The sequence below is a fragment of the Anser cygnoides genome, chromosome 1, assembly GCF_040182565.1.
Source record: "Anser cygnoides isolate HZ-2024a breed goose chromosome 1, Taihu_goose_T2T_genome, whole genome shotgun sequence".
Classification (NCBI taxonomy): domain Eukaryota; kingdom Metazoa; phylum Chordata; class Aves; order Anseriformes; family Anatidae; genus Anser; species Anser cygnoides.
In genome coordinates, this window is record NC_089873.1 from 168,979,434 (window position 1) to 169,267,791 (window position 288,358).

Here is a 288,358-nt window from a genome sequence, read left to right on the forward strand (position 1 = left end):
CCGTGTGCTGAGAAAAGTGCTGTGATAAAAGTGGCTGGAAGAAGGGGAGAGGAAAAAAGTGGAAGGAAGCAAAAAGGGGAGAGGAAAACATTGAGGCATGGTGTTGCTGTCTCACCCCTTCTTACTCTTTTTATGATTATTTTTTCCCCTCTCGGACAAGGCGAGTTTCTGTCAGCGCACTGGTTTTGAGGTGTGGTTTCGGCACAGAGCGATTCTGCTGCAGGGGCAGGCCAGCGAGCTGGGTTCCCTCAGGTTTCACCACAGGAGGAGGAGAAGGAAGGAGGGACGCCGTCCTTCTGCACAGCCACAGAGGTTTCACACCGTGTGGGAAAAGTACAGCCTACCAAAAAAAAAAAAAAAAAATGGAAAAAAACACCACCAAAACCTTTCCACCCTTCTGCTGCCCTGTGGTCCCGGTTTGCACGGAGAGGATCTCCGGGTCTGGAGAAATGTTGCCCTCCCCACGTCCACCCCCTGTCATTTACAGACATGGCTCTTTTTCCAGGGCAAAAAAACATAAATAGCATTTCTCTGGGCAGCCTCGCACGCCTCCCAGCCCGTGCAAGGAGGCTGTTGCAGGGTCTGGGTGCAGAAGGCCAGTCACGGAGCCCGGAGGAGCGCAGCGCAGCATTTCCCTGCACGAATCGGCTGGTTAGCAGCCTGTAGCCGCCTGGTGCCCCTTATTCCTAATGTGGGTCCGCCTGCTCCGTCAGTGCAGCCCTTAAAGTAGTGCAGACTGATTTCCATCCACCACTAGTATGTATTCAGTTCATACAGTGTGTTAACTTCAGCGTCCTTTCCCCAGGACTCATCGCCAGCATTTCTTTTTTCCATTCCAGCCTGGAAACAGGTGTTTTAGCAAACAGGTCTCATTTGGGGTTTGTGCGATGCCCCTCACATAACCCTGTTTTATCTCAGCAAGGCTTCAGACTGCGGTTGTGACCCTCGGAAACGACGAGTTTGGTGCAGACTGCTCTGTAACAGCTTTAGAAATGTGCTGTCCGCACCTTATTTCAGCTGTAATTCTCCTAGAAGACCAGCGGGAACGCGGGGCTAGGCAGCATCTGGCGGAGCACATACGCCCGTAACTTTCAGACATTTATGTAAATTGCATGGCTGTAGTAACTGAAATGTTTCTGAGACTTGCATACTTTAATTACACGCTTTACCTCCATCTGATTAAATTAATGATAAACAGATAATTTCAAAATTGTTTTTTTTGTTTTGCTTTGTTTTATATATGTACATTTATAAAGGGCCTGCTCTGGCAGACGCTTTGGCAGCTTAATTAGGGCGGTATCACCGAGTAAGGCTCTGTGTATACTTACACATTTTCAGAAGCAGCTCTGAATGTCTTTAATTTTTTTATTTTTCTTTTTAAAGGATGCAGTTAGGTCTGAACTGCAGGTAAACAAATCCAATCCCATCTCCATGTTTTTGTGCTAATGACGGGCCCAGTCCTACAGTCTTCTGTCAAGCAGCAGTTGATGGAAGATTACTAAAGAGTAGGCAGTTTTGAAAGGGTCAATCTTTATTTTAGCATTCCTACTGTCACTAACGATTAAACAGGCAAGTCGGATCGACTCTTGTTCCTACTCAGGTTTGCTGCTTATCTGACCTACACAATGCTGTGCTATTTAGCTTAGAGATAGTCTAAATGAATGTTTATGTCCAGGCAAAAATTATTTGATAGCCTGTTTTAAGAATTTCCTCTATTAGTAGATTTTGTACCTCTTTCAGTGAATAAATTTTGTTTACAAATTGAAGGCCAGTGATGAGCTGCCAACTAACATCGTCTAAATAAAATTAAACAGTTTGCTCAGAATTAATCATCAGAAAAAAAATACAAGTTTGTTGTTATAATCATTTCTGAACGTGTTTCTTCTCTGATTCTGCAGAGTCAGAAGTGAGTTTACACTTGAGCAGACAAATTTGCAGCAGAAAAAAAAAAAAAAAAGAGTAAGCTCTTTTAAACCCAGCTCAGCTCCGTCGTGTAAGCGAGAACTTTGGCCGAAGCATTTGGGAATTACTGTAAGCGATCCCTCATTCCCCTGCAACACAGTTCTCCGAGCATCTTACAACAGAGAACTCGAGGTCTTAGGTTCCTGTCCCACAGAGAGAAACTGGGAAATAAAACGCGGAACGGTGAGAGCCTGGAGATGGATTTGTGCAGGACGCCTTCCGATGTGTTTAGTCACTGATAAGAGAAGCACGGCGCTCCGCGCTGGGAAGAACATTGCTGGGTTTAATGAAAAAGGGTTAAACTTTCTGAAACTATGTAAATGCTCCAGGTTCTGGGCGGGCAAGGATCCAGACATTCTCAATGAATGTAGACTCGATTGCTTTGAACTCCCTTGTTCTTTGCATTCCTCTTTGCTTAGTAGTGCTGTACCCATTAGGGAAGACAGGAGAAAACAAGAACAAACGTCAGGTCCCGGGCAGTCGGAGCTTGGCGGCGGTGGAGCCCAGAACTGCCTTGTGGGAGAGCGGTTGGGGCAAAGGAGTTCAGGACCGGTGGAAGGGATGGAGACTAAAAAAGGTTTACCTTTTTAACCAGTTTGTCGGCTGCATGAGGTGCACCTTTAGGCAAGGAACCTGTGCCCTCTGTGCTGGCGAGAAGGAAGGGGGCCAGAACTTAAGTGGAGTGGAGGGGAGGGGTGGAAAGATGTGGATGGGGTGTTTTGTAACGATGAGGTGAGGGAAACCTGAGGACATCAACTGATCTGAGCTAGCCTTTAGGCCACACGAAGATGTCTGATAATAATTTCAGGTGCTGTTAGTGCATTCAGAGGCCTATCCTGAATCAGAAAATACCCACTTCATTTTTTCGTGTAAACTTACTAGAGAAGTGGAAGTAAATTTTCTTCCTGACAAGTCGGTAGCCACCTGCTTTTGGCCTCCCATTAGAATCCATCTCCCTGTGGGAAAAAATGTCTTCTCACTTTCCTTTTGATTGTCAAAAGGGAGCGAGCACGATCCTTTTACCTCGAGAAAGCCATTTGTCTCATTCTAGCTTTCCAGTGAACACGAGATCGCTGGAGCCAGAAGGTACCATCTTAAGTCATGACAGGCTTTGCAAATGCCACTCATGCGCTATGTAATACAGCACCACCACAATGAGGAATGTAGCAGGGTGACTTTCTGTTAAAGTGAACGTGGAAAATCATGAAATGATAGTTTGCTGCTGTGTACCTTTATCTGTTGCCATTTCGGGATTAGCTTGCAGAGGTGTTCCCTTCGCCTCCTCAAAGGCAAGACAGGTCGCCATTTTTCATTTCACTTTACACAAAATACTGTGAAAAAAAGGATATTCTTCCTAAAGTAGAAAATGACACTTCCTAATTAATTCAGGCAGGTATTTTAAACAACAACAACAACAACAACAAAAAACCACTTCATCTTGACTTCTTTCTCCTCCTTACATTTCAATAGTCATCCACTTCCAGCTTTCTGCCCAGATGTGCAAAGCCTTACCATCAGGAAAATACCTCTGGTTTCCCTTTGACAAGGCTTTAGTGTGAAGCATGTACAGAAAGTAATTTTCATGTTCCCAATCCCCCTGTACGCCCCAGGACAGTTGTGTAAAACCTTCCTGTTCCCAGCTAAGTCCTTAGGAGCTCTGCCATACTGCCCGGAGTGGAGAGAGCACCTTCTCCAAACCAGCTTTGATTTTTTTGTCACCGGAATTGAACTGGCACATCTTGTCAGGTGGAAACCTCCTGAACTGAGTGACTCCAGCGCCAGAGAGCTGGATTTGACAGCTTTTTAGAACAAAAAGATACAAACATTGCAAAACAACCAAGTCTACATGCCAAGGGGGGATCACCATCGCAAAGCTCGGTAAAGACAAATATAAAACAAGTGGTGTATGCAAGATTCTCTTTTGCACAGTTTAAAAACGAGGCAAAACTTAATGTTTGAAGTTGACTAAGATTACTAAAAGCACCCAGATGCAGTTGTACTTGTGGTTTGTTTTTATCCTTTAGCTAAACATATTTTTCTTTGAATGTAAAATGAGTAAGTTAGAATAGCAGTGAAGGTTTGTGACAACTAAATGAAGGTATGTACGCTTACCCACAAATAACCTTTGATTTTTATTTTTTATTTTTGCAGCAACAGGTATAGATCCTACCATGTCTGCATTTTCTGTGTTTTGACCTGAGTCAGTAAGCACTGTATAAAGCCTAATTACAGATTAATTATATAAATCTGTCTATGCAAAGATCTGTTCAAGTATTTTCCCTCAAGTTTAACTTGAGCATGTGTGTATACACTTGCATGCATCAGTCTGATTTGCTATTTATCAAGGCCAGTGCTGACTTGGCGGAACAGATGCTTCAGGATGGAAACTTCAACTGCTCATTACTTGAATTCTTGGATTAAGAATCATCAACCTGTCTGGAGGAAACAAGACATCTTACTCGGTAGCTGAACTCAATCTTTAGTCAGATTTTAAAGAGTCTTAATAACTTTAGGTAACAGCCTCAGATTTCTTGGTTTCAGGTACATTTCAAGTATTTTCAGCCCATCTGAGAAGAGGAAGTGCAGCAAAATATTTTATTTTTTCCAGTCCCATTTGTGACCTTTATAGGCTCAATGTACTTCAGAACTGAAGACTGTTTATTACAACAGGCTTTTTTGAGAACAACAGGTCACTGACTCAGCTGTAAGACATGAGTGTTTCCTGTATTTTCATCAGTTGTCATACAGCTTCTCAGCTCTGACTTGTTGCATAGCAGGGCCAGAAACTACAACAGCATGCTCCTTAAGCATGTCATTTAATTATTTATGTACTATTAGCCAGATGGAAATCTGTACGAAGTATAATTACACAAGATTAATTAAAGTACATACTTAGAGAATAACATTTACGATTTTTGGAAAGGTGGTTTGTCCGTCACTTCAAATTTTGTTAGAAACTACCACCACCCTTTTCTTCTGCCTCACCTAAGGCATACTGAGGCTACCTGCTTTGTAAAAGCAAGTGCTGTTGGCAACATTTGTTAGCAATGGGTGGTCCTATACTGCTGCTTAACTGCTTGAATATGAGACAAAACCACATTCTTTACTACTAAAGAAGCATTTCTGGCTCCAGAGTGTTTATGCTGAAAATTTGTTAGCAAACACTAACACTGTAAAATTGGCATGCTTGCATGTTTTGGCTGAAGTCTCCCGATTAGAGAAATAATGTAGAATGGTTTGGGTTTTGTGAAGTACTGCTCCACCAGCTGGGAGATGGAGCCTTTACAGACTCGGACATGGCAGAGGGGATGGTCTGGCTAGACAGGCTAGGAGGGCATTAAAGCAATGACATAATACTTGTTTAAGAACCTCTTAGCATAATAAGGTAGGGCAGTGAACACTCATTTGGAACTAAATCCTGATGTTGAGAACACAAATAATTACGGGATGTGGTCAGAAAAAATTCCTTCACCTCTTATGCTGCATTCTTTCAAGTAGGGGAAGAAAGGATAAGCTCCTTAATCAACTGTCTATAATGTGCAGAAAGAAGATCCTGGGGACTTGTGAGCATAATATCTGCACAACACAGTGTGCTCCTTACTGCAGTGCTAGGGGCCTTAAAGTGACCACTTTGGCTACCCACACAAGCTGATGATCCTGTGTGGCTATGTTCCCTGTGATAGCTGAACTGCCATATTCAGACCAACCTGAATTTCAGTGTGTCATGTACCTGTTCCCTTAGTGGTGAAGCAGGGGAGCTCATGCTATTCGTGTCAATGTCTTCACAATTTCTAAAATTAAGTAGTCTGTGTACTCAAAACAATCTTGAATCCAGCATAGGAATCGTGCACTAGACAAGTTTATAATCCTCAGATCTGATAACCAATCCAAAACCCAGAAATTTTTGGTGAACATTACAAAATTTTTTAATTATTTAATCATACTGGTTGTAATCAGCAGAGAAGACTGAAACAAAAAAGCTTTTGACATCGTGATTTAAAAGGGCTAATTCTACACACTGAAAGAAAGAGTAGGCTAGATTAGTAAATACTGAATAATTAGGCAGAATCTGAACGAGGTGAATACAAGCCTTAAAGTCTATAGTCCCAGAGAAGCTAATTAAAAAACAAACAAACAACAACAAACAAACAAAAAAATCCCTTCCTCAAAAGAACAGCCTCTTCTGCCTCTTTAGAGGGGATTTTGGAAAGCAGTTGTAAATAAAGATACCCAACAGCTGGGGAAACAAACAAACAAACAAATACATAAATAAATAAAACTAGTAACAGTGAATATAAATCTGACAGTAGCGATTATGGGAAAATAATACGGAAGAAAAGATACCTAAGAAGTCAATGACCTGTGTTGAAAAGAAGATCTAAAAAAAAGTCCGGGAAATGTACTAAAAATTCTACTGTGTCTGTTTTTAGACAAAGAAATGTAGAATGTTGATAAGCAAGCAGAAAAAACACGCTAAATATTCCTGTGCCGTGTTTGGGAAAAGAGTAGGTAATATATTTGTATCATATGATAATGACAAAATATTTTCCATTTCAACAGTAATTCAAGAACACATTAAAACAGCTACTATTAATGTTCTTAGATCAGTATGTCTGGATAACTTCACACCAAGAACTTTAAAAGAGCTGGTCAGTGAGCTTTCAGGATTAATATTCAGTAATTGTTAGAACACTAGACATATTCCAGAAGACTGTTAAGAAAGCTAGAGTTAGAACCAATACTTAAAAGAAAATGTAAATGGAATGATGCAGGTAATTATAAGTTTGCATTGTGACATTGATTTCGAGCAGCTTAATGTTAATAATCAATGCAGGGATTTATTAATGTAGAAAGATAATACAATTTAGGCCAGTCAGTATGTGCTTATGAAAAACAAGACCTTGTCAAACTAGCTTGAATAAAGTTGCAAAAGATAACAGAGTTTATGCAAAACATTTCTGTAAAGCATATTGCTTGATTTAGCTCAACATTTTTGGCTACAATTACTAAACAGCAAGTCTCTTTTTTTTTTTTTGATAGAATATTGCTAGGTGGGTTTATTTCCAATTACAGGGATTGGTTTTTAAGAACAAATTATTTCCGTTCTTTTAAAGGCTTAAAAGAAAACATACTGATTGATCAACTTTGTTAAGGAGATTAAAAGTGGGGGAGAAATAAATAATGAAGGTGGGAAACCTGCTTACTGAAACAACAAACCATTCATTGGTATGCTGGATCCTGCTAAACAATTCATCTTCCAATATAGATGTATATGAAGACATAGAAAGGACCTGGGCTTAATAATGACTAGTTAGCTCAAGGTGATTCCTCAGGTGGACAGTGAGGATGTAAAACTTAGATGCCTAAACAGATGAAACTCATGTAATTGTACAGAGTTTATACTGTAAGAGGCACTAGTGAGGGTGTTTTACCGGAACACTTAATTTTTTTCACATCCATAGCTCAAGAGGGGCTGAAATCCATTCTTCACACTTGGCTGTTGAGCTTGCACCCAGTTGTTCAGTGAAATTGTCCATGCATAGCCAATGGAGAGGGGTAGGCCTCCAGATGCAGGCAAACTCTACTTCCCTCTGAAGGTATTGACCATGCAGTAAATTTAGGTGCTCATTTTAGGAATGCAGTTTTCCATCTTTCTTATTTACAGCCCCATTTAAAAAAAAAAAAATCATTAAAGATTAAAAAAAATATAAATATCTTGTATAATGGATTTAAACGTATTGCCAGTAGGCTTGCTTTCCTTCTTTGTTACTCCTCAAGGAGCACAAGCTCACAGACAGATAGGTGCTCCTTTAGAATGAACTTTTCTGTAAACACTTAAAAATTATGTGCACTATAGATGCCTAAGCAGAGGAAAATCAGTGAGAATGAAGTCTTTGGGTTATCAGATGAAGATCTAGCAGGGTTGGAAGTTGAATGGCTGGAGTTAAACCTAGACAATTTTAATCATGATCATGTCTTTCAAAGTGAGTTTGCTTGAGTATCACTATTTATGTTGTGACGGAATTAATCTTTTTTGTTAGTATTTGAGAACCACTCTAAAGCAGCTTATAGATCACTAACACGTGCAGAACAGCTCATGAATTCCTGATTTAGAAGTAAACCTATAATGTGGTTTTGCTGCTTCATTTTTGCTGTTGTGCACCCCAATTCCATCATCTATTCAGAGGAGCCAGCCCAACTCAAAAGAGCACAAAGAGTTAGGCAGTGTCTCGTATCTACTTAACAGTATGTCACTGGTGGGAAGGAAAAAAAATGAAAGAACTAGCTCGTTTGCTATGCGGAGCAGCTGCAAAAGACGGATTTTTCATTCAGTCAGAGGATATTAAAATTACGACAGGGCTCTCTCTCTTGCTTAATGATAAGGGTAGTAACTCAGATGACCATTACACTTTTCAACATATCCTGGTAGCTTGATTGACATTTCTTGAAAAAAGAGGAAGTTTAAGAACAGCAAATAGTTTCCAAAAATGTCGATACCATGTACTGATTTTCCATGCATCTGCCTAAAGACTGTGAGCTTTGACCTCCGCTGAAGGCACTTGAAACATCTTTCAATAGTGAGCAGAATAACTGGATGTCACTTGTCAGGAAGGATAAGAGCAAAGTAGACACTGCAAAAGCCTACCTCGGACTGGAGTAGAAGGATGCATCAGGTGTTTCCTTTGAAAACTTTTTGAAGGTGTACCCAATTTTTCACCCCAAATCACACCATAGAAGAGGAATGTCACTGTGTGATCCGACTGTTTAAAATGCTGATCTTAGCCAAAACTCCAGAAGTCAGAGAATGTGTTTGGATTTGCCAGTGAAGCTAAAAACTCACTGTAATTGCTACTGTGTATAGTGGCCATCACAAGGACTTAGTTTACCAATAACAAAGATGAATGAATCAAACACTACTGATCCCAGAGACTCTAATCCTCCACTCTGAAGAAGCTGATCAGGCTTGATAAAACATGGCTGCACACCATTACAAGTCCTACCTCCTGTTCACTTGAGGGCTTACAGAGATGATGACTATGTTCAGCTTGCTGGATGGGGGAATTTCTGTATTTCTAGTCATGTAATGTGAAGAAGAGGCACAGCTGCATCCTCCTTCATGGTTTCTATTTGCCTCGTGATGAACTCCTCCCATGAAGGAAGCAATGCCTCCTCACAGTTTGTCTAGTTTCATTTAATTAGGTAAGGCACGGTCAGAAAACAACCAATTTGGCAGCACTGGAACAATCTGGAAATAAGATGATAGGGGAAAAATGACAGTGATTATCAGTGATTGAAAAGCCTATTCACAACAGGGCTTTAGAACCGACATACATCTATCCAAATGCATATACACAGAAACAGCCCCCTTCACAAATAAGGAACATAAGTTAATATGTCCATTAAAAAAAAAAAAGTAAATAATATGTTATAGAAAGTGAAATGTCTAATTACATAGAACAGTATTACAGATATTACCTTAGTTTATCTAACTACATTATTCCAATGAGCTCCAGGTGCATTCAGTTTCAAAGTTCTTTAGGATGTTTTTAATTTTAGTTCTCAGGCGTATTAAATAGTATATTGAGTTAAATAATACACAGCATATCTAAACAGTTACTTAGCACAATGTTGCTTTTTTCTCCATGATTTTCAGCCTTTCTCAAAATATTTCAAGCCTGATGAACAGAAGTAAATAATTTTTCAGTGAGAAAAACATCAAACACTTTGTTAATATATTGGCACTTGGAGTTTCAAGTGTTATTCAGTTTGTTTTCTATAAATCACGTTGGAAAACACATAGCAACACAGTATTCATTAAATTATTTAATCCAGTTTATTCTAGACTTATTTTATGGGTGTTTATTTCATAGGTTCATAGAATACCCTGAGGGACCCACAAGGATCATCGAGTCCAACTCCTGGGATTCAATATTTATTTAATTATGTTTAAGAATATCATTTTCCAAAAAGAGAGATTTAAATTGCATTCATCTTCTACAACCACCTTAGCTAGAGTATCCACATGTAATACACTAATAGTTTAACAGTTGATTTTTTTGTCATTTCTTTTTGAAAATGATATACGAAATATTAAAAAAGACAATAAAAAGAAATGTGAAAAAAAAATTCTCCATTTTAATGATACTTTAGTTTTGTTGTTGTTATTATTATTTTTGACTAGAGCAGCTCTAGAGCAAAATATTTATGTTAGAACGTTCACGTTTGGCCCGTAAGTATTCTTGTTGGATGACTTAATGAAAGCTTGGTCTATGTCTATTGTGTTATGGTATGGAAAACTGCACTCCATGAACGTATAGCCCATTTTGGATGTGTTTATCTGACCAGCTCATAGCGTGCTTAGTTAAGCTATGGATGCAGTGTATGCATGAACTCATAACTAATGTGGCCAGGTGGATGAGGCAAGACTTTAACAATACATCTTAATCCCTCTGCTGCTTCGAAGATATAAATAAGATAAAGGAGAGAAGTTGATTCACTCTTTTAACAAAACAAGGCTTCTTTCTCTCTAGATTGCATACTGATAACTTTGTAGATTAACAAAATGCAAAGCTTCTTTTCAGTGATTAGAAAAGCTTGCTTCTGTGCAATTCAAGAGCAAGGCCTAATAATTCATAAAGCTGGCACACAGAATGGGCAAGGAAGTGTCATAAGATACTACGACATAAACACATGCAACCTCTGAAAAAAAAATCTGTATTTTACACAAATTTTATGCACAGGAGAAACAAACTAATATTAAAACATACATTTGGTTGGAATAGGATAAAAATCATGTCGTGTTCTACATGTTTTAAAGCATTTCACCATGCAGCACTACATTTTTTGAAATTCTATGTTTTGAATTCAGATATGGCTCCACTGAAACGGGAAAGAAGTACAAGTGGAAGGGACAAAGGGGATGTTAACTCTTCTGCTTCACGTTAGCATTCAGATCATGTGAATAGAGCAGGTTGCAATTGCACAAACTGGCTTTCATCAATACCACATCTGTATCCATCCCTGTTACTAGAAATCTTACATTAAAACAATTACATGAACATAGTGAAATTCACCTATGAGATAATTATTAATCACAGTAGGGTTAGACCAGCTTGGTCCCCTGTGTTCTATCAGCAGGAGCATTTTGCAACGATCCAGGTGAGGTTATTTCTCGTACGAAACAGTGACAATAAGTTTTCCTGGTGTCTAATTTAAGAAGCTCTATGTTCTTTATCCCAACATTGTGGTATCATTAAACTTGTCTCCTGTCAGTTTTTCTTTCAGAAATGTTGCACCGACAGACAGTATGATGCAATGCCTGCTTGCCTCTGCTCTGAATGCAAGAGTGAAAACACTGCTCATGGGAAGCTAAGTAATCATCGCCATGGCTGAACAAGTTGCCTATTCACACTGAGTTATGCAACTTAAGGAATTCCCCTCTACAAAGACGTTGTTAAACATTAAAGCTTTTTGTTTTAGAATATCCACTCTCCAGCAAATGCTATGGCTACAAAATTTGCTGTATTGGATTACATGTACTTTTACTGGCAACCTAAAACTGAAAAGTAAGTGCTAAGCTTTGCAAAGTGAAGTGTTGAAGTAGTCATGCTGTCCATACTCACTCTCTAAAATTTGTCCAAGGTTCTTTGTTATTTCACAAAGTTAGGTGCCTAAGAATGAGGTAAATAAAAACTGGCAAAATGGAACCTTTGAAGTAGACAACAGAAAATGAACAAGGAAGAGGCATCTATTAACCTCAGTACCCCGCCAGTGCTACACAGTCTGTAGGAGGTGCTTCAAACCAGTAGACTGGAAGCTCTGAATTTTGTCTTGTCTCTTTTCAAAGCTGAAGGACAGAAACGTTCCTGTCATTATCTTGTCCAGAAGTTAACTTCTGTGAACACTCAAGGGGACGGATCAAATTCAATCCCGTCTGAGGAAAACGGGAACATACTTGGTTTCCTGTGAAGCAGTATTGCTGCTACAGAGTGCTGTGAAGCCAACAGCTTTGCCAGGTCTGTTTACTCTTCCATTGTGTATTCAGTCGGTGAATATCCCATGTAGAGGGGGAACATAAGCATCAGCTACAGCTTAGTGCTTAGAATAATGATCAGAAGGAGAAATGGGTTCTGGTTTCTGGTTCAATAGATGTTCAGACTCACACTTGTTCTTATTGCCAAACCCCACAGTTAGCATTTCATGCAGAATGAAGCACTGTGAGTATGGTCATCTCCCTTTGTACAGCCTTACTGTAAGACTTGGCATCGTCCTAGGACAATTCTAGGTGGTCACTGAGACCTGTACTTCTGGCACCTCCATGGCTGAGGGGCACTGAAGCAGAGCTTTAAGCACTTTGCAGTTACATTTTATGTTTTCATAAATTAAATAGGAGCGATAAGAATAAAAACCACAGAAAATCTCTTAAACAAAAGAATAACTGAAAACACAATAATAAACATAAGTGAGAAAGTGGATCAGGTATTCCTGTCTCCAGTGACATCCAATGAATCTGAAAGCTTGCAAATTAAAGAAACTGTACATTTTTATGAATACTAGGACTATCACTCAAATTGGTAAATACGCTGTGGTCTACCGTTGGCCCACGGCGACTTTGCAGCTTTCCATCATGAACCTGACAGTTCTTGGAGACAGGATAGTAGATCAGACAAGCCCATGAAGATGATGCAGTACAGCAGCCTTTACATTTTTAAATGAAATTAATTTCAAGAGACTTTATTTGCATTTCATTCATAACCAACTTAAACATGTCTGTTCACAGGAAAAATATTTTGCTTTGCATTAAAAATAAATGTGATCAGAAGTAATAATCTCATTTGTATACTTCTATTTCACTTTAAAAAATAATAGAGAATTATCAAAGATTCCTGATGTTACTACAATTAGGAACACAAGAATTTTACATCATTTGTTTCTCTGTACTTTCACAGAGTTTAATAGACTGAAAATGCTCTGTCCTTGTTTTTAAGTCATTCAGCAACCTCAGAATTGTTATCATGGTGTAAAACTATGACAAAGGTTTCAGCTTGGACAGATTTGAAATGGCACGTCAGAATGCAAAACCGCTATATTTCATAGGATCGGGTATTTTGTTTTCATTGACAACAGATCTAATCAGCTCACTTAGGTTTCCCTAAGGGAGGTTTCAGACAGGCTCCATTGTGTAGGAGGGCACCCTAGCTGTGCCTTAAGATTAGCCTGCAGAGATTTTGCGGAGTTGAGAAAGACAGGTAAGCTCCCTCCTGCTGCTGATAAACACTGTTATTGTTCTCCGTTCCCTGCTGAATGGAACAAATGCAATTCTGCAAAGTTAATTACTGCAATAATGAAAGAAATGACACAAAATGACAGGGAATGCGCTAATTCAGTAGGACTCGAGTCATTGACATATTATTCCCTTTACTGCTCATTGTTACTTTCAGGCACGTACCCCTTTACTCATAAATACTAAGTGGATTTTTTTTGACTTAGTATTTAAGTAGTAAGTTAATAAAATAAAGATTAATGTGTAAACAGTGGTGCCTGATGGTCTCTTAGGAGTTGTGTGATCAGTACCTGAGATCTGAACACAGAAATCTCTGATGAAGTGTCTGAAAGAAAGGACTTAGCCGTCCTCACAGGAGTTGCTGCATGTTTTCCTTTTGAATGTCGAGGAACGAAGACTCTCTTAGATTTTATTTATACACTAAAATAATTTAACTCCCAAGAAGGAAAAGGTGGCCAATGAATAGACTGCACCAAAATACTGTATTTTTCCCTTGCTTACACTTCTCACAGCATCATGGAAGAGATGAGTGCTATTAATGTTTGTGTGAACATCTTACACACAGCTCCGGGTGACAACTTGTGAATCTCTGCTTACGTGGCTTCACTCCACAGCACTGGGAGCTGTCTGGGCTTGGAAATCACAGGCCTGAGAAGCGCAGAGTGACAAGCCTCATGTACGTGTGGCTCTTTTTCAGTGATGGGGAGCATAAGAAATTTGGGCATAGAAAAGACCCTCTCTCAAGGTCTCAGAAGACTCAGTGAGAGTATTTCCAGCTCTTTTGTTTACAAAGGGCCACTGCACTTAAGTAACAATCCTGTTTAAAAACCACATATAAATTCTAGCTGACAACTTCCTTATAAAAGTCAAGCACTACATTGCCAGGCTTTACCTAATAATAATACACAAAGAAGCAAGTTCTTCTAAAGAACTGAGTAAGAAAGCAAAAGAGAAAGTCTTGCATGCCACAATATGTATCTCTAAAATCACGATAAAAAGGAGCATTGGGAATTGCTAACCATTTCAGCTGCAAGACTGAATAATCTATGTAATCCTTCTTCTATTTAACCAAGAAGGAAAAATGAAAAGACTTTCATTGAAATGCAGTCATAAATTCCATCCATAAGACTTTTCCTGCAATTAAGTTACATTTACTGATCCACTACTCCTTAAAAGAAGCATTAACACAAAGACTTCAATTATTCATGGTCAAACAAAGTTGATTCTATTGCTTCAATCAAAGCAGCATTCTCTTCTACAGTGGTTATTTCTGTAGTATCTTCAAAAAGGGCACAGTCTATGAAAACATGTAAGCTTCTGAGTAAAAGCTATTTCCATGATCAATCCTAACTTTTTGCATTTAATACTTCTGCCATTTCTTGCTTTCATGGGGATGATTTTTTTGTCCTCTTTATCCTTTAAAGGATAAGCTGACTAAAATTCACCCTTTATTTGAACCCAGTTCCAATGTCCTGAGAAAAAGGAGACTCTCAAAATAGAAAAAGGGAAAAAAAAAGGGAGGGGGGGGTGGTATTTCCAGTTAATTGAGAGGCATCTAGTATTATGCAAAACTTATTAGTGAGGGAAGAAAACCAGGGAACTCTGCAAAATTAACTGTGGAACAGAGTTGGTGCTTCTAGTGCTGTCAGCAGAGGGCTTAAAGAGCTGCCGAGGGTCTAACATCTGCAAAGAGCCACCCATGCCTGCTTCTCCTCATTGCTATCACCTTCTGCAACACCATCACTCTTCCATAATTTTCAACCCCTGTCCCTTTGCACTAGCAATGCCGTCTCCCAAGAGTTAGCATCATGTATTGTTGCTGATTGCTGCCAGGCTTAAGTGTGAAATACCCTGAGTGTAACTACCTTATTAAGCTATGGAAGCTTGCACTTTAAAGGTCAAGAGTTCCCAACCAATCCTGGGAATTTAAGAATGGGATAATATTGCCCAAAGACACTAAGCAAAACTTAATCTTCTAGAGATACTCATTTCATTTTCAGAGGTCAAGAATGAATACAGATTGTCTATATGTTTCAGTGTATGAAAATTCCTGGGATACACAGATTGTGTTTGGTATACAAAGATTGCTTGCTTTGGTATACAAAAATTCCAGGGATATACTTCTTTGACTCAGAAAATTCTGGCATGCGTTCTATTAAATGCAATGTTAACATGGAGATAAATCTTTTCCGTAGTAGACCTCCGTAATGAGTGGCCTGGAAGATGACAGGATGTTGCAGACTCAAGCTGTTGTATATAAATCCGTTTTCAAGCAGAATGACAATTGAGGTATTTACGCAACATCATAAATACTTCTTCCAAAAGTACTACACTATTTCTAGGAAGCCAGCTCTCTGCCTTGTGCCTGCCGAAGGCATGGAAGTTGATGAACACATACCAGGAGCAAAAAAAGTCTACGTGGCCATCTGGAAATGTCAGAGGTTTGGTAGAGTTAGTGTTCCTTTCTGCTGGAACTAGATATCACATAAAATGATAACTGAAATCGAAAATAGGTTAAAGTCTAAGGGGTAGCAAATCTTATCCCAGAGATACTGACAAATATTAAATTTGCAGTTGTTCCTCTTTTCCAAGGTTTCATCACTGTTTTGCACAGAAAGTCTTGGAGGGGAGGAAGACTACAAATCCCAATGATATATAATTTTTTTGCAGAGAAAATATTTAGAAAGTACAATGCCAGCGAGGTATGACCACTGGATTCAGCAGCATGCTTTACAAGTTTAGGTCCTTATTAAAAAAAAGCAATTTCTTGTTTTCAACTTATTTTCCCTGAACAAGAGATTTCCTTGATTCTTTAGAAGTTTCTTTGCTTCTAACAAAGTGAGAAAGCAGTTATACTGTTAAAAAAAATAAAAAATAAAAAATCCTAACCTGCTCTAAACCAACCGTCTTTCCTTCTTTCCTGTTTAACCCATATACTTACGAAACTTCACACTTAAGTAACAGCAACATATTGTACTAAAAAATGTCATAGCGGATAGAACTTTTTCTTTCTTTTCTCTCTTTGGTTTGTAAAAGAGGAACTGGGGGTGATTACGTGGGTTGGGCACTTCAGTCACAAGTTGCTTACATGCATGACTACCCTTAAACATTTATCTTTACTTCATTACTTTGACTCACACTTCATTGACACAAGACCTACTACAATGGGAAACTGAAAAGACCATTTCATGAAGAATAATTTTGGAGTAATTTATTTTGCAAATATGCTTGTGGGAAATAACATCAATAAAAATGCTGTACAGGTAATGCAACTGAACATTTTCATTATTTAAGGAGCAAAAAGATTTATTAATTTTTTGCTGCAGGGCATTTCATGTTTGAATAGTTATATTTAAGTGACATTCTAGCTTTCACAAGCAAAGCTTAGAAGGTCTCCTCCTAGATAATTAACTATAGCCTTAGAATCTAATGGTGAGACACAGGAAAAATACAGACTCTTCAATAGGAAAAAAAATGTAAACGTTGATCAGGGATTACAAGAACCTACCAAGAGCATTATGAACTATCAATATATGCTAACAGATTACTTTTATTTTTGCAAATTTCAAGGAATTTATTACTTTTTTAAAAAAAGTCACTGTCATCTGAAGAACTGTTTAAATGTCAATATAATTTCACCATAAATCAGTACAATATTTTGTCAGCCTTCCTAGAAATCAGGCTGCTGCAGAATGCAGAAATTTACAAAGCATATTTCATTTTGGAAGCATCACAACATTTTTGCATATTTTATTTCCACGGAAAGATTAAACACTGATAAGAAGTAATGTCGCTGTCTTGTATTAGTATATTTAGAAATGTTACCACTGAGTAATTTAAGTTGGAAAGGAATTCTGAAAACCAGTCATCTGGTCCAACCCAAAGGCAGGTCCGTTATATCAGGTTGCTCGGGGCTTTGCCCAGTTGAGTTCTGAGTATCTCCAGGGTAGATTCCACCACCTCTCCGAGGAATCTGCTTCAGTGTTTGACTACCCTCATGGTAAAAACATTTTTCATGATAGCCAATTGAAATTTGTAGTGTTATATCGTGTCAATTGCCTTAGTCCATCATTTTGCACCTATGAAAGAAGTCTGGCTTTGCTGTCTCTGTACCATGCCATTAGGTACTTGGAGACTGCAACAAGTTCCAACCCCCCAAACCCTCCAAGCCCTCTAAGGCTCAGCAGGTCTAATTCTTTCACCCTCCCTTCCTCTATCAATGTACTCCAAATCATCTTGCTGAATCACCATCGATGTCTTCCATATGTCCATATGTTTCCATATGTCAGTGTCATGAACGAGCCCAAGACTGGACCTAATACTCCAGATGTGGTCTCCCATACACCAAACAGAAGGGAAAAACCACTTCCCTTGATCTGCTGGCTATACTGTTATATACAGACCAGGATCCAGCTGGCCCTCTTTGCTGCTAGGGCATATTACTGACTCATGTTCAGTTTGTTGTCCACTAGGATATTGAGGTTTGTTTCTGCCAAGATGCCTTCCAGTCAGTCAGGCTGGGGTTGTTCCGATATGGGGTTATTCCATCCCAGAGATGGGGCTCTATATTTGCCTTTGTTGAACTTCATAAGGTTCTTGTTGACCCGTATTTCCAGCCTGCTGATGCCCCTCCAAGATCCTGCCCTGTATATGCTACTCCCCAAAATTTGGCATTGTCTGTGACCTTGCTGAGGGATGCTATTATTTGCCAGCTGGACTTTGCATTGCTGATCACATTTCCTTGAGCTTGGTGTGTCAGCCAAATTTCCATCCACTTTATAGTCCACATCTCACCAATTTGTCTATAAGGATACTATAGGAGAACAGATTACTTAGGATTCCTACTAGTATCTTGCCTAGAATAGTTTACAGTCCTTCTAGATTTATTGATTATTGGGTGATAACAGACAAGCAGGATAGTCTGGGAAGTTAAACTATGGGATGTCTGTGAACCATATGAAATATCAATTACAAAATTAATATCTGCATATGGGAGCGGTTTCACATGAAAGGCAAAAATGTTAATGATTCTGTTCACAAAAAAAAAAAAAAAAAGAGAAAGCCCTACACTTCAAGAAACCAGAATTTATCCAATAATGTCTGTACAGACAGGTGTGTGAGCCCAAACATTGTTATATATATATATTTTTTTTCAGTGAACAAGTTAGTCTTTTAAGATATTACCTCTGTCTACACACTTTGCCTCCTGAATCAAAAGAATCAAAATTTTAAAATCACAGAAACAAAATTTTAATCCTGTGATGTGCGATTGCTAGTGTTTTTATCTTACTCTCTCAAAATTAGCATAAAATAATAATAATAATAATAGAGGAATTGAAGCTTACCTGCAGTAGAGAAAGTATTGCTTTGCTTCAGACTGATGTTTGGAAAATGAAGAATAAAAGTATATGTAGCAATCATAACCTCAATATTTATATATATTAATACATATAGATTATAGTATAATATAGTATATAATATAGTGTATATATATTGTTCATGCCCAGCTAGGAACAATGAATCAGTTGAAGACATACTATCAAGGAAACAGGAAGTAAGAAAAGGAATATTCCTCTTAAATGAAATCTGATGTATACTGAATATTTTCAGTACGCAGTCACTTAAACAATGCCATCAATATTTATGTGATATATATATAAATGTACCATATGCAGTCAGAAGTGCTTTCAAATATTGGAGACATTCTCTGCAGTCTAAATGGACAGTGCAGTGGAAGAGGTGAGTAGACAGTATTCTTGGAAGATGGGGTTTATTTTGATACAATTAAAAATGTCAAGTTGTCCATTTCATCGTTACATGCTACAGCACTCACACATCATGGTTCCATTTTTATTTTTATAGTGACAAAATTTCACTAGAGCAAGCGTATCTAGCCCAGAGAGTATCAGAGCTGATAATTAAGATGTATTTCATTCCTTCATCTGAAGATTTTTAATGACAGTTTGGTAAAACAAATGACATTAATTGACAAACTAAACCAATCAAGGCTGATAAGATTTTTTTTTTTCATTTGACATGGTGTATTTCCTTGAGAGAAAGTAGGATATAGTCTGATGCTAATTTGTATATATTTCTTCAATTTCTATGTGCCAGAATAGTTGCAAGGAATGTGGCATGAAACAAGGGGTCCAAGAAAAACAATATAAAAACCTGAAGCATGCATTAATTTGAACATTCCGAATAAGATGTCATTTAACAAACCAGATTATATGTGTACAATATGCTAGTGTTTATTTATTTTTTAAAATTCAAATATATATTAGTAAAATCACTGCATGCATTATTTCCACACATTTTGTTCACGTGACAGATCTAAAAATTATTTTATGAAGCATAAGAGCATTTTACAGGTATAAAAGAACAGTTGAAAACAAAACAGCTGTTTGCCTTTATGGTAAAAAGAGCATAATTACGGTGAAAATATCTTTCTTCAAAGAAAAGCTCCCCAAAGGATTTTCTTGAATATTTTTTGAAAAATGTTATGGTGATGTTTTCTTCTGCAGTTTCTTGTACCATACAGGTGCCTCTGTATTTGTCTGTAAAAAATAAAAGATGTCTTAATTGTGAGACAAAGTGAAAGTCTGGACAAAAACATGCAATCTACACTAAAGTCTCTTTTCTTCCTCTGCAGCTCATAGCATTAATTTATTTTTTTGCTCAAATTCAAATAAATTAAAAATAAGACCATGTACTCTAGGTTATTATTACTATATATGTTTATTAAAACCTCCCTATTTCTAGGTGACAAAAAGCGGATAAGATAAAGGATTTGTTTTAAAATAGAGATCACAATGAAAACATGAGCTGAGTGTACCATAAATAGATTTCATTCTAAATATCATCATCTGACTTTCTTAGCTGAGAATGGATGGAACTCAGAAAAGACATCTTACATGTGCCATAACTGACCAACACTTTGTGCAGAAATAGAGTTCTTAAAAGGTTATAATCCAAAATAAAAGAACTCAGCAGTTTTCTGACAGTGTGGAAAGTATTTTAATTGTAGAGAATTATCTGTGACCAACTTCTCTCCTTGCCTTCATAATCCTATGGGCTACTACTACACAGTCAGGATAGCATAACATTCTTGTGGCAAATTCAATGATTATATATATAGAGAAAAAAAATATAAAAAGTGGAGGTGCAACAAGGTAAGGACTATTCTGTATTCAGGGTTAGCTACAAACTCACACTTTACTGAGGACTGTCTCTTCCGTCTGTTGTCTCTAAGCTTGTTCTAGTTCAGTTTTCTGTCTGCTATTTCTTTTCTTCCAAGACTTAGTAACTAGTCAATCTTGAAATTCATCTGGCTTTGGATCCTCATCACATTTAAATCCCCATCTTTCTCTCTTTTTTAAGTTCTCAGTTAGAAAAATAAATCTGCTTATTTGTACAAACTTTTAAAATTCTAGAAATTGGATTAAATCGCCAGGGTTTTCACAGGACTATAAAATTCTTTCCCCATCTAGTCAGAAATTCTGCCATTGGCCCATTTCCAGTTCCCTATTCCAAAGTCTGAAAAGGCTGGAGTTTTTCAAAGAGAAACAATTACAACATGCCAAAGCACTTTTTCTAGATTTCCACATTATTTCTGTACCCCCCAAGTAAGACAAGACAGATTAAACACTTAGATCCTGGATCGTCTACACAAAAAACATATATAGATACATATTTGGACAAAAATAGCAAAAAAAAAAAAAAAAGGTAAAAAAAGAGGGTGGGTGGTAGAATTCTACACCGTGTGGATTCAACCAGTCCGCCCTAAAGGTAGCCTCAAGCAGTGTAAATATGAGTCATGATTTGTTTTGTGACTCAACATTGTAACTTTCTTAAATTTATCAGTTGAGACACACTCATAGTAAGAAACTTCTAAATTATTTTTCTGAAGCTTTCAAATACTAGAAGTGCTAAATCTGAAGCAGGCAACCTGAAGTATTTAAATCCAAGCATTTAGTTTCTAAAGGAATAAAACAGGGTTTGTAATACCTGGCATCCTTAGTAAAAGAACTTATATAATCTCTGGCCATATATTTATAAGTATACATGAATATAATATATGCAGGAATATAAATATACATAAATACTTTTATTTCCTTACTGATGCTCTTTGCTATATATGTCCACATCCAACTCGTGCTCAGGGTAGATTTAAAATTATATACTTATTCTGTAGCTATTAAAATTTGCTAAATGATTCTAATATTACAATCACATTTTTTTAAAAAAATCTTGTTTAATTTGAACTTAAGATGCAGAAACTACCAAACGGCTAAATAACATCATAAACTGCAATTTATCTCTTCAAAATTAAACATTACCATAAAGAGCTGCAAATATTAAGCTGAATTAATTACATATCTCCTTGAAGTATGAACCTATTTTTTTCTAAAATGTGAGGAAAATTATCAAAAAAGCTTATGGCACTTACTCTTAGTATAGTACTTACAAATAACGTTGGCTTAGGTGTAAATATATTTTCTTCTTCATGTTCTGGTGGAAGTTTTACTAAAGGGTTTAATATGTGTTTTGCCGTTGTAGTTTTTACATCAATATTAGACTGAGGCAAATTTTGTTCCTCGTGTTTACCACGTAGATTAATTAGAATCTGTTTCATTACGGCTAGTTCCTATAAACCACAAAAGGACAACATTAAGTTATTCAGTAAAATTATATTTGAACCTATTTTGTTAATGATAATGAATTTATATTCACCAAAATAAACATTAGTGGATCAGTAAATACAACAAGCATGACCATATCATACATGCCATCATTAACAAGATTACTAATTGGATACTAGTAAAAGTAAGAAAGTAAAAAAGTCACATAGGATTTATACATCTCAAATTTTGTATTGCTTACATGCTGTAAAGGAGAACATTAATTGTGTTTCCACCATCTCTTTTAACTTAAGCTGTCATTTAATTTAAAATAATTATTTTGAGTTTGTTTTGTCAGGCAGAGGGAGTTTACAAATCTAATTTGAATGACTGTGACAAATAGTGCTTTCAAGCATTGGGTCTTGCACAGAAGCCTTATAAATACATTACTAGAAATATATACGTCTTTATATCTGGATGAGAAAAGTCGGAGAAAAACCTTAAGAGGACCTACAACAAAAGTGGGATCAGGTAGAAAAGAAATTTCATGAAACATTAAAAGTTCCAACATGGGAGGAGAAAAACAAAAGTATAAGGAAATGTTTAGTTTTCGGATGTTCTAATAATTTGCTTTATAAACAATTTGAATTAATTTTAAAAGCAGCCTTTTCATACTACTTAGCTGAAAGAAATCCATTATTCAAAAGGTATAGTAAAGGGGGAAAGGAAAACTCATAATACTTTGTGACTTTAATTGGCTGTCTTCTTTTGTTGTCTTGCATCTTCTAGTGCCTAATGTTCTCTCCCCCAGCATGTAATGGGTATAATTACTGTAAGTTACAGAATTTAGAGTGTTTTATCTGTTGTTTTACCTCCAGATTGTAATTCACAATTCATTATTGCAGAACTAGAACAGCAAAGTCAGTAGAAAAACTAAAAGATTAGCATTACAGTAATTAACATTGTATCTTATCTCTCAACTAGAACAGGGTAACTCATTTAAAAAAAAGGAGTTTTACAAATTTATAGCTGAATGACAAATGTTTGCTTTTACCTATTTCTTAGTACTTGCCAGAAAATTATATTGATGCACATCCTATTTTCATTGCATTATTAATAAACACTTAAAAGAAAAGCCTTTTAAAACATTCCTGACATATAGCTTCTCTCTGTCCATTATTGCCTTTAATACAAGATACAAATATTTTTACCTAAAGTCAAAAGAATCACGTTGTTCTCTTTAAACTGCCCCACACTAATTCAGTTCTATGAATGGATGTTAAACTCCACGGATGAGCTTTATCGAGTGTACAAATTGTTCTTGCATCTCAGTCATTTAATATTAACTATTTGCATAATTCAGCCATGTGTGGTGGCATGTTAAAACAGCATGACTGCAGAGCAGCTGTTTAAAAGGACTGCATAGCTGATGCCAACATGTTTTTCAAAGTTGTAAACTCTGCAAAGATGTTGCCAAAGCGACACATAGACGGAATTTCTTGATGAAAATAACTCAAGCAAGTATATAGCAAATAAGTACACTATCAGAGGAGATTAAATTGTACATAAACAATGTTTTGACATTAACAAGTGCTGTTCCTATAGTTAAACTTGGTTATTCTGTAAACCAAATAGCTGCACGTTTGAACAAGGCAAAACCTCAAAACTGTCATGCAGATTTATTTCAGAAACAGAGTTGAAACCTGTATGCAGAGGGTCAAATTCTCTCATATCAAAATCCTCTCAGCACTCTAAGGTCTTCTCTCCTCCCAGTGTCTGTCTTGTACTTGACAGCCCTGCCTTTTTTCAGACTTGGAACAGGCTCTGGAGAGTCAGCTCTAGTATGAACTTCCACTCTAACAGTGGAATTCCCAAATAAGAAACTATGGGAGGGAATGACAGGGAGTGGGGATGACAAATTAGCCCACAATGAATAAATTCATTTGGCATCACAGCCAAATTTATTATGAGAATTTAGCTCAAGTTGCCTTCATATTTGTTCTAAAATCACATTCAGTAAGAAAAACCTTAACAAACTTGGCAAAATACCACAGGAAACACTGAATCCAATAGAATCACTACTATGTATACTGCTAAACATGAAAAGAAATTTGGAACAGCACTTGCAAGAGATCTGTAGTTCTCTACTCATGAAACATTGACGAAAAAGTTCTGTCCTGAACTGCAGTAGTTTTACTCATATCTCTAAAGATTTCTCTGCTCCTTAACACAATCTTATTTCTTAGCTTCACTTTTAAATTCTAAACAAAGATGCAGTAGCAATACCTGGCACTGTTAGCACGTTACCATGATTCAATACTAATTTCTAATCCTAAAAGCTGACAATTTGGTCTAGAAAAGTAGCAGTGCAAAAGGTCTGAAGATTGTGCATAGGAGAAGTATGTGAATTCGTTCCATTTTGAACAGAAATAAAAAGGGGAAAAGTAGGTATAGGGTTCAAAATGGACAGGAAGAATCTTTAGTGTAGGATGTATTAGTTTCGGGATAAGCTAAGTAAGGGAAGATGTGAAGAGAAATGGATGGTTGAGATTTTTGGACAATTTTACCATGTCAAGTCCATAGTTCTATGTCAATGCAGTCCCGTGCAAATTGTTCACTTACATTATTCACTGTGGTTCCTCAGTGTGCTGAAAAAACAGTGTTGCTAAGGCTCTGTATGTCCCAAGTCCTCTGTGGACGTCACAGAATCATAAAACAGCTTGGGTTGGAAGGAACCTTAAAGACCATCTAATTGCAACCCCCCTGCCATGGGCAGGGACACCACCCACCAGATCAGGTTGCCCAGGGCCTCGCCCAACCTGGCCTTGAACACTTCCAGGAATGGGGCATCTACGGCTTCTCTGGGCAGCCTGTGCCAGTGCCTCACCAAAGGCAACTCACATTCTCAGCAAAGAATTTCTTCCTAACATCTAATCTAACTTTCCCCTCTTTTAGTTTAAAACCATTTCCCCTTGTCCTAGCATTATCTGCCCCAGTAAAAAGTCGCACTCCATTTATTTAGCCCTTGCTGTGCTGGCTCCTGGATTAGGAAAGCCATGCTATGTAAGCCATGGAGTGTCACGGTGTTGAGGCTTCCAAGTCCGTGGACTTCTGCTTTGGAGGGCCAGACAGCAATTCTTCTTGGGAGGACTATGAGTACTGACACCTGTGAGTGGATTCACCTAGCTCCTCGCTGTGCTGGCTGTACAGCTTTGGTCTCACTTGCCCCTAACTTTGGGAACACCAGCACCCAATCCCCACCTAAGGAATATTCTGAGGGAATGTGGCAGTGCAGATAATGGGAAACAATGCAGTTAGCATGAAAGGGTGGGTTCAGATGAAACAAGGAAAAAATTAAAGTATGCAACTGGGACAAAAACACTGCTTATATACAGCGACTGTCACACGTACATATAAATATCAGTGACATACTCCATCATTAAATATTTTGAAAGTCTGTCCACAGAAACCCGACGAATTTTTGTTTAAGCATGCTAACCTGCTCTGGCTACCAGCATAAGTACAAAAAAAAACCAAACAACAAACAAAGTAATGACCTGTGTGACACATGGGATTTAGCTCAAGCTTTTAACACCTTCATTTACATGTCTAAACTTAAGTATCTACACACGAGGTAGGAATTTAATTTTCCATTACACCTAAGTGGACACCTATTGGCAGGTCAGCTGAATTGTGTTGTAATAACACTAACATATTGACTAGGTTGCTAGTGACTAAGCTGCTGTAAACCAAAGGAACGAATGCTTACTTCCATTTAGATAAGCAAAGTTAGGTGTCATAAACTGAATCCATTTCTCACCTCACTCTCCTTATCATTTACTTTTCTCAGCCTTCTACTTCACCTAAAACATCCTTCATCCTGAATAGCCAATGTGCAATTGTAATTCACCTTGCACACATATTTGAAATATTGAATTGCTGTGTTGAAAGGAACTGCATTTTTAGAACAGGCACTCACACCATTGATCATGTAAGCTTTCCTAAACATACACAAGTTCATACTAGAACAATCTAACATCCTGCGTTCCACTTAGTTACCCACATTAATACACATTTAATGAAGCTTACTAAAACTATAAAAGAATCACGGAGACCTCTGCATATATAATTAGTAAGTAGCTGGAATTCAAAATAAGTGATTAGAATGAACAGACTGAGAACAATGGGAGTGACAAAGTGGGAGCTGAGGAAGGGTAACAGTATTCACAATGCAGTATATATCAGAAGAACAGATTTGTCCATTTTCCATTTCCATTTATTTATTTATTTTTGTACTGTGAGTTCCAATATCCTTAATTAAAACTAGCAAAAGGCATTTTGTATGCCAGTCTTTTTTGTTTGTTTGTTTGTTTAATTGATAAATGACGTCTTTATGTGTAGACAAAGGATAGGCACAAATATTTTCCATGTTGCTCTTTGATTAAAATGTTCTCTGTTTTGGGATTTTTTCCCAATTCTACCTTGTCAATTTATTAGGCTGAATGCTGTCAGTGCTGTTGTGGTGAAACACTTAACAGTCTGTAAAAACTTTATACAGTATCAAAAACAGCAAGCTTTTAAACCGTGTTAAAGGAAATAAACCAAAGAAGTGCCAATTCTTTTTAAAACGTAAAGTAAAAAAGGCAAAATAGTTAGATGCTGTCTGCATATTCGTATTTCAGTAGAATTTGAGATTCCCATGATGATGTTTGATCTTAAAGCAAGTAAAAGTTATATTTTATTTAAACTTGTTTTTACCTGTTTATAAGGATAATTGAAATATAAATTACATGAACAGAGATGGGAGATCAGTTTGAGATTAGGAAGGATAAAATTTGATTCTTTCAACTAAATCAACTAGCAATGTAATTAGAAGACAGGGATGACCAAACACAAGAATTAAACAGGCAGCAGTATAAAGCAGAAATGTATTTGGAGTTACGGATTCTATAAACAGAGCTCTGTTAACAGTGTTTTTGTTGTCCTTGATACATGCTCAAACATGCATGTACCAGAAAAGCCAATTACATTTCCCAAATGAATTCTAAGAAATTCAAAATAACTATAGTATTAAATATAACTAAATCTTATTTTATGTAATCATAATAAAAACAAAAGGAATCGCCTGATGTTGAATATGACTGAGACAAAATAGAATGCTGTTTTATCAAGTAAATAACTGATAAAGTATATGAAAAAAAAATGCCTACATTAAGCTCAATGGCTATTTACCAAAACAGTAATTTCATTTTTTTTTCAGTGGATCATCAAGAAGCCTGAGGATTTTTCTTCTTACTCTGTCATGTAACTATAATCAAAGCAAGAAAGAATCCCCTCTGTGCACTCAACAGCTTGTAAAGGCCCTTAACATTATATGTGTGGATAATTATAATAAATAAAACTTGTAAAATCAATTTATATAAGCAAATAAAATGAAATATATATCATGCTCTGGAAGCAGATGCAAAATTACAGTGTTAAGAAAATGCAACTGACTTACAGGAATCAATTACATAAACATTAGTTCTAATGTTATGCAGGGATGTCTTGCACCTTCAAATACTCTCCATACAATAATCTTGAAAAGAAAATTTACATAGACCAAACTGAAAGGTCAAAGATGCTCAGTAGGGAGAGACACCTGTATTTCTGGACTGAAGACAGATTTATTCTGATAGTAAAATTAATGTTTGTTCATAGCATTAAAATCATCACAGAAGCAGCCAGTGGGTCCATCTGCCTCCCTCCTCATACAATAAAGCCCACGATTACTGCACTCAGGTAAATATCTTCTAAAGTAAAAGTGACCCTAACAACAGCACAGTTATCTGAACCTTTATGATGACAAATAGTATTCTACTTTTAGTTTTACAAATAGAATTTATGACTACAAACTTTGCCTTGGATTAGAACTCCATTTTGAAGCAGAGCGTGTCTATTGTGGAAGCTGAACATGAAATTACTGTGCTAGAAAATGCATCAGATTCTGGCAGAACCACTGAATTTTGATGACTGACAAGTGTTCCCAGAGAAGAAAGCAGCATAAATTCCCAGTAAAAGAATGGAAACACAGAAGAGGCACTAAATACTATGAACCTTAAACAAGAAAGCCAATTTCACTGACAAAAAAGGAAAATCAGCTGAAAGAGGGATAAAACCAGAGGGGTTCATCTCTCAGAAACGCTAATCAAAACTTAAAATCTCAGAATTTGTGAGTCAAGCACTGAGATGATGGTTGTAGATGTGTCACCTCCCCCCCCCTGATCTGTAAGTCTCACATATTGTTAGAGTAACGCATGTATGTTCAGGAGCATCTTTGGAAAGCTTGTATTCCTCACTTTAACTACCATATGGTCCCCATGTGGCTAAATTATAACGCAAAATAAAAATATGTATCCAGTCTGGAGAAACTTGATAGATTACAGCATTGTCTTTAGGTCCAAGAACAGTTGACTGTGCTGCAGTCTAGTGACTACTCTGGCTATACTTTAATCTTTAAAATAACAACAACAACAACAGCTATAACAGAACATGCAAGTGAGGGAAGACAGCTGTACTGGGATGAAAAACATGTTTGTGCTAGGTCAATGAAATCTTTCTTCACATGCACGTACTCTCCAGCTTAGGCAGCTATTGTAGTCTTCAAATAAGTCACAGGAAAAAGCAGAACTCAGCAATTGAGGTTACGGGTATGTTAAAGAATACTTACTTGAGAAAACTAAAATGACACTTAACAATGCTATATCCATTTGGTAGTGTTTTGTAAATCAATTCATTTCTGAATTGATTTCTCAGTCTTCCAAGAATTAAAAGCTCATGTTCAGTATCCAAATGTTTTTGGGAGGCCTCAGAGAAAAAGAAGTTTTATACTTCCTGTAACTCCTTCTCAAGTGAAAGTGATCTAAACCTGGAAATGGGTAGGGCACGGTGGTTCAGAAGGAACTGGATTCACAGTTGTCTGTCTCGGAGTGCTCAGTAAGGTCGAGCTTAATGGGCATATAAGGTGATGGTAGAGGAAACACTAAGAATGTTGTCCCCCATGAAGTCTGTGAATTTTCTTACTTGGATCCCTTGTAGATTCCTACTGTGATTTCCTGTGGAAGTTAAGAGTGTACTAAAAGTAAAGTTGTATTGTTTAACAGCTGATCTTAAGATGGAGAGGGATCTTTCTGAGACCTCTGGTTGTAATTTGGCTTTGGAACATGTGACCAAATACGTGGGTGGACTTCCTCACATTGAACTTCAGACAACTTCAGAAATAACATTTTAAACATAGGCAAACCAACTTGTCTGACTCCTCTCTAAAGCTGTTGGTAAGATTCATAATTAACAACTCATTTTGATGATTTTAGATGAGGATACGGTGAATCACACCTTAATAGTGCCTGTTATTCTTTTCTGACTACAAATCCCTAGATGACTTTCAGATGTAGACATCTACGTTTTTAAAGTTGGGCAAGATCCATCTCTTCTGCTTTGTTACTTGACTTAACAAGAACATCTCAAATCATCTTTGCACTGGTAATACTCTTTAGTATCATCAGAGATCACCAGTTAAAAGGGAGGTGAACAAACAGAGTCTTCTATTACAGGCTGTTGGCATAGACCATCAAGTCAATGACATATTTCTGAAGAACAACAGACCACAGAACTGAAATATAACCTGATTCCACCTACCAATCTATGCTGTGACTTGCACAGAGCACTTTGTGAAGACAAAGTTTCAGTATGGTACTCTTAACTCTGGAGTGCACTCAGAAAAAGGAGACGTGTATGTATCATTATCCAGGAATGAGACTCTCAAGCAGAAGTAGTACCTAGAATATTTCCTCTTTAGAAATACTGACAATTCCCATAAAGAACTGCTTTAGAACTGTTCCTCACGGGTTTTATTTTTTGCCAAACAGCTAGAGAAACACTGCAAAAGGGCCCTCACCCTGGAAAGAACTGTCTTCCGTTTTTGGCAGAGTGGAAAAGCCACCAACTCTATTAGCACAGAATTAAATATGCTAACCTTATTAATGATGAAAAGTGTGAAAGTTGAGAAATACACTACAGAAGATCCATTTTGATGTAGTAGATAGTAAAATGAAGCAAATGGTAAGTCCATTCCACTGCTTAGGATTGCAGATGGGAAGGATGCAGTGGCATGAATGGTGCAAATTCAGCATCGACAGTGGAATGTTCTGGTTGTGTGCCCATCAGGAGTAAAACCCACATGCATACCGGATCTCCAAGAAGATTTTAACAACCATCTATGCAATTAAGAAAGCTCCATACATCATGGTTTAAACCCTCATGTAAGGCAGAGCGTATTTGACATAGCTGCATCCTCTGCTGCAGCTGTACTGGAAATATCAGAAGTCAGCAAGAATTCTCGTGTGAGATTGGAACATATGGTCATGTTAGGCACATGGATACACATTGTAAAGCTGGAAGCTGGAAGACAGTATGAAATGTTCTGATCAAACAAATGAACCTGATAACTGGGTGATGGAAAGATGCCAGACCATATGCAGGATGTTGATAGCTTCTCTGCACTACACTTAATTCAGGAGTTCTCTACATCCATGTGCATATAAAATCTTAAAGTGAACGGATAGATCTGTGACTAAATGGATCTACGAACTACTTCTAGTTTTATAAGGTGAACACACATTAGAACTGTAGCAACAAGAAAATGGCACAGTCATTACAGAAAACAGCTTCCATCTTTCAGATACTTCTATTTCAGCTGCATGTTTCAGTTTTTTCTTAACAGTTAAACCTTTCTAAAGAAAAACAGGAAATAATTTGTCTCATAATTCAGAATTTGCATGTTAAATTTTGGAAGTTTTTTTTCACTGTGTATTAAAGATAAAAAATACATTTATAATTATAATGAAGACTAAACTCCCAAGTATTTTTTAATCTGAGTTACTGTGACATTTAGTCAAATACAAATTTAATAAAAACTATCATTTCTAGAGTAAGTTCTTCTTAAATGAAACATGCTAAAAATGCTAGTATGTCAAAACAGACGTATTAGCATAAATTATTATGAAGAATTTCCTGGATTTCCCAAGAGGGTAACATATTACTATAGTTTGATTCTCCCCATCTTTGGTATTTCTTACGAAGTATTTAAATTGAATTTCCATTTAGTAGTATTCAAATGATACCATAAAGTGATCAAAAATCAAATTTTACACAGCTGGATAACCAGCAGAATGTGGCTGAAATATCCATAGCCAACGCTATAAAACTGAATATAACAAAATATTAGTTAAGCGTTCAGAAAACCCTAGTGCCAATGATTTCTTGTTTAAATGTCTATCACTAAGTAATACTGGCTCTTTCAAAAATATATCATTTAAAACGCACATGCCAGTTCCACCTCATAATCCATGAACTGCATTTTGCCTATGAAACTTTCTATTATTGAGAGCAAAAGCGTATTTATATTGGATTTACTTAATCGACATTAATAAATCCTGTGTTACTATCATTTTCTCAGATTCTAAGAAAAAAAAAAAAAAGAATTGCTGACTAGAAATTACTATTTAATACACAAATGTTTACTGTATACCACTGCAAACTTAAAGATAATTCTTTAAAGGATATCTATAAAAGTTAGTAAGATATTCTGAATAATACAGCTCCAAGAACAGAATGAACGTACCCAAATGATAAATCCTTCCTCTCCCTAAATTCAGTACTGTTTGGAATTCAAACTTTATTAAAGCTTGACAACAACAAAATAGATAACAAAAATGAGGAATACTGCTTAAGAGCATATTTTTCCTTGTAAAATATGAGCTAGAAACTTCTCTACACTCGTTTAGCAATGTAAATGTCACTTTGTTTCTCCAAGCTTTAAGCTGAGAATAGCTCCAGGGCTTACTTGTGATGCAGAAATGTCCCTGTAATCTACTTAGAAAACATGCAGAACATTAATAGAAACTAGAATCTTGGAACATAAACGTAGCATAAGAAAAATGATAATTACTTTGTGGCTTAACATTTAAAAAGAGAGCTAAGCATTGTACATCAGCATTTTTTATATATAAAACAAGTTTCAGCACATAGATGAGCAGGAAGTCATTCACTTTGGAAACACATATAATTTTGACATTATCATGTACAATCTTTTAAACAGAAAAGAGGGTAAAGAAGCAGAGCTAGAGACTGTTTGAAGGCACCTGTTACCAATCACTTCTTTTCAATGCTATCTTTCCAACCCCTGCAGATACCCCTTCCTTCCCCTCTCCCCCAACAAAGCAGTTTTCTCCTTTCATCCAGTAAGCTTCCATCCCTGATTAAACACGTACTGCCCTCCCCCTTATGACTCCAAAGACTTTTATGAGCCTCTGAACTTCTCTCTACCTCTGTTTTTGCAGATGGCAGCTGTTGCTACTCTCCAGGTTCCTAAAACCAATACACTGGCCTTCTGTCCTAAGTTGCTTCTAGTCAATCTTCTTCAGCATAACTTAATTACAGCTAAGGATAGACTTAGCCATACTTTAAAGTACGACTAATAATGAAATGATGAAAACTCATCTGGAATCCTCAAGGTCATTGCTGAGATGGAACGAAATGGTGGGAGTAGCAAATTTGGAAGGGAGGGACATTCCCCCACTGTGAGGGAATACGAAAGTAAGAAAGATAAATGTGAGAATATAACAGTAACTGATCAAAGTAAGGTAAAGCACAGACACTTCACAAGATTTTGCTTCTCCTCAAAAGATGAAAAGAATAAAAGCACCCATCCTTTCTTTCACTTTTGCAGGCCAGATAATGGGGTAACTGTTGAGAAGTAATAGGGTTTTGTGCAGGATACTGGCGTAAGATAGATGTGTAGGTGCTAGCACAGAGACTACTGGGTTCTCAGACTCTAGAAACATTATAATTTCAGAACAATGTCACAGAATTGCAAATGCTGCTGATAATCCACGTTTAATCCATGTTTAATGTCTAATATTCATCAAGACTTACATAAATCATTGGGAACCTTAGCCTGCTTATTTATAGAAGTTCTCTAAAAAAAAACTCTTAGAGCCATTAACAAACTAATCCTAATAGGACTAATTAGTAGCTGTTTCTCCTGCCCGATCACATGGACTCTCTCCAGTCTTATACACAGATTGGAAAATGCATTTGGCAACCATCTATTAAAAAAGCAAAAATAAGATACTGTTTTCAACGCTTTGAGGATAAGAAAATAACTATTTTCTGTTCTTAACTTCATCTAACTCTCTCATTTGTTTTACCTTTTTCTCTGTTCTTACCCATTATCTGTGCAATGCTGCCTTATGTTTCTTTCTTGCATCCCATCAGATCCTGTTTGCTTGGACAAAACACACTACACTTTTAATCTCATTCACGTAAGAGCTCTAGCTAGTAATGATTTTCTTCTCTTTCATTTATTTTTTCAGCTAGTGAAGAAATTTCATTTTAAAGAAGCTGTACTTTTAAGAACTAGCTGAAAATAAAGACAACTAGAATTCTGTAAAAATGGCTAAGGACAGTATGAGCCAATCTCTCTGGATATATGAGGACTGCGAAACACAACAGCACCAGGACGGAGCTGGAGCACTGAACCCTAACAAGCTATAGTGCACAAACATTACCTTGCTCCCTGGTTGTTTTGGATGATTTCATCTAGGTCTCACTAACTATGGTCAGGAACAGTTCATTCCTGTTCAACAGTTCATCACTCTCGAAAGGAAGGATAGGTGAAACTGTACCAGAGTTGTCTCCTTCAGTTCTGCGAAGTCTCCCAACACTATCCCAGCAGGCTTTTCATCCTCAAACACATTGTGTGCCTTCAAGCTATTTTTAAACTTTACATTATTTTGGATACTTTCAATTAAAACAAAAAATCCCAAAGAAAGAACGTCTTTGTTAGGGTAACATAACCATCACATGGGCATAGAAAAGACTGCTGTGGACACAGCTAGTCTGGTCTAGAGGACAACAGTCACGAGCAGTATGGAGCTGATCTGGCTGTGCTACTTAAGTCCAGCAATACGGATAAGCCCCTGGCCTTTCAAAGTACAGATGTGACTTCTGGAATAAAGACCCAAACTAAGAACTGAAGTCCTGAAGTGATCCATATTGACTAGGAAAACTAAATATATCTACTCTACAGTTCAATTAATAATAAAACACTGTTAATTTTTTTTTTTTTAAGAAACTCACAGGATTTTGGAAAGTGGACTTTTTCAGGAGACATGGATTAAAAAATTAATGTCAATGTAAATTCTCAGAACAATACAAAGTAAAAATGCAATTAGTTTGTGAAATTACTTCCAAATGACAATGAAATCACATAAAAAATATAACTTAGAAAAAAAAGAGGTAATTTGCATCTAGTAAGGAAAAATAAACACCGAGGAGATTTTCTTTCCAGGCCTTTCATCTGAAAAACATAAGGAAAGAAGAATGACTGTGATTAAGATACTGTGTTAGCACACGTGAGCTCTTGGCTTAAGCTCTACCACAAGCTCTGTGGAGTTTTGGGCAAACCACTATTTCTTTTATTGTGTTTGCTGCTTCTGCAAAACAAGGTTAATAATACTTTTATGCTTTACGTTGCAAGGTATTTGTGAGGACTTCAGTTACTGTGATGAAGGACAGAGAAATACTCAGTTACAAAACAGCATTATTTTCACATAGTGTTAAGAAACAGTGAAAACCTGGAAAAGGTTTCAGGGAAGTAGAGAAAAGCATTATGTTTATTCATAAATGATTATGTGTACTTCTGATTTGAAAAGCTTTTGACCTGCCAATCGGTATACAAGTTCAACATAATAGTCACTTGGGCAATTAGCATTTTAACATTAACCTGAGTAGACTATTCTCAGAAAGAACAGCTAAATAGGAGTTTTTTATACTTACGTTTTAGAAAATATGGGATCTTGCAATAGCTAAGCTAAATAACTTTTAATTTGGTCTGGTTTAAGATTCATACTAATTCAGACACATGTATTTAGGTAGATTTAGTCCTCAATTCAAGTGACACAACAATTTACTGACATAAGCTAAACTGATTTAAGTAAACAAACAGCAATCAAGCCGCATGTGTTTTTATCCATTTAACTGATTGATATCAAATAGGTTTATTTAAACTACTACTACACTTTTTCTACTTTGTCCCGTTGCAGACAGCCAGAACCTGTTTTCTGGTTGCTAACTTAACTTGAAGAGCTTTGGCACAGTAACACATGAATGTGTCAATAAGGCAGGTGACTAGTTCAGCAAGTTTACATTCTGTCACTTGTATGCACAGCTGCTTATGTACTACAAGTGCACAGATGTGTAAAGGAGATAAAATCTCAGCAGGTTTTCATATCTTTTCAGCCCGTGTATAATATTCATGTCCTGAAAACTAAGTGTGTTGGCATAAAGAATTGTGTTATAAGAAATAAATGAATATTATAGACAAGCTTCATTTGCACTATTAATTTTATAAATGTTACCCTTTTGTTTCTTAGTATAATAGATTCACAGTATTAGTTATATTTTTATAGATTAAAATTCACTGTATTGGCAGAGTGCACTGCACACAGGTGAATTCAAGCAGTTAAAAAAGAAGTAGTGTAACTTATCTCCCCTATATTCATACAAACTGAAAATCCTTCTTCACACTCAGAGGAATACCTATTTAAAAGCTTTCTATTGCTGTCTCTTACGTCACTGTCTCACTTTTGTTTCTTTTCATGCCTCCTAGAATATTTCTATAAAACATCAAAATAACCATTCATTATAGTTGTTCTATTTAAAACAAAACAAAACACAATGGATTATGAATCCCACATGAAAAATATAAATAACACTTTGTTCATTTTCAAGATTTTAGAAATCAATTTCTATACATTTGCAATGTTGCATTACTTTACAATAAGCTTGCATTGCAAATATCTGAAGAAATAGTACAATGCCATACATCAAAGCATAGTGAATTTATAACCTCTTAAATGTAACCTCAGAAAATGATTACTAAAGCTTCTTGCCAAGCATCTGAGCGCTGACAGACTGCCCTTCCAAGTTTTTATCTGAGGTTTATAAGCCAATGGATAAAGTCTAAAATTGCACTTCTGATGTTCCAAAATACTAACAACTGCATCAACCATGAAAGGCAATGGAAGAGCCAAGATCACAGAGCTCATGGTAAATATTTTTTTAGTCAAAGGCTGACTGTTGGAATTGAAGGAAAAGAAAAACAGATAAAAGGGAATCATGGATCAAGAGCTTCAGCTGAACAGAGTTAGTGGATTCATCCCACTTAACTTTAGCACTACAGAGAACTGCACTTTAGCGCCTGTAAGTTATAGATTACTGTTACATGCAGGAAAGGATGCAGATGAAGGATAGCACAGAAGCTTGGTGTGCTCTGCAGTTCTGGACACAAAATGCCTACTCCCTCTCTTCCCCAGGTAAGTGATATTGACATATCAGCCTTTTTATTTGCTTTTTTCCTTGCTGGACCCTTTTCAAAGGTGATTCAAACAGCTAAACTAACAGATAGCAATTCACTTTTGGTTTTGGGGTCACGTTAGGTTTCTGTTTAGTGATCTGAGAGGTCCGAGTGCAGTATTAGAGAAGTGCCAGAGCTGGTGCAAGTTGAGGATCGAGAAGCTAGGAGCAAAGAGGCACGGCAGCGTTATAGCCATTGGGTCAACTCAGGCATAAGGAGTAATTTCATCCTGATTTATTCTCTGAAGGAACATATTTCCTTCTCGTGCCCCTCCGACTATACAAAGATAATGAGGGGCTGCATTTGGGGGTATAAGACTAACGGTAGAGTGGGATGAATCAAGAGCACAAGGTTCTTATGTGTGTGGTTTGGTTAGCACAGATAAAGATAGAGGGTTGAAAGTTCAGCTGATTAAAAAGATAGCACAGACTACAAATAATAATACAAAAAAAGTCTGGATATGAAATATCCTTTAAAAAAAAAGCTCTGTTTAATAGGAGGTTATTAATGGGATACTCCATTGTTCTTTCAAACAATGTTTTATGCTCTTCTGTTGGATCTGGAAAAACAATTACAAACCCTATTGGTTATCTTGACAAAACATAAAACTTCTTAGTCAGAAATCAGCTGAAAAATTTGGCTGTACTAACTGTACCCAATATCATGCACTGAGGGACTTACAAATGGCATCGCAGTACCACATACCCCAATTCCTTCAGCTCAGAGAGGACAACAGCACTGTGAAGGCCATAGTTGTGAACCTCTAAGAACATAATCTCAGCATGATTCTGGATACAGATTGCTCTCAGTGATGCCACTGAACCCGTTCCCAAGTACTAGTTTGCATTTATCCATACATAGAAGAAATCCATGGAAATGTTTACTGTACCAGCAGATTCTCAATGATTTACATGAGAAACTATATTAAAATGTCTTCCCCATTCATTTATGAAATTAATCAACAACAAAAAAAAAGGAAATAGAAGGCCAAGAAATAATTAAAAATTAATGAAATAAAAAATCTTGTTTTTCTCCCACATGGGTGACCTAACTTTTTAAGAATGCACATAGTCAAATGTTCACTTCTCATTTTAATTTCCACAGCAAAATATAGTAATAATCATCAAATTAGCTTAGTCTACATAATTTGAAATAATGAACTATTTTATTACATGAAATAATATGTAGTGTCATTTTTTTCCTGTAATAAAAAAGCTCACATAAGAGCCCTGTAGGGATTCTGCCAAGATTCAGAGTTTAATATTAAACTTTTTTTCTTCCAAAATTAAATGAAAAGTGAAGTAAGATTAAGCATAAATGTAAATTCGTTATCCAAAAAGCTTACAAAATGCTAGCAGTATCTTCAAATCAAGGGTTATGAATCCAGCTGATATCACAAGGAGATGAAAATGAAAAACAAAACCAACTAACCAGCACCACCAAAAAACCCCCAACAAAACCAGCCACCCACCTTCTAACATTTCATTAAAAAGTTACTACAATATGAGACCACACAGGCTGGAATACCTTAAATCAAAACTGTCTGCTTATTGAAACATGTCACTGTAAGACAGCATTAACATTATTTTGTTGTTTTGCTGGTACTTTTAACTCACTTAAAACCTTAGTTTCTATTAAGTGTGAATATCTTGGGTTTATCTATTCAAGAATTCTACTGTCCCTACTTGCAAACATGGGCAATAAGATAATTCTTAGCAAGAAATGATACTTTAGTATGCACAGTGATTAAACAAGACTGATAATGATATTACATGACAGCACGTAGCACTTAAAACCGTAATCCATATTTCTGCAAATAATTTATGTAATCTGAAGAATGCATATTACTTATATTTAAAAACACCCTGTCTAAATGAAGTTAGTCTTTATTAGTCCAAGAATAGCCTTTTGTTTTTCTATTAACAGGGATATTTACTGTGAAACTGCGATGTTGCTGCATATCTTATATAACTTTTTATTAAAATGGCAAAGACAATTATTTGAAGACTAACTCATTGTAAACTAAGTTATCCCATCCTTTATGAAGATTTCAATGCATGAGTTATTTGCCTTTTAGATAAATCAAGAAAAAGTAAGCTTACTGGAAGAGGCCTGCATTAAAAGTGAAAAATAAAAGGCTGCATTAGAAATAAACAGAAATGACATAAGGTAAACATAATCACCCCCTCACCTCCTGCAAAAAAAGTTACTTCTCCAAACATTTTCTTAAAACAATTTTAGCTTATTTTTATTGTTTTTCTTCTCCCCTCCTCCCCCCCGTACTAGTATTTCTTAGTTTTCTTTCCCCAAACATGCAACTTCTAATGTTTCTTTTTCAGTACTTATATTCTTTTTTTGCATAGGTAACTTGAATAAATATTGTTGCTGTTAGGTAAAATAATATGACTAATACAGACTATTTTTTAGCAGAAATTAAAAGAAATTTGGCAAAAATGGACTAACTTTGGAAATACTTGCTCAAGTTCTTAACGTCCAGGGTACAAGGAACATTCATGATGAAGTCTGTTTCAAACTTAAGTATTTGCTTTCTTATTTTGTATAAAGCCTGTCTCACTCAGCCTTGCTTGCATTGTTGGCCATAGCTAGAAAAATTTTAAGTAGTGAAATGGCACAAAGAATCAAACTGCTGCACATCAGGAACAGCTTAAGTGGGTAGTCATAGGAGCTATTACTTAGATGTAAATAACGTTCCATAGCTTTGAGACAGAAATTCTATAAATTTTGTTTTATTTATCACATTCTAGTCACTTTAATCAGCTGCAATGTGTGTTTGTTGATACGAGACCACTATATATATAATACAATACCTAGAGTAACAAGGTGCATGTTCCTAGGAAGTACCCTTTCTGCAGCACTCTTGATCATCTTCATCAAGTAAATACTTGGCACCTGATTCAGGACTCAAGTGTTTGATGGTCCTAACAAGTAGTAAGGGATTTTGAAGAAAGTGAAATACAGTACAGTAACTGTTCTGGAGAACAAGGCACCAAAGGCATGAATATTTGAGAGCAGGACTACTTGGGAGCAGCACTACTTAGGAGAGCAGTGGTAGGAACAGGAAGTTTTGAAAGAAGTAAATTTGAAATTAGTCTGCCAAGGGCCTATCATTGCAAATTCAGAAAGTTCACTACATCTTTATGCAATTAATTCACTAGTTTCTTCAGAGTATTTTTCATATAATAAACATAATTGCAGGCTTGCAAATTATCTAAAAATGCTTAAAATATTTTCTATTATATTAATAGATAGCAGTGTGTTTCATAGAAAAAAAAAAAGCAAACCCAAACAAAATCCAAACTGCATGCGTGTAACAGACTCGGTCTTAAATTTGAAATTTAAATGTACAATGTAGATAAAGACATCAGAAATAAGAGCTATCAAATGATCACTCCTGATACACCTACTGATGATCCCACTGGGTTAACGACACCCACCTGCAAATTACTCTGGGGAAGCACGTTCAATTACTCTCTTCTGTAACTAGACTATTATAATCACCATTCATGGAACTTCACAAGCACTACAATCAGTTCAGAGGGTTAAATGTAAAAATTGTTCTGGGAAGATATTGCATCAGATGACCACCCAGTGTGATTTAGCATAGAAAGTAAACAAGTTAAGAACTTGTGTTCTTTCTGTTTTAATTTAAGGTGATTGTTTCACATCTGAGATCTGCACTCAGGAGAAAGACTTAGTACACTTTTCACTTAAGTTGAGGTTCACTTAAACTCAGCTGTCAATGAAATTGTTTTGATTTCATTCCATCAGAAAAGTTTTTTTTTTTTGTTTTTTTTTTGAGTGGTCAGCACAGACAAAATGTTTTGGACCAATTCATGAGATGAGTTTTGGTGTACTGATCTAAGAAGGGAATTTTGAGCAATTGCAAGGAAAGGAGATGGAGGAGAAGAGTTTTGGAGGTGTAGTGGGAGAACTTCAGGATGTGTGAATAGTCAGGTTTCTGTGGAAATAATGGTATTAGAATAAGTGATAAGGTATCTTTTCTAAGATTGCATTAGGAGAGTTGCAAATTCTTCGAAACGCATCTTCCCGTCTTTTCTCTTCTCTGAGAATTGAAAGGGTGTTTTTAGAGAAATATGATACAATGACTTCAAGATGATCATTCTGAACATGTAACATGTTATTTACATGCCATCACCTTGTGTATATAGCTTGTGTTGCTCTTCCTCACATTCATAATTTTGATTCATTAATCTTGTATTTTCTTTGCAGATCTTTGCCAAAACATTCAGCAACTCTGGAAGGTCATTTAACAACTCCTCTCAGCTGATTTTTGATATTATATCTTCAGTATTCTGTAGCTTTAGCAAACTTTTCATATTACTGTGGAAATAGTTAACTAGCCTGTCATGGAGTATGGGAGAAAATCCATATTTACATAACATATAGGTAAACATCATTCATTTCTATCCTTTGTTTCAGACATTTAACCTGCAGAAAGATCTCTCATAGTTCTTGACAGGTTAGTCTCTTAAGATTGTTTAGGGCAAGATCTCTACAAAAACCTTTTGGGAATCCCCATATAATGCATTTATGTCTGAACTGGGAGACTTTGTATACTTCTAGACATGAGAGTATATTCCAGAAGCACCCTGACTCCTTGCTGGGATGAAACTCAGGTGAGTACATACAGAAGTACCTCGACTCTGGATGAAACCTAGGTGACTACCATCCTGTTTCCTCTCCCTGAATTGTATTTTAGAGTTGAAGAGAAACTCGGATGTGTGTACTGGAAATGAACTGTGCCATGCTTTGCCCAGGTTTTTGGTCTTGATGTCTGGGGAGCAGAGAGACATCCTGGGCATACTGTGGCACACGCAGGTATTGCAGATTGCATGTGTATTGACTACATCACCTTTATCTAAATATTTGTTAAATGACTGCAAATTCTAAACGCTTTGTAACACATACGTTTTACTCATAAGAAAAGACAGGGGGACTAAGTCAACAGACAGAATTTAGCAACTGAGACTACAACTCAGAATCTCCACAGTGCTTGACAGATACCATCACCTATGTTTCTCAAGATTACACACACCAAAAAACGAACAAACAAACAAAAAAAAACAACACTCAAAATCAAACTAAACTCAACCATTTTTCCCATGGTTTAAAGCTCAGGAAAGAGAAAATGTAGTTTATGGTAGTAACACTAAAACAGAAAGATTACCTCACGATGAGTTAGAAGTCTCTCCAAATCTGCTGCCATTTGATTCTTGACACGCAGCAAAGCTGCCTTTTCTTTATTTAAGAGACTGGTAAAAGAGGATAGGAAATTCAGTAATAGCAACAGATAATCTCTTTTAATCTTGTATTCTGGTTGAAACATGCATTTTCTAAAGCTAAATACTGTCAACAATGAAAATCTGCTCGAGTAATTGTATCAGATGATCCTTTTGTATGTTTAAGCACTGGAATTTTTATAAATCGGCCTGAATGCATTGATGTATACAAAATCTTATTTAGTCAAAGTGTAATTCTATTCAGAATCTTATTTATTTATTTATTTAATTCTCTGAAGGGTAATTTAAAAACATTATCAGAACCTTCTATTATTAACTATTGGTTTCTTCTTTGCAAAATGAGCTCATTTTAGAAGTAGAGTAAGGTTTGCTATATCTGCACTTAGGTATTAAAAAGTGAATTCCTCTTGTTTGCATCACTACAAACAGCACACGCTGTACTCTCAATGTGACCTCTTTTGATACTACTATATTTAGAATTTTGAAAATAAATTTTGAAAAAAAACAAGAAAGCATAATGTGCAGCTCTCCCTTTCAGCTCTGTAGTTTCTGCAGAACTTGTAAATGTATTTTTGCTATTTTTTATTTTGTATTACAAGAGAATCAAAGGAATCAAGTTTGCCTTGTGAACAGCATGACAACTATTTCAACATACAGGCACGTCTTTATAGTGCAACATCAGGTTTAACTTTGTCCTTTGTTTTCATAATTATAGAATATGAACATTGTTCTGCATACACATTCCGGTTCTACACAGCAATTCATCTAATACAATTAAATGTATTTTCACAGCCCAAACAACAGATTTCAACAATAAATCTCACACTAATGCATACCTAATGCCAGCACATAATTTTGTTTTGTTAAAAGACATAATTTTTCTTATTAGAACCAATGTTATATACACCATTATCGTGACTTAACTAAATAGATTTTGCAATATAAACTGTAATATAAATCAACAACTATGCAAAATGCAACTCTGCATATGGAATGCAAATATGGAGGACTGAATCAGGTCATGAGTTCAAAAGCAAATGTATTAAAATCTTATAAATTGAACTGAGCAATTACATATATTGCAGACACAAATTATTCAGTATTCCCAATATTTAAACAAGAAATAATCAACAGAATAAATCAACATTTTCTTTAATTGTCTGTGTATCATTTGTTAGTTTTAAATGAGCAACATCATCATCCTTTGTCCCAGAGATTTTCTGGCAGTTCCTTACCAGCTCTGTACTGTAAATTATGACTGTCAATTACTTCTAGGCATCCACTAGAATTCAGAAAAATTGTATACTTTGGCCATTTTTTTTTTTTTTGCTTTACTGAGTTATTTAAAAGGAAAGTATTAACATTTATGAAAAACTACAAAGATATTACAGTATTTTCAAGAATGTTATTTTCTGTGATGTTTTTAATCATGATGAAATTGCTGTACTATGATTTTCCTGGGTTCATTTGTTATAACTTACTGATATGAAAGTTTTTCTTGGACTTCTGTACTTCCTAAGAGCAGAAACCAATCCATGTAGAGAATGACTCACAAATGTATTAGAAAAGCAACAATAAAAAAATCCCGTATGTCTTAAATAGCGTACTGAATAGGCATGTACGTCAGTATTCATGACTAACCAGAAATTCACGTTCAAGGTTTAATTTCATCCACAGACTAGAACCCATTCTAGTTATACTAGTTGCACATTCTGAAAGAACATGACACAACTGATCCATGTGGAGCAGCCTCAGCATTGTTCTAATTTTCTTTGTTTATGGTCAAATATAGGAATTAGACTGCTATTGTAAATCAGTAGCACTTAATGTGTTTTCTGTCATGTATAAAACCCCTATGAATATAGAATTACCAAATCAACTGCAGACTTCAGATTTAGTAATTTTGCAATACTTATGCTTTTTCATCATTGCAGACAGAAGAAAATAATTCATACGCTTCTGAAAGAATACTGCAAAAGAGGCATATATACACTTAACAGAGTGAGAAAGCAGAGTTATCAGAAATAACGTTAATAAATTCACACCTGTAATGACTAAGTAAAACTTCCTGAAAGTTCAGTTTGGGGAAGAAGAATGAACATTTCCCCGTTAAGAAAATGTTCTGAACAGGCATCTTGAATGTAAATGGTCAACGTGGTTCTAACTTTAAGCCATCTCACACTTCCATCAGCAAGCAGTTTAAACTAATCCAGTTCTAATTTGCAGTGCAACAAATCTGAGAGCAGTTCATTTACAGTTCATTTCAGCTGACCTAAATGGCAACTGCTGCTGAAAGATCATCCCTCCCTATCCCTAACCACAAAATGGTACTCCCTCTCTTTGTGTTGGTACTAGAAAAATTGTGACCTCACGAGTAGGTCACTTTACTGACCTGGATGAACACTGGAGTTTTTTTTAAAGTCATTTTTCATGTGGATCACCAACTTGATTCACCAAACACAGTGGAAACCTAAGGCTGAGCATAAGACTGCCCCATTTGGTGACAGCGTGTCTTTACTGTCTCACTATGATCTTGAAACCGTAACCTGTGAGTCTAGACAAACCAGCTTCTTGTAGCTGAGCTCAAGGGTTTTGACTTCCACCTGAAGACACAGGATCTTAACCTTTTTTAACTCACCATATTTTCAAGTTTTCATGGTGCGGAGATGTGTTTAAGCATTAAACAGCACTGTATCAAAAAAAAATATCTTCCAATGACTTGAACAGTAAGTCTTGGGTGAAAAAACATGTGAATGCTTGGGAGAAATGGACTGTGTTGGGATGATCTAATATCCTTTGAGGAATTTAACAGCACAAACAGCTGTTCTGAAACTGAAGGGCAAGTGTAGACCTTGCTGTGCTCAACAGTCCCAGCCACTGGCTGTTCGTTCCATTCTGAGTGTGGGGAAGGTGCCCTTTGTGATATATCATGTAAGTCCAAATATCCCCCCAAAAGTCCGGCTGGAGAATTAACAAATAAACAGCTCATGCTTCTCCTGTGTACTCAGGTTTCCAGAGGGGGGAAAAAAAATGCCTAGGAGGACATGTAATTTCGTTCCACCATGCCTTCAAGACCTGCTCAGGCATGAATCCAAGGACCATGAGCACAGGACTTACCAGGGAATACACTTGTCTCATACACACCCATTGCTCATAGCAACCACTGGCTTGTTTTGTTTTGCTTTCCTCAGGATCTACAGGCAATGTAGCTTGGATATCATAAGAAAGACATTTTTAGGTGATGTGTTGTTTTTTTCTGGAGAATGAATACTAGCATTTCCCAGTCTCAGACTTTTAAAACCCTTCTGAATTTGGGCAACTGAGGCATCTTTTAAATTTTTGATCCAAGTATACCAGCTACTGGCCTCTACAGAAGCTTCTACTATTAGATATTCAGGATAATAAGTTTATGTTGGACACATTAAATAAACATGGTTTTATGTATTACTGGATTTTATTATTGCTTCTATTCAGTTTGACGAAAGGTAGGTTTCTTTTTCAGAGAATCGTGCATTCCAAATGCTTTATGAAATAAGGATTGTCTCTTTCTGTTACTTTTAAGTTAGAGCAAGATAAAGTTGAAAATCGAAGTTCAATCTTGGTGTTTTTTTTCACATTTTATGTTCATATCCAAATATTACTGTCAAAACGATCAAATCTAAAAATAGTATATGAGAAGGCTTTGTACATAAAATTGAACCTACAACGTGGGTATATCCCATCTCTGCAAATTACTGGTGATTAGCTCAGAGAAGGCAGCTAGTTTTGAAAGTTTGAGTTTTCTTTGTTAACTCATGTAGTTAAAAAGGGAGGTATAAAAATTCTTCAAATATAAGTTCTTCAGAAGAGATCTCTCACTGTGCAGCTAAATAATGACAGATCAAATTTTTAAAGACATTTAGGAGACTGCTGTTTAATGATTTCAATTGGAGTGCTTCAGGTGGTGTAAGAACTCCTGTCTGAACAGTGTCCAAACTGAAAATGAATTACTTTTTTAAATTGTAAAAGACAAATCTAAAAAAACAACCACAACCTTTTTTTAAGTTGTACTTTTTAAAGTTGTAATACAGGTCAGAAAACATATATTTGTAGAAAAAATATATAGTTGTACAAACGTTGTTTAAAAGGCCAATTGCAGTAGTGTTTGGATAGATGATGCATGTTACACAGAATGGTACTATTCTCATAAAAAGCTCATTGCTCATTCTGTGATGGGAAAAACTCAACTAACACTGTATGCTGAGCTTTATAATATTTGAATGGCAATTAGAAAACCCCAAATGTTTGGGTAAGAAACATTTCAGTATATAGCTTCTTAGTTAGCAAAATCCTTGTACTGCTTCTAGGTTTGCCACACAGTTAGGCTTTTGAGGAGTGCTTTCGGATAAGTGAGCTACTTTTAAAACTAGCAATTGGTATTGAGAAATATGAGTACATTTAAAATAAATACCTTCTCTTTATGAATGAAGTCCTGTTTAATGTCGCCAGTTATTTATATACCTAGATGTTTTAGCAGAAAACTATGTACCAAAACTACAATTACTTCACTACACACCTAAGAATGAAATCCATAGTCTTATTTTCCCACAGCATGACATCGTTACAAGGCATTTCTTTTCAAAAGGAGTGCTAAATGTGGTGTTTTCATTTCTGGTTAAAGAACTGCATACTCAAGAGCTTTCTTTATAATACAAAGCAGTCATCCACATACATACAACTGCTCTTATTAACCATCACTATTTAATTTTGTTAATGAAAGCGCTATTTGAACTAACATAAATGAGAGGTTACTTAATAGAATATCTTGATATATGTGGACCATCTAAAAATTCATCCTGTAGATGCCTTGTTATTCAAGAGCAGAGATTTTGTTACTGAAGTATATCTGCAGATACATGGCTGAGTACACAAGCATACAAGGTAGCTCCCAATTGTACCTCAGTTCTCTCCACTGCAGAATGCCAGCACAGTGGACGACCTGTCCAGGAAAATTCTATGGTGGATGGGGAGAACAGCAGTAGTGATCATAGGCAATATTTGAAAGAGCTTTGATTACCCCTAAGTAACCTTTTCTCTCATCTTTGAGTGGCAGCAAACATGCCCCTTCACGCATGAAGTTAAACAGTAGCACCACACAACCATGAAACCTGGAGATGGGTCCCTAAGTCGTTCATGGAAATAACTAACAACATTGACAGCTGCTCATCTAAGCATTTACCCCAACCAGAATAGCTCTTACAGTTCATGGTAAAGGTATGGCTAAAGATCCACAGAACTGTGTGGAAGGTATTCCGAACAGAAACATTTCTCAACAAGCCACCAAAGTAGCTCCAGATCTGATGGAATAGATTACTTTCAAGCCTTGATTCACTCTGGTACATATTTTGACCATTCCTTTTCTTTCAACTTGCCAACTATTAACACGAGCAACCTTGAATACTATTTGAACAATACTGAAATAGTTTCTTCTGTCTAAGGAAGACATTTAGCCTTAGCTCTAGAGGTATGAAGCTTATACATAAGGACACATAAGCATCTCTGGGTAAAGTGGACCTTGAAGACCATGCTGGAAGTAAACTTGGATGGATCTTGGATGGACTTCTCAAGAGTCATATTAAAAGGATCTGTCTGAGTCTATTCCACTCTTCTTCTACTCTCAAAAATATTCCACTTACAAACCAACAAAAAGTTGTTTGATAAACTAAGAAAGACTGTTAGGAATATAGTGGTCTAAATCTTTTTATATAGCAGAGCTTTACTTGGAATACATTTGGTAGGGATTATCATTAATTTATCTAAATCATATTCTGATTCAGTTCTGCAATAGCTGGGAGCCAAAATGTTCCACAAAATATCCACTGAAATTACCTGCAGGATATTTTAATTTTAATATAATTTTAATTCCATTTTAATTTTAATTTAATCTAAATCAGTAGATATACTGAATCATTAGTAGATACAAAAGGTTATCCTGACAGAAGATTGCTGGAATATAATGGTTCTCTGGTTAGAGATCCCTTCCTCTACATTTGATGCCAGTTACAGATATAGAAAAGCAAATGACCAACATTATATGGAAAAGCAAACAACCAACATTATCAAGTTTATACATGATTACGATTTCTCCAGTGCTTGAGGAACTCTCAGCTAACGATTTAGGAAATTTGTTTTAAACATGTAGTTATCAACAACTATTTAAGGACTACTAACATGTACAAAAAGGCATAGAGATTAGGCTGTTTCCAATAATTTCATTGGGCTATGAAACTGGCAAAACTGAGGTAAAACTGTGATAAGGGAATATTAGACATTTCAGTTTAAAAGGAATATTGAAAACTACAGGAAAAAGCTTCTTACTAAAACATCTGATGTGTAAAGTGTTATCTTCTTGCTACAAAACCATTAAGGATAAAAATAGTTTCTTGTCAGGCCACAATTTCGTTTACAGAAAGACTGACCGATGGTGAGCACACCCCCGCTTGCCACAGTTGGGTATTGCTAGTATATGTTTACCATGGATGCTCACTGTGTGGTGCAGATACATTTTCCTCCCTAACCTTAAGGAACTTTAAGAGGCCAAAAATCAGTGGAGACTAACAGGCATCTCTGACAAATAATTCACTCCATTACAAATCTGAATTATTTTTTGGAGATGCTACTTCCTCCATGGGCTACTAAGGAAAGCTAACATGACCAGGTTCCCAATTTAAGTGCCTTAACTTGTAGGCTAAATTTAGGAAGAATATCTGGGCATACAGATTATTTGTGATGAGCTACAAAAATTCAAGAGAATAAATGCTAATAAGGCATTTAAGTTCTTATATATTTTAATGGCATGAAACATATATTTTTCAGAAATGAACTGACCAATCTACTGTTAAACACCTATAATGACTTCATCTGAAGAAATGTAGGACTGAAAATGTTCCAATGTTTATTTTTTCCTAGCTTTTGAGAGACTTTTGGAGTACACAAATAGTAAACTACTGCTACATGAATAGTAAAAAGAAAAAAAAAGTTTTCAAGTCACCTATACCTGAAAACTTAATTTGCTACTGACCAATTCTTTGATTATTTTATTCACAATTAGAAGGTAAGACCTTGCATATGGAGATATTATTGTGATTTCTCATCTTCTGGAAAAATATAATTTATCTTTGAGGTTTTTGTTGTAATATATCAAGTCTAGGAACATAATAAAACACTTGTTTCTGGAATAAAATCAAATAATCTATTCTTACTGAATTAAAAATAAGCCCAGTGAAACATACCCTGTCAGGGACTATGAGTGAAGATTTCAGATATTTCTAAATGTATTATTTTTAGTATAGTTTTATTTGTATAATAAGCCTTTTTAGGTATTCATCCTTAAGGTTTAGCAAACACTGTCCCAAACCATCCAAACACTCTGAATGAATGCGTAAGGAAATGGCCTCAAGTTGCACCAGTGGAAGTTCAGATTGGATATTAGGAAGAATTTCTTCACGGAAACGGGGGTTAGGCATTGGAACAGGATGACACAGGAAGTGGAGATTTTGCCATCCCTGGAGGTATTTAAGAGGCATGTGGCTGTGGTACTTAGGAACACAGTTTAATGGTAGACTTGGGTCCACCACCTAGTAGTGTTAGGTTGATGGTGGGGCTTGATTTTAAGGGTCTTTTCCAACCTAACTGATTCTATGACTCTATATGTAAGACACTATGTAGGATTAAGTATTTAGCTATGGTAAGACTTACTTTTTCTATTCTCATTGCTTTAACAGATTTATTGGAAAAACTGTGTTTTTATTTGCATTAATGTTTCATAATTATTACCATGTGCATTTCCTAAACTAAGACACCGCAAAAATGCCTAACAGATAAAACACTTATTCTTCTGTAGTGCAGTGGGACACAGCTATCCACTTCCTTGAAAATCAGGTGGCAAATTATTTTACAACAGTTTAGCTGGGAACCAAATGGTAAACACAGTTTATAAAGGTATTTGATGGTGGGAAATTGTGCAGTGATCTGAGAGTTCTGACAGCTGGACAGAACAGCAAATCAGAGTCTACACTACATGAAGCCTGCTCATGTCACACCTGAGTTACTTTTTGCTGGTAGGCTAATCTTATGTTTCTGTGACTTTATTTCTTTACTTTTACTTTTGTACATCTAGTATGTCATTCTTTCCTTCTACTCTTCTGAATTTTCCTGTACTTCCTGAGAACTCTTCTCAACTCCAGATTCATTTTAAACCTGACTCCCTCATTCCTTCTTTTCCAAACCTAAAGCCTATTTTTATGACTGTATAAGAGAATTCACAGATGCTAGAGTTCCAGCATAAAAACTGGACTTAGTCAACGATGGAGTGTCTACATCTGCTACTTTATGGACAATAACATATTTTTTTCTAATGATAAATACATAAATTATTTTAATTTCAATTTAAAATAAAGAAACAGCAATTTTTATTACCTGACATCTTTTTCAAGTTGTGCAATACGTTCCTTCTGTAGACTTATTTGAGAATCTCTCTGTTGCACAGTTTCAATGAGGTATTTATATGGCTGTTGAACTTGACTCAACAAAGAATTTGCTCTGTCAAGCTAACAAAAAAAAAGCATTACTAATTTTAAAATTTATAAGGCACAATGATGTCTTTATTACTGAATCATAATCAATTGTTACCAATTGCATAGTCATATAAAAACCAAACCTGTTAACTCACAAAATTGCAACAAACTATATAATTTCACTACAATCATGCTACCAGCGTCTATATTCCCCTAGTTTGCATATTTCAGTGTTTTAATGTAACAGCTTCCATTTATGAAAAAAAGGAGTATACAGAAGGCCTCTGTTTGTTCGCTGTATTGACCACAAGTGACATATTTTTAAAATAATATACTCTCACAACGGAATTTTCATGTTGGAAATTGAATCTAAATACAGACACAATAATAATGGAAAAAAGTCCCTTCTTCTTTAATCAATTGCTGTATATGAACTGTAAAATCCAACAGGATGTTTAACAGAGTAGTATAAAAGACCTATCATACCTACGCATAGGAAATGAACCTTTCTAGCCTTATTCCCTGCACAAATTAGGATCACTAGGAATAAAACAATAAAATGCAATGCTAAATATTAATTGATATGGTTTGTGTCCTGAGCAGTGTAACAATAGCATTCACTATACAGAATTAAGATCAAACATCCAGATTTTAGCAGTTTCAGCTGCTGGAGTACATACAAGTCAAGAACACTAACCAGATTTGAAAGAAAATAAATAAAAATATTTTAGATATAAACAGGTCTAATGGAATGAATTTAATCATTAAGCTTTCCAATTAGTTTATAAAATTTCTGAATAGATTACACAATCTGCATTTGCCAAATCAGACTCAGGAGCAAGTTGTGCTATACACTGTTGTTCCAAAAAAGAAGAAAAACAAAAAAAACAAAATGAAACGAAATACCCACCTTCCTACAGAACTAGCCTAAGTAACATTTCAGGACTTTCCTAAGGTCAGATTTTTCTCTCATTCCCAATTTTCAAAACATGAGGCTATGTTGCCTAAGTTCTTTTCCTTCCTTCTCTGATTCCATTACATTTTATTGCAGTTTTACTATAATACTCTCTAGTCTGTCAAATGTGCAAAGAACTTGCAATGTAATGGTTCACATTTATTAAAAAACAGAATTTGGACAAAACTTTGCTTGTTCAATATACTGACCTTTTTAAAAGGAGAGTTATCTTCACCTCATGTTTTAAAAAGTGTAATGAAAGAAAATAACATTGCACATCTTAAAATTCATATGAATCTTTAAGTATTTAAATAAATTAGTTAAAGAAGTTACTCTAGTCCACAGTGAAATTCCAATTTCATTGTAAAGAAGTAAAAATAAGAGGCAACAATCTTTTTGAAGAAACAAATCTTCAATAAATTGATAAGCAATAAAAAATAAGCTATTAGTTTTCTGACAGCAGAAGCTATCAAAGAGATCCATTTCAGGAAGACAACTAAAGGAGTCTTTACATGACATAGAGATAATTTCAAGACATGGAGCATTAATGTCTAGGATGATCTAAAAATATCAGCATAAAACCTTGAGGCTGCCATTAAAGGAGAAACAAAATTAATGCAACTCGTGTTTGGAAGAACCTGTTCCTGATAGCCTAAGAAATTTCAAAGGATTCTGTCATCACAGTGTGAAGTTCCTCGCTGTTCTCCTTGATAAGACTTGAAATACTTCAGTAGGAAAGAACAAGTGAGGTGTTGTAAGCTTGTTTCAATGCTGCTAACTCATCTATTCGCTTGTTAATTTTACTAGCTAGAACAGATCACATTTACTAAAAACAGCTATCCCTTCCCCCTCCATAGTGGTGCTTTTCTGCCTAATTTGATTCTATAGACCTAAAAGAGATTGTTGTTAAACCATAATAAATTAAGCGCTAAATGCATTTCTTAAATCAGTTTTACTCATATACACATATACAAATGAATTAAGCATTATTATTGAGCAAAAGTATTATTTTTTGTTAGCAACTTGAACTTCCTTCTGCCTAAATGTAGAAAATTCTTATGTGTTCCTGCGTCATTCTTTTAAGACCTGAGAACAGATAAGATTCTGCACACTTAAATAAAGCCTGAAAAACTATAATGGGACTGACTGAAGACTGGTAAGTTTTCTTCAGCAGCTGAGCTTTTCCACTGGGTTCCAACATTCAAGCGGGTACCATAGTTCCATCAAATGAATTAAAGAATGGAGAAGTGGGTATTTTCTTCTTGGTAAGGCTAAACTTTACAAGAAGATCAATATGATTCCTTTTCTATAAAGCTCTCCTTTCTGTAAACCTCAGCAGCAATTGGCTGAGAATACTCCATAAAAAGAATCTTAAAAAGAGTACCCATTGTAGTTATTGTAATCTTTTTTACCCCCTTTATAAAGTTTTTAAAAGGTTGTATCATAAATACTGCAGCAGAATCCAAGTATGGATTCCAATATGTAATCCAAGTTCAAAACAAAAGTTGGTGCAATCACTTTGTCATCAACTTTCACCTAGATGTCTGAACCAACTGTCAATTGAAGGAATAGTAATGGGCTACCTGAGCATGATGTAGGCTACAGGATCTGTTTTGCTTCTTAAAAATTTTCAAGAAACAAGAAACAAGACACCTTGGTGTAAAAATCCATCCTAGCTCAAGGCAAAACTAGCAAACAGAAATTAATTTAACTTTATACATGCTTAATAGGCTTAGTAGCTATGCATTAGCTATCTGCAAGATATTTAACTTACTATTGAATCACATTCTGATTTAAAATATACAATTATATGACAAAAGATCAAGAAAAGGCTATATGACATCTCATGGAAATTCTTCCAAAAATGAGGTGAAGATATTCTAGTGGAATTTAGCAGGAATTTGAATTAAGGTCAGTGATTCTAAATCTCTCATGAGTGATCTAGAAGCAAATGTAAATAAAACCAGTGGTAAAGAGAAATCTATGAAAGTGGAAACCAGACAGTTTTGGGAAATAAAGCACATATTTTATTAATGATAGTGTAAGGCTAACGATAGAAGAAACTACCAAGGATACGACTGGATTTAATCACTTCATGTCTTCAAGTCAAGGACATTTGAAAGGTATGTTTTAACCAAATACAAATTACTAACATATAACTGGAAGAATCCGTAATAAGTTGTAGTATTAGTCAAAAAAAATAAACACAAAAACATACACTGTTTGTATATATATTTCTCTGAAATTATATATATAGTTACATATATAAATATAAATACATATAAAATACATAAAATCCAAGTTTTTAAATATGCAGAAAATTCAAGTATTTGCACTGTAAATAGAAAGATACCCTTCATATAGTTATCTTAATTTATAATTACTATGGCTTTAAAAATTCAACTGTTAACTGTATTCCCAAAGCAGTTAGCCTGGAAATTTCATATGGTGGCAATATCTAACAGCAAATCTAGCAGTTCTTTGGTTCCTATGAGAAACTTGGAAGACAATCTTAAAAATAATTTAAAAAAATAGTTCTACTTCCAGGAGATTGCAAACTGATTTTTGTTTAGTGTTTATTCTCTGTGTCAGCGTAATATGCGATTTCAGCTATTACATACAGACGTTAAAAAGATCATGAAATTTAACCCATTGTAACATTGTCAAAAAGATTAATTTTAGCTGCTTTTTTTTAAATGGCTAATGTCAAACATTCCCTAGATTTGTATATTCAAATGACTCAAGAGCTGAACAAAGTACGAAAGGATTTACAGAAATATCTTCAAAAGTGATTTAAGGGCAGAGCTGTGTAAAAAGTAATGAGGTATTCATTGAACAATTAACTATCAAACAGAACAAACTAGTTTGGCTAGCTGGTTTTCTGTTCAGAAATCAGAACGTTGTCTGTCTGGCCTACATTCTTGTGTAGCCTATAAAGTAATCCCTCTTTTGATCTTCATTTCAAAACACAATATAAACTTCTTTGAGAACGTTTAACATAGAGTTTTGGTTAATTATGAGGCCATTTTTTTGACATCAAATAGATAATAAACACTGTTTAGAAAATATTACATTTTATGAACAGCTGTTCTGCAATGTTTATAGTTTCTACAGATTTGATTTTTTTTGTAGCAGTAATTTACCTCTTGTGAAATCTGTGTTACTTGTTCCTTCTGATGTTCCAGATCTTTTACAAGCAACGAGTTTTGCTTTTCTAGCTGCAGTAACCTCCTTGCCAAGTGAACACTGTGCCAACAAAAAGCAAGCTCAAGTTGATTTTTTTCCCAAACATGCAAAAGAAATTCTCACAATTATACTTAAGAACTTGATTGCCTTAATTTTTCATCAATATTTAAATATTAATACATAAACTACACAGTGAAACCAAGCAGAATGGTCAAATCTTAAAGAACAATGAAAATGTTATAGAATTTAACAGCACTGAAATAACATTCACATAGTTATGCCATTGTAGTATTTCTTACAAAGCAATTACCTGTATCATTTGTACAATCTATGCAATTGCAATAATCATGTCAGGATGTTTCAATTAATTATGAGCATTTACTTTTTTAGCACTTTAATTAATCACTTTAAGTGGCTTCTCCTTAAATCAGTTTTAAAAAATACTCACCAATATACATTTTGTAGGGGTACAGCAAAAAATGTAATACTTGATCATTTTCTAAACAGAGGCAAATCGTTTTGTCTGACATTTAATATGGTAATTACATGGTATCACCATTTTCTTCTTATTATTATTTTTTAATAAACTATTTAACAGACCCACAAATTATTCAGCTACTTGAACACCTCATCTTGTTGCATGTTTCGTGTCCAAAATTAGAGAAGTTCATCATCAATTCAAGAGCACTGTTCTATAGACAGCAATGGGAAGATTCAATGGGCAATTGCAGGGCCTATTTCCAGATCTCTAACCTAGCCTTTCAAGTTGTTATTACAGTCATTTAGTCCTATTCAATAGAGTCAGTAGAGCCTGAACATATTCCACTAAAGTGGACTCTTGGACAATGAGATGAAATGTACTCCAAACTCCATTGACTGTATTGCTTAGAACTCGATTGACTATAATGGGAGGTTAGATGCCAAATCCCTACACTAAACCTATGAAGAGATGTCTAAATTTATGTATCCTGGAATGATGGGATTGTAGGATTCAGTAGTTTGGCTACTTATTGTGAAAAATATATCTAGATAAGCTATCGCTGTACCCCTCCATATTTAGGTATTCCAGCAACCAATCTATTATACAACTATGACACGAGATAATTCAGAGTTCTAAAAATGAGAAAGATACATGGGGCTAATACTCATCCCTTTTTAATGTGCTTTGACCACTCATCTGATGGCTCTACACAACAATCTATCCTTCCAGTCAAATGCGTACCATTTTTCAAAAACTTCTACATCAAAGAAAGGGAGGAGTTACTCCAGATCATAGAATCTGAATGCATACTGTCCATAAATTGAAAATCTAAGACTTTGAGTCTCCAAATAAAGTACAGCAGTGTTATCTAGTTCTTGATCACAATACTGAACCTATATGAGCCTAAGTGGCCTACAGCTAACCAATAGGAAAATTTTATTTACCCTTAAGCTGAGGTTTAGACTATGTATAGCTAGATGAGTATATATACTTTCTCTGAAAATTTGACCACTCATAACCACCACCTTTTCCTCAGTAAAAAGGAATACACTTTTAGATTTGGCAAAAGTCTTAATATTCTTCACTTGTGTTATAAACCTACCCTTTCATACAGACAATCTTACTTTCACCTTGTATGTGAGGAATGACCTGAAATTGGCAACAGCATTCACTAAGAGGTTGGTTCTTTCTCAGTTACTCCTACAAGGAGCATCAGGCTGTGTAAATGTTAACTGAGGGAAAGAGACATCCTCCAAACTAGTTATTCAGAGTTTTGTTTAAGAGATATGAGATGTGCGTTAGGATCCCATCTAGTACAAAACAGAAAACAACCCCTTCTCTAATATCTCTAGTTAGGGACCTCATGCGTTAGTCTTTTTTATGCATTAGTTTTCATATTTTTTCCAGCTACAACTATTCAGTGAACTTAACCTGAATTCTGAGTATTTAAAGATAAGCACAAGTATGTATTTCAAGTATGCTTTTCAATATGTTTTCTGACTACCTTAAATTTAAAGCAAAAGGGACAAAGGTACTGCATCTCCAAAGACTGGAAAACTTTGATTCCGACTACAACAGAAAATTATGCAGTGCTCAAGGATGTGATAACTGTTAGCAAACCACTAGAGTATCCCCGCTAGCATTCTGGCACTTGCTAATTTACACTCTCCCAAACAGTTTCTATGCACGGTGGAGGGGTTAGTGTAGGCCAGCAAGCATTACTGTTAAGTAGTTCTCATGCAGTTAACTTACGCTGAGAGTTCAGTTTGAGAGTAAGTGGGCTACTACATGCCATTTTGACTCAATGCTTGAGAATGTTCCCAGAGGTGTTTAATATACTAGTATGGGTTTACAGTGCCTATGCCCAAAGACATGAAATAGCACAGAAAAAGTAGAAGAAAAGAGGTATAGACTCCATGATACACTATGCTTGAATAGATAGGTTTTGTATAAAGTTTTAATCTGACACTGAAGTGTGTGTTGTGAACTTAGAAGAGCTCTTCATTTAGGATTCCAAAGGTCTGGAATTAAAAAACAGATTATTATTCACATTTGTAATAGATACTCTTTCCAGAGAGTAGAAAATGTACCTGTACTTATTTAATTGCTCTGAACATAAAAGTTGGTGTCAGAGAGACTTTGCTTTCAAGCTTTGGAGCCAAAGGCATCACACGCTTTTTCTACATGTCAGCTATCCTTGAGTCAGAACAGCAGCAAGTAGACCATACAGACACGTTTATGGCTTTTTTAAGGTTCTTAATTATAGAAGATAAAGAAAATCTATGAAGTCTCCAACATCATTATGAAGAATTGAAATTAGCTTTATCTGTCAATGTCTTTTGGAAAAAAAAAAAAGGAGTTACGATGCATACATTCTGACAGAGCCACTTCTAAGCTCAGGAACTTATCTTCTAAACATTTCTGAAATCCCAGTTTACTGATCATCGGATTCATCATTCAAAAGTGATTTAGAAGAATCCTTGAACGTGTACATAATCTGCATCTAATAAATCCGAACCTAACATGATAGGAAAAAAGAAGGAAACTCAGAAGACTGCTGAAACTCAGAAAAGTTCCCAAACTATTGACAGAGGAGGAAGGAACTGAAATTTTAGGCAAAGATGCTCCCACTAGTCTCCTAAAACAGACATACAACAAGTTTATGGATTTTTTTTTCCTTTTTTGCTTGAATTTTATGCAGTATAAAAAGAAATCTTACTAGGAAACAATCTGATGAGGCATAAAAATGCAAAAGAGTAAACTAAGCTATGCCAAACTTAAGTACTACATAAAAACTTTATGATTTCTGACAGCAATATGCAACTCAGTGCATGACAGGTCTAATATGACTGACAGTATTAACAACACTTACTTGAAAAACAAGTATAAACTATGGAAGAGACAGTATGCAGCCCATAAATCTTTGCTGCAAAAATAAACGGGCCATCATTTGTCCTTACTTCTCATCAGTAACTATCATAGTGTATTACTGTCCTAAAGGACATTAAATCTTCTTTTTATTGGAGAAGGTGGGGGGGCAGGAGGTTAAGAGGGCAAAACCAACTAAACACACATTTGTAGCAAAACCAAACAAACAGCTGTACATGACAAAAGCTGCACTTCCAGCTCCTGAAACACAGATAGCTTAATGCTAGATATATATCCTGTGGAGTTGTGCGACATGTTTATCTTGCCTCTATTCCAAAGTGTCCACCAATAATGGTGGGGTTTCTCATTTTGATGGAAGAAAGTGTGGTTGAAGTCTAACACTAACATAAATTACAGTGTACTTTCCTGCATTCAAGCAAATTGTAGGCACACTCGAAATGCAAAGAATGAGTCTAATACTGAGAGAACAACTTTCTTAATTGTTGTGTCTTCTCTGTCAGGCTGGAGACAAAAAAAAACATGTTACTCTGACCTGATATTGTAGAGGATGTGGAATCTTCATCTGTAATCAGAACTTAACTGTAAAAGGTCTTGAGCAATTGGATTTGCTCTGAGCAGGGTGTTGGACCCCACTGACCTTTACATGCTTCTTCCAACCTAAATCACCCCACTACTCCATGACTTTAATCTTAGGTTATGTTTTCTTTTTATACTATATGGATATATTTTGAACAACCAAGTACTTTTTTTGCTTAAGAATAAGTTTAAGAATATTATAAATTATATAAAATATTGTAAATAAAACTACATTCCCTATCTTTCACAGTGAGATGTACACATCTGTGTACAAATTATGCACACAATGAACTATTCAAATGTCACCATTATTTCTTAAAGATAATGCATACTGTAAATTTATTATTTTAAAATTACTATGATCAAGAGCTATGCTATTTAGCCTACATGTCATTTTTATTTATTGGTCTAATAGGATCAGAGCAAACTTAAACATGTAATCAGAATCAAACACTGTGGGTGTTAAGATGAAACAAGATGCTCTAAAACTCTGGCCTTCTTAATTTCCTGACAGATATGTTTTTGTTGCAAATAAACAAAATAATTTTAAAGGCATTAAAGAACTTATTTCCTTATATATATATATGAAGAATGTAACTAGTATGCTTTTATAGCTGCTTAGTTTTTATACAATTAAAATTAATCTTTCTGAAAAATAAGAAAAAAATCTTAATCTAGAAAAATATCTCTATGCTCATTAATATATATAAACCACATTAACAGGTCCTACTCTTCACTTTATTTCTGCATTTTTAAGTCATTAAAACGACTGTTTATGTTAACCAAACTGGCTAGTTTCTAAGATAGAACATACTACACACATCTTCATTTACTTTATCTTGAACAAGTAAATTCAGGAGCCACCTATTTACCTTTGCTTTAGTCGTCTTTTGGCTGTTGTAGGAACATTAGCACCATAACCATATGAGAAGAGAACCCTTTCAGCTTCAACTTCATCTTCCACTGCAAAAAAATCCAGAAAGGTACTATTATTAAGGTGTCCTTTGAAGAATACAATTACAGTGTAAGAACTTACAAACTTCTAAGTGATTCTATTTATAATTATATACGTGCACTTTTTTTTTTCTAGAAGATAGATTTTCAGTTGTTGTAAAATGACACAACCTTTTGGGCTTTAGTTGAACAGTTTTGTTGACAATTAGCATTAATACAGTGCCATACATTCACTTTATGAGACTGGCAGGCTTTTCACTTTTTATTTCTTAATTAACATAGGACTTAATAAAAAAGTAATAAATAATATAAAAGTAGGAAAAATAAAAAATAAAAAAAGAGGTCAGTGCCCTGGAATATTCACTACCGGTATGGTCACAAAATAGAAAGTAATATTACAAGCTTAATTCAGCAGAACAAAGATATGTTGCTGTTTGTTTTTTCTAAATAATGCATTTTCTGTGCATACATGACAAAGTAGATGAAGATAAAATTAGGGAGTGCTGGACATAAACAAGTCCATGGGATCAGAAGAGACAAATCCAAGGTTGCTAAGAGAGCTGATGTCACTGCAAGGCTGCTCACCATCACTGAAAGACTGTGATGATCAGAAATTTCTGATAACCTGAGGAAAACAAATACCATACCCATCTTCAAAGAGGGCAAGAAAGAGATTCTGTGAAATGATAAACCAGTCAGTCTCTCGTCAGTCTCTGTTAAAGTTATGAAGCTAATTTCCCTACTTCCAAGTATGGACAAGAACACGGTTGGGAACAGGTTGCAAAAACAAATCATGTCTGACTAACCTGATAAACTTCTGTGATGAAATGAGTGGTAGTAAGAGGGAGAAGCAGAAGTTGTTCACCTTGACAAGTGTAAAGACAAAACTTTTGATACAGTCTCTCATAATATCCTTAAAGCCAAACCAGCATCCATTGGGTGGGTAGAAAATTGGATGGACCTTTGGTCTCAAATTAGTCATACAAAGTCCAACTTTGAGTCAGTCATTCAATACTGGCATCTCTCAGGTGTTAATACTGCTCAAAATCTTTACCAACAATGCAGACGATGGGATACTGTGCACCTTCAGCAAGTTTCAGAAAGATACCAGACTGGGGAGGTGGTATCATGGACTGTGGAACAGGGCTGCTATTCACAGGGACCTCTACAGGCTGGAAAAATTGACTGACAATAACCTTAAAGTTAAGCAGAGGCAAATACAGAGTCCCAAATCTGGGATGGAGTAAGTCCAGACACTAGCACAGGCTGTGGGCTGACTGAATAAAAAGCAGCTTTGCAGGAAAAGATTTAAGGTTTCGGGTGGACAAGCTGACCATGAATCAACTTGTAGGAAACAAGGCCAACTGCATTAGCAAGAGTGCACACTGCTAGTCAAAGGATATGATCCTTCTATTCAGTACTTGTGAGACTACATGCAGAATGCTATGTTCAGTTTTGGGCTCCCCCATGCTTGGAGACATTGCTGTATTGAGTCCAGCAAAGGGTCACCAAGACCATAAAGGACCCACAGTACATGATTTACAAAGACAGGCTGAGAAAGATCTTCTTGCTGTTTCACACTGCCAAACAGGAAGCTACAGTGAAAAGACAGACTTTTCTCAGAAGTGTGCAGTTATTAGGACAAGAGGCAATGACCTTAAGTAGGAACACATAAATTTCTGACTAGATAAAAGGAGAGAGGTTTCTATTATGAGGGCGGTCAGATATTGCAACAGGTTGCTAGGAAAGGTAGTTGAATCCCCATCTCTGGAGACATTTACAACTTGACTAGATAAGCTTCTTAAGCAACCTGATGGACCTGCTTTGAGCAGAGGTTGGACTAGATGACCTCTAGGGGCCACTTGCAACATCCACTATTCTATAATTTGCAGGCTGTCTTCTGAATTTGCCACATAAACCAATTATGATATTTTGCAAATATCAATACTTTGCGATAACAATTATTTTAGCTAAATACTTACTTTGAACTTCAAAAATGAAAGTTTGAAATTCTAATTATAAAAGCAACAAAATAAATGCAACAGTTTGAACATTAAGTTCATTTTAGTAGTGCACAAGATGACTAAGAAATTCAATTTTACTGATAAGCTGTTCAGCCTAGATCAACAGTTTTCTAAGTATTTTCACTTTTAATATTCATGATATAGTCCAGGGCTTAGACTTAGCTAGCTTTGTAATGCATCTGGAAATGGCTGTGCATATTGTCGTTAGTGGTAGTAACAGTAAGTTGCAAACTGTAACAGTGACCCATTAATCTCCAAATATTCCCCTATCACCAGACATAAAACTTGCCTTCTACTGCAACACCAATCTGTCTCCTACAATGAGACTCCAAACGTTTTGCCACCTCATCAGTCCCATGCTCCTTACACGTCCTGCTCCCACATGCTGAACTTGACTTGTAGTCTCGAAGCAGCAAACTACTGCTGAGCATAGCTTCCAGTAACACCTGATCAATTAGCAACTGTCTGTGCCAACGTGCTTCTTTCATGGCTTCAACAAGTACCTCCACAGAAGCAGAATTAGGGGATGCTTCCTCTTTTGCCACCATTTGACAAAGCTCACAGACTTTATGCCATTTGCATACCCCCGACACGACATTTACTACAATTTGGAAACCTTTAATATTAACTGAAACCCTTCATGAAAATACAAAGAAAAGTTGACAACTTAAATAGTATTACCCATTGGCCTTTTTCTTATCATTATTGACAACAACATTAACTGTAGTGCGCCTCTAAAATAGAATTATGAGACAACATAGAATCACAGAATATCCTGAGTTGGAAGGGACCCACAAGGACCACTGGGTCCAACTCCTGGTTCCACACAGGACCACCCAAAAATCAGACCGTATGTCTGAGAGTGTTGTCCAAACACTTCTTGACCTCCAGCAGGCTCAGTGCTGTGACCACTGCCCTGAGGAGCCTGACCCAGTGCCTGACCACCCTCTGGGTGCAGAACCTTTCCCTAACCCCCAGCCTGACCCTCCCCGTCCCAGCTCCATGCCGTCCCCTCGGGTCCTGTCGCTGTCCCCAGAGAGCAGAGCTCAGCGCCTGCCCCTCCGCTCCCCTCGTGAGGGAGCTGCAGGCCGCCATGAGGCCTCCCCTCAGCCTGCTCTGCTCTGGGCTGGACAAACCGAGGGACCTCAGCCGCTCCTCACGTCTTGCCCTCCAGACCCTTCACCATCTTTGTTGCATGCTGTAGTATAATTGAATATTGTAAATTTAACAACTGTATACTATTCTAAATATTTATTGACAGATGAACTCATCCAAACAAAGCAGATCTAACCTAACATCTGAATTTTAAGCAAATTGAGATTATATGATGTGTAAAAATAGAAGATAAACTAAATCTCAAGAAGTTCTACAAGGCCAAGTGCAAGGTCCTACACCTGGGCCAGGGCAATCCCAAGCACAAATACAGGCTGGTCAGAGCATGGATTGAGAGCAGCGCTTAGGAGAAGGACCTGGGGTGCTGGTTTACGAGAAGCTAAACATGAACTGGCAATGTGCACTTGCAGCCCAGAAAGCCAACCATATCCTGGGCTGCATCAAAAGAAGCGTGTCCAGCAGGTCAAGGGACGTGATTCTCCCCTTCTGCTCTGCTCTTTTGAGACCCCACCTGGAGTGCTGTGTTCAGCTCTGGGGTCCCCAGCACAAGAGGGACATGGCCCTATTAGAATGAGTCCAGAGGAGGGCCACAAGGATGATCAGAGGGAGGGCTGGAGCACCTCTCCTATGAAGAGAGTCTAAGGGAGTTGGGGTTGTTCAGCCTGGAGAAGAGAAGGCTTCAGGGAGACCTTACTGCAGCCTCCCAATACCTAAAGGGGGCCTACAAGAAAGCCGGAGGGGAGTGATAGGACAAGGGGAAATGGTATTAAACTAAAAAAGGGTAGATTTAGATATTAGGAAGCAAATCTTTATTCAGAGAGTGGTGAGGCACTGGAACAGGTTGCCCAGAGAAGCTGTGGATGCCCCATCCCTGGAGGTGTTTAAGGCCAGGTTGGATGGGGCTTTGGGCAACCTGGTCTAGTGGGAGGTGTTCCTTCCCATGGCAGGGGGTGAACTAGGTGATCTATATGGTCCCTTCCAACCCAAACCATTCTATGATTCTATGAAAAACAATACAGAAATTCCAGTAAGTAGGACAGAAAAACTTGACTGTTGTGGCATTAAGAAGGCACCAGAACTTCAGATTTTTAAGGCTTAGTTATGATAGGTAATTTCTCATGGGCTGAAATACCTCAGGTGGTGAAAAACATAAAAATAACTTAATCCGCCTTTCTCACAAACCACCTTTTTGGTTACAAGTTCAGGGCTGTATTTCTTAGAAAAGTGTCAATGAGATTCTACTCAATAAATCCATAACTGTCAGTACTGCCCACATAAATGTCAGATCAGGAAGACACACACCAAAAAATTCGGAAATATAGTAGATATCAAGCCAAAGAAACATTCTGTATTGGTATGTGGCTGTGTCATCTTGTTTTTTGTCCTTCCAGGCTGTTCACCTGACACTGTGATATAAAATGTACATTTTTGCTAGCGAGGGGAAACTCTTATTACTGTCATTTTTCACACTACTTAGCAAAAAAGTATGATTGTGAGGATACTGATAGTCTCAATCTTTTTCTTAAAAAGCTCCAAGCACTAGGAAGCAAGACAATCAAATGACTAGTCTACAACAAAAATCCTTCAACATGAAGATTTTACCCTGAAAAGGAAGAAGAGAGAGATGCCAAGAAAGTTTACCGTTGATATTCATGTGGAAACCACTCAAATGCTTTAAGGAGTGGCTATACAAATTCTTGATAGTTTCCTGAAGAGGCTGTTTCATGTTATTTCAATATTAATAAAGTGAGGCATGATGAGGGAATAAAAGTCAAAATTCAGTGATCTTTTCCACATGCACATTCTCCAAAGTAAAAAAATTATATGACTATATGACAAAATATACCTTGAACATGAAAATGCACAGCTTACTAAAAAGTCCAGAGAATCCAATGCTCACCCCTAACCGCTCAGCACCCCCAAATAGTGTAAAACAGCAGAAGCTTCATAACTCAAGTAGAGGAAAAAAAAATCACATAGTATTGAAATGTAAAGAAGTGTTTAGTTTATCTTCTCTGAAATACTGATTGGAATATTTCTAAAACACATTAAATTTGAAAATAATGGTATTTCCTTTCGTTCAAATATTTTTGACCTTTAGTTTTGACACGTAAATGCTAGGACTTAATTTGAGACACACGGGAAAGTATGTCCGTATTCTCTAAGTATTTTTTAAAAAGAAATGTCTTTTTTTTTTTTTTCCGATTTGCCTCAGAAGTTCACCTTGGTGCTGGAATTCAGTGTTAACTAGTATTACCCTTAAGTTTCAGTGTCAAAGATACAACAACAATAGTAAGAAAAAACAAAGTTATTGAAACATATTAAAATAATATTGCACTATAACTCCCCTTTTTCCTCCAACAGAATCAGAAAATAAACAGTGGTTATATATAAATGAACCAGTGCATTTGTAAACTTTAATTTCTTTAAATCATATTCTGTATCTTATAATGTAAATTATATTTAAAACATATTAGACTATTTAGCAAGAAGTTAACAATTATTTAGTTCTGTAAAAATCTTTACTGCCATCATAAGATCAGTAAGAAAATGTAAATCCATGTAAAAACAAACAAACAAACAATAGTATTCTGAACCTAATTTTCTTCTTGGGGAAAAAATAGTTAAGGCCAAAAAAATCTACATTAATACATAAATACTCCTTAGGCAAGTTCATACATACTTTAAAAACAAAAACATGTTACTTACTAAAACATAAGCATGTATATAGCAAACATACTTATGGTCAGACTGGAAACTTTGGGTTGTCATGCCATTCTAACAAGTACAAACTGCAGTGTATAAAATGAATAAAAGTATGCACACCGTAGCTACTGAAAGACTGCCAGGTGTCACTACACCCCAGTAATATATGCATAGCTATATACACTACTGTTTGCATATAAAACATATACAACTATCTTCCACCTGGAAAACGTTATTTAAAAATTGTAATTATTTTTTTGAGAAGGAAAGGAAGACAGAAGGACAAGGAAATATATAGATTAGTTTGAAATCTTAAAAATAGTCTACTCTGTTCACACACTAGCTAAAAGACCTCAAGATGAGAGTCTTAGTTTTGAGTTAGAAAGCACTTGCTTTGTGGATTCACTTAGGCTAAGAATCATATCAATAGGGATTCCACAGAAATTCTGCTGTACTTGAGAATAGATATTGGCCAACCAGAAATAAAATTGTTCCAAAATAATCAGACTTGAGTTTAATCCATGGTTTTGTACTTGGAACAGACTGATTTGCCACTAGCAAATACTTCACGTCTGATTATTATTAATTCAACAGAAGAAAAAGCTTTTTGGTTTTTGTTTTGTTTTGCAATTCATTCAAATATTCACATTTATTACTCTATTGTATTATTAAACCTGTAATCATTTGTCAACAAAGACAGTTTCCTGGTATTCAAAATATATGATAGGAGAATCTTAAAAAAAAAGTCATAATTATAATGGATAATTAGAATAAGCAAAAGAGAAACGAGGGGGGAAAAAGTGAGATGATCATTAATATCCATACATCTAAATTCATGTTTATTTGATCAATATTTAAAAATACATTTAGAAGCCTGTGTAATGGGTTTCCGTGGCAAGGGTTTGGTAGCAGGTGGGCTGCAGGGGTGGACTCTGTGAGCAGAGCCCAGCAGCTGCCCCATGTCAGATCAGAGCCAGCTCCGGCCGGCTCCAGAAGGGACCCGCTGCTGGCCAGAGCTGAGCCAGGGAGCAATGCTGGTTGGGCCTCTGGGAGAGCAGATTGAAGAAAAAAATTCAACAACAACAAAAAACCTGCTGTGCAACAGCAGCTGGGAAAGCAAGGAGTGAGAACCAGCCCTGCAGCCCCCAAGGTCAGTGCAGCAGGAGGGCAGGAGGTGCTCCAGGCAGGCAGCAGCAGTTCCCCTGCGGCCTGTGGAGAGGCCCCTGGTGGAGCAGGCTGTCCCCCTGCAGCCCATGGGTCCCACACGGAGCAGATCTCCACGCTGCAGCCCGTGGAGGAGCCCCCGGTGGAGCAGGTGGATGTGGCCTGGAGGAGGCTGCGGCCCATGGAGAGCCCCCGCAGGAGCAGGCCCCGGGCCGGAGCTGCAGCCCGTGGAGAGGAGCCCACGCAGGAGCAGGGGGCCTGGGGGGAGCTGCTGCCTGGGGGGACCCGTGCTGGAGCAGTTTGCTCCTGAATGATGGACCCCGTGGTACAGACCCATGTTGGAGCAGTTGTTGAAGAGCTGTAGCCTGTGGGCAGCCCCTGCAGCATCAGTTCGGGAAGGTCGGCATCCCGTGGGAGGGACCCCACGTGGAGCAGGGGCAGAGAGTGACCGTGAAGGAGCGGCAGAGACAAAGCGTTAGGGACTGACCGCAGCCCCCATTCCCCATTCCCCTGCACCGCTTGGGGGGAGGACATAGGAGAGGGTGGCTGGGGAGGGGGTTTTTCATAGAATCGTGGAATCATTTAGGTTGGAAAAGACCTCTAAGATCATCCAGTCCAACCTTTAACCTAGCACTGCCAAGCCCACCAATAAACCATGTCACTAAGCACCACATCTACACGTTTTTTGAAAATTTCCAGGGATTGTGTCTCAACTGCTTCTCTGGGCAGCCAGTTCCAATACTTTACAACTCTTTCAGTGAAGAATTTTTTCATAATATCCAACCTAAACTTCCCTGGTGCAACTTGAGGCCATTTCCTCTCGTCTTATTATTTAGTAGCGCTTGGAAGATAAAACCAATGTCCACCTTGCTACAGCCTCCTTTAAGGTAACTGTAGAGAGAGTTTTTAGTTTGCTTTTAGTTTCTCACTGTTCTAGTCTGCTAGGGAAGACAATAAATTACATTAATCTCTCTTATTCTGAGTCTGTTTTTACCCCGTGACAATAATTGTTGAGTGATCTCCCTGTCCTTATCTCAACCCTTGAGCCCTTTCCATCGTATTTTCTCTCCCTTTTTCTTTGAGGAGGGGGAATGAGAGAACAGCTGCAGTGGAGTTCAGCTGCCCAGCTGCATAAAACCACCACAACTTGTCATTAATATATTCTGTCAAAGTAATTACTGCATCTTAATCGTCAGGCATGAGGAGGCAGGGAGAATGGCAGACACTCTAAGACTTTCCAAGTGCCATGAGAAATAAGATGTCTTGTCAGAACACAGAAACATCTACAGATACAATATGATTTGTGTCAGAACTTACTTTCTGCTGTTTGCATTATTATTTCATCAAGTTCTTTTTCAAGTTTTTCGTAAGTATCTAGTCTTGCCTGAAACTCAGAATTCTGTGTTTGGAGTTCAATAATGCGTGTTTCACTAGAAGACTGAAGACTATAAAATTCCTTTGTAAGCACCTGTGACAATGAATAATGAAAAAATCAGGGATTCAGCATCACAGCTGTGAAAAAGGCAAAAAAAATAAAAAACACATGTAAAACGTTCAGCAAGATGATATCAAATAACAATAATGCATCAATATAACTTTTCCATAGGAGAAATTAAAATACTTTAAAAATTAGTTATTTTTTCATCTATATGATCTTGTACCAGATTACACTCAGGTATCCATTATGACACTCTCCTAAGGCCTTAGTAATTCTGTGAATCCCTCTCTGAAAGAGCTACAATAATTTTAAATTACAAAAGTTACAAAAAATAATGTAACAGCTACAAAAATTAATACACAGCAGTCAACAAAGCATGAATGCATTTCTTTTTGTTGCTTTAACTGGATTCAGATTTTAGTAATCAATCTGAAATAAGAACGTTCCTTTATAGAATGGTAAAAGGCACAAATTCCAAAATTTGTTATTTAAGATATAGCAGATTCTTATTATTTACTTATTACTGAAAGGTAATATACCATTAGCATTTGGGATTTAACCCACCGAGATTAAACAAAAAGGCATATACTCAAAAGTAAAAGTTACGAAGGTCTGTATATGAACTAAAGCTTAACAAGAAAGCTAAGTGATATGGTACTTGAAAATCGAAAACAACATTGAAAATATAAAACTGACTGGAAGGAAAACACGTTTGGTTAGTGAAGTAGTAATCGATATGCTGCACAGAAAAAATAATAATAAAAAAACCCACCAAAACCAAGTTAAAGTAATAATTAAGTAGTACTGTAGCTACCTTTAGTACTGACTTCACAAATGTGTACATTGAAGATGATCACTAAATATAGGTCTCGAGATATAGAAACATATGCATACTGTATACAGCAGTAATACCAGATACACTGTCAAAAACACTAAAGTATGCACAATGCTCAGAGAAACAAACAACTGAAAGAATAAATAAATAAATAAAAACTTAAAAAGAAAAAAAAACTATTGCCATAGAAGAATAAATGTATAAGTCAAAACTTGGCAACATATAAAACAGCTGTTTCCTAGTTTTAGCATGCATAAGAAGAGAAACTATGCTGAAACCCAAATAAAAACAAGTTTTTTCATGAAGCACCTAAGGTGCTAGTGACTATACCATTAGTTAAGATCAATACTCTCTAAGAAGGTAGGATATGAAAAAAATATTAATACATTCAAACTGCAAATTAGAAATGAAATTAAAAAAAAATCAGTCAAAAGGAATGAATGAAAAAACTACGGACAACAAATGTTTAACTTCTGCAATAACATTTCGTAATGAAAGAGCATTGGTTTCAAGGCATATCTCTAGAGAGGAAAGTGCCAAAAGAGTTAGTACAGTTGAATGCCAAATATTCAAGATGTTATTCAAATAAAATAAATATCCACAAAGAAAATGGAAACACAGCTCGAATTTAACTATCTTCCTCAAAGTTTAGACATGTCTGTACAATTAAAATATATTTAGCAACCTCAAAGTCTAGCACAACTGGCACTCCCAGTGCTCATGACCACAACTAACCTCAACAGCTAAGATCTGAATGTTCCAATACAGACAGAACAACATGAAATTACATTTTATCTAAAGCCTTGTTTCCACTCTGTAATTCTGTTTCCACTATGCAGCTCCTCTTCATAAACAGCCTATGCAGGTTCATAGAAATGCAGAACCTCCAATGACAGCATCCTTCCCCCCAAAATTAAGAATACTATAGCTGGCACTTGGAAAAAAAGCTCTTGTTTTGTCCTGCCCAGTTTGTATCCTGCTGTCTTAGATAATATACTATCAATCTCATTTAAATCTCACAAATTGGACTTGGTGATGTTTTCAGCCCTAACTTTGCACAGGTGAAGAAATTTTGTTTTCAAGTTTGTTCTGTTGCAGTCTTGACACCTTTCCAATAGTAAAATAAGCAAGCAGTATATGATACGTTTTTGAAGATACGCGTTTGAAAAAGAATAAATCCTAAGTTTGTAGAGTTGAAAGGGTCCACAACATTCAACTTTTTACATAATGTAAAAAAAATATATTGTGTGTAGGTGTCAAGGTGTTGGCAGCAGTCTCTAGATAGTGGAAAGTTTACCTGTAGTGGCAAACATTTGCAGAGGGATGACATTTTATATACGTTACAGAGATTAGTCAGGATCTTGGATGAGAATTAGTGATGTACTTTCATATACTGATATGATACCTTGGTGTTTTTGAGGTATAAATACTTTTCTTAGTATATTGCTGAATATAATTTCTATTTTTTTTGTTTGTTCTGCATTGATACTTAAAAATATCTCACAGAGTGACAATAAGGTGTTAAATAGCTTCAAATCATCAACCTTGTTATAGAACCACAGAATGGTTTGGGTGGGAAGGGACCTTAAAGATCATCTAGCTCCAAACCCCCTGCCATGGGCAGGGACACCTCCCACCAGACCAGGTTGCTTAAAGCCCCATCCAGCCTGGCCTTGAACACTTCCAGGGATGGGGCATCCACAGCTTCTCTGGGCAACCTGGTCCAGTGCCTCACCTCCCTCAGAGCAAAGAATTTCTTAATATCTAATCTAAATCTACCTTTTTTACCCTAAAACCATTCCCCTTGTCCTATCACTCCACTCCCTGACAAAGAGTCCCTCCCCAGCTTTCCTGAAGGCCCTCTTTAGGTACTGGACGGCTGCTATAAGGTCTTCCGGAAGCCTTCTCTTCTCCGGGCTGAACAACCCCAACTCTCTCATCTTGTTTTCATAGGAGAGGTGTTCCAGCCCTCTGACCATCCCTGAGAGTTGTATTTTAAAGCAGACTGTTTTAGAAAGACTGCCAATGCAAATCTGGAATACACTGGTACTATTTTCCAAATTGTTTTACAAAACTTAGTTTTTTTATCAGCACTACTGTTAAGGTGGCAGACTTTACACAGACGTGTAAACATACACTCTCGTTCTTCCAACTCTGTTGTGGACAGTAAAGGGGAAGAGATAATGCAGAAACAGTAATTTCTTAAATAGGATCATAGAATAACCTGAGTTGGAAGGTCCCCATGAGGATGGAATCCAACTCCGCGCTCTGTACAGGCCAACCTAAACCATGTATCTAAGAGCATCATCTAAACGCTTCTTGAACATTGACATTGACAGGCTTTGGGGCATGACCCCTTCCCTGGGGAGCCTGTTCCAGTGCTTGACCACCCTTTTGGAGAAGACCTTTTTGCTAATATCCAATGTGAACTTCACCTGACATAGCTTTAACTTTGCCTGATGCCGCATTCCTTCTGGTCCTATCACTAGGCATCAGAGAGAAGAGATCAGCACCTCCCTCTTCGCTTCCAGTCATGAGGAAATTGTAGACAGCTATGAGGTCACCTCTCTGTCTCTTCTCTAAGCTGAACAAACCACGTGACCTCAGCTGCTTCTCCTAAGTCATGCCCTCTACCTTTCACCATCTTTGTTGCTTTCCTTTGGACACATTCTGATATTTTAATATCCTTACTTTGTGGAGCCCCAAACTGCACACAGTAATTGAGGTGAGGATGCACCGTGGCTGACTATAGGAAGACAGTCACTTCTTTTCACTGGTTAGCTTTCTACCCCAGGATACAGGTAGCCCTTTTGGCCACCAGGGCACACCCTTGACTCATACTGAGCTTACCATCAACTAAAACCCCCAGACCCCTTTCCACTGGGCTGCTCTCCATCCACTTATGTATCTAGAATTACACCATCCCAGGCGCTGAATCCAGCATTTGCTCTTGTTAATTTTCATATGGTTGGTGATTGCCCAGCCCTCTAATCTATCAAAATCATAGAATCATAGAAAGGTTTGGGTTAAAGCTCATCTAATTCTACCCCCCCTGCCATAGGCAGGGATGCCAGCCACTAGACCAGGACACCTTCCATTAGACCAGGATCCACAAGATCTCTCTGTAAGGCCGCTCTACCCTTAAGGGAATCAACAATGACTCCTAATTTAGTAGCATCTGCAAACTTACTTATTGTGAACTCAATTCCTGTGTCCAGGTCATTGATAAAAGCTTTGAAGAGAACTGGCCCTAAAACTGAGCTCTGGAGAACCCCACTAGTGACTGGCCACCAGCCTGATGTTACCCCATTTACTGTAACCCTTTGAGCCCAACTCTTCAGCCAATTGTTCACCCACTGTGTTGTGTGCATGTCTAGCTATATGCTGAACATTTCCTCTAGAAGGATATTGTGAGAAAATCAAAAAGCTTTTAGAAGGGGAAAAAATATATAAAATCTTATATACATTTAAATATATATACACCTAAGTAGTATGGACCCCTGCAGCTGCTGGCACATGGACAGAGAAGACCCTAAGGCCACAGTCTCATGCCAATAGCTGGTACAGAGTCCCATGCACACATCAAGACACACACAGTTATGCAGTAACACAGACATGGCTTTTAATCCCCTTACCCTTCTATTTTCCTATGCTTGCTCCTCTTTGTATCACCTACATCCAGTCTTTTCCTTGTCACTGGTAACATGTCCCTTAACATAAGCCTGGTGAAAACGCCATATGCTCTTTTTCTGCATCACATCATGTATCCCATACCCCAAGGCAGTGACACCTCAGTCTGAGGTGACCCTCTCCCATTGACTCTGACCCACTGGTGGGTGCCTCCTGGCCCATGGGGCTGAGGCTCTCCTGGACAGCCCTGGGATGGTCCATGGGCAGAAGCTTGCGTCTCTGACTGTGTCACTGGGGTCCCCCACTGCCCTTGATCTGGGATCTTCTTTGTGGGGGGACTTGGTCCTTTGATGAGCTGATGGCTCCTGTGGAGAGCTAGGAACAGCAAGGGCAGAGAATTGCTTGGGGTTGTCTACTTCCAATTGCTCTTCTATGGTCCTTTGTGGGTGTGAAGATAAACTCATAAAGCAGTATTGACTAAATGTACAATTGCACTTATTTTGGAAACACTGGGTTAAAAAAGGGGGTTTTAATTGCCAGCTGTCAATGAACGTGCAGCTGTTGGAAACAGCTAGCAAGCTACTACCCTTGCGTGTATAGGAAAATAAAACCAACTTATTTTTCATCTTGCACAAATAGATTCTGAAGGATGTCAGAGATCAAATTTCAACATCTAACTATGATAAGCTGGATTCTACTAGATGCTGTGTCCTATAAAAGGGTCTGAACTAATTTTTTTCTAGTAATAAGCCTATAAAACAAGTACAGATACGCAAAATTCTACTAAAAATTTTTGACATATTTTAGTGTAATTAAATGATGTAAGAGAACTTTACAAAGTCTGTATACTTCTACCAGTACACTTTTAAGAGAATTTCACCCAATTTTTATTTTGATTATTGCTAGTTTTGAAACTGTAGTATACAATTTTAAGGACTATATATATATATATATATAAGAATTTCATATAAATTCTCTGTTTTGTTTCCTGACGTGAAATTCCCCTAGAACTAGTATGCAGTCTTAGAAGAACTAGATTAGAGGACAGAAAGGCTTTATTTGTAAGGGTACATAATAAGGACCTATCCTTTACAAAGAAGGTATCTAAATGCTGACATTTGACACAAAGAGAGAATTTCTGTGATGGACACTGGTACTCTAAAGCACAAGTCTTCAACATCTCTCCATGAGATAGGTTTGCCTCTCCCATTTCCTTTTATTTGCCACTGAAATGTTCAGGCATAGTAAACCTGTCATTAGGTTCTGCTTCAGCCAAATTTGGTGGAAATACTAATACAACCATGTATATATTCTTCGGTGCTTTTTCCCTAAGCTTTTTCATTTTAAATTCTAATTGAAAATGACTATGTAATGCTCTGTAAAGTGTCTTTTGATAACATACCTCCAGCTTTCTCTGATATTTTTCACATTCTATTTGGCACTGTGAAAGATTCTTAGCTGTTTCTTGTTGCATGAGTTGAACATGTTCACTTTCAAAGGACTTTAACTTACTTTGGTGAAGAAGTTCAGCTACTTTGCTTTCTGTGCCAAGCTGCATTTGTCTATACCTAAAAGCAGGAAAAAAAAAAAAAAGTTTTGGCAATTCAAAAATTATTCAAAACAAACTTAAAATGCATGCTGGTTCTGTTCTGAAATTTATAACTGATATGAAATTAAGAGTATTTTTAAAATTTAGTAAGTATTAGTACAGTTACCTATGTAACTACTGTTGCCTATATTTGAAATATCATTAGGGAAATTCAATATTATAATGACTACAAAACTCAGTAAGTAGAAAACTCAGTCCATGTCTTTGCTGAATATATGGATAACATAAAATCAAATGACAATGACCTTACAGTATACCTTAATTTTTAAAAATGTTACATCAATATCAATTTTGTTCTTGGTAAACAAGTGTACATATTCCATACTTCTAACACAGAAATCTTTTAGAGGACACGAGAGAGATACCAAGGAGGCTGTTGTATCCTATGTTCACCACTAAGTGTTATACATAATAGGGAGAAGTGGTATTAGACCTCAATGATACCAAGGCTGAATCCCTTTTAGGGTATGATGGGTATCTGCTACACTGCTTTTCCCCGTATCCAAAGATATGAAAAAACATCAGACCACAGCAGTTTATTAAATTCCACAGTCATTCAGAACCACAGGTATGAAGACTCTCAAAAAACAGGAATGAAATGTGTTTTTGTTAATATATATGTAAGATAGTAGGTGACAGATAAGTAATATTCCACTTAGAAGTGGAATTCAGTTTATCTACTCATTATACTTAACAGGCAATCTCCAAGAGGGGTAAAAGTTTGCTGATGGAATACTAATTTACTGGACTGTAAAAAAAGAGGCTGATGTGAATAACAGTAGAAAACATTACAAAGCTGAGCATTAAATGCCCTATGAAATTTAAAGGAGACATATGCAAAGTAATACACCACCATTGGAAAAAATGATTCTAACCACATACATAAAATAATGAACTCCTAGCTGACTTTTCATTTAGGAATGAGATTTTGGGATTATACTAGATAATCCATGAAAACTTCAGCTGAGTTTTAAATAAGGGTTAAAACCAACGTTTGGTGAATTACTATGAAAGGAGCAGAGAAAATACAGAAATCAGCGCGTCACTTTACAATTCCACGCTGCTGCCTGCATAATGAATGCTGAATACATTTCTCATAACTCATCCCACAAAAAATAGAACAGGTAGGGGCAGAGAAGGGTAATAAGGATTACCTTTGACAACTGGCAGTGGCAGCGTGATGAAGAAATTAATTAAGGAAGTTTCCTTAAGTGTAAGGAAAAGGAAGAAATAGAGGCCTGTAACATTATGGAGAATGAGAGTAGGAAACCATTATTCACTGTATTTTCTAATAGATGAATGAGGAGGCATCTAATAAAGCTAGTGGATGTAGAGTGAAAACAAAAGTCATTCTTCACACAGAATATCATGTGATCTGTGATGTTCCTTATCACAAGATGTTGTGGATGATAGAAGGTAACTCTTACTCAGACCAAACAAACTCTCAGAAAATAAATCATTTGACAACTTTTAAATGCAAGATGGTACTTCTCACACAGAAGCCACTTGACAAACTGTCCAAATGCCAGATAAACCTTTACTTTAACCCAGTATTGCTGTTAACTGTCATTTGTCAAATAGCATTGCAACACAACTCTACCCTATTTAGTACCTAATCTTCAGGTAGGATTGAGAGTGTTTAACAAAAACAAGGAGATTAGTCAAATATTTTCCCTGAGGATTTCAGATGTGGGAATGTTTCTAAGGCACAAAGAGGAAGCAATTTTCACTGGAATTAACTTGAACAGAACAAACAGGTGTCATTATGATGCCCTTTATAGTCACTCTGCAGACATCTGTGTATGAATAAACAGTCCAATGCATGAATGAGATTGTTCCCACACAGGCTGCGTGAGCAGAGACTGGAAGTTCTGCCCACTGAGCTCATGAAAACCGCTCTTTTTAAAACAATTTTCTTCTTCAATAGTAGCATGACATTTGTGCTCGGACAGAACTGCTAAATGCCCATTATCTATGTGATATCGACTGCTGTCAATTTTGCTTGAGGCTGGTACTTTAAGCATTTCATCATTGTTCCCCCATTGTATGTTCTTATTTTCATTTTACCACACAAAAATAGTTCCAGCATGCTTATGTTCTCCATACTTTGTACATGATTGGCTGCAGGCATGACAGTGAATCTGTTCTGCTAAGGACATTGTTTACAATCCTGGGAAGACAATTTTGTTCCAAAACGAGCATGTCTTCACAAAGACACACGTCATCCAGCCATCTGATGTGCAATGTAGTGCACAAATGCAATTTATCTACAAGTCACATTTATTGACTTTAAACAACGAATCTGTGTCTTGTGCCCTTGCAAAAAATAAATGGCCATGCTTTCCTGTAGACTGCTTCAGACCTTAAATTAGACTAAGGTTTAATGATCTGTTCTGTATAGAGCTTACACACTGGAAACATGCATTAACAGAAGTTACAGATATTTCTTTGTACTTCCCAAACTTTCCAAAAAAGTGTATAGCTCTCTGATAATTTTTTTAAGTCTAGTCAATCATCTGGGTGCTTCCAGAGCATGCTTATTAACACTACCATGAACAGTAATTTCTGGGAAAAAAATAATTGTACATCACAGAAATTTTAAGTAGCTTATATGGGCATGATCTGGTTTTACTGGTACAGTTATGAAGAACATAATATTCATTCCACTGGCAATGATTTTTGAGATACATACAATTAGGGTACAGTCTATGAGTACCAATATATAACAATTTTGTATTTTTTTTTTTGTCAACATCACAGTATCACAGTATCACAGATTTCTAGGTTGGAAGAGACCTCAAGATCATCGAGTCCAACCTCCGACCTAACACTAAGTACTCCACTAAACCATATCGCTAAGCTCTACATCTAAACGTCTTTTAAAGACCTCCAGGGATGGTGACTCCACCACCTCCCTGGGCAGCCCGTTCCAATGCTTAATAACCCTTTCGGTAAAGAAGTACTTCCTAACATCCAAACTAAAACTCCCCTGTCGCAACTTTCGCCCATTCCCCCTCGTCCTGTCACCAGGCACGTAGGAGAACAGACCAACCCCCACCTCTCTACAGCCTCCTTTAAGGTAACTGTAGAGAGCGATAAGGTCGCCCCTGAGCCTCCTCTTCTCCAGGCTGAACAAGCCCAGCTCCCTCAGCCGCTCCTCGTAAGACTTGTTCTCCAGACCCCTCACCAGCCTCGTCGCCCTTCTCTGGACTCTCTCGAGCACCTCCATGTCCTTCCTGTAGCGAGGGGCCCAAAACTGAACACAGTACTCGAGGTGCGGCCTCACCAGAGCAGAGTACAGGGGCACAATCACTTCCCTCGACCTGCTGGCCACACTGCTTCTTATGCAAGCTGTAGGCCTTCTTGGCCACCTGAGCACACTGCTGGCTCATATTCAGCCGACTATCAACCAGTACTCCCAGGTCCTTCTCTACCAGGCAGCTTTCCAACCACTCATCTCCCAGCCTGGAGCGCTGCTTGGGGTTGTTGTGCCCCAGATGCAGGACCCGGCACTTGGCCTTGTTGAACTTCATACAGTTGACCTCAGCCCATCGCTCCAGCCTATCCAGATCCTCCTGCAGAGCCTAATAAACATAATTGCATCCATTTTCCCTTGTGGTATGAAAAGCAATACTTCCATTAGTGACAGAAAACATCTAACACTTTTCCAGAGCTGGTAAAGGAGAAACTGTTGTTAACCAAGTAGGTTTTCTTTTGACCTTACTACAATGTTGAGCTCACTAGCAACTCCTCCACTGTAGCACAGCATTCAGAGTTTCCTTGTCATATTTGCTTTTACTTGGTATCTCTGACTTCTTGGCTAATATTGCAGCGCAAGTGTGGGTGCATGTGTATATACATATACTCATGAAATACAATGTCAAAATGCATTCCTTATTCTACCTAGATGGTCTCTACGAAAAACAGAAGAAAACAAAACCACCCATGCTTTAATACTACTCTAACGGAGAAAAAAAAAAAAGAAAAAAAAAGAAAAATAGAGGCATGTGGGTGTACAGGATTTTTCCCAATCAAGAAATTTTAATAAAACTCTACTCTTTCACTTTATCAATTTTGTCTCATAAAAGAGTAGGTTGGGAATGAAAGGGTAGCTATGGATTAAGCTAATGAAAAAAAAGAAAAGAAAACAAACGACAAAAACAACAACATAAACAAGCATGTAAGAATCATGTGAAACGAGGTTTCAACTTCATTATGTCTCTTTGCCATTAGGATGACCAGTCAGTAATACCTGAAGTTTGCTAATGCAGAATGACACTATGGTTATCAAAAAGGTTATTTTTAGAGTAAAGCAGAATAGAGAATATTCAGCAAGGGACTTAAACTCTGGTTTCTAAGAATGGTTTTAAGATTCTTCTATTGGAGAAGATTGCTTTTGCAAATAGTGGGTAATGATATATTTAGAAACCTTTATACACTGAGAGTAAACTGAAAGATTTCACGGTAAACTCATCACAAAATGGACCTCGATGTAAGTGATATGATCTAAGAAAAGTACACTTCTCCAAATAGTCTCTGTACCAGAAGGAAGAGTGATGACCAACTGTTTTTTGAATGGGGAGAACTACAAGACACATCCAGTACAGCCCAATCTAACAGTTATATTTGGAAGGTTTTTTGTTTTGTTTTCTTTTATCAGATACACATGTACAGTGAGATTCACTTAATAATAGTACCAACTTTTTATAAGCATCCCATATGTACTGGGATAGCAACTCTAATCTGCCTTTACCTAACAGAAATATACTGCTAACTTCTACTGTCAGCTATCCTGTAGACAAAACTTGAGGTGTACAGCAGTACTCTTCACAAGCAGATACAGTTGAATAATGAAGTACATGAGAAGACAACTAGATTTGTAAAATTATGCAATTTCTACTGTTAAGCTTGTTAATAGGAAAGAATGACAACCAAGTAAATTCTATAATATACATCTTCCAAAGGAAGTCCTACTAAGATTATACAAAGCTCAGCACCAACCCTTTCTAATTTTGCAAACTTGATTATACCAACCCAAGTCTCTTTAGGATATATTTGAGACATTACTTTCAAGCTTAAAGATGAAAAAACAAAACAAAACAGCAACAACAACAATAAAAAAATACAAATTGTGAAATCATCCTGACTCCCCAGATGGGTCAGTTCCAGGTCTAAGATCTTTAAAGTAATTACAGTATACTCTCCTATTTTCAGAAACATCTGTACTTTGGTTCAGTGCCAAATCTGTAAAGAAACCTAAATGCTACAGATGTTTCCTCCCTAACCTCTCCTATTGCAAGCCTCCCCCTTCCAGCCCCAACATGTCCTCTAATGTTCCTGCCCTTCTCCCTCTCTGTCCCAGCTCCAAGCCCGATTTCTCCTGCTTTCCAATTCTATTTTCATTCTTTCTACTTTGGGTATCTGGTTTTATTCTCACCTTTATTCTAGCCTACTCAGTTTCCATTCCTATCATCAGTCTCCATCTGTATCAGTCTTCATCTGTATCTTCACATCTCCATTCCTGTATCACTCCCAGAGTTTATACAATCATGGAAACACAGACTGGTTTGGCTTGGAAGAGACCTTTAAAGACCATCTAGTACAACCCCCCAGCCAAAAGCAGTGACCTCTTTCTCCATATCAGGTTGCCCAAAGTCCCCTCCAATCTGACAAACGCTTCCAGGGATGGGGCATCCACAACATCCCTGGGCAACCTGTTCCAGTGCCTCGCCACCTTATTGTGAAGAACTTCTTCCTTATATCTAATCTAAATCTATGCTCCTTTAGTTTAAAATCATTACCCCATGTCCTATCAGTACATACATTTATAAAAATTCTCCCTCCATCTTTCTTATTGAAAAGAGGGAGGCCCTTTACAAGCCCCTCTTAAGTACTCAAAGATTGCAACAAGGTCTTCCCAGAGTCTTCTCTTCTCTAGTCTAAACAACTCCAGGTCCCTCAGCCTTTCTTTGTGGGAGGTACTCCATCCCAGTGATCATTTTTGTGGCCCTCCTCTGAATGTAGTCTAACATGTCCATATCACTCCTATACTGGGGGTCCCAGAGGTGGATGCAGTACTCCAGGTGGGAAATCACAAGGGCAGAGCAGAGGGGGAGAATGAACTCCCTCAGCCTGCTGGCCATGCTTCTTTTGATGCAGCCCAGGATACAGTTGGTTTTCTGGGCTACAAGCACACATTGCCGGCTCACGTCCAATTTGTCATGCACCAGTACCTCCAAATCCTTCTCTGCAGGGCTGCTCTCAATCTGTTGATCTACATCTCCCAGTTTGTACTGATGTCTGGGATTGTCCCAACCCAAGGTGCAGGACTTTGCACTTGGCCAAGTGGAAGGCATACCTTCCTTGTATTGTATCAAATGCACCACTCAGCTTCATGTCGTCCACAAACTTGCTGGGGTGCACTCAGTCCTGCTATGTCATTAATATTTAACAAGTACCAGTTCCAGTACGGACCCCTAAGGGACACAACTCGTCACTGATCTCTCCAATTTCGAGACAATCCTTCCGCACCCTTCAACATCTTTCATCAAATTCTGTCCTTACTTCTTTCATGATGAGGCTCAAATCACAGTTTAACTTCCTCACTTTTTGCAACTGAGTGGCTGTTATGGCTTCCTCACTTCCAAAGAAAACACAACTAAGTATAAAAGCACAGAAAAATTATCTTTGCTCTTCATTCTGCTACTTGGAGTCACAGAAGGAGGAATAGCAGTTTAGATTGGTCTAAATTAAATTCAGGCATGTTAAATGCAGCACATACGCTGTCCATACATGTGGCAAACTGAGACTCCATTTCAAACATGGGTGCTCAAAGGATCTTGTTGTCACTGTTTCTCTTTTTGATCCTCAGTACTAAAAAGTGGTTGGCTTGTTTCTGAGCAATCAGAAATTTCCCATGAAATGAGTTCACACGCTACCCACTAAGCAACTGAAAATGCAGGAACTCTGATCTTTAGCTTTAAATGCTTTGATTGCACAGTTTCTGAAGCACTGAACATCAATCTGATGCATTACATATATGGCTGGTTTCATAAACTGAAATGTCTACTGTAATAATTACTACAAAACGGCAAAGAAAACTGTCATTCTTAATTTAAATACAAGTATGCTGTGGAGATTCTTACACCAGCTTTGCAGGCATTTTCAGTCTCTTGTACCATTTATTAAATGCTTCATTAATGTCTGTCAATTATATTATTTGTAATGTGGACTATAATTCTATAATAACAATGTACTTAATACCAACAAATTTATTTTTAAATACTTCCAACAAAAGAAAGGAAAAGTTCAGAATACAATGATTAAACAGAAGATGAAGCACACCATCTACAAATGGTTAAACAACGTAAAATGTTTGCAGGAATACTTTTTACATAAAATTTGTTTTCCCCAAATAACATGCTTAGAGTTTTATCCAGCACTGTATTCTTGTTTTAGATTGTTATTCAAAAAAATAAATAAATAAATCCAGAAGCATACAGCTTAAATGTTAAAGGGTAAGCATGATTTAACATGCAAGTTCTTGCCAGATGTTACATTTGCTTCATATCAAGTAATTAAACATACAGTACTTTTGCATGTGGTTTAGTAAAATGTGTTTGAGAGAGAAAGCTTAGAAGCTTTGTTTAAAGCTGCTTGCTTCAAAGCAGATTTTTCTGTTTTGCAGCATTCTAAGCATTTGTTGTATCTTGGTCTCTGATCCTCATTCTCTTGAAACAACTTCCTTGGAGGCAACAGTTCCAAACATGGAGATCTAGCAAGATAAACAACTTTTACATTACCTGTAGTCCCAGGACACCTAAAACCGAAATTACTTACCTATGCAGTAAGTGGATTAATAGCATCTATAGTATAGTATGTAGATCTATACAGTATAGACCCTACATATACTATAGGATCCTATATACTATAGGAGCTACTATGCTATAGTATAGTATAGATAGTATGTAGGATCTATATGTGTTCTACCCTAAACAGACTAATGCCCAGTATACTCTACATTGGACACTTCCCTGCAGCGTCCGATGTGAACATGCATATTTTCCATGTATTCTTGTGCCTTATGCCAGAGAAAGAAACTGGTTAGATGTGGCACAGACCTTCTCACTAACCACTCACTAACACGACTGGTAAATACAACCTTAAAGGGAGGGGGTTATGGAATACACATATAAAAGGCACATCTTGATGAATTACTATAAAGGTAAATAGCTTTTTTAGCTGCTTAACTTTGTGTGTATTCCACTTGGTAAGTCAGCTTGAGTGAACTAATTACTGTGCTCCAACTCTTTAAAAATTAGAAGAATGAACTTTAAGGATGAATCTGCTCGAGATATATCTGCTAAACCATTCCAACTGGCAGGGACTGAAATCCACCTTTGTTTCCTTGTCCCAGGGCCATGCTACTGTACTCCCTTTCATTTGACTTTGACCCTGTCAAATTTAAGAGTTGCCTCTGCATCATGACACAGCTTCAACAGTGTTGGTGGAGAGTGCTTCAGCCTACCCTAGCCTACCCTGCTGTACTCGGGAGCTATAATTCAGTCATAAGTATTGTATAATAAACCCTCACTGGGGAGTTCTCTCTCAGTTCTGGAGTCCTGATGGATGATGAATCCAGTCTTCCACCTCCTGAAAGTGTGGGGTTACTTCCAGGCTACTATATACAACACGAGCAACTCCTGTCATGCTCTTTTTTTTTTAATGAAATGAGATGTGTTTGCTGTTCTGTGTTAATTTAATACTGCTGATGCGTACACTTAGTTGCTCAGAGTCACTTACCTGGTTATTAGCCTGTTATTACTTGGTTTAACTAATTAGTATCTTGATAGAGTTTACTCTTTTGTTATTTGATTCAATGAAAAGAACCCGTGACATTTATTCAAATAATTTAATTGAACTTCATCAATACAGAGGCATTAGTACAACCTTAACAAAAAGAAAGTATCTGAAGAAACTAATAAGCCAGTAATATGACTATGAAGCAGTGTACAAACTAAAAACATATAAAACCTCAGTATATATGGTTGGTCAGAGAATATCTACCCGATCAGGTATTTCAGGATATGTAGGAACAAAGGTATTTAGCTTGTGAATCCAAAATGGAAATCATCACCTCACAGAATCCCTTGAATAAAACCTTAAAGTAACCCCAAATAAAGGTAGAAGATTCCTTTTTCAAAGAGGAATGTTATTAAATGCATTCTCTGAAACACAGTGAAGAAATACCAAAGGAAACAACTTCACTGACTTCACAGACAACAGAACAATCTAAAACGAAACATAGCCACGCTAAAGGATGCCGACACCAGCAGCTCTACCTCAAGCCAAAAGCAGTCAGAAGAAACTGAATGGTTCTATTGTTTCTGGCACAGCCTTGATGCACTGCACAAAGCTATCTTTTGCACATGTGCGTTAGCACATAAAATGGCAAAAGTCTCAATTTTGAAAGCATGAGAAATATTTTAAACTTAAGTGGAACATGCAATCACCAGAATAAACACGAGTAAATTTCTCATTACCTACACAACATCAATGTTCAAACAGATATTTTATTTTTTTTAAATTCACTTTGAAATGAAATTTCAAATGTTCTGTATTCTGGAATACAGCTGCAATAAATAGCTTTTGTAGTGGATTATGCATACCTGAACAGATCTGGGGGAGATCGGAAGCTACAAAAGTTGCTGATTACACTTTTTTTTTTAGATGTAGTACACACATTGTTCTTCAATGCCCAAACAAATTAATAAATTGGAGTCAACAATTACAAAAAGACTCTGAAACTGCTGGTTGAATTAGATTTTCCTACGTATATGTATCCTTTGCAACTGTTGTCTCCTGCTAGTCACAGATACTATTTCATTAAATATTCAGCTAAGGCAATATAAATATTTTCAGAATCTTGAGATTCCAGGTGGAGTGATTGTTATTTGCTAGGCTAATTTAGTATTCAAGGAATTCTCAGAGTGCCAATATGTGCATGTAGTTGTACTCTACGCGGCTCAAATATATTTTGATGCAGCATCACTGACCCTCTCAGCTCACAACTGGCCCATAGCATATTTGCATACATTCCTTTCATTGAATGTTCTGGTGCAGTAATTGTTCAAGATAGTAGCTGAAACATGTAAGACTGATGAAGAAGAAAAATTGACATAACTATCACTAAACTACCAAGTTTATGTGGAATTACTGATGTAAACAATCAGTTAATATTTCCAATATACTGCAGAACATGTCCAGGAAATAGTCTTTGTTCTTTTTCTTTAATTAATCAATTCACACCATTGATGTTACTGTTAAAAAAGAATATTGCATCCAGATAAGTACAGGCATGCAGCAGTACATACACACACACAAACACAAAAGCCAAACTCATTTAAGAAATTGTAAAACAACTGTTGCCAATTCTAGTACATGTTTTGTCTGATATTAAAAAAAAAATCAAAACTTACAAACTTCAAACCCCTGCAGACACTGAAAAAGAAGGTACTGAAAGCTTCTGGTATATACATATTGGTCAAATCTAAACCATAAATAGATAAAGGGGAAGGAGATTCAAGGAAACAAACTCTGGATGTTCATGCTGACAAAACTTGTTACATTTTCTATTCATTTACATGATGCATATCGTGAACACATCCAATCTATAAATTGTATATACTTTTTTATCTTTTTTTCTTTTTTTAAATCTACAATCCTCTCCCCCTTGCTATTCTTTCTACAAGCTAGATTGTATAAGCAGTTGACATCAGAAAATTAAAAACGGATTGCAAAGATACTTTGGAAAGAATATTAGGGGCCATGCAATGGCTATGTGGATATGCTGTCCTGCAGAACAGAATGCAATAGTTCAATTGGAAGGGACCTACAAAGATCATCAAGTCCAACTGTCTAGCCACTTCAGGAACAAGCAAAAGTTAAAGCATATTATTGAGGGTGTTATCCAAATGCCTCCTGAACACTGACAGGCCTGGGGCATCAACCACTTCTCTAGGAAGCCTCTTGCAGTGTTTGACCACCCTCACGGTAAAGAAACTTTTCCTAATGCCCAGTCTGAACCTCCACTGGTGCTGCTTTGTGCTGTTCCCATGCATCCTATTGGCATCAGCACCTCCTTCTTCATTTAGTAGTACACAAACTACTAGTAAGAAAGAGGTGATTAACCGTCTCGCCCAAATTTAATAGAACTTTTATAGTATACACAGACTGAAATATTAACATACAATGGGCTGAATCATGAAATTCAAGTCACGTTTTGCAACCTACAAACATCAACAATTCCAGAGTTTAAGAAAAGAAACTTAAATATACATCAGTGATCCTATTCTCTGCCTTCCATGACAGCATTTATTGTCTGTTGTTGTACATGCTGCTATTACACTATTTAATAGAAAATTCATAATTTTATATGTAAATATATACTTAAAATATAATTAGTGCATGATTTTTAAATTTATCAACGAAAAAAAGAGAAAAACCCTATGTTAAATGATTGACAGAGCAGCATATACATAAGTGACAACAGCAATAATGAAACATCTCTTTTCACTGAAAATACAGCCAGCTACAAACATAAGAAAAATGTTTGGAATGCCATATAACTCCTTAAACAGTCAGAAATGAACGTGCAGATTTTTAAGCTCTGAATTCTACAAATCTGATTACTGTATGCAATTAACAATATCAAAATGAAACTTCTATTCTATGCAGTGATGAAAAAAAGAACTTTTCTGATCATCAGTAAGGAAAAAAAAAAAAAAAATCATCACTGAAAATTCCCAGAGAAGGATGGGGAGAAAAATGAGAAAGTATGAACAATTGTTCTGAGATATGGGCTAACTGGAAGGCTATCTGATAAAGCTCCTTCGACATCTGGAAAAGAAAAGATGCAGGTAATTACTGTACCAGCAGAGAAACTGCTCTCCCCTACCCCCATTTTCCCCACTGAAAGTCTGGCAGAGTAGGTCAGAAGATTAGGGTTCAAACTGCCAGAACTTAGCAAGTGATTGGTATGTCCCTTAATATCACACGTAACAGGTTTGATTCCCTGATAAGCAAGGTTCAAAGTACAGGCATACCTTGTTATCTGTCAAGGATGTGCTCCTAAAAGTGTTATGGTTAGCAATCATGGGGAGGAAAGCAACTTTTCCCATAAAAATTAATATACAGGGTGCAGGGAAGGGGGTGTCTTGGCAGTGACTTAAAAAATATGCAAAAAATAAATATGAGGCCAGCATATTGCTGTATAATTTTCAATTTATTCCCCAGTAAAATTATCAATAAAAACAAGATCTCAACAATGCAAATACAAAACAGGTATAACTCAGGTTGGAAGGGATTTCAGGAGGTATCTAGTCCAACATCCTGCTGGATGGCAAGTACTCTAGCCCTAACCGTTCTCATAGCCCTTCACTAGATTTGCTCCAGATTATCACAATGCTATTTGTATTGAATGTCCCAAAACTGGATATCCCTTGATGTCATGTTTATACTCCTGCCAAGACAGCCCACGATGCTGCTGGCCTTCGCTGCCAGAGTATGCTGCTGGCTGATACTGAGCTTGCTGCTTACGAAATTCCACTTATTGCTTTCAAAGACACAGATGATGATGTGTAGTCACACGCACAAGATGCATTTTCTTACTTGTTTACTAGCATTTGGATGCTACGTAAAAGGTACCAGAATATTAAAAACCACGTACCAAAGGCTACCATAACTGCACTGCCAGCAGCTGTTTTAAACTATTGTACTGGAAAAATAAATGGATTTACAACTGTCTTTCAGAACTTAAAAGAACTTCCATTAATCCAACTGCAGGTCATCAGGCATACTTCAATATAACAGGGCAACTCAGGGAGTTCTTATTAGAAGAGCAAAAGATGGAAAGGCATGATAATGTCAACAGTTAGCAGAGAGGGGTATTACCTAATGCAAGGATACTGAAAGGACTGACAAACAAGCAATAGATAGTGAAGCATTATTGTATCTTTCTTCTTTCAGCTCTAAGATATGTGAAATATTCTTTCCTATGTAGTGGTAGCAACTGGAACTATATTAACATTACTATTAACTGGAAAACAAAGGAGTCAGGGTTAAGATCTTTCTTCATTCATATGACCTAAAAAAGGTAGTGCTTGCCAAGTACATTTCAGCTTTACAGACAACTATTAAATACTAAAATATTATTTACTAACCAGTTTATTACAAGTCTTCAGACATAGATATCTTTGTGTATCATTACCCAGATAGGAAAAATATTATTGCTTTTTAAAATATACTGTATAACTCCTTCAAACCAATCAGAAAATCTTCTGAAGATATAAAATTAAACACACTTGGACAATAGCATCAATAGCATAAGAGAATATGGAACAAACTCTTACAGCCCAGAATAACATGAAGCAGGTACAGTCATAAAAGGTACATTCTACACAGAATGTACCTTTCTGATATTCAGCACATTTTTAAAAGCTTCAAGACGAGCAATAAATGAACCCCAAATAGATAAATCACCAAGCCATTTATGCCACTAATAAAACAATCTCATTTCGTTTCATTTCTAGGCAGAAAAAGTCAAATGAATCTATGTTTTCAATTCAGCAGCCTATCCCAATAAAGAAATTCTTGTTATCAAATTATCCTATATTGCCTGCTGAGGCATATAAAAATGAAAACATTTTCAAAATGCAATCACTTACTAAAAAAAAAAAGTTAGTTTTAAAGATGAACTCCAACCTATCTCCACTCTCGGGAAGATTTGCTTTCACAACATACTTTTCCATATTTCATAAGTTATATGATAAGTTTAACAAAAATTTTACAGAGAGACACAACTTTGCCTTTATACAGCTTTTCTACATAGTCATTCTTTAAGAACAGTAGGATTGTGGGAAGCAGTTGAAATATAAAAGACAAAATCAAGGTCTGAAAAGAAGAAAAGGAAGTCAGAATTCATGGATTATGGGGACACTAACAGGCTTTGCAATAAAAGTTTCATGGGTATCTGCTAAGAGTCTTAGATGTAATATAACCGTTACCTGCCTTCTGAAAAGCCAACAGCAAAAAGCACTGAATTTTATTTATTTTAGAGCATATAGAATTACAGAATCATTTAGGTTGGAAAAGACTTCTAAGATCATCTAGTCCAACCTTTAACCTAGCACTGCCAAGCTACCACTAAACCTTGTCCCTAGGCACCACATCTACCCATCTTTTGAAGACCTCCAGGGATAGTGACTCAACTACTTCCCTGGGCAGTCTGTTCCAATGCCGCACAACCCTCTCAGTGAAGAAGTGTTTCCTAATATCCAACCAAAACCTCCCCTGGCGCAACTTGAGGCCATTTCCTCTTGTCCTATCACTTGTTGCTTGGGCGAAGAGACTGACCCCCTTCCTGCTACCACCTCCTTTGAGGTAGTTGTAGAACATGGTAAGGTCTGCCCTAAGCCTCCTCTTCTCCAGCCTCAACAACCCCAGTTCCCTCAGCCACTTCTCATAAGACTTGTTCTCTAGACCCTTCACCAGCTCATTGGCTTTCTTTGGACATGCTTTAGGGCCTTGATGTCTTTCTTGTAGGGAGAGGCCCAAGACTGAACACAGTACTCAAGGTGTGGCCTAACCAGAGCTGAGTATATAGGGGGACGATCACCTCCCTAGTCCAGCCAGCCACACTATTTCTGATACAAGCCAGGATGCTGTTGGCCTTCTTGGCCAGCTGAACAGACTCATATTCAGCCAATTATCAACCAATACCTCCATACCCCCTTCCACTGGGCAGCTTTGCAGGCACTCTTACAATTTACTCATATAGTTCTTAGACTTGCCGAGTTTTCTGTTTCTCTGCTTCCTCTAATTATGTCCAGCTCTCTTCTCCATTCCTACATCTTTGTCTTCATTTTTGTATTCATCCTCCTCCTCCCCTTGTTTTCTCCATTCTCTCTCAAAAGTTAATTCTTTCTTCATCTGAATTATCACAATCCCTGCACTAATCACACCTGAGAAATATCATTTTCCTTTTCATTCTTGTAGTGAACCTGAAAACAACTGTCTGTTCTTTTAGGTCTTTTCCCCTGATGTGACTGGTAGACAAGACACTCCTGATCTCCAAATGTTCCCTTTCCCAGCTGAGTACGTGGAATCTAAAACATTTTCTTTTTAACTTCTAGATTGTGGCATATCAGACCAGATACCTTTTCAGTGTGGGGCAGAAAATGAAAGCTCCTACTCCTCTGTGCGTTCAGTGCTTCTATCATTTCATTCCCGACATCATCCCTTCTTTCTGCCAGGAGCCCCAGAATTCTGTTGTGCAACCAACGAACAAACTGAAGATGTGATTCTTGTACTCATCAAACAGCTGCCAGAAAGTTCTCTTAACACAGCCATATTGTTAACATTAACACCTTAGATCAAGGTAGAGTAACCCATTCACTGAATAATATGTTAAAACAAGGCTTTAACCCTTCATATTCTTTCAGTTTACATGAAAGACTTCCATTCACCGGAGACTTCGATATAGATATGAAAAGTTCATTTTCCTTTGAAATGTGAATAAACTGTTGACCATGACAGTCACCAGTTTTGTGTGGATGCTTAGGTCACGACTGAAAAACAATCTAGTTACTACTGTACTTTAGTTAACCTCATTTTGTGTGATGTGTAAGTCTTTTCCCTTCTTTATTACAAGAAGGTTTAAGTAGATGGAGGTGTTTAATATTTTTCCATACTATTTTTAACTTTATTCCACTCTCAACTCCATTCTCAGCATTCCATTCTTCTATTGTTAAAGCCTGAACCAGGTTGGAACCAGACTCTAAGCTTCATCTAAAACCACTTACTAGGCTAATAGCTCAACTTGCCTTAATTCAAAATGGAGCCAGTCTTTCAGAAAACACTTATTTTGGGGGTGAGCGGGGGAGGATGAAACATTTATAGGTACATGACACCACAGCACACTTGTCTTAGCAATACTAACAGGCAACACAGCCAGATACATTGACTGCTATTATATGAATGGGATGGAGTTTAGCCTGTGTTTTCAGTTCTTCCCAATTTCAGAATTCCTCTTAACCATAAAAGGACATTCAAAGGCAAGTAATAAATAGAGTGGTCTGTGACTGTTTATATAGAAAACACACCTTGGAGAACTGTCACAGGTAAATTTGATTTCTGCTTCAGAACATCCACTCCGCAAGTGACTTCGAGCTGTACACCCTACAAAAAAACCATGAGTCTGGGTAGGGAATCTACTGAGTAGGGAATCTCATCAGAATTGCCGAATTCTCATCCTGAAAGCAACATGAAGCCTATGAGTTTCAGGAGTTAAAAGGCAGCAGTGTAAATCTTATGGGTGAACTTGTTTTGCTGGAACCATCATTGTGACACAGGCTCTGCTAGATCTTCATGACAAAGATCAGAACTTTTCTATCCAGCAAGAAAACTCTGAGACATCAAGGTGCCCTAGGATCGCTCTGTCCCACACATCTAAGTATTTTAAAGTTTTTAGTCTATTAACATAAAATGAAAGTATGTCAGCTATACCAGCTGTGTAGAACTTCACCGCAGAAGAACAAAAAAGAAATTCTTCTTGTCGCCTGACAGAGTTAAAGGGCCAAACATTTCAAACTGCTGAACATAATGAAGTACTTGTCACATTAGCTCAAAAGAGGTCAGCAGCCTAGCCATAAAATAAGTCAAGAATCTAACTGACTTGGCTACACACACATTAATGAATGCTTCCTCATATCAGGCTACCCTATACCTGTGATAAGTAGGGAAACTAGTTCTGACAACCTAGCAGTCCTCCTGCTAGGGGAGGGATCTAAGGCTTATATGAAAAAAATATGACCCAATTTCAAAGCAGAACCATCAAGAATGCCATCAGTCTCCTGATTATTTTTTTTTATAGAAAGTCTTATTATGAGAACTTTATCAGTTATATTGCCATTTGCAGAGTCCCTCTGTTATATGGTGTTTGGGATTTACTGGTCACGAAAAGCAACACAGGAAAAACTCAGTTTTCCCACCAAGGAAATTGAAAAACCTTCTCAGATTTATTCCTGATTTGTCCAAATTTGAAGAGAAAGATTTATGCTTCCTCTTGGTGTCTAATGTAAGATGATTAACCTTGCATTATCTCCAAGTTTGCTTTCTTTTTTTTTTTTTTTTTAAATAGCTTTAAATCATCACCGCTCACTTTCTTTCAGTTGGGAACAAGTAATCCTATTTACTAACATGTTCAACAATAATTTGATGAAACAATTCCATTAGATCAGTGAGGAGATCTCATTTTGACTTCTGTTAAAAAGTGGTATGAAAGTGGTGTTAACCCATTATTATCCATATAGTGGTACTGAACTTACAGGTAGAGCACTTAGTGAAAATATTTTCCTGTTCTTAAATTTCAGGGATATGGAAGTGTAAACTGTCCACCAGAGCAGAGCCTTATGTGAGCAGATTACTGGAATAAAATCCTTAGATGAGGTACATGTAGTCTTAAGTACAGCAAAAAGTAACACAGAGATTAGCTTGCCTGACCCACATAAAACACAGGACTTTCCTGAATTAATTCTTGTTTGAATTAAAATATGTAGGTAAGAGTAACAAATACCTGGTCTAGGAGATACAGCTATTTTATATACATGTCAAATTCTAAACAAGGATTATTTTGAAGTGTCCTGTGGCCTAACCTGTTTCAACCTTTTTTTTTTTTTTTTTGAACTTTCAACATAAATTTACCCCTTCAAAGTAACAGAAGAATATTAAGCTAATTCAACTTTGCCTGAGACACCAACACTGGAAGACAGAATATTTAGCATTTTATCCCATCTTAAAATTGTGTCCTTAAAATAGAAGAAAGTGTTCTTTATGAATCTGTATCCTAGCCACAGAATGTAACACAATTCAACAGAACTTTCTTGTTTACATACAAATATAATGTATTTTTAAATCCAAATTAATTATTGGTTATTTGCCATTACCACCCCACACAACCTTACATATTAACCAAAGGATAAATTTTGTTACAACTGCAGGATCATATTTTTGAGCTATTACAGCTGTTTTGATATATTGTCAATAACAAGAAGTATCTTTCCCAAATTTTCTTGCAGGACTCCAAAGAATTTCTTGTAGGTTTGTAAAGTTACTGACTCGGACAGATTTGAGAAATTATTTTTTCTGCGCCATCTTTAAAGGTCTTTCTTTTTAAAAAAAATCAGAACAATTTTTATGTAGGTAAAACAATACAAAGTATTTTTAGTATAAAAAAACAAACAAAACTATCATCACTGAAGTGCAATAGTGTGTGCAGGACTTCTGGTACATTAACTGCTACACTGTTAAGTCTGTGCTACTGCATCTTTCGTGTTTCCATAATACTGGGCATTAAAAATGTTACATATAGCATTGTATACTGCATTGGTGTAATTCAGTACTTCAGACTTATCTGTATTTTTTCTCATTTTCAAAATATTCAGTGTTTTTCCTTTACTTTTCAAATTTCCATTTACTCTATTATCTTATATTCTTCCCCAAAATTAAGTCAATCCCTCATGTAAATTATTCTGTATAGCAGATGGAATGAATTTAAGGACTAGCTAACCATGTCAACATTAAAATAGGACAAATATGCTGTTTTGGCACAGCACAGTCAAATCCAGGCCACAAAAGTTTGGATTATGTGCAGACAACTCTCTCTCCACCATTCCTTGGTATACTATCATTTACACACACTCTACGATATCAAAATACAAACAATAAAATGTTCTTGCAAATGCATTTGCTTATAATGAGGAAATCAAGAAACTAGGCTGATTCTAAATTGGAAAATGCAGAGACCAGGACAACCGCATTCATTCAGATATTGATGATTTACTGAATTAGAACTTTGACAGTCTGTACAACCGATACCCACATCTCAAGTACTTTTATCTCCACTCTAGAAAGAGGCTTTTTTTTTTTTTTTTTTTTTTTTTTTACTTTGACCTGAGTTAACTACTGTTAGAGTGTTTTCCTAAAACACTTCATTTCTCAGCTGTAACAGCATCTGTCATTCTTGGCTTGAAAGCAAGCTCTTGTATGAATGTGAGCAATCTTTTTTTGCTTCTTTAAAAATGCAGGGTATGTTCAACAACTGTACTATGGATCTATAGGAATCTAAAGCATGTGTTTAAAGCAATTCAATGCATCTCTCAGATCATGATCAAAAAAGGCAAGCAATATGATTAGTCAAGTAAACAGTATATTGCAGTATTTGGTGCTCTTATTTAGACAAAAATAGGTCCATTTAGACAAAAATAAGTCTCACTTTGTGGAGAGAAAAGTAAGTAAAATATAAATTAGAAGGAGAATTTAACATATATATTTCTTTTTATGGAATTAATAAACAATTGCTATTGCAAATATTTTTGTCAGATTTTATACTTTAAATTACAACTAGAACACTTGGGGCTCTGCTCTACCATTCTTCTTAGGAACTCAAGTTTCCACAGCTCTAACGGCATGTACAGTTCCCATTCTATATTTCTCACTGACTTAAAACTAGTTTCTGCATCTCTAAAAATAATTAAAAAAATAAAAAGAAATATGGAGATTGAGACTAAATTTCTAAAGAATATGAAAGAGCAACATGGATCTCAGAGGGAAAGAAGGGACCATTTGACATCAAAGTGCCTCAAGGAAGGTAAAGAATCCTTCCCACAGTACTCCCCAATATTTAGAACATTTTTTTTTTCATTCTGATTGAGGAAACTGCCATTTTTGTGACCCATTTTCAATAGTAAAATTGTCTTTCTGGGGGATTCTATTAAAAATATATTTTTCCTCAAAGCCTATTCAAAGCTTTATTATACAATTTTTGTGATTATATTATTATTAAACACGCAATAAAGATGAAATTACAACATGAAAAAAGTGACAAAAAAAGCAAAAGGAAAAGGTTTTGAGGACAATTCAGTTGGCAGGGCTAGAATTCAGATTTTTCACAAAGCTCTAGAAAAACATTTACATGGAACAATGTTACACTAGCAGAACCATTCTTCTTTTATTTGACAAATTCACATTTCAGTTACCCTTTATAATATATACTTTCTCTGATTTTAGGAGATCCTAATTCATTACATTCCCTCTGTCAATACACAAATCTAGTTTATAAACAAATTCAGTTTAGTATTTCCGAAGATTGTTTTCAAAAGGATTATTAACTATTTTAGAATTAATGTGGCAGTAAAGAAAATGACTGCACTAAACTTATTTATAATCATTGAATAGATATCAAATGTGCACACATTCAAGATCAACAAATATCTTTTTTGATGATCAACATTTGCATATAAAAATTTATCTGACTTTGTCATTCCCTAGGAATGTACTAGTACACCAATAAATGCTCTAGGAGTTTGTAATATGAATCATCCATTATAATTTGTACTGCTGGCATCTTGGCATCAATTTGAACATATAAAGATTTGTTTTGTAGGGTGGTTAGGGGAGTAGGAAAGCAAGGCGACTTAGTACAAAACTGCTGAAATTGCATGTATTATGGAAAAAAACAAGTACTAATATCATAAGAGAGAATTTAAGAATTTAAGAAGTGATGCTTAAACATGTCTAATCACTTCATAGATGATGCAAGGGTAAAATAATAATTGGTAGCAGGCAAGTGAAAGTATAATGGTGTTTTTGAACTGCTAACAATTTATACTACTGTAGTCTTAAAATCAGGAGTGTATTAAAAAGGCACTCTTACAGATCAAACGTTTTCTGTTTAATAGGATACAGAAGGGTAGCCCATATGGATAATAGTTAGCAAAACAAATGTGATTACAGCCTACATGTTTTTAAAAGGCAAAAAAGTAACATCAGTCAATATTTTCACTATGATTACAATTGGTAGCTGCTAAATAAGAAGTACAGAAGAGTTATAACTTACACAAGTACAAAAATTACAATCAGAGAAAGAATAATCTGTTTTATGCTTTTTCATAACTAGCTAATACAGCAAAGAATACTTTGACAGGTTTGTATGAACAGTTAAATGACAAAAACAAGGAATCAACTTATAAGTATTTTTCACTTTTTAAGTTACTGTTTTCCAAATTCAATAATGCAAGTTCATATCAATTAATATCATATACCATAGCCAAAATTATAAGTTTTGAAACCTAATTCATTTTTTTTCAAGCAATTCAGTTTTTGTATGCTATTGAGACATTACTGAATAGCTAAAGATTTGAAAAAAATATTTAAAATATAGATAAAAAACGTTTCAATAATTCTTGCTGAGGCAATCGTATCGCATACCAGTCTAGAGAATGTTGCAGGAAAAAGGATAGGGAAATAGAAACAAAACCTACTTACTGCTAGTATGCTCTTACTTTGGTAAGGCAAGGCTGTTTTCTATTTCACATCACCTGAATTTTGCTAAAGGCAATTTTATAAAGCTTCAAATGCTTTCTTTATGAAACTGCTGTAAGGGTTACATTAATATAGATTCCTTGACATTCATGTGACATTGTCTTTTATTGTATTATCATACTACATCATCTAATAAGAAATTATTGACTCCAACAACGAAGCATTTCTGCACCTGACTGCTTTTCTGTTCCTTCTCCGATGCCTTAGAATTCAAGTACGGAAAGTCTACATTCAACAATAACAATTTTTGGTGACACACACTCTATTGCTGTTTATCTTCCTGGCTACTACAATACAATGGCTGCAATCCCAGAGAAAATGACAAAAAAAAAAGTGATTTAATAAGAAAATTAGACAGTTTTTATTGCTTTTTGAATATGTGGCCTCTTCCTGTACTTCCACACATCTACAAGTCTGTTACCACAATTATTGTGAGAAATCTTGCTGCGGTTCTTTTTCTCCTTCCTTGACTACGAAATTTTTAAGTAAATATGTAAAGAATACTTTTATTCTCTATATAAGCAATGGTAAGGTGACTATATGGATAATTCTCCCTCTTCATTATGTGCTTAGAGTTGTGATTCAGCCTGACAAAATTCAGAGGTTTGACTCAATTACTCACCCACAAGCATCCATATGACTTTGGGATCCCACCTTGCCTGTAACTGTTGCTCCAGAAGTGTAGATGCATCCTGTATGTCTTCTTGTCATATATGCCATCTTTGTGAATGTCTGAATATCTTATATGGCATTGGATGCTTATGTTTAGGTAACTAAAAGCTTTTTACACTGTCTCCCATAAAACCCTCACAGAGAAGCTCATGGAAGAGGCCACGTAAACAGAGGGAGGTGAACTGAAAACTGAATGGCCAGGTGCAGGGGGTGGCAATCAATCAGTGGCACAGTCTAGTTGGATTAGGAGGGGAATATCTGTTATACCAAAGGGTTGTGCTGCCATCCAGAGGGACCTGGGCAAGCTGGAGATATTGTTCTGACAGGAACCTGCTGCAGTTCAACAAGGAGAAGTGCAGAGTCCTGCACCTGAGGAGGAACAGCCCCAGGCACCAGTACATGCTGGGAATAGGCCAACTGGAAAGCAGACCTGCAGAGAGGGACCTGGGGGTCCTGGTGGACACCAAGTTTGCTGTGAGTCAGCGGTGTGCCCTTGTTTCTAAGAAGGCTTATGGTTTCATGGACTGCATTAGGCAAAGTCTTACAAGCAGGTGGAAGGAACTGATCCTTCTCCTCTACTCAGCACTGGTGAGACCACACCTGGAGTACTGGGTCCAGTTCTGGGCCCACCAGTACAAGAGAGACTTGGACATAATGGAGATAGTCCAAGAAAAATCTGCATAAACAAAGGGACTGGAGCCTCTCTGAAAGCCTGAAAGAGGCTCGGAAGACTGCAACCAGATGATCTTCCAACGTCCCTTCCAACACGGGCTGTTCTGTGATCCTATGAACTTCACCCATTCTGTGATTTTGTAAATCTAAGTTTAGAAAGGCTTAGGCCATCCACATGTAAGGCAGGTCCAGTATAATTGGTGAAAATTAGTTACTGCAGTCAAAGGTTCCTAAAGAGAGCCCTGCAGCAGCAATTTTCATTTGGTCAGCTGAATAGTTCTCCAAACCTCACTGATTGTGTTTACTGAGGTTCCACTGCCTACTATCTCACATTTGCAACTCCTCTGCAGTACCCATGCTCCGTATACCTACATTTAGGTGAGTCGTATCTCATGTTGAGTACATGAAGCAGAAACATTGCACATCTTCCAGAATATGCCTAATATGTCAGTGTGTGATTCTTCATTTAGCAGCATAACCATAAAAACAAGTAAGAATGCATATATAAATGCAGGACTTAGAGCAGGGCTAGAAAATGTAAGATACTGTCTCTTTTCATCCAGAATCCATATGCCTAGAAGACAGAAAAGACTGACCAAAAAGATACTTTACATGATCTCAGGTTAACTAAACTATTAACATGATCCAGCTATGCAAGAGACATGCAATTCCAGGAACTACTAAGGTACATCCAGGGGAAAGTATGTTATTGTGCAAGATACAGTATGAAATTAGGTGGAACATTTCAGATTTCCAGTTATCTGTGTTGAAGGAAGGTCAACATTAAACAAAAATGCTACTCAGATGTTCAAGACAACAAGAAACCTATCCCATGAGACAAGCTACAGTTTAGGAAAATCAAATCTGACAAAGACTTTAATGGGCAGTGAGAAGGAAAGATGCCAGAACAACAGAAATTTAAGGACTGATGCTGGCACTAGAAACTACTTATTATAGTCCAGAGGAAAAAAAAAAAAAAAACAACACATTAGAACAGGAATTAAAACTCCATCTAACCACTTACAATTAAAGTACCTTCCATCAGGAATACTGGAGATTAGTTTAATTTATAAGAAAGTTACACGCAATGACAAAAGAATGACCTTGAAGGGTCACTCTTAAGTTACGTATATAAACCTTACAAGTAACTTCTCTATTACCGATATCCACTTTTATTTTTAACAATGGGAAAAGAAATGCAAAGAGGCAATTAACACATCTAAAACATGCTAATATAACTTTTCTAAAACTTGTATTTTAATTGTATTTTTATGATTTTTTTATGATTATGATTTTTATGATTGTGCAGATTTGTCTGATTGGCTTTCACAACAGATAAAACAACAACAAAAAGCAACCAAACACAAAACCCAAAAGCTGTTCTTTTGTGATATTTTGCTTAACTCATGCACAGGTCAACTCATAGCAGCACTTGCTGCCAATAAGTCTAGGCAAATTGGCCTAACATCCAGGTAACACCAACAGCAGGGAGACAAAGGAAAAGGACCCAGGTCTTAAAGTTCCTAGGTGAGTGCTCACAGCGCATTAAAGAAGAGACAAGAGTAGTACTTATCTCCACTTCTAACAGCATTCGGGAGTGAACTCAATGCTTTTGCATGAGTTAGCTACAATCTAATAAAAAACACCCTTCAGGGACTTGAACAGAGTTCAAGCACCTCCCTACTCATATCAAAATAAGTACTTAGCTTTCCAAACCAGGAGACTTCCGAGCATGCACACGGACCTCGATCTAGATGTGCTCCAATTTGGAATGCAGGCTGATTTTAAGTGCCTCTGAGGTTAGGTGGTGCTTGAGAACAGGAGGTATTGGTAAGACTTCCACGGAATCTAGTCACGGAAAATCTGCTCCCAGATATCACTATGACAACCTGCTGGAAAACCACTAGTACGTGCAAACCCTGTACTCATCAGTGATGTACCAAATTTCAAGTACAGTTATGGCATACTTTGTTTAATGGTGCTGTCACACATTTAGACCTAAAGAGACCTCCATGTATTTTATAATACAGAAGCACTGGTGCTCATAAAATGGTGTATTGTCCATTTGTTTTCTGTCCTTTCTCCCCTTTTCTCTAAAAGGGGAAACGCAAGCTTCCTCTTCACTTGGGTGTGGACTTTCTAATAGTTACTGCAAAATATCCAAGACTGAAAATTTTGAAGGAACATGTTGTCGTCCTGCCTTCTGTAGTTTTATTAACCAGATCTAATCCTCTGTATAATCACAACCACAGACCTTCATAATGCCAATGAACTTCTGTCACTCTATCTTTCCTAATCGTGGAATACAGCAGAGTTCATTAAAAAAGCTATCATACTTCACAGTGAAAATATTTAATTTTATGACCAATAGCTGATACATGCTTAAAGGTTCTGTTTTAACATTCTTCTTCCCAAGCAACGTTGAACAGTAAAACCTCTAAAAAACATGAATTTGAGAAAAAGGATTGTATGTAACTCATTTCACTCGGAAAAGACAAGTGGGACGGACTCACTTCACGTAGCTTCAGATGTTTACAACATAGGTATCTACATCCAAGCTAGTCATGTAGATGTTTACAACATAGGTATCTACATCCAAGCTAGTCACGTAGACTTCCTTTATATTTTTAAGTCAATGCAGAGAAACAACTTCATCCCAGGGCAGGCATGTGAAGTTAGACAACAGTCTAACCACTGCCAGCCACAGTAAAAACTGTACACAAATCCATGCTACACTTACCTTTCTCAAAAAAAAATATGTTCAAATTCATCCAAAGTCTAACAGTATTACATTAAAACAAAACAAATAAAAAATGTAACAGAATTATGAACCAGTGGTATGAACCAAAATGACATCTCATATATATATATATTTTTTTTTTCAAGGGTTCTGGTAAAGTATCAGCCAATTATCCGGAAAAAAAACGTTAGAACTGGAAGGAGATATTCAGCTTATACTGAACAAAATGCATACAACTTTACATCAATAAGATTTACAATTTCCACCTCTGGAATTAGCCACACAGAAGTAACCACATGGGCAGAACAGAGAAATGGACTCTACCACCACCACCAACACACTGCCTTCAACTCACCTAATCCGTTCATGCTACCATTGTCTCTTTGCCTGGCTTAGTCCAGTCCGCCAAGAGAAAGACTGGCAAAATGCACTGCATATTCTACATTCAGGTGAATCCCGCTCAGTGAAGTTTTCATGACTGCTCTTCTGTCTCATCTCTTTTTCATTCATGTTATGGCTTTCCCCACCCCTCATATTTATTACCTTTCCTCTTCTTTTGCCTATCTTAAATCTTCTGCAAGTTTCATAACAACTTTATAATGGAAGGAGAAGAATGTCTCATGTTTTGTCTGACAAAATAATAGACTTTTGATCCCCTAAATTAACTCCTCCCCCCCCCTTTTTGATGTTCTCCTTGATGAAAAGTTAAGTATATTTAAGACCAATTGGGGGTGGGGGTAAGGAGGGTTTTGAAATAGGTTTCCTTTGTTACACCACACAACCAAGGGAAAAAGGACTCCAGGAAATCTATACCATGAAAGCCTTAGTAATCCAACTTTTAAATGTTTTAAATGTTTCCTCCATCTTCTAAATCTAATAAAAAGCCAAAGAGATTTTTAAGGGTAGCAATTACAGTAAGAACAACTTACTGATAACATCGTGTTGCATCGTGGACAACAAGCAGATGGTTATTTGGAACAGAGAATCACAGACTTGCAAAGTTATCCTTACTGTGAATATTATACTAACAAAAATGCCGCCAACAACTGGAGAAAATTTAGGGTGGTATTCACATCCAGATTGCAGAAACGTAACTGTGTCTAAACACAGGGCATCAACATCTGAGCAAAGTAGCCAAGCTCCCATTACAATAAATTTTCCAGATACCAGGAAGCCAGGAAAGAAAAGTTAAAATAAAAATTATTATTTAAGTAACAGATAAACGGAAAGAAACTCTCTCAAAAATGGAACAATGGTAATTTGGAAGTGTGTTGTGTGCTTTTTTTTTTAATCTAAATATGCTTGTTCTGCCTCCCCCATTTTCCTCTCATTCCACCCCCATTACTCATAACTCCCTTTTAATCATATGAACTATTTAATCTTGAGTTCTTTTCTATTATTTGAATTGTCAAGGTTACACATCAGGGAACAGATTAAAGTGTGGAATGACATATGACAAAACAATGTCATTAAAACAGAGATGGCACTATATTTGTTTTGAAACAAAACTGTAAAATTGAAAAATAAATCAGCATGAAACTGCAAAGTTCAGTTTGCAAAGAAATCTATCATTTGTCTGGTTAAAATACTCCATTTACAATGCTCTGCCTGTAAAACTCAAGGATCTTTCACCAAAGTATTCTCCCTGTTTTACGGAATGGTTAAACTGAAACGTGCTAAAGGTGAAAAAATGAAAATAAGACCTTGCCAAATGCTTTTAGGCTTATCACAAAGGACACTTCTGCATTCTAAAAGGTCTATTCACAGTCATCACGTTAGTAAAATATTATTTGGAAGCAGTTTCTAAAACTGGATGCAACATTCATTTACATGTATCTGCCAAGTTTTAAAATGTTTTAGAAGCTAAACTAAAACATGTTGAAAATGACTCATTGTGGTACCAGATTATGTACTGTAGGAAATAAGAACTCATTTACAAGTGGGAGAAATGCACTCACACTTCATCTGTGGGAATTCACTAGACTTCCCTTCCAGTAAACATTATATTTTAAAATAATGACGGAAAATATGCTTCTTTTAACTGAAGTTTATGAAAAGATTTATACATCTGGCATTACAAAAGAGACTTGCAAAGATAAATGTAAAAACTGTCTTTAAAAATAATTCACAAATAATCTTGCCAAAAGATATCAATTTTACAATAGAGGAGGTTGCAATATTTTTACTTATTTTGATGGCTAAATTAAAACTGTTTAATAGTTTTGTATAAACAGATAACCATTTGAGACAAAGGACAAAAAGTTTGATTATTTTACTAAGTTAAATAAAAAATACAGGAGGAGGATCGGCAGGCAAACAAACAACCACAAGGTAGCTCTTTCCTAACTTATAACGTCAACTACCTTCTGTTTGTCTGCATGTTTTAATAATGCGAGTACCTTGCAGCAAATTCACTCCTTTAAAAAGTGTTTTCTTCCTTTGAATAGAGACTGTCATCCAGCTCCAAGAAAACAAACTTGACAAATTTACCCCATTCATCAATGTGTATATAATACTTTTAAAAATGCCCAGAACTGACATAACACAGAAATCAAACCCAGAATTCACAACCTGTGAATGGGAACAGTGTGTCATAAGGGAAAGAACTAAAACCTGAAAACCCAGTCCCACTAGCTTATAAAGCACACCACATGTAAGAACAAAAAAATGTCCTCAATGAACATATAACAGAAGCAAGACAATATTCCATCACACAGTTTTAGATGTAAAAATCTTAAAATTAATGTATCAATCTGTGCTTCACCTCAAAGAGACAAGATTTAGATTGGTCACACCCCATTTATCCTCTTATGTGAAGAGAAACAGTCTCAATTGAGTATAGTTGGGGATCTGAGAGTCAGTTAAATGCCTGAAGTTAGTGAGCATGAAGAGAAGAGAACTACCACTTTTAACTCACCTACTTACAGCACCATTTTGCACACACACACACAAAAACTTTCTCCCTTTCCCACATGGATTTGAATGGGAAAAATTCTTCCTCTCTCTACAACCCACAAAGAGTTCTGATGTCCCCGGTATAATACATCCAAGGTGAAATGGAAAGATGAAACTTTCTGAACCATCTTGAAGCTTATGATCTAGATTATATTCCTGGGAAGGAAAAGGTTAATATCTCAAAGAAAAGACAACAAACATTAAGCAAAATTTCAGAAGGAATGAATCAGATGAATCACTGCACTTTTGTATCTGTTTATCCGTGGCAATGGACACCTTCCACGAAACAATCAGAACATCCATGAAAACAATTCCAGATGACAAAGTTTCACATCAAAGCTTAAACTACATTATGTACGTATACATGCAGTAGTTATTTGTTACAATACCAGCTATAAGTTGCATCATTTTGACCATATAATTTAAATATTAGAAAAGATATGCAAATAGACTTATCTACTTTCCTTTTTTTTTTTTTAAACCTATCCACTTTTATGTAATGCTGCTCTCAGAGGCCCACTCAGAATAAATATTCCCATCCCAATAAGGTCTTGCAAAAGTAATGTTTTTTTTTTTTTTTTTTTTACTATAAAAAACACTTAACACTTGTACACTCGCTGATATCATAAATACCTCAAAGTAGTACTACCCTTTTGGTTTCCCCAGGATTCAAGCATCATGTCACATCTAAGTGCCACTATAGCTGCATAATTTTTGCTAAAAATGCTGCTAATGTGTCACATAAGGACCCTGCAGCTATCCAGGATCAAGGTATTTTTTAGCAAGCTCTTGAACTCTGGTTAACTATGCATATTAAGCATTAAGTGCACACTCAGTTCTGTGGTTTCATAGAATATTCTTACAGAATTACCCAGAGTCACATAAGCAAACAATATTATGCCTTTAGATCATTTAGCTAGAAACACAAACAGCTCTAGAAACTATCTAAATAGCTTTCCACTGAGGAAATGGAGCATGGCCTAAAGGACATGGCCTTCCCAATACCCAAAATGTGATGGCATATAGCTTCAAAACAATTTACCGGTGTCCCTGAATGTAAACAACTCTGCGCCAAACCTGACAAAAATGGATACATTCTTGAGGAAACACCTAGATACAAGATCATACAAAAGGGAAGTCAGTCCTTCAGCCCTGGTTTTCCTGTTCTCTCCTGTTGAGGCACTGGACAAGTCAATCTCATGAAGAGAGGAAGCAGCAAACAGGATGCCAAGAACTCAAACAGTGGTTTCATCAGTTGTGAGCACTATGTGTAAATACCTTACTGCCTCTCTCATTTGGGAAGACCTCAGTATGATTAAGGTCAATTAGGCATATTCAGTACTGGAAGAATTAATGTCAAAGGCAAACAGCTCCCTGCAGCGTATGGTCTGAAAGTACCTTGGCTCACTGATACGCACTGTTTTGGTAGTCTTCATGAACACAGCATGATGGTTCTTCATTTACAGAATATCTGTCAAACAGACTAGCTACCCTCAATTACAGAACAACATGCTGTTGTTTTCCTATTTCATGAGAGCTACTTAGAGGTAACGGGTATCACCACCATGCAAGTAAGGAACCAGCTGAGAGCAGACGACTTCAGCTTCCTATTTATACCTGACATTTTATCAATGGTTTTAATTTGATTCTGCACAGACAAGCTCCACCCAAAATTCAGCCCAAAGCTCTAATAAATGCTAGTCTCCATGTCCAACACTTCAGGGAGTCTCCCGTAAGTTTACTATGTCACCCGTAAAATTGCAAAGCTTCCCTTCTCAGACCACGTAAGCACCTCTTTAGGCAAACTGCACTTGAACAATTAGTTGTCCAGACAAGAGCACAGCATCATATCTTTTTCCAGATGATATCCTGTGTGCTGCCAGGAGTTGGACTTGATGATCCTTATCGGGATACTCTATGATTCTATGATAATTCTAGAAGGTAATGACCTACTGATGCTAGAACCTTTATGGTTACTGAGACACCAGGACTGAAGAAGTCTATAGCGTTAACCACCTAGTTCACCCTGAACTTTACTTAGGGTTTTGTCAAAAAGCTTTGGATGTTATATGGAAATACACATACAGAAAAAAAAACACAGAGAACCTTATGTTCATAACTTAGGTTTCAAAGTTTATGCCTTTTTGCTTTATAGCTTCTAGATCTGCAGATCTGTTTGAAGTTTCCTTATCCCGTAATACTTGCATTTAATATATAACATGACACCCAGCAAAGGAACACTAGAAGACAGGATGGCCACAATATCAGATTTTACAAACAGATTGTCAAAATTTTGAGTAACAGTGAAGACAAATACTTAAAAAAAAAAAAAAGCTGTAGAATATCTAAGGCAATGAAAAAAAAGACAGATTATACAACAAAATCTTTATATTCCCAGTCATTTGCTCAAATATTAGAAAACTGTAATAGTTAAACGAGTGTCTGAAAAATCATAGTAATTGAGACAACTAATCTTATGGTACATATTCAAGTACAGGTACATATTTTTGTGCTTATCTGTGTTAGCTACATATCAAGCTACACAAAATCATCCCCCACACTATTGTACAGTGGTTAGAATTTTCAGATGTGCTATTTTCTGTTATTTTATTTACAGTATACTATTAAAAGAAAACTTCTATAGTTTTAGTAGGCTGAAATATAATATCTAAATAACCATCATTTGAATATCAAAATATTCATAGCCATACAGAAAATACAATATCCCTGCTTTAAAGAATTTAGCTTTTGAACAGGAATTATAATACACAGCTTTAGTAGACATATGCAACTAATAATCACTGCAGGTATATGGTCATGTTATTTGTGAGTTGCTTTTCTCCCACATTCTAAAAAATGTGGAGTTTCCTTATAAACAGTTTATATTCTCATCTGCCATTGAAGTGTTAATCTTTTGGGCTGCCTAATGCTGCTAGAGGCTTCACAATGAACTGTCTTCAAGCTCAGACGGTTAGAAACACTCCAGGAAAAAAAAAAAATATTTGCATATATAACCTGATATATGTATCAATCAAAAAAATAACCCAACACATTAAAATCATCGTCAGAAAAATGCTTTCATTTATATCTTGTCATTACATCCAGTCTAGACTTTTCAAAGGGACACAAAGCACATAAAGCAAGCAGTTAAGAAAGCAGTATTTTACAACTTCTGTTCAACATCACATAGCTGTAGCATATCAGAAGAAAGGTCATGGAGCCTGGTAATCCTGTCTCCAACCAGAGCTAGAAGTGTGTATTTTGAGAAGACCAAGAAAGATGTTTGTGTACTTTGCATCTCTCCCTAAGTTCTCCCACTAGCGTCCAACTATTTCTAGCTCAAGAACTAGCTAGAAATTAGCTGAGCTGGATGTGGTTTCTACTTAAGTAGCTTTTTCAGTCTTCCTTTGAGCCCATGTAAACTTTTAGCACCTGAAACATCATTTGGTGAAGTTGTGAAGAGACACTATTTGCTGATTGCCAGTGCTCGTCATTAACAAGCTGTACACTGTGAATCGCAAAAATGTGTGTGTAAATGAGGGATACTAACAATCATATGAAAATCATGGCTTGCAGTGGAATTTTCATCCCTATCATTCAAGACGTATAAGATGACTAAGCAGCAGCACCCTCATATAGAATGCCTCTTGAGGGATCTTACAACCGCTTTTGAAGTTGTTCTAAAAGGACATTGATACACCTTCAGTCTTCCCAGGCTACCAAAAAACGTAAACACCTGAAAGAGTAAATAGTTTCTTAGGTACTCAGCATAATAGCCATCACAGAATTTTAACATTTTGCTTTTATTAATCTTAATGTTTTAAGATTAGGTCTAGCAAGAAATGAATAGGTAAAACAAGAATGCATACTTGAAGGAAAACCTTTATACAATTGTAGTCTTAGTCTGGGGAAACAATATGAGGATACGTTGGTATTATAACCTTCCCAAGCCATCCTTAATATCTTGTGAGAATTATTTCTTAAGAGCTGTGTCAAATGGAACTTCAGTTGAAAGATTTCTAGAGCTATAAATATAGTCATTGAACATTTCATGCAGAGTAAGAGAACAAACATAGAAGACTGTTCCAGATGTAACAAAGCTCACAAATGCCAGCTATCAGCCCAATTTGTAGTTCCTGTGAGTCTTAACCTGGCAATTCTCTACCTAGTGCTTATCATTCAAGACAGCTACAGTGACTGCTTATGGGCTTAAACCATTGATCCTGGAAGGATGCTATCTTAGCTAAGAATGCAAAATGTTGAGATGCCTATTAGTGAACAAGCAAAGATTGCTAGGCATGCCCTAGCAAGTGTGCAGTCTTCCCAATGCTACAACTTGTGTATTTGATCAAATCAGCTAATTAAATTTTCTCCTTTTGTTTATTAAAATGCTTTCCACTTACAGTGGAATCTGAAGTAAGCTTTGAGGTATGTCAGATTTATTTATTTATTTATTTTTACACAGAAACATTATAGAAAGAGAGTCACTTTACTTAGAGAGCAGCTTAAAATCATCCATTACGACGTAAAGCCTACTGAAACGTATCCTCAGAAAGGAAAAAAAAATAGTAGCCATTTCAGCATAAATCACGGATGCACAGAATTCCTTTTATTACAGATTTCAGTGCTACTTCTACAGTCTGAAAACAAACCAGACCTAGTCTCCCAGGAAACTGACTTTTTCTTTGCTTCTTTATCATGCTACCGCTCCTTCTTTCACTGCTTTCTTTGCATTGATTCTGAGCTTCCAAGAAGGTGTATTTCAGCAATTTCCATGACATCTCCATCTTACCCTTTAGCTGCACCCTGTAATTATCTTTCTCATCAGGAGAATAAGATGAAGGCAGTTTTTAATGGGAAGTGCGTAGTAGTTACATTGACTATGGTTGAAATCTAGACTAGGTCTAACAATGACAGGAAATGGCTCAGCTTTATTCTGATACAAATCTTTGATGTTATTAAGATATACACATCATGCTATAGAAGTCACAGATTATCAGAGCAACAACAAATGGTTATTAAACACAAAAGTATTTTAGAAAATACTGATGTTAATTGAAACTGAAAATTTTAAGCAGTAGTAATTTTCGAGATCTACATGGCACTTCAATGCACAGGATTATAAAATACTTCATATATATAAGTAGCGGTTATGTCTAGGGAGTAAGAGGTTATGGCAGTAGTTTTTATATTGGGTTATGGCAGTTTTGACAAAGAAATATTTAGGCCTGAAGGTTGTTATTTTTAATTAATTGTTTAAAATATTTTATACAAATATTTTTGAAGAGATAATAGGTTCTTATTTAAACATGAGCAGTAAAATACATTGATTAATCATTTTAAGATTAGACTCCTGTGATTGCAGTCATCAACATCCAGATTATTAAAACATGTTAGTAAAAGGGGTAAATAATTACTTTTCATGTTTCTATTAAAAATGAATGTATAATATAACAAATGCTAATTTAATCACAACATTCCTGCATACTCAGAGACACTAAATGAAAAGAAACATTTATTTACGCAGTAAATTTATCCAATGATTTTATCATCTAAAATAGTCGTCTCCAGGCTTGTTTAAAATTAATACAAAACGTATAGGGATCTTCATTTCACTTAAATACCCATTTTATAAACAGGATTGATTACCTCTCCTGATCACCTACAAAGTTTAAGACAGATGACTAAAGCCAGATAGCATTAATCTCACCTCCGAATGAATTCTAGAAGAACTATCTTTACAAAGAACAAAGACAAAAGGGGGAAAAAGATTCAAATATTGAAGATTCAAGGTCAGACTAAGCCTTCAAAGCGTATACATGCCCTGCACCTGACTGAAGAGCATTATGTAGGTAAACACCACCATAGAGAACTCTTTACTTTTTTTTTCTTTTCTACTTACAACTACCTAATTTTTTATTCTATTGCACTCTTTATTTGATTAAGGCATTTCTAAATAGAAACACTAAAGATACTCCTAGAGGTGTTTTCTTCTCTTAACAGATTATTCATTACTTAACTAATAGTTTTAATGGATGAGCTATATAAATAAATCCAGAAATGTTTACATAATAAGCCAAAATCTTTCAAAGTCTTTATACAACAAACCTAAGACTAAACTATTTTTTGTAGTCATCATCCTGACTTTGCTCAACCCAACTGTAAAAACATCATAGTAAAATGCCCTTTCAACATCTTTGCATATTTAAATACACTAAAAAAATAAGCCACACATACATACTTAAAAATATCTTACTTCCTCATAGACAGAGGCAGCAATTTAAGCCCTCCATTAGCTTTCGTAAGATTTTTTTTTTTTTTTAAATAGTGCCTACTGCAAGGTTGAAGGAACGCTATTGCCATTACAAAGTTTTCTTAGTGTTCTTTTTACTGCATATTTATTAATTTCTCCATTTTTCTACACATCTCATTTTATCATTCCAAAAACAGAAAATCACCTTGAGTAGTACATCACATTAGCAGCAATGAACTTCCCATAGCAGAATACAAATTTTCTTGTTTGGTCACTAAGAAAAATAAGATCTTCTAAAAAATAAAAATTAAAAAAAAAAAAATCACACCATCTAGGGATTTCCCTTGTATTCCCAGTAATTCTGATTTTTTTTTTGTTTGTTTTGGAGAGTTTCCACAGATAAAGCTAAGCTGTACAGTTCTGGAAAAAAAATTACACTCCTTAAGTTTTAAAGGAAGGGAATAAACAAAAGGCAAGAGGTAGCTGTTGTAATATACCCTGAGGTGAAGTGCTCTTGCATGAGTTTACCCCATATTAGGCTTTGGATTCCACTTTGAACACCCTGCCATGGGAGCCATTTTATTTTGACCTCTAATCTTATATGTAACTAGAAAATTTAACTCGTAGGAAAAAGCAATAGGAAGCAAGGCTGTTCTTGTTCTGTTTTTCAGTTATGTTCCTGCCCTCTCTCTGGCAAGGACTACTAAGAGGATAACAGTATTTTCAAATAACACTTGAGAAATATTCAAAAGAATGAAGAGTTAGAACATATTTAGCATCTACACTTAGCTGTGTAGTAGAAGACGGAACTATTAGAGTTGCTCTCCTCATTCAACCCTGAGACTTTCAATTGAGTTAACATAGCTTTAAAATTTGAAAATTTCTCAGTCACACTATGAGCAGTTTGAGGCAAGTGAAAATGTCTCCATTTGGTCAATTTTCTAGAACATGTAACATTGGCCACAGTTTAAGCCAAAATATCAAACCTGTTCTTTCATTGTCACATGTAAATGAAACATTCTCACACAGAATTCACATCTGTATATTAGCAAGGAGAGCAACAAAAATTACATCCTGACATCACAGTGATCTACTTTGAGGTCAAAACAACTGATTGTTTATCAATGTAACACTTCCACAAATACTATCACTTCAGCATTTTATTGGCATTCATAACTGGCTATTTACAAAAAGGTATCACAGACATCAGTAAGCAGAATGAAAATAACTGCACTTGACTAGAAAATTGGCTATTAGTTACACTTCTGATCACAAGATTTGCCAGGGGCTTTATTTAACCAGAATTCAGGCCAGTCAACATTCCACATACTTCTGAAGCTTTCAAACATGTTTGTTTATACAGATTATGATACCAGTGGTAACTACGATGAGTCACCTTGTTTTCAATAAAGCAGAACTAGCTGTTATAATCACTTAAATATAGAATTGGACAACATAAGTGCCCTTTTTTTATTGTTGGGGATTCTGGTTATATTAGATTTTTTTTGACCCACAAAACCATCATATTTCAGTCCACAGTAACCTCAGACTTTGGGGTCTTAAGTTATTTATTCCATCTCATCATGCCAATTTGCTACTTTGCAATTCATTAGGGCAGATAATTTGGAATATGTAAAAAGCCACAGTCTTGACACCTGTACTGTAGTTAGCAGGGATGCAGTTTTAAAGGGAGACCTACTTTTTAAAGAAGTAGGTCTTTTTCACTGTCTCAAATAGAATTTTCTTCTTTAAAAAGCATAGTCATCTGAGGAATAACCTACTTCCTTGAGCTCCAACACCAGTACTCATCAACTTATTTAAAGGGAAGAAAGAAGAGTTTTACTTAATTGGAGAACTTATGAATAAAAAAAAAAGTTACAGTAGGATGGAGGCATGAGTATTTATGAAGATGATGGTAAATAGCATATTACTAGTTTTCTTATTTTTCCTCTTATTTCTAAAAAAACTTCAAAATTGTTTCTTATGTTTCTGATTACAGGGTATCTTCTCAAAAAAGCAAGAGTAGGAAAAAGGTGACATCATATAAATGGGAGTACAGCAGAATAGAAAAATATTTTCTACATGGCTTTTAAATTTGAAAATATACTAAGAATTATAAAGTTGGTACTTCCATTAAAAACAAGAAAGCGTACATATTCAAATTATCATAAGCTAGACCTATTTTTCAGAAGAGCTTCTAGTTAGATATGAGTTCCTCAAGTCATGGCGAGTTATAACTCAGTGAAAGCTGCGAGTCTCATCAGAAACACACGGTTGACTTGTATTAGCATTTTAGTTTGGTTCAGGAGATAAGTTTTGAGCCAAGTTTCCTGGTTGTGCCCAGTCAACCAGCTTTGATTTCTATACTTTGATTTTTCTGCTGGAGCTGTCATCTCAAAGTTTGCTAACTGAATTCCTTTTTTAGAATCTAAGAACACCTATAATGCTTTCAGCCCAAACTAGAATCAACCTGAAGTCAAACCCCTGAAGATGAGCATGAATGTCATGTCCCCTAATCCACCCTGTTTACTCTAGAACTATACCTCATGTTTCACACCATTAGATAGTGCTGACATTTTTTCAGTCCTTTGTGGTTAATGTTGGGGCAGTGCTATTTCTTCACTAGTACTGCCACTGCAATGCAGGAGTTTTTTATGCAAAACATAAAGGCTTTAAATAATTTGTGTTTGTGCTTAAATTAACACTTCATGTGATTACTATGTGCAATTAAAAACAACTCCAAGCAAAAAAAAAAGTTCACATAAGTACTTCCTTTGAGTAGATGACAGGGTGGTACACTTGGTTAGTGCACTGACCTTTTTGTTTTGGAAAAAAGAGATGTACTAAACAATTAAACAAGCCCCAAAATTAAGGCCATATGACAAACATACCCTGAACAATTTTGATTATGGTCAATAGTTCTTAAATATGCCATAATTTACTAATACTAATAATAGCTGATATTCTAAATTTACAAAAAGCGAATACAAGGTGCTGCAGAGCAAGAAGGTAGACAGCAAACCAGCAGAGAATCAGCTATAGTTCCCCTATACCAATGTGAACTGCACTGTGAGTTTGTATAGACCCTGTATTTTATATGCTGACTAGGAAAGAGGGAGGAAAGGAAACAGTAAGAAAAGAAGCATGTAGCAAGCATAACAGTTTATGACTACTGCTCTCTATCCACATTTTTAGAGAAATTATTAAAGTCATGTAAAAGATGTTTTCTACTTTCAACTAAAGAAAAAGAAGAGGTTCAGAGTTTAAGCACTGCTACAACACAGTATGAAATATACCTTTTCTTTCTGCAAGAGGCCTAATTAAGGTTGCATGTCTTTACAGGATTGTAGGAGGTGAATCAAGCATTCACATTGTTACTGCACTGGTAATGGAAAAAAAGTTACTACTAAAATTAAATCTGTAACTTCATTTTAACAAAATTTTTGTGATTGAAATTATTCTCCATAAGCAGAAAGACAAACCAGTCATTCCTCCTCCCTAATAGTTACACCTTTAGATTTATTTATATGCATTTTTAAAAGATACTTACTGGTCTAAGAGTTGGTCATATTTTCTTAAAGCATCCTTTTCAGCAATAACTGCTCTTTCTTTTTCAGCAACAGCATTATCTCTTGCTTCTCTCAAATTTCTGAAGGAAACAGAAGTATTCTGTCAATATTCTGTTAGGAAAAAGACTTTTGTTTCATGGATTACTACTGACTGATCTCAACTCTAATACTACCTACTTCAATTCTGATAGAGCAATAGAGGGCTGTCTGTCTATATGCTTATCCAGTACACTTCACATTACACTCATACATAGCAACAAAAATAAAAATTTCCAGTTTTGAAATTCTAAAAACAATGATCAAACAACCTAGTTATACATAGAAATCCATAAACAATTTGGAATACGAGAACTATAAATTTCTTCTTTTTTTTTTTTTGTAGGAATTCAATACATTCCAATAATTTTACTGGGTACTTCACTAAAAACTACGGGAATGGTGTCTTTCTAGCTGAGGTAACTTACAACTTTTATGATAAAGAACGAAAAGATTAGCCAGGCACAGAAATCCTACTTCCACATGCAACTAATTGCATAGTTAGTCATGTAGGTTTTGCATATTGTTGGTGTTTCCTTCTGGTTTCTATCACACTTTTATTGGATCCCACCCCACCCCTTATTTTAGCTTCTTTGACTGACTCATCCAAGGGTAAAACAACCATCGATAAATTCAAGGAAAACATCAGTCTCGTCAGACTTCGCAAAGTGAGAAGGAAAAGAGTTAAATATTAGATTAGCTTAGTTTTAATACCTTTCTGTGCTTTGAGCTTTAAGATAAAACCATCACCTTAGTTTTATTTTCAGTCATAGTCAATCAGCATCTTATCACATCACATTACTTCACTTCAAACTGTTTTGCTCCTAATTTGGGCTTCCACACTGAGGGGAAAGCACCATCTTTTGGTGAAATTCTTTTTAAAGATTATTTTATAAAAAGAGCATGCACTAGAAATCCTTTTCCTTGTAAAATATGAAGTCAAATATAAGCGATTTACACTTCAAAAGTAATTATTTCAAAGTGAGGAAAAAAGTTGCGTAGATTGGTTCCAGACGCAAACAAGATTTCCTTCAATGTTTTTTTTTTTTTCACTGATACACAGACCAATGTCAAAGCTCAACCGACAGTCTAATAATTCTTTGCAACTCAATATAGATTTGAATAGAGGAAGTGGTGTGTATGTATGTGCGCGTATATATACACATTTTACTCATGCTTGCAAAACTACAGAGTGATGCAATATATTTAATTAGAAACTTTCAGTTGCCTGGAAGACAGGCAGCAGGAGTCATGTTCTTTTTTCACTCTTCAGAGCAATAACAAAGCTACCTATTAGAAGAACAGATGCTAATGCCACAAATATCTTTTTATTATAGTTATTTTCTTGTCCACACAAGACACAATGAGTTTATAGTGAATTGTTAAGTGTTCCTCCTGTTTTAAAGGGTACAAGTGGCGAAAAAACAGGCTCAAAAATAAATATAGCACCAGAAGTACAAGACCCTAAAGGGATCCCTAACGACTTACATATATGCCTAACACCACACATAATTCCATGGAATTTAACAAGACATCACAAAATACAGAATTCAGTCCACAGGTCTTTGCAGGACTAGTATCTCCTTCAAAAGAGGATTTTATAATTTACAAGAAATGAATGCTTTTGTGAATGATAATGCTCTAAGTCTCAAACAGATTGATTTTAGAAGCGTATCAAAGTCTTACTGGTTTCTCTCATTTTTTTTTCTGCTTTGCTTTCTGCATCAGTACCTTCCTTTCTAGTTTCCTGGCAGTTTCAAGACTGTCCATACAGCATGACAGGTAAATCAACACATTTTGTATGAATTAACTAACTCTGTACATCTGAACAAACTTCAAACCACTAATGTTTATCTACAAGATGAGTTTTAATATTTCTTTTCATTAACATTGTTAATGTCACTCATTTCATAATAAATTTAACATGGTTATCTCTACTGAACAAAATTGTTTCTTGTTAGCTTTTATAAGATTTTCATTAATTTTACAATTGAACTTAATTTCTCTCATTTTGTTCATCTCTCATAAAGCCAGTCAACTAATATTGTACCTCAACACAAAATAGTACTTGCAAGTTTCTGTTTTAATTAGCTTATCGCCACATCTTATCTACCTGTTTTCACGTTCATACATCTCTTTTGAAGTGCTTCGAAGTTGTTCTATTTCTTGATTTGTTTTCAGTCTTAATTGTTCCAACTCCTCATGAAGTCTCTTTTCATATTCTGTTTTATAGTGGTCCCTATAAACAAACACACAAATGACACAGGAATTTAAAATGAATTGCATGGCCAAAATATCAAAGCTTCAGGTGCAGCAGTACAAGTACATTTTACAGTTTATTTCGATTCTTACTCATTTTCCTGCCACTTAGGCTAGCATGTCTTCTAAGCAATGTTGCTTTGCAAATTTACTGAAAATTTTACCAGGAACAAGAGCTTTCTACAAACTTTAAAATATGTAACGTTTGATTCATTTGGCATTGATTCGTCATGCAACATTATGTTTAACATTCATGCAGAAATCCTTTGTCACCCTCTACATGAGTGTTTATATTAATTAACCACTTAAAAGGATTTTTAGTTACTTACTTCCCAACATTTTATAGCTTCTTCATACGGGTAAGGGTCAGTAAACTTAATAACTACAATACTGCCATACTGCAAGATTTTGTTGTGTGTTATTTACAACTCATCCTGGGGGTAAAACATTGTAAGAAACACTGAAGATTACATGCTGTTGAAATTTGTGAAATGAAAAGATTTACTTATTTATCCTGTCAATGTTACAAATAAATTAACTAAAATAAATATATATTTTTAAGTAGCAGGTATCAGAAGATTCCAGGATAAATCATCTCATTTCAGAGTAATACTGACACTTAGCTACTGTTCAAGAATAATCAATCCACAACGAAGCCACTGGTGGCCATTACAGGTCTGGAAATAAAAGCACATATATGAAGAAATATGCATTTACTGCCATAAAAGGTTTTAGATCCTTTGGATTTCCAGTTGTGGAATAGCTTGTACGTTTTAGAACTCAGTACCTGAACTGGCCAAAAACTTCCTCTGATTTAAACAAAAGCATTACGTTATTTACATATTACAGAATGTATGCTGTTCAGGTTTTCATGCTTGTTTTTTTATTAAGACACTGAATTTGAGGTGGCTCTTCAAAGTAAATATTTCTCCCTTCCTTACTCAAGTGCACCACTCTATAGCAAGGTATTTTGTGAAGATCTTTGATACAATACAGAAGTTAATGACCCCAAAAGCACACTGTACTGTACATTAGAATTTTTTTTCCCTGTTCTGTATATGTTACATTGTTACATAGCTCAATACATAGAAAGGAAACAAATGCTGAAGATCAGGACACAATTCTTACACAATCAACTAGCATTATCATTTTCTTTGTACTCAGATGGCAACAATTTGCTATTATCATTACTACTTGCTATTACCATAACTACTTATCATTTCTACAGTTGCAGAAATTATACTTCCTCTCCAGTAGCAAGACTGTTAAAAGTCAGGAAGGTTCACTGAAAATTTTAGAAGAATCTGGAAGAGCCCTGAACACCCCCAGTGATGTCACCAGAAGACAGTTAAAAGTGACACTTATTTTTATGCTAACTAAAATAAACAAGTGATACCACTTGTTTAAAGGAAATAGTCTAAGTAAATAGCTTGACAGATTTGCCAAGCACCTTTTAATGAACACTGAGTTGCTGCTGAAGCAACTGTAGCGAAAGAAGTAATACTTAATATTAGACAGACTTCTGATAAGCAATACGGACTGGAACCCCATAGCTGGTAATTTCAGTAGAGTGCTCTTATATTTCCATTTAGATAACAATTTGTCTTTTAGTTGTATTATAGGAGAGTCATATTTAGGACACTTCATCTTAGTTATGAAAGGACACAAGATTTATAGATGCTGCTTGCATCTTGCTGATTCAAATAAAAGGAAGGAAAACTGAATTGGCTTCGTACTCGAAGCTCAAGAGGAGATTCATCCAACCCACAGCTGTTTTGCTAAGGACCCTGCTAACCAAAAAAAAGCTGTATGTTCATTAATGAATTACATATAGGCAAATACATGATATCATTTTGGGGTAAATTTTGAAATAGTATTTTTGTCATCTAGATGTAGGGAAATGTAGATGATCCATGAACTGGATAACCTTGAAATTTGAATAAGAAAAATCTAAATGTGGTCTGAAGTTTTATAGTATAGTACTATATATGTAGCAAGACATACTGGTAAATAATGTACTATTTCCTATTTGACATCCTGTACATATGCCAATATCAATACAAATAGCATAAAAATTTGACACTATTTACCACATTGACTAGCATACAATGGTCAATTTGTTCCTCAAGGCTAATGTTAGAATATCTGTATTCAGACCTGAGATATGAAAGACTGAGAGCTGATATGAAACAAACTATGTCCTATTTTAAACATTTGTGAAAATTAAATATATTTTATTCTATAAAAATGGTTTAGATTATCCTTTCAAATATTCCTGTTTTTAATAAAGGTCATTTGGCAATGAAAGAGGTGAAACACGCACTTAGAATAATTTTTCTTTTTTTGCAATTAATTACACTTACCTTACTAAATCTCTATATACAGAAGAGAGCATTGTTGCCGTAAGCTTTCAATACTGAAACCTTTACTGCTGTAGTCTTATATAAAAGTTTAAAGAAACTTTTCCTCATGTATAAATACACATTAAAAGCACAAGTAGCATTCTATTTCTAGTTACACAAATATAGGCTAGTTTTCTGGAAGCTATGATTTTTTATTTTTAAACAGGATTTGTCCAAGAAACAAGGTAAAAGTTCAACAATGACTACTTGACAGAAGTGAAGACACACTAACTTACCTGGATGCAACGTATTTTTCATACATTTCTTCTCTAGCTTTTTTGGCATCCTCTAACTGAACCTGAAGTCTTTCAAGACGATCTTCTTCATGTGCACAGCGAACACTAAGCTCCATGTTCTGGCGATTAAGATAATCTTTATCTTTTTGCAACAGGTTTAGGGATTGTTGTATGGTTGTCAGCTATAAAAGGCATTAAAAAGAACACTAACGTGAACTTCTAGATAAATATTTAACCAACATACACATACGGATTTTTTCCTTTTGACTCTATTCTATGAAACACTCAAACTGAAAAAAAAATATAGTCACGTTTAAGTTGGTGAAGCTCTACACTCAAAAAAGACTTTAATAAAATTTCAATTTTATGAAATTTTCATTATTTATTTTTGGTAGTTGGCACCTGAAAAGGTGTAAAGTGCCCCTTAATATTCCTGTGTATCTATATAACAGTTAGCTATTGAATAGTAATTGCACTGAATAATACTGATAGTACTAAATCAGAAATAATACATACTAAATATGATTGTTGGTACAAACCCATCATCATGCTGGCTACAATACTCTAAGACATAGAAGTGAAGGGTTTAAAGGCAACAGAGTGATTACTGCTCAATAAAGAAAAGGCAAAACTGATAGTTCTGGGGCTGAACTATGATTGTCACAGACAAAGTAACGTTCCAGGCCAGGACCAAGAGCAAGGAAGACTATGCATCCTTTTTTTTCACCTTTGTTTAGAACAGCATTGCTACAGATAGCTGTAACTGGTCCCCACATCTATTTGATATTAATGTCATCAGAGAACAACCACAGAGCATAATGTCACTGGTGCTGAGTGGTCCAATTCCATATACAGTAGCAAAAGGCACTTTTATCAACTTCAATAATTTTGCAGTTTAAGCTCCCAAGGATGTCACATGCCAAGTTAAAAGAATAAGAAATTAGTAACTTATGAGAAACGTGTCCCCAAAGACATAAAAACATCCTGTACACATTTTAAACAGAATTCATGCCTCCTGAGTCATAAAAGCACAAAAAGGTTACTTAAGGGAGATATTTGGGTCACCCACAGGAAGCAAGTAGTTTAGCAGCTGAAAACTCGTAGGGAAAAAGGCTCTTCAGGCACAGTTCCCTCTATTTGACCACTTGCTGAACATGAACACCATTGAGGATAAGGTGTAAATGCCTGTCCTATACTTTGTTTTAAGGGAAAAAAAAAAACACAAAACTATCCTCTCTCTCAAAGTAACAGGTTATATGTACCATCTACAGTGATGACAGACTTTATGGATTACTACTTTAAGAAAAATCTAGACGTTCCTACCCCTCCAACTCCTCCCTCCCCTGGAATATATACTGTGTAAACACACCTGAAGTGGTATTTTAGTCTAAAGTGGTACTATTTTTATTCCTTTTAAGATTTACTTAGTATAAAATTAATGAAAAAACACTATTGCTGCTACACTTCAGCCCTTGATGCCTTCATACATCTCCATGTACATGACAATACTTTCTTGGCCATTGTTGCATGATGAGAACAAACCTGCATTTTGATATCCCCTTACAATGGTAAAACATCGATGAAGAAACAGCTTAACAAAACCTTCAGATTGCTATAAAAGAGAAAATAAAAGAATTTCTAGCAAAACATCAATTTGTTCCTCGTTTTTTTCAGAAGATCTCTATGGCTACCTGCAAAATTAGGCAGAAGAGAGAAGGCACTCTCTTAAGTGGTAGGTATAGTCACCATTTAATCTGTAACACTGTTCAGAGACTCTTAGGAACACAACCTCCCTTGAATTCTCTAGGAAGTAATTGGTCTCACTAGGCTGCTACTGTCAGTCAGCAGACAGAGATCCTCCACTTGATTCTTGCCCAGACAAGTACAGAACTCAAGAGTAACCTTCTCATGCAGTGTCTCTTACATATCACATTAAAAGAAATTAATAAAATTCACAAAATTTATTCAGAACAGCTAATCAATTGTTTCCCTATTCCTTTTGGTGTTTCCTGGTAAGATTTCTATACATAAACCCAGCTTAAAAAGTAGCCTTAGTTGTGCACTGAAGTTGCATTGAGCTACAAATCACCTGAAAATTAGACAATGGTAATAGAAACTGATGAAGTTTCTTTCTTGAGATTCAGTAAAGCAAAAACAAAAACACCACCTTTTTCCCTCCTGAAAAGCTGTTGCAAAGTTACACCTACCTCAGACGAAAGACTGAGAAAAAGAGAAAAACCCTCTAGTGATTTTTAAAGTACTGGATGATTCACTCCTAACTAGCTAACTTATTGTGAAAAACTAATCCTGGAGGTTCAGCGAACAAATCCTCCCTATAAACAATCTAGATGCAGAAATAGTGATAATGGATACTAAACAATGAAAGCTTGTACTGGTATAAGCAACCAAATCCTATAAACCAGTGGATTTGGAAACACCCTCCATATGTGTTTCTGAGTTCCTTGACCCAAAAGTTATCATACGTGCTCAATAGGGTGCCATCACTGAACAACTGTGACTCTTGGATGAATAAATTAATGAACTGAGAAGCAACAAAGAAATGTTTCTCTTGACCTAGCAGGCTTCTGGCTCTTGGAAGGTCTTCAGAGCAGAATTTCCTTGTGAAATACTAGTGCTACCAGATGGCAATGTTTGAGACCTGCATGAAGTGACTGACCTAACGGGAATCAGAACTCACTAGAACCCTAAGAAAGTTGAGAATCCCTCTGTATCTGAGAAGGCATTTATACATCTTCCCAACAGAAACACTTTCAAAGACTAATGGAGACAATTCAAAAAAAAGAAGTCTACCAGCCTAGTAGACAGTCCTGCCCAAAAGGCAAGCAGCACTGGAATTCTTCTCATCAGTAGAAAGTATCATAGAAAGAGGAGGTCCAGAACACCAGTGTTTTTATTCCTGACACAGTCCTAACTTCTGCAAAGTGAAGGAAAAGTCATACCTAAGAGTCACAAAGAAGAGAAAACTATGTATTCCACATACACAACAGAACAAGCCATACGGTAGCTCTGCCCTATCGTCACTACTGGTCAGAAAGATTTAAAGTAAATTATAACTGGTTCTGCACCTGTTGATAGAGAGGGCATACTCGCAGCATTCAGCCTTTGGAAGACTGAAACAAAGGAAGACTGACCTAGAGAGCTAGGAACGTGGCATGTGCACACACCTAGGGAAGAACGCAAAGCGTATGAGCAATGTTGAAGGAGCTGGCCAATATCACTAGTGAGGGTGCTCTCCTGCTTGGAAGACCATAGCACGTAAAAAAGCCTTCTGACAACTGGAATACATCTTCAAGATAAGGACCGAGGGGTTGGACTATATAAGGACATGAGGACTATAAGTTGGTCAAGTCTGATCTCAGTCTCTTCAAAGATTACAAAGCAAATCATCCTGGAAGCCATGTCCATGAATAAGGAAGAACAGGTGACTAGAAACAACTAGCATGGATTTACCAAAGTCAAACTGTGCCTGTGTCTGGCAAACCTGACAAGGCTGGCTCCCTGGATGGGCGAACAGCTGTCAATGTCATTTACTTGGACTTCTGCATAGCTTTCAGATGCCTCCCATAATAAACATTTTGCCCCTTTATGGTAAATTCAACAAGATATGGCTTGCATAGGTAAGTAAAAGGTTGAACAAATTGTGCATAAGCCAGAATTGCATCCTGGCAGCAAAGAAAGCCATGTAGCTACTAGGTTTTGTCCCATTTTGGGCTCCCCATAAAGATAGACATTAACATACTGGACCAAGGCCAGAACTCTACCAAGATGGTCATAGGCTACAACACATGAAGGGGCTCAGAGAACAATTTTTTTTCGTTTGTTTTCCCCTTCCTCCTTCCCTAGCTGCCAGAAGACAAATCTGGACAGGGAAAATCTTATTGTTATCTTCACCTATATAATTGGAACACAGAAACAGGGCCAGACTCTCAGAAGTAAATAGTGACAGGACAATAGGCAACAAGCCGCAACACCTCTGACTAGGTTTTACAAAGACTTTTTCATGAAGAGGACAGACAGACAATGGAATGGGTTGTCCTGAAAGGCCACGGAATCCCCACCCTTAGAGACATTAAAAACTTGACAAAGCTGTAAACAACCTGACCTAAAGTGGCTCTACTCTGCATGGAGGGATTGGACCAGCTGGCGTCCTAAGGGCCATCTTAATATAAATTATTCCATGGTCCTACAGGTGCTTACATAACAAAGAATCAAACTCCTGAGTTGAAGAGAATTACTGAAATACGAAATTTAAAGTTTACCTCTTTTGATAAATCATTTCTTTCTTTAGCTTGTGCTTTATGTGACACCTCTAATACTTCATATTTTCTTCTGAGTTCTGACAATTCATGTTCAAATGCATCCCGTTCACTGTTAAAATAAAGTGAAATTATTAGACTTGTAAAATGTAATGAATAAGAGTCCTATGCTTTTGTAATTTCTTAGCCTTCTTTCAGTTCATGACACCGAATTCTACTATCAAGTCACTCACAGAGCAGCTAGTGATAATCTAACCATTTTTAGTTATTAGCACTTGCAACGGAGTCTTATTATAGGAAAGAGTTTTCTTCATTTAAATATTTAAACAATGATTCTAAATTACAGTATACTAATTTTGAATCCCTATCCTAAATTATTTCATCCTCTTCTGATTATTCTTCTTTAGTGTAACTTTGGGCTGTACGTTCCATTGCTAAGAGGAGAAATGTAGGTACCCTCGTCTAGCCTTCTAGTTTTGTCAAGATTTTGATGCTATTTCCCATGACATTCTCCTGAATCTTTTGCAGATATTGAAGTTGGATAAAAAATGACTTCATTCCCATCTTCCTAATCACACAGAAAGCGAAGTACAGTTGTTCTCAATTGCTGCTCTCCCTTGTATACAGTCCCTTGATGCCAGAGGGAGTAATACTACTCTTCTCATGTTTAAAATATACATCACACATCTGCAAAAATTACATTGGTGCCCTAAATAACAGTGCTTCCCATATGCACAAAGAAGCAGCTCTATGTCACCACTGTAGCTGACCCTGTCAGAGCAGTGGAATGAATGAGCCAGTATGAGCTTGCAGTTTGGAAAAAAGCTAACCAGTTTTACGTTAAGCATAGCATAGCTTTAGAACTGAGATAACTTGCATTACACCAGAACCAGAAGATTTAACAAAACATTTTTAAAGGCAGAAATGAGCCTGGAAGTGATTAACCCGCAATGCTCCCAAATATCCTGATGCAGGCATGCCAGTAGTGCTCCTTCCCCTCCCCTTCATCTGTGCCTACCTAGATGAATACGACCTACTCTCTCAAATATAGCTTTGGCACGTTCATTCATGCCTTTTTCAACTCAAGACTATTTTAAATGTACACTGTTAAACACAGGGGCCATTCACAAGAAAGTTATTACAATCCACTTAATAAGATGCAGTTGCACATGGGAAGCAAACCATAGCATCAATCCATCCTATTTGCAACAAGCTCCCAGGTAGATTCCAAGGTTGTTTTAGTATATATGGCTGTGAACAGTTATCCAGAAGACAGACCCTCTTTCAAATGAGTTAGTGGCACAGTCATTTGTGTCAATAACTGTACCTGAGCTTATGCAGTATGAACAACAAGGAACTGACAGGGTGTTTTCTATTCATAAACCTCATTTTTGAATCAATTTCCCAAAAAATCTGCCAAAGGCCTGTTTTCACGTACTCGGAAGCACACTGAAAAAGCTGTTGGGGAGCCAGACTGTGAAGTATGTGTCTGAGCGTATTTATAAAAAAATCCATTTTCACTATTTTGCTTATGAGATGGGCACTCAAAGCATAGGCAAGAACTCTAAAATTTGTATTTTAAAAATGGAAAGAGACACTTGAACTTTCTATAGTTCCACAAAGGTTTTCTTACGATTCTCTGACGAAGAGAATCTTCAAATCTCAGTTCTCATAACAGCCCTTTCAGATTTATGGTTGTTAAACATGTTAATGTTTAAATTGTTAAACATTAATTCCCAAGTTCCTACTCTCTTAATTCACTGTGCGGGCACCCCGCAGTAGAGCCCTAGCCATTTTGTTAGATCACAGCTTTTAAACCCTGAAAAAATAGTATTTTTTCCTAAGGTGTTTGACATCGACAGCTCCCATTTCTACAGTTGCAATGTAACAGGTAGGTTCTTCTGAAAACACAGGAAATTGTTGAATAAACTTTTAGGAAGATAATTTGATGCATCAGATTTTAACCTGTTTCTCATTTTATGACTTCAATATTCTATGCGACATAGCTGAGTTATCAGTGGACAGGTAAGGTAAAATAAGTGGCACATATGAACCAAAAATCATAAAATGAAACTTCAACCTTGATTGAGTAAAATAAAAAGCTTTTAATCTATTTGTATTTGTATATTAGTAGAACATGAAGTTTAGAGATACCTACCATTTTACTTTATCATAATTCTCTTGTCTGTAATCACCTTGTTGAATCATCTGCTTGGTATCAGCCAGTTCCAGAGTTAAACGTTGGCATCTAACCTCAAGTTCTGACCGACTCCTCCTCTCATCTTCATAGCTCTAGAATGCAAGACATTTTAAAGTGACCACAGCTATACTTATATTTACTTAAAACAATCACAGTCCAAGCGTTGTGAAGTCCACTCACATATATTCAAGCGGTAGTATTTGCCAAATACTGAGACTCGTATGAAATGAAATCTCGTACACACCACAAAGTAACCAGCTATATGGATAGTCAAACTTATCTTATTTTAACTGTTGATTAATATACCTATTTTTTTCCTAATGCTCTTGTCCATTAGCCCAACTTCTTAGACCAGTAGCCCTCATATATACACATTTGTAGAACACTGACTGTAACAGGACAAGTCATACCACCTATACAACATTTTCAAAACCAGTCTGCTTATGAAGATACTTGTTGGTCCATTTGGAAAAAAAAAAAAAGAAAGAAAGATAGTTGGTCATTCAGAAACTTTGGGAAGTTCTGTGAAAGTTTCAGCTAGTTATTCCCAAATTTCATCTGGTAGCTTATTCTTGCTGAAACATGTCTTTCAAAGCTTTGGTGAAGGAACAAGCAGGGGAAGAGAAAAAAATAAGGGGAAAAAACGGAACTTACTTACTGATATATCCACATTAATTTCTGTTTTCCTCTTTTTCCTCTCCAGATACCTTAAAAGACTATTATGAACTACTATAAAAGGCTATTATAACTAGAAAACAGGACCCAAGCAAGAGAACACACAGAAAGCACCTGTCTTTTTAAAACACTGGTTATTCCTTATGAAGATAAAGAGAATCCTTAATCATTGTATTATTCCCTTCACCCCCTACAGGAACGGCAGACTTCTATACCTCAATCCACAATCTTCACTCCCTTTCTCAGATTTTTCTACAAAGTAGAATTTAATAGTATTTGTTTTCAGAAAGCTTACTTGTTTGCCCTAAATGCCATACTACCTCATTTCCTAAAACAAAAAAACAAACAAACAAAAAAAAATAACATTATTCCACCCACGGTAGAGAAAAACTGATGGACAACAAGAATTGCTTATTAAAACTTTGATAGTACCCCTCAGGCATGTAAACGTTTTCCCTAGTAACCTAATTCTATCATTCTTCCAAATTGACACCTTCTATTACTGTTTCCTAAGCCAGTTGACAGCATCCTGAACACTCTCATATTCTGATACATACACCAGTCGTGTGTTTTGCTGCAGGTATTGTTCACTCTTGCAGTGTGAAAAAATCATGTACATTACTACTAAAATCATTTATGAGAGAAAAAACAGGTAATGGCCTGTCAAGTACTCTTATACTGCTCACAATATGAGACAAGACTAAGTTAAAAGCAAGAGGAATATTATCCCACTATTTGCAAAGTTTAAGAAATTCATGAGTTCTGTTTTAATAATATCCGATTACTACATGAGATTAAACTAAAATGGACTTGCTTTCACGGTAATTGAAGAGTTCTCAACTGCATTTCCATCCTGTGGGGGAAATGCTCTTTTGCAGTGGTAATTCTGCACAGGAACTCCAGTTTTCTTATCTGGGGACAAATTTGTTCTGAATCTCCATTTTCTCCCTGTAAACTCCACTCCGAGCTAACCCATCCCCCATCTGTAATTCATAACTTCTAATACTCAAATCAGCACATTGGTTTTCAAATGCTTTTCTTAGAACATTGCTGAGCTCTGTTTTCTTTTTTTTTTTTTTCAGCATGGTTTATATGTGACAGGCTTGATAATCAATAACAGATGCTTTAGTTATAGTATAACTATCTGGTTATATCCAATGGACATCACAGAATTGTTCTCTACAAGGCCAAATGACTGCCTTAAGATGTGACTATAGAATCAATCATTACTCCCCTGTAGATTAATTTTGTAGTCAGTAACTTGAATAAGTGTTTACTTTTGAAAAAGTAAACTACAAGCTATGCTTTAGACAGGCATATAAAAGAACAGTAATTGTCTTTAGCTAGCTTTTAATAGACAAGAAAAGTTCACAACAACAGGATATATAGAGCGGGTGACTCCTTGTATTTGCTCCTCCTAGACTTGCCGAGAGGAGCAAATACAAGGATAATACTACTCGAGGATAGGGATAGAAACGTACAAAGAACGCTCTTTACCAAACTCAGAGGCACCATAAAGAAAACCTAACAGAATGTCTTTTGGAAAAAACACCTAAATGCTTGTTAGACATTACAGAAATGCACAACTGACCTACTAATCTTACTTACTTACTTACAGATATGCTGTTGACAAATATATTTCACAAATTAACAACTTTTACTTGCCCTAAAATCACACGGATCACGATTTTACACAAAATCATAGCTTTACAAAGTTTTCCTGAAAATTTTGACAAATCAGTAAGAATGTGTAATTTATAGACACAATTGTTATTCATCCTAATGCTTATTTTTAGGTTTATAGTAATTAATGACATACATTAAGCAAGGCAGGACTATACGAGCACAAACATGACTCATCTTGCAATAGGATAGGGTGGTAAGGGCACTTGAAAGTTACGTGCAAACTGAAAGGTTAAGTTTTGATGTAATTCCTTTGTAGATATCATCCTGTGCCATTCTGATGCTAATATCATGCTGAAATTTATACACCACTCACAGAGTGGGCTATTAAAACTCCTACAGTCTTACAGATTTAGCACCTAGAAGACAATTACCAGAAGTATAAAATTAAAATTGGTGAACTACAGATGTATTTCCAAGCACATCTCCAGACAAATCTGTCATGAACATCTCTAAAGCATCGATTAAAAGTTAAATATCTACAAAATTTGTACCTTCTAACACCTGAGACTTAAAACACGATTTGAATTTTACTCAACAAATCAGTTGTTAATGCCACGATAATGTCAAGCAACAACAAGATATCTCAGGTGATGTGGGAAAGTTAAAGTCTACTTTTGAAAAGTGATACCAAGACATATTTCAACTATCAAACACTTAAACAGATTATTAAACATAGATGGGGCTTTTTTTTGGTCTTTTTGTTTTTAAGGATTTACGGTAATTCTTGAAGAAATACTAATTCTACTGCATAAGCCTCTGTTTTCCAATTACCTGATCTTTCAAGTGTCAAAGGTGCGTTTTAACCACAGGAAAAAGAAGCAACGAGGCAAGTCAAACATTCAGGCTATACACTAACACAGAGAAAAGTCTACAGTATGCATAACTCCAGGTAGCAGATAAACAGACTTCTGGTCTTCTATAGCAATACATCTTAAATACAAGCAATCAAGCTGCCTGCGCTTAGGAAGAATAAGCTCTGCTTTGAATGCGATGAAGTTAACTTGGTTTATAACAACATTCATACCCTGAACTGATTTTAAGATCTCTGCACTGGAACATCTTTATCTTTCAATTTATCTCCAAGAGATAGCTTGGATGTCCTGATGAATAGCTTTGTCCTGCTGAAGCAGAAAGTGGGCTTTAAAATGGATCAAGATACACTTTTGAGGACTTGAACTGGAAATAACACCAATAAATAAAAATAACTTGTTTAAATAAGCCGACAAACCTTAACAAAATTTAAAGGATAAACATTACTTACTTGCAATGGAACGTGATTATGGTGATCTTACCAACAACGCATGGCTTTTCTTCAGCTTCTTACTAACTTTTACTACTGCACAGAGTAGCAACTCAGACAAATGAGGTGGTTAAAACAAATGAACTTGTGCTATATGAGATGGGCAGACATACATTGCCTAAAAAATTAATAGAAATGTCCAACAGACCCAGTGTTTAACCAGAACAGAGGGTTTCTAGAGAGCACGAGAAGTAGTCCCTACCAAAAAGTGTTTCCATTTTCTTTACAAATACTGTTGATAGGAGGCTGTTTCAAGGAAGCGATTCTAATCTTACATAATCTGCACCATTTTAAACCCAAAGCAGATACAGAAACTAAAGATATAATGACAGACCTCAGTTTTATGACATTAAGCTTCGCTTTTATCCTCCATCTGGAATGAAGAGCAACTTAGGGTAGTCACTGAAGCAAACGCCTACCTAAATTCCAAGTACAAAACGTGGATGACATACTTTTTGAACAAATTCAGTGAGACATAATACATGCTAGGGATTTGCTGATCTTTTGAAAGGCCTGTGGGGATGAGAAGATAAACAACAAAAACGCAGGGAAAAGATTCATCAGCCAATCAAGTAAAGGTAGTATGACTTCACACTATCGACAGATAAGCCTGTGAAAGAAAGTGATCCTGCTTTTAAAAAGCTTATTTCAAAGAACTTCATCTTTGAAGGATCACTCACACGAGCCAGCACTTTCTATTCATATTCTAAAGTACCTAAAAACCTCTGCAAATGTAAAGCTACTATATCATTGTGATGTGTAAACTCCTTCATTATCTGGATGAGCTGCTGCTACTTAGTAAAAATGGCATTTTGTTTCAATTTGTTTATTGGTCAATACAGTATTTATCTGAATACAACTGCCCAAATGACAGGAAAACGTTACACATAATTGGATGAATAAAACATCTGTTCTAGTATGTTGGTATGAAATTGGTAATCTGCCAAGGATTGTAGATAGGACATTACCTGCCATTAAAAATGATAAATGAAAACGTTGATCTACTTTCAAAACAGTGGAGTTCTGCAAGAAAGGTAAGGATGAAGAGATTTAGCATAAATGCCTTTCCTGCAAAAGAAATTGGGGGGAAATAATGAGCTCTTTTTCTCTGGATCTGAGTTGATGAGAATCTACTCTTCACTTAAATGTTCTCAGGTGAAAAAATCCTTGTGATCATTGCATTAGATACCAGAATTAAGCCATTTGCTCCTTCTGAACAATAACTAGCAATCTATACAAGTCACAGTTTTATATCAAGAGGTAGAAGAACATTAGATATGAAAGAATTTCAGTAGATATATGAGTTTTCCTGAGGCTTGAAAGTGTGAAATTGCTGCCCTGAGCTAACAGTTATTGGTAGAAAAATTTTCTTTGCAGCTTTCTTCCTGTACGAGATAAACATTAACAATAATGAAGGAAAGGAGACACACAGTTAACCTAGAACTGAAGCTTTATTTGGCCTCCGCATTGTTCTCTGGAAGGGACAAGTAATCAAAGCACCACTTGAAAGAACTGGTGTCTGGGGAAGGCTTCTAGCGTGCAGTCTCTAGCTACAGATGTGAAACCTTCAGCAGAAATCTTAGTGAACATGGTGTTTCTGGAGTGGCAATAGCAGCCTCGATTTTACAACACAGCCAGACACATCTAGTGCCAACTGACCCTTTGGATGCAATAGCTTAGTTCGTTCTTTGAAGGCTATAGAAATGTTTTTCCTCCAGCTGGGAAACATTATCACACAGAAAATTATAAGATCTGTCTAGCAAAACCTGACAGCTACTAATCCCAATTCAGAGACAAGGTCTTAGAAAAGACCTTTGGCCTACATACACCCAACTTTGTCTTTCAGCTACCCAAAGCTTTTAGATAACCGTCAAACTATAAATTTGATTACAAGTCCAGAAGGCAACTTTACAGAAAAAGGGTTATAGCTACAGAAAGGAAGACCTGATAAAATTGTATCAGGACTGAATTCCTGGAAAACATTGCCAAGAAACTTGCAGCCAAAATGAAGAAAGCAATACTTCATCTTCTAGAGCTACAAAGAAAAGTAGAATTTCCTTCTTGGACTCTCAGTCTTGAGAGAGAGGGAGAAAGAGAGAAGTAAATTACACCAGTTTGAGTAAAGGCTCTAACCACTCTGGAATCAAATGACTCTGAAAATAGTAGGCTGCTGTTCAGCATGGCAACACCCACATCAGAAGTTGGTTTCATTTCTGGCAAGCTCCTGGTAATCTAGCTCTATACCTGGACTTTCTTTTTCTACCCGTACCTCCAAAGGTGGCAATGCCAACGTCATTCATACTTGAAGTACTGAGCACTGTAAAAGGAGAACTGAAAGAAGGCTGTCCTATACATCTGATAAGAGATCCACCAGCACTTAAATACAAGAACAGCACTTTTACAAGTTCCACCGCCTCCCGCCAGGACTGTTGCTGCTGAACCTGGAACCAAGGGAATTGTACCAATCTAAATCACAAGATGCAATGATTATATAAAGACAGCCATCAACAAAGTGGTCGTACTGCTGAACTACTTCAATCACTTTAAATATCAATCACTTTAAAAACAGAAAATAGAGGCAAAGATCTTTTGACACCAGATGTGTTTATCAGATTATGTTGCAGTGCTAGAAAACAGTCTTCAAACTCCTTTCTTTCGCTACCAGTCCTCAGAAGCAGCTCGCCACCCTACTGGGTCTGTGCTACAGATTGAGCAGGCTTTGATTAAGTGCTAACTGAGAGCAGCGACAGACAATCAACAAGAAAACTCTGTAGCAAAGTTGTAAGTTTCTTGCTCTTACTGCTCTGCATACGGGGAATTAAATGAGTGTTAACAGAGGCTGATAAACACTTAAGACCTCCAGCCCCTTCTGAGCAAGGAGAGTATGTTTTCATATACCTAAGGGCACAAACACAGGTGATAAATACTTAAAAGATGCCTTTTGTAGCCTGAAATCAGAAATAATTTTTTTTCTCGTACACATTATTTTATGAAATTGCCTATAGAGAAAGAAGATGCAGATTTGTCAATTAGTTCTTTTACAAGGCTACAATGACAATTTAGTTTTTACAGAAGCAAGGTTCCTAGCTAGTGCAGCTGGAGATTTAAAAGCTCAGTTGGCTGCGTGGCTATAACACCAGGTAACTGTACTGAGTTTCCCAGTACTCATTTTTGTGTAAGGCTACATCTGTTGTGCCGAATGAGCTCCTTCCTAAGCAACTCATCTAGCTCCAACCCCCCTGCCGTGGGCAGGGACACCTCCCACCAGACCAGGTTGCTCAAAGCCTCATCCAGCCTGGCCTTGAACACTTCCAGGGATGGGGCATCCACAGCTTCTCTGGGCAACCTGGTCCAGTGCCTTGCCACCCTTTTAGAGTAGATATGAGAGATATTTTTTACTTAATCTCCCCTCTTTTAGTTTAAGCCATTACTCCTCGTCGTATTACTACACTCCCTGATAACCCACCTCAATTCTGTACTGGCTAGATAGATTTCCTGCGAGTCTATAGCTAATATTCTCATATTTCTTATGTCTTTATTTCTGAGTGAATATCTACAAATATAAAACCTATGCAGATCTAGTGTTTCTGTGAACAGCCAGAAAAGCCAGCAAGCTCCTCTTTGCCCAAGACTATTTCTAGTTAATAGAAAGATTGGAGATATGCACATATTTTAGTTCCTTTCCATGTTTCTACAAAGGGGAAAAAAGGAAAGTGAAACTACTTAGGAAGAGCCATAATCATTTGCAATACTGAAAACAAAAAGGGAGTACCTTATAGGAAGCGGTTTATTCTTACAGGAAAAAAAAAAAAAGATCAACTTCAGTGATGACTGTATTTCAAAAATCTGCATTTGTAGTTTCTTAAAGAAGTTTTTAACAAAGTGTTTGGTTTCAGTTTATGAGTAGCATAGATAAAAGAAATACAACCGTCAGAGAAAACTTAAGCGGTAAGAAACATCGGACAGGAAACCAGAGGAAGCATTCAAAGAGCGTAAAGTTTTTTTAATCATAGGCAAGGAACTTCAGCAACTGTATTTCATGCAATTGGAAATAAAGAATGATTATTACACAAAAGTAGTAAAAGGGTGCAAGAGATTAAATAAAACTGAATGAAACTGTGTTTTATTTCCTGTTGATATATTTCCTTGTAGTGACGCCTGACCGTATCAAAGGAGTTCAAGTGACAAAGTTAACCCCAACAGTACACATTGAAACCATTTATTTGTATGCTGCAAAAAATGCTGGTGTATATTAGCTTTAGTGTACTAAGTACATTAGAGATTCTAAAGTACCCTCACATTTTGATGCTCCTCTTGCCTTGCAGGAAACAAACTGAGGTACCTTGTTACGGTGATATTCATCGTTGGGTCAAATCTGAACTTGCTAGAAGCAAAATACCGAGACTCGTGCCTCTCCGTACATAAAATACCAGTATCAGGCCACATTCATTAAAATTCCAAAACATGTCACCTCTACACATAATGGACAGGGGGAAAACTTTACATTAAACTCAACCCTACAAGTTATTCCAAATGTACTAAGCGATCTTATCTGAAACCTAGGAAATGAGATTTCAGAGAAAAGGAAATGAGTCCTAAAGACTTATTTTTATTAGTAACTGTAAAACTTGTGACATTTCAACATCTGGATCTCTTTTCGGATTTTTTTTTTTTAAATAAGGTACTTAATCTCACTAATTATCTCCCAGGTTAAGAATGATTATGTAAACGGTGTATAAGCAAAAACAACCACCTCAATTTAACACAGATAAGGTCTAGTGCTTTCTCATCAGCATCAGAAGAAAATCACAGCAAACTTCAATGTTTGAAAAATAAATCAGTGGGAAAGGTGGATAGTGCCATCGTGTGGTTAAAAAAAAACAACAAAAAACAGAGAAACCTCCACATTAAAGAAAGGTCTGTACCAAAGGTCTGTAACAATTGTGTTTTCTAGCACAATTTTAATCACCTACTACTGCATTTAATCGCTGCAGCAAAAATTAACATGGATGTCAACTAAATCTCACAAGTATGAAATACTCCTATAGAATTTACTAAGTCAGGGCACATTAAGTGTACAGTGAATGAAAGTGCCCTTGTAAATCAAAGTCAACATCATTAATCTGATTTCAAATATGATCAGAGATGAGCATAAACTAATGCTGAAGCATATAAATGAGAAAATTTTATTGACTTTTTTTTTTGCCAAATTCAATCAAGAAGAAAAATGAAAACACCATTTTCACAGGACAACCCTGCATGATTTACCATGTCTTTACACTTGATTATTCCATAAGTAAATTTTAAAGGAAAAAAAAAAGAAAAAAAAGATGTGGTAACTGAAGGATAATTTCAGAAGTAATGAAATGACAGTGGCATTTAAGTCCCTGTCAGCCATGATTTAGATAAATATAGTCTGGGTAGCTGAAGCTCCAGATTTATGCAGAACTAAGCTACAATACAAAACTAATCAACATCCTAGCTGTATAAGGAGAATGCTGTTTTTTAAGGTATTTATAAATACTAATATTCTCCTTATATTGTTTCAACTTCTTTAGTCTGAAAACAAAGCCTAAATATATCTAGATAACTTTTCTCTACTTTAGGTATTTATCTTACCCAAAATCAAATTGTCTGTTTAGTAGAAAGATAAATTAGAAAACAAAAATATATGAAGAGCATAACAGAGAAGATGTAGCACCAAAGAATGCAAAAAAATGTTATTTATATATTGTGAAAACAGAAGGTGAAGCAAATTTTTAACAGGACCACCATGTTGAAAACTATATGCTGATCATTTGTGTCTTTGACTACTCATGGATAAATCTGCTGTCTCAGCTTCACCTATCTGAACTTTACCATCAAAGAGCATGACAAAACTGGTAAGAGCTATGTCTTACACCTTAACAGCAGTAAGCTTGTAAGTAGATCTTGCAGGGTAGCAATAATATAAAATTAACTGTTATACAAGCACATAGACAGCACTTTTGCTCTCTATCCATCCCCCAAACTAAATTTTATCCAAAAAACTTTTGTATCATATACATGATTTGGAGCAAGTTTATACGTAGTAATATCTGTTGAGAGATGTGTGTCCCTATGATTCTATGACACATACAAGTATATATATATTTACACAGTTTCTTAACTGATACAATTAAAGTACACAGACCTCCGTCACACACTTCAGTTGGGATTTGTACCCGCTTAGTTCTTCTGTTAGGGTCTCCTTTTTCGCCTGTAGGTCACTTAGCTCTTTTCTCAAGGAATGGACTACTTCGTAGAATCGAATCTAAAAGAACAAAATATATATTTAAAATTCAGACTGACAAAATTGCAGTATTACAATCTCCAAAACAAGTCAGCTCAATATTTTCATATTCATAAAATAGTGCATACCAGGAACCTGGGTTGGGGGGTTAAACTAAAGACAGTAACTTTCTTCAGCCTTTGAAAAAAGCAGCTAAGAAATAATCAATTTGTGCTTGGTACTTAAAAAAAAAAAAAGCTAAAGATATACATTTTTGTTCAATGGAGGCAGTGCCCAGTCTGGCTGACTGTAGTGGGTTTACGTGGCAAGGTTTTGGTAGCAGGGGGCCATAGGGGTGGCTTCTGTGAGAAGAATCCATAAGCTGCCCCATGTTAGGTAAGGGCCCCACTGCTGACCAGAGCTGAGCCAATAGGCGATGTTGTTTTGCGCCTCTGTGAGAACATATTTAAGACAGGGGAAAAAAAAAAAAAAAACGCTGCGCCACACAGCAGCTGGGAGAGTGAGAGGAGTGAGGAACAGCCTTGCAGGCGCCAAGGTCAGTGAAGAAGGAGGGGGAGAGGTGCTCCAGGTGCCGGAGCAGAAGTCCCCTGCGGCCTGTGGTGAGGACCATGGTGAAGCAGGCTGTCCCCCTGCAGCCCAAGGAGTACCACGGTGGAGCAGGGTTCCACCCTGCAGCCCGTGGAGGAGACCACGGTGGAGCAGGTGGACCTGCACCGACGGAGGCTGCGGCCTTTGGAAGACCCCCGCCAGAGCCGATTCCAGGGTGGACCTGTAGCCCGTGGAGAGGAGCCCACGCAGGAGCAGGTGACCTGGCAGGAGCTGCTGCCTGTGGGGGATCCAGGCTGGAGCAGTTTGCTCCTGAGGGATGGACCCCATGGTACGGACCCATATCTGGAGCAGTTCCTGAAGAGCTGCAGCCTGTGGGAAGCCCACACCAGATCAGTTCAGCAAGGACTGCATCCCGTGGGAGGGACCCCACAGCACAGGGGACGAGAGTGACCGAGAAGGAGCGGCAGAGAAGAAGCGCTATAGACTGACCATAACCCCCGTTCCCCCGTTCCCCTGCGCCGCTCGGGGGGAGGAGGTGGAAGAGGGTGGATGGGGGGGAAGGTGCTTTTGGTTTCTTTCCTTTGTTTCTCGCTTCTCTAGCTTGTTAGTAATAGGCAATAAATCTTACTATCTCCCTATGCTGAGTCTGTTTTGCCTGTCACGATAATTACTGTGAGATCTCCTCGTCCTCATCTCAACCCTTGAGCCCTTTTCATCTTATTTTCTCCCCGTTCCTCTTTGAGGAGGGGGAGTGAGAGAGCGGTTGTGGTGGAGCTTGGCTGCGCACCCGAGTAAAACCACCATGCTGACCAAGCAAAAAAAAAAAAATAAAAATACAGCTGGAAGGGGAGCACATGGTTGCCCCCTCTACTTGTGCCAATTCCAAAGCCTATTTGATTAGCAGTAAACCAGCTTAATTTGCTAACCCTCCTGAGACAATATACATTTTTTGCGGGGTAGGAAGCCAAGGAGAGAGATGAGCTTTGTTTTCTGCCTGTTCAGTGTGTTCAATCTGCTCCCTGTACACCAAGAAAAAACACAAGAGCAAGCAAAGAAGCGAGCACAGCACACCACCAGAAGTCTGACCACACCACCACCACCCACACACTTCCAGCAGTAACGTGGTGCTCTGTGGGTTCAGCTGCATCATGAAACTACACTACCAGTCCATTTGGGTTTTGTGAGATGAATCCTGAAGGAAACGACTGGAAAGCTTGGGTTTCAGCTTCTGTAGAACTATATCCTATCTAAACCAAACACAGTTAATTCTCAGCACCCTTGCCCCCAAAAACACCCCCTCGCACCATCCAAATAGCAACAAAAGCTGCTTTACAATCCAGCCAGCTGCCTAAACCAGCTCACCAACACTGTGGCAAAACCCCACAGCTGAAGACAGAAAATGGGAGGCTTGAAGAAACTTAGACTGAAATTAGCTAACACACCCCGAGACTGGGGATGTGGATTTTACCCTATTCCAAGGGGATATGTCCCAGAATTACAGTTATCATTCTAGGCTTACTATACAACACATTTTGGAAGAAAAAAAACCTCATACATACAGTATAAATACTTCCGGCATAAACACAAATGCGCCCCTGCACAATTGGCACTGGAAAGTCTTATAAAAGGATTTTTTTTAAATCTATTTAACATATACTCCTTCCTTATCCCACGCCACCCCACTCCCATCATAAGCGTAGCCTCTGATAAAAAAAAATTGTCAGATTTATAAAGCTTTCCCAGAACACTTCTACTGAACGAAAACAGACACAAAAAAAGTCAGTATTAAAAACACAAAGTTAACAATAAAAAACAAAGGAAAACGCAAAGAAGAAAGAGCCTTTATGGCAGTACTTAGTACTCCCCCCCCACTACAACTTCTGGATTAACTTCCTACCTTAAAATGTTTATTTAGGGATTTAGGGGGATGAATAGATTACTTTGCATTTTCAGGCAAAAACTACTGTGCCCCCTCCCACCACTAATATTTTATTTTATATATGCATAAATAAGAAATGCAAGTAAAAAAGTATAGATAAAATCAGTGTTCAAGAACAATCAAACATTTCCATGCAGGAAGGCTGGCCTCCATTGCGCTGTAATTAGCAGGAGATAATGAGAAGTGTCCAAGGGATTTTCAATTTGTTATGGCTGTTTACTTACATCCTTAATTTCCCTCCTAAGTGATAGATTTTTAAAACTAATCCAATTTAACCCAAGATATGGTATGACAATTTTCTTCGTGTTCCAAATATTTCAAATGACAAATTCAACTGTCACATGCCACAGTTCTACTACAAGTTGTATTTTCATTTTAAGTGAACTAACTTAATTTTCTTGCTTTATTGTTTCACTACTATTTTATTCATGCAGTATTCTAGTCCTACAATATTTAAGGAGTATTTTTTCACGTGTGTCTGTGAAATCACATTGCTTCTAACAGGTTCACATGAAATTAAACAGTGAAGTTAGTTTTGTGGCTTCTTTCTGACCTACTCCAGGCTTCAACTACATCCTTACAAAAATGCTTTAGAAATGTGCATGCAATGAAGTAAGTATGTACAATTTAACTACAGCTTCTATCTGTCCAGATTCTTTCGGAATTAGTCTGATTGTATCTGAAGTTGTACACTGAATTTCAAGCAAACCTCCCCCCTGCCCCTCCCAAAACCGATTATAAAATTTTTAAATTATTTTTCTTAAAAAGCTTTGTTGTCACCAATAAAAGCACTTTAAAAAAAAAAAACCTTTATGGAAACCTAGTGTCCTGGTTTCAGCTAGGATAGAGTTAATTGTCATCCTGTTACACAGCTGGTATGGTGCTGTGGTTTGGATATAGGATGAGAACAATGCTGATAACACGCTGATGTTTAGTTGTTGCAGAGCAATGACTGCACAGAGCCAACGACTTCCCAGCTCCTCACACTGCCCTGCCAGTGAGGAGGCTGGGGGTGTACCAGAAACTGGGAGCGGACACAGGCAGGACAGCTGGCCCAAACTGGCCAAAGGGATGTCCCATACCACACAGCTGCATGCTGGAGGGAGCTGGAGGGAGTGGGCTGGGGCAGGCTGCTCAGGGTCTGGCTGGGCACTATTGGTCAGTGGGCGGTGAGCAACTGCATTGTGCATCACTTGTTTTGTGCATTCCTTATCATAATTATTACCATTATTTTCCCTCCCTTTTCTGTCCTATTAAACTGTCTTTATCTCAACCCATGAGTCTCTGGTTGTCCCCCCCATTCAACTTGGGCAGGGCAGTGGATTACTGAGTGAGCAGCTGTGTGGTGCTTAGTTGCCTGCTGGGTTAAACCACAACAGCTAGTTTGGCTACAAATTGGTGGGTGCAAAAGAAGGGAAAATTTGGCACCTGTCAAATGAAGTTACATGAAAGCAGATGCTACAGTTAAGCACCTTCTAAAAGAAGAGAGCAGGTCAGCTGTAGGCAGCAAAAATGATACAAACAAAAGACGCAGTGATTAAAATCAAACCTATCTGAATAAGAAGAAACCATTTTTAACAGCTTTTTTCCCCCTTCAGGGTTCAGAAGGAAAACGTAGCTTTTACTTACCTTTCTAGCCTACTTAAAACTGAACAATTGAGACATAACTGCAGACTGACTCATTTAAACAATTTTTTTTTAAAACACAGATGCGTACATAAAATGCTCACAACTTTATTGAGAACGTTAAGTGATTCAGCTGCCAAGCACCAGTTCAGTGCCCTGAAGTGCTTTAAAGTTTCACATATGCCATTTCTTTAAAATAATTTTCAAAAGTGATGAAAAAAAATCTAAGTTTTTACATACAAGTTGAAAACAAACCAACAAAAACAACAATAAGAAAGAAAGGTGCTTAAAATACTTGTAATTTGTTATCACCTTAAATTTGTCATCGTCATCCAGGATGAACATTGCTTAGCCTTAGCTCTAACATGTCACTATTGCACCCCTTTGTGGAAGAAAAGAGAAAAACATCTCACATTTGTTTTAATTCTAGTATTTTAAGTTTGCAATATCTGTATTTCAAACTGTACTCCTGCTGTTTGTCCCTGTTGCAAATCAAGTATATGCATGGTATATAAATTTGCTTGCATCCTGAAGAATTGGAAGGCAGTATTTTAATGCTGATAAATAGAAAAAAGTTCTCATCTTCAAGTCTGGAGATTTCTTGCTCAAATTTTCTCTAAGTAGAACCCTTTCTTGCCAAGAGAAGTTTACCCTAATATCAATAGGCTATACTATTGGTCTGCGCATAAATCTGCATCCAGACATTTTATCTGCCTGAGTAACACACTGTTCTTCCTTAGGTGAGCAAAGCTGAGAAGAGCATCAGAAGAAATCACTTTCTTCTCAACATCCTTTCCTAGCCTCCAGGAGTCAAATGGATACACAGACAGGCCATGTAAAACATCTTTGTACCCTCCCAGTGTCCGTATCAGCTGAATAACTCAAAGTAATGATAAGCAAGCCCTGGGCTTAAGTGGTACGCTGAGGTTCACACTGATCCCGTTGTGAAAAAAGTTGGGAGAACAAGCAGAAAAGAGCATCTTACTACAGTATATCTTCAGAATATCTTCTCCCGGGAGGAGGAAAAAAAAAAAAAAAGACCAAGACCAGCAGTTCTTCAAAAGAACCAGATGACATATGTGTAAGGAGGAAAGGGGCTTTAGTGAAGTGGAGTCTGGGTCACCAAGCACTTGGCTGAATGCAAAAGGAAAATAAAGGTAGAAGGTAGATTGGGGTAGAAGGTGGCTCTTACCACTCTCACTTCACAGCTTTTTGAGAACCCCCTTCTACTCACAAACACAGTCCAAGCACTTTAATCATACTGTGACAGCTTCACTTAAAGCAGTTGGCAAGGCCATTAATTCCTGATGCCTGTCCTGCTCAGCGACACAGGCTTTTAAACTGCCTGTCAATCAGTTCTTGAAGGAGGGGAGCTTCCTGCACACCAATTTCAAGCAAGCTGACATGGAGTTTAGTTTCTGTTTAAGGTCTGTTTTGTCAACCATGGTAGTGCAGGAATCAACAAAACAAACAACCTTCAAATACTTTATATAAAGGATAAGGGGTGGAAGAGACAGTTAGGGGGTAGTAACCTAGTAGGCTCCAACCTAAGCATTTTTGTTTATCACTCAGAGCCTTAAAATTTTCCTAGTACTTTCAGAAGTCCAAGTTTTGGAACTTCTGAAAGAGATGTTCCCAAGAACATCTTTGGCTAAGGATGATAGGCTTTATTTCTCTGTACAAGTCTAGAATACGGTGTATGATGACTTCCATCCAACAAGAGAGCTCACTCACACAGTATTTATAACTCAACTAGCACACTAAGCCTTTTAAAATCATGTTAATTACACCTTCCTTAATAACTGCCTCTATAGGTAAGTACAATACTAGCACTTTGGTGACTCAGAGTTACATATCTAAACCCTTTGCATTCTCAAAAGTGAGCCCAGGGTGTTCTGGACATGTCCATAGTCTGTGAGAACATTGCCTTTTTACTGCTAGCTGAATACTGCTCCCTCTCCCCTAAATTTACCCATGATCCAGAATTAACAAACTTCTTAAAGCAAGGAAGTCAGAACTAAAGCATAATTTAAGCTACTCTTTATCTTCTGTATTTAGTCAGAGACAAGAAAACACCAGATTGAAAGCATGAGAGAAGCAAGAGATGTTTGCAAGAACCATCCTAACTCGCTGGCAAAGCTGAGTTTCAAATTCCTATTTTCACCCTGCTGTATTCCAGATCACCGACGTGTCATTGCTCACCATTTAATTGAAACACCCCATTTGTGTTACTCTCTTATCAGCAGTTCAACTCTTCAAGCGATCAGAGTCTGGGATTAAAAGGTTCTCTTCTTTACTGGAATCCAATCAGAATGGATTGATCCAAATGCACATCTGCACAAAAGTCTTTCATTTCTAGCTAAGGAAGAATAAGAACTCTAGACATCCAGAATGGCTTCTACAATCTGTAGATCCCTTTGATTTCAAATAAAAGCAGTTTACAGCTTGTGGTGGGTTGGCCTGGCCAGCAGTCGTATTCCCATATACTTGCTCACACCCTCCCTGCCCCCACTTGAGGCAGGACAGTGGAGAGAACGGGAAGTTTTCTCCACAGTTTAATACCAGAAAATGAAAGGGGAATTTGGAAGAAAAAAAAAACAATGCAAAAACAGTCATCACCTCCCACAAACAGACCAGTACACAGCCAGTCTCTGAGTGACAGCGACCTTTGAAGCAGCCATCACCACTCCCATCCCCCAACCTTCTTCCTCTGCCTTCAGTTTATGTTGCCAAGCATGACACTATGTATACAAGCCTTTGACCAATTTAGGTCACTTGTCCCAGCTGTGTCTCCTCTGACACTCATGATCACCCCTAGCTTGATCACCTTAGGCAGGAGTCAAAGCAGGGAAAGAGAGGGCCTTGACACCACAATCACCAGGAACAGCCAAAACGCTGGTGTGTTATCAACACTGTTTTAGCCACAAATCCAGAACACAGGAGGATGTAGGCTACCATGAAGAAAGTTAATGCCATCCCAACCAGACCATGCACACAGGTCTATTCCAAGCCAACACAGGACACAATACTCACAGAAAAATATTCAGGGATGGAAAGCTGATCTTCAGGCAGAGACTTTAGCTTCTCATAGCAGTCATCTGTTAATTCCAAGCCTCGCAAGCTCCGACGGATATCTCCAGCCCTCTCTCTTAACTGATGATTTGTTTCCTCCAGCTGCTTTTGTCTCAATAAAATAGTTTCCATTTCTTGTTTCATTAGAGCTTGATGTTTTCTTTAAGATTGATTTGAAAACAGAAGACATGAAGCAGTAAGACAAGTCAAAAACCTGCACGATATCCTAGCAAGGGAGTTATGCTTGTGTCATAAAGGAGAAAATTTAGAGTATGATTAGGAAATCAATGCAAGAGTATACACCACCATGGTTACACAATCACATCTGACATCGTATAAATAGAAAAACAGGAGCTTCATAGTCCCACACACAGTTCAGCAAAATTGTACTGACAGTAGCCCGAAGTCACTGACAATAAATACTATGTTGATTCTGTGAAGTGACAATTAACCTCCATATGTGCTGACTTGAATTTATGAATTAGTTTTAATTTGACAATTAAAGGGTTAAAAAGCAGAATTTATTTCCAAAATCCAAGGAACTAATAAATCACCAAATAAAGCTGTATTAACTTCAACCCGTGTCTCTCTGAGTGTCAGAATATACATACTTATGGTCTATTCCATACACATCCATCCCTTCATACTCTATCCTGTAAATACCTGTTCTGCCCTGTACATACAAATCGGGGTCCTTTAAAAAAAGCAACAAACGTTTAAACAAGCAAAGTTACTTCCGGACTCAAAACACTGCCATCACTATTCTCACCAGTGACAAGGTACTGTATAGCAAGAGAACTGGATGTTCAGCAAGAGATGTTTCAGAAGTTGTCTTTTTTTTTTTTTTTAAATCAGAAGCAACTGTCTTTTTTTATTTTTTTCTGTAACACTTCAAATCATATTCAAATTAAATTGTTCTTCAAAAAGCAGTAGCTTCTAAATTATTTTAGAAGTCATAAATTTAATCATTAGTATAACAAGACAATTCTTTTTTCAAAAGAAAACTTCTCATCAAAGCAGTCATACAAAGACGTTTTCCATAGATAGTCTATGATTCTGTTAAACAGGGATGAGAATTGAGGCAACAGACAACTAATGAAAAAAGTGAAGAAAGGAAAGCAATTCAACCTTTTTATGCCCACTAGTATTACTAGTATTTTGAACGTTACTACTTTAGGGAGTTAGATAATTTATTTATCTCAGATAATTTATTATGAGCAATCAAAAATATTCCCCCTTGTGCAAACAGCCATACAGAATTAGAGACACTTCTCCAACAATCAGCTGCTCTTGGTTGAAAGTCTGCTGATCTCAGATCTGGCTTTATAGCACTAAATCTGTTCCAGGATTATTACAGAATATGACTTTGAATTAGTCACATCCTCTGAGTTGGTGTATTCTTTACTGTAACATGAGACAGTTTAGTAATGTTCTCCCTTCACAGACCACTTATAGGTGTTAAAAAATTTAATTGCCAAAGTAACCTGGGGAAGCCTGCTATGCTAGACAGTCTATTCTCAGCTATAGATTAATTCAAAATGCTGCAGAAGAGCAAGGAGAAAAGTAAATTTCTGCCTCATTAACATGAAGCATTTCTGACCAAACTGCAATCCCTGGAAGTGTTAAGGGTAAGCCCTTACCTTTCCTAAGTCATACAGGCTGAGCAGTTATAAAAAATTCAATTTTAGTGATTCAAAGTCTGCTCCCTCTACTTGCTCTTTTTGCTCTTTACAGTTTTTTAAAACATCCCTTATACAAGTTCCTATTAAATTTTGAATGCAGATAACAATAAAGTCAAAACCGCAGACTTCAGTAAGTGAGAACTGAATTAAAATTTACTTATTCTGAACTGTTTAGAATGGAAATATTAGTATAATCTGCAAAATAAATCCTATTCCTGCAACTGATAACCACCACTTTTCATTAGCGTGAATTAATCTGAGTTCCTATCAATAAACTATTAAAGTTTTTAGCTTTACTTTGTCATACCTAGCGTCTTCTTGCTGTAATGCCAGCTGGCTATCCAGTCGTAAAGACAACAGCTGCTTTTGATGGATTGCATCATTAAGCTTCTCTTCCAGCTCTTCAATCTAAAGAAAATAAAATGCAGAAAATAAGTTACCTTTTGTTTGTTTGCTAAGCATTTATTTTAAAGAATTACAACTATTAAGAAAAAGCAGAGAACTGGAAATACAAAGATGATTGTCTAACAAAGTCTCTAAATATGCTAAGGCTTCACAAAATACAATACGGATTTTGCCCCAAATTAAAAAGACTTAGTTCTACGACTGCTTATTTCATCCAGATAGCTACTTATTTGGCTGATTTCAAAGTAACCTTAAACTTATGCCAACAAACCAGTGAAATGACCAGTTGTACAAGAGGTTGTAAACCTGGACTTCACACAAATGTTGCAAAACTTTTACAAAACCTTTCTTAGTTTCACCCATCTTAATTGAAATTGTACACAAAATCTCCTACTATTATTATTATTACTATGTAGCATATTTTAGCTACATCTTCACTAACAGATTACTCTATAACATTCAGAGGACTTTTTCTAGCCTACATCAAGTTCAGCTTAAAAGCCCCATTAACTTTTTCACATCAGTGGCAAATTATTTACTGTTTCTGAAAAAGAAAACAGGTCTTTTTCCTTTTACTTTAGAAATGGAAAAAACTAAATAGACCTAACGTGATCCCAACTCATCCATTTGTAAGTGTAACACCTCGGACAACTCAGTTACATCTTCTGTACCTTTGTTTCCTCCTTTTGTTATTTTAAATAAATAAACAAATAAAACGCTAAGTAGGATTCCAGTACACAGTTCTGAGACATCCTTTTGAGAACTCAAGCTTCTACGACACTCTAAAAGCAGCAGAAACAAGAAACGATTGTATGATGAAAGAAACGTAACATTTCTTACCTTGGTCAAATATTCTACTTTCAAGTTATCAATCATCAAGTTTTTCTGAGATAATTCTATTTTAAGCAGCTGAAGATTATGGAGCAACTCTTTCCGTTCGATCAGCTGCTTTGTGACTTTCACAGTACCTTCCCTCTCTTCAGAGGAAGAGAGATCATCGGTTGGGATGGTGGTTTCTAAGCTAATATCTTCAGACTCCAAGGAGCTAGAGATGTTTACTTTCCTGATTTCCTTAGAGCTTTTACGTGACATTTTCTTTCACTATTTTAAACACTTTTTAAAGTTATATTTTGAGACGAACCCCCTGAAGAGTCAACTGCAAAAAAGCAAAACAGTTAAGACATGATGTCACTATGAAAATGAACTAAACAAGCAATACTTCTCAACATCATAGTAATGTATTTCTTCTTCACTTACGGAAGACATTTTAAGAAGTTCCAAACAGGGTGGTTTCCCAAGGACTCTCTCTTTTAATATACGATACTAACAAGGGTTTTGATACTATAAAATAACGATACTAACAAGGGCTTTGACTTCAGTAAGCCTACTGCTGGCACACCTGCTTCTCACACTGCCAGAAGAGCATTCAAGGAAACCCCAAGCCATAAAACATCAGAGAGCGTCACCCAGCAAGGGGCACAACACGAGTGGGCCGAGAAAACAGAGAAGGCACCCCCTGAAGCCCAACTTCATCCCTGTTGTTTTTACCGGGCTGATGTGCCTGGTACCTTAGGGGTACCTCCCAAAACCGAGGCACTGGGGGTTCCCCGGGCTGCCTGCCCTGGTGGGGCCATGCCTGCCCGGGGCAGGGGGTAGGACCGGGGTGCTCTGCAGGGTCCGGAGCCGTTACAGAGCTCCGGGGTTCGCTCAGCACCCGCATCTACTTACGCACCACCGGGGACAGGCCGCGGGTTTTGCTCCAGAGACGCACAGCCGAGCGCACGCTTCTGGAGGACCGAGAGAGGGGTGGGCTCCGACTCCCCGGGGCGGCCGGGCGCCACACAGCACCACCGGCCCCACAACCGCTCTCCCGGCCGCGTTCCCGCCTCCCCCTCAGCGCGGCTGCGCGACGCCATCACCGCGGCGACGCGACCTCCGCCATCTTCCCCCCCCCCTTCCTCCCTCCCTCTCTCTCTCTCTCTCTCTCTTTCTGCCTGCCCGCCGGCTGGCCGCCATGTTAACCTCGCGGACCTTCCTGAAGCGGACCCGGGCTGGTTCCGTGCTGAAGGTGGTGCGGGAGCACTACCTCCGCGACGATATCCCCTGCGGCGCCGCCGCCTGCCCGCTCTGCCCCCCGCGCCCCGACGGCGGCCCCAGCGTCTTGGAGGAGCGGCCCAGCGGCGCTGCCAGCAGCCTGTGCCCCGGCCCGCACTACCTGCTGCCGGACACCAACCTCCTCCTCCACCAGGTGAGCCGGGACGGGGGACAGCACAACGCCTCCCCCCGGGCTCCCCCCCGGCCGCTGTTAAATCCCCGTGGGCGCCATTACCCCGCGTCCCGTCCCCGGGGCTGCTGAGCCCGGGCCGAGGAGCTGCTCCCCTTGTCTTGCCTCTTCTCCTGGCTTTGGGTTGCCTCCTCCTTACAGGGTTTTGCTGTCTGAACGCCGGGAGTGGAAACCCGGTTATTATTTGGTTTGGCGTGGGTGTGGAAAGGCAGGCAGGGAGGGTGAGCAGACGCTAGAGCAGCGATCTGGATCCTCATGTGGCCTCTTGTGTTTTGTAGCCCATATGAGTTGTCCTAAATACCCCTCCTGTCCTTCAGGGACTGCCGCAAGCTTTATAGCGTGGTGTTGGTTCCATGTGATAAATAGAGCCTACAAAGTTATCCCAGGTACAGCTCCATGAGTTTGGGATGAACTCTGCAACCCATCGCTAATTATATAGTGGCTTGAGTCTGGGCAACACAGATGGTACAGCAGGCTGGGAGATGGTGAATTTTCAAGCTCAGTATTTAATTTGTTTGTTTGTTTGTTTTAATACTGTTGAGTACATCAGTAGAACGTAGAATATCCCCTGCAGATGTTGGAGGCTGGAAGATGTGGGTCCTGAATGCTGTCATTCCTTACTCAGGAGAGGGGCACAGCACTCTCGTGTTTTAGCAGTTAGCAATATTAAAAGCGGTAAGTAAGGGTTTTCATGCAAAACAGCAAGAGAGTGGATGTTTTCAGCCTGTTCTCTGTGAACTTCTCATTGTCTGTTGGTAAAGCTTGCATATGTTGTAGAGCACTCTGAGAACTTGCTAGGATGCAGTACTATGAACCAGAGCAGAGGGTATTAGGCAGTCTTGGTAACAACAGGAAAAGGTTTTGTCTAGCAACTGGAACAGGATTGCAACAGTAACACTTGGCCTGGTAATTCCGCTTGTGTGTAGAATAGTATTAAACTTCTTGCTCTATATACATTGTTCTAGGTCATCTAAACATCCATCAGAGAAGCTTGGTCTGGTGTTGCTCTTAATTGTTTCAGCTATACCTCATCTTTGCCTCTTTTTGGAGGTGGGTTTACACAGTTGCTTGCCACAAGCTCAGAAATGAAGCATGCATCTTTTTCTCCTGACAGGAGCATGGGTTTTTGGACATGGTTATATACTGTGGCTGTCAGGAGCAGACAAAAAAAAAAGGTGCTAAATTTAAAAGAAAAAAATACAAAAACAAGAGATTGAAAAATCCAATTTGAGCTTTTTGCCTACAAGCAGAAGGGTGCAGCTTATTATTCACTTCATATTCCCAATGGCAAGAGAGAAAGGCAGGAATAGCATGTTAGCATACATTAGTTTTTTGCATATTAACCAAACAAATACTTCAAATCCTGTTATTGGACAGAAAAAAAGTACAATTCTGATGCATTTCCATTTTGTTCCTCAGATTGATATACTTGAAGATCCTGTTATCAAGAATGTCATTGTGCTACAGACAGTTTTGCAAGAAGTCAGGAATCGGAGTGCACCGGTGTACAAACGAATTAGAGACGTGATTGGAAACCCGGAAAAACATTTCTATTCTTTCACCAACGAGCATCATCGGTAAGGTGTAGAATAGGGTATAATAAGGTTGTGTAGATGTCCACTAAAAAGCTGGGAAACAACTGGAACATGTGAACTAGGCAAATAAATTAGATGGACACGTCGGTCTAATTAGTGCATAACACTATATACTTCTAAAGAATCCTATTGGGAAATAATTGAATGTTCCATGAGCTTTTTAATTTTTTAACTGCTGTAGGCACATACATATTCTGAAAAGGGTATTGACTAAACTTTACGGGCAATAGTGTTAACCTGCACAATGGAATAATGCTCTTCTATTTCAGTGTTCCTTTTAAACATATTCTAATGCTTTATTAATATACCAGCTCAATCTGTAGGATAATTCAAAAATCTGTTAGTTAGGTAGTGACAGAAGGGTCTAAGAAATGAAGATGCAATTAATTTGCCTCTATTTGTGTTCGTAAGTAGTTTCCATTGCAGCAGTATCACAGTTACAGGAGTATTCATCTTGAGTGCTGTTCAATTGTCAGTGAGGAGGTTGTGTAAGAAATTAACACTTCCTTGCTATTTTTCTTGACCCTCCTGTCTCCTAACTCTTCAGTGGTCTTTAGTGTTACACGTTTTAAAAATTGGTACAGCAGTGATTCATTTGGCTTTACAATCTTAATCTTGTTTGTCTGAAAAAGATGTTGTGACTACGGATAAATGTTGGGATTTATTTATTTATTTATTATTTATTTTCACTTTGGTTTGCTTACCACCCCCTCCACTTTGTATTTTTCTTCAGAGAAACATACGTAGAGCAAGAGCAAGGAGAAAGTTCTAATGACCGCAATGACAGAGCCATTCGGGTAGCAGTAAAATGGTACAATGAACACTTGAAGAAAATGCAGAATGAGGAGATCCAAGTTATCTTTCTAACAAATGACAGAAATAATAAAGAGAAAGCCCTTGAGGAAGGGATAACTGCTTATACATGTAAGTTAAATGGCATGTATGTTCAATTTATTGGATGGATACACTATTTCAGCAGTGTCTTCATACCTAAATTCATTACCTCTCTTGCATAAATATTTGTGTGTGTGCTTTTGTAGGTGAGGAGTATATAAAAAGCTTGATAGCTAATCCTGATCTTGTAGATCGTCTTGCTTGCATATCTGATGAAGGGGTATGTCTTTATTCTCTTTTGTGCTTAATTTATTTTGTAAAATGTTCTGCAGTCTATTGTTGGATGCTGTATGTCAGGCTACTAGCATCAGTTTAGAAAATTAAAACTGTGGTCTTTATTACTCTTTTGACAATACAACTTCTTGCTAACTGAAAAGAAAATATTGCAGCTATTTTTACTGCTGCTTATTTGCTTATTAGTAGGTATCACCTATTTATTTGTGAAAAGCCAGTTGCTTTAGGTAACTGATATGAGGTTGAGAATCTTAATGAGTGATTCAACAAATTGTATAAATACTAGAAATAATTTAACTAAACTGAAAACCTCAGAAGTCTATTGCAAACCATTTGATCTTTTTTGTTGTTGTTGTTTAGTCTGTTATTTGAAAGCTTGTGTTAATTTATTATTAATCAAAAGCATTTTCTAGCAAAATATCTGATTTAGTGGTCAGTGGACAGAAATGCATGCTGCAGCTTGAAGATGAGTTACTTCACTGTCTATTCCCTTTGTCCCGTGTTTATCAGAATTAAGGTTCAGGTGCTCATGTAAGATTAACATAGCTGAAAACTAACGCCACCAAGAAAAGGGAAGATTAATTGTCAGTTACTTTTAACAGAGTGGCATGGAACACACCAGAGGGACCTGGACAGGCTTGAGAGGTGGTCCTGTGTGAACCCCATGAGGTTACACAAGGCCAAGTGCAAGGTCCTGCATCTGGGCTGGGGCAGTCCCAAGCACAAATACAGGCTGGGTGCAGAACGGATTGAGAGCAGCCCTGAGGAGAACGTGGGGGTGTTGGTTGATGAGAAGCTCAACATGAGCCAGCAATGTGCACTTGCAGCCCAGAAAGTCAACTGTATCCTGGGCTGCATCAAAAGAAGCATGGCCAGCAGGTTGAGAAAGGTGGTTTTCCCCCTCTGCTCTCCTCTCATGAGACTCCACCTGGAGTATGGCATTCAGCTCTGGAGCCCCCAGCACAAGAAGGACAGGGGCCTGTTAGAACAAGTCCAGAGGAGGGCCACGAGGATGATCAAAGGCCTGGAGCACCTCTCCTGTGAAGACAGGCTGAGGGAATCGGGATTGTTCAGCCCGGAGAAAAGGCGGCTCTGGGGACATCTTATAGCAGCCTTCCGGTACCTAAAGGGGACCTACAGGAAAGCTGGGGAGGGACTCTCTGTCAGTGAGTGTAGTGATAAATCAAGGAGTAATGGCTTTAAAATAAAAGAGGGTAGGTTTAGATAAGATTTAAGGAAGAAATTCTTTCCTCTGAGGGTGGTGAGGCACTGGCACGGGTTGCCCAGAGAAGCTGTGGATGCCCCATCCCTGGAAGTGTTCAAGGCCAGGCTGGATGGGGCTTTGAGCAACCTGGTCTGGTGGGAGATGTCCCTGCCCATGGCAGGGGTTTTGGAAATAGGTGGTCTTTCCAACCCAAAGTAGCCTGTGGTTCTTTGATTCTATGACACACAGGAGTGGGAAGAAAGTAGAGGGCTGCCAAGCTGATACTTTCAGGGGTTATCTGCAATTCATTCAGCTTTAATTTAGTAACTGTTTCAAAGTTTAGTCCTAGTAGTGTGTTTTCATGTTTCATACAGCTGCTTACCCTGTGTGCTATACTCTTTGCGATGTAGTACTGTGATAATATTTTCTTCACCAAATATGTATTTAGTCAATATATACAAGTAAACATACATACATATTTTACTTGTGCAGTACATTTTTAAGTAACTGCAGGCAAACAGGAAGAGAAAAAATGTTCCTAACATTATTATATTTCTATGTTCTTTATGATTTTATACTTCATTAGAAAAAATGACTGCTTAATAATAGTTTTTCATTATTGTGCACGTTCATTCCTACACATAGTTATAATTTTGTAGTTTGCTAGCTTGAGTTTCATGTTTTTGAGGACAGTTTTGGAATTATTATAGATACAAAAGACTCTCTTTTTTTTTCCCCTTAAAGAAAGAAATAGAAAGTGGCAAAATAATTTTCCCAGAACACCTTCCTCTTAGCAAATTGCAGCAAGGAATAAAATCTGGTATTTACCTCCAAGGAACCTATAGGGCAAGCAGAGATAATTATCTTGAAGCTACTGTTTGGGTTCATGGAGATGCTGAAGAAAACAAAGAGGTAAGATTTTTATTTTGACTTCACACTGTGAATTTTAGTCAGTGTCAGTAATGACCTAAAATGTAATTCTTTCATGGTGATTTGTGATGCTAAAAAGGAACGTTATATTAATTTTTCTCTTCTGTGTTCTTCTGACATCATTTTTTTACTTTGTTTGTGTGGACATAGACTGCTGAAATACCAAATATGCCCTTTTTGAAAAAAAATAGTAATCTGTTTAAAGGTATAATTTGTGGTTTGATAAAACACATATAATAAAATCTGAATCTTAGTTCTTAATACTATTTCAGTTGACTTGGGTATAAGATTTTTTCTTAAATCAATTTGAAATGTTTGGTGAAAGAGAAACAACTTTGCAGAGGATTTTGAGAAAAACTGTGGGGAGCCCTTGTGTGGTTCTCTTGCTTTATTTGCCCTGCTATTTTCAGGCTGTTCCCCTCCAAGAAGTTTGTCCTGCTTGGGACCGCTGCAATGACTGGCTATAGGCTTTTCAGAAGGGACAGGCAGCACAGAAGGGGTGGTGATGTGGCTCTCTATATTAGAGTGTTTTGATGCTGTGGAACTTGAGGCTGGGAATGATAAGGTTGAGTCCCTATGGGTTAGGATCAGCGGGAAGGCCAACAAGGCAAGCATCCTGGGGGAGGAGGGGGGTCTGTTATAGACCACCAAACCAGGATGAGGAGATGGATGAGGAGTTCTATAGGCAGCTGGCAGAAGTTGTGAAATCGTCAGCGCTTGTCCTCGTGGGGGACTTCAACTTCCCAGACATATCCTGGAAGCACAACACGGCACAGAGAAAGCAGTCTAGGAGGTTTCTGGAGAGCGTGGAAGATAGCTTCCTGACGCAGCTGGTTAGAGAGCCTACCAGGGGTGGTGCCCCGCTAGACCTTCTGTTCACAAACAGTGACGGACTGGTGGGAGATGTGGTGGTCAGGAGCTGTCTTGGGCAGAGTGACCACGAAATGGTTCAGTTCTCTATTCTTGGCGAAGCCAGGAAGGGGATCAGTAAAACCGCTGTATTGGACTTCCGGAGCGCTGACTTTGAGCTGTTCAGGACACTGGCTGGCAGAGTCCCTTGGGAGGAGGTTCTGAAGGGCAGAGGAGTCCAGGAAGGCTGGGCACTCCTCAAGAAGGAAATCTTAATGGCTCAGGAGCGGTCTGTTCCCACGTGCCCAAAGACGAGCCGGCGCGGAAGGAGACCGGCCTGGCTGAGCAGAGAGTTGTGGCTCGAGCTTAGGAGAAAAAAAGAGGGTTTATGATCTTTGGAGAAGAGGGTGGGCCACTCAAAAGGATTATAAGGATGTTGTAAGGAACAAGGACAAAATTAGGACAAAATTGTAAGGACAAAATTAGAAAGGCCAAAGCTCATCTGGAGCTCAATCTGGCTACTGCCCTTAAAGATAACAAAAAATGTTTTTATGAATACATCAACACAGAAAGGAGGACTAAGGAGAATTTCCACCCTTTACTGGATGCGGGGGGAAACTTAGTTACAAAAAATGAGGAAAATGCTGAGGTGCTTAATGCCTTCTTTGCCTCAGTCTTTAGCGGCAAGACCAATTGTTCTCTGGATACCCACTACCCTGAGCTGGTGGAAGGGGATGGGGAGCAGGATGTGGCCCTCACTATCCATGAGGAAATGGTTGGCGACCTGCTACAACACTTGGATGTACGCAAGTTGATGGGGCCAGATGGGATCCACCCGTGGGTACTGAGAGAACTGGTGGAGGAGCTGGCCAAGCCGCTTTCCATCATTTATTGGCAGTCCTGGCTATCAGGGGAGGTCCCGGTCGACTGGCGGCTAGCAAACATGACGCCCATCTACAAGAAGGGCCGGAGGGCAGACCTGGGGAACTATAGGCCTGTTAGTTTGACCTCAGTGCCAGGGAAGCTCATGGAGCAGGTTATCTTAAGTGTCATCACGCGTCACTTGCAGGGCAACCAGGTGATCAGGCCCAGTCAGCATGGGTTTATGAAAGGCAGGTCCTGCTTGACGAGCCTGATCTCCTTCTATGACAAAGTGACGCGCTTGGTGGATGAGGGAAAGGATGTGGTCTACCTTGATTTCAGTAAGGCTTTTGACCTTGGACTTGGCTTGGACTGGCATACACTTCGTTGGGTTAGAAACTGGCTGGGTAGCCAGGCCCAAAGAGTCATGGTGAATGGAGTTAAATCCAATTGGAGGCCGGTCACTAGTGGAGTCCCCTAGGGCTCAGTACTGGGGCCAGTCCTCTATAATATCTTTATCAATGATCTGGATGAGGGGATTGAGTGCACCCTCAGTAAGTTTGCAGATGACACCAAGTTAGGCGCGTGTGTCGATCTGCTCAAGGGTAGGAAGGCTCTGCAGGAGGATCTGGATAGGCTGGAGCGATGGGCTGAGGTCAACTGTATGAAGTTCAACAAGGCCAAGTGCTGGGTCCTGCACCTGGGGCACAACAACCCCAAGCAGAGCTACAGGCTGGGAGATGAGTGGTTGGAAAGCTGCCTGGTAGAGAAGGACCTGGGAGTATTGGTTGATAGTTGGCTGAATATGAGCCAGCAGTGTGCTCAGGTGGCCCAGAAGGCCTACAACTTGCATAAGAAGCAGTGTGGGCAGCAGGGCTAGGGAAGTGATTGGCCCCCTGTACTCGGCTCTGGTAAGGCCTCACCTCGAGTACTGTGTTCAGTTTTGGGCCCCTCGCTACAAGAAGGACATGGAGGTGCTTGAGTGAGTCCAGAGAAGGGCAACGAAGCTGGTGAGGGGTCTGGAGAACAAGTCTTAAAAGGAGTGGCTGAGGGAGCTGGGCTTGTTCAGTCTGGAGAAGAGGAGGCTCAGGGGTGACCTTATCGCACTCTACAGATACCTTAAAGGTGGCTGTAGCGAGGTGGGGGTTGGTCTATTCTCCCACGTGCCTGGTGACAGGACGAGGGAGAATGGGCTAAAGTTGTGCCAGGGGAGGTTTAGGTTGGATGTTAGGAAGAGCTTCTTTACTGAAAGGGTTGTTAGGCATTGGAATGGGCTGCCCAGGGAAGTGGTTGAGTCACCATCCCTGGAGGTCTTTAAAAGACGTTTAGATGTAGAGCTTAGTGATGTGGTTTAGTGGAGGACTTGTTAGTGTTAGGTCAGAGGTTGGACTAGGTGATCTTGGAGGTCTCTTCCAACCTAGATGATTCTGTGATACTGGATTCTGTCCCTACAGCTGTTGGTACAGTTGTACAGACACTGTTTCCAAGCAGCAGCAGCAGTCTCTTCCCTCCCTATTGCTGGTGGCAGCTGGAGGTGCTTCTTATGTTCTCTGACTCTTAACTCCAATTTCCTGGTAGCATGTGGAGGCCTCTAGCCTGCAAAAGTAGAAGAATTGCCTGATTATTTTATATCTTTTTAAAGTCCGGTGAAAAGAGATGGTTTTGGAGAGACTGTTGGAATCCTGAAGTAATATCAGTATGAAAATAAGCCTAAAGAGTGGAAAAAAAAATCCTTTAAACATTCTTTAGAGTACAGAGCCTGTTGTACATATATACTCTTCCATTATGCTGCTTTGATTTGGGTCTTTTGTTGCCATCATTGTGAACGTTTTCATTTTGTCCTTTAAAAATCCAGATAATTATACAAGGTCTTAAACATCTAAACCGAGCAGTTCATGAAGATATTGTAGCTGTGGAGTTGTTGGCAAAAGATGAATGGGTGGCACCATCCTCAGTGGTCTTGCAAGATGATGGCCAGAATGAAGATGATGTTGAAATTGAAGAGGAGAAAGAAAACATTGTATGTTGTTTGTTTTTTTTAACATTTGTCAAGAGAGAGACAAAATCTATAATATTCTGACCATTAGGTTTTAGATTTGTGCATCTTTTTAATACTGCTTCCTAAAAGCTGTAATTATCTCAAAAAATCTTGGAAACTTAAATGTTTATTCTAGTCCTACAGTTGCATTGGATATGTGAGTACATGTATAAAATGGATGCTTTTTTGAGGGGTATTAATCCCTATCAGATATTCCCAGATTATTTTGTTAAATTACATAATTCCAATGTTTCTGAGTGGTAGCCAGGTTGCAAAATGCAAAGCTATATGCTAATGTGTAGATTAGGAGTTGCTGGAATAGGAGCAGATACAGTATTACAATGAGAGTCAGCTTTTAATGGCATTGGATATATTTGGAACCAGTTGTAACATACTATTCAGCTATTAGCAGTAATTCTGCTTAGTGTGTACGCATGTATATATACCCTGTCCAAAAAATATTTGTTTCTTTGAAAACAGAATCTTTCTACTGAATTTCATGGGAACATATTTATTGCGGTGTATAGAATTACTGGAGAATTTCAAGCAACATTAAAAAGACTCATTAAAAATTAAAAGAATAGGTTGGAAAAGAAAATGGGGATACTCGGGGAGCAAGCTGAGACAGTAGAAGATAACATTTCGTCAGAATCTTTTTTCTGTTGTTCTTTGTTCTGAAATTATGTCCATAAAAATCCTTACAGAGGTAAGGTTTGTCACATTACTAAAATTGTTCTGTTTATGAAGCCATAATATGAGTTTATGGCATTATAGTGATAACATAACCTATTACCACCAAGGTTTGAGATAGGTGCTGTAATCAAACATGTTAACGAGTTCAAAAAACTGTGTTTTTTCACCCCTTTGTTTTGTACCAGTTGAAGACTTCTGATAACAAGAGCATGCTGAGACCTACAGGAAAAGTAGTGGGCATTATAAAACGAAACTGGCGACCATTCTGTGGCATGCTTTCCAAATCACAGATCAAAGAGGTAAGGTAATAAAGCTATTGTAAGGGTAGATTTTTATTATTGTTGTTATTTTAATTAGAAGTTATTTGTTCCTTTTTCTGTCTGCTAATAGGCAAGGCGGCACTTGTTTACACCAGCTGATCGCAGGATTCCTCGTATTCGAATAGAAACAAGACAAGCAGATACACTGGAAGGACAAAGAATAATTGTTGCTATTGATGGTTGGCCCAGGAATTCTAGGTATCCTAACGTAAGTTTGTGTTTCCTTCTGAACTTTTATCTGTCTGACTTATACTTGTTTATTAGGTAAGATGTTTATTATTATCTGTAATGCGGAGTAACTTCAAAAGGTCTTGACGTGGATTTGTGAAGTTCTTTGTATACTGTTCTTTAATGGTGCAAATTAAGGAAGTCCCCAAATAATTTAGTTTATTCTTGCTCCCCCCAAAATTACACGTTATCAAACCTAAAAACCCACTCCTCAGGTTCTGCAATGAACCTATACTTCCTAACTATGGTGCTTTATCTAGACTAACTAGGGACTACCTTGTTTTAGTCTGGCTTCCTAGAAATGTCAACTTTTTTCTTCTGGCTTTGTTCATCTACACGCTGATCAGCATCCTGGCAAGTAGGTTTAAGCATATGGGCCTAATTCAGTCAGATTATCAGGTGGGGCAGAGTTGCAGGTAATTAAGTTCTTAAAAGTTCTATACAAATAAATAGGAAAATATAAGAGGAAATTTGGACATAAGCTTCAATTTGTGGTGAACACTAGGTTTGGAAGGGGCTTCCACTGGCTTGTGTAAGAGTGTGTAGTTTGTAGTGAGAGCACAGGTGTCTCAGGCACATTTAAAGGTATGGAGGAAACTCAGAACATACAGGAAAAGTGTTTTAAGACAAACAGCATTGCTGCAGAGGATGAGAGGTGTGAGTTAATGTGAGTATTAGAGAGTGGGATGTATGGTGTAGCACAAATTCATAGAAAAATTAGACCTTAGTTGTTCTGCAGCTTGTGGGAACAATGTATTTTCTTTGCTGAAAAACTGAATTACCATCTTTACAGATTTTTCAGTTTTAACTTTGGAGAATTTAGTACAGTTGAAGCAAAAGAAAAGTTCAGACCTCCTGAATCAGTTGTTTAAGATGAGAAGGTTAAATGAAGAAGAAAATATGACTCCTACTGTGTAATTTAATAATTAATTTAATACTAATAATCTGTGGAATAATAGTCTCAAATATTTAATTACTTTTGATCAAATATTGTTGGCAGTTGGACTCATAGGTCCCTTCCAACTGAGCTATTCTATTCCATTATTCATTGCAGATGCCTGCAGGCCAGACAGCAAACTTACACATGTTCCTGTTCAGCTTGTTAGTATAGATGTAGCCCTCACTTCTATGCGTATCTCTGTTGCCCAGTGGTGGGTGTCCTGAGCTTTATCAACTCCATCAAGTTCAAGTCCCAGTAGGACTGGAAGACCTATAGGGTTGTTTGAGATGTGTGCGAAGTCTCAGCAGTTTGTCATCCTGGCAAAATAAACAGCTGTGTACAAGTCTAACAGCAGTATAGTATATAATCATGAAAGGTTTATGTGGAGAGTGGAATTATTTGTGTGAATACTGAATATGGCTCACACCCAAACAAAAATTAGCTTTTTTTTTTTTGTAAATAAAGAAAAAAAACATACTTTCATCTACGTAACACATGTATCACATGTGCAAAGAAGAAGCAAATTCTGTTCAGGTCACAGAGATGCAGACACAATAGGCTTAAGGTATTACTACAGAGTGAATGTATGCTGTATATTAAAAGAGAGGAAATAACACTTTAAAAAAATTCTGGAGAATGAAACAATATCTGCAGGAATGAATACCTTAAAGCTGCAAATGTGTCACAGAGATTTGGCTTTCTTGAAACATTATCGTATACACGAACTATTCCAATAATAAATAAAAATCTGTTTTATGCTAGCTAGATTGTTAAATAAGCCCAGACACCTGTTTGCAAGTTACAGAAATGTGCTGCTATTGCCATGTTATGCATCTTCAGTATATGCTACATTGTGGTCGTGCTACTTAAAATGAGTTAGAAAGAGTGAGTCCATTAGAAAAAAATACATTGTGAAGTATTCATGTTAGGAGCATTTCAAGTATTTAACTACTTCTGAACAAATGGTATTGCTTGATGTTCATGCATGTATGTATTTGTACATACATATATTTGTGTGTGTGTATATGTATTAAAAAAGTATGTTGTTTTTCAGGGTCATTTTGTAAAGAACTTGGGAAGTGCTGGAGATAAAGAGACTGAGACAGAAGTACTTTTGCTTGAACATGATGTCCCTCATCAACCTTTTTCACAGGCTGTCCTTAGTTTCCTACCAAAAATGCCATGGAGCATTACAGAAAAGGTAATGGATTTTAATTATTACAATAATTACTGTGCCTTCTCCTTCAAATCAAACACTGTCTCGGGTATTCCCATGTTCTAAAAATAGAGGAGAAATGTTGTCTAAAACCATTTTTTTCTGGACTTTTATCCTGATTTCCTGTGGAAACAATATCTGCTTCTGCAAGATTTTTGTGTTTTGGCTAAAACTGTTAGGGATAGACGTTTTAAAATTTTAAATAATAAAAAAACCCCACACAACTACCACTACTACTACAGAAGGTTTCATTTAAAATGTAAAACAAAATTCCTTGACAAGGATGGAAGATTACAATTCAAATAATTGTGAATCATAGAATCACAGAATATCCCAAGTTGGAAGGGACCCATAAGGATCATCAAGTCCAACTCCTGGCACCGCACAGGTCTACCCAAAAGTTTAGACCATGTGACTAAGTGCACAGTCCAATCGCTTCTTAAATTCAGACAGGCTTGGTGCAGTGACTACTTCCCTGGGGAGCCTGTTCCAGTGTGTGACCACCCTCCCAGTGAAGAACCTCTTCTTGATGTCTAGCTTAAATCTCCCCTGCCTCAGCTTGAAACCATTCCTGCGGGTCCTATCACTGGTGATAAAGGAGAATAGGTCGGCACCTGCCCCTCCACTCCCCCTCGCAAGAAAGCTGTAGACTGCGATGAGGTCTCCCCTCAGCCTCCTCTTCTCCAGGCTGAACAGGCCAAGTGACCTCAGCCGCTCCTCATATGTCTTCCCCTCTAGGCCCTTCACCATCTTAGCTGCCCTCCTCTGAACACTCTCCAACAGTTTTACATCCTTTCTGTAGTGTGGTGCCCAGAACTGCACACAGTACTCGAGGTGAGGCTGCACCAGTGCAAAGTAGAGTGGGACAATCACTTCCCTCAACCAACTAGCAATGCCATGCTTGATGCACCCCAGGATACAGTTGGACCTCCTGGCTGCCAGGGCACACTGCTGGCTCATATTCTACTTGCTGTCAACCACAACCCCCAGATCCCTCTCTGCGGGGCTGCTCTCCAGCGTCTCATCGCCCAGTCTGTACGTATAGCCAGGGTTGTCCCGTCCCAGGTGCAGGACCCGGCACTTGCTCTTGTTAAGCTTCATGTGGTTGGTGATCACCCGGCTCTCCAATCTGTCCAGACCTCTCTGCAAGGCCTTTCCACCCTCATCCGAGTCCACAACTCCTCCAAGTTTGGTGTTGTCGGCAGATTTGCTCAAAACACCTTCTAGTCCTGCATCCAAATCATTTATAAAAACATTGAAGAGGACTGGCCCTAAAATGGAGCCTTGAGGGACCCCACTAGTGACCATCCGCCAGCCAGATGTGGCCCCATTTACCACAACCCTTTGAGCCCTGCCCATCAGCCAATTGCTCACCCATCGTATGGTGTTTTTGTTTAGCTGTATGCTGGACATTTTGTCCAGTAGGATCCTATGGGAAACCATGTCAAAAGTTTTGCTGAAGTCCAAAAAGATCACATCAGCTGGTTTCCTTTGGTCGACTAGATGGGTGATCTTACCATAAAAGGAAATCAAATTTGTTAGGCAGGACCTACCCCTCATGAACCCATGTTGGCTGGGACCAATGACTGCATTATTCCCCAGGTGTGCTTCAGTAACTTCAAGGATCATCTCCATAATTTTACTAGGCACTGCCATGAGACTGACAGGCCTGTAATTGCTAGGGTCTTCTTTCTTACCCTTCTTGAAAATTGGCACAACATTTGCCAGCTTCCAGTCTACTGGGATCTCTCTGGATTCCCAAAATCATTGAAAAATAATTGAGAGAGGTCCCACAGTGACGTCAGCCAGTTCTTTAAGCACTCTGGGATGAATCCCATCCGGACCCATGGACTTGTATGGATCCAGGTGGAGCAGCAAATCCTGCACACAGTCAGGGTCGGTTGGGAGTTTGTCATTCCCACCGTCATGGTCCTCCAGCTCAGGGCACCCTGGGTCCCGAAGCCCATCATCAGTATTGAAGACAGAGGCGAAGAAGGCATTAAGTGTCTCTGCTTTGCCTATGTCATTGTCTGTGAGGAGACACATCAAGTGTCTCTTCCCCATCAAGTATCGGACCTATGTTTTCTTTGGTCCTCCTTTTTCTGTTCACATATCTAAAAAAAACCTTTTTGTTGTCTCCCACAGACTTGGCCAGCTTCAACTCTAGTTGGGCTTTGGCCACACGAATTTTCTCCCTACAAACACGAACAGCATCCCTGTATTCCTTCCTCGTCGCCTGACCCTCCTTCTAGCAGCCATACATTTTCATTTTTTGCATAAGCTCTTTTTGCATAAGCTCCAGTAGAAGATCCCTGGTCAGCCAGGCTGGCCTTCTGCCCCGCCTGCCTGACTTCCAATATTTTGGAATTGCCTGATCTTGTGCTTTTAGTGCTTAAAGACTGACCAGCACTGATAGACACCAATGCCTTTAAAAGCACTTTCCCAGGGGACCTTGCTGACTAGTTCCCTGAGCAGCCCGAAGTCTGCTTTCCCCATATCCAGGGCTGAAGTTTTGGTGGCAGTTTTCTTTCTGTCACCATAAATTTTAAACTCAACCACTTCATGGTCACTATGACGGAGACAACTGCCAATTGCCATGTCTCCCACAAGACCCTCTCCGTTCTCCAGCAACAGATCTAGGAGGGCGCCTTTCCTAGTTGGCTCCCTTAGCACCTGCACTAAGAAGTTATCATCTAGGTGCTTTATGAACCACCTGGACTTGCTTGTGTCAGCTGTTTGGTGATCCCAGTTGATGTCTGGCAAGTTGAAATCCCCCATAAGGACAAGCGGAGTTGATCTCAAGGCATCTCTTAGTTCTGCAAAGAATAATTCATCAGCGTTACCGTCCTGGCCGGGTGGTCTGTAATAGACTCCCACAACGACATCACCTTTATTTGTTCGTCCCTTAATCCTTACCCAGAGGCTCTCACCTTTGCCATCGCCAGCTTGAAGTTCCACACAGTCCAGCCCATGCTTCACATACATCGCCTACCCTGCCTGTCCCTCTTGAAGAGCCTGTAACCATCTATTGCAACACACCAGCCACAGGACTCATCCCACCAGGTTTCTTATGCCGACGATGTCGTAGCTGTGGGACTGGGCCAAGACTTATAGCTCATCCATTTTATTCCTCATACTGCGTGTGTTTGTGTGGAAGCACTTCAAATGCACCTCCCTGCACGCGGCACCTTGTGGAGCCAACCAAAGGACCTCACTAGCACACAGTCCCTCTGATTCTTGCATACCATCTCTTAGCTTATCACCAGCGTGCATGGTTTTATCCTTTTCCCCCTTCAACTCTAGTTTAAAGCCCTATCTATCAGCCCAGCCAACTGCTGAGCAAAAATCCTTATCCCCCTCTGAGAGAGGCACATCCCATCTGGTGCCAGCAGGCCCGGTGTCACGCAGACCTTCCCGTGATCGAAAAACCCGAAGTTCTGCCGGTTGCACCAGTTGCACCGAAGCCATGTATTAATGTGACGAGTCTGCTTGTCAACATTGATCCCCCCTATCGGAAGGACAGAGGCAAACACAACCTGTGCCCCTGAACCTTTGACCAGTCACCCTAAAGCCCTAAAGTCCCTTTTGATTGCTCTTGGACTTTTCTTGCTACCTCGTCATTACCAGCCTGAAAGATCAGTAGCGGGTAGTAGTCAGTGGGCTGTACCAGGCAAATGACTTTCTTAGCGAAGTCTCTCACCCGAGCCCCAGGGAGGCAACAGACTTCCCTGTGGGTTGGGTCCGGATGGCATATTGGGCCCTCTGTCCCTTTCAGAAGGGAGTCCCTCATGACAATAACCATTCTTTCTTTCTTGACAGGAGATGTAGCAATGTGGGGAGTAGGTTGCTTTGACTTAGGCACCCTCTCCAACTGGGATGGGCTTTCGTCTACATCATTGTTTTGACTGACATGTTCTAGAGCTTCATACCTGTTATATAAGGGTAGATAGGAAGGTGAGGTGGGCAGGGACAGGGCTCACCTACCACCCTGAGCAGAAACCTGCCTCCTTTCCCCTCATTGGCCTAGGTCCCCTCCTACTGCCTGGCAGGATGAGGGAACTTTTGTCTTCTGTGTAGCAGGAGACACTTGTCATCCATAAGGTTTTTGTATTTTGGTCTCTCTAGATAGGTTTTTAACCAAATGTCATAAACACAATAGTCTGAGGAGAGGAGATTTGAATATATCCCAGTATAATCCAGTTAGGTAATGAGAGAAAGAGAAGTTGATGTTTACAGAATTGCTTGTTTTAAATGCTGTTAGTGAATTTCAAGTTCTCCCCAGTATTTTAGATACAAAAAATGGTTGCTTTAAAATGTACAGAAAAGGGTCATCAGGGAACTCTGAACATCAGTGGTTTTTGTTTGGGGTGGAATTCTTTCATTTGCTTTGTTTTGGGGGTGGTCTTTTTTGTTTGTGCATTTTGTGTGTGTTATTGTCTTTGAAGTGGCCTAGTTTTATCATCATTTATCACATACTCTTTGGCGTACTTGATTACAAACGCCGGAGAGTTCCAGGGCTAGTCGGGAACAATATGTCTCGCTTTAAGTTGTTCAGCAACTCGGCCTTCGGGCCTTATGTATCCTATTCCTCCCGGATCGAAGGGAAGCAGACCCGGCTCCTTTTCAGGGCCTTTAGGGCCTGGATGGAAAGGAACGCCCAGGTCACCAGGGGGCGTAACAGCAAAGGCCTGCGATGGCGGTAGCGGCGGGGGGGCGATGGCGAAGCAGGGCGGATCAGTGAACGAGCCCGCAGCTCCCTCCCTGTCTGGCAAACCACGCGTTTCTGACTGTGGCCCCACGGGGCTCTGTAAGGCCTCACGGACTGCTCGCCAGGTGCCGGGCAATCCCGCCTCAACCTTGTCGTTTTTAGTAGCAGAGTCCCACACCTTGACCTCAGTTTGGTCCCATGTTTCAGGATCATAAACTGTCTGATTCGTAATGACGGGAACAAGCTGTAAGGTTACCGGGACATTTTTTGTTTCTAAGGACGTATGATTCGCCATACCGCGCAACTGCTTACCTTCGGCCAGCGAGGGGCAGTTGTGTGTGCGGGTCTGCTTCTCTCAGCTTGAGCTTCCTTCCAGCTCCGGTGCGCCTATTTCCAGCGACTTCTATACGAGCTTCTTAGAGCTGTTTGCTGAGTTCGGCCGAACGTATCTTCATGAGGCGATCCATGTCCCTGTTCCTGTCCTGGTCCCTGTTCTGCTAGCTTGTCTCTGTTCATTCCTTTTTTGTTTTTGTCCCTGTTCTGTTAGCTTGTCCCTGCTCTTCAGGTTGTCCCTGTTCTTCATGTCCCTGTTTGGGCGCCATTTGTGGCGTAAGGACTACTCAGACACCAGGGTTCTTTTAGGATCAGTAACTGCTACTACTTTATTGATGACACAACTTCAACTCTCTCTTATTGAGGGCATAACTTCAACCCTCACTGAACACAGGCTCCCTTTTTATACCATTCACCCCACCGCAGTACTTTCCCACTCACTCTTCATTGGTCAACAACTTTGCCCGGCAACCGCAACCCCCCAGCAACTTCCATGCCTTAACGGCGGGAGAACAAGCAACCCGAGACGGCAAGGCGTCTCCTGAATCACCCTTCTTTGTTCCCTCTCAACTCTTGACATTCCTGATGGCCTCATCGTTAAGAGTCTTATGTTATCACCAGCCATGGAGCTTGTCGACCCCCATGGCCACACTCCCACGATACTCGTTTCTTCTGAGCTTGGAAACTGACAAACGGATCTTGTATAATGTTGGCTGTCTAGTCAAAGATACATACATATCTGAGATCTTTTTGTAGCCACTATACAAAGGTAGATATCTCCAGAGTGTGCAGTTCCTTCCAGCTGCGTAGATATCTAAGCCTTGGACAGGTAACCTTACTTGAGAGCAGTCATTCTAACCAATTTATTTATCTGGACACCAGAGCCACAATTTCACTTAAAAAATTCTCGATTCCTGGTCCTGCTAATTCTGAGATGATGAAAACATTGTGGTTTTATTCTTTCTCCTCCTGTTTGCTATAAAACCACGTTGCAGTACTTGATCATCTTCTGTCTCTTTTTTTTTTTTCTTTTAATCACTATAGTTTTTACATCTTGTAGATAAATAATACTGCAAATCATATGCTAAATAAAAGCCACTCTTTAAATGTTTGGTTGCTTTGGAAAATCTTACACAAAGCGCCTTTTGAATGATCATTTCTGCTTTGATATGGAAGATGTTTTGTTTTTTAACTTCAGGATATGAAATACAGGGAGGACTTGAGGCATCTTTGTGTTTGTAGTGTTGATCCTCCTGGTTGTACGGATATTGATGATGCATTACATTGTAGAGAAATGGAAAATGGAAATCTGGAGGTGGGTTCTTTGTTTTGTCAAACTAGTCATTTACTATATATTTTACAAGCAGTGCAGTAGTGGTAATAGTGAGTAATACCAGCAAAGCTCAAGATCTGTTGTGAAAGAAATTACTGTGTTTGCACAACTGTAAGATGGGAATAAAAAAAAAGACGTTCCATCAGAAGTGGGAATTGAATCTCTTCTAAATTCACCCTGCTGTCTGCTCATTTAGTAGGAGAAAATAACAATTTATTTACTGCTTTAGCTAAGTGTAAACATGGATATCTGCAGCTAGGATAAGAAACTGCTAGTAGAGCGAAGTTACAGCTGTAATAGCTAAGGACTGATTAAAAAGGCATTAAAAAGCTACAGGATTGATTAACACTAGCTCTCTGCACCATTATATCTGATCTAGTTGTGCTTTCTTTGTTATAAGTTAATTTGTAGTTGTAATAGCAGAGAATGTCAACATTGAAGGTCTAGCAAACAGAGAAAAGCAAAAAACAATTTGCAATGAGCCTTGAAAAAAATGAAACAGGTTGTTTGAGGCCCTAGGCAAGAAGAGTTGCACTGGTAATGAATGCAGCTTTCCACTAAATGTATGCATGCCCTTATTTTGCATAATTGCTACAACTATTCCTTTTTTTTAATTTAAGAGCTTTTAACTATACCTACTGATAAATACAGAAGCTGCTGGAGGGAACAGGAAATGGGTAAATTAGCTTGTAAATAAAAACCTGAGAAAGTTTCTTTCATGTTGAAACCTAATTGTTTCATAAGATGTTTAATGTGATGCTTGTTGTTTTTTTGTTTTGTTTTGTTTTCTTAAGGTTGGTGTACATATTGCAGATGTCAGTCATTTTATTCGCCCAGGAAATGCTTTGGATGAGGAGTCAGCAAAAAGAGGGACAACTGTGTATCTGTGTGAAAAAGTAAGTTTTCTATATAGACAGCTTTTTGTACAATTAATTTTTCATTGCTTTCCTTTTTAAATTCTTAGGAGTAGAGCCACTGTCTCTAGACTAAGCAAGAAAAGCTCCTTTGGGCTGCGCCTAATTTGCATAACTATCAAAATGAAGTTGCTTTCTGTCATTCCACACAGCAAGACTTCTTTTTTTTAAAACCAATTACATAGAGAATATGCCTTTCAACTCCTGTTTCATGCAAGAAATAACGTTTTCTAAAACTAGACTTCTGTTTTAATATAGATCTGAAATTGCAAAAGGAGTGACCTGTTTTTTCTCCTTCCCATTGGTTTTTTTTTCTTATGATAGTTAAATCTCTGTTTCCTATGGTCTGTGTTCTTTAAAACTGTACATTTAGATTTGTAGTAACTTATTTCCTATAGACCTGGTTCTTAGAAATAACTGCTATTAAAACAACAAATAGCTAAAATAGATCTTGGAATGAGTTCCCTTTGAAGTAGTGAACCTTTCTTTCACAAATCTGAGCTTTTTGTAGTGATAAAATCAAACTATTTCCAAGCTTTTATTATGGTTAAAATTACAACATTAAGTATTTATGACTAGTCATGCTTTTTATTCATTATTTTGCAGAGGATTGATATGGTTCCAGAGTTACTGAGTTCCAATTTATGCTCCTTAAGATCAAATGTGGACAGGTATATGTACATGATCCATACTTAAATCCTGACAAGAAACTTCAGATGTGTGCGTGTGGATTTTAACAGATTTTCCACCCCTTTCTCATAGGCTTGCATTTTCATGTATATGGGAGATGAACCATAACGCTGAAATTCTAAAAACCAGATTTACAAAGAGTGTTATTAATTCCAAGGTTAGTCCCATGAATGTGTATATATATTGTTTTAAAAAAATGTAGACCTTTTTATAAAAGCAGTGATCAACAGACTTGATACTGAAGTTGTGTTTTTTTTTTCTCGTTTCTGTTATTGATGTACTTTATTTGAATTAGCAAATGATGCTTAAATCCTAAAGTAAAGGAAATACTCATATCCTGCCCTGTTCTAAACGTGTAAGGCTGCAATGTTTTTGCTGCAATTACTTTGTTATGGTATTTTGTTTAAGAAGTATAAATGTGTTGATATTTATTGGACATGGTTGGTATACACCAGCTAGTCATTTAGTTAAATTCAGTAGAGTCTGTAGGTGTTTGATACAGTTCTGTAAAATCAGACCTTTAATGTATAAAATATGTTAAAAAAGTACTGTAAACACTTGAGTTTTCTTAGGGTCTTCCATAGATCTGTCCTGCTTTGTCCTTTAGTCTTTGTAAATGACATACATTGAGGTGTTGAATGTAAAGTTTTGTATTACTGTGAACCAGCTTTGACAACAAACTGCAGTTTCTGCAAGATAGAAATGTGTTCTTCTTTTCAGTGTTCAATTATGTATGTCTTTTCTTTTAACCTCTTCAAGGCTTCTCTCACATATGCTGAAGCACAGATGAGAATTGATTCAGCAACAATGAATGATGATATTACTGTCAGTTTACGTGGTCTAAACAAGTTAGCAAAAATTCTGAAGAAGAAGAGAATCGATAACGGGTAAACCATGCAGTGTTGCTGTTACTCCATCCCCTTTTTGTCTATTTACTGTCTATTTACAACTGTCAAATTATATGTTGATGATGTGTTCATTTTTCCAGTTCAGATCTTTGGAAAGAAAAGTGTTTTGTCATTTTGATTTGCAGAAAAATAGTTCTTTGTTCCCCAAAAAACACAAACTTGGGGAGTTAATTTTTCCTTTGCAAAATGAATCAGCAGTATGTCTCTCTTACAGTCATTATGCAAACAACTAAAGGAGAGTAGCATTTTAAATTTGAAATTGTGGAAGCTAATTGTGATATGTGGCAGTATCACAATTTCAGCTATTTTGAACATTAATTCCAATCTTTTTTTTTTATATATATTTTTCATAACAAACCTAGGTGCTTTGTGTAGGCCTGCAACTCTGCTGCTGTTTCCGCTATACTGTAATTCATTAATACCTCTTAATTGTCTTCCAGAGCTTTGACACTTTCCTCACCAGAAGTTCGCTTCCACATGGACAGTGAAACTCATGATCCTATTGATCTGCAAACTAAGGAACTTAAGTATGCCTTTTTATTTTCCTCAATTGCTTAATTTGGGGCAGGGATGGGATTAAGGTATATTTAACTAACAGCATTTACTTAATAGTGTACAAGGTTTATATAATAGTGCAAGTCAATAATCCTAGAAAAGATAGTTAATCTGTATTTTACTACACTATTTATGAAGTAAGTTTTGAACTGAATGTTTCGTATATGAACTTAAGTCTTTGCTCCTGATTTAAGGGAGCACTGGGTTATGGATTGTCTACATCCCACTGACCTCTCTGAAGCTCTTCTACTGATACTATCTAACAAGGGAGAGAAAGTAGAATTTGGAGTCATGGATACTGAAACTTGAACAATAGAACTATTATTGCACATGTGCAGAGTGATATCAGCAGTATTACTGAGGAGTTTTAGAAGCAGAGCTACTCATGCAGTTTCTGCATCTATTTAATTACTTTCTGTCATACTACTGTGTAGTTTCTGTGCTAAAATCTGCACCAAGTTGTGTTCACTGTCATGACTTCATGGTGTGAAATAATGGTGCTTTTAAGCTTCATACACATGATGTTTGAATAGTGTTCTTAGGAAGAAGCAGCTCATCTATTGGTCTTTTTTTCAGTTAGCAATGCTATTTTAAAGAGCGTTTTTCTCTTCATTTGTTATTTTAGAATATTTTGATTTTTTTTCCTTCTGCCCCAGTGTTTGAACTTTACTAAATATTTGGTATGTTTTTACTCTTAAAAATGTTTGTCTGCTTGTACTGTATGTTCAAAAATGCTGGTTTATTAGATACTAGTACATAATATTGATAGGATAGTGAAATGTTTCCTCATTAGACACACAAAACAAATACCTAATAATGCTTTTCTAACAATGCAAAATATTTTGTGTTGACAGAGAAACAAATTCCATGGTCGAAGAGTTCATGTTGCTTGCCAATGTCTCTGTAGCACAAAAAATTTATGATGAGTTCCCAGAGTTCGCCCTGCTCCGGAAACATCCTGCTCCTCCTCCATCGAATTATGACATCCTTGTGAAAGCAGCAAAGTCCAAGGCAAGTTTTATAATTAATTTGCTTAATTACCATGGTAAAAAAGCTGCATTTTCTCTCTGGTTGGCCACTTACCCAAGAGTAGGGGTTGGAAAACAGTACTTTATAAATGTCTTCCTATACTTGTTAACTGCTGGTACCTGCAGCAAGGTGTCTGTACTTCTAGGTGAAATCTTTGCTTTCAAAAAAAAACCTTTCTTGGGTAAAGAAAGCAAATCTCTGTCTTTTGTATTTTTAACTGTTATGTGCTCTGAAAGTTTCTCCTTTCTAAGACACGTGATTTTTGAGACAGTTCTTGGCTTTGGATCACATACATTTCTAATCTGAAAATGATTGTAAAATTAGTGTTTTACTCAGAAGGCTTTCCATAGACAGAAGTTCTCTTAAATAACCAAATTTACTTTTAATTACTTCAAAAGAACCGACACAATTGGGTATTAGCATGCTATATTTTGTTGTTGTTTCTGTTGTTAATAAATATGCAGTCTCTTTACGATGGTACAGGCATCATTTGGTCTCTAGATCGTCCTTTGTTGTCTGCAGTTTACATGAAGGAAAGAACATTCCACTGATCTTGTGGGACTGGAAAGTAAAAATGCATCATTATTGTTTTCATGCTATCTGTATCAAGGGTCACTGGCACATGGGTAACAAAAAAGTAGTAATGTTACAAATCACTTTTCCAAGTGTAAGTTTTAATAATTTGTGTGCGAAGTAAAAGACGGTTGATTAGTGCTTACATGGTGCTTGGGTGAAAGTCTGAGTATGTTATAAATACTTCTTTTTTGGTAGTTGTTTTTTATATACCTATAACCAGTAATGAGATGGAAAACAATAAAACCAAGAGAAATTTGTTAATATTGGCATCCATACAGAACTAAGAAACACTTCATGCTTTTTCTGAATTTGTAGGCTACTGACTTAGTTTTTCATTGTTTGAATAGAACACAAATAATAATAATGAGGAAGGGATACTGCATGGGGCTTTATTTGTAACACTGTCATTCCATTAAGTTGTATACACTAGTGAATTTATCAGGTATGATACTTGTTACAGTTGCTAGGATCAGCATGGATTTAAGTGTTGAAATTCAAATAATGATCTGTTAATATTTGCTTGTAATATCTGACTTTTTTTTTTTTTTTCCTTCCTACAGAATTTGGAAATTAAGACTGATTCTGCAAAGGCTTTAGCTGAATCATTAGACAAAGCTGAGTCTCCTGCATTCCCATATCTAAATACACTCTTGCGAATTTTGACCACTCGCTGCATGATGCAAGCTGTCTATTTCTGTTCTGGAATGGATAGCGATTTTCATCACTATGGTTTAGCCTCACCTATTTATACCCACTTCACCTCACCCATTAGAAGGTACACTTATTTTACAGTAGTTTTAGAGGACAAAGGTGATTTATTTGTTAAGAAATATTTTAGATGGTGGTGGTATTTATTTAAAACAAAATAATGTATTTGTTCAGCTTTAGATTTGTATTGGTGAAACATCATTCTTAGTCCAAGAATAAAGCTTTATTTATTTCTTTTAAGTGCTCAACAATACAGGCTGTATTGGTAGAGTGTAGTAAAGAATTTCTTAGATGAAAAAGAAAACAACGTAGTTTATTTTCTCTCTGCAGAGCATATCTTTGGTCAATAAAGGGAATGTGATCTTGAATTAATACAGGGAGATATCAGCAGACCATCGGTATTACAAAGTTTTTTTGATCTGTAAGATTTCTAAAAACCAAATTTATTCAGAAATTTAATACAAAATGTTTTGACGTGTCACTGATCATCGTTGCAGGTATGCTGACATTATAGTACATCGACTTTTGGCAGTGGCCATAGGAGCAGACAGTACTTATCCAGAACTTACAGATAAACATAAACTATCAGATCTGTGTAAAAATCTCAACTACCGGCATAAAATGGCTCAATATGCACAGAGAGCATCTGTTGCATTCCATACGCAGGTAAGTAGTTCTGAGGTGGGAGCACGAACGTTGCCCTTAAAGGAAGGGAGGAAATATTGAATAGTAATAATCAGGTTGTTCTTTGTAGATCAATAAGTGTGCAGTAATTGTTAAGAATGAATGCTGTTTATTTGAGGAAAAGCTTCAACATTACATTGCTGGTACTGAAAAAACGTAGAGTTGCATCTAGAGGATGCTTTTTACTTTTTTTGTGTTTTTTTTTTAATAAGTATGATGAATGCTTAATACTGCAGTTGTACTAGAAATAGCTAATATAATGATATGAATCAGCTTTTAAATATATGGTGAGTAATAATCTCTAAGTATAAATTTGTATTTGTTTGAGTGTTTTACTCTTTTTAATTTGGTGTATTTGTCATCCAGAAGAGAATGTTCTAATGCTTTTTTTCTTGTATCTTCTGTTACAGCTGTTCTTCAAAACCAAAGGAGTGGTGAATGAAGATGCATATATATTATTTGTAAGAAAAAATGCAATTGTGGTTTTGATTCCCAAGTATGGGTTAGAAGGAACAGTCTTCTTTGAAGAAAAAGATAAACCAACACCAAGACTTGATTACAACAATGAAGTAGGTTTTGTAACGTTTATTAATTGCCTTTTTTTTTTTTTGATTCGGTAATTGAGCAGAATGACTAAAATCTATTCTAGTTGGGTTAGATAGTTAATAGAGGCTTTTCTAATTTCAGGTTTATTAATCTGTAGTAATAGTGTCGCTGTGGTCTTCATAAATTTAAACACAAATGGTCCTGACAGAGGAATGTGTGGTATTTACTTGGATTATTAGATATTAATATCTATTACAGAAATTAAATATAGTACCTGTACCATGACACTGTGGGCATTCAGCACCGTAACTCATTACATGTCAATGAAAATGAACACATTAAAAACTATGTATAAAAATACTTATTCATATAAAAATGTAAGACACATTATAAACAGTAAGTATTTATACAAAATTTTAACGTTTAGGTACCATCACTTACTGTGGAAGACACAACGTTACATGTATTTGACAAGGTTAAAGTGAACATTATGTTAGATGCTTCCAACATCCAGCATCAGAAAATTCGGATGGTATTGGTAGAACCAAAGGTAAGACAAAAGCTTTGTGATTTATAGCAGCATATTACCCTTCAGTAATCTTAAAATGTTGTCAGGATAAAGTAAAATTTAACCTAAAAGGAAAAAAAAATCACATCAGCAGATTGTAGTGATTTGTTTCTTATGTACTCTCAATAAAACACAGATCTGTTTTTTACTGACTGTTGAAAAGGATAAAAGGTTCTAAATTAAACTTCCTTTCTTGGCCCATCAGGAGTATCTCCAGTGATGGGAAAGATGATGATTCACTGAAATAGTATCTCTTAAATTTCATGGTTCTGTAATCAGATCTCCTCTTTGAAATTCTTCCAAAACTCAGGACTTTTTTTTAGCTCTAGTAAACTACTACCCAGCTATGCTACGGGTAGCTCAGAGGGAAACGGCATGATTGAGCATGGGGAGGTGCATAAATAGCAGTCCTTTCTTACCACAAATTCCACAATATGAAAGTCTCTTTTGATACTGTTGTAAGACCTATAATGTCCTATTAAGTGTATGTCTGGTCTTAAGACTATTTCTGACTTTGGCTGCTTCTCACTGCATCTGGGACTCAGGTGTTTTCACCAGGGCTCATACCTCAGGCCTGCTGAGTGTTTTCCATGGCATTACAAGATTGTGTACTTTCATATAAGCTGCATGTGACTCTTGGTAAACAGATGGTTGCAGTATTGAGTATACATAACGAGTGTATGTAATCATGAAGGAAAAAGAAAAGTGAAAATAAACAACAGGTCCTTGTTTATACAAACATGTTAGTTTTTTTTTCTGAGAAATCATCTGTTTCCAAATGCATGCAAATATTTTGAAGTCTGGTGACAAGCAGTCCTCATGATTTCAAAAAGCAGGAGTAGACAACATTTGTAGCAGTAAAAAAAATACTCTGCATTCTGGACCACAACTACTAGTTGGGCTGCCTGCCCACTGCTTGGCTCACCAGGTGGTGTTTGTGAGAGCTGCTGTTGTTGGGCTCAGCTCAAGAATGCTGCTGTTGGCACTGACTCCAGTCCGAGGGTCATACCTTGTTCTTTGAAAACAGAGTAAACTCGTGTAAATTGTTTTTGTTTTGGTGTTTTTTCTTCTTTTTTTTCCTTGTCCCTTCCCTTCTGCTTCCTGTACTATTTCTGGAAAGGTACTTGGTCTATAATGAAGTCAATACTGTTAAGTTTAGCTTATCCCTTGATACAGGAATGACCATACTGGTTAATCCAAAATAATTTATCTTCCTAAACATCTGTTGTTAGTAACTCTTCATAGTATGGAAAGAATATAGGAATAAGACACATATATACATTCCCTTTGTATCCATTCAAAGCTTTCAGCAACTTGGAACTTGCATACGATCTCACTGAGAAATGTTGTGGTGATAATGATGGAGTCTTGTTCTGTGAATTTGTTTAATGACACCCACCCACTGCCCTAACTTACATTTCTGGCTGTCATAGTGTCTTGTTAAGAGTGTTCCGCAAGTCACTATATATGGAAAAAAAACCCTCTTTTTTTCAAGCCTGATGCCTAATACTGTTATTTGATAACATACTTTTTCATAATATAGGAAGTACAGTACTCATTTATTAATTCCATTTACCATTCCCATGCCACTTAATTCCATATACTTTACCTACTCTGTTAGCTCTTGGTTTTCTGGAAACTATCTTTTTTTTTTTTTAATCTTCCTTGTCACTCTTATGTTGCTGTAGTTCTGTTACGAGTTTCGAGCTGGGAGGAACAGAATTGCAAGCATGATTCAGAACGTAAGCACGACACAGACACATACAGGATCACATTTTCTGTTCTTTATGGTGTTAGATGAGAACACTTTGCATCACTGTGCATTCCTTCTGGTATTCAGACCAACTTGAAGCAATGAGCTTATACACATGAACTGTTGTTAGCTGACATTTTTTCTACTTGCTTTTGGAATGGACAGAAAATGACAGGACTTGACAGGTTTTTTTTGATCTAGGCCTTAACTTCTTTTACACTCAGTTTTGTACTTATTTCTTCATTTGAATAGGATTTTCATTTAAAGGATCTTTCTTGACTTGTAATACAAATCTCTCTACTCACTTTTTTTAAACTGTCTTCTTAATTCTATTAATAAATTGTATATGACTCCCAGTCAGTTTTTTTTAAGTTCCATCTCACTCTGAAAGCATTCTACCATTTTTGCAACACCTTTAATGAAGATTTCATTAAATCCCTTGATATTGCTGCTGTAATATATTTTAAGGTGTTTTTTTTTTTTTTTTGCTTCTACCATGATGGTATATTTGAGTAAGTACGCTAAAATGAATATTACAAGGATGATTCTGTGGGTAATCTCTTAAGCAGGTCCTCAGGCAAGAGTTGTTTTTCATGGAGTCTGTAACTGTTTGCTCTAGGAAATGCAGTGCTACAGCATCTAGAAAGCTAGAGTGTGTCTTAGTGCCTTCTTGTGACATTTACTTACTGAGGGTACTTACTGAGCTCTGTAGCTTGTCATCATTATTCCCATCCTAGCTAGCTGACCAAAACCCTAGCCTTAAGTGATAGTGTTAATAATAGTGGTATTTTTTTTAAATCCCAGCATGGATAACTGTTGTTCTAGTACAATTAATTTAATCTTATTAGAACATAACTTGTCTTCAGTATCCCTCTTTTACTGATGTATGTTGTTGTCACACTCACGTAACTTGGCATTGAAGTCCTAGTGATTAGGTTCCTTGCATCAAACTCCTGAAGTACCCATTACCTCTTCATTCATTTGGCATCACAGGTTGGCTTGAGTGTAGCAGAACATTCATGTGGATGCTGCTGGTCCAGTTCTTTTATGAACCCTACCTAAATGAAGGGTATTTCATTCTAAAGCTGCTTCACTCTTCTGCTTGAATGCTGCAACTTCCCCTGTTCCCAAAGAAAGCGTAGCATACTTCTTAACCACCTCTTTCCTAGAGGAGAATTCAGCCTACCTCTGTAAAGGTACAGGCTTTTCTCTATTTCCTCTTTGTTCTGGATGGTCTGTTTTCTACTTATTTTGAAGTTCTCATAGTTTCTACCAAAGCTAAAGCTCTTTTTGCTGTGCAGTGTCCTGAGCCACGTACTGAGCCTGGCAGGGCCTGTTTGACAGTAATGGCACTTCAGGAAAACACTAGAGTGGGGATTGTTGTAACCTAACAATTTTCATTTTGCTTTTAAGACCTTTTCACCTCTCCCTCACTCACACCCACTAGCTTTTAACTATTTGCTAAGGTATGTATTGCACCATAATCTCGTGCAAAAGAATGGCTGGCACTTCAGGGGGGAGGGATGCTGCTTATCTCCCTTATTTTTCCAACTCCAGTTTAGTGTTCTAGCTGTGATAGTTACATCATGAGGGTAGAGTCCTTTTTAGATGATTACTGTAGTATTTTCCCATGTTGATAGAGTACGTGTAGGAGATAAATTCAAGTATTATAAGCATAATATAAGCTAAAATTGTTTTGACTTTTTTTTCTTTTTTACTGTAGATACCAGGAAATGATGTGTCTGCACAGTTCTCTACAGTGATGAGCAGCAACAGTGAACCAGAAAAAAAGAAAAAGAAGCTACAAGAATAGCTAAGTAGAATGGTTAAAACCATATGTGAATTATTTGTATTTCATTTTCCCTATGGGCAAAATGATGGAAACAGTGTTTACTTTTAAAGTACACTTTTTAATAATTTGTAAAACTGCTTTTTAAACTGTTTTTAATGAATATATATATATGCAAAAGGACAATAGTTTTAAAACCAAAATTGTAGCCCTACTTGTCTCATGGAGGAAAATAAATTCATCTCCAAAGTGATGAAATTGATGAAATAGTCATACTATGTTTTTCTGAATGGCCTTTTGGACCCTTGTCATCTTAAAAAAAAATAAAATAATGTAGATGTTACTGAACAGGGCACAGTGTATATATAATTTCTGTACCTCCCTTTTCTTAAAAGTTTCTACTACTAGTGAAAGAAATGTTTAAGAACCAATTTGTTCAGCAGTGTAGAACAATTTTTTGCTGTAAAGTTGTTAGAAAATGATCGTTTTAAGAGCAAGAAAAATACTATTTTCTATCTGTTCTTGGAATTCAGCCTTCCCTAAACAAGTAATGCTGCAGTCCAGTGGACTTATGGTGGTAGCATCCTTAAAGGGTTAATATCCAGTGGTTAAAAAAAGAAAAAGCACAGTAGAAAAAGCCACCCCTCTTTACTAGTAATCTCACTTCTGTAGCCACACGTTCATTTGTTTTCAGTTTTTCTGCTAGTTAGAATATACTACTTCAACCCTGATTCATCTGAGGAAGAGCATGAAAGTGTACCCCATTCAAGAGAGAACCTCAACAGCCATGCTACAAATTGAAATTACAAATTGAAATCAGGAATTCAGTCTTAGTGAATTCTGCAAGCTGGCAAAGTAAACCTCTATCATGCCTAAAAAGAACAGTAATACAGGGCAAATTTACCCAACAAGGGCAAAGAAAGCAAGCCTAGAGGAAGTTCTCCAGCTCAAGACAGCTAAGAAATAAAACCTAATGTTCACAAAAGCTAACAACTAATAGCATGGAAGGATTTCTGAAACTGCCTTATCCTGATAAAGTAAAAAATGGCTTAAGTAGCAATGAACAACCTGAGTTACATTCGTTAAAAAGCAAGCCCACATCTGCAGGTGCCCAATTAACAAAAAAAAAAGGTTCAGCCACATCACCAGAATTTTCAGGCTCTACTTTTTAAAAGAAAACTAAACACATCTCTTGGAAAATAAATGCCATGGACTTAGTTTACTCTCTGGAAGAGTTCCTTCCCACCAGATTGGGGTGTTGGAGGCATGGGTGATTTTGTGCATACACATGCACAATGTGTAGGTGGAAAAGATAAAACCGTACCACCATACAGCTCTGTTAGCCTTTGTCCTATACCTTAAAGCAACGTAAGATCATTGCCTACCCTCAGATAAACTGTTTTAAATGTAATTTTTAGTACTATTTTAAATTTTATACCAACATCCAAAAGTGAAGATTGTCACAGTGATCAGTCTGGTTTGCATTGCTACAGTATGGGCAAGTTAGGATACAAGGTCTAATCTTACCCATGCATTTTTTTTTTTTTAAGTAAGTCACATTAGATCACTTGGCTATGTAGCTGTTATATGTGCTGTCGGGGGTGAACAAAAGTAATTTTAAGCACGCTCCCAGACTCAGTGGTAAACTCTGACCACAGCAACTAGGGATACCAAGCTTTCAAGGTGGTAGCTATTGAATTCTGTGAGTTCATTGCAGTTGAGCTATCCTCCAAAGTGCCTGGGAGTGCAGTAGCTTTCATTCTAGCCTCAGCACACAGACTTGTTCTGCCAATGCCACTTCCCACCTCCCAGAGTCCAGAAACTGCAATCCCCCGTACTACAGATTTCTACAAATTTTCTCTAAGATCTGAAGAATCACAGCCCATGAACTGCTAGTGTCACTCATTCCTCACTGGTTTTCTTAATCAGTGGGTCAAATATAGCTGTCATTTGACAATAGTTACTCAGCTCTGTGAACACTCATCACAAAGGATTTGATCAGATTTTATAGACTTCAAAAGGATCCAATTAGCATGATTAATTGATTGCAATAGAAATAAAACATTGCATTGGTTGAGATGTTTGAATCCCATTACCACTGGTCTAAAAGGCTTGCTTGGAAACTTTACAAATGAAGTCTAGTTTCAAGAAATAGACACAGTACTGGATCTATAACTGGTCCCAGACTTTTATGTATAGCAAGCTGCTATAAAAGCATAGCAGCCTGTCAACCGCCTCTCTTCACCTCTTCGCACAGTTCCCCAGCGCTCCCCACCCAAACAATACTCACAGGCACCACTAAAGTGACAGATACTGCAAACTGCAGCAAAACACTAAACAACCTAAGGTATAAAAGAGAGGTCTTTATTCTGCTTCACTCCTCCATTTACAATTATCCATGTTATAAGACTCTTGTTAAAAACTACTGAAATTAATTTAATGTAAACAATGACCATTTTGTGCAACATGTGCCAACCAATGCATTAAGTACAACTAGAGAAACAGAATGATCAAATGAGTTCCATGATAATTTGGTACAGTAGGTTTCTACAACACAATTATACAAACATAAAAATATGCAAGTTCTCATAAAATAAATAATTCCAATCTAACTGAAGACTTAAAACAGGATAGAAAATGCAATTCGGGGAGGTGTCCTTAATTACTTCACACACATACCCACCATTTTTGGTGTTACCTTTCCCTTATCTTTGAGGAAATACTTACAGAGGGCGCAATCAAACATTTTAGTGATTGCATTTCCTTTTTTTTAAACCTACTACTTTAAAAGCCTCTGATCACAGAACAGATCACTATAAAGAATCAACATTTTTCATTTAAAAAGTAAAACCAAGTCTTAATCATACCTATCATACAGAGCAGTTCAGAAATGGATCATAATTTGGAGTACCCTGCTTCTCATCTTCCCCCTCTCTACACTGCTGTACACTGTTATTTGTTCCTTTGCACATTCCAGAAATCTAAAGGTAACCTAAAGGTAACCCATTCAACTGATTGTTAAAGAAAATAATGAGAAACAAAAGACACAAAGTAATAAATACGCTTAAGTTTGACAATAAGCTGTTTTGCCTTTGAGCTACAAATCTTATCAACTAAGGCTGAGAACATTTTGAATGCCCAATTAAATATACTAATTCGCCAGAAATGTAAATTAATTCACTTTTTAAAAAAACTAATCCTCTAAGATTTATCAATTCAGTGTATTTCCACCTTTTAGCAAGGCACGATTTCAAGTTTATCAAATAGATCTCTCAGGACATTAGGTTCAATTATCATCAGATAAACATTACAGAAATACTGATAAAATTGTTACTGAAGAATAACATACATCATGTTTGCTGGTGAGAAACCTTAAGTGATTTTTATTTAATTTTTATTTTTTGAAATGTGAAGACTAAAACCACATTTTATTGATAGCAAATAAGTTTCCCTTTTTCTTCAAGGATATTTTTCAGAAAGCCTCCAGTGGTAAGTTACCAATGACATTTTTTCAAGAACAGTTCCATTCATACAATGCCTGCACAGAAGTCCCAGTTCTAACACATTGCTTTTTAATGCTGTGCAATGCTATTCATACTTCCACTTCCGAAATTTTTAAAAATGTTGTCAGTTTCCCTCAAATTCAGGCTGGACCAACTGTTTCAAGCTTAGTATGCCGATGGCTATGCATCTGTCACTGTGATGTCGGCCTTTCTGTGGACTGTTGAACAGAATAGGAAGCAGAATTTCCATCCAGCATCCTGGGACTGGATATCGTTGCTATAAAAAGAGAGAAAGACTACTTCAACTGGAGCAACTACTAAAATGGATGTTTTGAGTAATCCACAAAAAATATAAAGCTTCAGAGCTCTACAAACACAGAGCCCCAAATTCCAATTTTTCCCCTTATCTCTTCCCTTCCCTCTTACTTAGTAGAGATACAAAAATGCAATACTTTTGTTTCTAAACACACACACACAAGCACATTAACTCCAAATGAACCTTTTAAACAAATCTAATCAAATTTAACCAAATCTCATTTGATTAGGTAAAGGGAGTTCTGGGCTTCCAGACCCTCCTCATTCTGCTACTTTTGTTCATTGAGGATTTTCGCAAAAGTATTTTGAGTTTTCTTAAATGAATGCTTTTTGCAAAAACTGGCATGCAAGAACTGTATTCCTAGATATCTAAATTTGTTGGTAATTCTTGTAGCAGACATAATAGGATTAGGACTGAAACGTAAAGGGGAAGTAGAAATGTTATTATTTACTTCCCTAATAACAAAGGCTGCACTGTTCCCTTACTGACATACTAAGACCAGTGAATATCATTGCACCTACTTCCTTGGAAAGGATACTGGAGCATGGATTTGGACAGGTGTTCTTACTAGGCATTAGTGAAGTCTGGTGATCATCTCCAAGATCAGCAGTAATGCATTTACTAAAGTAACAGCACTATCATTTAGCTTTGAGGTAACCAACAGGACATCTTAGTTAAGTACATGGTAATGGTAAACTGATGGATGCACACTTTTCAGAGTAAGAGCTGCTTGTTTAGAAGGGAGAAATTCTATTTTCCTATAAAGAAATTTATCACCTATCCTTTTCCTTGATTTCTGTGAAACCAAGACAAAAACTGCTCAAAGAGTTGATGAAAGGCTTCTTTTGACATAAAGCTCATCTTAGTAATAAGAGAATTAAAAAATTTAACTGTGGAAAAGTTATTTCTACAACTAGAATGGTGTTTTCATGCAAAACAAAACTTGTGAAGGACTAGCCTGGTATTAAAATCAACGCATTCATTTTTAACAGTCTGTGATCTACTATGAAACATACAGATATTCCTAATGAAAGTCAGCTGAGTTTCATCACTTGATTTAGGCTGACCCTACCCCCCTTTCCCATTTCCCTATACATTGAAATCATACATATCAACATTTATTAGACACCACAGTTGAAGTTCCCCATCAGGAAATTACATACCACTTTTGAGAAATCCCTGAATTTGTTTTTCATTTTTATGTTTCCAGGTAGAAATGTTGCAACTTGCATTTTGACCAAATACCGTGTTATGTGTTTTCGCTTTATGGAAACAGGATTGCTTCTCTGGAGATTTTGCTCTCAGCAACTGACTGTCCTTATGACTTAAAAAACACTCCTAGGTTTATAAGGAAAAGTTTATTTTAAGACCACTTTCACAAAAAATCCCCCCAAAGAAACAAGAGCCAAACTTACTATCTGAAAATGCCAAGTTACAGTTAGTACCTTAGCCTCCCATCTTTCCTCTTCTGAAATGAAAGAGCAATGAAAATGTTTTCTCTTGACAGTCGCTGAGACAGGCTGTCAACAAGAATCTCTTAGAGCACACATGCTCTGAATGAGCCAGGCTCAATTCTTTCAGCCAGCAATAGCCATGCTTTTTGCTTTCCATTCTCTGGGGGTTCTCTGTTGTAAGAGCTGAATTAAGTACATAATGCCAGCGACAAAAATTTTAATCCAAAATATAAAGTTGGGCTTAATCAGGACCAAGTCAATGCAAGACTGGCACTGGGAAAAGCCAGCTGCGTGACATTGCTGACTCTCTAGAACACATTTGATAGAAGCCAACTGATTCTGAAGGATACCGTCACACATATAATCCATATCCACTAAGATAACTCTGACAGGACCTCAGAGTTGATGGGTATTATTAGTTAGAGAAAAAAGATTAATCAATTCTTCCTGTAAGGGCAGTTATCCTAATCTGAACTGAGCCCAAATTTTTTGTCGTTGGTCTGTGAGACAGCATCAATCCGCTCTCTACCATGGAAGAGAAGCAGCTATTAGCATGTCAAATCCGGAAGTGAAATCACGGCTAAATGCGCTCAGGTCTTTTTGTAGTTACTGGTCACTACTGTCTTCAAAGACTATAAACCATGCTAAGACGACAACAATAAATGACTAAGTTTATAAAATCATAATTACTAAGTCTGAGGAGATATCTTTGCTTTCTCCTGCAAAGAAACTATAGCCCTGCTTCCCTTGCACTGGAAGAATTCCATCCCATCAATCACAAGATTAAGAGCCTGGGAGCCTTGCTGGATGTCTTCTGTAGGCTTTTTTAAGGTAGGTCATTACAGGGCTCATAATCAGAAGACTCATCCCTCCATGAGTCCCCCACCAAGTCGGCCTGACAGATACAGTCAAGAAAACTGGAAGCAAATTTATAAAATGAAGTGGTGGACAATTTTCCCCCAAAAATGTGCTTCTCCACAGGCACACAAGTTTTTAAAAACTAAGCAATAAAAGAAAAAAGAACAAAAAAATAAAGGACAGACTATAATGCCTCAGAAGACATGATCAGCCTCACAACCTATCCTTTGTGCATATACCTCAGTTTCTTGTTAAACTACCTTTTCCTTTATCATAGAATACATTAATTTAATTGACAGCTTATAACGTTTGTCCTATATTTCATCCTTGTTTTCAACATACTTGAAATGATGCTATATTAATATGCTGTTTTGCACTTAATTGCCTGACAGTCTTTTCTCTCAGACCCCTCGAAACTGAACAAAATAACAAACGGATGAATTAGATGGAAAACTCATTTTTTATGGTAATTTAACTCCTACCTTTGTTTTAGGAAGCTGAGATTTATTCTGAAATATGTTAGTATTCACATCATTTTCTCTGCAACTGTTTTCAGCCCCCACAGTATCCATAATGCTGCTTCCACATGTCTGTGTATTATAACCACTGTCCACCTGAAATCAAGAGGAAGAACTTTAAATTGTACTGCAACTTACCACCAATAAATCCCTCAGATTTTTATACTTGATATGACTTGGATTAAGTTGTGTTAATCAAATGCAACAAACTATCAGTTACTAACAAAAGCAAGTTGTAAAATGGTTAGCCAGAATTCATTTGGATCAAGTTAAATGTATTACTGTATGTAGTAACATTAAAAAAAATCACTAAGTGCTACGTAAGCTCCACTGGAGAACGGAAGTTGGGGTGGGTGCATGGTAAAAGCCCCAGTACAACCTGCATGCTGCATCCAGTGAGGGAAAAATAGGCAAATGCATCCAGCATGGCATATATGCTAAACATCACTTCATTTAGTTCAATTTTATAGAAAAGCAAAAAGGTTTTTATTTTTTACCTGAATGCTGCTGTTGTCACAAGGATTTGCACTGCTTTCCGCGAGAGGTGACATGCACATGCGGGAGTTCTCAATACTGAAAGTGATCCCTGTCATAAAGCTGGTCATGGGTGCATTGCTGTTGCCAATTGTTTCTTTCATCCAAGTGTTCTCCTCTGACACTTCAGCTGCATCAGCCATATCTACAGTATTATTCTCCTTTGAGCCTTCTGTATCCTGAAATGACGACAGCCTTTGATTACAAGCTTCCGAGTGATCTGGTGCAATAGACACAGCTGTTACAACGAGACGTGTACCATGTGCGAAAGCATCGCCATCTTGCTGACACAAGTTTATCCCATTATCCATTTCTGGGAACCGAACTTCTGCGGGAGCAGCATTTTCTTTGTCCTCATCCTCATCATGATTTTCAACTGCAAATGGTATTCTAATGACAGAAGTCTGATACTGGGCAGTTCCTCTACATCCTCCAAGACTCATAGGAGAACAATTTTTAATTGGAGAACAACCATCTATGTAAGGACTTCTTGTACTCGGGGGTGTCATTCCATTGGATGCAGAAGGAATATCTGGAGAACAAAATGTAAGTTTTCTTTGGTCTGTTCACAGGAAAAAAACACAAAAAAATATTCCATTAGATATCAGATGGACTTAAAAGTTATCATCCTCAAAGCTTTGCAGTACTCGGAATAATTATAGCCAACGACACAGGATTTCACAGAGAACTGCCTCCTTGCCCCAGTGCCTACTAAAAGAACCTGACATGGTCAAGGCAACCTTTTAATCCAAATTTTACCACCAAATTTTTTCCAACTACATATTTTGCAAGGCAAACTATGTCTAAGGCTGAGGAGGCCTTGCATTTTCAAACAGCAATGTTCCAGTGTTCCCAGGAAAGCGTGTGCAGGCTGGTTCTGTGCCTGTTTTCAGAATAGATATAAATGTGTACATTCCATAGGCATGTAAAAAATTTTGAGTAGCAATCAAATTGTCAATAAATAAAATCAAACATGGGAAACACCAATGCAATCCGTTAATGTAACTGTACTGAAACACTGTATGGCTCAGAGCAAAATCATGCATAAACATGGCTTAAGTCTTTCGAGGCAATGGATGAAACATGAAAATACTGACATCATCTAGACTAATAGCAAGGACACAAATGGTTGTCATTTCTTCTCTAGTCAAGTTCATTTTAAGTCATCTTGACCATAACATGATTTGAAAGCTCAAGATAAATATTCTTTATCCAATTAAAATGCTTCAGGTCTGACCAAATCAAAACTGTGACCTGTCTTTGTTCAGGCATATGACTTTAAACCCCCTCCACACACGAGATTAATCCTTCACATTTTGTTCATTAGGTCTCCATTCCTTTTTCTACACCATTTTCCTTAATTGATTTTTGCAAGCACATACACTTCCCTGTTCCACAATGTTCAGATACTTCACAGCCAATGACTGTGCCAAACAAGGAGACTGCTGGCATGCCAAGCCCACTGCCTTGTCTCTGAAAACAAGTTCCAGTAAGAACACAGCTGCTTTTATAATCAAAATTTGTAAATCAAGAAAGAGTAATACATATACAGTGAAACCATACCTGACAGCGGTGTATGTCTTATATGAAAAGCAATTGGTGAAAAAGCAGGAGAACCAGCATGTGCAGGAGACCCCTCTGGAAATGTGGGGCTGGTTATGCTTCCCAGACTGTACGCCCTTGTTCCTCCCTGAATAGGACTGGATGAAAACTGACCCTTCAATAACAAAAAAATAACACATTTTCATAATGGAAACTTCGATTAATATGCACACATAAGAAATTTTCTTATTTACAAGCTTAATATGGCAGTACTGAGGAAATCTAGTCTTGTATGAAGACAATCTTTCATTAGTTTAGCTTTGTTGCAACTTTTCACTTGCGACTTTATGCCTCTGCACAGAAGAGAGCAATGGACTCTGTCACTTAATACCAACTGAGAATGTACCACCCATTACATTTAAGAACTATGAGAAGCCTAAACAAAGCTGTATAGTCAAGTATTTCACCTCTGTTTCTAACACCATGACAGATGAAAGCTGCTTACTATTTATATTTTAATGGAGTCAATATCTGAATTACTTAACTCACAAGCAGACAAAGTAATTTTCCTCAAAAAAACATACAATAGATCTTGCTTAAGAGTTTGGTGCAAAAAACACAACAAAATATTTTTAGCAGTATAACTGTGTTATAGGAATGCTTTACTATGGTGTGGACTTTTTTTAAGCTACACTCTTGCTGGAATTATTGTTTTTTTTTTTTCCATGCACATCAGCCTCCAAACCGATGGAGCCATACCGCCATACCACCTAAAACAGCGTAGCTGGTTATCTGGGCATAAGATTCACCCTCATTTAAATTTAAGAAACAGACATTACGTTCCATTTTCTAGTATTTGTCTATTCATCTGAAATTTGCTGGTCAATGGAGAAGAAAAAAGCTTATCTAGCATTGCATTCAAAGATCTGTTTATATGACAAGTTATTTCTCCCACCACGAATGAGCTTATGAACTATAAGGGATATAATTGTATCATCGGCTTATATCAGCTAATATTTTAGATAGCACTTCATCGATTTAAACATTTTTTCATATGCACACATTTTACAAATAACCAGTTTCCAACATATTTACAGGAAAGTCCTTGATATATCAATTCCTACTTCTTTTTCATAGCAAAAGGAAATTAAAACACAATACCTTCTATAGAGAATGTATGATTAAAAATTAGTTATATGTTCTTTCAAGATTTCTGTTCATATAAATTTGCTCTGAAAATGGAATTTAAAAAAACACCCTTGGTCTAATACCTGCTCTCCCATAAAGCAGTTGTAGCTTTCTAAAAAACACAGCTGTTCATCTTAAGTCTGTTAGAAAACAGAATTGGTAAAGCCTGCTGTAAAGAATTTGTGCCAGCTAAGTCACATGCCATCCATCCCCCAACAGGCTACTTACTGAGCTAGATGTTTCCAGGGGGCTTCTGCACCGGACTGGAGATATATCTATTGAACAAAGCACTCCAAGTGGCTGACTACTGCATGGATTATGCAGAGGAGGGGACAAACACTCAGATACACTTCCATTTTCTTCTAAAAACAGCTTTCTTCTGAGTGATGAAGAGCTCAGATTTTCCTGAGACTGATCTGCAAATTCATCAGTTCTAAAATATTCACCTAGAAATGTGGGGAGGAAGTTGTTTCCAATAAGAATGCAAGAAAAACCTTCCACTATAGAGGCATATATAACAAAATTTAAGCATTTAAACCAATTTACCATTACAGCAAGGAATTGAACTAATTTAGGGACCTATCCCAAGGGATCATTTGTTATCATTACAACAATCATTACACTCCATCTACTAAGGTTCCGCTTCTGCCTATCAACCTCTAACACTTTTGTCTGCAATTTATTTAACAGAGAGAGATGCTAGCATCTACTTACTAGCCTTTTTCCAAAATTGTATTACTCTTAACATTTTAAATTGGTAAAAGGGGTTATTATACTCTATAAGCAAGACAAGACCCTTTTTCAAGTCTTATATGCTCTGATGGTCATGGTGATGTATCCAAAGGTAAACGAGATTCAACTTGAAGTTAAAGCAGTTTAGTAGTTTACAGTGGAAGCACATACCAATATTAACAAAAACTCATTCAAATATCTTGCTCTAATTGGTTATTTCTTGTAAGAGATGAAAGTTCACATGAATCCATGCACTACTCATTGATGGAAGCATTTGTTAAGATCAAATACTAAAGCACTACATATGGTTCTGTTTTAGTTTTGATAACCAAGTTAAATAAGTTTATACCACAATCTCACAAATAATTTAACTGGCACAATCAGGGTTGTGAACTTCAATATTGGGATAGGAGGAAGCAGCCAAAAACCTCTAAGCTGATAATTCACATCCATAAACTGTGAGAACTGGCCTTTCCAGTCCTTTTGCCTGAAGAGCCAAGCAGTCATTGCTTGATACAGCAGACAGTAATTAGGTTGTTTTTTTTTTGTGTGGTTTTTTTTTTTTTTTTTTTTTTTTTTTTTTTTTTACTATTCTCCCTTCCTTCTCAGCAACCATGGCATTTTTGCCACCATTTAACTGCTAGTCACCACCACAGCCTCACTTAAATTAAAGGCACAGAATTACAGAATAGTTTTACTCAAGGAAAGATTGGGCTGTAGGCCTTATTGTAGAGCTGATCTAATTACAAATCGCTGTCAAAGTTAACTGCTGTATTTGAAAGAGGAAAAAAGTCTTCTGCTTATTAACATTTTTGCATTTGGTGTTTTAATATAGTTCCAATCATCCTCCGTCTCTTATCCTTATGTCTACACTCTAATCATATCAATTTTAAGTTGTTTGTCCCATGCAATATACAATAACTGGCTATTTTTTAAGACCACTTACTAAGAACTCTCATTCATACATTAGGTTTTCATTATTTCATAAGACAAAAACAGCAAAAACAAGACAAAAACAAGTTTTCTATTTAGACATCCATAATTAAATTTAGATATTACAAAGCATACCTAGTATTTTCTCTAAATTAAAATCCACTGGTAAAGACAGTACTGTCTGACAAGCAGCTGTAATGAATAAAATCAACAAAATTAGCTTACAGTGACCTTTTAGTATAACTGCAGAACCAAAAATTAACTTTTAAATTGCATTGCAATTGAGCTATTTAAAGGTGACAGTTGCAATAAGGAGAAGTGTTAATTAAGACTAGGATTCTGATTTGGCAACACTATACATAGCATACTCATCAGGCCTAGAGATAAAATAGAGGGCTGTAGTACTGAGGCCTCTGGAGAGGCATTCCTAACTGAGGAAATAGGCCTCTGATGAAAAGAAGGATTGAAAAGGAAATGGGAGAAAGATCAAAATGTCTTGGAAGAAAAAAATATTTAAAATGAAACAGACATCTTAAGACATCTTTTAAACTATTTATTTGGCAGAGAGAATAACCAAGATTTTGTAACCCAAAATGATCCAATACATTAAAGGTTTCTTGAAACTGTAATTTACCGATAAACCTGAAGCTTTTATTTACTATCTGTAAATTCAGAGAATAGAGTACATATGGACTTGGAAAAAGTACACTCCACAAAATATTTTTTTTTTTTAAACTTTTTGAAGACTATGAACCAATATAATAGAACGAAATTACTATAAGAAACAGATATTAAGATGAGCAGTAGCACACACTTCAAGAACAGTTATTTCTTCAGGAATATTAACCAAAAAAAGCATTCCCCTTTAAAGTTAAGCAGCCTTTAAAAAATGGGTTACAGTGCTTCAAAGAAAACCTGTAATTTCACAGACATTGCTTTTTACTCACCATTGCTTTTCCCAGGCTGCAAAGGTAGCTGTCTTCCAATTGGAGAAATGCTATTTAGATCTATGGCTGAGAAATAGATAAGAATTTAACTTTAAGTATGTGTTGCATATAGTTTTGAAACTTAACAGCAGTAAGAATATTTGATACAGAAATTGTATATAGCTGTTTTTTGGAGAGTTTTGGAGAGATTAGAAATGAATACTAAAGTTACAATTATAGCCGATTAAGAATTACAACATTTCTATTCAAAAAAGCTGTGTGAAATAGCATCAACTTTGCCCAAATCTTTGCCCACTGCAGCCTCCTCTGCATTAGAGATTAGAAACAAAGCTGGATTATGGCTAGGCAAATAGGCTGTGTTCAAGTAAAACACATTTGCAGAAAATCATGCAGTCCAGACTAGAAGACAAAGAATCTACCACTCTATCCTTTTTTTACAGCATTACACCACTTTGTTTCACCACTTACTTTCCCAGATCTAGGATTGTGGCCTATGTTCTTTGCTCAAGAATTGATTATTTTAAAATTGACAATTCAATACCCACTATCCATGCCTTGCATCTCCTTGAGGAAATATTTTAATAGTTTATCCTCTAACAAAGACCCCAAACACTTATTTAAGAATTTCCGATCACACAGTACTTCACTGACAATATTTGTCCAGCTTTTAAGCCATTTACTGTGTGTTCTGTTGACTATGTATAAAATCTTATAACAATGTTAATAATAAAACCTAATAATGGCATACATTAAATAAGTTTAGAAAACCCACAACATACAGTGATAATGAGATAGCAGGACACCGAGGACAGGACATTTACATACCAAATAAGGCTAGAAAAATACAGAACTCTGTTCTCATACATTTATACTGACAAGAAAGCAATCAGAATATGAGAAAGATGACGAATGAAACAGAAGACTTGGCTATTATCAGTACTGGCTTAGCAAAGTTATGTGCATGAATTAAGCTGGTTGAAGAAATGTTATGACAGGAAAAAGATTTAAGAACAGGATCCAAAAGAAAAAAAATAGAAAAAAATACTTAAGATTCTGGGTTAGCAATTTTTTTTTTTTTTTTTTTAAAAAGAAAGCACTTGCAGAGAACTATTAGAAATCCATCAGTTGTGCCATCTTTTATCAGTGGTTCTTGAAATTTGGGGTTGAAAAAAGCAAAGGATATTTTTTTTCAAATGCTAGACAATTCTAGGCAGACATACAAAAGCTACTTACATTTAGTTGAACTAAACTGAGAAACTTGCTTGCCTTCATGTTCAGTCCAAGGAGAAGGAACTATGAGTCTTTTTGTGAAAAACTAGAGTAACATAGAATAAAAACGTCTTAGCCTTTTGAAGAATTGTGAACTCCCAACTTATATTTAGATTAATACTCTGACCAAGAACAAAATTAAGGCATACCTTTTACTATTAACAGACCTGTATTTTAAGAATTTTAACTCTTCCTTCCCCAAACGTAAAAGATAGTTTTATTATACCTATATATTTTGTTATTTCAGGCCCCAAGATATTAATGAAGAACAGTTGGATTTGAAAAGAACCCATGTTCTGAATGTCACATACCAGCTCAGATCTTTCAAGTCTGCACAATGAAAACTGTAGACACTTAATTTAATATTAACTACTCATTTAAAAAATTGAGTCATCTCTACAATACTTAGTGCATACTACCATACTTGCAGAGTAGTTTAACATACTTAGTTTCAAATTTTCATTTTGTTAAGTCATTGTACTTTGACAATTAAAATATTTTGCAAAAGTAGAAAAGAAACTCTGCAGTAACAATAAGAAAAGTGTATGACCAAGGCTTTTTGGTAATATTAGTTCATTTGTCTAAACTGGCTAGCTGTGAAACATGTATGAGTACTGGCACTTAGTCTTTTTTTTTTTGAATCAGAAACTACACCTGCTGTCAGTTATACTCTAAAAATACTCTGATGTTAAGGACATGAACACTATTACATAGCCTCAAGAAACGTGGCAAATTCTGTTCTCACAATAAAAGCAAGACTGGGACTGAAGCAAGAAAACTCAACTTGAAACATGCAACTACTACAGGTGTGATTTTTACCCATCTGAGATATCATTTCATGCTGTTCTTAGGCCTCACAAGGAAGAAATAAAAGGATATGCAGATTTAAAGCAACAGAGCATCTTTGCCACAGGCCAACTACATAGCACCTTTATAGAATCATAAAACATTTTCTGCTTATAGGGACAAACTGGTAACAGCATTACACAACCATGAGAAGGTCAATAACAGTATGGAAGATATGTCTATCAGAGCAGTCTCTATATGTATTTCTTAGTTGAAATTGAAAAAAACATTGAAGATTTTTGTAGTGAAAATTTGAAACACTTAACTTTCCCTTCTCTACTAGACAACCAGATAGTAAAAAAAAAAAAAATAAAGAATTATAAGCTACACTGTAAAAAGGTCAGACTTCCAACTAAGTAGACTTTGGAAGAAAGAAAATAAAAGTCACAAAGCTTCTGCTATACTTTTTATAAAAAAGCAATAAAAGAAACAGTAAACTACCTAACAGTTACTGAAGGAAAAAAAAAAGCAACAAACTACTTTAGCCTCAAGGTAAAACTATAAGCACTACCTTACAGCTACATTCCTCTTAGCCAAACCTCTTGAAAGATAAAAATCTATTTTGTCTCACAAGTGTGTGAAAGAAGATGGGAAGCAAAAGGCATGTGGATTCTATATCTGCAAGGGATGAGGATGCAAAAATTATTTTCTTACCACTCAATAAAATCTCATACACTTCTGGATTTTGAAATTCTATAATAAAGATGTGTGGGTTTTTTTGGAAGAGGGAAGGTACATAGTTAAAACAAATTATCATTTTAAAGCATAGAAAGTTTGATTACCTCCTCAATGGCTTTTTGCCTTCTGTCTTCTGTCTCCTTATCAATTCTAAGGAACAAAAAACAATTAAGTTACCAAAACCATCACAACTGGAAAAAAAATATTAAGCCCAACCACGTAGTCTTTTTTTTTTAAAACATATTTTTTAAGAGAAATATGATAAATGAAATCATACTAAACTTTAAGTCTTAAGATGTTTTTACTGTTACAATCAATAAACTCATACATACTACAAGTTTAGAAATGGACAAGCATATCTCAACTTAATTCATTTCAAAAACTTGTAAAATGTACAGGTACAGATTTGCTGACCTTCTATTTACTCTTTGTATCAGTAAGCTTTTTTTTTTTTATCTGAACAAAAGCTCAATTATAGTTGATTTTCCAACATAAACCATTTAGTTATGTTGAACTTTGTAAGTTCAACATAATCTCATGGTAATAGTTTAAAGAAGCTTACTATAAAATCAAGTAGAATAAAAGACTAAAAAAAGAGGGCAACAGAAGGTATTTATACAACATTTGCACACTCAAATTTCTGACACAGCCTACTTTCGCAGGGTTCTCCCTTTCAAATAGCTAGTCTTACATAGTTTCTTCAGCTCAGGAATAAAACATTATGTTCCAATTTGAACCAATTAATACATTCCCTTAACACACCTTTAACAAAAAACAACAACTAAAAATAAATCAAGAAGTCTAATTAAAAAATAGTCTTTAAAAATTGCAATTACTTCAACTGCCCTCAAATGATAAGTGAGATCCTCCATTTATATTTCCTCTAACAATCACATTCAAGTCTCAATTACTACTTTCTATTTTATAAGGTTCAAAAAAGATTACAATGACCGTTCATCATCTTAGATTAATCACAATACTTTCATGCATAGTTGGTATCCCTGGGTACATAATATTAAAAAGCAGTCAGGTAACAGACATTATTTGCTAAAAAAACACATATAGGTGTACTATACATAATGTTTCCCTCATTGCTCTCTTTCTTTGGTGGGAATCAGACTTTAAAGAGCTCTGTAATACTTTGATATGCTATCTTTAGCATCATCTAAGGAGATGTAGCTGAAGACACTAATAAATGACTGTTCTGTGAAGACACTTGCACAAAATCCTGGTACAGTACCAAAAGAGTAAAAACACAATCATTGTTTAGTTATGCATAGTGGATCATGAGTAATAAGCATCTCTACAAGCCAGATTCCAAAGGAAAAAAACGTGAAAATGGGGGAAAAGCAGCTCCCACTAAAAGCGCTGGCTAGTGTGGAGATAGGATGGATTTTCTTTAGTGCCTAACTCCATGAAAATAAAGTGAAAATGGCATGTGTATTTAACAGGAATAAAAGGCAGTCTTGCACACAACTTCAAGCAATAGAGTACTTCCAGCGTGACACACAGCATGCAAGATAGTATAGATTCTACCAATAGAAAGTAAAAACAAAGAGGAAAGTTCCTGTACAAGACTATGCCATATTAAAAAAACACAGCTATGAAAGTTACTGACATGCCTTCTATTTTTCCTGAACAGTTTGCCAGGAAAAGGTTCTCCTAATTGATTTATAGATAATGGAATAAACATACAGCACATAGACGATGTCCAGTTTATGAAAAAAGTAATAATGCACAAACCTAAGTCTACTTATGATACACACTCAGACTACGCAGAGTGCTCATAGGTTTTCACATTGGTGCTACCCAATGTTTTTGTTACGTACTGGAGAATTAACAGTTTGAAATACAAACCAAATTCCTTACACTTCTGGTTCTTTGCAACTGCTTGAGAAAATGACTTGTTAACAAGCTTTATTAAAAGAGCATACAGTTTGTGTAACATTGTTTTGGATGCCCCGTCCCTGGAAGTGTTCAAGGCCAGGCTGGATGGGGCTTTGAGCAACCTGGTCTGGTGGGAGGTGTCCCTGCCCATGGCAGGGGTTGGAACCAGGTGAGATTTAAGGTCCTTTCCAACCCATAACATTCTGTGGTTTTAATGATTACATACGGGCTTCAGAAAGTCTTTTTTTTAATTAGAAACTTTTAATGTCAAGAGCTGCATTTATGACACTTCTTAAGTTTCTGTAAAGCAATATTTATGCAAGATAAATTAAAACGAGTTGTCACACAAAGTTTTATATATATATACCTCTCTCTCTCTCTCCCCCACATGCATTCACCCATATACATGACCCACAGATATAGCCAAGGACAGTTATATTCTTTCTATATCTCTACTATAAACAGAACATCCTATTCCTTCTTATGCCTCTTTCCTGTCCAAAAAGAGCAATGGAAGTACAGTCAGACTATAAGAAAAAGTCTAATTCACAACATCCAGAGGACTCTCGCCCTAAACAGCCCTCTATCTGTTCCTCCATTTCACTTACAGGACTTGAAAGTCCTACAGGAATAAACTGGAAAGACGACTTTTACTATTCCATCACTATGGTGCTTCATGCCATAAGGTGCAATTCTTTGTGCAAGTTCACATCTGAGAAACACATGGGACTATTTACAGGGATCAACCCTTTTGGACTTCCCTTGACTACCTGTGACCCATCACTGCACTAGTAGTGTTAAATACCATCCTTCAACCTGAGCTTTGACTACCAAGCCTGTTTTACTTGCTCATACTCCCCCTCCCCGATGAAAACATCCGGAGAAAGGAAAATGTTGTGACCAAGATCCCATATAACTTCAAGTAACTAGCAGTTTTCTCCTTAAAGACAAGGATTTTTAGTCTTCCCTCCTTCACATTAGTTATAATCTGTACCTTTCAAAAACAGTACTGGGTTGCCAGTACGGGCTTTCCCAGCTTTATCCTTCTGCACATGTCCCAAAGACCAAAGAAGTCTATGCTTCCTAGGTGTCAATACTGAACACTCTGAGAAGATAAATTGTGTTGTGACAAGAAGCAGGAACAGTAGCTAGATAGTAGTTATTGGCAAGTTATCTTTCTTGCTTTTGTTGACTGCTGTACCTAACTGTCTTCCAAACTGCAATCAGAGAGGCACTGCAGTTCTCAATTTCACAGAAGAGTAACACAGAGGAGCCTCATCTAAATATTATGTCCGCTTCAGGGACACAAAAATTTATGCTTAAAGATTTGAATAAAAGTTCTTTAATGCTGTGAGAAATATCAATAAAGCAAACGAACAGTGTTCTGCTATTCAAGCTAAGTTAACTGCCTAAAAACAGATGGTGAGTTACCTAGCATGACTCAAATACATTGCTTGGCGTCGAACATCTTCCGAGTCAATTTCCACAGGATTTATTAGAGCAAGCTGATCGATAGACCATCTGAATTTTCCTGGTGTCTAAAAAAAAAGAAATGGAAACTTAATGCTTGCTAGTAAAAAATGATAAACATAAAACCACAGGACAAATATCTATGGAACAACACAATCATAACTTGCAGATAATTTGTCAAAGCCAATCAAAAAAGTTTCTACTTAAATGACCTGCTTCAAAAAAAAAACCAACAAAACCTCACCTCAATCAGATTTTTTCGTTTTGGTAGTGGTATGAAAACGATTTGTGAGATAATATGAAGTGGAAGCCTATTGGTAACATTTACAAATCAAGTTGTCATTTTTTCCCCTCAATTTCTGAGGACAAATCTACTAAAGATCTAGAACATGGGATAAAACTGCTTCTGGATTGCCACAATGAAAAACATGGTTCCCTGAAAACACATTACCTAATGGGTTTATCTAATCCAAGATATCCAAATAATATAGCAACCTTCCTTTTATTTCACTTTTCCAAGGAGCCTTAGGAGTTGTAACGCCATATGCAGACCACAAAGTCACACTTTGGGGGAATGCTGTGCATAGTTCACAACAAAATCCAGTTCAAGAATAAAGCAACCTCCCTCCTTTATTTAATTTAACACTTAAGTACAAAACACTCAGCAAATGATCTACCAAATCTATCTTTTTAGCTTCACCAGCATAGCCCTCTGCAAACCTCATTGAGATAATTCCTACTGAAAATCAGAATGTAATTTACAACTGGAAAATGTGTTCCATATACATGTGCAATGCATGATATACATGCAAACAGCTCATAATAAAAGTAAAAATAAGCTTTGCTTGCATACCGACTGCTTAGCACTTAAGTAGGAATCGGTTTTGTTCCGTTTAATGTGGGACAAGAGCACCACTGCCATACTTATTTTTAAAAACTGTTCTTTATTCTTTCAATTTTCTTGTATTTACCAGGTATACGCTAATCTATTGGCACACCAAATATTTAAAGTTTAAAATAATCATTATTATCAATAAGGTAGAAAGACTGAGCAACAATGCTAGTACTTTAAGAAGCGTGCTGAAGTCATCAGAAGAACCACTGAAATGACACCAAATTTCTCGGCTTAGTACTACACTAAAGTACACTAAAATACACTTTTATAAATAAAGTAATACAGTGCTCAAGCATTACTGAACATTAGTGCTATTTTTAACATCTATATGTCTATCTAAAGACTAGGTCTTACAGATGAAGATTTTGTTGACTTAAAGACTGAAGGACTGGAGACAATCTGCTCCTGAAGAGTATAATAATCGCTTGGACTTTCAAAAGGATTCAGGACCGCGGCTCGTCCTGGAGTTTCAGGCGTGATCTGCATTTTAGCTTCTTTTGTATCACCCATATCAGTGAGCTGTGCCTAGAAAAGAGAGGGGGTGGGGGGGTGTGAAGAAATCAGAATTCTGATTTTTTTTTTTAGGGCTGTCTCAAAAATTTTAAGGAGGGGTGGTTTAATGTTAGGAGCCAAGGAAATACTAAAAACAGGTAGATTAGGCTCGGTAGTACTGACTTTTTTTATAGAATCATAAAGGTTGGAAGAGACCTCCAAGATCATCTGGTCCAACCATCACCCTACCACCAATGTCACCCACTAAACCATGTCCCTAAGCACCAAGTCCAACCTTTCCTTGAACACCCCCCAGGGACAGTGATGCCATCACTTCCCTGGGCAACCCATTCCAATGCCTGACTGCTCTTTCTGAGAAGAAATGTCTCATTTCCAACCTAAACCTCCCCTGGCACAACTTGAAGCCATTCCCCCTAGTCCTATCACTAATTACCTGCGAGAAGAGGCCGACCCCAGCTCCCCACACCTTCCTTTCAGGTAGCTGTAGAGAGCAATAAGGTCTCCCCTGAGCCTCCTCTTCCCCAGCAGGCACAAACACCCCGATACCACTTCAGACCCACTCCCGCTCAGCATTCCCTGTGAGGACAGTGCGAGACCAACCCAAACCACCGCTCCCGAAAGCCTAAAAAAGTGCAAGGAAAAAGCAATTAAAAAATAAGTAAATAAAAAAAAGCACCAAGGCAGCGCTGAAGGCGAACGCGTCCCCTCTCACATACCGCCCGCGGGCACTCCGGGGCGTCAGCGCCCCCCCGGGTACCCCCCACCGCCCCTCAGCGCGGCCGTTGCGGCCGTTGGCGGGCGGTTGCCGGGCGCCCGCTGCCGCTCGCCCCAGCTCAAAGCGGCCCACGGCCGCGGCGCCGGGCGGCTCTTTAACTACCCCCGCCCCCTTCGCGGCTCTGCCCAATCAGAGCGCGCCGCCCCCGCCGCCGAGCCAATCGCGGCTCTCCCTCCTTTCTCGAACGGGCCAATAGCTGGCGGGGGCCGCGGCACGAATTCGAACGCGGGGCCGCCCTCCGCCTCCGCGCTGCTGGGCGGGCGGGGCCTGCCGGCCAGCCGGCGTCACGTGGTGTCGGGAGGGGAAGCTTCCGCTTCCGGGTAGGGCTCGCGCGGTCGCCATGGCGAGCAACGCCGCCAGCCTCAACGCCGTGCGGGAGACCATGGACGGTGAGGGGGCAAATAACCCCATTAAACCCTAATTAAACTCGGCGGCTGTTTATTAAGCTCTGGGTTCGGCTAATGTGCCTATTATTAAGCTACGGACATACTAGTTCTCTTTCTTAGTAGGGCGGCCTGGTGATGAAGGAGTTGTGAGGAGGGCAGCGAGTGTTACAGAGGCAGAATAGCTCCTGGTACAGATTTACATGACTCTCTTGTGGGATAAGCAGTCCGGGAGAAGCGGCACTGGAAGCAGGGGGAAATATTTGTAAGTCTAGAGACCGATACTCTTCAAAATAAATAAATAAAGTAAAATAAATAAACAAACTCTTAATGGCGTGAGCAGCGTGAATAAAGATCAGTTGTTGCCTTTCCGTGTCAGGCTAACCATGGGGAATTAAAGCTAGCAGGTTCTGGAGGCGTGTTTTAAGAAACCGCGGAATGGATGTCAAATGTTAAAGCTTAGAGGAGACTTGGGGGGAAGTGGGGAATTAGAGGGGACAAACTTAGTGTGGACAAACAGCTTTTCTTTTTTTTGAGGGAGAAACTCAGGCAGCTTGGGGGGGACACTTGACACTTTTTGGTGGAAAAGTTGAGGTAACCAACAGGGCACAAAATGACATTTTTTAGGGGAAATCCAACATAATGTGAGTTCTTCTGGAGGGGGACTGGGGCAAATTATGTGGGTTTCAGGCTTACTGGAAAGCTGCTGAGAAATCCCTTGAGGATGGTTAAATATGAAGGCTTCCTCTGGAAATGCTCTAATGAGGGACTAGAGGCTTGGGGGATGTTTTCACGGTAGGTGTTGCTTTGTGTTTTTTTTCCTATATCCTTCCCTAGTTAGGCTATGGCTTACGGTTACTTAAGGATTCCTTAGCAAAGACCTCCATGAGTTGAATAGGTGCAACAAACAGTGGTTCAGCTCTGTCATCGGAGCTGCTGTTGAAGGGAAGGCAGGACTATTGTGGCTGTGCTGGTGCTTCAAGATGCTTCTGTGCACCTGAGGAGAGATTTGTGTGGAAAGGCGAGTGATGCTAAGCTTTCATAACTGAACTTGACACCTGCCCTTTCTCCCTTTCTGTGGGATCTCAGGGAGTGTATGCAGAATTAGAAACAGAGTAAGGTTTTAAGAACTTGAATGGAAAGTGTACTAGCCTTCAGATTTAGGATCCCAGGCTTCCTGTGTAACAATGTGTATATCTAGGATGCATGCTCGTAATTTAATCTCCTACGGTCAGGTAACTTTAGTTGTTGTGGAAGTCAGAGGCTTTCTTCCACAGCATCTGTCTTTTCTCTTTGACTTCAGTGGAATTGACTGGACATGTTAGGTCTTTAATCTCTTGGCCTGCGTAAATGTGACTCTGAGGCTGTGCTACAATATGCTTTTGTTATACTGAAGTACAATATTTTCATAGTTGTCAAGTGGACAGGAGTTGCATAGCATGTTGGTTTTATATGGGAAGAGTGTCCTACTTCATTTTCTTATAATTTGGGGGAGTAGCATCTATACAAACTAAAGCTGTATTGTCGTAGCCTCAGGTTGGAGATTACCATGGCACCCGGAAATAAACTCTCAACAAGCTCTGCTGATATATGTGTAACTAAAACTGTTCAAGGGTATTGAAGAAACGGGGCCTCCAGGTTTTTCAAAACCCTTTATCCAGTGTTAAGTTTGCTGAATCAGAGAGATGTGACTGCCACTTCCACAGATTCTACAGTGGAAAATAAATTTTGATGAATAACAGTTCTGATCGCTGTAGGGTCTAAATTGATTTCATTTTTTCCTTTTACAGTTCTGTTTGAGATTTCAAGAATATTAAACACTGGCTTGGATATGGAGACCTTGTCTATTTGTGTGCGACTTTGTGAGCAGGGCATCAATCCAGAAGCATTATCTTCTGTTATTAAAGAACTGCGTAAAGCTACAGAAGCTCTAAAGGTAATACTGTTACTTAAAAAGCACATACCCTTCTCCTTAAAAGAATCAGATCTATGTTCAGTTTGCTATACTTCCATGTATAAATTCTACTTTGAAATAAAAAACAGTTTTCTAATCTGGAGTTTTCATCTGCCATTTGCCCCCTTACCTGTGTCATGTTGTGATTGTTTTGCTGCTTTCTTCTTCAACCTGTATCAGCTTACTTAAGCAACTTCAGCTTCGCAGTATTCAGTGTTTGTGAACAAGTTAATGCAGCTGCTGGTGCTAATGTAGACTTCATGCATTGCTCTAACCACATCAACCTATGCTTTAAATCTCTCCAGGGGCAAGCAAAGGGATTTCATAGGGGGTGCATGTGGATATACATGGCTTTTTGTAATTTAGCTGTTCAGCTAATAGAGTAAATGACTATAGTTTAAAAAACTCACCTGCCTTTTAACAGGTTTTTGTCCTTTACTGCCACCTAAGCATCATGGTTCCTTTTCCACTGTGACTTAAGTTTATTTCTCTGGGGTTGGAGGGAGAATCCATATCTAGCCTACCTATTTCTGTTCTGATTTGTACAAAACTCAGTTTTTAGATTTTGACTAGATGGATGCTAGCCAGGGCTATTTTTCCACCCTTGAGTTTTTGACTATCATAGAACCTCATCCCATTGGCCTCTGCCTCGACCCAACCTGTCCAGCTCCCTCTGCAGGGCCTTTCTACCCTCCAGCAGATCAGCGCTTTCCCCCAGCTTGGTGTCATCTGCAAACTTACTGAGGGTGCACTCAATTCCCTCATCCAAGTCATCAATAAAGATATTAAAGAGGATGGGCCCCAGCACTGACCCCTGGGGAACACCACTGGTGACCATTTGCCAGATGGATTTCACTCCATTCACCACCACTCTCTGTGCCCAGCTGTCCAGTCAGTTTTTAACCCAGCAAAGAGTGTACCTGCCCAAGCCGTGGGCTGCCGGCTTCCCCAGGAGAATACTGCATGAGGCCATGTCAAAGGCCTTGCTGAAGTGTAGGTAGAGTACGTCAACAGCCTTTTTTCCTCATCCACCAGGTGGGTCACCTGGTCATAGAAGGAGATGAGGTTGGTCAGGCAGGACTTGCCTTTCATGAACCCATATGGACTGGGCATGATCCCCTGGCTGTCCCGCACATGCTGTGTGATTGCATTCAAGATGACCTGTCCATCACCTCTCCTGGCACCACGGTCAGGCTGACAGGCCTGTAGTTCTCTGGGTCCTCCTTATGACCCTTCTTACAGATGGGTGTCACGTCGGCAAGTCTCCATTTGGGACTGGAGACCAGGTTGGGACATCTCCGGGTGACAAAAACTGCTGATAGATGATGGAAAGCGGCCCAGCAATCACAGTCACCAACTCCCTCAGCACCCTCGGGTAGATCCCATCTGGCCCCATGGACTTGTGACAGTCCAGGTGGAGCAACAGGTCTCTAACTGTTTTCATCTGAGCTGTGGGGGGGGTTCTTCTGCTCCTGACTTCGAGGTTGGGAGGCTGAGTACCTCGAGGATAAGTGGTCTGGCTAGTAAAGACAGATGTAAAGAAGGCATTCTTTACAGCCTTTTCCTTATCCTTAGTAGTCATGTTCCCCCCGTGTCCAGTAAAGAATGGAGATTCTCTTTGGCCATTCTCTTGCCCTTAATATATTTATAAAAACATTTATTTTTATCCTTAACCATAAAAGCCAGGTTGAGCTTGTGCTGGGCTTTGACCTTCCTGATTATTTCTCTGGATATGCTGGCAACTTCCTCGTACTCTCCTTGAGTTGCCTGTCCCTTCTTCCACAGACAAACTCTTTGTCTCCCAGACACTCAGCAGAAGTTCCCTGTTCAGCCACACTGGTCTTCTTCCCCGCTGGCTCATCTTATGGCACACGGGGACAGCCTGCTCCTGTGCCTTTAGGACTTCCTTCTTGAGGAGTGTCCAGCCTTCCTGGACCCCTCTGCCCTTCAGGACTGACTCCCAAGGGACCCTCCCTACTGGTGTACCTACTCATCTATATGTTTAAGTGTGTGCATGTGTTTAACTGTGCTTATACATGACTGGGGGGAGTTGATTCTTCCCCTTTGCTTTTGTTGCTATCCTTTGCCTGTTTGTCCCATAAGTGACTTAAAATTTACCAGTGCCTGCCTGCCATCAATACTGCACCTAGCTGGGTGGTTTGAGTTGCACAGTAATAAAGACTTAAGAACTTGATCAAATAATTGGCAATGGGATTTAGGCAGTTGTGATAAGTGTCATTTTTAATAAATTTTGTGTAAATAATTTCACTGTATGAGTGAGCAATAATTAGAGATCTTCCTTTGGAGTTCACTATGCAAAGTTTCATGCATTTTAGCACTTACTGAAAGCATTAGTGTAAAATGGTCAGGATACAATCTGCTCAGATAAAGATACACAATTTAACAAAACAAACAGTAATGGCTATGTTAATAAAGGATAATGGCAGTTGAAAGCATTATTAAAAATATATGTATATTAAAATATTCCTTAGAGAACAACATGACAGCTTATGAAGATTATAAATAGCTTATCTTTAGATTTGAAATTTTCTAGGTAAGTATAAGGCTTTAACTTGCATCGTATCTTCTTTTTATGACTTGTAATAAATGGTTTTTCTTTTTCTAGGCTGCTGAAAATATGACAGGCTGACGTGGGAGAAGCCTTCTGCATGAGAAGAATTCAAAGTTCTAGGGTTAATAGATATGAAAATTGATTGCTGTTCAGACATAGAATGAAATTATGACTGTGAAGGTTTCAGAATATTTCTGTAATCTTCTTGAAAAGGATGATGTATAGAACAGCTTTGATAAGTTTTTTCAAATAAGATAGGCCCAACAATAATTTTATTGTTCTTTAATTTTTGGTTATTTTTGTGAACCACGTGTAAATATAGTGTAATCACTCTTTAGCACCCAGTATTTTTAAACCATATCAGGTACTGAACACTTGCTGAAATTGCTAGCATGTTCCAGTGAATATTATGAGTACAGCTGGTTAATGCATCCTTCAAAAGTGCAAATGTGTCCTGTTTTTACTTCTGTATTTGTATAAACCAGTGTGGACACTTTCATCTGTGGGCAAGATAGGAATGAAGCCCCTCCTGACTTGATTGTAACCAGAGTACTGGTGATGACTTAAGTGACTTAAATCTCATTCTGAAAGTAAGAAGTAAAGCACTTTTATAATGAAGGAAATTAATTGTCCTTTTAATTCACGTTGTTATAAGAAGTGTTTTTAACCTGCGTAAAAAAGGAACTTTAAATTATGCAGATATCTATGTAAATTTGAATTCTGTATGACAGGGGATATCATACAGAGTTCAAATCCTATTTAATTTACACTTGTTTGGAGTACTAGACCTGAAAATATTAAGCCTATGTTGTTATTTCCTACTCAAAGCATGTATGAAAAGTATCAGATTTGGTTGTGAGTCTTAATGCTCATTTTTTGCAGGAATGTCTCTATATTTAGCACTAGGAATCTTCACTGATGCCAAAATGAGTCTTTATAGTGTATATACAGTGAACTGTGGAGCATGTTATCCAGTGAATGTCCTTGCATCCAGGAAATATACTTCAAAAGAAAACTGTTTCTGGTGTATTATTCCTCTGCTGCTGTTTAAGCTTTTGCAATTTTTTATCAGAATGGTTTAAAGCTGTATAGTGTTGTTAGTGGAACTGTAGTGACCTGCATGGTTGATAGTGGGGAGTACACATAGAAATGAACCTGGAATCTTTAAGTCAAGCTTTATTTGTGCAGAGAAAAAAAGGTCCTTCTATTTTGGGCTTACATCATACACATTGTAGCTAGGTCACAGCTTTACAAAATGTGATCAAGTAGGCTAAAGACTTCACGCTGCTGGTAGAGAATAGGAATATATATTACATTAAGTTATTTACCATTATTTCCAGTTACTCTGGTCAAAAAATCATTCCAGGAGGATGCTCTAAAAACTTCCTGATAACCAAACTGTTGGGGATTTAAAGTAGTATCATCTGTCTCAGTCATAATGGATGTTCAAAATCCTTTGTAAATCAATGTTCTAACTTCAGAGTTAAAGCTTTTTTGAATACTGGGTGTAACGTTTTTGAAAATGCTAAGTTATCCATAGTATGAAAAGATGAATAATACAATTTATCCTACCAAACCTGAAAAGTCAGCAAAATGTCACGAAAGCATCAGGTCAGTTAAATTAATGATCAGCTATTTTAGCTAGACTCAGTGCTACCTGTCATAATCAGAAAAGACTGGGGGAGCATTCTTGCACTGTGAACAGGTTATCTTCCTTTCTTTCTAAAAAGAACCAAGGAACTAAAATTTTACTGCCTGAACAATTTTTGTTTCAGTGGTAAAAAGAAAATGACTTTGAAGTAACCGATCACTAAAATGGGTTGATACTGACATTAAACTGTTGTTTGGGCTCAGCCACATGTTAAAAGCTTTGGACAGAACTGTTGTACAGTGGTTTTAGCGTTGAATATGTAATTGTCATAAACCAAAGACACTTTGTTCTTTCTGTACAATTTTATTGAGAAATTCTGATTATTCTTATTAAATTGTTCTATATATTCACCGAGTACACAATTACTGTGAGAAATTATGCGTGCTTTTATGTACATTTATGTATCCTTAGGCAATCTAATAGTTGTGGCTCCTAAGTGTAGCTAAATCTGAGAATTCTCACTTGTGAAATTTAAACTCCAAAAGTTTTCTTTGAACTGTAGCAAATGTGGCCAAAATTATTGTGTAATTCTATTAGAGTGCATGTGCATGCTAGTGCTTTTCCTGCATTATCAGATCTTTGGACAGTGCAGTAATTATGGTGGCTTCCCTTGACATTGCTCTTTATCACTTTACCACTGGAAATACACAATGTGGTTTTAACTTCTAGTACACTTTGCATGATTTCCAGTGTTGGTTCTATGTCCCCCAAGTGCTTAAAACAGTTTGCAACTGTAATATGAGATCAACCTGTATGCAATTCTGTCGGGTAAGTTGTGGCTACCATTTTATCATTGATAAGCTTACTGGTTTTATGCACTTATTTTCTCTGGTAGACAATTTCTCGTATGGAATTATAGAAGCAGAGAATGTTTTTGACTTTCAAAAACTCAATTTGATGGATATAAACTAAAAATGCATGTTTTTTTTTATTGTTACATGGGTCTAAATGGTAACATTCAACTTAGATTTAACAGTAAGGAGTCAAACAGCTTGAACTCTTGAAAACAGAATAGCTATACTGGTTCCAACCAAACGTTTTCCTAACACAATAGCCTCTCTTTTGTTGTCAAAAGCAGATGCTTGAGGAAGAATAAGAACAATGCAAGCACATTTGGTTCTTTTCCTTCTGTATTCTAGCTTCTAAATGTCTTCTATTCCAGGCTTTCCTGAACATCATATGGTTTGTCTATTTAGTAATCCCTAATGCTGTTTTTTCCAGTATTTGTCCAGTTTCCCTTGGACTATATATGTTTCCTGACTAACAGCAGCCTTTATCATTCGATGTCCGTGGCATAAAGAATCAACACTTCTTACTTATTTTGAACCTGATTTTTACTAGCTTTGTTTAATGTTCCCTGCATAGTAAAGCTTTAAGTGTCATGGTTGTGAAAATCATGATTCTGCAGGTATAACATTTACATTTAAATTACCTCATACTACTGTTACTAACACTGATATATGTTAAAATACCTTTTGGTTGCCCAAAGGTGTGGAATAGCTTCTGTGTTTGTCGTCCTTTGAAACTTTCCTGTCTCATTATTTTTTTGAAAAGAGAACTAGAACTGTACACAGCATTAGCCATGTAAATACTGGCCTGTTTGTATACTCTTTAGTTCTTTATTCCCTTCCTAGTAATTCCTAATACTTGACTTTTTTAATATGAACTGAACACTGAGCTGTCTTTGGGAGTGGCAGTGATAAGCTCAAAGGCTCTTCTTTCATATATGAAACTATGATTGTTTCTTTCCATGTATATATTTTTTTTTATCTATGCTGAACTGCATCTGCCATTTTATTACCTAACCGGTCTTAATATGTCTTTCTGCAGTTCCTCACAGTTTTCCTGCAGTCTCACTATCACTAGTGTCACCTAATGTAGCTGTGAGAGCTTAAGCACAGTCATGAATCCAGTCCTGCAGAGAGCATACAATTCTAGACAACTGTTAGGATCCCTGAAATTTGAATTTATATAAATACATTCTAGAAATTTAAATAAGAAAATAATTTCACAGGAGGTTATAAATTACTACAACAAAAAGAATCATTCTGAAACCTCCATCTTAACATTAGGGAGTTTGAGTTTCTTAGGGCAATTAGATTAACCAAATTAATTCTGTTAACAACAACAATAACAAAAAACAACAAAAAACCCTCAAAATGCTCTGGATGATGATCAGGCAAAGACATTTAGTTTAATGGAACTGTATCCATGAAAAGTGCACATACATTTATCAGCTTGCTTTCTTTCCCACCTGCTGGTCTCAGTTGAACAAATTCTGGTTATTCCTAGATTTGCTTTCTTTGCAGGATGAGCCCTTCTACCCAACACCTTTCACCTTCAAACACTTCTGTACTTTTATCTCAGACTAAAGCTTGCTTACAGTTTTATGCTATAGAACTCCCCACCACCACCACCACCAGCCCTCATATACCTCATATTTGTGTATACCTTAAAATAAAAAGCACAGAAATGACAGCACCCTAAGATTCAGCAGTGACCCATGACAAAATGCCACGTATTGTAGTAGTAGACAACCTGCTTTAGAGAGAGCTAACACGGATCAAGGGGGTTTATACATTACTATGCACTACCTGAGCTAGGGGCTCAGGTAATGCATAGTAATATACAACGAAAGGAGTCAACTGATTACTTCTTTGAATCACAGATGCTACTTTTAATCTAAGTTTGGAACACTGAGGATTCCAGAGATGAAAGGTGTGCTAATGTAATTTCAATGTTTAAAAAGAGCAGGAGTGATAACAGAATTGAAGACCAGCCACCTAGCATAAGTACTAGCAAAGGGTGGATCTGTGAACCAGGGATTTTATCAGCAAGGAATGAAAGACAACAAAAAAAAAATGTAGTGAGTTCTATTTGATCGCTGTTTCATAGAAATGTAGGTGGTCTCTGATTACTTACAGGTTTATGTGTGAGATGTAGAAGCAGCATGCTTGAATTTTGCAGGACAACTTTCACTTAAAACACACTGTTGACATCATTCAATAAAAACTGAAATGTACTGGGTTGTTATCTGTTTAGTTGTCTAGTTAACTCAGGTGTAAAAATGTAAAAAACAAAATCTTAGTTCTTGAAAATGGTAAATTGAATAAATTGCTTCATTGAGAGGGTTTTGTAAAGTGTTGCCTAGTTGTAGGAAGTGTTCCTTCTAAATACAGAAAATGGATTTATCATACAGACAGAGTGAAAACATAAAATCATGGTGCTGTCTGATTACTGCTTCCAGTCTCAATGTTTATACATCCAGAAACTTGTGGTGATACAAGAATCATTTACATAAAAACCATAACACTGTTTCAGGACTGGAAAACTAACCTTATGAGGTCTTACAGAACTCAGCCTATGCAGTTCCTTAAGGAAAACTTGAGAGGAGACATTATCACCATGTGTATGTCCTTGAGCACAGAAAGAAATCCAATTGCTACTTTTTTTTTTTTTTTTCAATCCAACAAACAGAACACAGCTGATATTAGATAAATCATACCTTAAAAATAAGGTACAACTTTCCAGGAACTAAGGTAACGCAACATTGACCCAGCATACTAGGGAAATGGCAAGCTGCCTACTCTCTGATGTTGTTAAAATGAAATCAAGGATACTACTGAAAGACATGGTTTAGTCTAGATTTTGGGGAAAAGTCTCCAATATTTTTTGCAGGATGTCAGGCAAATTGGCTGTAGCAGTTCCTTCTGCCTTCATGGTCCATGAAGAACAGTATAAAAGAGCGCTAAGAAAAAGTAATGTGATGAATATTAGGAATATTCAGGATAAATATCAGTGATGTTTCTGTCAGTAAGACAAATGGAAGCCTAGTTTCTAAGACATTTAAATGTTACCTGATATAAAAAAAAACACACCTGTTATTAATGTTGCTGGCAATCTAGAATATGTTGAGTTTCAGCACTTTTATTATCACCATGTTCCTGTTTTCTCACTTCTGATTCTTTATGTGTAAGGAGATGCCAGCTCATGAAAATGGCTCTCTGAAAACTGTTGGGAGAGATCAATGACATCATTACATGGGTGAATGTGAATTTAACAGGCGTAGGTAATTTTCAGTAAAGAAGATGGAAAAGAGGAATCGAGGAGGAGGCACTTGCCTGTACTGAAATTTCTGAAGGAAGCAGCCAGGCAGGACCACTAAGCCAGGGAGAAAAGGAAGCGGGCCATAGGCAAGTGAGGAGGCTGAGGGATATCCTAGCTTGACTTTATTTGATTATGTTATCTGCATGACAGATCCAAAAATTGACGTGTTTGAAGATAGGAAGAGAGACTAGGGTTGCTAGGTGGTCATGTTTCCTTTCTCCCTCTCCACAGGGTCAGCATGCTGAACAACAGTAGAATTGGGCATGGCCACTTATTAAACAGCAACAGCGAGGCAGTGTCAGGGCACTGCAGAGGCTGGGGGCTTTCAGGGGCTCCCCAGGGGTCCGTCAGGGCAGGGCCTGGCAGCCAGGGCCTGTCTCACCACCCCAGCCAGGAGCTGGGCAGGCTGAGGGGACGCTGGGGCAGCCCTGGGCATCAGGCACGTCCCTGGGGATAAGGCCAGACCCAGGCCGGGCTGTGGGCCCCCAAAGTGATAAAACTTTTTTGACTGTTCCAATGTTTTTTAGGCCTCGAGGCTGGCAGTGGGGGGAAGATGGGGCTGCCAGCCTCCTCTGCCATCACTGCCCTGATCCAAAATGTCCCACCACACACCCATATCAGTGCAAGCAGCTTGTGAGGCTGCTAGTTGAAGTTATCACCTCTCACTTCATCCTTCTTCACCAGGCTCCGGAAAAGTTTCTTTTGACATTTTTTCTTCCCTCCCAGGAACGCTGCTTCATACCCCCTGGCTTTGTTCCCAATTTCTCTTTGAAGTTTATTGGGGCAGACATTTGTGAACAGGACAAATCAAATTTTTGAGAGGGCTCAGCTAATCAAAGACAGAGAAATAGGCTCATTCCTATGACCGCTGAACCTGCATCTAACTTGTGTATCGTGAGTAGCAGGGTTGCTATTTACTATTTGTGTTTTAGGGCCGTGAAAAAGCCAGGATTTTACAGTCACATGCACCTTACACATGAAGCTCAAGACCTTAGATGAGATATAAATGCTCTAGGAAAAATGTTAAGGAAATATATTAATCACTTGCACATACAGTACTCTGGTTTAAGTAAGATTTAATGTGGGATTTAAAAGAGAATCATACACTGGCCTTACACATTTTAAAGTAAAGATATGAGCCAAAATATCTGGATGAACTTTACTTAGGTCACAGAAAAAGAAGTCTAGCTTCTATTTCCTATCAGATCAGAGATACAGACTAAAGTAAAACTCAGACTTTTTTTCAAATCAAGTGCTTTCCCAATTCAGAAATGAAATCTTTTGTTTAGCTTCACTGTTTGTGTGAAAACAATCTCAGGCATAGGAGCAACTCAGCAAGTTACATGCGTGGTTATTTACTCCTACATGCTGTGACAATTGTACTCACATGGAAGAAAGACAAATGACTACAGCATATACGCAGTCTGGTAATCTGGTTTGTATTTTTAGCATGGTATCTCAGGCTATGCATTTCACTGTAAGAATGACAGTAGTAATAAAGCTGCCAGTTTTTGTCAATCAGCAGCTGTCTGTCTGCTCTAGTTAAATGTCTTTGCAATGACCATTCCATTTTTAGACATGCTGGGCCCAAGTTCAGCATTGACTTACATCATGTGAAGTTTTATTGAAGTTAGTGAAAGCCATACAGGACATAAACCACCAGTGGATATGGGGATTGTTCGTCTTAACTGTGACTGAATGGATTACACAAAGAAATGATTTTGTTTGGGCAGACCCTCTAACTTTCAAGTGGGTGAGCGCTCTCGTTAAAATAGGTTGTTTTCCATCATCAAAACATACCAATTACAAAAAAAAATAAAAAATACTACAGCTTCAGAGATTTTCATTCAGGATTATTTTATCATGGTTTAATGTCCTATGCCTTATCCCCCCATTTCTGTTCTGTGAAGTGGGCCTTATGCCAACTAGATCTGCCGTAATTCACCATTTCCCTCTCTCCCTTCAATTTTGAGTTTCTCATTAGAGGGGCTTCATTGGTTTCCAATTTTTCAAATTTTTCAGTCATTTCTACAATATTTCCTCAAGATAATCAAACGTTATTCAATAAGGATTTTTCCTGACAACTCATATTTGTCCTGGAGTTTTGATAGAATTATTTTTACTGGCCCTAATATATGCACAACTATTAGAGAGACTGTCCGAGTTGCACAATATTCCACATTGCCAAAGCTGCTCTTTGTCCTGGTACACAAAATTCTGAATTTATGTATCCCTGAAATACCTTTAGAGTGTTACCATGTACAGTGTAGGTATCTGTTGTGGTTTAACCTGGCCAGCAGCTAAATACCACACAGCCGTTTGCTCACCCTCCCCCCTCCCACTCTGGGATGGGTGAGAGAAACGCGAAAGTGAAGCCTGTGGGTTGAGATAAAGACAGTTTATTAAGACACGAAAATAATAATAATAATAATGATAATAATGATAATATATAATAATAATAATAATAATAATAATAATAATAATAATAATAATAATATAATGTGTACGGAACAAGTGATGCACAATGCAATTGCTCACCACCCGCTGACCGATGCCCAGCCTATCCCCGAGCAGCCGGCCCCCCACCCCGGCCAGCCACCCCTATATATTGTTTAGCATGACGTCAGATGGTATGGAATACCCCTTTGGCCAGTTTGGGTCAGCTGTCCTGGGTCTGTCCCCTCCCAGCTCCTGCTGCACCCCCAGCCTGCTCGCTGGCAGGACAGAGCGAGAAGCCGAAAAGTCCTTGGCCTGGTGTAAACACTGCTCTGCAACAATTAAAACATCAGCATGTTATCAGCGCTCTTCTCATCCTAATCCAAAACATAGCACCCTACCAGCTACTATGACGAAAAATTAACTCTGTCCTAACTGGAACCAGGACAGTATTCAATGGATTGGCATGTGCATACCAATTTTGTGTGGAGAGATATCACATAGATATGATAATGGGCAACCGAATATAGCGGGTGGCATCCTTGCCCATGGCAGGGAGGTTGGAACCAGATGATCTTTAAGGTCCCTTCTAACCCAAGCCATTCTAGGATAAATATCAGGGATATCCTTCATTGTTTTAAAAACGCAGCTTTAATTTGCTTTTTATTATTACTGTCCTGTGCTGTGTCAAACAGGAGGTATCTGAGTCACATTTGGTCTCTGTTTACATAGGTACAGGTTTGGCTAGAATATTTCTAGTGCAAAATTCAGACAGGAAAAAAAAAAAAAAAATCTTTGCCCTGATTTTCAACACATTCATCTTTTTCTATCCCTGCTTCTGTGTTAATCAACTTACACAACCTAATTTGGATTACAGAATTTTGCATACACAACAGTGACTATTTTTTCTTTTGAAGAAATTCAAGTTGTCTAAGAATTTTATGAGGAGAGAACTGCTGTCGTTCATGCTTTTCATACTTACTTCTATAACTTGTTTCAAATAACATCCGACATTTATAAAATACAAAGCAGGAGAAAAAGTATAAATATTACTGAAAACTGTAACATACTCCACTAGATGGCAGACAAACATTTGCAACCAGTGCTACAGCTATGTAAAATGCTCCTTTGTTAGTTTTGCATGGATTCTAATAAATAGTATCTTAGGATCAATTTTCAGTGTAATGAAGGATTGGTGTAATTTAACCTTTTGATTTATTTTTGAAAACATTTTAAAACTAGGCGGAAGAATTAAAAAAGCATGCTATTGATTTTGTGATTTTGGCCCACAAAGGAGAGAACAGAGTCTTAGGCACTTAAATTTTTGTATGTTATGCATTTAACTTTTCCTGAAATGAGATATGCTAGTATTAAAGTAGCCACAACAGAGAGTGTTTTCAGCACGAAAGTCAGTAGTGACATATTTTTCCTTTCAAAATAATAAAGGCTGCACATAGCGTCTTAGAAACTGCACTGAAGGAAGTTCTACAACACACTGTAGTTCCTAACCAGGCTAGCTTTTCCCTTTTAGTGTTTATGTACTTTCTAGCAGCTAGTCAGCAATTTACACTGTTTAAGAGAAGGAGGCACAACAGAGGTAAGGGCAGCACGTAGACTAACTCTAGCGTAGGAAGATATGGCTCCCTGGTTAGCATGCACCAACAATGGTATGGATGTACCAATGCCATAGCAGCATCACAGTTTAAAAGTACCAAATAGATAGCCACATTGATACATTAGTTAGGAATTAAGACAATTCCTACCGCTTCCAGTAGTAAAAAGGGAGAGGAAGCGAACGCACCCTCCCACCAACTCTGTGGCCGTGGGGTTCATTTCTATCCACCGAATATGTTTCTGGATCTATTGCCAATCTCTGTAGTCTCCAAAATTAGAGGGTAATGGAGGAAGGTTGAAGAACTCCTCACGTGGGATATTTAAGGGAGTGGGAAAGGAGTGCCATATTAATCTTCAGCCTCACACCATAGGTGGTGATAAAATCTCTGGGAAAAACTGTAACTCCCTGCATAATCAAATTAGACTGTCAAGGGTTAGTGAAAAGGGGGCTCTCCCCTCAGTTCACCCAGTAAGCCCTTCCCCAAATACATAATAATATTGTCATTTTATAATTATTATAATCTTAAAATGGTCACATTTTAGTGAAAAGCCCAGATTATTTCATCTATCCTTAAACCTCTGGTTTCCTCTTCAGTCAGTGGAGAGGCAAGCTCTCAGTGGAGAGGGGCAAATCAGAGCTCTGAAGTTATTCTTCTTCTCTGAATTGCTCTCTAAAGGAAACTCTCTATTGACTGAAGAGGTAACCCAAGGAGACTAGTATCCCGAGGCTAAGATTAGTCTTTGCAAATATTCCCATTAGATCATCTACTCTGACTTCCTGTATTTCACAAGCCTTTGAATTTCACCCAACAGCCTCTCTATTGAGTTCAATAACTTGTGTTTAGATAAAGCATATCCAAAAAGACATTTATTCTTGAGTTGAAGACATTAATAGAGATAGTGTATCCACTGCTTCCTTTGTTGGTTTGTTCCGTAGTTAATCAACTCCACTATTAAACTTTGTGTGCCTTATTTCTTGTTTTAATTTATTTGGCTTGGGCTCAGTACTCAGCTGCTTGCTATGCTTTTTCCTTCTCAACTAAAGAACTCTTTAGTTTGTGGGCTTTTCTCCTGAGGGAGCGATTATAATCAAGTCACCACTGTATCTCCTTTTTGATAAGCTGAAAGGATTTTCCTTTCTGTAAAGTGTTTTTTCTTCTCTCCAGTGATCATTCTGGTCTTCCCTGCAGCCTGACTTATTTTTGCTCTCCCTCAGGTGTGATAGCAGTCTCACCTGTGCTGTCTGTGGAGATAAGATCGCTCGACTCTATTCACTGTTTTGTTCCAGTATCACACTCGTGGTTCCCTTTGAATTATTTGTCTGATGCCTTAAGTCCTTTCTGGAGGCACTGTTTAGCAGAAAGCAGTCCTCTACTTTTTACATATAGCCCAACTTGTTCCTAGTTGTTTGGCTTTTCATGTAACTGCATTAAAATGGATTTTGTTTGAATTGGTCTACCTTACTGAATAGTTCAAAATCCCTCTGTCTGTCTTGTCTTTACATTTACTACTCCGCCAGCTTTTGTATCAGCTTTTGTGTAATCTACAAACCATATCAGCAATTTTTAAAAACTTAATTCCAGTTTATCTATGAAAAGGTATCAGGTCACCTACTTTACAGTACCATGTTAAATCAGGATAGGTACGCTTGCTTGTATGTGTTCTTGCATTCCATAATATGGTTACAGCATATGCTTATGTACATGGCTTGTCCTTTATTTAAATCAAGTCCCAACAATTTCTTTGTTTTTGGAAAGTGAATTTTGGAAGATTTAGCCACTTCTTAATCCTGTGAAAGGAGTTTTTACTAAAATTGTTTAGGCCATTTAAAACAAAAAACATACCATCTAAAGTCGAAACTTCCTGCAGAAGTCCAAATGTATGCAGTTACCTTTATAAGCCAAATTAATAATCCCATCAAAGAATGAAGTAAGTTTTATTTAACAAGACCTATTTTCTACAAAACCATGTTGACCATCATTAATTATATTCATTCCTTTAATTTTATATTAATTGAATCCCACATCAGCTTATTAGCTTTTCCATTAAATTTCCCTATATTTTTCTGGTGCTTACTGGCCTTAAGTTACTTGGGTCAGCACAATTCCCCTTTTCAGAGAATAGTACAATATTAGTGCTAATTCAAGTTTTATCTTATTACTGAAGATTTTAAAATACACAGCACTAAAGATCTTTTGCTTAAGTTTTTCTTCATCCTACTATTTTCCTTCACTTTACATATCTCCTTTGTACTTCCATGTATACACTTATGTGTGTGTACATATATGGGATGTAATATTTAAATGTTTTAATATTATCTTCTATAATTTTGTATATTTTATTCTTTTGACTGCTGTTTGTAAATACAGAAAATAATCAGAGTATTTCCAAAATCCTAAGCCAAAATTGACATCCAGGAGAGAAATTATATTTTTTGGAATGCGTTAAAATCAGAAGGAAGACATTCCTCATTATTTTGGGTCTCTTTTGTGCTACAAACTTTTAACTGTTGCAAAAAAATCCTATTATTACAGCTGATGGTATGGGAGTCACCAGATGGCACTGTCACAAATGTCTTGCTGATTCTTTTGTCTAGAAGAGACTGTAAAAATAGACCTTGAAAGATATACTTAGTTGTTATTTGTTTATTTTCCCTTTTAGGAACATAGCCTGTCCCCTGCCCAAGTCTATTGCAAGCTCAATATTTTCTCACAGGCATTGTAGCATTTCAAAGTTTTTGCCCATTAACCAGCTAAACATACACTCGGACTATAAAACACAAATGAAGCAAGCAGTCTTTGTGGTGACCAGGATTATGATGTTCTTCAGTTGTCCAAAATGCTTTAGGAAAAAAAAAAGAGGCATTATTTGGAGGGTAAGAAATGTCAGTAGCTCCTACACAGCATAGCAACATTTAAAGGGTCCTGATCTCCAAAAATATGAGGGAAGAAATGAGACATCTATAATGTTTTCAAGAAGAAAAAGGGGCAGTGATAAAGTTATTTTAATGTAGTGCAGCTTCTGAGGAAGTTCTGAAAAAGTTTATAAGCAAATTTCAAATCTAAAGCATGGAGAGGAGTAGGCAGACAGGTCTGACAAAGATGACAGAAGTAGAAGTACGTGGCTGTAAAATGAAGCTTATACAGATCTTAAACTAGTTTAGTTATCAAACTGCTCATTGCTGTAAATTACTATAATGCCTAAAATTTTCAGTAATATATTGAATATCGTTGCATAATATATTGAATACCATTGCAACTATACATGCTACTTCGGTGGGGTTTGCATTGCATATTTCCTATATTATTTTTGTGTGTTAATAAAGCTGTGAATTTGTTTCCACTTTTTTCGATCTTGTACGCTTAGGCCTTACTTATTTATATATTTGCTATTCAGTACAAGAATTATAGTTGGCTATGTACATGCAAAACATACCTGCTTAATCTTTATTTTGCAACATACATATTAGAAGTATGGACCTTAGCATTTTACACTTATTTAGCACCAGGTTAAACACCATTAAACTACTTGACACTGAATGTGTGATAATATTTTCTCAATTAAAATGCCTGTTGGCATTCACTAGAATAAGGATTATCAGTTTCATGGGGGAATATCCTCATAAAACACCTGTCCCAGTATAGCCTATCTCAGTGAAGCAAAAAGAAATTATATACATATTTATCAAAATGCATGATCTTTGTACTTCATACATTATATTCCTATAATGGTCTAAATTAGACCCACACCATCTCTAGCATAATTCCCTGAGGAAATATTATTTGGTACATTGACACTAGACAAATCCTTGTTCATACAAAATGAAGCACAAGAATGTTAATATATACATTTAACATAAGCTTCAGGTTTTAAAGTCAAGTCCACAGTAATTGCCCTGTAAGCAGCACGGAGTACCACTTCCCTCGTTTGAAGATGAAGGCCTAACCGATACTGCCAGATTGTGCAAGTGTTTCCTAGAGCACAAATGCTTAAAAAGGAATGTTAAATATCTTAATTACTTCTGTAAGCTTATTCAGAACCACTTCAAATCCCAGTTCATTGGCTTTCTATGCACTCAGTGTAGCTTTCAATTTTTTGAGTTGGTAACCATGTTATACACTAGTGATTTTACTACACCTGTTTTAGGTGATTTTACTACACCATTATTGTATGTGGTAACTGTCATGAAAGGAGGCAACAAACACTATTAGTATATAGTGTCAACCTATATATGAAAAAAAAAAAATAAATCCCTCATTATTCAGGCCAGGAGAGTATAGGCAAAATAACTCCTTTTGAGACCACAGCATCCACCCTAGGGCATTCTGGAGTATTTTGGGAGCTAACTTCTCTCGCAGCTCTGTGCTAGGAGTAGCAAAAGTCGCCCTGTCTCTTAATAGGCACTGGCTAGAATTTCCTAGCTCTCCTGGATATATCTCAAATTGCCGGTTTAAATGCACTGATGAGTAAGGGCCTTCAGGTAAAGGTGCAAAGGTGTTTCAGATACTATGGAGATAAAAGCCACGTGTAAGTACTTCAGTAGATTCCTAACGTTCCTTGTCGTAGACGCATTTTTCCCTGTATCCCTTGCCACAGACAATTATAGTCATCTTACTCTTTGTGTTCTTTAGTGATCGTTTACATGCCATTCTCACTGCACTTTTTACTCATTTTATGTGCTTGCTGTTGCTGGGTTGAGGATAATATTTTCTCAGGCCACAGCTGAAATGCTAATCCATATAGTACTTCTGTCACCTCCAAGGTGGATTATTGTAATTCCTTTCTGGTGTCTACCTGATTGTAAAACTTCACAAGTTCTGTTTTACATAAAATGCTGCAGCTGACATGCTTATTCATCTTAAACCAAATTAGCATATCAGTCTGGTCTTTTGATCCATGCTATAGCTGCCAGTTAGAGTAGTGCTTCCTTCCTATACGACCTGGCATGCATTGATGCATGATGATGGATTCTGACCACGAGCATTAACACAAGCATATAGTTTAGACAGTAAAATATTGCCTTGCTCCTTTTGCACACTCTAAATTGCCTTTATCTTTGCCTTATATTGATGTGCTAACACTTCTAATAGCTGTGTTTAAGAATAATTAATACATTCCTAGATATTAGGAATGGGAACAGACTCCTCAGACATTCTGGCTGAAATAATGTGTCCTCTAGCTGCAGAAAGTCATGTTGTAGAGTGCTTTCTATGGGGCTTCTACTAGACAAATGGGACTCCACTGCTTTTGTAGTAGTTTGAAGTACTTTCATGAAGATTCTGGCTTAAATAAATGGATTAGCACATAGGATATACAGGACTATTTAAGCCTGTGTCTGCGTGACTCTATGGAATAGCATGATAAGGAAAGGAATTCACACAGACTCTATTCAGGGTTTGGAAGTCCTTTTCAATATAGGAAATGAAGCACAAATATAATTTCCCCTGAAACTGATACATTTCCATGGTGAGTAGTACCACTGAAGCACAAGACTGCTTCTATTTTATATCTACAGGAAAGCAAATATGAATTTCGCTGTTGAGAATATCATTAGTAAACTACTGTTACTTGAAGTGAACTTATTTAAGAGAGGATGAGCATGAGGAATGAATGGTTCAAAGAGCATTAGTGGATTATTTCTTACATATTTAGCCCATGAAAGCATTCATCTTGTTCCTGCCTTGGATAACAATCTTATTTCAAATATATTTATGTTCACCCTATGAGCACCGTAAGAATTCCCATGCACTTATATAGTTCAGAATGGAGACCTGTTTCCTGCATGCCAGCACCTATCTTTGTAGATACTTAGCTTGAAGATTCACCTTGTTTAACTTTGCATTTGCCATAATGAGGTCTATTACTGAGCTAGTTGTTTTAGGCATATTGTTTCTTGGTGGAGACACATTTTTGGCACACAGTCTGATTTATCTTAGAATGCTGTTATGGATAAATCAAATTATATTAATCTGCTGATTATCTAGACTATATCAGACACATCCGTCTATTATTGATCAGATGAGTTCCATTCTCACAGACACAACTAGCATTATTCATGTACTATTTTTGCTGAGCGCAGTGAGACTGGTCATATGTATAAATGTTCACAGGCTGAGGACTTCAGACTACGAACGTCTGAAAGAGATCTGATTTGGAAAGTGTCAGTAAGTCACACAGTAATTAAAAGACACCAGAGTAAATTCTCAACTGTTAATATCAATGCTTTCACCCTACTTGCTAGTGAATTACACTTATATTAAGCAAGCAAAAGAATAAAACCCCAGGGCTTAGTGCATAAATACATATGCTTGTACACAATAAAAAATACCCGTGTACATAGTACTATACATTTTTTATTCTATGATATAGATTAAAAACAAAACAAAAAAAAAAAACGTGCAATGCAGAGTGTTGTAATAACTTGGTATACAACCTGGATCACATTCTCCTTGTCTTACATGAATATGCACATGAATAATGAGACCTGTTTTTTGGCCTTCTCTAGTAGCAGAACTAAAATTAAAGTGAAGAGCTTCTTAAATTCCTTCCACTATAATGCTGTTCATCTCAGCAGACTTTAAACTCCTGCATGATACTAAAACCATCATTCTTAAATTATATGTGCTATAATTCTTTGAAAAAAAAAAAGAGAGAGATAGTTTGGAAAAAGAATAAAATAGACTTGCTATTTGGTAAAATGGTTACATTGTTTTGGTTAGATTGCCCATGTCTCATAAGTAGTGAATGTGTAATATTTACTTTTTGCAAAGAAAATTAAACAATCACATTTTCTAGGCAAGTACATTTCATGCTATTGGCCATTAAATTGTATCATATACAGTGCCATTTAATGATGAAAAAAGAGGAAGATTGAAAAAGTAAGGATTATACATATATTGAATCATAGCCTGAAATTCCTTGAACGTCTAATATGAACAGCTGTCTCTGGAAAGTTATTGTATATTTTTTCTTAAATAAGCATACACATATGTATGCTTTAATATGTGCCAAATAATTAGGTATCTTTGTGCTATTGCATAAAGACTGTAGTGCACTGAAAAATGTAATATTTAGGTTGTTTGCCATAAATTTTAAATCTTGATTTATTCATAGAGCTGCAATTAAATACAAACATGTATGCACACATATGTAGCACCAATTATAAAAACTGATGTACACAGTAGAATATTCTAATATTCTAATGGGTTGGTTCTCTGTTTAGTCTCAGAATTCTTTCCCTCAGGCTCCATTTCTGCTACTGTACCATCTCAAGTGGATATGAATTTGAAAGCATTCTTCAGTTTTGAATGTTAATGGATGTCATTGCACTATGGCTCTACAAGAAGGAAAAATATTACTATCAAATAAAAACACTACAAGTTTTGAAGAAGATGGGTTTTAAGTCACAGCTCTGATAAAAATAAGGATGCTTTCATTTTTGCACATGAAAACAAATTAATCTTGCTGTATAAATAAAGAATATCTATTTATTTATGCAGAAAGCATACTAAAGCTTGTTTAAAGGTGCAAAGTAAAGTAATGGAATGAAATTATTATTGATAAGAAATGATAATTTATATTATGCTAACACCCTGAACAAGGTCAAGACCTATTCTGAGTTCTGCATAGAATGAAAGAAAGTCATTCTGGTGTTTCTTAAAATTTGATGTATGCAATTGTTTTCTGTTCAACCTACTTATTTTTAATCTAGGACTCTCTTATTTGGAATTTTAGAAAAAAAAAGACGTTTTATGGAGATTGCAGTGTAAGATGAAATGCTACCAGTATTTGTTTATATAAGACTTAGTAGAAAGAAGATATCTGAGTTCATAACAAAAATATCAGCAAGTTGTTTGCTACACTGTAAATCATGGTGTTCACATTAAATGGTCTCACTTATCTAAATAAAATTTGCCCAGAGTAGTTATTTTCAGAAACCAGGCACTGTGGAAGGATGGTACATAGATCATTCTTTTTTTTTTTTTTTTTTTTTTCTTTTGCCTTTTATTAGTTCCCTTTCAACCTGATCTCCATCAGTATTTGTATTTTTATTGTTTGTTATTAAAAATTAATGTAAGTTGTTAAACATCCCACATTTCAAGAATTTGGGATCTGGATACTGTAGTAGTAACCTTTATGAACAATATTTATTCCCACAAACAGGCCTGCAGGTGTCTATGAAATGATGATTGTTGGTATTGCTCATTTTAGAAAACAGGTACGAATTGTGCCCTTGGATCTCACACAATACTAAAACTGAGCTATAACGGGAATTGGTATAAATCAGTTTTTCTGGAAGTTTTTCAAAAGTATGGCACGGAAAAACCAGTAAGACTCAGAGTGGTGCTCACTGAAATCAGAGAAACAGCAGCAATTTAAGAATTTTGTATGCATTTTGGCAGGCACATGTAGTAAATTCATTCTTGAATGCATAAAATGTTTTGCTCTGATTATTTGCTAGGAGAAGCCCAGGCAGCCACTGGTTCAGTTTTTCAATATAGTAAATAAGAAGTTACATAACTATGGTTTTCCAGCTCTCTCTCTCCTTGATCTTTGAAGTGTGTCACTCTTTCATTTTGCCATTCAACAGCCTGACATGCAAAAGCTTTATTCAGACAGTTTAATTTAATCACTGCCACTGGTTCAACAAGATGATAAAATCCCCTGTGCTGTACAACATCCAACATCCAGCTCACTGTTATCTGATACTCTTTGAAGCTCCTCTCATGAATGTATCCTGATAACACAAGAACTCCAAACATGTCATAAACAATATATTAATACCCTTGATTGAATTCTGTTAGAATAAGAACTAGATGAAGTTTAGGCCATCCAAGCAGGCCAATGTAATAAAATGTAATTTGGACTAATCTTTCCAAAGAATGCCTTGTGTTTGAAGCTGACAGTGTCCTATCACAAGCAGAAGTAATTGCTTGTTGAATACACTGAGAACTCTTTTGAATCCTAGCCTTTGTACTTTGTGCACCTTCCAGGTGTCTCTTGTAGCAGACAATCTACCCTTTTGTTTCAGTGGAGAGATGTCAGAACTGCAAATAATAAAATAGGCAGTGTTTATTTTAATGAATGATGGAGAGCTGGATGAAATTTCTGGAAGCTTAAGACCAGAAGCTGAGCTGTTTAAACAAAAACAAAGGGAAGGACTTAGTAGATAATGTTAATTCAAATAGTTGATTTTCTTAAATTAAATCAGGAAGAGATAGGAAGGTATGTCCGTGAACACATACTAACAGATATCAGAAAGTATATATGTTAATCTTTCTCTGGAATAGCTCTTTTCACTGCAGAGGAGCAACACCAAAACTATATTTCACCAAAGAACCTAACCAGTTTACACTGGAATTTTGGTAGTGCACAATTGGTTAAATTGATATGGTTTACACATAAAACACATTTAAAACACATTCATATAATTTCTTAGATTATTTCAGAAGCAGAAAACTAAAAAAAAAAAAAAAAAAAAAAAAGCAGCACCATGAACTTCTTATGAATTTGCTTGTTGCTAGCAATTACTACTTTTTATTAAAAACTTGCCAGGCATTGGCTATATTCTTCCAACAGTAGAGAACCCATGAAGACAGTGTTTTTTCTCCAGAAGTTCAATGTTTAAAGAAAGGAAAATGAGGAGGCTCTGTTTAACAAAGGATTAATTTTGCTTTGTTCTCACTGTTTTCTGTTTAGTACTGAGATAAGAACTACTCAAATACAATGTTTTAGGAAACTGGGTATTTGGACAGTAGTCAGTGCAAAATGGTAGCCAGTTTATCCATAGATCAGGTCCATGAACATTTCTAATGAACTCAATGAGACTTTACAATCTCATCTAATAAATGTTTTTATAGCACTTTTTTTTTTTTAATCTCTCTCTAAAAGTTCACTTATGTCATCATGGCTATATATGGAGCCTGTTTGCCCATGAAGCAATCAAATCCAGACTAGGAAGGGTATGGTCCCACTGGGGGAAGCTGAACTTTCCAGGTGCAGTGTGGACTACACCTTTTAGAAATTAGACTCTTGCCACAGGAACTTTAACTTGTAACACAAATACCGAAATTTGGTTCTGATGCTTGCAGAGCCAGTCTTTCAAGGGCACGTAGGGCATGCTGCTCCTAATACACCTCCATTCTGAAAAGATAGGCTGGTACCTTATCCCCATTCAGACTTCAACTCGTTTGCTATTTACTGAACTCTTCTCTCTGTTATGTGAACACCAGAATAACAACACAGATCACTGTGATTTCTCTGGTGAAAATACTTGACCTAACCAACAGCATTTGAAAGGAAATCAACACCTTGTACACACTTCCTCTTACCAGTTTGTAAAGGCTGAGTAAATTAATTTTTTTTTCTCCACTCTTTTCCATAACTGAGGAGGTGAAATACTGTCTATGGCAGAAGAATAGTCTCAAGGTTGTTTTGTTTGTCTCAGTAAATATATGTAGTTCTTAGTACTGTTGTGACAGGACTTTCACCATTTCCTATTCTATTTCCAAGAGGCTGCAAAACACAGCTACTTGAGGAATGGTAATAGCTGTGATCTTAATTTGGGGCAATTTACAATAAATACAGCTGGCATTGTACACAGATAAACTCTGATTATGACAGAATTGTTTTCTGTAATATCTCAGCTTCTTTTAGGCTAGAATCTGCAAACACATATGCTTAATTTAAAATCTGTGAAATCAGCTGTGCCTCACTGAGTTCAGTGGAACTATTTGTATGCTTGTAGGAAGCAAGTGTAAAGTGTTTGCTGGATTAGAACCTTCAAGGCTGCTTTTGGGTGTTTGTTTTATGCACAACATACATCAACAGCCATTAAAATATGTTTCAGGAAAAAATTCCAGAGATTGATTGTTTCTTCAAAAATGACCCCCAGAATCAATCAGAACTGTTTTAGAAATATGCCTACTATGCAGTAGGATTTTTTTTTTAAACAAAATTTATCAATCCATTAAAGAGGAGACAAGTAAACAAAAATGAATTGTCATTTGTTTTATTTTATTAGTGTCACATGAGATTACAGCATATTATTGACTTTAAGAATATTTTACCCGAGGAGGCTTGTTTTAACATGCACAAATCAGGATCAATACTGGATATGTATTAATTTTCATAAAATGCTACAAGGCATTTTTTTTTTAAAACAAATCCCATGTTCATACTTAGAGTTCTATAAAAATTATGATTGTGACCAAATGAGGGCCTAGGTAAGATTTAATTATTAAAAAATTGATTATTATTTGCATTGTTGTTTGCTTTCCCAGGTGTATTATTTACTGACCAAATGTAATTTATGTGCTTACCCAGTTATAGAGTGAAGTAAGATCGCCTGCACAATTTTTGCTGACTTTGCTGCCTTAGCTTGCTTTATCAATTCTTTTTTTTTTTTTTCTCCTTTTTCATTAGAGATCACATATAGTTTAAGAGCCGTAATCTGAAACCTTACAGCTCTAGTGGATACTTAAAAGACTCATTGATACACTTTGAAACCTAGTCAATTGAACAGTATTAGCAACAGCAGCATCTAGCCATTAGGCTATTAGGATCATTTGCTGGGGCACTAAAATTAAATATAGGGACTCCAGCAATTCCCCAATTATATTGTGTTAGTATAATGGCAGTGAAAAGGAAATTGTTTTAGTCAGCTCAGTGCCACTATTGCAAGAACCAAGATGTTTTCCATTTTGTGGATGTGGATATGTATTGGCCTGGAGACTTTGACAGTAATGTAATTCCTTTTGCAAGCAGAATAGATCAACACCATTCAAATCCTACTAGTCAATACCAGCTTTCCACAGTCACAATGTTTATCTATATTTTTGTGGGGTTTCAGTATTTAAAATGATACAGGTAAGATAAAATACAATCTAGAAAAAGATTAATATTGACAGGGTGTAGAGTCAGGGGAAGGAAATCCTTTGCCTGTTAGTTGGCTTCTACAGCTGTGACCCTTTCAGTTAATCCTCCCACTTGACGCTTACGTCTTCAGTTGTCCCTGGAGGGAGGGATTCCAGGGAAAAGGTAGAATCTGATCCAAAATCCTAAAAAGTCACATGAGAAGTCCTGGTGTTGGACTAGGAGCCTGCTATAAACACATTTCATACAGTTTGGAATTGTGTGCCATCATCTACTGCAGTGAGAGAGAAAGAACCCATTAGAATTTCAGTCATTGTGGATTACTTTTTTTCCCCAATATGCCGTGAAGCCAAATTGTACAAAATTGAGTGGTACTAATAGCAATATAAGAATGGCTGTGTTGCACTGAAGCAGGAATTCCATTGTTCCATCCCATCCCAACAGTTTCATCACAACCGACTGCAAGTGCCTTGGAGAAGTACATGCAGTGATAGGTGCCCAACACACATTGCAGTGATCTGCAGCTCAGGGACTTCTGGACATAAGAGTCACATTTTTGTATTTGCTAGACAATTTTTTTTCTTCATTAATTTGTCCATTTTCTTTTCAAATCCATATAACAATTAAGCATCCACAAAATTCTTGTGGTTAAATGGTCTACATTTTAACTATGAATTATGAGGAAAAATGTCCTTTCTTTGACAGTGATCTGCTAGTTTCATGTAAGGCCCTTTCCGTCTTTTATTAAGAAGAACAACGTGCATCTGCTCTCTTTTTCCATGCCACTTAGAATTTATAGGCCCTGTCACATGTCTTTTCAGTGCTAAAGAATCCTAGTTTATTCAGCTTTTGTTTGCATGAGAACCATTCTATACCTTTCTTATCTTTCTTATCTTCTCTTTTTTTAGTGCTTCTATACTCTTTTTCACACTGGGTTCCAGACATACATGCACTGTTCAGTTTTTGTGTCCATCAGTATCTTAGCAATGGTTCAGTTTTGTTCTTTCCATTCTACAACTCATGTGCCCAGAAACTCAACCACTTTTTTCCCACCATACTAGCTAGGCTAATAATTTTATTATTTAGGTCTACAAAACCAGGTCATGACCACGACAATGCTATAAATAACATCTAACATTGTATTTATCTGAGCATGAGATGGTACGTCCATATGTCTAATAATTGGATTTAGATATGTACAGCTCTACTAACAGATTTTTTGTTTTTCACCAAGTGTTCCTGAACTAAGAAATGGTGATAGTTCAGACACTGATTTGGTTAAAAATTAAAGCATCATAGAAGAGCTGGTCTTGGATCAAGCAATCACAATTTGGTTCAAATTAAATTAAAAGGAATGAAAAACTGAAGTATATCCGTAGCTCAATTAAAAAAAAAAAAAGACAAACTTGAATAATCTCAAGTAAGTTAATGAAGTCAGCTACATTTGGACTCAGGCAGTGGAATCTAGAGGAGACTTGGAATTTCCTTTAGTTAAAAACAGAGAAATTGCTTTGTATGCAAAGAACACAAGACATGTAGGAAAGTATCCCAAACTGACAGAAAAGATTAGGTATATTAAAAAGAATTTTAGGAAGAAGCAGAAACTCTACACGATAGGTAAAAGAGATTTTTGAGGAAAGAAGCACACAGCTAAAGTGAATTCTGAAAGCATAGGAACCATTCCCAGAAGTCAGTACCTACACCTGAGATAGCAGAAAGCTGGACTTAAAAAGTTGTGTCATTCCTTCTTCTTCTCTTTTCTCTACTGCTATTCCTACTTTTCTCTATTTCTTCTCTCCTGTTATTCATTACATTTCTGTGGCAATCTTTCTGTGTTATTTTAACACTCATCCAGGTTAGGCACCTTGGAAGGAACTAACTTTCTTCTTTCAATCAAAAATCACTTCTTTGCTATCTTGTAGTTCTGCAGCTGTCCATTCTTCCTTTTATCCCTTCTTATTACCTTAACTCAATAGCTTATGAGAATATCCTCTTCTTTTGTCCCAATTCAGTCTCTCCCAGGTAGACCCATTGGTTACAGCGGCATTCTACTTTCTTCATTGAAAATTTTCCCAGAACATGATGGTCTCTAAATGCTTCTTTCATTCCTAACCTTTCCCTCTTCAAAATACTTGAGAAAATATATTTTTTTCTTTAGATCAATCATCTCTCAAAACAACATAAACCCAGTTTTCAGTGGAGGCTTGTTCTGCCTAAATGAATGGTTTAGAAAAAAGCTCTGAAATACTGTGTTGAAGTGCGAAAGTCCTGGAGAAAGGGCAAGGAGAAAGGGAGGTCTGAGACAGTGAGATGTGAGATGATCTCCTCTGAAGATATCCCCTTACCAGTATGCTTGCACTTGAAACTGGGCACAGGCTGAGTAGCTGAAAGTGGTGAGAGGCAAGAGTTACATCAGGGTCTAAAGTAGTTTGATGTTTTTTAAAGGGAACAGATATTCAAGCAACAACAACAACATCAAAAAATCAGATTTTGACCTTTGTTCTCACAGCACGTTCTTTTGTCAATTTTCATGTCACTTTGTGAAAAAGGACTTCTCTAATTACTAAAATAATAGGTTGATTTTCTAGACATTTTGGAGCAATGCATTACTTTTACTTTGTATTTACATTATATTACAACTTGACATTAATATTTCAATCTATTCTGACACTGTGAATGGAAATGCTGGGTGAGAAAGCTATGGGGCAAGTTAAAATGCCATTCTGCTGGACATCCGATGTGGATAAGTGGTACGCTTTTTCTTGTTTGAAAATTTACAATAGCTCTGAGTTTTCATGAAGTTTGTAATCAACCTGTGGAGCAAGAAGGCAATAGAAATGTCTGGATCAATGTTTCTGAGTTTAGTGAGGGGGTTTGGAAAAAGAACATGGAGCTTTTCTGTCAGGAGAGAAATATTGCCCTTGCAGCAGACAGCTTTGCGTGACACTTTACAGCTTTATTTTTCTTTTCTAGTCCCTTACACTGTAAAAATAATATTTCTTCCTACAAACAACTCAAGCACATTCTCTACACAAAAAATAAATTAAATACCTTAGAAATAAAAATAAAAATAAAGTTTAGTTCCTAATGTTGATATACAATGTACAAATTGTTTTTGTCCGCCCTTAATGGGCTTGCCAAATCTTCAAGAGCAACCAATGCGAACTTTGGAATTACAAAATTAGTTCGGAATAGATCAATGTACTGTGGTAACAGCAGTGGATTTTTCTTCATCAGCAGCTGCATCACATTGCCCATAGCATTCACTGGACACAGTGCTCATGAACTAGATTGCTGTTTCACAATCATGCACTATTAACTTTTGCTGTAAATGTGTTTTTGCCACTTGGTAATTGGATTAAAAAAAAAGCCGGCAAACCTTTATTGAGGTTTTCAAACCCTGGAGAGGATAGTGAGATTCACTTCCACTAACATATAATATGGCATACACTGAAATTGGCTAAGTGTGCATAGCTACAGCTATAATAATTTTGTAATGAGGTATAAAGCAAGCATGAGAATCTACAATGGATATTTTGATCCCATCATGTACAAAGTAAATTGGTACTGAATCCCAGCCAATCATGCCATCTACTGATAATATTACATTTGCATCAACTAACAAGTTAAAGGCATACTACATGGCAAAGGACCAACAAGATGTTGGTAATTTCTGCACTTGGATGTGTAGACATTTTGTCCTATTGTGAGATAGTCAGCATGATCTATGTTTTTAACAGGAATGAGTAGTGTTACTGTAAAATTCTGTTTGCTGATTGATTTTTGCAGAAGATATTGAAAGGGATTTTATAGTTCAGTTTTGGATACCAGATATAAGCACACACAAAGCAGTATTTTAGAAAAAAAATATTTTCAGTGAAGTATTTGTGACATTTTCCTACCCTAGCTTTTTGACTAAGTTTGTGAAATGTCAGAAAGTTAAAACAGAGTAGTGGTTGCAGTATTAAGTTAAAATGCCAGAAGCACCTGTATTTTAATCCAGGTTTCCTACTGAGTAACAGACATCTAAGTTACTTCTCTGACATGTATATGAGAAAATGCAAACCTTATTGTATTATTGTTTTTATGTTTTCAAAGGCTTGGCAACCAAACAACAGGATTTTAAATGTAATCTTGTGCTATGTAACAGTGCTTTATCTAATGAAAAGACTCCCGTTTTATTCTTTTTTTTTTTTTTTTTGTAAATAGCCTAGTATATAGTCTATGGAATCTGGACAATGAATGGCATTTCTACATATTGTAGTAATAGAAATTATAACAATTAAACTATGTCCTTTTTTTCCCAAGAATGTGACATTATCTAGTAAGGTGCACCAGTGAAAAGATGTCCCTGTCCTTAAAAATTCAGTCTCAATCAATCTTCTGTGTTGTGTGGAATTGTAGTGAGAATTAAATATCCATTATTGAAGTTAGAAGCTTGAGTCATAGCATCATAGAATCATTCAGGTTGGGAAAGACCTCAAAGATCATCTTGTCCAACCTTTAATTTAGTAATGCCAAGTCCACCACTGCTACTAATCATAGAATCACAGAATGGTTTGGGTTGAAAGGGACCTTAAAGATCACCTAGTTCCAATCTCCCTGCCATGGGCAGGGACACCTTCCACTAGACCAGGTAGCTCAAAGATCCATGCAACCTGGCTTTGAACACCTCGAGGGATGGGACATTCAAAACTTGTTCCAGTGCCTCACCACTCTCATAGTAAAGATTTTTTCTCCTTATATCTAATCTAAACCTACCCTCTAAGCTCTACATTTACAGGTTTCTTGAAGACCTCCAGGGATGGTGACTCAACCACTTCCCTGAGCAGCCTGTTCCCATGTTGCACAACCCTTTCAGTAAAGAAATTTCTCTCAATATCCAACCTAAACCTCCCCTGGTGCAACTTGAGGCCATTTCCCTTTGTCTTATCACTTGGAATATTCTTTTCCTTCTTCACCTGCAACCTTTGACTCTATCTACACAAGTAAACTGAACAATTTAGGGTCCTGGGCTTAAGCATAGTCCAGACGCACCCATAGCGTACATTCTGCAAACAAGGAACCATACCAGCTAGCCCTAGCAGACAAGCCCCAGGCACAGTTCTGCATGAGCCAAGGGCTCATGTAATGATGTATGTATGATCTCAGTAAGAAGGAGAGAGAAAGCTATTTTGATCTGGAGACAAAGGGAATTTGCCTGTATAGATGTTATCAGTGGCATGCCTCTTGCTTACAGGGCCAAATAATTGCTCCTGCACTATGTTATTTACTTTAAGGATGCATTCACAGAAGTTTCTCTTGATGGCTAATAGCAGAAGTGAAAGAACTGCAGGACACAGCTCCTGCGTGGGCACAGTCTGCTACTGCACTGGGCTCTCAGCTGGCTGCCATCAGGTTGTAGTGACTCAGAGGGCAAGTTCCCTCTTACATACCAGCACGTACATCTACACCAGGACTAGTCATTTTAGCTGCTTTATTGCTCAGTGGAGAGAAAGAAGCACTTCTAATGATGTTAGATACTTATTTAATGATGGGATAAACCATACCCTATTTCTTTCTGTTTATTATATAGATACAGCTGTTAAACAGGCAGCTGTGAATGCCTAGGTAAAACAAAACCTTGGCTCAACCATTGTCATGCCTCCTTAAGTCCTTGGGCCAATGGAACTGAGCTGCTTTTCAGGCAAAATATGATTATCCTATGCAGATACCTATGCAGAAATGGATTCAAGGAGGCTAAGACTGAAGTCTCTTCCTGTGTCAGTAGCCCCTAATGCAGCATATATACCTCAGGTCACCTGGTGTGCTGGGGAACCCCCTCCAAATTGGTTCATATTTGCATTTGGTTTGGAGCATCTTATGTACTGTTATCATTTAGAGGCAGTTCCACCCACAGAGAGGCCCAGAAAATATGTGAAATGCTCCTTTGGACAGTCCAGGAAATCAGATGAAATGGGAGAGTGGTTCATGTCTGACAGCTTGGCTTCTTTTAGCTGATGTCAGGTATGAGAATCTGTTCCTCCACTGGTCCCAAATGCAAGAGCATCTTTACCCCTAGGTAAACAATAGAATAACTGGGTTTGTCTCTCTTCTGGGACAGTCTTTATTGGGAGTACGTATCAGTGCTGGTTCTGTATTCAGTCAATTAAATCACGTGCCCAATTGTTGTAGCACACTATTAAATATTAAGAGAAAGGAAAATTAAGTAACACTTCACCCTTCTTAATAATTTATAAGCCCACCTAACCTTAATGATGAATTTGAGTAGGATGCGATGTGTTAAGCAGATTTAATGCAGTGCAGGATTTACACTTCACTGCTGCTAAAGCAAGTTAGTGCTAACCAGACGTGGGCAGGGTGGGGCAGATTATGTGAACCCTTCATGGCCAGGAGAAACTCATCTACAGAGAGAGCTGAGGCAGTTCCAGCCTGATTCTTTTTAATGTCACAGTTCATTTGCAGAACCATAACTGGAATCAAGAATTAAAAAGCCTTGTATAAAAGTCAGTAACATTAAACCTTTAAGACTCATGTTTCATGTGTCATAAAAAGTCTATGAAAGAATTTTATATTCTGTACAGTGTTTTAGCACTTTCAATCATTTTTTTTCCAACATAACTTTTGTGAACACTTTTATAGCCTCTAAATGAAAAACTAAACTATGTGTCATTCAAAAAAAGGTTTTATGGATCACAGAATTTAATATAAGTTCTGCACCATAACAAGGAACTGATAGACCTATATTAGAATTAATTTAAAATGCTGAAAAATGTTTTAAAAGATTGTGCATCACATATTGTGGTAAGCAACACCAGTGAGTGAAAATATTTGTTGTATACATACACTCTTTTACAGTGAACTGAAGTGACTTAAAATAACATGTGTTAGCAGTTTAAAAAATTGTGCTAATGTCATGTATATTAAAATCCCAAATTGTCATGTAAATGAAAATATTTTCTGTAAGTGGAATGGAATCAACTTTTAAAAAATCATCAAATATACATGATAATAAAATCCAGGTTGAAGCCACATCCAGGAAAATATACAATATGATACAAGGTCTAATCTCTCTCCAGGGAAAAGACAGTTACTCCCCGGTGTCATTAACATTTATGAATTAAGGCTTTATGAAATGGCAAAACTAAAATTATATTCTTCAGGTGCTAACACTATATTATACATCTGTTTTACACTATTGGGGAATCTCTTCTTTAATACCTGATGGCTATATGCTATTAACAATCGAAGAAGCAGTGACTTAGGAAACGTATAGAAGTAACAATTTTCCACATTTTATTCTCTGTGAAATGCTGCAAAGACTTAAGAAGAAGTGTTCAGAGGACTTCTGCAAGGTAGAAGGGCAATCTACCCAATACACAGACTGTGAAATCTCACTGATTTTCCCTATTTCTTTTATTGATTCTGTTCAGGCATGGCTGTTCCTGATGCAAGAGGGACAAAGGGCACCCCTCTTCCTCCTCTTCACAGGGGCTTTCTCTTCTACAGATATTTGTCTGCCACTGAGCATAACTGTAACTCCATGGAAGCAGATCAGTAATAAAAACCATATCAAGACATTACGAGTGACAACAAAGAAACGCATAAAATTAAGCATCACATTCATTCCTCCTAGCTTTAGATGTTTGAGAGCATCACCAGGGCTTCTTTTGCGGTTAATGAGGAAGTAATGGTTCTTTAGGACTGAAACTGAGCCTATTCATTCACCATCCATGCCTGAGGTGTAGAGTTCTTCATATTCTCATCAGGGAATTTATGGCCTCCTATTTGGAGGTCATTATTTAAAAGGGATGATCAGTTTGGTCGTGGATAACTACGTCTCACCAAAGAAACAGGAAGTGTGGGAGTCACCTTGAGACTCTGCTGTCTAAATCTGTAATGCCTACAGTGCAGACACCTGTATGTGAGCTAGGTGTTTAAGCTCCCAGTATAATCGGTTGCCTCATTCAGGCTCCAGGCGTCATGCCTCCATTTCAGGTGAGACCTGAAGTAGCAGTGGGAATTTCAGTGGGATGCTCCACAGTGACTCACGCGGTCACTAGAAACTGCCCCACTGAACTGAGCCCTGGATCTTTCGACTATAATTGAACTTGGACACCCAGCTGTCAAGTTGACACCTACACTGGATGTGGCTAAATTTAAGTGAATGAATCTGAAGCAAAATCCTACTTAATTCTACCCTGCGTCAGTGGGAGGAAGATCAGCCATACAAGGAGAAACATACCAGGAACATATGCCAGATTGTTAGCATTGTGTGATCATAGTACAAAAGCATACCATTTATCTCTTAATAAGTTCTCTCTAGTTAAGTGTCAAAACCGTATTGGTGGTGTTAACTCATGGTTGGAGGTATCTTTTTTTTGTGCTGATATGGTCTGCTCCATTCCTGAGTTCACTTTTCCTATTTTTGAGAAGGTCAGGGAGTATTCCTCTTTTTATTGTTTGTATAAAGTACAGTTTGGTGATTTTGCCACTCGCATAACTTGTAGCTGGTTCACTGCCTTCACATTTCAAAGAAAAGGTAGGCAGTGAGTATATGTTCTGCTTGTCTTTGGCTTTGCTGTCTACCTGTGCAAACTGGGAAGAGGCAGTAAATTAGCTCATGTACTATCTTTGTCAAAGTTTGCCAGGGAACCATATGCTTTTTTGCTTGTCCTATCACTTTTGGGAGACCTGTATGATTGCAGAGTACAAAAGGCAGGTGGAGTTGCAGAGTGACCAAGGTCCAGTCATAACAGCATGTAAATTCTGGTTTATATTTCACATTTTTGTCCACCTCTCTTTCCATTCACATTAATGTTGCTAGGAGTTCTAGTATGGAAACACCTATTGAATATACCTACTTAGTACCTCTTATATTAACATTTAAGTATGTGCTTAGACTGAAACATATGTCTATGACTTTCCTGTTCAACAAGCTATTTAAACACTTTTAACTTTTGCGTCTGAAGAGTGTTGTGAAAGATTTTACTGAATGTGTGTCTATATGAAGTGTTTTTCTATTTACAGCTTCTTGTTCTCTTTACTCCACTTCAACAGCAGTAATCTCAATTTGCCATGTGTCTAGCTTCTGCTAAGGTAGTTTTAATTCACAGTCACTTCATTAGGTGTAAGTCTTGACTTTAAAAGAAATAGCCTTGTGGCTTTACGAATCTTCTAGGGAATTTAAGCAACAGGCTCTTTGGCAATGTGTTACTTCCCTCAAGAGTTAACCTTGTAACTTGTGTAACTATGCCTAACCTTAGCAATACTTTCAAAATTACTTGTACACATGTCAGTTTCCCTACATGTTTTGACAAATGACACATTTCCTTTGGTGCTTCTTTGTGGGTAACAGCGTGTGAGGATATGGTAGTGGCAAAATTTATTACGGTTATTTTGTAGTTGATATTAAAGAACATGATGTATTATATCAGGTGTCTGACCTTTAAAGATCTTAGGACCCAATTCATTACAACATAAAATTTACATATTATTCAACATTCTACAGTCCTTTTATGAAGAAGTCATGATGCATACGTACATGAGATTTAAGACAGACAAGTATCCCTGCACGTTGAAGACATTGAGATTGAAGACAATATGAGATAAAAAATATCGTAGGTTGGAAAGGATTCGCTTTTTTAACCCATTAAATGGATTACTCTGCCTGCACCTTTTGTACAAAGTCTTAGGAAAAATAAATGGAGCATACAGAAGCAATGCTGCATTGGATATCAGCTGCATTCTTGTGTCTTTTGTAAATCCTGACAAGACCTACCTGTCTCTGTTTCTGTATTTGATGAAGTTTTTCACTGCTCTGATGTATGAAGAGTCAGCCTGGGGGATTTCATCAGTGAGAAATTGACAAGTTTTGCAGTGATTGTATTTGCACATACTCAGCTGGAACCCACTCTGAACACCATGCCAGCTTTTCTAACTTTTGTGCTGTGCTGTATTATTCTGATTTTGTTGGTGTGAACATATATTCTTTGCCACAGTAGATAGCTGCAGCTGCAGTCTACCACTTTTTATAGATGTATAGATCAGCTACACACCTTAGGTATGTAGCTGATCCTGTGCACCTGGTTGTTGTGCAGTCAGTTGTAGATATCTGGAGATGGACCAGGTGTTCAAGACCAGCATAACTGTGCTTATTTTTATGTTACATCTGTGCCAATGCTCTAAGATTTTGCTGTTGGAGAGCACACCCTATCATTTTATGCCAGTAAAAGAACAAAGGCAACATATGGAATTGGCTAAGACATTTGATACAGCAACTGTAAATTGTCCAAGCTGCAAAGTCCACGTAGAGGAATGGTAAAGACAAATGAGCACTGCATATTTACTTTTGTTTGAAGTTGGATATCTCTTTCATTCCAAACATTCAGATGTAATCTTTTCTTAAGGCTGTACTGGCTTCTGTACTGGCTTTGTGACTTAGTTGTCATTTATGGCATCTTGAGACAGCCTTTTCCAAAGCACCATAATTTATCGATAGATTTCAGTGTTGTGTCAATATCATACGCTCAACCTGATTTTCACTTGGAGAAGGACAGATCAAGCACTGTGTTTTTTGTTATTCTAGGGGTCAAACTCCAGGTATGGAGTATGATTCAGATGCCTAGGTAGGCAAAGTGGCCCCCTGGAGCTCTTTAAAAGTATCTATTTCAATCCTTTAGTTAGACAGAGAACATAGGCACATATGATAGGACTGACTTACTAGACTGAGCTTGGATTTAAGATCAGTTATCTGGCCATGTTGTGGTTTGCGATCTAAGGGTTATTGATTTTTATTTGAGTCTTTAGCAAAGTGTTGGTATCTGGGCTTTGAATTTGAACTGATTCTCTGTGGATTGAAAATTCTGTCCTCTGTTACAGTACGGAATGTGGATTCCTTTATTGTTATCACAAAATGTGATGTACAGGCAGTAATGTGCATGCGAGGTGACAAGGAGGACTGAGACAAGGACATGTCCTGCCTGAGTTAAACAGGGTTTTACTTGCAAAACCTATGTTGAAAGAATGTGACTAAATTACTTTGAGCAGCTATATGTGCTGTTATAAGGCTGGGATTATGGTTTAATTTTCTCCCACTGGACATATATATCATGAAACTCTTTTACTTGTATGATCCACGTATGTAACTCTTGATGTACTTAGTTAAGAGAGTGAACCTGCACTAGGAATTTGTCAAGTTTGTCAATTTGTCAAGTTTGTCAAGTTTGTCAAGTTTGTCAATTTGTCAAGAATGCTGCTATTTATTTTCTTACAACAACAACAACAACAAAAAGTTATACTGGAAAGGATTTATTTTAACAGAAGTTAGCCTTATAAAAATAAATGCTTGAAATGCTTGCTGTATATTCTAAGCTAGTTTGGGATCTCTCTTCAGTCAGTGGGAAAAGACAGGCACCTACTCTACCATTCCATTCATCTTTACAGGGGATTAGTGATTCAGCGTACCTCCCTGTTGTCAACAGAGAGACGTGACAACTGGCTCAGGGCTAACTTCTAGATGGTTCAAGTTTGATGAAATAATCCCATGCATAGTGGCCAAGATGAGAGACTAAAAAAAAAAAAAAAAAAGAAAGGAAAAAAAAAAAAAGAAGGTGTCATGGTTAAGGGAGCTGAATGCAACCACAGGGAATTTCACTCTATCTGTGCATCTGTCAGGGAATTCCTGTGGGATGCTTGGTAAGTCACTGAACAGGTGGTCAATAATTGTGTGTTTCTTGTGTTATGGGTGTCTGGAGTCTGATTTACAGAAGCAATAAGCACTCACAACTGAAATTGAAGTAAATTGTAATTTTATTGTAGAATGCTACATGCTCATAAATACTTGGTCCTGTTGTTCTTAAACTGAACATCCCAAACTCATGAATACTTTGGGCCCCCACATTCTTGGTACCATTATTCCCACTTGTAAAATGGGAATAATGACACTCATCTCCCAGTGGTGTTATGAAAGTCAACTCACTACTGTCTAAGAAATATTTAAGAAAGTTTTACAAAGTAGCCCTTGGGAAAATTATTAATTCGGTATTCAGAGCAAGATTAGAATGGTGTGCAGTAAGACTTGAGGCCATACACTGAACAGGGAGGAGGCAACAAAATGTTGAATATCTGTTCTTTAAGTGAACATCAGCCTTCATGTGCACTGAATGAAGCGAGGGGAAAAAGCAGAATGTGATGATAGCAATTTAAAGACTTCTTAAAATATGGGCACAGGGAAAATTAGACTTCTCAGAGATAACCTTAACTTTGACACTTCGTAATCTTTAAGTGACTTTTGTCTTTTTGTAAAGGTCTTTTAACACAGTTTGCGTTGTTTCTAAGACAGTAAACTGAAAAAAAGAAAAATCATAAATGTTATTTTATGTCACGTGAACAACCATCAGTAGTGCTTTCTGAATGCTGTACATCAGTCACAAAAGCCACATTAGCCACTTGAGTTAATGGGTAGGAATACCAGATTACTGTGTGTTTGTCTTGTTAGCTCAGCAGGTTCATCCTCTTAGCTGAATACATCAAGAGTTATGTGGAGCATACAAATAAAGATAGTTTCACAATGCGTATGTGTCCTGTGGGGGCAATCCGGTGGATTTGATAGACATTTGCTCACAGCATACCTAGGAGAACTGCATTTCCTTCCACTCTCTAGCAAGAATGTACTTTTGGAAACAAACCATGCTTGTTTTCATCCCTAGTCTGGACTTGCATTACACTCGTCCTCCAAGCTGTGTTTTTCTACATAATTTTAACTCCTACTGTACATCCACCTCCCCACTTTCTCACCAAATCATACTGAGTCTCTTCCCCTCAGGTTTTATAACAACAGGTTGAGCGAATCCCATTTTCCCACCTTCCAGCTTCTTGTTCAAACTCTTCTTCCAAACTGCCAGCACAGCAACCCTGTCTCCAGCTCCACTCACTCCTGCTCCCAGTTTCTTTTCACATATACCTCATCCTATTTTTCTCCTTGTTTCCTTCCCACACTCTTACACAAGTACAGCTGCAGTGTGGTCACCTACATTTAGACAACCCGAATTCCAATTTCAGTTGCAAAGAAAGTCCTTTTCAGTTGTGATGGAGCATGTCTGGCATGGATAAAATCTCTCAGGAAATAATCTGTCAAACCTTACTCTCTTGTAAAAAATTTTGGTATAGTTTCAGGGATTTGTAATTCACTCAAATTTGAGATAGGTTTCTTGGGAGTGAAAGTCCCTGCTCCAAAGGTAAATTGGAGTTTATCTGCTGTGTAAATGCACCCATAAATGTCCATTTGGGATTGTGCTTGAAACAGTCCTCCCTTCACCCTGCTGCAAAACTGCCATGCCATGTCCCTGCATGTCCCTGTGTCTTACAGTCCCAAACAGTGTTCCCAGTCTGCGACACATGGTGAGGAGGGTCCTGGTGCACTCTGAGCCTCATGTGGTCTTTCTATCCAGTACAGACACACATTTCTGAGGTTCTTTAAGAACATCTTTATCAAATGCCCAAGATGCTGGAATATTTTCCTCACAGCCCCCCATAATAGTGTTTCTGTGTGGGAGGGATGTGAGCTGAAAGAAGGATAAAGCATGACAAGGGCAGAAGAAGATGCTTGACACAAACATTTCAGCCTAAAATACTAATTTTGTTCTTACAGGCAAAAAGGTCTTGAATGGAGAAATTCTGGGCTGCCTTCTTAACAGATAGCACTACTATGCCACCTAAAAAGTCCTGATCTAAGGGAGTTGTGCTTGTAATCAATACTTTTAAACTTATTTCAGGTCCTTCAATGAAAGATATTAAATGCAAATAATGCATTTTTATGCAAATAATTGATGTCTTTGTTTAAAAATATGAACACTAGCCCTATCAAAATGACCACAGACAGCAAAGATAGGTGACCTGTCTTTTGCTGATCTTTGCAACTAAAGCATTCAAGACACTTTTTTTTCCCCCAGCTATTATATTTTTCTGAGAGAAATAAAGGGAGAACTTAAACAAGGAAATTAAATGAGTAACCATTTGGACACAAGAAGATGCATAATATTATAACTCTTTTTTATTGAAATGATATAAACAGGTAATAAAAGCTCACAGTACAAGTTTGTAAGATATCTTAGTGGAACATCTAAGTACTCTAGAAAATCTATTGATAATACAAGACATTATTTTCTGTAACCAGGGGAATAAATTGTCACACAGAACCCATTTCAGGTTTTGATGCATTAGCTGTGGTGTGAGGACAGTGTATGAGCAGGCAGTTTATAGATGAAATGTCCATTTATGTCCTATTACAGACTCTCATGATCTAAAGAATTTTGCTTTTAAGACCTGTGCACAGCTTGCAATTCGGTAACCTTCATATGAGCCAGCAAGGTGTTTCTCGGCGCTGAGCTGGTAGCCATGTTGTGAGCAAAAAGATTGCTTCAGCCAGAACTCTTTGTCTCCCTAGAAATTGTTGGCCAATATTCTGATTTCAATTCTATCAGATTAGCACTAGCATAAATGTGCCCTTTCAGAGAACTGTCTCTGAACTGTTAGAGGGAAATTGTACATGAAACCAAGGCAGGAAAAATGAAGGAAAACACAATGACAAATAAATGGGAAAAAAAGTTGTTTTTTTTTTTTTTTGAGAAACAGATTGATCAAGTGACATGAATGCGAACTCCTTCTTCAGCTGCTGACTACACCTGCCTGTGACAGAGTCCTAGGAATTCATGTCCCTCTGTAAGGAAAATAATTCTTACTGCTCTAGTACTCTACCAGCTTGGGATGTTACAAGGATTTCTAAGGATATCTTTTTATCTGCATTCTCCTAATCAGGCTCAACCCTGCTGCACACCTGAGTGTCACCAAGAGAATCTCTCTCTGAATGACCCTTCTTTGGAGCTGGTCCTGGAATCTGAGTCTTTGTCTCAGTGAGCCTCTTGTTGCATGCATCTAACCACAGGCTCTGGGTGAATACGCACAAAATTCACAAAACTGCACTTCAACCCCTCCACAGGCTCATCCAGGCACTCCTGTGTCATGGCAGTGTCAGGTTATTCCCAGGCTGTGGTTACTCCTGATGTTTTTTGTATGCCCTCTGTCTACTTACACTTCTGCTGTGTCGCCTGGTGCACGTTAATCTCACGTGGATTGTTCTCTCTGATGAGAAACAGCATAGCTAAGTGCTGAACCAGTCTCCATAGTTATAAACATGTTTAACATGTGGGTCCTAAAAGGAAACGGTGAATTAAATACACAAAAAAAGTGCCCCGCTGTGCAAAATTAACAAAAAAGAGAGGAAAAAAAAACCAACTTGTTTCTCTGCAGTGGCAGCTGCTGGGATTTTTAATCATTGTTTTATCACAGCAGTTTAAAAAACAACTTCTTTGAAAGAATTACTTTTAAACTCTGCATGTACAGAGGAAATAATGCTAGCCCTTCTGAGTCACTGGTTCCTTTTTTTCTCCACTAGTACGAAAAAACAAAGGCAATTTGTGTGTCGTGTGTGTGTGCATGCTTGTGTGAAAAGCTCAGTCCTCAAGAGAAAAATCACTTACAACTGGTAGCCTTAGCAAAAAAAAAAAGTTTAAAAGTATCGACAGTTACCAGTCCCAGCTGATAAATCAGTAAAGATTTATTCTCCTCCAGGAATGAAAGAAGGGCCTTGCACTGCCTTACACAGTACAGGAATGTTGGTCCTACAAACTGTGAGACTATGGGAGAGGAAAAGAAAAGCTGAGTAAAATTAAGATTTAACTGAAACCTATGAAAAGAAACTGAAGAAGAGAGAATTGATGAAGAAAGCATTATTTATTTATTTATATATTTATTTATTTTTAAATGAAAATGTCTTTGAAAGCCTCTAATAGTGTGACATAAGTCATACTGTGGCTGTGGATATCTTGGGGTCTTTTAGTGGAAGCTGAGCATGCTGCAAAGCTGTGGGGGAAAAAAAAAAAAGGGTTCAGTCTGGCTGCTCACAGGCTGCCCTTGCCTGAATCCGTGCTGCCTCCAAGACTGCCGTCAGTTTTACCAGCTGTGGGATGTGGTGTGGAGGTGGGGACAGAAAGACTGCATGTGGGGAAGAGCTCAGCAGAGGCTGACGTGCAAAAGTTCAAAACCTCTGCTGGGATCAGCAGCCCCTGGGAAATCGGGGAGAGCAGAAAGGAGAGCAAGATGCTTTGCTTCGAGCTGCTGCTCTTGTTGGGGGGAGAGGACCAGCTTCTTACAAAGGATGGGTGCAGAGCACTAAACACCCCAGAAGTTTAGCCCCAGAAGTTCAACAAAGCAGTATGATTTTGTGGAAGTCGGTACTTCCTTGCGTGAGAATATTTGAGAGAAAGTACAGCTGTGAAAATGGGAGCTATAGAATAAATGAAAATAATATGTGGATTATCTGGTTTGAGATAACCACCGCATTTCAAACCTGAGTCACAAATTGGCCTTGTCTTGCAGCCGCTGTGTTTCCACGTTCCATTGTCTAATTACAGCAAGTTTGTTTTGACTGAGCACCGGTGATTGATTTACTTATTATTTTCTCTTTTGTTAGAAAGCTTGTGAATCTGTATAGCAGTTTGTAGCTTTTTTGAGCGTTCCCTGCTAAGCATTTTAGACATGATAAAAATAAAACAAAGGGAGAAAAAAAAAAAAGCTGAATATTGTTTTAGATTCACGTCCCCGCTGTATAGTGATAACTGGCGGCTAGGAATAATAGCTGTGCCGGTGGAAAGGCAGCCTACCCTCAGTAGAGGGTGCTGTCTTCTCATCCTAGCACCAGCTGAAATAGAAGGTCACTCAGCCTATTGATAAATCACTGTGCCGTGATTCCTAACTGACAGCTCAAACTAACATCAAGCTGGATGAGAGAGAACAAAAGGCCATCAAGCAGCCATTTTCTTGACACTTTTATTCAATCACCAGCAGATTGCTTACGACAGCAATAGCAGCTGTTTTGTCTTCATCTTTCCACATTTGATAAAAGGTGTCAACTCAAATTTTTGTAAATAATTCACTTACCCCTACTGCACACACCAGCACTGTTCAGCATATGTATTCTGTGTGAGCAGATCACTGAGGCAGGTCAGGGCTCAATGATATCAGCTGAAGGTCATCTATGATCTAAAAGGAAGCACTGATAAAGCTACAGTCCCTCAAGGTCAAAGATAAGAACTACATTGAGATATTTGTAATGTGGACAAAAGGTTAAACAATAGAGAGAAAAGTATGGTATTGTTTCAGGTAACACACTAATGATTTTTCTATTGTTCTTTAGGAAACGCTGTTCCAGCTGATTCAGCCGGTTAACCCTTTCTGAGTATGCCATTTATTTAAGTGCTGGATGTAATTAATCAGTGAATATTACTTCCCAAAGCTGGTAATACGAGGTAGCAGCTCACAGCCTTAATATGCTGCTGCTAACACTTCTGCACTGCAAAAACAAGCAACAGCACTTTTATTGCAGGCATTGGAGAGAAAAAATACCTGGGTAGTGTATCAAACAATAATGGTTAGAAAGAGTAATGCATTTAAGTAAAACACAGTTTATCTTGAATTCCTCCTTAAAATAAATTTAGGTCCCAGACCTGAGGAGAATTAGAGAATATGTCTAATATTTCCTGTTGTAACAGCTTCATTTACTATAAAGGTTTAGAGAAACTAATAGAGATCTCTGAATTATTGCAATATGACACTCTATCTGATGTTGGCAGTAACCAAAGCACTAAGATTAAAAATGATACATCCTTCAATACTAGGTTGTTTTTTTTCACCCAGTTATATTACTCAGAAAATAAATCTAAGCAACAAATAGTCACTGTTTATCACTATTTGGTTTATACTTTCTAATAGCCAAAGTATATGTGCATTTGAGATTCTGTCTGTGCTCAAACAGCAGGGAATTTATTGCATGTAATTGATGTACATGAAGATCAGAGAACAGTTGCTTTATATTTTCCCATTCTTTCTGCCTCAGTGCTGTGGTAAAAGCAACTTTCTTTATTCCAGTGTACTTGTGATAGAGAAATAACAAGATCTGAATGAAATAACATATCTTTTATTTCTAGCTAAATGAGAGAGTACAGGAATAATTTCTTAGTGAAAGCAGGAATCCTGTCTTCATCAATATAATTCCTTACCTAGCCAGTTGTATCTGAACTAAGAGAAACAGTTTTAATTAGAACTAAACACGTTATTCAGCAACTCATTTTCTTTGTGGATATTGACTCATTTTCTTGTCATGCAATATTTAGACTGTAGTTTCTTCAAGAATACTTTTTATCAGCTTGATTAGTATTGTTGGTGATTTCAAAAGTCTTAATCAATTAGAAAAAGTTTTGGTGAGATTATAGCTAAAAATTAAATTGTGTTTTATGGCACTGCCTGGCCAAGTATCTCACATGGCATTATTTCCCTTTATTGACTGGTGTGTCCTAGAAACAAAAGGATGGCTTGAAAAAGCCCCTAGGATTTCAAATGGTATCAAGTGTACAGGATTAAAAACTTCAGAAAACTTTCAATTTCTGGTCTTACTAATGTCTTGCTCAAATTGTCATTCTTACAAGAAAGTAGACCACTAAAAATTAGCATCTGGGTGAAGAATTAAAATGCGATATTCTTTCATCACAAAGCAATTGCTTGTGAATGCATGCTTCTAGCAGTGAAGGGTGCTGTTATATTACTTAATTGTCATTGTGGAAAAGCACTAGTAAAGATTTATGGGGACACTGATCATTTGTTTTAAGTTGTATTATATTATGTAAAAGCAATCAATGTATTCCATTTACCAGTTTACTAATTCTGCATTTACCAGTCTATGGTTCCTGACACATAATAACAGTAGAGAATAATCTGTGTGCTTTAGATGTTTGCATCCATAATATTAGCTTAAACCTCTCCTTCCCTGAGCATTAACACAGGCAAACCAGCATTAGTCTTGCTAACTCGTGTTTACTTTCCATGAAGGTATAATAAGTATGTGTCTATATAAAGTAAATTCATGCTATATATAATTTTGGAAATATTCACAGAATTATTTTTCTGATATTTGCTTCTGGAGTCAGCTATGTATTACAAAACTGCAGTCAATATGAGTAACTATGTCAGAATTTATCCTTATGTCCAAGACCAGTGTTATTGCCTACACATCAGCTTGACCAGGACAAGACAGTCACCCTGAAATTTCAGGTTCCATGTGCTATACAAAGTTTCAGAGAAAAATAAACAAAAACAAAACAGGAACAGTTCTGAGTCTAGTTTCTTCTCTTGTGTAAACCAGCACATGTTGTTTCAAGGTAAAAGAGGGAAAAGAATGAAGATTTTTTATTAAATTTTGGACTACAGGACTATGAGGAAAACAGGAAAAGATAACATATAGAAATGGCAATGGAATACAAGAGTACTAAAGAGTGAAGGAAAGAAACATGTAAGAAGCAGAGGCACCAAAATGGGTGTGGAAGGTACTACAGGACACAGAGCATGAACACAGGAGACTAAGGCTCTAACTAAAATGGAGTAGAGAATGGCAGGGGACATAAGATGGAATCTTTCTTACTTATATTGAACTTTAACTCTTTTTTTTTTTTTTTTTTTTTTTTTTTTTTACATCTAAAGCTATAGGCACATTAAAAGAATTGCCAGGTATTGCTAATTTATTGCAAGTAATGTGATTTTGGCCATGACTGTGGGAGCATTTGTGATAATTGATTCTGGAGGAAAATGCCTCTTTCTTATCCCTTAACTTGCACCCAAGGTTAAGACTTGCACTGAGCTCCAAGCCAAGAGCTCTTTTACTCAATTCTATGTCCCCTATAATCTTTATTATTAAATATCTGTCTAGGTAGCTATTGCTCACCCATTTGCCAAATAAGAAAAATAAGAGCCTGACAATGTCATGAATTAAATCTATAAACAGAATGTGTCTCTTGTAGTATAGCAGACCCAAATGCCATTTACTGTGCAGCAATTCATTTCAAAAGGAATAAACCAAATGTTATGCTTATGTAGCACATACTGTCTGCATAGTTTTTTGTTAACAGAGTGTATTTGTTACCTCAAGTGGTGCCTAGAAAAATTATAGGACACCATAAGCACTTATGGTTTTAAATTCAAAAGTTCATGTTTTATCCTTACAGAAGGTCAAGCTTGCCTATGATGTCGGCAAATCCTTAGTCCTCAATTTGTTTTTAAGAAAGAAAACAAAACAAACTAACAAAAAATCCCATATTAATTCTTCTGCTTTCCTTGCAAGATATTCTTGCAACCTTACAAAAGATGTGTGTGTTTTATCTTTCTAAGGCCAGACCTAAAATTGTAATTTAAAAATATTTTTAGCAATGCTTTCTGGCACCAAGGCTAATTAACATGGAATTGCTGGCATTTATGCTGTTAAAATCCTTACCCTCCAAAACAGAGTAGCCACATATAAATTGCTACCACTTGATTATGGTCCTTGGCATTTGCTAACTCCTAAGTTATGCCTGGGAATGTCTGAGAGAAAGTTGTTTAGCCTGTGCTGAAACCACAGAAAACTCTGTTTTGACAGTTCAGCAATATGAAGAACCATGTTCCAGAGCCTGGGAATATTTCTAGACAGGAATAGTCCCTGAGAAAGCACAGCAGAATAATGCTGCTCTCCTTCCTAGCTCTCCCTGCAGTTACTGTATGTCTGAAGACTGGAAATTTGAAGTCTTCTATGACTACAAAAATGTTTTCATGTGCCTGTGAACAGAAAAATACCAAAGCTAATTCAAAACCCTTGCAAAATTGACTCAACTTCTAACTTGCCAAATACATTTAGGAAGCAATCTAGGCTAATATTTTTGTGGCACTTGTTTACTACTTAATGGAAGAGGTTCCTTTAGGAAGAGGGTGGAATATTTTACTGTAGAATGTGTCTGTGACTGAGAGCAGCGTAAGCAGGAGATATTATTACCATTGTGTCCAGAGGGTGGACAACTTTGCCTGAGTGCTCAATAAAGGTCAAAACTTGAATTAATAAGCTTATCTTTCCAGAAAACAAGCTTCATTCTAGAAGGCATAACATTAGTGCTTACCAGTTTGCCCTAGGGAATCACTAATGATCTACAAGGCTTTCTACCCATAGGTCACTGATTTTAATCCAACCCAGCTCTGTAAAGGCTAATTTTTTCTTACGAATGTTTTGTGGCTTATATGTAAGTCGAGTGGGATTCCCAGATGTTGAGACTGGAACATAACACATATAATTTTCTAGTCTGATGCATGTCTGTCTTGCATAGTAGATTTAACATTTTTCCAAGTGGCTTTTACATCAAACATATAACTTTTGGATAGCTAATGATTTTTTTTTCCAGAATTTAAATGTAAAGCTTTTAAGTGATAGTGTGTCAGCAACATCTCTGAAGAAATTATGCCATTAGTTAATTGCTTTCATTAAAAAAAAAAAAAAAAAAAAACAACTTATTTCTAATTGGAATTAGTTGTGAGAAGGAGGGTTATAAGTTCAACTCCCACACCTCCTGCCTTTAGCCAATGCCATTAAGTTGAAGCAGTGGTTGCCTCATCTTCAATGTGTCTATAAAATGCCTAGTGGAAAACCCTGTATCAGGAACCTCAATCACTTAACCTGTAAAAAGTTATGAATGGGAAACAAGCAATCCAGAACATTTCCAGAGAGTGTTGAAGGCAACGTAACACAGAGTAGTGGGTTTATGTGGCACGGCTTTGGTAGCGGAGGGCTGCAAGGGTGGCTGCTGTAAGAAGAATCCAGAAGCTGCCCCATGTTAGATAAGGGGCCTGCCACTGGCCAAAGCCAAGCCAATAAATGTTGTTTGTGCCTCTGTGAGATCATATTTAAGAAAGGAAAAATAATAAAATAAAATAAAAATAAAGATAAAAATAAAATAAAATAAAATAAAATAAAATAAAATAAAATAAAATAAAAAAAATAATAAAAAAATGCTCCTTATCAGCAGGTGGGAGAGCAAGGAGTGGGAACCAGCCCTGCAGACACCCAGGTCAGTGCAGCAGGAGGGCAGGAGGTGCTCCAGGCAGGCAGAAGTTCCCCTGCGGCCTGTGGAGAGGCCCCTGGTGGAGCAGGCTGTCCCCCTGCAGCCCATGGGTCCCACACGGAGCAGATCTCCACGCTGCAGCCCGTGGAGGAGCCCCCGGTGGAGCAGGTGGATGTGGCCTGGAGGAGGCTGCGGCCCATGGAGAGCCCCCGCAGGAGCAGGCCCCGGGCCGGAGCTGCAGCCCGTGGAGAGGAGCCCACGCAGGAGCAGGGGGTCTGGGGGGAGCTGCCGCCCGTGGGGGACCCGTGCTGGGGCAGTTTGCTTCTGATGGATGGACCCCATGACACAGACCCATGTTGGAGCAGTTGTTGAAGAGCTGCTGCCTGTGGGCAGCCCCCGCAGGCTCAGTTCGGGAAGGACGGCATCCCGTGGGAGGGACCCCACGTGGAGCAGGGGCAGAGAGTGACCGTGAAGGAGTGGCGGAGACGAAGCGTTAGGGAGTGACTGCAGCCCCCATTCCCTGTTCCGCTGTGCTGCTTGGGGAGAGAAGGTGGAAGAGGGTGGATGGGGGGAAGGTGTTTTTGGTTTCTTTCCTTTGTTTCTCACTTCTCTAGCTTGTTAGTAATAGGCAATAAGCTTTACTATCTTCCTACTTGGAGTCTGTTTTGGCTGTCACAATAATTGTTGAGAGACCTCCCTGTCCTTATCTCAACCCTTGAAACCTTTTTATCATATTTTCTCCTCCTTTCCCTTTGAGGAGGGGGAGTGAGAGAGCACTTGTGGTGGAGCTCGGCTGCCCACCCAAGTAAAATCACCACACACAGGTAATAAGTAAGGCGATGCCTTGCTGGAACTCATGAACTAGGAAGAACTGACTGGGAACATGGCAGATTTGTAGTCTTGGCTGTAGCTACCCTTGAGCAGTGCATTTCAACATCCTAAAGGGAGTAAGGAAGGCAAATGGCAAAGTATAGATCCCAGGCTTATGGCAACCAGTCTTTGGCTTACTCAGGAAAGTATTAGGTGGGATATTGTGGGAGGAAGCTTTAAAGGGCAAAGGAGCTTGGGAGAGCAGGGCGGTCTTTAAGGACAGCCACCTCCAAGCTTAAGAATGGTCCACTCCAGCACTAAGGTGAGTTAGCAGACACATCAGGAGACCAGCTTGGCTGAACTTGGAACTTGTGACTGAATTCCAGTGCAAAAAGGCAGTATAACAGGAAGGGGAAGCGAGGATAGGATGCAGATAAGAACGTAAAAACATTGTGAAGTAACATTGTGGATTTGAAACCATCAAAGCACATCAGAAACAAATAAAGCTTCTGCCACCAGCTACTCCAATGGTCCTGGTGAACAAGGGGATTGGACTCGAGTCAAAAGCATGCCCTGGTAGTGATGGAAGCTTATAGCATACTGAGCTGTAACAACAGAAATGTAGACAGCTGATCAAGGAAAATGATTATTCTCCCATTTTTTGGCAATCATTGACCCGGAACACTGCAGCCAGGTTTACCCCCTCACCTCCCCAGTGCAAGAAAGATATTGGTAAACTGAGGCAAATTCCATGGAGGTCCACCATGATTGATGGGGCTGGAGCACTTGCCTTGTGAGGAGAGCCTGATGGACCAGGGCTTGTTCAGCTTGGATAATAGACAACTGCAGGGGCACCTAATAGGCCTCCGGTGCCTATGGGGTGGTTTTGGAGAAGATGGAGCCAGACCCTTAGCAAAGAAATGTGATGGGAAAAAGGGGAAGCAACAGGCATATGCTGAAGCAGAGGAAGTTCCAACGAGGTATAAAGAAAGAAACTGCTCTCTGAGGAGAGCCAAGCATTTGACAAAGTTTCCCTGTAGTTACCACTTTTGGAACTTTTTGAGACCTGACTGGATAAAGCCTGAGCAACATGGTCTAACGTCAGAGCTGGCTCTGCTCTGAGGAGGAGGTTGTGCTAGAGACCTCGCAAAGTTCCTTCATGCCCGAATGGTTCTGTGATAGTGCCACTAAAGCTGGTCTTACTTTAATTGTCAGTTGTGATAGAGTTCAAAGCTTTGAAGAGAGAAGAAAACCCCACACTTCAATTTCTTAAGAACATTACTGAGTTTTAAGGCATTAAATATGTGATTTTTGTAGTTCTGTGCAGCAATATACCCTTTTAAATATGGACAGGACAGTGTACCAAAATGACAGAAGGTCACTCTTGGTCTTTAGTTTAAATCACTCAAATTGTTTGTTACCAATTATTATTACCTGCTCACATTAGTACAAACTTCAGCTGGTATGTTTTTCGATCATGTCTACTGAAAATTCTGAGAGTTAAATGAGCAGGACAAAAGAATAACAACCCTCAGTCTCCAAACAAATGCATTTGATGCTTATTATTGAGACAGCGTGGGAAAAAATGTGTGCAGCCACTGCGGGTGATGTACCTGTACTGTCATTTAATAGAGCACTTCAGTCTTTGAGGCTGTCAATTTCATAAGGACTAAATTTACTTTAAAAAATAACTGACAGATGATTTTAGAGAGTGTTTTGTTGTTCCAGCACTGGAGTGGGGAACAGGAGACTTGGGTTCTATTCCCGCGTCTGTCACAGACTTCCTGGACCATCATCTTACATCTTTGTTTCCCAGTTTTCCCTTGGGTATAATATGGATAATACTTACCCACTTTACAGGGCTTAATTCATTAATGTCTGCAAGGTGCCTTGAGATCTGTGTGCACAAGGCACATTAGCACTGCAAAGCATTTAGTATATTATTTTATTATTTAAGACATCTGGGACCATTTTCACTGATGTGCTCTATCCATTTTGCACTGCTTTGGTGTTGCAAAGCAGCCATATCCCTCTTCAACAGGCCAGTGAGGCTGAGTTTATGACTGGCTTAAAAGACCAGACATCCAACATATCTGAAGCCTGCTATCAAATATGGCTCTTCTTTTTCTACCCATCTTGCTAAAACGATGTTTACTGATTTTTTTTTTTTTTTTTTGTGGAGGTGGTGGTGATTCAGACCTGTGGGAAAATTTTCTAATTTAATGATAAACATTATTGCAATAGTGGTAGAATATTTTATCAAAGTGAAACAGGAATGACATCAGTGTAAAAATGACTCCCCTGTATATATGCTAGGTAACTTTTAAAGGTTAACTAGCTTGAAATTCTGATATGGACAAGAATGTGGCATCTTCTGGCAACCTGAAATTGGTCTGGAACTTTATTCAAAGCTTTTAGAGGTGCACTGTTAGAAATGCTTGTAAATTTTCAGTACCATTCTTCAATATTTTCTGTTTTTCCTTGATATGTTGATTTTTTTCTACATTGCCTTCATAAATATGGTCACTGAAATTTCTTTAATAAGTTTGTACACAGCAGTTGCCATTTCAGCAGCATAGCATTTGTGCACTATGTTGACTATTCTCATTAAAATAAAATACTTTTTCAACTTCACAAGTTTATTTATACAGGCACACGTGTGCATGCATTTACGTGTTGAATACACATACAAAAGACTGAAACATCTATTAGCCACTCCTAGGTCCTCTGAATGATAAAATTGTCATTCATTTATTTAAAATGACAATAAAAAGAAATGGTTTAGCAGAGTTTTTGCCCTCTTGTGGGACACATGGAAAGGAGCCCAAGTTGCAGCACAATCTTGATATTGATCTCTCAGTAAGAGAGTTAATTTGTCAATGACTGTAATTTGCCAAGCTTTATGAATCCATTCTTCTTCCTTTGGAGGAATATTTCACTTCCAGATCTGTGCTATTAAATTTTTTTTTAAGCAGTAAAGATAAAAAATGACATTAAAAAAAATGTAAAATCCAAGTGACATCTAAAATCTTTCATACACATAGAAACAAATACCAGGCTGGTAAAAGAACATAGGACAGGAAGGCATCCTGGCAGTTCCCGGTCTGTTTCCCTGTACCATGAAATACTCATTGTTAACCTATCATATGCCCTTAGTAAACCAATAAAATTTTTTGCACTCACTATTCCTAGAATAAAACAGCTACAAAAGCTCTGTACTAAAAAGTATAGGAGAGATCTTTCAAGTTGTCCCCTGAATTAAGTCACGTATAGCTTATGTCCATGTATGTCTTCCTAACCCTGTTCTTCCATGCACTCCTTTTCTCTGGCTGAATTCCCCAGGAGTGAAGATGGCTGGTCCAGAGGAACATATCCCCTGACAAGGGTGGACAGTGATACGTGGTCAGGAACAGCACGTGGCTCAGCTGCTGCTGGAAGAAGTGGTGTGGACCCGTGACCACAGCTGCAGTCTCCTTTCTGCTCTCTGCTCCTCGGCCCCCTGACTATTTTAGTAGCCTTTCTCTAGACTGCTTTCAGTCTGAATTCATCTTTCCTGAATAAACAGAACTGCACACAGTATTCCAGATGAATTGTGAATTGTGTTTGATGACATTAATATTGTCCTATCTCTGTTGGATATATCTTCCCTGATACGCTCTAGGAACTGGTTTGTTGCAGCACACATAAGTATTCTGTGATTGACTGACACAGCCAGTTCTTTCTCCTCTGTCATTTCCAATTTATAAGCTACCAGCTCATAAGCCAAATTCTTGTTACTAGTCCTTGGTTGCATGACCTTCCATTTTTTACAGTAATCCATTTCATCCCATTTCTTGTGTTCCAGTACTGAAGGTCACCCAGTCCTTTCTGTAGGATAAGTCAGTTCTATTCTGGCCTAAATTTATCTTGTGGCAAGGACAGAGATTTTGAGCCAGGTGGGAAAGCTGAGCTCCAGTTGTGTCCACACATACCTGCTCAGAAACATGCAGCTGTGGCTTGGCTCTGCAGCTCAGAGGGCACATGAGGGACTACTACTGCACAAGTTGATCCAAGCTACCACAACATGCTACTAGGTGCCTGAAGAAGCTCGTACAAGTGTGGTAGTCGCTACAGTCTGGAAAGCCAGGTACACTGAATTTATAGAAATTATCTTCATGTTATGCATTGACTAATACAAGCACAATTTTGGGAGTTATTAGTATTGGTGAGTAGACACTTGCATGTAGTACACACCTGCATGAATATACACACTTAGGGTCCCCTAAGCCAACACCAAGAAAGAGTTTTAACTGGTATTTGAAGTTATATTGGGAATAAGATTTCTAATAACCAATCCGTAAAAAAAAAATAAATTAGATTTGTCCTGGGTTGTGCTAAATCCAGGTATGGAACAATCCCTCTGTAAGACCAGATTCCAGCCATGGACTTGATGGATACTTGTGTAGTCTTTACATGGATAGTACTGTCAGGCAGCACTTGGGGATGCAAGAAGCAGTTGACTCACTTACCTATACAAGTGAATCTCCACATTATTTTTTTAGCTATATTTGAATATGATCAAATACGTAAGTATTACTAATTTTTGTTGTTATATTTGCTGGCCAGGTCTGTTGTTTTTGATCTTTTTACAAGATTATAGATGTAATTTTATATCTTTAGTTCTGACAAAAGCTTTCTAGTTTTACTCCAAATGCTTCATTTTCTTTTATTTCCAAAGGCCCTGAAAATACTGATCTTTAAAAACAAGTAAAATTCATAAGTCTGTTGTCCTGTCAGTAAAAAAAATGAGATAAACTTCAACCCTGAAAGGTTGGTCTAAATTTCTTAATATTTCCAATGGTAGATATTTGCAAAGAAAAGGTCTAGAAATCTATATTATTAAAACTTGACATTAACTACAACATTTTTCAGACCTTTCAATGAAGATGAAGGGTTTTGGTAGCTGTACATTTTTATTTATATTAAGAGAAACAACCACTCTAATCACATCTTACAACCTCCATAACAAAAAGGGCTGATGAACTGTAGAGTGGTCAAAGGGCAAATGTGACTGACTCTGACCAGTGAGTCAGCTCTTGTCTTTATGTAGACTGTCAGTGTGGAAAGAACACAGATACTTAGCAACCACAATCATTAGACATAACTTTCAGAGTCATTCAGTGACACTGGCTCTCATTCCCCAAAGTCCACATATTACTATGTTTTAGAATGAAGAAACTGTAAATGACTGGTGATCTCATAAAATGCCACTTTATTTCTGAGAGCTTTTGTAATATATTGTTGGAAGAAATGCATTGAACTTTTTATACTAGTCTAATGCAGTACCACAGTTAGAAGCTCTCTTTTGTGACATGGTATTGATGTCTAGCAGATGTCAAGTAGCTCTATCCCTTGCCTGAAACTGAACATTGATAAGGACAACAAACAGACATGAGACTAGGTGCCTTCCTCCAAGTAATGATTTAGCAGTTACACAATGTCTGATACAACATAGTTTTACAGAGCAGAAATGGATACAAAGGAGATAATATGGTTGTACTTGAATCATGTGGCTGCCCATTTGTCCATTATGATAAGACGAACTGCATTAATGTAATTACATACAGATACATGGTATACATAGTAACAATGCTAAGACTGCAATGCTGCTAATGAGCAGCAAATTGAGGGTCAGTATGAAAAGAATGCCAGTTTTAAGGGCAGAGCTGATTGTACCACTGCATGCAAATGCACATGCTTATCTTATTCTTGTCTTTAAGGACTTGTATGCATGGTGCAGTTTTTCACTGAGGTGTGATGATATTTTGTCAGAAACTACAGCAATCTTTGGGTTTGGCTTTCATCCATACTAGATTTACAGTGTTTTGTGTAATTGCCGCCATTGAGCTTGAATATATATTCCCATGCAGATACCACTTGCTGGTTAAGATGCATGCAAAAAATGAAATACCTACCTGAGGCTGAAGTTTTAAAAAGGATGGATGTATTTATAGTAATTTTCAGTGTAACTGTAAGCACTGCAGGTAATACCTCCTCAACTCCACATGTGGGAAGCACAGATTTTCTTGAGCACTGATTACATTGACTTCTGACCACATAAAACAGTATTAATGGGGATTTTTGTCTCAAACTCAGTCCCTCTACTCTTGCCCTTATTCTTGCAAGCATTAAAAAAAAAAAAAAAGGGGGGGGGCAGAAAAGACAAAGAAGCGTTCAACAGTTTGCAGATATTTAGCTAGCATTTACATGATTTACCTGAGAATTTGGACTCCAGTGGCTGTGCCAGAAGGATCTGGGGTTTGCACAGGTCCTGTGCCATTTCTGCCAGCCCCATGTCAATGTTCAATATACCTATGACTTCTCAAAAGGGGCTGGATGCCTATGAGTGAGCAACTGAGCTACGTTCATGGGGTCCACAGGGTATGGTGTCTGGGCTACCACTGTACTCAGAGAAGGCTTGTGGTGAGATTCATAACTAAAAACATGTTTCTGTTGCTATTTTAGGTACCATGAGGGATTTAAATCTGATTCTGGTTGCTGCCCCAGAAGGGTATAAGTCTCCTGTGTCATATCTGCCAGACCTGTGAGGATATCTCAGACTCACAAGAACATCTGAAATGGCCACAAATGCCTTTGTTTAAGCAACTGAATTTCACCTAGCATGTCTATTTTAACGTAAACCAAATAGCCCTTTTCCCTTAATCTTACATTTGACCTTTTCAAGTCCCTGACCCTCACTGTCCACCAGCAACAAGATGAAGTTAAATTTCATAGATATGTTTTGTAGATATTTTCGTCTTTTAGGTCCTAGTCTTAGTGGTCTACATCTGGACTGCTATGATGCATCTAGAAAGGGAAAATATAAACTAAAAAATCCCTTTAATCCTCTGCATGATCAGCAAAGCTTCACAAGAAACCTTCCTTATTCCTCAAACCTGCTCACCAGAGAGAAATGGAGAAATCTTTTCCTCCTGTGATTTTGACATTCAATCTTGATAAAGGAGAAGGCTTTTAAGTAAATGAACCAGAGTATTCTTCCTTCTTTTCACTGAAAATCCGAGGCAAAATCTTCTGCTTCTCTGTGCAAAAATCACTTCTTCCATGCACTGAGATTAGCCATAAGCATTTATTCTTACCAACTAACTCCATGCAAGTAACCAATCTACAAAGCTGTCCAAAAAATACCCCTTAATTGGTATCAAAAAGAAGCAAATGGTAAAGATGGAACCATTTAAGACAGTGTATTAAGGACATGTCAGTATTTTAGAGGTTCATAACTTAAACATAAAAACTTGCTCCAGGCTGAAACTTGGCATGGAAGGCTGCCATATTTGTAAGTAGGTTATTTAATTTTAGGTTACATTACTAACACACTAATGCATTATAAGCTGTTATATTTATTAACCTGCATTGATTTTTTTTTTCCTTAAAAGAGGGACAAAAATGTTCTTTTCTTGAACAGGTGGCAATGAGATGAAACTAGAATTTGCTTCCCAGTGTGTCAGCCTAAAGGCGGAAATAACTTCCAAGAGGTAAATCTATTTCTTTTGTAGAGAAATAAAGGAAATGCCATCAAATATTAGTTTTCCAGTCTAGTCCTGAGACATTGTATCTGCATAATGAACCTTTTTACTTTGTGTTATCGATAAACTTAGAACTTTGTAAGCACAATTTCCTGTTCACATAAAGCAGCCACAACCTTGTTTTCAAATGATACGGTCACTTCCATGGGATACCAGGATCCATTATTAATTTTTGCACAAATTTTTAACTTGGGAAAAATAAAAAGATATTTTTGAGAAGACACCAAAAAACGTATGAGGAGATAGGGTCTTCTAGTGATACTGAAATGATCTCTAAATCCTTAAAAGTCTCAGTTTTGAATGACTTAGTAGACAATATTGAAATACATCTTTAGCAGATTTCTAAGGAATGAAAAGAGCACATAGAAACAGATTTTTCTGGGAGTTGTGTAGAGTTCTCTAAATATTCAATCCTTTTCCAAAATGTAAGCCAACTGCCTCTTCTAAAGCTTGTCTGGTGTGGAACCCTTGCCAGGATGTAATTTTGGTGAAATTTCTGTCACTGCTCCCTGTCATGAATATTTATTTACTTCCCAATGGAAATCATTGCTCATCTGAAAGGGAGTTAACAGTTCTTAATAGCCCTTTCTGATTTGATTGATGTTTTTGTCACTTCCTCCAGTAAATAGGTTTCTATTAGCATACGAAATATGCTATCTATCCTTTTGCTTCTGCAGACACTTAACTGACCACTTACTTGAGATTTAAATATTCCACCTAGCGTTTTTCCAATCAGTTCGGTGTCAGTTTTTCCTCACTATCTGGTGAAGGACTTTTAACTGTTAGGTTGGCTACCATCTCTGACCATACATGGTAATAACATTGGATCTGCTCAGATTGGCTACTTGGAGGAATTCTGTAAAACAAACACAAATTATTAGCAGTGATGTTAGTAGATGAATAATGTTCAGGGACTTGTAACTATATATTTATATTTCAATAGTCTAAACAGATAACAGGATGATGGTTCAGTATCCTTCATAGGCTGAACAGAGGCTTGAATAGGTTTTTCATACAAATGTGCCCTGAAGTCATGTATTATTTATGTGCCACATGCTAGCTTTGAAAAGCAACTGATTGGGGCTAGCAATGTAGCATAGCCGCTAACTAATAAACTCTTTAAATTACTACCCACTATTAGCAGGGCTGAAGGCTTTTGTTTCCAAAATAATTGCCTCAAAGTTTCTCAAATGTTTTTAATACTTTAAATAATGTAAATTTTGTGTATCACTGTTGCCATCATGGAATTGACTTTTATTTATTTTTTTTTTTCCCTGAAAAAAAAACCTAATTTGTGTGTGGTTCAAATGAGTAAAATGTTGCTTATGTGTAAAATAGAGGGGTCTTCTAGATGTTCTGGACAAGACAGAGTGAAAAATCTTCCTCTTTTATTAGTGTGAGCAATTTGAGTGGGAGGAAGGACTTACCTCAACAAGAGGCTTAAAGTGCTACTGGTGCTAAAGTGTCTACTAGCTTATGTGAATATTACTATGCTGTAAATCTGTGTTCTGGTGAAGAAAAGAAGCAGAGGAAAAAGTACAATATGGAAATATAAAATAGGATATACAGCTGTTTGAGACACTTGTTTTTTGATCATCCTTATTATTTTCTTCCTCAGATATTCATTTCTTGATTGCAAGTAGAGGTCTGGTTATTCTGTGTGAGGAACGGTGGTGGTTTTACAGTGCTGGGCAGCTGAGCTCCACCAGAACCGCTCTCTCACTCCCCCTCCTCAAAGAGAAAGGGGGAGAAAATATGATAAAAAGGGTTCAAGTGTTGAGATAAGAACAGGGAGATCACTCAACAATTATCTTGATGGGCAAAACAGACTCCAAGCAGGGAGATTAGAGAAATGTATTACTTATTACTAACAAGCTAGAGAAGTGAGAAACAAAGAAAAGAACCAAAACCCAACTTTCCCCCATCCACCCTCTTCCACCTCTCCTGTGCTGCTCCTTCCGAGCAGCACAGGGGAACGGGGAATGTGGGCTGTGGTCAATTTATAGCGCCTCATCTCCACTGCTCCTTCATGGTCATTCTCTGCCCCTGCTCCACGTGGGGTTCTGTCCTTCCTGAACTGATCCTATGGGGGCTGCCCACAGGCAGCAGCTCTTCAACAACTGCTCCAACATGGGTCTGTGTCATGGGGTCCATCCATCAAAAGGAAACTGCTCCAACACAGGTCCCCCATGGGCGGCAGCTCCCCCCAGGCCCCCCTGCTCCTTCGTGGGCTCCTCTCTATGGGCTGCAGCTCCAGCCTGGGGCCTGCTCCTGCGGGGGCTCTTCCTGGGCTGCAGCGTGGAGATCTGCTCCGTGTGGGACCCATGGGCTGCAGGGGGACAGCCTGCTCCACCAGGGGCCTCTCCACAGGCCGCAGGGGAACTGCTGCTGCGTGCCTGGAGCACCTCCTGCCCTCCTTCTGCACTGACCTGGGTGTCTGCAGGGCTGGTTCTCACTCCTTGCTCTCTCACCTGCTGTTGTACACCTGTTTTTCCCCTTACTTAAATCTGCTCTCCCAAAGGCACGAACAACATCACTTATTGGCTCAGCTCTGGGCAGCAGTGGGTCCCTTTGGAGCCAGTTGAAACTGGCTCTTAGCTAACATGGGGCAGTTTCTGGACTCTTCTCACAAAAGCCACCCCTGCATCCCCCTGCTACGAAAACCTTGCCATGTAAACCCACTACAGGAACGTATAAAGCAAGTGGCACAAAAAGTAATAAAAAAATCAGCTGCCTTTTTGAGTATTCTGCTGGAAAGTAGGTATCTAAATGAGGCACAAGGTGTCTATGAAGTCTTTGACAGTCCAAGCTCATACCAATAAAGACATCTAGGCACCCTTACTACATAAAGGCCAAAGGCACTACTACCTTGCCTGAGCTGAGAACCTGGTTCACAACTAAAGGTTTGTAGTTAATATTCCCAGGTTCATCTTCATCAAATCCTTCACAGTGTAAAACACTTATTTGAACTAGTCAATCTAAAGAAATACGTAGGAAAATACAATGGAATACGTTAGGAACAACAGAAATCCAACTTCTTAGAAGTACAGCTAACATAAAGAGAAAAAAGGTTATAGCTCCATTTGTTCCTGGAATTGCGAGAAGTGTTCATAATTTTCAACAGGTAGTTTTAATCAGTTGTGATTCATTTGGTATTATGATGAAAGCAAGAATACGAATTTTGTGTAACAGAATGAAGAACTTGCCTGAGTCTTGAAAATGATATGCCTTCTACTGTGATATATGCACTCACGCATAGTTAGATTATATCAGCTAGCTCATTTGTTGTGAAGGGGTATAGTCTAAGCAGTCCGTGGCACTGACCTAGGAACAAGGTATCGGTTCCTGGCCCAATATTATTTAGTAGTATGGATATAATTTTGTTCCTCACTTTTGGACCAGTATTTAGATCAAAGCCTTTCCAATTTACTACTCTAGAATAGGGATGGGTTTACCGTGGCAAAAGGGTAGTAGTCCTTGGCAACTGTCATTGCCTGATTTCATAGAATCATAGAATAGCTTGGATTGGAAAGGACTTTAAAGATCATCTAGCTCCAATCCCCCTGCCATGAGCAGGGATGCCACCCACTAAATCAGGTTGCCCAGGGCCCCATCCAACCTGGCCTTGAACACCGCTAGGAATGGGGCAACCACAACTTCTCTGGGCAACCTGTTCCAGTGCCTTACCATCCTCTGAGTAAAGAATTTCCTCCTTACATCTAATCTAAATGTCCCCTCTTTGCGTTTGAAACCATTCCCCCTTGTCCTATCATTATCTGTCCATGTAAAAAGTCACTCTCCATCTTTTTGTAAGCCCCCTTCAAGTACTGGAAGGCCACAGTGAGGTCTCCCTGGAGCCATTTCTTGTCGAGGCTGAACATTCCCAGTTCTCTCAGCCTTCCTTCATAGGAGAGGTACTTCAGCCCTCTGATCATATTTACAGCCCTCCTCTGGACCTGCTGTAACAGATCCACATCTTTCTTATGCCGGGAACCCTGTACTCCAGGTGGGGTCTAATGAGAGCAGAGTAGAGGGCAACAATCATATAATCATGGAATCACTAAGGTTGGAAGAGACCTTCAAGATCATCTGGTCCAACCATCACACTACTACCAATGTCACCCACTAAACCATGTCCCTAAGCACCACATCCAACCTTTCCTTGAACACCCCCAATGATGGTGACTCCACCACTTCCCTGGGCAACCAATTCCATTGCCTGACTACTCTTTCTGAGAAGAAATGTCTCCTAATTTCCAAACTACACCTCTCCTGGCGCAACTTGAGGCCATTCCCTCTAGTCCTATCACTAGTTACCTGTGAGAAGAGGCCGACCCTCAGCTCCCCACATCTTCATGTGAGCTGTACCACCATGTTTTGGTGATAGTAATTATGTCATAGTTTTCCTGCTGCACAATGGTTCCTGCTCCTACTGTTTGCTGGCCACACTGTGTGCATTGGTGTAGATGCACTTCAGCTGGGCTAGTGATCCTGTCACCTTTTTGAGGGGAGAAGCCCTAATTTCTGCATGACCATTAGTGGGCACTTTTGTGATTTCTAACCTGTCAATATCCCTTGTGCCTTTTCATGGCTCTTCATCTCCTGCCTCAACAGGGGCAGCAGACTGATGGACCTTGCTAGCACACTGTCCCATAACCATTGTTATACCACCCCCAGGCTTGTCTCTGTCAAACCTGGTTTTATCCCTTTCCCCCTTCAAATCTAGTTTAAAACCCTATCAACAAGCCCTGCTAACTCCTGGGCAAAGATCCTTTTTCCTCTTAGAGACAGGTGAATCCCATTCATTGCCAGCAGGCCTGGTGTCTTGTAAAATGACCTGTTATCAACAAACCCAAATTTCTGCTGGTGACACCAGGCTCGGAGCCAGATATTGATTTGCTGGCTCTTCCTGTTCCTCGCCTCATCAATTCCTGCAACTAGAGGGATAGAGGAAAACACCACCTGTGCTTCTGACCCCTTAACTACTTGTCCCAAGGCCCTGAAGTCTCTTTCGATTGTCCTTGGACTTCATCTTGAAGCTTCATCACTGCCTACTTGAAAAATCAATAATGGATAATAGTCTGAGGACCGAACTAGAGCAGGAAGCTTTCTCTTCACATCCCTAATCTGGGCCCCAGGGAGACAGCACATCTCTATGAAGCAGGTTCGGTCTGCATACTGGGCCTTTTGTTCCCTTCAGAAGGGAGTGTCCCACAACAATGACCCTTCCTTTATTCTTGGTGGGAACTGTTTTAGTGCAGGGCATGGGTAGACACGAACTTGGCGTCACCTTCAAGACAGATGTACCGTGTTCCTCAGTATTGTTCAGGTCAACATGCAAAGCTTCATACCTATTGTGTACGGGCACTTGGGAAGGTGGGGAAGTCCTTGAGGGGATGCGCCTGCCGTGCTGGGCAGGGACTTGTTGCCATTGCCCCTTATCCTCTAGGTCAGTACTTTCAGCCAGGTGGAGAGAGGATAGGGAAACCCCTCTAATGAGCGCCCCTTCTGCCTACTGGGCCTGTGTCAGGGAAGGCAGGGAATGATCCCAGCAGTCTATCTCGCTCTTGGACTCCCAGATGCTCCTCAGCCCATTCACCTCTGTCTCTAGGTGGAGTGCCTCCACCTGGGTGCACCTCTCACAGGTGTGCTCGCTCCTGCTGTCCGCTGGCCTAAGAGTAGGGCACGCCCTGCAGCCTGACACCTGGGTGGCAGCATGTTCCCCCTGGAACTCTGCCTGGGAGGCTGTGTTGCTTGTGGGGGGGTGCCAACCTCTGAGAGGCTGTGGCCTTCTTCTGTGTGGATACCATTGCTCACTGATGGTGAGCCAGCCAAGCTTCTGGGCCCTCCCTGCACCCTCCCTGCATGCACTGCCACACAAACTGCCGCGTCTTGCCCTGTTTGCCCGCTCTGGTCTCTGTGCTCCTGTTTGATGCACTCCCTAGGGGCTGCCTTTGTATGAGAGAGGGGGGCCTGCTCCTGGCTTTGCCCAAGCCTCATCAGCTGCTCTCATGAGGGCTGCCAGCTCCTGGCAGTTCCATCGGCTGCCTCCAGTTGCCTTGATGCAGAAAATCCCTCGCATGCTGCGATTCACTTCTCTGCTGCAGAATGCATCTGCCTCTGAGCCAGATCATCTTGGTGAGAGATCTCATGGTGAGCTTTTCATCCATGAGTACCCACAAGTCATTCTTCACCGGGTTGCTCTCTATCCACTTGTCACGCAATCCGTATTCATTTTTGGGATTGCCTCAACTCCAGTGCAGGACCTGGGCCTTGGCCTTGTTGAACCTCATTGGGTTCACATGGTCCCAGTTCTCAAGCTTGTCCAGGTCCTGTTGGATGGCATACCTTCCTTTTGGTTTATCAACTGCACCACTCATCTGCAAACTTACTGAGGGTACACTTGAGCCCACTGTCTATGGCGTGAATAAGGATATTAAACAACACCGGTCCTAAGATGGACCCTTGAGGGATACCACTCATCACCAGCTTCCACCTGGATATAGAACTGTTAACTGCATCTCTCTGGCTGTGGCCAATTCCTTGTCCACCAGATAGTTCACCCCTCAAATCTGTCTCTCTCCAATTTGGAGATCAGGTTGTCGTGTGGGACTGTGTCAAAGGGCTTACAGAAGTCCAGGTAGATTACATTGGTTGGTCTTCTCTTTTCAACTGATGCAGTCACTCCATCACAAAAGACCACCATATTGGTCAGGCATGATTTGCCCTTGGTGAAGCCGTGCTAACTGTCTCAGATCACCTGTTTGTCTTGCATGTGCCTCGACATCGCTTCCAGAAAGATCTGTTCCGTGATCTTTCCAGGCACAGAGGTAAGGCTTACTGGTCTGTAGTTCCCTGGGTCTTCCTTTCTACCTTTTTTAAAAATGGGAGTGATGTTTCCCTTTTTCTAGTCACCAGGGACATCACCTGACTGCCAGCACTTTTCAAATAGGATAGAGAGAGGCTTGGCAACTATATCAGCCAATTCCTTCAGGACCCTGGGATGCATGTCATCAGGCCCCATAGACTTGTACTTGTTTAGTTTTATCAGGTGGTCTCAATCATGATCTTTGCTTACAGTGGGAGGGACTTTGCTCCCCCAGCCCCTGTTCAGAGACTTGAGAGACATGGGAAGCCTGACTACTAGTGATGACTGAGGCAAAGAACTTGTTGAGCACCTCAGCTTCCTCCATGTATGTTGTTACCAGTTATTCCTTGTCATTTATCAGAGGGGGTACAATCTCCTTGGCCTTTCTTTTCTGACCAATGTACCTACAGAATCTTGTTTTTCTTCACATCCCTTGCCAAGCTCACTTCCATCAGTGCCTTGGCTTTTCTGATCCAGTTCCTACACATCTGGACAGCATCCCCATATTCTTTGCTGGCCACATGTCCCTGCTTCCCCTGTCTGTGCGTTTCCTTCTTGTGCATCATTTTGACCAGCAGGTTCTTACTCAGCCATGCCAGTTTCCTGACTTCCCTGCTTGATTGCTTGCTCATGGGGATGGAGGTCTCTTGTGCTCTAAAATAAAAGTGTCCTTAAAGAGTTGCCATCTCTGAAATTGCATATTCTTCATACTCATAGGTGCATCCAGCATGGCATATGGTTGTGATCAATTAAGCAGGGAAATTCTCATAAAATAAACTCTCCTCAGGTAAACAAAGACTATAATATTTTACCTTTTTTAGTTCTGCATTTGTTGAAGAAACATAAGGGTGTTATATTTACTATTAACATGGTACTCATTCTCTTAGGTTGGAGACAAAAAAGATTACCAAATTGCCCAAGTTAATTTTGGGCAGTTGGGTATTGCCAGCATCAATGGATACTGGTAATATTCATGATTTCTCAAACTCATGTTGGTCTGAAATACTGTATTTGCTAAATTAAGCCTTTAACTAGGATTTAATCTGATGTTTTCTGTTCTATTATGAAAATTAAAAAATGTACATCTATCGTATTCTTCTAGCAGGAGGAAAGACAATCCTTGGTAGATTGCAGCCATACCAAATTTCAGTCCAATGTGGTTTTATTTGTCTAATATCAGAATAGAAAACACTAAACAGTTCTTCACTTTACAAATACTACAACAACACTAATATTTTCTGCATTTTAGCTATTTTCCAGTGGAAAAACTAGCAAGCAGTACTTAGGCTAAAATATAATCCTATCATTTTTACATAAAATATTGATAAGGAATAAACACTTAGTATCCCTGTTGTGAATTCACTGAACTTCACAAAACTCTAATATATGGATTAAGAAAAGTTAACATAATCCTTTTATGGGAACTAAAATCAATTACATGTCAGCTTTGTAGTATTATAAATGTATTTAGTCAGCATAGAATTTTTCCAGCAGCGCTCATTGCAGATTGAAATTGACTAACCAGATGTTAAATATTAAATAGAACTAATCAAAGTATGGTTCAAGAGATTTTAAAAACAATGATCAAAGAGAGCTATTTATTACCTGATTCATGTTTCTATTCAAACACTGCTCTTATGATGTTATATCTACCTGAATTTAGTTTGCTGCAAGCTCTTAATTTTTTATTTTTTCTCAGTTTAACATGAATGAGAAATATAATTCAATAAAAAAATGTTAATGCAGTACCACAGACAGAAAGGCACAAAGCTCAGGGAATTACAAACAAAATCTGCTGGACCAAAGTATATGTTAGGAACAAAATGAACATTATGCCTGATCTGAAGATGACCAAAATTAGAGATATTATTTCCATTGACTACACAAGGGTTTATCTTAACCCATTGCATAAAAAGTAGGTTTTATGTTACTTGCATGATAAATATCATGTATAATGTAAGCAGTATAGTAATAATTGTAAAAATAGTCTCTGACTTTTGTATGTGCAAGTGTGCTGTACCAAGTCATCACAAAAGAAAATCATAGAATCATTGAATATCCCAAGTTGGAAGGGACTCACAAGGATCATTGAGAGCAACTCCTGGCTCCACACAGAATGACCCCAAAATTGGACCATATGTCTAAGAGAGTTGTCCAAATGCTTCTTGAACTCCAACAGGCTTGGAGCCATGGCCACTTTCCTGGATGCCCTAGCACCCTTTTGGTGAAGAACCTTTCTCTAACACCCAGCCTGACCCTCCCCTGTCCCAGCCCCATGCCGTTCCCTCGGGTCCTGTCGCTGTCCCCAGAGAGCAGAGCTCAGCGCCTGCCCCTCCGCTCCCCTCGTGAGGGAGCTGCAGGCCGCCATGAGGCCTCCCCTCGGCCTGCTCTGCTCTGGGCTGAACACACCAAGGGACCTCAGCTGCTCCTCACACATCTTGCCCTCTAGACCTTTCACTATCTTTGTAGCCCTCCTTTGGACAGTCTCTGATAATTCTATGTCCTTTTCATACTGTGGTGCCCAAAACTGCACACAGTACTTGAGGTGAAGCTGCACCAGTACAAAGAAGAGCAGGACAATCACTTCTCTGGTTAGCAATGCTGTGCTTGATGCACCCTAGGATACAGTTGGCCCTTTTGGCTGACAGAACAAAATGATTAAATATGACTAATTGCATAACACAGGATATGTAAGTTTGGACTCTAAATTCACAAGAAGTCATAAAATTAGCCTGTTTTTCAGGGGGGTTGCCTATTTCCCAATCCTAATGAAGCCAACAGGTGAGTCACTGGCTGCTATTCCCCCTCGCACTGTGTAAGGACAAAGGAGCTCTCTGCACAGTCAAAGAGCAACACTTAAAAAGGCTCAAAGGAAATGTTCTTTTACACAATACATAATTAATATGTGAAACTCATCATCATAAGAGATGATGGGGGGAGGCGATCAAGAGCCTGGTAATTGTTGCAAAAATATAACTTAGAAGCATGATTGCAAGAAATGAATGTGTGTACCAGTGTGTTTGATAAACAAACATTTTATAGTGTCTGATCCTATCCATTTTATAATTTAAAATAAAAGTCATCAAAGATAACAGAAAAACTTGCTTTCCAGAGGAAATTTTGTAACTGTCCATTAGGGAGTTAGCTGGTGCTTGATTTAACCAGCAGTAGATGCTATCAAAGACAGATCACTAAAACAGATGGAATATTGCCGTGATTGTGTGTAGCTTTTCCTATGTTGCAGTGATGGGCTGCTCCCTGGCTTCCTCACACAACTGCAAACACCACATCAGAAAAAATCACAGTGAGCATCAAATAATTATCTGCCATTTCTTTCTCTTGGTCCTTCTTTCCTTTTTGAAACACAGTATTTAGTTAGGAATGCAGTGCAGAGCTAGTCCTCAAGGTCCACAGCCAAAAGGCCTTTGTGTTGCTAAGAGGAGGAAAATGACTCATAGATCCCTAAAGTCTTTCTCTTCCTTCTTTTGTATTGCAGAAAGCCATCTGGGCACCTAACTTGAGGTGACTGCAGCAGAGCCAATAGCTCTGCCAGCAGCTGAAGGACAGATGCAGATCCCAGACCAGAACAAGGTCCCAGACCCTTGCACGTGGAAGGTCGCAGAACATGGGTTCAGCCAGATCCTTGGCAGTGGGACTGCAGTGTGGTGACAGTGCCAAAATACACCTCTGGGCTTCCAGTGTGTAAAGCTTGATTCCTCTAGAATATATAATAATAACCTGAGAAAAAAAAATCTGCCCTTAGAGAGTTTTTTCAGTGACACCAATTAAAATAAAAGAATAGAAAATAAATATTTCTCTACATATTGTACCTTTCTGGGTTGATTCCCATTTTTCAGCATTCTGGCTTTCCAGAGTGGCAAGATTCATTTCCTCACAAATTTACACAAACTCTATGCAATTAAAAATCTCTTACTTTCTGGCACCTCTAAGGCATGGCTGTGACTTCCCCTGCCCTCCTGGCTTCAAGAAGGCCCTTTGCTCCACTCAGGAGCCTCCCAGACTACACTGCAGGCATTTACAATTTCCCATCTTCACCTCCTTTCCCTGCACTTTAAAATCTTCCCCAGGAAGGAAATCTCATTCTCAAAAGAGGTGCAGATCTCTTGCACCCACTCTTGCAGACCTGGGCTTCACCTCAGCAAGTGTAGAGAAGCCAGAACAAAATGAACAGGCAGCCTTCTTTTCTGCTGCTTAGGCACACTCTTTTTAACAGAAAAAAATATATGTGTAGTATTTTTATATGTATGCATATATACATATGAACACAAATATATATAATGTATGCACATATATATTTACGTGTATATATGCACACACACAAAAATGAGCAGATACAGAGCAAATCAAACACTATACCAGTTCTCACAAAGACACATTTTTCATCCAGCACTAGGGGTTATGAAAGTAACTAAAAAGCACAATTGATGTCCAACAATCCCTACCTAAATGGGAAAATCTGTGGAAGATGTATGGAGTCAAGTACAGTTTTCATGAATAAAAATTTTTCTCTAATCTTGTTCTGACAAACTTCCAAAGTCCTTTTCTGAATTGCTTCCTCTTTTCCAGCAAACAAGCTATAACCAGGCAGAGGTATAGAAAATTACAGTCTTCATAATTCAGCTCTGCCAAAGTTATGAGCATCTGAAAGCAGTGTTATATTTATGGAAAACGCTAAGCACCTTTAATTCTAGGTGACACTACTTTTGCCACCAGTGCAGCAATTCTCTAGCTACCTTTACACTGAAAAGCATTTGCAATTTTCAGTCTTTATTATTAGCCAGAACATAATTTAGCTTCGGAGTAAAGGATCATTTTAGACCAAGTTTTATGGTTAAGCAGATTAAATGTGCTTTCTTGTGTCATTCTTTCTTTTAGAGTTTGAACATAATATTGTATAACTAATTTATTATTTTTTTTATTGTTTTTTCAAATATCGTGGTAAACCTACTTAGTCAAACCTGGGTACTCCTTGGGAGGTAAAAAGGAAACTAACCGCTGTTCCTAAAGGCTACAAAATCATTTACTTTTACTACCCTTGCACAAAAAGGCCCCAAAGCCTCAGGGCGATGATTCTCGAAATCACTGCTTCCTAAGCTTGACTGATTGATTTAAAAGCTTGCAAGAGATTTATAATGATTCTCTGTGTAAGCCACTGATTTTATATTTAAGGCAGAAGACTGCTTTTAAATGGCAAAAAAACTTTAGACCTAACATTGGACTCAGCAGGTGATCCTCTGTTTGCTCAGAATTAAAATGACAGCATTTTGCTGGCACAAGTGTTTGAAGCAGAATTTTGAAAAACATACACAATGCATTTTATCTAAGATTATCACAGAAAGCATTGAAATCTATGCCAGAGTATCCAAAGACCCCCTTCTGTGTTTAATCATAGAATCATAGAATGGCTTAAGTTGGAAGGGACTTTAAGGATCATCTAGCTCCAATCCCCCTGCCATGGGCAGGGATGCCACCCACTAAATCAGGTTGCCCAGGGCCCCATCCAACCTAGCCTTGAACACCACTAGGAATGGGGCAACCACAACTTCTCTGGGCAACCTGTTCCAGTGCCTTACCATCCTCTGAGTAAAGAATTTCCTCCTTACATCTAATCTAAATGTCCCCTCTTTGCATTTGAAACCATTCCCCCTTGTCCTATCATTATCTGTCCATGTAAAAAGTCACTCTCCATCTTTTTGTAAGCCCCCTTCAAGTACTGGAAGGCCACAGAGAGGTCTCCCTGGAGCCATTTCTTGTCGAGGCTGAACATTCCCAGTTCTCTCAGCCTTCCTTCATAGGAGAGGTACTTCAGCCCTCTGATCATATTCATAGCCCTCCTCTGGACCCACTTTAACAGGTCCACGTCTTTCTTGTGCTGGGGGCTCCAGACCTGAACGCAGCTCTCCAAGTGTGGCCTCACAAAGGCACACTAGAAGGCAAGAATCACCTCCCTTGACAGGCTGGCCACGCCTCTGTTGATGCAGCCCAGGATGCAGTTGGCCTTCTGGCTTGTAAGTGCATGTTGCCAGTTCATGTTGAGCTTTCATCCACCAGAACCCCAAAGTCCTTCTCTGCAGGGCTGCTCTCAATGAGTTCTTTTTCCAGTGTGTACTCATGCCTGGGTTTGCTGTGGCCCCGGTGCAGCACCTTCCACTTGGGCTTGCTGAACCTCATTTGGTTTGTGTGGGCCCACTTCTACATGGCAGGTATGTAAATAGATGGATAATGACTATTTTTTCACAGGTATTCTCAAACACAATTGTAAGCAACTGTCTTTTGAGATCCTGTAAAAATGCCCAGAATTGGAAATAAGATTAATTATTCTAGTAAGTTTAGGTAGGTCCAGAATTAGTTTCACAGTCTGGTTGACTGTGGGATGAAGAAATCAAAGTTGGCTCTGCTGTATTGTGGAAGTAACAAGCCATATACTACCCAGTACTGATGAGTTAGTGGAAACAGAGAAGAGAAGAGAGGAGGAGAGAAATGAGTGAAGAAGAAGTCCTGTAAGGCAGGAAACTTAAAAAAACAAACAAACACCACCACCACCAGAAGATGTTATCATGGCATATAAATTGTGATAACAGTTTTAAACCATATTGCCAAATGAATGGAAATAAGTAGAAATGCCACATTTCATGTGATTATAACCTGAATTTTCTATTTTAAATTCATCTGACTATGGAAAATGACCTATGACCATAGTGAGGTACAACGCAAACTATCTGGAACATATTTCAGCACCTTTCCTGGTTTCTGTCTGCAGCATGGTGTATGTTTGGGAGATACCCAGTGAGCACACTGCTTTGCAATTGCACAGACAGGTACTGTTAGGAGGTTATGGCTCCATCTCTTGTAAGGCTGAATCAAGGACATCGTGACTGACCTCACAGATTTGTAGCATGAGACCATTTAGACAAGACAGCAACTTTGTTTAGGTGACTATAGTTTCTAGCCACAAGGAATAGCAAACTTGCTAGGGATATCTTGTCAAAAAGACTTGTCCCATGTGGTTTGTCTGTATAGGGGTAGATAATGTTCTAGATAACCTCCGTTTGGGGGTATTCAGGTCCCCATCTCAGGTGCCTCTCATCTTGATCAAGTTAGTTAGCAAATATTTCATGTCAACTTTTGGTTCAGATTGGAGATACCATCAGTAACCCCTACTATCTGCCCACTTTCCCCTTCTTACATATTTTTGAAAGCAAACTATTAGCATCACTGCAAGTGGCAAGAAAAGACACCCTGAACCACACCAGCAGGGTAAATCTGGCACCAAACACCCAAAAGGTTTTCCATGTTATTTCTGCAGGATGCATCTGCATGCCTTTCTCTGTCACTCTGTGGGCAGACAGCTTGCCCCTGAGGTCCTTGTGTCTGCAGTTCTGGATCAAGTGAGTTACTCCCAGAACTGATGTGTCTGGGGACTCTACCACAGGTGCTCATTTGATTTTTCTTTATCCAGGATACCTATAAAAAAGTGGGGATTGTGTAGCAGATTTGAGGGCGTAAGTGCAGGATGTAATGTTAAGCCATACACTGTGTTTTGAAAGAAGATTTATATGTTTTCAGTACACATTTTGCCAAAAGTAACATGACATTTGAGTAATTTGTGGAGGAGATCTTTTACACAGAATAGAAGTCCAGGGATTTGGGCTTCTCAAGGTGCACATCTGTGTGTTGTGTACCACTTCTTCCACTTAGAAGACTGTTTCTATTCAAAGGAATATTTCTCAGGCTTTTCTAAGAACAGCGAAAAAGAAATTCCTTGTAATATCGATCCCATCACAACAGATCACACATGCTTAGGAATGATAATACAGCCATACAGAAGGATGCCCTACCCAAAAGTAAGTCCCTTGGTAATTGTGACAAATAGAGAAACACCATTTTGTTGCCTTACATATCAAATGATTATTTATTTTCTATTTCATGGACACAAAGATTGAGGATCACTGTTTGTTTCAGTTTCATTTATCACTTAAGCTGATTTCAAAAAAGTAAGTCAAATTGCCTCTCTGTTAGTTAATAGCAGCCTCTGACACGGTTGCTCAGGAAATGGTAATTTCAGGTCCAGTGCCTTTGTAAGATTTAGAAGATGAAATCAACACTTTCTATTAGCTTTTGGCCAGGTATAACCACTCACCCTCAACACTCGTGTGATAAGTGAGGCAGGGCAGAAACTGCTTACTTCTTTCCATCTGAAATTTTCAGCAAATAATTAATATTAATATTGCTCATAATGAGGCAACGTACCTCTGTGATCTAACAGGTATGGATTGATAGACTATAAACAGTCTTGGAAGAGAAGGACCTGGTTGTGATTCCCTGCACATCACTGATAAGGACTCTTTGAATCAAAACCTGTGAACAAAGTGAAGACTTCAAGAACCAGAACCCAGGTTCTGAATCAAGCCATGGAGTCTCATGGGTCCTCAACTGTATGTGGTCATGAGCAAGCAAAGCACTACTCTTTTGTGATCTATTTCTTGTCAATTTCTCAGCAGATGGCAATACTCTACCCATAGCCACCTATTTCTTGTCTGCTATTCTTTCTTGGAGGTTTAACATTTGTAGAAATTGTTTCTGACTATTTTTTTCTGTAATCTAGCTTAAAAAAAAAGACATAGAAAGTTCTTAGTTTTATTATGGCTATTTCGTGACTTGGTGTCACTGATATCTCATTCTTTCTTGTGGTATCTTTCAACTTGGAAGTACCTGATATATGTTTAGTTCTCAGTTTGCCTTATTCTGAGAATATGGTGTAACTGCACAGACTATAAATCTTTCTACAAATTGGCTGCAATGTCATTTTCTTTAGAAGGCAGATTTTAGTTCTGTTTTCCCCTTTTAACCCAGGGAGTAATATTTTATATTTAAAACTTGAGACCTGAAAAAGAAAGCCTGAATTAAAATATTTTTTGAAAATCTGAAGAAAACTGGTATTTTTTCTAAATCAAAGAACTTTGTATTTTCTGAAATGCTTGCAAAGTGTCTGCTACCTGTGCCCCTGCACCCCAAAACTGAGTTGATTCTGAGACTTTTTTGTTCTTCATTACCTACATTTATTTAGAGCAAAACAAGCCTCTGTGAAAATTAGCTATACTAACTCTTTCTTGTTGATGGTTTTCCCTTTTTCATGTCATTTCATATTGCATGTCTGAGAGAAGTTTGAAACAGCAATACAGGACCTGTCATCATTCCAATCCCTTTTAAAATCTTTTTAGTATTATTATAATTAATTTGGGGAAAATAATTGAGATGGGAAACCAGTCTTCTTATGTATCTGATGTAATATTCTCATCCTTATTGCTTTTTGAATACTATGGCAATACAAGCAATACAAAGTTTTATTTATTTATTTATTTTTTTTTAAATTATAATTCAAGATTCAGGTCACAAATGATTTGCATTATAGCCGTTAGCATAGGCTAGATTTACAGCAAACACATTAAAATAATTAGCATTATTCTTAAATATGAGTCAGTATAATTGAAAGTGACAGATACTAAGTTGATGAAGGTAATAAAAAAACCTTAATCTAGTTGAGAGTGGCTGAGCAATAAAAAAATATACCTTTGCAGAGAGCAAATGTTTCATGCCAGTGAGTCTGCAGAGAGAGTATGTCCTGGGTGTATTCAGTTCAGGCAGACACTGCCACTCCTGCACCTGCCCAGGGTTAAGTCCAGAGTCCCTCAGAGCTGCCTCAGCCTTTGTGTGTTTTCAGATCCTCAGGAAAAATGATGGCCCAGAGCTGCTCAGAAGGCTCTATCCTTGTAGCGTCTTGGATCAATACCTGTTTTCAGTGAGCTTTGAGGCACACTGTGAGCTACAGAGCAGGAGAGGGAATAAAGCTGAGTTGTCAGATACTTGAGGACAGTGAGACCTGTGATAGATGGCATCTGGTTTATGTGTTTGCTCGCTGTTTTTCCATCAATGTATGTCATCTTCCTTTGAAAGAGGTAGCCAAAAAAAAAAAAAAAAGGATGCTAAAATAAGGCTCCCTTCCCTTTATTTTAGTGGATGCACTGGCACCGTGGGAAACCATGTAAAGAATGGGGTGACCTGGCTCATCCCGGGCAGCGAGCCATGGGAAACCTTCCCTGGGCAGGCAGGTAGAGAGGCACACTGCTAGCAGGGAGCCTGCAGGGCATTGGGGACAGCAAGTGCCCAAGGAGAGTGGGGAGCTGACATGCAGCCTGAGTGCCAGAGGGGTGGAAAACCCCCCAGACTCCTCCTAAGGACCTGGAAAGACATGCAAGGCTTGCTGCAATAGAAAGGTGGCTGGACAAAGCACAAGCCTGAAGAAAATAGTGCATCCTGCCAGTGGGCAAGGAGGACAGTGGTTTATCAACCCTTTTATTTCCATTCTGTGTCATTTTTAGTGGTTTTATTTCAAGAAAAATTAGATAAAGCCTGGTTTGGAATTAAAATCTTTTTTGGGGAGGGAGGTGGAGGGACTGGTTTAATTGGAAGAAAAGAGTTTATAAAGACTCTCTTCAAAGTCTCTGGCTGACCTGGGGTCTCGTTGCAGGGCTGTATTAGTTAGGAGGGCCAGACACCCTCTGATGATTTGTTAGCATCACTTTTTTTTTTTTTTTACTGGCAGACTTTTATTTATATGAATGTTCATGTGTGATGTTTCTGCACAGTAGCTTCATACAGAATGTGTAAGGACAGGACTTTCAGTCCATAAATAGTGTTATGTATAAAACTCTGTTAATGTCACCATGCAGAAGCCACACTATCACATCTTATTTTCCTGTCTACATTGTCCTTTCTTGCTGTATGGACCTTCTTTCCCACAGACAGCAGTGTATTCACACTGCCACCTGTGGAGGTGCCGTACAAAACTGGTTTTGAGCTGGTTTCATCCTGAGTGAATACAGACGGGTAACATTCACCTCTTTATCTTAGCATGAAATAGAGAAACTATGCAGAGCTCATACTTGCTGTTTGTCTTGCATTATGACAGTGTGTTTGCTTCTGAACTGAACTGCATTGAGAATTTCTCTCTCCATGTTCTTTCTAGATTTTCATGACTCGAAGAAACAACCAAACCCCTTGGTATCCAGCTGGTGTAAATACACCACAGTTGATCTAATGTAACTGAACAGCTCAAGATCCCGATGCTTGATATCAAGGCAAATTGCTCTGGGAGTCTTTCATACAAGTGTAGATGTCAGAGGCCAATACAGTGTGGCATGAGCCTGGAGTCAGCCCAGCTGCCAGAAACGTGGCCCACAGAGACTGCCACAGCTTATCTCACCTGTGCAGCAGTGTGAACACCTGGAACAAGTGATTTAAGAACTAACCCTGTGTGATCAAACACATAGCAGAAATCACTCACACTTTAACCGAGTTTTACATGTACCTAAAATGGCAGAAGAAAGTCAGTCAGCTGTGGCTGTGTTTCAGCAGTAAGGAAGAATAGCTGTAGTTTTAAGATCAACCAAAAATATGCATGAAGAAGTGTGGAGATAACCAAGTCATTGTAATTTCAAGGATAGGTTATGGCTTCCTTTAAGGGTTTACAAATCCAGCCTGTGAGATCTGAACTGTTAACGAAAAACACAGACACAAGCTGTGGGTCTGTGAAATAAATTTTGAGATCTGTTTCAATGTGCTTTTGAGCAGTATAGATAATAAAAATTGATAAATTCTGAAGGTGAAATTTAATCTTACATTCTGGTTCTTTTTGGCTGCATGATGTCACTATAACCCCTAGGTGGTATTCCAACTTTATAAATCAATTTTGTCTTTTATTTATTCTGTTTGTCATGTATTTGATGCGTAGTGCAATTTTCAGAGATTAAAATGATATATCCCTAATTCTTGGATGCTCTTTGATCATGTTTATTCCTTTACTCCTTTAAACATTGCTGAATAATTGTATATGTATTCAGTGGCTGACAAGTGCCTTCCCTGTTTGATGGGCTAATTATGGCGAGACTGCAGTCTCCTCATAGTTAAGTTTATAACTAGCTTTGAGCTGTAAGGCCAGTTTTGATCTCTCTTCTAACTATACTAGAATAAATCCATGTGATAGAAACTTAAGATGCATGATATAGTTGAAAATTTTGTGAAGTTTTGTGATTAACTGTATGTTGCATCAGACATAATTTAATATTTTTCTGTTAGAATATTATTTCCTACATTGTTGACTACTCAGAGATATCGCTTATGGGAAAATATATCATGTTAATTTTGATACTACTGGATACATTTAGCCTGATTCTGAAAGAATTTGGGAGACCCTGTTAAATCATAGGGAGGGGAATTTCGGCATCTCACTAACGATCTTTTGAGGATTTTTTGCAAGTTCGGCTAGATTCCAAAGAACAGCAAGCACACAGGATCCACAGAGTTAGTTATTCTCCTGCACGACATCTGTGCCTTTATATAGTTTATCTCATACCTCTGTGGAGCAGAAAAGCTAAATAAACCTTCCAGAAATGAGCTCAGAAGAGCAGTGTCACAGAAAAATCTTTCATCTCCTCAGAAATTCCAAAAGAAAAGGTGCAGCTGTGTGAGCAGAGCCAGCCTGGAGCAAGTACTTGGTAAGAGAAGTGCCGCTTGGCTAAAAGAGGATGCTGTAGCTGTATTTAACAGCTGTTGGTCTCCCTGGAGTAAAACCAGCTAATGTTGCTGGCAAAGTTGGATCTCACCTGGGAATAATAACTTGTAATGCGGTGTATAGTAACAGCCATACTTCCCCTGATCTGTCACACGGGACTCTGCTGGGACAGGAGACACAGCTAGATGCAAACCATTTAAGCTGCAGAACGTATTCTCTGTCCTGTAATATACACGCTCAGGATTCACCTGCTGGCATCTGACTGGGTTGCAGAGCCCTTGGGGCCCTCCAGATCTCCTAACACAGCAGAACTGGCCTTGGTTTCAGGAACCTTCATTTAAATACTGACAAAACCAGACCTGCTGGACACTAACAAGGCAGAAAAAACTACACTGAGCAGTTTGTTGGTATGGGAAAAATCCTTCCCATCCCTCACACCTGGCAATCAGCCTTTCCATCTGCAACACAAGAAAGCCAGCAATTAGATGAAGGGAGAGGCTGAAGCAGGCAATTGTAAGCAGCAAACCTTCTGAGGATAGGGGCTCCTGTCAGGAAACTCACTGAAGGGGAACGGGTAACTGGCCCAATTATAGGGTAAAGCTGTTTCTGGGAACTTTCATCTCAGCCTAACATTGTAATTCTGGTATTGTACTAGGCTGCACTTCCACTCAAAATCTGGGTAGCTCTGTTACTTGGTGGAGGGGTCATTTTTATTTTGTGCTAATGCAATTATATTGAAGCAATCTAACTACGGATGCAGTTATATATACATACATATAATAAATGAATATGTATGTAGGCATACATGTACACGATATATATATATGTATAGATACAGTTCTGTATCAGAGTAATCCCTTTTCACTCTGTAATGAGCAAAGTTGTGCTGCTATACACATGCACATATGTACATATTCTCATTGCATTCATGCTGGGCTGGGGGCTGTACTAGAAACTTTGGCTTGTTTTTCATGCTGATTTTACTTTTCACAGCATTTCCATTTTAACAGAAGGTGAAGTGTAGAAGCAGTGACACCAAAGAATAAAAATGCTCTCACTGGTAGAGCTCCCATTTGAAGTGTTGGCTTAAGAAGTTTTACTAAGTAAAACTCTCTTTTGTCGGCGGAAGCTCTATTTGTACTGGAAAGGCTTAGTGGAATAAAACAACAAACCATACATGACCTGGAAACCTCACCAGGGGTTGTAGCACTTCTATTAGAGTAGCTTTTCTGGGCAGAGACAACCCCAGTGTGGTTTTCTTTCATGCCTCTGGACAGGAAGGTTTAATGAAAAAGGGGACTGTATATTGGTTTGGCAGTGTTGGTTTGTTGGTTTGGCACTGAATAAACACCTACCTAATTATCCTTAATATAGTTTTCCTCATTCTTTTAACCATTTTTTGTGTCAAATTATGTGGTTTATTCCACAGACCTTCTAGCAGCTTTCTATTACCCTGTTTGCAAACCCCGTTGCTCCTTTCTAGGAGAGAAAATGTGAAGAAATTTTATATTTCAGTTTTCCAACTTTCAATGTCATTCCAACACAATGTTCATTAACACAGAGTGTAGTGGTGTGGTAAGGGCTATTAATTCAATTTTTTTCTCATTGTCTTTTTTTCTTTTCCAAGATCAGCTCAGTCTGTTTCATCTTTTGAAAGACTAATGAGTATTTGGAACAGGCTGTAATTATAAATCTAGTATTGCTAAATCCTACAGAAATAAAAATTGCTTATGAGATATATTGATTACAGGTGATAATGATTTCCCTCCCCTATCTTCCTTGGTAGCAAATAAATAATTTCAGAAGTACAATGGGATTGTCATGGCTGGAGTTTTTGCTTTAGTGTATTATAGCATTCTGTGAATATTCTTAGCAAGAAGACTTATTTTCAGTGTGATAAAGTTCATTGTGTTTCTAAGTTCCTACTGAACTGATAGTGAATGCAAGTGATTAACAATTACATGTCCTCAGAATTTCTGATTTGTTTCCTGTGTCAGGACTGCAAGTCTATTAAGAAGCGATTAGGGAGGATCTCCTTCAAGTCTCCTTCACATCAGGATTCTCCCTTTTTTGGTTCAGTTAACTTGAGGTGGGAGTTGCCTGTGATATTTTCTACATTTCACCTTCTGAGGTTATGGGCACTATTCATATGCCAGATCTCCCTCTGAGATGAATAAGTACTACTTTTATGAATTTTTCTTCACTTGTAGAATTTAATTTACATGAATAATTAGAGTGGGATGAGTTAAAACTCGTATTTAAAGACGTAGCATCCCTTTGTTAGCCTATTGTCCAACGGTGAAATCCAACTGTTTTAAAAAGATCTGGGCTCTTCACAGGGATTCTCCTCTTTGTAGTTTTGGCTTGATCTAATTCAGCCTGTTGCAAAGCAGATTTTGGGATGAGGTCTGACATAAAAGAACTGCTATCTAGAGAACTGAAGGAGCTTTCAGTTTTTCCCTGGAAAATATTTGCTGACTACTTTTTGTGATGTGGCCAGGATTAGCTACCAGATTCATTAGAGTGTTGTTTAATTCATGCATCAAAATAAACAAATGAAGTGCTTAACTTCATTTAGTTCTTTGCGCACTTTCCTGTTCAGTTAAGGCTTTAATGAGCCCAGCTGCTCTGTAGAGTTGCTGGGGGTTGAACGTGGCCTGGGACAGGAAGGAACAACTTCTCTTTGAAGTGCTGTGGTGGCAGGATCACTAAAGAAAGGCTTGGAGCGGAAATTCCTGTTTCCCTTCCAATCCTACTCCAGTGGGCCTGGCTGCAGCTGTTAAATTAGGGAACTGCACTAAAGCTTTCAGATACAGCTTCTTGGCCATTTGATGCAAAGCCTCAAATGGGAATTGTGGGGAAAGGAGGGAGAGAGAAAACAACAACAAAAGAAAACAACCAACCAACCAACCAACCAACAACAACAACAGCAACAACAAAACTGGGGGTAAGAACAAGAAGATTAAAATGGTTCTTTACCTGTACCTCTCCCAGACAGCACCCACCTGCTCTGCTCTCTCTACACCCCAATAATATAATATATGCTGAAAAATTAAGTCAAAAGCTGTTCACAGACTTGTATTTGCTGAGTCCAATTAGTCATCCTTTATGTTCGTATCTACATACATGTGTATATGTATATAAATAAAGCAGGTCACATATGACAGAGAGATACTCTGGGTAACTCCCCTCTCCTCTCCTGCAAATTTGGAAATGAATTGCAAGACCCTGACATCGATCACTACTCAGCAGATGGCCAAAAATTTGTTCCTTGTAAAGATTGCCTTCAAAGGCTCTTCCCCTACCTGTCCTATGCATTCATTTTAGGGTGACTTACCCTCTAAAGGTGCTTTTCCTCTTTATAGTTAATGAGGAGATGCTGGAAGGCTACCTCAGGCGACAAATTTAATTTTTAGATAGCTGAGATATATCCCTCTAACTGTACCAAGCCTGAAGAGGCAAAGCTGTAAAGTTGAATCAGCTGTTCTCAGCAAAGTACCTTCAAAAGGTTGCATTTTACAACTCAGAACAGAAAAAACTATCCCACTGATGTGCAGGAAAGGAATGAAAGAGTGGAAGTGAATAAGATAGGAATAAAAGTGTTATGTGACTGCTGAGGAGCCTCAGCAGGGTATTTATTCTTTTTCCTGAAGACAGTCATCTTCTCAGGTAACAGCAAAGCAGGTGTTAAGCAATAATGGTGTCCTATTACAGGGACACTTTTTAAAATTTTAAACTTTAAATTTTTAATGCGTTTCAAAATTTTGCCATAGCTATAGGGCAAAGCATCCTTACTCTTTCAAGGTCTTTAAAATATCTTCTGTGCTTGGACTTTGTGCCTTGTTTAAATACTCAGGGCTAAAACAACCACTGAATTTAACAACAATAAACTTTCCTTTTTTTTTTTTTTTTTTTTCTCTCAAGAGCAGTGTTTCAGGCAGTGATGTGTTGTTTTGTACTTCCTCTAGCAATTTCATTGCTGGCTTTCTGGGAGCATGTAGGCATTTAAATTGGCAATGTCTCTGCTCTTTGGAGAGGCCTGAAACTGATGGATCTCATCCTTTTCCTCTGATATGTTATTGCTTTGATTTCACTTTAGGTTTACAAATTATGATATGCAGAAGGGAACTGATCTGTGGCCCATTGGGTGAGGTGGTTTTGAAGCTCAGCAGACCTCCTTCAACCCAACATCCACTTCCCATGACTGTAAACATATAGCCTTGGTGACCGCTTGGTCCCCTCTAGTCCCATGCTCCTAAGAGCAGATAGTTGCATTAATACTACTGAACTGATGCCTCTTTCCTGGTGCATATATGTTATTTCTAAACAAATGCTATTTGTGAATTGGTTTGCAGATGTTGCATGAGACTTCTGTACAGGAAAGAGGACTTAGTTTAAATAGCAGTGATCAACAGTGTCACTGCGAAATATTCAGATCACTGAATATTTCTTGCCTGCTTATATTCTGTAAAAATGTAGATTAGTGTTGGCAATTCTTGTGTTCTTTCTTACCACTGTAATAGTCAGACAGGCTCTTGGAGTGCTTGATTACATAGTCAAGACGGTTAGATAATGTAAGATAATTCACATCATTTCAAATAAAACATACTTGTGTGCTTGACTTTGCAAGGCTATCTATTTTTTTTTTTATCTTAAGCATTTTTACATTAAACTTGTTCATGAGTAAAGGTTTTTTTTTTTTTTTTTTTTTTTTTTTTTAAGGGCAACGGTGTTACAGGTATCAAATTGCTCCCAATAGAATACTGTTTTCTGATCTTTCTGAGGGACTTCTGTCTTCTAATGGAAAGACCTAGAGGCATTCTGAAAGCTCAAAGGAGTGAATGGAAACTCTTTTCCTTTGATTTTTACACATCTGTAGTATCAAAACCTACTCAGCTCATTCTTTATTCATCTCAGTTTGCCCAAGAATCATAGAAGATACCTTAAAAGTGTTCTTTGACCTGAATAACAATACAGATAATACTCTGAAATGCAATATACTTCACAACACAGTAACCAGGTAGCATCAATGTAAATCTGTGTTTTTGTTATATATGAGTGTACAAGTCTCTATTTTTTTTCCCCTTGAATTCTTTGCTTCTCTGGAAATAGTGAATCTGTTATTTTCACATTATCATGTGAAGTATATAAGTTTTGAAAATTTTAGCTGAGATGTTTTTTTCTGATTCTTTTTGTTCGTTGATACTTTTAAGGCAAAGGAAAGAAATCCTTTTTCATGTTTTTCTTTTTTTTCCTCCATCAGAACTTCCAACAACAGACTAAAGAAGTTGATAGTTGTCTTATAAATGTTTTCATTATGTAAGGTGGGAGGATGAACTGAAGAAGTCAGTTTCTTTCATCATAGATCTGATACTTCCTCCTAAAACTTCTGTTTGGCTTTTGCAACTTCAGAGCTCTGGCCTTTTTTGTCCCTCTGAACTGCTAGTTCATTACCTGCATAGGCTGAGATCCAGCCTTGACTTCCATACCCCAAATGTTTTAAGGTCTACAATAAATTTCTTTTCCTTTTAAAGTAATGCTGATCTACCTCTTGTCACCTAGAGATAAAATTATTACTCTGCAACAAGAGCTAATGCTTTTTGGTAGTTACACGGTTTCAATGTATGTGTGATAGACATTGGCAGTGTCTTATGCATATGAGGTTAGAAATTCGATCATTTCCTTCCACACTTCTCTTGCTTTTGTTTTGCCTTGTATATGGCTAATATTGATCTTGATGCTTTGTTTTTGTCTTCTCTAAGTGCTGCTGGGCTTCCTTCTAAGGGATACATGAACTTAATGCACTTGAAACAAGTAGCTGGTGTATTTTTTTGTAAAATAGTGGGTCTTTCAGAAGGAATGTAAATATGTTAATCAAACACACAAAATCAAACCATACTTCCAACAGAAGAGATTGTCACGCTAGTAAGACACTGTTATGACCAAACTGTGACCAGTTATGATTCAGCAACTTTAATTCCATAGTCTGCAGTTTCCTCTTACTCTTGGACTCTGTCTTGTTTGTATGAGAGACACAGTGCTAGTAGAGTAGCACAGAAGCTCTTCAAACAAAAAGGAACATGCACATAATTGATGCCTGGGTCAGAGTAAATATCCATCTAGAGCACTGACTTGCCCTTAATGATGACCAATAGCAAATACCTAGGAAAAAAAGTATGAGAATATATGTAGGATGAACTCTGCCAAGTATACCCTCCTGGCTTCTCTTAATCAGTAGCTTTATGATGGTGGTTGTATCTACAGCTTCAGTGTCTAACAGTTCTAAAACACTTTTCTTCCATGATTTTATTTTATTTATTTATTCATTTATTTTTTTAACTATTGTGTTTTACTGTGACTTTGTTCTGATGTGGCTTCTGCAATATCCAATATGAATTGCACAATTTGGTTGTGTGTTCTGTAACAGAATACTTCTATTCTTTTTTTTGTCTTGTCTGAAAATTAAAATGTGCTTCAGCATTTCAGCATTGTGATTAAGCCTAGACAAAAAGTTTAAAATGGGAACTTGCTCTAAAATTATGGTAGGGCACATTTGTTCAAGTTCATTTATATTTTGGGGTGATTTTTGTTCTTAAACTTCTTTAACAGAACATTATAAATAATAATTTCAGTTCAAATCAGTTGAAGGTGATAGTTTACGGTCAAGTAACAAATTTCTAGAAAAAAATAGAGCATTAGCTGCTTCAAGAACTGATATTATATACCATATTATACATACCATATATATAGATAGATGTAACTAATATTATATACATACATATAACTGATATTATATACCATATATATATAAACATCTTTAGAGAAAAAGGACAGAAAGAAAACAATTGGCCACCACACAATGATAATTAGACAGAGATAGTAGACACTGAAAGTCTTTTGAAAACCCTGTGGAAGTATGAAAATAAAGGGTAGAAAGAGCTGATGTTTTAAAATTATTTACAAAAATTTTTTTAGAGTTGGTTTAAAAAAAAAAAAGTAAATATATCAAGCAGGAAGACAATAATAATGGAAACACTTGTTTGGGCTAAAAAGTAGTCTGCCTTGTGTTTTTTTGTTTGTTTGTTTTTGTTTTTAAGCATATGTATGTGCTTGCATCTTGTACTTCAGCAGCAAGTGGATTCATTATGATTATTAGTTTCCTGTGGTGGTGTTGCATCAGGTACATTTTCATCAGTACTGCTGCTAGCATCACCAGCTAATGTGAAGATTAAGATAAATAGAAGATTATTTCCTTGTACAGTCAATATGAGTCTTAATTTCAGAGAAGATGAAGAGACAAATCCCAAGAGGACCTAAGCACCTACACTTCCCATTGACTCATGACTACTTAAGTCTGAACTCCGTGTGTTAACAGGCTTAGTTCATCCACAAAGTTTATTTCTGTATTTTTTTTTTCTTCCAAATGTAACATTTTTAGTGCTTTCAGTTCATTATTGAGTCAGGAACATCACTGTCTCGTGTGTTTCCTTGCGGTCAGCTCTCTCTTCCTCTTGCATTTAAAGAAATAGTTACTGATTCATTGTAATCATTGACATTTCCTCTGCTTTCATTTGTTTCTGTACTACTAGCTATTTCCTCAATTTCATTATCATCAAACAGCTCTTCAGTGATAGACTGCTGTTCCTCATCTTCATATTGATAATTTTATTTTCACATGCATCATCCTGATTTTCAACATCTTCAGTGTAGTCCTCAGAAGATGAGTCATTTGCAACAGACAGATTTTCATTACTGAAATCATCTGTAGAGTCAGAATGTGTTGGTCTATTCTCAGAGATATTGTTTGCTCCTCTGTGCCTTTCATTATCTCTTGGAAGGGATGTGCCTGATGTACTTGCTTGGTCATTATCTAGATAATTAAAATCAAATGTACTTATTTTGTAGATTAAACAAGAACATTTTTTATAATGATTGTTTGTCTTTGAAGCTTTAAAAACATCTTAGCATAAATGTAGAACTCAATTTCACTGGCTATTTAAACATTTAATGTAAGAAATATTTTCATTCAATAGGTAAAACGCTTAATTTTTAATAGGTTTGCTTCATGAAAATACATATGTTGACATAGCTTCATTTTGTAAAAAGTGAAAGAAGATACATAAAATCTCAGGTTCTGTCAGCATCTATATAAAGATCATCATTAGCATATATTAAAGCAGTTACTGGTATGGGCTTGAAATGGTATACGCTAAGAAAATTAAGTGTGTCTGCAAGCTTTATTTGGGCAAAATTTTTAATGGGTAGAAGGCATACAGAAAGAATATATATGTCATAAATTAGTCTTGGCAGAGTGTGAGACTGTCCCAGCTAACTTGGCTAGCCTAAGCTGGTAATTTTGACTCCCTGCATGGTCTGTGGAAAAAACTTCCCAGACAGTGTCAGTCCATATACTGTAGGTTTCTGAGCACAGAACAAATTGTTCTCTGGAGATATTACTCTCTGTACACCAACTATGTATTGAGCCTACAATTCTAATTGTTGAAGTTAGGTAAGAAGTATCCTCCCCAAAGACATGTTAAATTAGCTGGTGGCTCTTGCTGATGCAGAAGGCCACTCCTACCTTGTCGCTTTGAAGGGGTATGTTCTGCCACCTATCCGTGTGAAGGCAGATCTATCAACAAGTCACATTTAAATGTCCTTTTATATCTATGTCACACTAAGCTCTTTCTATAAATGATGAGGCACTTACAATTTGGCTTCTCTTGCAGCTTCTTCTCTTTGTCAGTGACTGTTATTCTTCCTTTCTTTTCTTTTCTTTTTTTTTTTTTTTTTTTAATTGCCAATCATTTAGCTTTTTTTGGAAGTTCTCAAGTATTTTATAAATAATTTTAGTTAAAAGATCATTTTCCTACTAGATAAGTTTGGCGCCTACTTAGAAATATGTTCTGTGAGTTTTGACACAGTGAACATGACAGTGAGCTAGAACAAATGGCAAATTCTTCAACTGCAGCTTCTTCCAAGTGGCAATATTTCTGCTAAATCCTACCAAGAGCCTATGCAGATTTATACAACATAATAAAAATCACATCTTTTGGAAACAAATACTGTTTTCTTACCTTAATCAATTATCATTTATGGTATAACCATCACATCAATATCCAGACACCAAATGCAACAATAAATTAAGTTCTGGTAGTGGATTCTGGGAAACTTTTAATATTATCTGGATTTTGTTATGGCTTTTATTGCTTTCATAGACATTTCCAAATCTGGGGAAGTATACTTCATAACACTATTATGAAAAGTGAATCAATGTGCTCTGTTATGCTTCATTCCCATCAATGCCTCCCTAAAATCACTGTGCTTGTATTTACTTGTACACATTGTGTCTTCTGACAATGTTTCTAATACTGTTTGTACAAGATGTTCTGTAGATGCAGTCTTATGTTGCTAATCATGCTTGGCTCATTCCCTTGAACTGGATCCAGAATAACCTCATTTTGCATTAGGGTATTCCTCTTTGAAGAGTCCTTACATCTGGTGGAGAGATTTGGAGTCTGAAAGAATGTGATGTTGTTAAGGCCATCCCTCTTCATATTTTCACAAAAGTTAGGGAGGGAATTAAACCACTATAAAACTTCAGTTAATGGAAGAGAACTAGTAAGTCACAGTAAATTTTGCAAGCATTGCCATATATTTTTTTTTTATGGATACCTTATTTAGTATTTTTTTCTTCTTTATGTTTACCTAATTCCTTTTGTGCATTTCTTGAACTTTCTTAAAAACAAAACAAAATAAAATAAAACTTTAGATCTCTGCAGTTTGAGTAAAAACAGGATGAAGGATTATCCTGTGTACTTTAGTCTACACTACCATCTTGATTTGTTTGCTAGGAAAAACATGCACTATGGACTGTGAAAATGAGTTCTCCTGACTTGAGGTTCCAATATGCATTTTGAAGAAGAATGGTAATTGCTGTGTTCAGATACCAAGTTTTGAGGCAGGTTTCTGCCAGCCTTTCTTGCACACAGGCTTACTTGTCTGAAAAAAAATATTTAATTTCTCCTTCTCCATTTTACAATATAAAGGTTCTATATTCCCTGATCCTATGTGGTGTGTGTGTATAATATATATATATACGTATACACGTGTATATACATGTGAAGATGGTGTAACTGAGAGTAGTAACATAAAAAAAAAATCAGGCTCATGGCATTGACAGTAACAAGGTATTATCAACAGATTTTTTTTTTTTTTTTCTGTATCACTGTCAGTAATAATATAAATTTCCTCTTCTGAAAATAGCATAGAATAAAGGGAAAGAAAGGGATATTATATCTGGAGGTAAAAAAAAAATAATTTTGGCAAAAATAAATTATCTGGAAAAAAAATATACGAATTTCATGCATATTTTTTAATTAAAATATTATCTCATTTTCATATTTCATATATTTAAAATAAGAACTTTTTGTTTGCTTGTTTGTTTGTTTTTGTGTGATTTTTTTTAAAAAGAAAATGAAGTTAAATCTGAACGAAGTTAAAAGAAAGAAAGCTAAGACAATAAAAAAGTTGGGCCTGAACCAATGGAGCCAAAATTATTTGCACAGCTCTAGTTACAAGTCATAATTTAGTACAATCAGATAGTACTGTTCAGAATCAGAAACTGTTTTTACATGAAAATTGATCAAAGGCACCCAAAGTTCACTTTTTTTCCAATCTGGACAGTGCACATGACTTCAAAACTCTCTGCTGGCATTGTCATGCCAATCTGGCAAACCAATCTGGTGAAGGACTAAACAAATACAAAGACTTTCAGCTTGGCTTGAGAGGTCATTCTAGAGCAAGCCAGGAACACTCTGGCAGGTTAACATGAACAAGACATGCAAGATTCGCTGCCTAAATCCAACTTTTAAATGCTGGTAGCATTTACAACATCTGAAAAGTCTGAAGTCTTTTGGCATCTTCTCTCTTTTCTTCTCTGACTCCAAAAAAGAGTGTCTATATCCAAAATACTACTGGAAATGCTTCTTAGTAAATGCTATTCCCATTTATTATACTTGAGACAAAGCTTTGGCAGAGTCTGGAAGTAAGCCACGATATATGGTAACAGTATGAAAAATCATGGGAAAAAGTTTGATCCTTTGTTATGGCCCTGCTTTTCTCATTAGCAGAGACATAACCACTATCTCTGGAACAAAGCTGAACCTTGAAGGTGGATAGCATTGCTGTCTTCAGCTTTTTCATGGGTTGGATACGGACAGAAAATCTTGCAAGGCTTATTCTCAATGAAGGATTTAGGGCTCCAAACAGCAAATGCTCACAGCCATGGGATGTTTGCTTAAGCTCTTAGAATAAGCAGAACGTCAGGCCTACCCTTGTGCTTATTACTTATTACTGTTTAGGGGACCAATGATGTAATTTTAGGTAGGATTCTATATATCCAAAGAGAGAAGGTGGAAAGAAAAAAAAATTATCCTATGTAACACTGCAAAAACTTTATCAGGTGGTTGTTTTATTGCAAAAGTCCACAGTTACCTGATCAAGAAGGAGATCCTGTGTTCAGAAAGTGACTTTTTGGGAGAGTGGGGTGGAGGGCATTGCTTGTTTTAATAAATATTCCTTTCTTATCATTCTGCTGCTGGCTTTGCTAAAGTAACCAGAATTAATGACTGGTCCATCACTTGGGAGTGCATGGATAAAGACAGTACAATATAAGTGCAAGATATTCTGAGCTGATGACTTTGTGTATCTCCTTCATTATCCTGCTAATCCATACCTCACTTGGGAATGGTGCTGCTTTTGGTATGATTGGTGAGATGATTGATTTTCACTTGTGTTTGAAATTTTCATACATTTTTGGGAAACGAAAAATAAAATACTTTCATGATGATCTGCTGTAAAACATTGCAGCTACTTGCAATGATGTTGACTTTCAATAACTGAAAATTAAAGGTCTACTGAAATCATTTTGCTCCCCGGTGATTTAGAGACCCAGTCTCACCATAATTTAGAGTCAACTTTTCGTCCCCGCATAGTTCCATGATTTGCAAGCTGTTTCTGGCAGCCGTCGTTGTCAAACCAATGATATTTCTTCTTCTCCTCCTCACATTTTGGCCCTTTTCCCTCATAATTAACTTCTTCGTCAGATTTACAGCTATTTAGGTCTACCTTTCTAAGGGATATAAACTCCTGAATGAAAATACTGTGGTAAGAGTACTTTTTTAACCATTTTCTTGACTTACATAACAGTGTTTTTTATATACAAAATTCATCTGGAAAATGCCTTCCCTCACAAATATACCATCTGAGTTCATAAACGCCACATTAGACAAAATAAAATTTTCACATCCTCACATTTCAGAGTAAACTGCATGTTAATAAGACTTAAGACTATAATTAGTTCTGCTCACATACATCCTTTAATAGCAAATTGCTGTTACTTTTTAGGCAAAACAGAGGAAAGTATTAAGTAAATGCTGCAGCTTGGTTCAAAGTGTTTGGGAAAATGCCATTAACTTTAATCTTGTTGGGTAAGTCTTCACAGAACGAAAGTAGCCTAATGCACTTGTTAGAAATAAATGCTGTACTCTGCTGCTTTCTTCCCTCTGACAAGTGCCTAGAACTACTACTATCTTCATGGGATTTTTTATTTTGAAATAGTAAAAAGACAACAAACCAATATAGGTTAAAATAAATATTAGACCTGATGAGAATGGAACAAGTAACTTTTTTTTTTTTTTTTCCTGAACCCTTAGGAGGGCTACCTACTTTGGGGAAAGTCATACCCTGCTTTTTCCCTTTAAGACCCTCAGAAAATTTTTGTACCCAAGTCTATAGCTCTCCCCTGAACTGAGCCACTTTTTAATCTGATAACTGTGGTTTATGTTTCCAGCATTTATATTGCCAGCTGAGTGAGGCCAGTTGTTTTCTGAGGTCCTTCAGGGCTTGTGTATTCTCTGTTACACATCCTGATTAAGAAGGAATGCTCTTATCCTCATCTTTGAGATTCTAAAACTTGTACTTCCATTATAACCTGAGGATGCTCATTTCCATTGAGTGAGTTTGATCTGATCCACTGTGAACTAAATCTGATAATTCCACGTTAGGTGGTGCTCTTGCACACAGCTTTCAGAGAAATTTCAGAGAAATCTACTTCTGTAGAGTGTGTTTTGCCACTAAGTTGCTCAACAGTTTATGTCATATAACACAATGCTACTTAATAATTTTTCTGAAAAGGGGAGATGTAAACCTGTTCCTCAATGACTGATATACTTATTCATCTCAATCACCACCATTTGGTACCTTGCAAATTTCATTACCAGACCTACAAACTTAACAAGTAGAATGGCTCTCCAAGATACAAACCTGGGTTAAGAGACAAATGTTTCTATCTGTATTCCACCCCTGGAAATGGTAGCATGTCTGTTCCATAATCTGAAAATAGGATGCTTATAATCTCATAGACAATGTATGAAATAAAACTCAAACTTAACATCATAAGTTTGAAAAATCTGTGTTCTGTACCCATTATTTGAATTACTATAAACCACTGCCATGAACCATGCCCCTCTTGTGCTAGGTACTGGACAAATCAGAACAAAAAGTTGGTGACAGATATAACATGTTCTGGATCAAAAGGAAACTCAATCAATCAATCAATCAAACAAACAACCAAAATACCCACCAACCAATAGATTGATATAGACAGATGAGAGAGTAGAAGGAAACGATAAGTCAGTATGATGAGATGTGTTGCCAGCACTACCAACCTAACTGCTGTCAGGTCTTTTACAGGCCTTGCAGCAAATGGATTTGAATGTGGATGTTTACAGAGAGCTCCCAAGCATGAAGAAGCACAAAAGAAAGCATCTGAGGATGCAGCAGATGAATGATGGGTATGGGCATCGTTCGCTGGCTGGAGCTGGGAGCTGACAACCTGAAACAGAGTGGGAAATAATAGCAAGGGGGTTAGACTATGACGGGCCTGGACAGAAAAAGATGGAATTAGGGGAGGGATTTATAAAAAGAGGTGATATGGTCAAAATTAAAGGATTTTCTACAGGCTAGAAAATGGAAGGCTTCCATTTGTTATGGAGTGTTTCAATAACCAAAGAGTAGGAGGATTAGACCCTGGACAAAAGTTGTTAACTGTGAATATGCAAGAAAGGCTGTATCTTAAAGAAGATATATATAGAGAATCTATAAAATTTAAGTACAGTTTTCACCTCAGTGATAAATATGGTACTTAGATTATAGACTAAGGTACTGTATAGATATGTTGAAAAGGTGTCTCAGAGAAAGAAGTCTGTCTTAGCCCTGTTCAACTGAGTTCATAGCAAGACGTTTAGAAAGAGGTGTTGTAAAGAGGGTAGCCAGTTTTGCTGGTAGGACATGCTGGCTCTGTGACTTAGCTGCATACATCTCATCACTGTATTTGCATTGGGGGTGGGGGGGAGAGACTGTATATTTGTATAAATCTTCTTTATTTCCCAAAATCAAGGCTGAGTGAGAGACTTTCAAAAAAGCAAACTGGAGAGACAAACAAAGACAGGACTTGAAGATGGTTAAGAAGTAAACAAAAGATGATTCTGAACTTTGAGAGGAAACAGAGGCCATGAGGAAAGAAGTTTCAACAGAGCAATTTTAGAGGTCTAATGTGGATGTGGAAGAGAATTCTCAGTGGTGAGTGTAAACACTGTGTTTGGTGAGGTTAAAGATGAAAAGAAAGAGCAATACCAGGCAGATATGAGTGGGAGGCATTTTTATAAGACAGGAGAAACCAACAGAAGTAGAAGTGGTGCTGGTGACTACACATTACAGGAGTTCAATGGAAGTGTTAGATGTGGTCATGCTCAAGTAGCAACACACAGTAGTTCTTGTCATGGCAGGTTGCAGATGGCTTTGTTCTCTTCAGACTCTAATCCCACAGAAATCCCAAGTGAAAATCATTTGTCTATGATGTATATGCTGTTAATGAAAACAGGTTTTCTAAAACAAGTGTCGAGATATTGGAATGTGTTAGCAATTCAACATTATCCTTTCTCTTTATAATTTCACTGTAATTTTTTTCAGAGCTTTATTGAGAAAATTAGGCTTAGTGGAATCATCTATTCTAGTCATATTTATATTTCACAATATACACACTTAAAATTCCTACTTCCCTTAGAACAATTTAAAAATAAAACCTGAAAACTGCTAAAAAATAAGAAACAGTTTTCTCTTGGAAAAAAAAATCACTGTGCTGAAGTTATACAACTAGCAGCTTTCAGTTTGACATATTTCATACTTGGAGATGTTTCCTTGATTTTTTTTTTTTTTTATCATTTTATATAACAAGCTAAAAATAAACCTTCATGGTGATTTAGTAGCATGAACTGAGATTAAAACTTCAAAGACAATGGTAAATGTGATGTAGTTATTGAACATGTGACTCTGGAAACATCGTTCTGCAATATCAGAGTTAAATGTCAGAGCTCTGCATTTACCTTTAAAATGGTATAGTTGGCCCATTTTCAATGACACTAAAGAAACAAGAAACAATACTTCATTGTATCATTTAAAACACATTTTCCTTCTGTTCTCTTACCCCCCCCCCCCCCCCCCCAATTCAGCACTAAACAGACCCATTACTGTATGGTAAAAGCCTGCTAATATGAAGTGTACAATGAACTAAAACTCCCACCTTATTTCTGGGAACAAAATAATGAACTAAGAAGTTGAGACAATCTTTAGATAAGGGATTTTGTTGTTGAATAACTGGCTTGATAAGCTACTGCTGAATACATATTGCCAAAGAAAAACCAACAATATTAAATGTAAATTAAAACAAAGCTATATATATTTTTTCCCATTTTCTTTTGAATTCCCAAGAATGGTACACATGCATGTATACTTTATTATCTACCAGGTTTTCATCTTCTTCCACCCCCCCCCCCACACCCCCCCCTTTTTAAATTTTATTAGTAGGCCTCAATTGCTACTTTTGATTTGGGAGTGCATTTTTCAGCAATGATAGTAGACAAGAAATAAACGTGGCAACATTTCCTCAAAGTCAGCTCTTGGAAGATAGAATTTATGTAGATAGAATTTTGCTGTTCTTTTTCATGCTAAGGATTTCTATCTCCTTTCTAATACCCAAATTTAGTATGCAGATATTGGGAGTCACAGAGTAAGTATAAAAGATGAGGAGCCTCCCCTTCCTTCCTCCTTTTGAAGGAATTTCCTGATCTACTCTTGGTACCCAAATATTGTTCATTTCCTTCCCATTTGCTATTCCACCCCACAAATTCCTTCTCAGAATTATATGTTAGCAGAAGGTGATTTAAGAACATGACATTTCTGTTTTATTCAGTCAAAGAAACCCAACTGCAGATGTTCTCTGGTAGGCCACTTCACTGCTTTAAACTTGTTACATGACTCTTCTGCATCATGTAACTATGAAGATGTGGACTCCAGGACTCAATTGCGACTACATAGCACATGGCACACTCCACTCACTGGCCACTGGGCACAGGGTAATAGCAGTAAATCAGCACCTGCAGATTCCCATTTCATATATACATAGGATTTATACCAATACAGCTCTCTCTTTCTGCTTCTTTCTACCAGCACAAGCAGTAAGACAGACAAGCATTTAGATTCTTGTCTTATTTTAAGTTTTGTAAACTACACTCACAGATTTTCTCCTTTTTAGCATCTTCATAGAAATACCTCCTGGAAACACTACCCAATCTCCAGGCAGGGTCCAGGCAGGGTTTCCTGGAAGGTGTCAGTCATATTTGTGCTTTAGACTGCATATCTCATAGTGCAGCACATATTCCTGAAGTACAGCAGAAAACATAATGCCAGCAAAGCTCACAAAATATTTTCCCATCTCCTTCATCCTTTCATAGCAGAGTAGTATCACAAGGATTTTACTTGCTTCTCCATATGTATATTATTAAGCAAAGGATATCCAGAAAAGCCATTCAACAGAAATCGTGGAGTAAAACCCAAATGACTGAAATAGAGTCTAAAGCATTCATTATGAGGATCTGATTGCTTGAAAGATTAATATTCCTGTTTCCCATTGATATCACTGATGCATGTATGACATGAAACCTATTCACTCA

The 288,358-nt window shown here is 37.7% G+C and overlaps 4 protein-coding genes and 2 long non-coding RNA genes across 17 annotated transcripts; 4 read left to right on the plus strand and 2 right to left on the minus strand.

The window, feature by feature from the left end:
* Nucleotides 1-18,999: 18,999 nt before the first annotated feature.
* Nucleotides 19,000-145,423, minus strand: PIBF1 (progesterone immunomodulatory binding factor 1). Of its 7 annotated transcripts, none has more exons than XM_048079134.2 (18): nt 144,966-145,423; nt 143,477-143,792; nt 142,539-142,639; nt 140,511-140,709; nt 133,265-133,384; nt 123,390-123,523; nt 121,235-121,343; nt 116,955-117,136; nt 114,171-114,296; nt 112,003-112,101; nt 73,516-73,681; nt 67,528-67,678; nt 59,122-59,212; nt 54,261-54,363; nt 50,065-50,195; nt 41,535-41,619; nt 21,714-21,893; nt 19,000-19,803 (listed from the first exon to the last, which is right to left on the minus strand). In XM_048079134.2, the coding sequence occupies exons 2-18, from the start codon at nt 143,726-143,728 to the stop codon at nt 19,747-19,749; spliced, it is 2,286 nt and encodes a 761-aa protein (XP_047935091.2). In that variant the 5' UTR covers nt 143,729-143,792; nt 144,966-145,423; the 3' UTR covers nt 19,000-19,746. The 7 variants fall into 7 exon arrangements, with proteins under 7 accessions (XP_047935091.2, XP_047935089.2, XP_047935090.2 ...); XM_048079132.2 differs by lacking the exon at nt 144,966-145,423 and adding an exon at nt 144,369-144,518; XM_048079133.2 differs by lacking the exon at nt 144,966-145,423 and adding an exon at nt 144,365-144,508.
* DIS3 (DIS3 homolog, exosome endoribonuclease and 3'-5' exoribonuclease) lies at nt 144,591-176,626 on the plus strand. Of its 3 annotated transcripts, XM_013191161.3 has the most exons (21): nt 144,593-144,884; nt 146,340-146,497; nt 147,249-147,439; nt 147,556-147,629; nt 149,592-149,759; nt 153,343-153,507; nt 154,404-154,517; nt 154,609-154,746; nt 156,761-156,907; nt 163,162-163,278; nt 164,091-164,192; nt 164,817-164,881; nt 164,973-165,057; nt 165,660-165,787; nt 166,249-166,335; nt 167,218-167,374; nt 168,529-168,743; nt 169,174-169,342; nt 169,771-169,929; nt 170,334-170,456; nt 173,951-176,626. In XM_013191161.3, exons 1-21 carry the CDS (start codon nt 144,651-144,653, stop codon nt 174,038-174,040), a joined length of 2,886 nt encoding a protein of 961 aa, XP_013046615.1. In that variant the 5' UTR covers nt 144,593-144,650; the 3' UTR covers nt 174,041-176,626. The 3 variants fall into 3 exon arrangements, with proteins under 3 accessions (XP_013046619.1, XP_013046615.1, XP_013046616.1); XM_013191162.3 differs by lacking the exon at nt 163,162-163,278; XM_013191165.3 differs by lacking the exons at nt 169,771-169,929; nt 170,334-170,456; nt 173,951-176,626 and adding an exon at nt 169,007-169,074 and having other exon boundaries at nt 144,591-144,884; nt 169,174-169,314.
* Nucleotides 176,627-176,931: 305 nt separating this feature from the next.
* Nucleotides 176,932-194,949, minus strand: BORA (BORA aurora kinase A activator). Of its 4 annotated transcripts, none has more exons than XM_048079138.2 (13): nt 194,816-194,949; nt 193,941-194,111; nt 192,653-192,759; nt 189,439-189,484; nt 187,775-187,856; nt 186,542-186,607; nt 185,730-185,786; nt 184,158-184,375; nt 182,763-182,916; nt 181,163-181,761; nt 180,630-180,761; nt 178,999-179,173; nt 176,932-177,796 (listed from the first exon to the last, which is right to left on the minus strand). In XM_048079138.2, the coding sequence occupies exons 2-13, from the start codon at nt 194,094-194,096 to the stop codon at nt 177,711-177,713; spliced, it is 1,878 nt and encodes a 625-aa protein (XP_047935095.2). In that variant the 5' UTR covers nt 194,097-194,111; nt 194,816-194,949; the 3' UTR covers nt 176,932-177,710. The 4 variants fall into 4 exon arrangements, with proteins under 4 accessions (XP_047935095.2, XP_013046627.2, XP_066843857.1 ...); XM_013191173.3 differs by having other exon boundaries at nt 194,776-194,945; XM_066987756.1 differs by lacking the exon at nt 194,816-194,949 and adding an exon at nt 194,533-194,705.
* On the plus strand, nt 180,127-180,835 carry LOC136788906 (uncharacterized). Its single transcript, XR_010827462.1, has 2 exons — nt 180,127-180,613; nt 180,704-180,835. It is a non-coding gene; the product is annotated as an uncharacterized lncRNA (long non-coding RNA).
* Nucleotides 194,950-195,112: 163 nt separating the features above from the next.
* On the plus strand, nt 195,113-201,784 carry MZT1 (mitotic spindle organizing protein 1). The gene is made up of 3 exons (XM_013191185.3): nt 195,113-195,263; nt 197,048-197,193; nt 199,838-201,784. Exons 1-3 carry the CDS (start codon nt 195,215-195,217, stop codon nt 199,859-199,861), a joined length of 219 nt encoding a protein of 72 aa, XP_013046639.1. The 5' UTR covers nt 195,113-195,214; the 3' UTR covers nt 199,862-201,784.
* Nucleotides 201,785-264,221: 62,437 nt separating this feature from the next.
* On the plus strand, nt 264,222-270,454 carry LOC125184679 (uncharacterized). The gene is made up of 3 exons (XR_007169043.2): nt 264,222-264,723; nt 264,818-264,918; nt 269,742-270,454. It is a non-coding gene; the product is annotated as an uncharacterized lncRNA (long non-coding RNA).
* The last annotated feature ends 17,904 nt before the right edge of the window (nt 270,455-288,358 follow it).

What these genes read in the sequence shown, in the direction of transcription:
- DIS3 (XM_013191161.3), top strand. Translation starts at nt 144,651, where the DNA reads ATGTTAACCTCGCGGACCTTCCTGAAGCGGACCCGGGCTGGTTCCGTG. An exon ending in CTGCAAACTAAGGAACTTAA is followed by an intron (nt 166,336 to 167,217) that starts GTATGCCTTTTT and finishes TTGTGTTGACAG; the next exon opens with AGAAACAAATTCCATGGTCG. An exon ending in TTCACCTCACCCATTAGAAG is followed by an intron (nt 168,744 to 169,173) that starts GTACACTTATTT and finishes TCATCGTTGCAG; the next exon opens with GTATGCTGACATTATAGTAC.
- MZT1 (XM_013191185.3), top strand. Translation starts at nt 195,215, where the DNA reads ATGGCGAGCAACGCCGCCAGCCTCAACGCCGTGCGGGAGACCATGGAC. An exon ending in CGTGCGGGAGACCATGGACG is followed by an intron (nt 195,264 to 197,047) that starts GTGAGGGGGCAA and finishes TTCCTTTTACAG; the next exon opens with TTCTGTTTGAGATTTCAAGA. An exon ending in AAGCTACAGAAGCTCTAAAG is followed by an intron (nt 197,194 to 199,837) that starts GTAATACTGTTA and finishes TTCTTTTTCTAG; the next exon opens with GCTGCTGAAAATATGACAGG.
- PIBF1 (XM_048079134.2), bottom strand. Translation starts at nt 143,728, where the DNA reads ATGTCACGTAAAAGCTCTAAGGAAATCAGGAAAGTAAACATCTCTAGC. An exon ending in CCATCCCTGAATATTTTTCT is followed by an intron (nt 133,385 to 140,510) that starts GTGAGTATTGTG and finishes TTGTTCTTTTAG; the next exon opens with ATTCGATTCTACGAAGTAGT. An exon ending in GACTTCTAACTCATCGTGAG is followed by an intron (nt 21,894 to 41,534) that starts GTAATCTTTCTG and finishes TGTGGTTTATAG; the next exon opens with GAACTAGCCGTAATGAAACA.
- BORA (XM_048079138.2), bottom strand. Translation starts at nt 194,096, where the DNA reads ATGGGTGATACAAAAGAAGCTAAAATGCAGATCACGCCTGAAACTCCA. An exon ending in ATGTATTTGAGTCATGCTAG is followed by an intron (nt 189,485 to 192,652) that starts GTAACTCACCAT and finishes TTTGTTCCTTAG; the next exon opens with AATTGATAAGGAGACAGAAG. An exon ending in TAATTTAGAGAAAATACTAG is followed by an intron (nt 184,376 to 185,729) that starts GTATGCTTTGTA and finishes CCACATTTCTAG; the next exon opens with GTGAATATTTTAGAACTGAT.